Source organism: Fringilla coelebs (assembly GCF_963513975.1).
Source record: "Fringilla coelebs genome assembly, chromosome: 3".
Lineage (NCBI taxonomy): Eukaryota > Metazoa > Chordata > Aves > Passeriformes > Fringillidae > Fringilla > Fringilla coelebs.
In genome coordinates, this window is record NC_140030.1 from 84,242,983 (window position 1) to 84,524,801 (window position 281,819).

At 40.2% G+C, this 281,819-nt stretch overlaps 1 protein-coding gene across 1 annotated transcript; it reads left to right on the top strand.

Moving 5' to 3' along the window:
- The first annotated feature begins 104,642 nt into the window (after positions 1-104,642).
- Positions 104,643-242,620, top strand: ZFAND3 (zinc finger AN1-type containing 3). Its single transcript, XM_084202814.1, has 7 exons — positions 104,643-104,969; positions 137,837-137,877; positions 139,838-139,864; positions 192,481-192,660; positions 203,383-203,448; positions 219,974-220,144; positions 237,073-242,620. Exons 1-7 carry the CDS (start codon positions 104,899-104,901, stop codon positions 237,225-237,227), a joined length of 711 nt encoding a protein of 236 aa, XP_084058940.1. The 5' UTR covers positions 104,643-104,898; the 3' UTR covers positions 237,228-242,620.
- Positions 242,621-281,819: the final 39,199 nt, after the last annotated feature.

The window sequence follows — 281,819 nt, forward strand, 5'->3', positions numbered from 1 at the left end:
TGATGTTTTTCTAGACTCAGTTTCTCTCAGCATTCTCCCACCCAGATTTGCTGGACTGACTTTTTTCTCTTCCTCCTTTTTCTCAGACTCTGTTTTGGGGCTTACCCCAGCTCATCTCCATTCCCAGAAATTTCTTAGATCTCTAAAATGAACTCTGGTCTTCTCTCTTCCCTTGTTGGCAGATAAACCCTCTCCCCCTAAAGACTGGCTGTCTGCCACTGCTCAGATGTATGTCACACCTGCCTCCTGCCTAGCATCTGACTCACAGATGGAACCATTTGTTGTACGAAGTCTCCATCTGCAAGATTTTACTCATACTTGTAAGGACGTAAAGCCAGAGCAATTCTCCCAAATTTCCTGCAGATAGTCTGTCTTGTCTGCTTGCACTACCAACACCACAACTATGATCAAATGTTCCTCTTGGTCTTGCAACTGATGTTCCACAGAGAAACATCAATGGACAAAACGGAATGCCTAGAAAGAAAGTTGGGAAGTGACCTTACAAGCACAGCAAATATAAGCCTTATCTTCAGAAGCATCTTCAGAATCAAAGAGTTTGCACTCTCCCTTCCTTTCCAGCTTCCAGGGTTCATTTTGGTTTGTGTGGAGGTTTTTTTTTCCCTATTATCTAAATGTTTTCTGCAGTCTTCTACCTTCGTTTTCAGTTGGTTTTGCTTTTTTTCATCTTGTGTCTCAGTGTTTCTCCCAGAGTCCAATTTAATTACCCACAGTTTTATTTTCAGGCAGGCTGTAGAGTGTTTTGGGGTTTTGCCTCTTCTCATATCAATCTGTTTATTGGTTCCTTCTGTCCTTATGAATAAACAGCAAATTGCAGCTGGGGATCAAGAGGAAGCTGGGAAGCAAACTGACAGTTCACCTACTGACATTGTAGCAACTCTAACCAAGCCTGAAATGAGAGTCAGCTCGTGGCCAGGAGAGGTTAATGCCTTTTGCTTCTGCATACGTGGGTCCTGGCCAGGGCCAGGCCTCATCTCAACCATTGCTAATGGACACCAGATGAACCATCGTGGTGGCAATCTCTACTTTAGAAAGATTCAGGGCTGAACAGCAGAGAATCAGGACAGTCAGTAGCCAGGATCCATCTGCAGGAAAGCCTGGAAGCCACAGACTGAAGTAATAGAAAGTGCTGTGCCACTGGCTGAGGTTGCCCCAGGACATCAATAACAGGACATGGCCCCGGTGGTGCTGGAGGGAAAACTGGGTCAGGGTTGCAGTGTAGAGAACTGCGGCAATAAGACTGCTCTGACTGGAGGATGAGTAGGAAAGTCTGGGTGTGGACACACGAGAAAGCAGAAGAGCTCTAAGAACGACAGATGTAAAAGGTACCAAAATCCAGAGGTCACCAGGATAATGGCACATCTACAGGCAGTCTCCCTAGAAACTTGGAAAACACTCTGGAAAAAATAAAGAACAAACTAAATATGGATATTACTTCTTTCTTTCGTTTTTGGTATTATAGCCCTGTCACACACAGACTGAGGTTCTTTCTTTCTTTCTTTCTTTCTTTCTTTCTTTCTTTCTTTCTTTCTTTCTTTCTTTCTTTCTTTCTTTCTTTCTTTCTTTCTTTCTTTCTTTCTTTCTTTCTTTCTTTCTTTCTTTCTTTCTTTCTTTCTTTCTTTCTTTCTTTCTTTCTTTCTTTCTTTCTTTCTTTCTTTCTTTCTTTCTTTCTTTCTTTCTTTCTTTCTTTCTTTCTTTCTTTCTTTCTTTCTTTCTTCTTTCTTTCTTTCTTTCTTTCTTTCTTTCTTTCTTTCTTTCTTTCTTTCTTTCTTTCTTTCTTTCTTTCTTTCTTTTCTTTCTTTCTTTCTTTCTTTCTTTCTTTCTTTCTTTCTTTCTTTCTTTCTTTCTTTCTTTCTTTCTTTCTTTTTCTTTCTTTCTCTTTCTTTCTTTCTTTCTTTCTTTCTTTCTTTCTTTCTTTCTTTCTTTCTTTCTTTCTTTCTTTCTTTTTCTCTTCTTTCTCTCTTTCTCTCTTTCTCTCTTTCTCTCTTTCTTTCTTTCTCTCTTTCTTTCTCTCTTTCTTTCTCTCTTTCTTTCTCTCTTTCTTTCTCTCTTTCTCTTTCTCTCTCTCTCTCTCTTTCTCTCTTTCTCTCTTTCTCTCTTTCTCTCTTTCTCTCTTTCTCTCTTTTTCTCTCTTTTTCTCTCTTTCTCTCTTTTTCTCTCTTTTTCTCTCTTTCTCTCTTTTTCTCTCTCATTCTTTCTCTCTCTCTTTCTTTCTTTTCTCCTTCTCTTCATGCATAAAAAGCAGACTCCTAGAAATGTTGTTTGTTTCCTGCAGGAAAAAGACAGTTATGAGAGCAGCAGAGATGTTTGCCTGTGACCTGATAAGCCATGGAGCTAAGACCTGGGAACCATGCAGCTTGTCTGCTGACCAGTAGAGTGTGGGATGAATGGAAAAGAGCTCCTCGGTGAAGCATTGGACAACGGTGGAGAAGAAGAAGAGAGGCCACATGACCTTTTAAAACTGGGATAGAAGAACTAATGGATGAACAGTAGAAGATGGAAAAATTGGGGTTTTTTTGAGATACCTTGCCTTGGGATTTCTTAGGGCAATGTGCAGTGTCTGAATGACAAACCACCAGAATTGTGGTTGATCTCAACCTTTAGAGATGCTGTGTTGAAATCTTTGAAGGGCAGAAGGGGAGAACAGATCAGTAACATCTTCTGTCATATCATACCCCTGAGCCTGGAGGGCTTGGGGCAGGAATGCCACCATCCTGCCTTGGCCCTGCTGTTTCACACTTGTCCATTACTGGGGATTTTAACCTTCATCCCGAGGTGTCCCTTGGTGTCTAGTGCAATAAACAGGGCCCTGGAGCCAGATGGTCCCATTAGCAGTCCTGATGCTGGCAAGACAAGAGCATAGCACTTGGCACTTTACTACCTGCTCCTTTACATTGCTTATAACTGATGGTTGTGCTGCTAAAAAAAGGGCAAATATGATAAATAATCATAGAAAAATCTCTGTAGATGGATATTCTACTGTAAACCATATGGCTCTGTCCAGGGCTACTGCACAGTTGTTACCGAAAACAGCGGGGTAATAAAAAGCAAGATTTCTTACATTTTCAGTGATGTTTTCTGACCATGTGTAATATCAAGTGTTGAGAGACTGGCCAGAATTTCAGCCCTGGAGGCCAGACAAAACCTCCTCACGTCACACCTTCTGGGATCTTTTGCTAAAAGGAGGAAACCATTGCTGCCGGCCAGCGCTTGCCTGGCACCAGGCCCTCCTCCTCCTTCTGGTGGTGAATCTGCACCTCCAAAAGAAGCCAGTTTTGCATTGCAATCCTGGTGATCATAAAGCTAAAGGTGCTGGCCCTTGACATTAGCTCTTCAAGGGCAAAACTCTTATTTAGAGAAACAACGCACGCACAATCTGAGGAAAATCCAGAGTACTGAGGAAAATCCAGTGCCAGCAGAGACTTAAACCCCCAGTTTTCCAGGACCCCTAATGGCAGAGTCAACTCATCAAATTACTTTCTTGTACACTGATGAGGATGTCCTTAGGACTTCTGGACACCCATCTCCCAAACTCCACTCATGATTAGGCATACCAGCCAGGTTCCCACAGAATAACCTGCCTTTGCTGTCTGAAAGCTAATCCAGCTAATTATTCACCCCAATTAGCATTCATACAGAGAGGATGTGCCTGAGTCATTTCTGCTTTAACAATGCCCTGACCATCAACTTTCACCTTATAGTCTGTAACAGCTGTCATTGTCAAGCTTTCCATCTCTGTTGGCTCTCTGAATTCCTTGATTTATATCTTCTGCAGCAAAAACTTAGAGGATGAAAGCTAAAAGTGCTTAGCCAAGCAAGGACTGAGATCGATGAAATCAAGGGTTTGGTACTCCCAGGTGAGGAGCAAGACATGAGTAAACACGATGAGCTCCAAGTTAGAAGCAGTTCTATCCTGTTACCTGCATCCAGGGAGACATGGTGAGTGGGCAGTTAATTGTTACCCCCAAACACAAACGTTTTCTGCAACTGAAAATCAATATTTCTTTATCTTACAAATCTATAATCCCAGGTAATAGTGGTTTATTGCCCTGTCACAAAGAGCACTATGAGTAGGGAATCCATAAAAATTGAAATAGTCAGAGTCAATTCCTCCTCTACCTGAGCAGACAGAATAAAGGGTCCTTCACCCCTTGGGGCTCTGCCTCTTGGGAATTGGCAAGCTGGAGAGATGACCTTTTAACTAACAACTGTGGATGTTAGAGGGGTTTTCAGTTGGATTTTTGCCCCAGTGGGTTGGTAGAAGTGAAGCATTACAGGAGAGAAGAGCATTTGCAATCCTTCCTTCCAAGCCTTATCACCTTTTCCTAGCTGTTACGATGAGCTGAAGGATTTGTTCCCCTACCTGTCTTCCCTGAGCTATTTTTCATAGTGGATTGAGAAAGGCTTAAATGTTACAGATGGCTGAAAATCTTGTGGCATCAGCATGAAATGGCTGTTGCTGTTCATGCTAATAGCCTGAAATGAACAGCAGCAGCAGCAACATTGTGAGCCTTGCCCTGGCCCCTTCAGTGTCTATCAGCTGAAAAAACATGAAGCAACATACCTGGTAGCAAATACTGTCCAAAGCCTTTTTGGCCCAAATTTGCCACTGTTTCTAAGACAGGTTTGGTTACCTCAGTGATAGCAATGGACAGGTGACCCATCCAGAATTCCAGAATGCACAGACCCAGAGAGTTGCTAGCATTTTTAATGTGGTGGTTTTTTGTTTTGTTTTGTTTGTTTGTTTGTTTGAGGTTTTGTTTGTTTGGTTTTTTTAGCAAAGATAAACCTAAGGGGCTGTTTAGGATGCTGGTGTTTTATATGAACTTCCAAATCTTCTAGTGTTTGAGACCATTTTGCTACCACAACCCTTTAAGACACTCTACAATAGCTGGAAGTGCTGAGGTCAGTGTCATGTAGCCTTTTCTTTGCTGTATGGTTTGGGAGCAGAATTAAAGGTGACCAGCATCTGACTAAGTGCTTTCTGCCTGTTAACCAAAGCAGCAGGTGAGTGTGCATCCTACACATCTGCACTTCCGCTTGGAAGGCTTCCCAACCTGTCCTTGTACAAGTCTTTCCTCATACTTGGTCCCTTCATGACCTGCCTTCTTTTTCCCTACTTCTTCCTTTCACTAGAATGTAGCTGACTCTGGTAGGATGAAAAACCAGCACAGCAATCTGATTTTCATTCTCACATCAAGGAAAAGCAGTAAATCCAGGCTCTTGATGCAAAAGCATCTGTAATTGAAAGCCATCACTGGAGCAATGGAGCCCTCTGCTCCCAATCCTCCTCCTCCATGCCAGAAAGGTATTTGCCAGCAGACATTTGCACACATGAGTGTCATCTCTAAAGCCTTCTCTGTAACTAAGTGTGCAAGGAGGAGGCCACCCACACCTGTGTTTGAATTGTTCATCTACCAACAAAAAATGTGATCCTTTTAAAATAAAAAAATTAAAAAGAGATGCATTTGTTGGAGACAGATTTCAGGGTGTTTCTGAGCAGCTGAGCTTGGCTAAAATTATTAAAAGTGACAGGACCTAAAACTCAGTTTCCATGTTTTTCTGCAGATATGTTTTTAACCTCAACCATGATTATGCCTTGGACTGGAATCCTAGGAAAGCAGATGGGTTTTCCTGGCATCAGGTTTCCTAGGCTTTTGACTGTTGGAGTCTTCTGCATCCTGTTGTAAGGGAAATGTATTTTGCAGTGCCATAACAGGATTCTGTCTATTTCCAAATATAGTGGTTCCCTCCTAATTCTCAGGCAGGAGGTACTGCCAGGAATGGCTCAGCCTGACACCATTTTACTACAACGGACATGTGAAAATAGCCTGATTTCTGCACTGAGATTCCCAGCCAGAAATTAATTCAACCAAGAACAAATAAGTAATTCCTTGTTTATTCCTCAGCTAAGGTTTGCTGCTGCTGTCAGGCCATAACAGGTCAGGGAGGAAAATTTCTCTCTCTGCCTCAAAGAAAATCCTACTCGCTGTTACAGAAAATTAATAAATGGCAGAACTCCTTTTCCCCCAGGAAAAGGATGTGCCCCCCTCTTTTTAATTTAGTATTTTTTAATTTCTGTCTCAACTACAAGTGGTTGGAATATCATTACTACTTTACAAAACATGAAAATTTCATAACTTCCCTGAGGTTTTCTCCCACCTCAGATTCCTCAGACAGTTACCCAGTGGGGAAGCTGTTGAGGTCACTGTTGGCTTTTGGGGCAAATGCAGGGACAATGTGCCTGGAATCACTGAGCTTGTGAGCTCAACCCATAAGTTTCCATGCAGAAGCATGGAGGAGTTAGTGAGCGAGGGGGTGTTCTACAGGAGATCATTTCCTCACCAAAGCCATGAGATCCAAACCACAACCTCCTTCTGAAGCTCTCCTTTCCTCTGTCATGCCGGCAACAGGAGCTGCTGGTACCCACAGCCCTCTTCCTTCACAGGTACTTTTGAAAAGCCCCTTACCTTGTTGTTCAGGCTCTGATCACCAGGAGTTTACATCTCAGGTGAGCACAAGGACATTTCCTAGCCGTGTGAGCATTGCTTCTGCACAGTGAACCCTGGAGGGAGAGGTTTCCACAGCGCTCAACCTCCTCTGTTGCAGGCTTCTCTCTGGCAGCTGAGGGCACTCTCCAAGGTCTCTGTCAGCAGGACAGAAGATGTGCAGCTCAGGAACCTGGCTTGTGTCCCACCAGGGGAGACACACGCCCTGCTAACACAGCAGCAGCCCGTAGCCACGTGCTTGAAGTTACCATGCCATGGGGGCACTGCCAAGATGCCTTCTTGGCTAAGATTGCCTTTGGGAACAGGTTAATCAGAGGGGCACCTGTGAGGACACACAGCAGTCCTGCTGCAGCAAGGGAGGTGCCCAGGCCATCTCCCCCTGCTCAGGGCTGCTCAAGGTGCTCCTCTGCTTGGTGAGACAAGGGGCTGCATCATGGTTCTGCTCCATGCCTCTGCTACCACCCCCCGTCCATGACATGTGGTTTTATACAGCTTTGAGTTTTAACATTGCCTGATGATCAACTGGACCCTTCCATCACAGTGTTAAGCACCACTGAAATAACTCATAATTGGTAGAACCTTCCAACAGAGCCTGATTTTCCTCCAGCCTTGGGACAAAAAAGTTGTGGAGAAGAGAAAAAGTGGCTGTGGTGTCCACTAAAATTATGTAAGAATACAGGACAAAAAGCAAAGTGAAAACCTGCACTAATCTGAATGATCATATAATTAGACAGGCATCAATGTGGACCGGAAAACCCTGTTTAGTGGCTCTCTCTCTTTAGAAAAGGACCTGAATTTTGTGCATGCAGCAAATAAAGAATTTACCAGAATATTAACAACATCCCCATTCCTATATTAGGCACAAATATAAGGTTCAAATAGGCACCCTTGGTACAAATAGAAAGGTATTGCTGTCCACCCATGGTATGTTGCCTTTGCTACCTAAAGACCCCAAGCATTTTGCATTTTGCCAGCCACTTGGAATATATATACTAGCTATAAAATGATACTTAAAGAGTTCCTGCACTTTGTACAAATGGCTATTTATGACCTGCCATCAATGTTGTTCTACGGAGAGACGTGGGGAGGGGGGATTGATGGAGCACTGAGCCCAATCCATCAGTCACTTCGCTACAAACTCTAAACAGATTTTAATTGTGAGGCCAGATTTACTCCAGCCATCTGTATACGAAACGTGTCTCCCCACTGCAATAGAGAAATACTTTATCCTGAATGTTCTTTTGCAACGTATATATTGTATCAATGTCAATAAAATATTTGTCACAGCAAAAATGTAAGCCTGTCTGCTGCGCAACAGAGAGCCCCAGTGGAAGGCAACATTCCCAGATTTAATGCTGACTAAACTTCTCAGTTTCACAGGAAATTAATGGGGCTGGGGAAGAGCCTTGCAATTAGAGGAGCAGGGCTACAAATTCTTGCCTTGCTGTTGGCTTGCTTTATTGGAAAGATCTCAGCTTTCTAAGCAGTACTGGGCTGATGGCTGGGATTGCTCGGAGCTTTTATTTCTCCTCAAAGCAATAAAAAAAAGCCGCTGGCATGACAAGCTTACCTATGCCTCCATCCCCTGTTTTGCCAGAGCACCCCAGGTTGCTCCCCACCCAGAGCAGCAGATTTACTCCCCACAACCCCTTTAAACTACGGCATCACTGCTGAGACAGCCAACATGGGAGCCAATTAGGTGGTGCTGCAAAGATGTGAATGCCTGTGGTGTGAAATCTATCGGCTCATCTCAAATATCCCCTGAACTGCTGTAAGTGGTAGCAGCTTTTAATCATTGCTGAGCTTGACTCAGTTCAGCCCATTTCCTTGAGCTATCCAGTCCTTCTGTCCACCTTACTTCCACGATGATTAAAACTCTATTTACTGTAAAAAGGCAGTAATTTCTCTAAATGTTATTCCTTTCCTCATTGCTAGTCAAAATACAATTGCTTTTGAAGATCCGTGGGTTATGTGACTTCCCCCTCTCCTGTGGTAGACCCAGTCTGCCACCTCAGATCCCTGGGCAGCCTGGCAGAGTCCTCAAGACCTAGTGTCCAGTCCTGCCACTGCTCAGCCCCCTCTGGCACTCAGAGAGGCATTGCATTACACCCTCCTTTCTGCATTGCCCTAGACAGGCCCTTCCTGCCACTCACAGATACATTTTACCCAGGCAGAACAGTTCTCCCTTGCAATTCCTAATGCATCTGTTAATAATAAAGGCAAAAGGTGACCAGCACAGCCTGAGTCTCTGGGACTCCTAAAAGTGCTGTGCATGGGAGAAACATTTCCTCCATAATCAAGTGACCATGGCATGCAAGCGTCATCCTTATTTTCTGCGAAGGTGCAAACCCTACCAGCCCCATTGCACAGACATTTGTATTTTTTCTCCTATGACATGTGGGTACCACTCACTCATTTGTTGTGTTTTAGGTTATTCACACAGCTTGTGGCACAGGACTCCAGTCTAACTAACCTGAATGGATGCTGGCATGCTAAACATTGCGTACTCAGATTTATAGAGGATCCCTCAAAAGCTTATCCTTGCAAGGCTTTTTACAATCCAATTTGCTTTTCACATTCTGCTGTTTCCTTGTTCCTTGGCATTTCTCTCTGATGGACAATGGAAATAGACGTCTGGCTTTCACTTCAGTTTCTAGTCAGGTTTACTCTGAAATTTGTGTACTAACAGAGTAACATTTGTGTTGCAAGTTCCACAAGGGGATTTTCCTATTTTTTAGGATCATTTCTTTCATGGGAAGTTTTTTATGAATTGCTGTGTTATGTTTTTATTGTCTGTGGTGTTTGTGGGGCAAGAAAAACCTGGACTGAGGGTTAAGCCCTAGCCTTGGAGCTTCTTGGGCCCAGTTACTGAACCTAAAACATTCATCACAGGCTCTCAATGTGCATGAAGGGAAGAACAGATATCGACAGCCTCTTATCTCCCTGTCTGGCCAGCCACGGCCGCTAATTCTCAAATCACCAGGTGAATCTCTGTGCCGTGTGATTCAGAGAGATCTGCCAAGGAAGAAAATAATAGGTCAGCATCAGTCCCTCTGCGTTAACCTGGCCATGTTTGTTGCACAGGCACGAGCCTTGTCTCCTGGGTGATATTGAACAGCCCAGGAACGATTCCAAACTCCTCAGGCTTTGCTCTTGCTAGGCTGGCAGCGCATGTCACCCTTCTCCCATTAGTGAAGTGAGACATGGAGTATATGGATTTGAAGATGGGAAGGAATTCCAGCGAGTCAGGCAATAGTTTGGCAGTTAAATTTACCATCAAAACCACCCTAATGTATTCTAGAGGCACTTTAAGTGCACTGCATTAAACACAACCAGTAACACAAAAACAGAACAGAAATAGGTCTTTGATTTCCTTGCCTGTTTTTTATTGCTCTGTAAACCACGTGAGCATTTGCATCCAGGATAAGGCATTAAATGACAGTGAAATTCAGTGGGCAATGTTCCTGCCTTTAGGCAGCAGCATTGAAGGTCTGTATTTTCCTTCAAGCTCATACCTGCTAGTAGGAAGGCAGGAAAAGGCTGGAGGGGTAAGCTGCTTTTTGGACCAAGCATTAAACAGAGAAACATTGTGAGATGCAACAGGGTGAAAATGAGGATGCACATCACTCATTCCAGAAACATCATAGCAGAGTATGTACATCTGACACATAACAAAACTTATTAAAATGACAGTACAAAGTCAAACACTGAAAAATTAGGAAAAGGCAGGGATCTTCAGGCAACCATTAGTTTGCTCCCTTATGCATTAACTATGCGGCTACACAGTGTTTTCCCTGCAGGGCCCTGTTTCATTCACTGCACAAGGTAGGCAGCACAAACTTAATAAATAGCATTTCAGTATTTCCTTTCTCCTTGGTGTTTGCTCCGCTGCCTTCATGGTTGGGTTCCTCATCTCCTGTGCCCCTTTCTGCTTTCTCGGTCCCTGTGCTCCCAGTCATGTTCCCCTCCCTTGCTGGTGTTCCAGTCCAGAGCCCCTCCACAGGCACAGCACCAAATCTTGCTGCCCTTTCCCATCAGTGCCTCCAAGACCTCCTGTCACATTTGTCTCTGCTCCCCTCCATCCTCTTCAACTCCTTTCCAAGGGTTGCTGCTGTCTCTGTAGGGTCCCACCATTATCTCCCCATCCACACAACCTTGGTCCCCAAGGGCTGGCCTCCCATACAACCCTTACCCCTCCTGTCCCCACCAACCCCAGGGGGAGGACCAAGGAGTCAGCACTGCATCCAGGGGCTGCAGGGGTTGGACTGTGACACGGAGAGACACCCTGCAGAGGGTTTTCGTGCCAGCCTGGGACCAGGGCTCTGCAATACAGGCAGATCCCCAGTTCTCATCAGCCTGGGAAGGTTTAAATCACCTGGAGGGCTCAGCAGTGACGTCCCTCCCGCAGGCTGTGAGCCCAGGACCCATCTGACCAGACGCAGAGGTGTCCGTCTGAGCTCATCATCTGGTGAGCCTTTTGTCGTCAAGGCAGAGAAAACACAGCGGTCCTGGGGCATGATTCATCCTAAGCAGGCACTTAATATAGGTCAGTCGAAATGTTCCCTAGGAGTGCCACTGGCTGTAAACAGAAATAGCGCCTGCAAAGCTGTGCCAGTCAAATGCCACACCAGTGGCCAGGAGGGGGAGATCACACAGGTCCCTGGATGCGGTCTCAGACTCTGTAATCTCAGTCCCAGCCTCTGTAATCTCAGTCCCAGTTTAACTCCCTGATCCCACTTCCCTCACCCCAATCATTTTCCAGGCCCCATCCCTTTGCTCATTGTGTCTCAGTCTTTCACCCTTCTCCAAACCCCAGCCTGGTTTCCCTCTCTCCCTCTTGCTCTTACCCAGGTGAAGTTCCACACCTCACCAGCTCCTCTGAAACTCTGCTGGCCCAGCAGCCGCTAAAAGCTGGCTCCACTTGGCTACAGACCTTGAACAGCAAATTCTGCATAGCCTGAGGCATCAAACATGCCCATGACAGAAGGACTCGAGGAAATGATGCTACTACAATCCAAGTAATTCCCAGCAGGCATGTGCAAATCGCAGGTTTTGGGGGACCGCATTTGGGGCAGGTTCATAGAGAGACAAAGGGTGTGTTCCTGACTCAGAGGCTACCCAAGTGCTCAATTTCAAGTCTAATTTCCACAGCATGCTGGACACAGAACTTTTAAAGGAAAAGGTCACCTTTATTTCTTAATGTGCACAAAGGCATAATTATTTTCTGGCTTCATTCTTGAAAACTGTTACATCATTTTGGATGTAACAAATATATGTATCCCAAAAAGGAAGACTGAGTAACCATGAAAAATCTCTGCCCAGAAACAGTCTTACATATTGAAAAGTAAAACATTGTGATGGGAAGTGCTGGACAAGCTTAATTATATGTGAGTCTAACAACCTGCACGTAAAGATGAGGCACTGTCAGGAACTGATGTGTCAAAAGAAAAATTGTTAAAATAAATGCACTACATTAAAGAGCTGTAAATCACCACTCTCTGATGGCCCAGATTAAAAAATTCTGAAGGCACCTAAGAAAGAAATTTTGGAGGCAAACACATAATCTCTCAATAAAATTACTTAGCTGGAAGACAGCAGACACCAAGTCTGCCATTTTGAGAAACACTAGGATTAGTCATTCCATGCAAATCAATACATCTTACTCTGATAAACAAGTTTTGTAATGAAAATTTAAAACATAATTACACTGCCACTGATTGAGATACGTTAAGGTCTAACAAGCAAATTTTCGACACAGGAAAATCATGTTTCATTGTTTGATTGAACTTTGGATAAAAAGGCAATGGAGAGCTGGTTGCTACAGGCTACTGGATTCCTACAGAACTTTTGACAAAGTCTTTCTTAAGACAGAATTGCATAAATTAAGTAGCTAGAGGCAAAGAAACATCATAAACTAGAGAAAAACTGCAAAGCAAAAGAAAATCAAGAGGAACAAATGACCAATTTTCATTATGGTTAAACACCATTAGTGGGATACAATAAGTTTTAGTCCCAGGGGATTGTACTATTTAACATAGTCTTCAGTGCTCTTGAAATGTGAAAAACACCAGCAGAAAAACGAGCTGATGAGGTCCTTTAATCTAGCCAAGGATATGTAGGACTGTGGGGGGTTGCTAGGTGCCTGGGCTCCTCACATCTCCAGGGGGCCGCCACTGAACCACCAAGCCAGAATTTGGGTCTATAACCTCATTTAACACTGTATTTGCCTGCACTGCTTTCACAAGTCTGCAGCTGCCATGTTGCTTCTTTCCAACTTTAATTCACAGTACAGCTGGTCTCCAAACAAATGCTCCTTTAAAAATCACAGGTATTGCTTAGGAAGTGTAGCCTTCCCTCCTGGAAAGCTGTCAGGCACAGCCCATGCCATACTCACTTTGGGCCTTGAGGATCAGCCCTTGTACAACAGGGGTCTGTTCCTGGAAACCTTGGCTTCAAACTGTGAAATTTCAACCATGTTTTTAAATAGCATTCCATCATGTACATTTATAGCATTATAAAAATTAAAATAGTCTTTTTACGACAACCAGTCCACTCCAATCAAGGGTCAAACCAACACAGGTCCTTTGTCCTGGCACATTTGGGTAGGAGACTCCTTAAACTCCCTGCAGGGTCAGCCAAAATGAAGCCAGTTGCTGTGGGGGCTGGCTGCTTTAGTGCCTCACCTGTCTCTGCCTTTGAAGTCTTTTCTCAGAGTTGCTGAGGACAAGAATCCTTCAATCCCAGAAGCTGGGCATGCATCCATAGATCACAGCTCCCATTATCTTGGGCCTGACCCCACTTTTTGTTTTGGCATGAACAAATCTCCCAGATGGTGCACATAGTGGGTAATAAACATGTCTTGTGCTCCCAGGTATGCTTCATTGCTGTGGCTGGGGAGCCAGTGAGGACATGCTGCTTCTTGTGGCCTCAGAAATAATTCTTTCTTGGGATTTTCCTCTCTCCTTCAGCAGGTAGGAATAGCAACCCCAAGGAGCTTTCAAAAGCTCTCCACCCACCATAGCACCCTCCCAACACTGCAAAGAGGGACGGGGGGGAGGAACAGAGGAAGAAGAAGAGGCAACATAAACTCATCAGGGAGCAGAGTCAGAAATGGGAAGCATTACTAAGCCTTCACCTGAAATTCAATGCTCAAAGTGGTCAGGCTGGTTTGGAGGCTGTAGTTCTGTGATGAAGTTTGGGGAGTGCTCTGCAAAAAGCTGGGCAGTGCCCAGTTGGTGTCTCTGCTGTACAAAGGCAACATGCTCTGGGCTATTCCCCTCTGGGCAGTGCCAGCTATTGGGGTGGACACTGCCCACGCTCTCAAATCCGCTGTGTGTTTCAGAGGTGCTCCCTTCTCCTCTCTGCGTGGTCATTTCCTTCCCTGCACACAGTGTCAGGTGCTCAGCTGGAGATAATGGGGATCTTAGTGATCTGTGTGAGACAGCCTTCGCCTCCTTTGCCCCTCTACCTCTCTTCCACACCATATAGGCCACCTCTTGTCTGTACAATCTGAGGTTTAAGCTCAGTTTCCCGTATGGAAATTCATGGTTTTTATGTTTGACTTCCACAGGGGCCCTTCCCCAACACCCTCTTAAGAAGTAAACAACAATCTAGATATTTTTCCTATCCTTAGACATCACAAAAAGCAAATAAAAATATTTACTATTCCTTCAGCTATTTACAAAGGCAGGTGGACATTCCCACACCAGAGAGGGCAGGAAGTAGTGAAAACTGTACTTCAGGGCTCCTAAATGAAAGCAGCTCTGCAGAGCAGCCAGCTGAGCTCTAGCACCACTCCCCTACCCACCTTTCACTTCTCACACCTTTCTCCAAGTCTCCAGCTACAAAGAAGAAAAGCAACAAATCTTCAAAGGTCAAACGCTGTTGCTGGCTTGCTGGGGTGGGAGAGTTTGGTGTCTGATGTCAGTGTGGGGCTGTTTTCCCCAGTGCTCATGTCAGTAAGACAGATTGCTTTGAGGATGACACCTCAGAAGTAAGATAAATATTTGGGGTCTGAGTTGGATGGCAGCTGTCTAACAGATTGAAAAAAGTCTAAGAGGACAGTCATGTGGGTCTGGCAGCAGGGGAGCAGCCCTCTGCTTAATATCTTCACATACAGGCTAGAAAGAAAGCTCTCCCCTCCTGTCCCTATATCTGACTGCTTCAGAGACGAGGGAAATGTTTTTTGAAGCTCCTCTTGCAGGAAAGCATCTCTCACAGCAAGTAAAACATGGTCAAAAGCAAGGCAGCTCTGGGGCATGGTGCACTCGGGTCTCCCTGAAGTGATGTGCTGAAGTTACTGGCCTGAATGTGCACAGTTTGAAAAAACCTCTCAGCTGCCTTAAAGAGGGTCAGCTCATGGAAAATAATAAAACTTTTGCATTTGTGCCATGACTTTTGTGCTAGAGAGTCTCTGTTGGGGGTCACATGTGCCCCTGTCTCGTACCTGCTCTTAAAAGGGGGGGTTCTGGGGTGAAGGAAGAGGCAGGCCATCCTCCCCCATGCAAAACTGGACCTTGCTGGCTAGATTCCACTGTCCTTTGCAGGGACAGGGGGGTGATGGGGACTGCTGCAGCCTCCCATCGTGACCCAGCATGGACAAGTGTGCCATGCAGCTGACAGAGCACATCACAGCGCCTCCAGTTCCTGGGCAGTCAAGGCTAGGTGGGGCATCTGCACTTAGACCCAGGGTGGGATTGTGCATGGCCATCAGCACACACATTGAGGTGTCTCGGTTCTGTGCCTAAACCATCTCTGGGGGAAGGGAGATGTTTCAAACATCCCTTCTTGCCCCAAACAAGGGGCTATATTAATGCATCTATTGACATAAGCAGTTTAGGCTATTAGAAACTGAGGGCAATTCCCACCATTTTATTTTTTCTTCTTTGCACTGATAAAACCCATTTTGGAAAATTTTCATTACTGGATTTTCTGAGAGATGTTCATAAGTTGGTGAGGCACTGGAACAAGTTCTGGAAGCTTCAGCCCTGGCAGTGTTCAAGGCCAGATTGGATGGGGCTTTGAGCAAGCTGGTCTCGTGGGAGGTGGCCCTGTCCATGGCAGGGGATGTTGGAACTAGATGATGTTTAAGGTCCCTTCCAACCACAATCACACTATGATCGTACGAAGTTTGTGGGGAAACCCAACAGGCAATGCAAAAGTCCTCTGATGCTCTAATAGGACAAATGCTGGGGCCCAACACAGGGTCAGGTAAAGATCAAGAGCAGCAGCTGTTTGACTTTCTTGACAGTATCATGAGTCCTAATTAGCAACCTCAGGCATCTTTGTAGCAGTGCATCTTTTCTATTAAGGGTCAGGCTTTCACCTCATTCTTGTCTAAGTAATACCCCAGGGGAATCAAAAATAAAATAAAAATAAATGTCAAAATAAAATCAAAATAAATGTCCAAGATAGGCTCTGTCAAGTTGTGTTCCCTTCAGTTAAGCTATCAGAGTTCAGCTCCACAACACAGCCACGTACAGCAGTTTTAGTTGGGCAAAACGTACTGAGTGTGAAGCTGAGAGAAGGTTTATCCCTTTACACCATTCTGTCAATGATTTTCTCTATTAGAATTTCTCTTCAATAGGAATTGTTTCAATTTAGACCCTTAGGAATAGCCTGTGCATAATTTTTCATTCTGACTTAATGATATTAGCTTCAAAGCCAATGTAATTAAAGTAGTATTCCCTCCTCCTCCACAGTCACACTTTAACTGGCATAAAGGGACTTATAATGGTACTGTTTACATGAAAATTAACTGCATTAATTTTTCCTTCTCTGCACACCTGTATCACATGCAAACAGCTGCAACATCACAAGGGGATGAACTGGGCATGAAATACTGAAACCCTTCTGACAAATTAAAATATGTTCAGGCGTAGGCAGGTGATACTAACAAGGCAGACCAGCTCACACCCTGGTCTTGCACTTCATGGGACAAACTGAGAGTCAGCATCTGTGGGTTTGAGGAAAAAGAATCTAGAAGAGTCTGATTTGGGATACTCTGTCAAGAAAGTCCCAAAAGAATAGGGAACTTACAGCTTCTGGTGTCACACCAGCATGAATCCGGATCTCCACTCCTGATGGCAGAGAACAATGTGCTGGTTTCAATTACTGCCTCTCACTCTCTTCTCCTACACATGGTTCTGTCAAGTCTCAAAACTTGTTTGGATACTGGAGTTTGCAGCCACCCCTCCACCCTCCCCACCCTGCTTTTCCATCTCCCAAACTCTAGGTCTCTTTCCAAAGCAACCAGAGGCATCCCACATCAGGTAAGCACCTCTAAGTCACCACAGTCATCTCCCCTGCACAGATGCCAAACAAAGTGCAACATAATTTTACATTTGTCACTTCCCAGACTCCTTCCTAGTCTCCCTGATTTGTGATTTCTATTTCAGGAGCTCTGCAAAGGAGCTCCACTGATTAATCCTCCATCTATGAACTAAAAGCAGCTGTAATCCCATGGCACGGGGGAGGGACCCTTAAACATTCCTGGTGGAAAGAGGCAGTATTAATTCTGGCATGGGAACAGTACTTAGCTTGCCTGCAGAATTACTTAATTTGTTTCTTAATGGACACAATGCTTTGCTGATAAAAGCCCTAAAGTGCCTTTAAAAAAAAATTAAGAAAGCGATTGTTCCTTCTTTAGCCACTGGAGAATTCATTTGTAATGTTTATGCTCCATCCTGGGAAGTGGAAAGGGTCATGCTCCTGATGGAAATTAACAGGTGCAGGCTCAAGTACTTTGTTAACTTTGGAAGGGAAGGGAGGAGCCTGCCATTGAAGAAATGCTGAGAACAGCTCCTTGTAAGAATTACTGTCCAGCCAGAGGTTCAGGGCAGAGCGAGAGGGATGCCTAGATATCCAGGGAAATGTTATTTCTATGATGTGTGTTACAGGAGGAAGAGATCAGAGATTAAAGCCAGTCTCTAAATTTCCCTGAACTGCATAGTAAGGAAAGTCAGTTCTGCCACGTATCAGTAAAAGCTGGGACCAAACACCACTCCCTGGGCAGAAAGGGTTATTGGCCACTTGGCTCTTTCTTCTGATGCAGCCTTCAGTTCAGGTGTCGTCATTCTCTCATAATTGCTGATGTCTCAGCAAAATGGAGGAGGAGGAACGGTAGATCCTAGAGATGGGAATAAGGAAGAGCTTTTTAGATAGTATATATGACATCAGAATATCAACCAAATATTCAGAAACTGGAAGTCAGATCCCTGTCCAGCTCTGGATCCTGGCCCAGCGCTTTGTTTTGGCCATTTCTGCAGGCTGAATTTGTGCTACTGACCACTGCCAGGCAGTCTAGCTCTGAGACAGACGAACCATTTGTTTAATTTAACATGACAGGTCCTGTGTTCTGTAATGCATGATGCATTTCCAGGGACCCCAGGCTTTCATCTTAAGCCCAACAGCCAGGTTTTGGTACCCAGGCTAAAGTGCTGGGGCTCCTGCTTGTAGTCCTTGCCACATTTGCCTGGAGTTGCTGGGTGGGTGCCGGACCCAGCACTGCCATTTTTTCCTGTCTCCATGGCAGGCAAAGTCTTTCTGGCATCCCCTCAGAATGTGGTGTGTGCTGGGTATGGTGCTGCAGCAGGGCTCCTCATGTTACCTGTCAAGGTTAGTGGATCACCTGCTCTCACCCCTTCAGGTCTGGGATCCATTGCTCAGTTATTCCCATGCTGGACTTCTTGGAGATGCAAGATTGAAAGGACACCATCTCCTCTTATGCCTGGAAGCCTCTTCCAGGAAGGAGGGAAAAGCAACCCATCCTCTGAGGTTTATCTCTCTCTCCACGATGGGGACAGCAGGCTGGGTTGGACACAGAGAGCTTGAAGGTCAGTCTCCCCACAGCAGTAAGCTTCCTCCTTGTCCAGGAGATGATGGTGGAGGAACAGAGCTTCTGAAGGCCAGACTAAAGTAGATGAGAAACCAAAGTAAAACATTTGAGCTGACAGAGAAAACTTGATGATCCGGGAGTATCAGCGGAATGAAGGAAGATCTTGCAGAGATCAGTGCTATAAGAGCAATAAAGCAAAAGAACGTGACTAGCTACTCAAAATAAAGCTCCTTGAGTCATACTGCATTAGCCCATGCAGGAGAAAAATACCCTATGTAATGTACAGAGAAATTATGTACAGAAATCCTGGGCCAAAGCTGAGAGAGGGGGGAAAGGGCACAGGAGTCTCTGTCTTAGTGTCACTCTGCCACAAGCACTTACCAAGGCACAAATGTCAGTGAAAGCTGCACATCATCCTGCCCTGGTGAGCACAAAGGACACCCTTGTGTCTGCAGGAAGAGACAGGGATGTGGCACCAGGTTCAATTGACACTGAAGATTCCTTGACATTGAGAAAATCTAGGTTGAAATCAGCAGGAAGCTCTGTACTCTCTTGGGCTTCCTATCCTCTTGCCTAGCAGGTAAAAATATTGGTACTTATTCAAACAGGAGAAATCAAGGAAATCCCATTCCTAAATGCACTGTTTCCTGGCACTTAACATCTAGCCCAATACTGATCTCACTTTTACAAGCATTAAGGCAGCATTAACATCATCTGAGGAACTTCAGACTTTGAGTGGTGTAACCACAATCAGAATCAGGCCTTCATTAATTTTTGACATGAGAGTCTGTTCCCCTCCCCCTGTTTCTCCCATTATTTTCTGTGGTCTGTAAGATAATTCACTAAAAATATTACTATGTGCTGTTTGTACCGCCTGCCTCTTCAAGGTGTTCCTATGCCATCATCTCTTCCCCACTCCAATCTGTGGCAATTTCATAAATCACTGCAGGTTACTCTCACCTGCCGTGGGGACATGCATCACCTAAACACCCTCTTCACAAACTGGCTTTCACCTCAAGGACGTAGGAAAACATGCTCCTGCTGGCTAGTCTGCTTCTTGCCTCACAGGGGATGTGTGGGGAAAACTCCAAACACAGGAGTATATTGATCTAAATTAAACACACAGACACAATCTAATTGCACCGACAGGAAACTGGTGTTTAAAGGCAGAAAATTAAAGCTGTTAATATAATAATGAACAGTTGTGCTCACTGTCTGTGCCTCTGACATTTCGTATTGTCATTTCACAGCTAATCACCACCTCTCCCTCTTTTGTGGGAGTTAAAATGTTTTCATCCATCCACCCAACAAGGCAGCTCTCCAGTTCTTTGACAGTTACTAATACATCCTACCTGCTAATGAGCCACCAAGCTGGAGCTGCCCCGGTGATGGAACAACAGCCGCCCACGCTCCGCAGTAACACTGGTCAGGTCAGGCACAGCACACTAAAAGCCTCCTGCCTGCTTGCCTTGATCCCCCAGATGAGAGCAGCGCCCCAACAGCCTCTCTCACCCCCTCGGTGCTGATGGGAGACCGTCAGGAGCAGCTCTGAACAAAGTTGTCAGGCTGCTGCAGGAGCAGGGGAGAGCCACAGCCACTGCCTCTGGCCAACGAGGTTCCTCCCTGGCTCAGGGCTGGAAAGTCAGGCCCTGGCTGTGGATGTGAACCCCAGCTCAAAGTGCTGCACCACCCATGGCTTTGCAGGGCACCTGCAGCTCTGCCCATGCAGCTTCCCAGAAGAAGCTGCAGAGGTTTTAGAGGTGCTGCACTTGACGCTGGTCCTGGCTGTTGCAGTAATTTGGCTCCCCTTATCTCCAGCCAAGGGCTGTGAACACTTCAGCCTGCAATCCATGAGGCTGCTGGGCTGGGCCACTCCAAAGGGTCTCTCTGCAAGTTTACTGGCCAGCTGCCCCCTGCCTGCTCTCCCAGAATCAGGGACATAGGCACTGCAGCTAGATGGCTTTTTTTGCCTGGAGAGCTGTGTTCACTGCTAAGTAAATATCTCTGCTCCACAGACAGTGAGCCTGGGGGGAGGCAGGAGGACAGACTTGCCTGTGAGTCAGCAGCTGGATTGGGAAATGCACCCTTGCTCCAGCCTCCGGCATTGCCAGCTCCCATTTCCAACAGCAGAAGAGGGAGAAGGGGAGTGAGGCTCATCTGCCTTTAAAGACAACCTGCAAGCTGATTTCCTCCAATGATTTTCCAATAAACTTGGCTACATCGCTTGAGCGGATTCTTGACAGCCTCAGCATAACAGAAAGGGCACCACATTCACCTACAGTGGCCCCCACAAGGGCTGCAGAAGCTGAAAGCCTGTGGAATAAATGTTACATTACCCAGGCCAAATCCTGCTTTGTGCTGCCCGCCAGTTATGTCCTGGGTGATGAGTAAATACCCCGTTCATGGCAGAGGGATGACCTTGGAGTTGCCAAAGTGATTGGACCTGTGGCTGCAGATCAGCATGACTGGGAGACACCTTCTGCTTGCACAGCCAGTGTGTAGAGTCCCACATCCAGCTGGGAAGGAGCAAATCCAGAGAATTAAGGGTATTTCCATAATACATATTCATGCATATTTCTGTTTTGGTTTTTTTTTTGGTCCCATTCTGGTTTTTGGACACATTAATTTTTGAGAGCAAGGAGTTCCTACAGACCTGGAGCTATGTATTACACAAAAATAATTTCCTAGCTTTTTATGAGCAGCTTCTCAATATAATGAATCATCTCTGAGAAAGAAAATAATTATGAGCCTCCAGTACACTTTGTCTAGCCCATCTACTGTTTTACTCTGGTCTACCATATCTTTGTTATTTATCTCCTGTGTTTGATTTAAAAAATCCAGTATTTTCCACCCTTTTTATGCCTGACTTCCAGTTCCTTTTACTTCTCCTACAGCTTTTGTGGACAGATCTCCAGGGCAGAGTATAATATTGCAGGTAAAAGCGAGCCATCTAACAATATCATGGCATTACCACATAGTTGATCTCCTCTCACATTTCCAGCTGTTCTCTGCCTTGCTTCACCACCTTCCTGCATACTGGAGGGGTTTCATAGAGTTCTCTGCACTGGAAAGCTCATTTTTCCTTCCCTTAAGTGAAGACACAGCAATGTCACCGAACAGCTTAAATTACCTCACCTTGCTCTTTGCCCATGATGGCACCCCCACATTTAGGAAACAGATTTTTGGCTTTGTTTGGGTTAGCAGTTTTCCATCCCCTGCATTTCTGTCCACCTGTGACATTTTCTGTCAGCTCCCTCTCTTTATGGACTGCATGAATTGCCCACCAGTCCCTCAGTCAGCCCCATGTATGCAGACCCACACCAGCTGCTGGGAGCACTGCTAGATGAAGATGAATGCAGTCCTTCCTCCTGCAGTTTTCCCTAAATCTTCAGCTGAGGAGCTACAGGAAATCAGCCTCCAAGCCCAGACTTTCCACTACCAGACACATGAAGAACAAAATAAATCTTCATTTGCCCAAGAGGGAAGCCGTACTCGTGGGTGACATCAAGTTCCTGTGGGGAACAACGAGGCAGTCAGGAAGCCCCAGATGCCATGCAGCTTTCACAGGTTCATTCCAGTACTTGGGTTGATTAAATCCAGAGGACATTCAGGAAAGGCCAATGACCGAGCAGGGACAGCAGAAGTCCTGTTTCAGAAGGAAAGTAAGGACAGCAAGGCAAAGTGGAGGGGTAGGGTTCTGCAAAGCAGACCCAGCTCCACCATCCTCACCACCACACTGCAGAGCAGTAGTGCACTGGTCCCTGGGGATTGTTGCTCAGTGGAAATGCCTCACTTCTGGGTAGCCATGGCCACTGGCACCATGTGTTAGTCAGCAGAGATGGGAAGTGGTGACGGGGGCAATCAGAAAAGCCAAGATGTGATCAGCTGTAGCAGGGAATCAGCATTTTCCCTGACCTGGCCTTCCCCAAATGGAACAGAGAGTGGACACTGGATACAAATCAGGGCTACTGCACCTGCCTTTTGCATTGGGAGTGAGCCCACTACCATCCTCCTTCACATGGATCCCATCCTCTGACAGATAGGTAGTATCCAGGCTTGGCCTGCAATTTGTCACTCAGAGGTCTCTTCTGAGGCACTCTGCTCCTTACTTGGCCCACAGCACAGCCAAGAGGAATGCAGAGAAGGACGTAATTTCCCATTGCCCAGGCAGTGAAAGTATCTTTCCTCATTTTATAGGCACCTGCCGACAGGCTTTAAAAATAGGGGACCCAATTTCCATTTTCATGGTGCTCCCTTATAACATAAAGGAGCTTTAAATTGGAGTGATCTATATTCATCTCATGGTTTCTTTCCACTGCCATAGTGCTGTAAAAGCTGCTGTAGTGTAAATGAGAATCAGGTCCAAAGTGTTCCCCTACAGCACAGAACAGCACTGGTCCAAGTCTTTGAGCAAGGCACCTGGAAAGGGGGAGAGAAGGAGAAATTCTGTTGTCAAAAAGGGAGGGAAGTAAGAGGGCAGGATGGCAAATGTGACCTTGATGGGTACATTGGAGAAATAACCCTCTACCAGCTTATGGCTGTGGATAGCCCTCAGGGATGAGAGCGCTCAAGCTGTTCACACATGGGTAAATTGATGTGAGCCCAGGCTTGTGAGAGAAATAGGCGCCATGCAAGTGACACCTCCAGTGACACAGTGTGTATGTGTATGTATAAATCTATATATTTATCCACATTGATATCCCGGAGTTTTGGAAAATCTTTTCAAATTTGTTTCAACTACCACCAAGATCCAGTGGATTACTGATAATTTAGAGTTATCCTTCCTGTACAAGATAAGCAGATTCATATGCAGTGTAAGCAAATATGTCAAGCAATTTCTTGGTTCACCCATCTGTAGCTGCCAGTCACAATGGGATTTATGTATTAACTGCGTTGGATCAAATGTTGGCTCAAATGTTGGATAATTTGGTGAGAGAGGCCGGTGTTTTTCCAACTGAAAAGAGAGCGTGCTGGAAGATGGACTGTGAGCAATGGTATAGTTGTACTTTTTTAACCCCTGAAAAATGTCACAGGCAGCAAGGCTAATCACTTCCACTCTTAAAACTGGGAGGACTGTGGGTTGGGTGTATGTACAGCTTATGTGCAGGTAGCCACTGCCATGGGCAGCACTCCCCTCTGACCAACTCCCCTGTGCCTGTGGCTGCAAACTTGTCACTCCTGGGCTTGGACAAGGAGGAGAAGGCAGTGCAGAGGTCAAGAGTCAGAGAACAACAGTTGCTCAGCAAGAGTTTTCTCTAACAACTCTCAGCCTCCACATCTTTTTCTGTCAGGGGGTCTGTGCAGTCTCTCCTCTCACTGCTGATGGGTAGGCCAGCAAAGCTAGGAGGCATTTTGGTCTCATGACCAAGATCCACGAAGGTTCCCAAGTCACTTTGTGCATTCATCTTCTAAAGAAATTGGTATGGAGAGAGGAGAGTAACCGTGTCCCATCCCTTGGACCCTCAATGAACTCCAGAGAGACTTTCTACCTTGAATAAATTGCGCTGAGTGGAACCCTGGGACTTGGACTAGGCTGGTGGACAAATGTTGGCATGTCCCAAGGCCCTCACAGAGCTGCTTTGAGGACAGGAAGGACAACTTCTCTGACCTTTCTGCCTTGGTCTGCCTGTGGTACCTTCTGCCCTTCTAGTTCCCTGTGGGACTCTGAAACCTGACTGCCTCTCTCCTTGGAGTATCATGAAAAGGTCAGGTACAGGATTCTGGATGTTGAAAGAGAAAGGAAGGAAGATTTTTCCCAACCTAGCAGAGGTGAAAGGTCATTAAGTTTGTAGAAGGCAGCCTTCAGCCAAAAAAGAGGCTTTGTCTGAAGTTTCAGATACGTAAAAAAGATGTGTAAAGTGCAAACACACCGGCCAATGCTTTGCACCATGGAGTTAACACTGTCGTTATGTGACACAGCATTTGGGGTGACAGGACTCCATGAAGGTCAGTGGTGTGGGTAACAGACCAGAAGACCCCATTAACTTGCCCCTCTCATGGATTTCTGCTTCAAAACAAAAGGACAGGTTGGCTTGAGGCTCCCCGTAGAGAAAGCAGGTGTCCAGTTGGTGGTCTCCTCAGTCTGCAAACATCCATTGCTCCTCACCATCAAAGACAGAGGTCAGGCACAGTACAGCAGCTATGAAAGCACTGCACATTTCCCAGCCAGAAAGTCTGCAAAAACAGCTAAATGAAGGGAGTGGGTTAAAATGTGTCCAGGATGCTGGTACTCTGTCCTAGGAAGAAATGCTGTGGCATTTGCCAGGGATTAAAGATATCACTAGCTGTACAGTTCATCCAGGTCTTGCTAACTCTTTTATGGATTCAAATAGCAGAGAGTGGCTGTTTCCTGCAAGCACAGACACAGCAAAACACCAGAGCCATTTCCCATAGCAGTTAAACTTCCCATAGTGAGGCACTGACACATCCTGGGCTGCTCACTTTGTAGGACAGGTCAGAAGCAGAGCCCTGAGGGACATCATATGCTTGTCTTCTTCCTGTAACTTCTTCTTGCTGACCCTGGTCATGCCACCCTCCAGCCACCTCGGCCAACATATCTCAGGCAGAGAGATTGCTGTCACCAGTTGAATCAGACGTGCCCAAGAAAAAATCACAGCCGCTGGCTCTTCCAGAGCAAGGCTTGTTCACAGCAAGCCAAGAGATGAGCATGAGTCAAGAGCGATTTTCCCAAGCTCCCGGGAAAGAAACTCTTCATCCCAGGTGGTGCTTCCCAGAAGACTTGCTTGGCTGGCATTGTTCCTCCAAGGCTCATTTTGCTTTTGCTATTTCCTGGCTCATATTTGACTAGTTAAAAGTTTTATCAGCCAGGGCCATAAATTATCATGACAGCTTCTAGGGAAACTCGGCCCTTTCGTCTCCTGCTCATTTCCTCTCTGTCCCTTGCCATTGATCAAACCTGCAGAGTTTTGGACTTTTCAAAAGCAGAAACAAAGAGAACTCCAACCCTGTCTAATTGAGATGTAGGTAAAGTTAAAAAGCAGCTGCCACGCACGTCTTTGCCTCAATTAAATTGGCTCCTTGATACTTCTGATAATTCCTTTTTCTTCTATCTCTTTTTTTTTTTTTTTTTTTTTTTTTTTTTTTTTTTTTTTTTTTTTTTTTTTTTAGAGCAGCTTTATGATTAATGGTTGCTGTGATGTGGTGACATTTCAGCTTTTCGCATATCCCACGCCCCTGTTAAATGGCAGGGGCTTGAGCTCCTGTTTACAAGAAGCAAGAGGACTGCAAGTTGTGCTATTAATCAACAGGGTAATTCAGCAGGGGTGTGGTGAGAGAGCTCAGAGCCCTGCTCCTGGCGAACGTGATACCCCCCCAGGAAATTTGAAAATGTTTGTATCCAATGCACTCTGCAGCTGAGAGCAAAGTGGCTCAGCTGAATAGCGGGCTCAAGGAGTATCACTGCGCTGCTTGAAGGTCATTAATTTGTGTCTGACGAGGGAGAAAAAAAAGCAGTGAAAGCCAATGCTTTTCCAATGTGTGGATTGAGGGCTCTAACAGGCCCTGAAGAGCTGATGCTGGAGAGCAGGAGTTGTGTTTCAACCCATTAAGCCCTGGCCTGACTTTCAATGTCAAAAAGGAGATGGATGATGGTGCTGAGAGCAGTTTCTTTGCACAGGAGTTTGGAGGCTGTACAGTAAACTTTGAACTGGAAGAAGTGTGAGGAATATCAGGCTGCTTTCCTGGGGGCTGCCTCTGTAATAACAAGAGTTTCAGACATCTGATCCTAAAGGGATTTCAACTAAACTGGGTTCAGGAATGCCTCACTGTGCTGGAAGGGAAGGGAAGCTGGTCCCGGAGGGAAACAAGTGCAGCGGAGAAAGACTGTACTGCATGCCAGGAAGGTGGGACTGATCCTCCTGCTTAAAGGGCTCATTGAGAAGCATTGAGTGAGTATAAAAGTAAAGTTAACCATGTCCCTAAGAGAACATCCTAAGTTCCATGAGCAATATAGTTGCCTGGCAAAAAGCCTCAAATTTCCACAGCTGGGTTTCTTGGTCAGGTCTCTACTATGTCAGCCACTGTGTAGCTGGGGAGGGCAGATAAGGTGGTAGCCTGACATGACTTTCTGCACCAACCGAGGAAAGCACAGCTGAGGAATGGGCTATCAGGATTCTCCCTTTCTTTCCCTGGTGCATCATTTCTGAACAGGGGTGTCAACCCAGCATCTAGCATCTGATAAAGCGTCAAAGCACAGAAGGGCCTTTCTTCTGAATGGGAGCAGAATAGACTCCCTTGCCATTCAAGTGGGAGTTGCACAATGTGGCATGTTCAGCAACAAACAAAAAGACACGGGTTAAAAATAAGACTTCCAGAAAAGGACTGGAGAAGCTAGCTTCGATCTTCTTATCAAAACACAGAACACAGCCCTATAATCATCAGTGTCGGGACAACTGAGGGGGCTGCAAAATGTGTTACGAGAGCAGAAATTTCTTAAGTTGGCTTTCCGAGTAAAGGAAACTTATGATGTAATTACACCCTACCAACAAGCACAGCAGCAGCAGCAGCAGGTTTCTGCTGTCTCTGGATGTCTCTGTTCCTCCCTATATGTGTGTAGTTATAGTAGAAGAAATCAGCCAGTCCAAGCTATCCCGCATAAAATAGCAGCAGTGAAGAAAATAATTTAAAGCTTTGTCTGCTGTGGCCATATGGGGCTTGTAAATTATGTTCCCAGTTCTAAGAACAAGAGAGGCTTCTCTAGGGGACCAGGACACCTAAAATCAGTGTGTTGTCTAATAACTGTGGAGATGGAAGAAGTTGTGCTCACTCTCAGAGCTGGTGCCGCTGTTGTGTGGAGCTATTGCAGAGAGCACTGTGGCTCAGCACCCCAACAGCGATTACCCTTCAAGGGCTGGGAGGGGAGCAAAGAGAGCACAGCAAAGAGGAGAAACCCCCAGTCTATTCTACACTGCCACTTCTCTTTGCAAAGCACCAGCAGAGACATACAACAGATGAAAGGGTCCCTTCTTGGGCAAGCAGTATCCAAACATCATCTTTTCTGCTGCCTGATTCAATTCCTAGAGGTACTGAACAAATACTCTCCAAAATAACTAAACCAAGGGATGAGCACCAAGTGCTTTCCCTGAACTAGAGGAGTGCCCAAAACAGGGGTTGGTAGGCCTAGGAGATCCAAGAGAAAAGAATTTAAGGAGGCTTTGACAGCGGGTTAAGGGCCACAAGCTTCTGAAGGGGAAACATCAGACAGACATGTTGGCACAGCTAACCTTGCTTAGGGAGTTTCTGGGTTAGACCCAACTCTAACCCACCCTGCAGGGGTAGAAGAATGGGCCAGGAGATCTAATGACTTTCTTTTTACTCCCCTTTTCTGCCTTAGTTCCTGTTAAAGGTGCCTCTTTGTAAATAAAAGAAATCATCGTCTTAATTCTCCCACAACCAGGCTTAAGCAAAGCAAATAGATTTAGATATAAAACCCAAGGGACAGGAAGCTCTGTTGGAGGCCACAGCTTTATCCAGTAACCCCAGCCACATCCTCTCCTCCCTCCTCTGCTGAATAATTCAGAGCTTCATTTTCTTATCTGCTCTAATCTAGGTTTGTACAAGCCAGCCCTGCTGTTAAGTAACATGAGGAAGATAAAGAACAACAAGGCATCTTTGTGCAGGGGAAGCCTCAGCAGGCAACAGATACCTCCCCTTTGTGCTGCTGCTGTTCAAGAGAGGAACTGGCATCTTTCCTCTGCACTGGCACACTTGTTTCCCTTCATTTTTTCTTCATGCTCCTTTCTCCACAAGGATTCATTATGTGCCTAGGCTGGCCTCTACCTGAAGCAGGAAAAGCCAAGAAGCACTGAGGGGGGAAAGGAAAAACAAAAAAAGCTCAAGCTCTGTAATAGACTTTTCATTTACTAAATCTTTTAGAAGTTTTCCTTCTTTCTTCACTAAATATCAGTTGCTTAAGATAATCTGTGAACCTGCAGAATGGCCATTAGGAGCTCCCTGGTGACTAGGTTAATTCACAGTAAATTACAGTCACTGCCAAGGAGATTGCAGGGAGGTTAGGAAGAGATTGGAAACGGCAGGCAGCAAAGCACTGTAGCATTTACCAAAACCAGAAAATAGAACAATAATCAAGGATTGTAAGGAACAAGGAGTCCAGACAGCGAATGCATGTTGGAATAGTCATTTCAAAACTCTGACAAATGCTGGTGAACACTGGCATCGACACTGAGCAAGTTTTCTGAGTGACAGATCAGCAGTAGCCTGTGTTACCATACACAGGAAGCATGAAGTGCAGGAATAAAGAGACTGCCCTTTTCCCAACTGTTTTTTAATGTGGTAGAACACAGGAATGTTGGGCAAGAGCCAAAAACTTGGCTGCACCAGGCACTGTATGCATGGAAAGACGTTTTCAGGGAGATGACAACCTTTTCCACCTTCCCCTTCCCCTCACCATCCTTCCATCCCTTCCCATTTGACTGTTAATATGATGACGCTGACCTTGTCATGAGCCCCACCACTGGTGTTGCTGCGAGGACCTGGGCTCTTTCATAACCCAAATATTTGCTAGTGCTCTGTGTGTGCTACTGCTCACAGACAGGCTCTTTGGTGCACCATCTTGGTCCTGATGAACACCAGCTAGTTGTGAGCATACAGCGGGGGACAAGTTCCCTCTGCATGTCACATCTCACAGAGCATGCTTTGCCTCCTTTCTTCAGGCTCGGTTTAGAGCCCAGGTCCCTCTCATATCCTTGGCCACTCTGATGTGGGAATAAGTACATTTCCATAATCATACTCGAGAGGAAAATAGGGGAAAATGCCACAATCCAGGCAATCCCTGAATTGCTGAACAGTAATTTCAGTCACAGCAACGTCTAAGTGCAATAAAATTGTGCCTGGAGAGCTTTTTGAGAATGCCAGAGTGGTCTCCACTATAGGACTGTTGCTATCTACCTGGGGACAGCAGCTGTCCACTGCAAACCTCCTCAGGGCTCCCAAAACAATTGTGTGGCCAGGAAATTGGCCAGGATTTCTTCACCATGGCTTCCAGACACAAAAGACTCCCTCATCACATTTGCCTGTTGTCTGCATCCCTTCCAGAGACCAGCATAGTGAAGACCAGCTTTGCCCATAGTGGCAGTGCAGCCAAAAAGAGGTCACATAGCAAGTGCCACCATCCCACAGTGGCTTCTCTTCAGCTTCCCACCCAGGATTTGTTTCCTTTCTCTTGTTTTTTCCACAGTCCCTTACATCAGCCAATATTCACATCCCTGTGATATTCTGGTTGTGCCTTCCTCATGTATAAAAGGCTGGTGTTCAGCATTTTCCCAGTAAGTTGGTAGTAGATCATCCTCCAGGTCTGGGGTTTTCTGCACTGTTCAGCTCAATCCATTCTTCCACCCTTCTAGTGGGCTACAGGCAACACGGTATAGAGGTCTCTGGAAATTCAGCTATCATCTCATCCTCCTCTCCTTTCTTCCTTTTTTCCTTTTCTTCTTCCCTCCCCACCACCACCCCCCTAACCCCCCCAGGCCCTGGGCAACCAGGGCTTTTTTAATATGAACTTTAATTTTTTTTTTGCTAGTAAAATATAACTGAACCAAAAAAATCATATATGCCTTTTTTCTTTTTTTCTGAAAATATACATATTAACCTATTGGAAAGCCTTCGTTTCTTCTGCCAACTGGTATCAACAGTCAATCAGAGTCTGTCAACATACCAATTTTATCATCTCCAACTCGGATAGCAGTGCAGTCGTCATGGGAACCAAAATAGTAACTATGGAATAGCTGCCTTAGTAACAACAACAACAAAAAATGTGTTGGCATAAAATTGCATTTGTAGTAAATTTCAGTTAACACTTTAGAAATTAAACAGCTGCTGTGTGAATCCTGTAGTTTGTAAAATCAAGGGCCCTCTCCAAGGAAATGGGGGCTTTTAAAGTTCCCCAAGATCTAACCTTGTTGCTGGCCCCTAGTGCTCTAATTTGAAAGAGAAGTAACAGGGGGAAACACATATTTATTTTGATCTGGGCATTTGTGTAACATGAGATTAAAGATGCAGCAGCTTTACCCTGTTTGAAGAGGCAACCTGCATTCCTTATATACAGAGTTAAATTTGTGATGCTGGGGAGAACTGCTAAGTACAGAGACTTTAAACACAGCTTGCTTTGGTCCTTGTGAAAATCCAAAAGAACATGGGGAAACAGCAGGAAGGGAAACATGGAAATTGCTGTATCAGTGCAGACCTGTGGCCCAGACTCTGGGATATATGCACATTTCAAAGGAAAACACATATTCTCGAAATGCTTAGGTCACATATGCACAGAGATTCAGCTTTTCAGGATAGTGGGTCACTCCCTTAGTCCATTGAATGCTCACATTATATTCCCAAAAGCAAGTGAACAGAAAGGGAGGGTATGTCTAAGAAGAGCGCTTGCTGGGTTTGTCTTTTTCAGAGGACAGGTTAAATACAGTACTTTTATCCCCTCCAGACCTCTGGTTTCTGTCCTGAAACACCTTCAGAAACAGAAAAAGTCAATCCTAGCTTTACTTTGTACGTGACCTGTAAAGATCCTGCCAGATCTCCTTGCATTGCATAGACGAATATGATTCTCCTAACAGCAAAGATGAATAGTTAATTTGCAGGTCGGCTTTTTAATTCACTCTCAAGGAGGTGACCTGCTCAGCTGAGCATCAACGCTACCCACAGCAGCAGGTTCAAATCCCAGCACTGTCTTCACTGCCCTGCATAGAGAAACTCAGTTCTCTACCACTGAGGTCAATCAGACACTGTGGACAGTTGAGAAAGAGTCCCCAAAACAGTAATAAAGTCCTTTTTGAAATGACAGTACAATTAATTTCAGTTTACCAAAACTAACAAATACATACAAAACACATCTGGCACTAGAAAGGCTGAGCCACAGGAGGTTGAAGGCTGGAGAAGACAAGGGGAACTACCACTATCTACTTACACTGGTCTTACATATTTTCTGAAAGGTCCATTTTTTACTCCTGACAGATAAAAGATGCTGTGCTGTGGGGATCTCTGGCACACATGGTTTAGGTATTATAATACTCTTCCATACACACGCCCAGTTCATTACTGGCCTACAGCCAAGGAACAGTTTTGTTTAATCAGTGCTATATTAAAATTGTGAAAACATTGTCATAAAAAGGGAATGGATAGGTAGTAAATGTTTCTCTTTCTAGAATAAGAGGTAATTTAAATATTTGTGTAATTGCAGTATAACAGGGTTATAATCCATTCCCTTTAGCACCAGGACACTCTTTACTGGGAACAAGGCCATTGAGACTGTCAGTTTGCAACAAAGGCCAGCGACCCACACTCCTGCTCCAGTAGATCATGTCCTCAGGTAAAACACAATCATTTACAATGGTATAAGTGCTGTACACAATTTAAGTGACCTTTTGGCCAGATGACTGTGTCCTAGTGACTAGTTATCTAGAGAGAGCACGCTCAAAGGAGAGCAATGGTCAGAAAGGTCAAGAAAACTTTCCATTCTTTCACCTTCGTAAATCTTTTTGTAAGAATGCCTTGAGATGCTTCAGAGAAATCAATAGGAAAATTCTGCTAGAGCAGTAACAAAATCTGTGTCATGTAAAATGAATTTAGACCTAAGGTTTAATGCCACTATCGTAAAAGGGCATCTCTCTACATTTTTCCTAGCACTGTGATAGTACAGTGGAGAATGGCCTGAAAAGGTGTTTCTCAAGAGGAGGTGTGACCACTGAAGGGTTTGGAGGATTAACCTTTCAATTTTGAGCCAGGGCTGTGAGAAGTGGGTACAAGTCAGTGAGGGCTGCAAGGATATCAGCATGGACAGTGCTGGCAAGGTTACAGAACACTTTGGGTGATTAGGCAAGAGCCCCAGTGGAATCAGTGAAAGAAGTGAAAACAGATTAGAAATGCTGCAGCTTTGAAGACAGGAACCAGGACATTGGGCAGAGCATGAGTTCAGTTTGCTCAGAGGCATTCTGTGCTAATAAACAGGGGCCAGGGGACTCTGGGGGAGGAGGGGCCCTGTGAGGCTGTTTCAGAAAGCAGAACTGTGGTGGGAAAAGGACCAACTCCAGAGGCATTAGCAAGCCTAGGGTGTACCCATGCAAAAGCTTGTAGCTATTATTTCCTTACTACACACATTTATCACTCTCTGTATCACTTGCCCCTTCTCCCTTTCATCCTGACATGCACAACCACTTTTCCAAACAAAAGTGGGGTGAGGTGAGAAACCTTTGCAGTTTTACCACTCAGGAGAGCTAAGCCCTAACTGGGATGTCCACATGGAGCTGTAATGGACTAATCAAGTTCAGTGACTGTTTGCCAAACTTCCTGTGTTTTCCTGTGTCTATGAAGCACACCCCTTCAGCCCGTGAAAGATGATTGCTACTGTTCTGGTTTCTAAAAGGCACATGAGAATTGTGATTTCTTTTTGCGTCATGGAGTTATGGGTTGATCCCAGCATTAATGGTGCCTAGCTGCTGCGTATAATGTTCTCTAATCCTCAAAAGTTTCCATATACTACATATGCTACAACTAAAATGTTTTAGAGAGCAATTTAACACCAAGAAGAAAGAAGCAGGAATATTTCATAAATCCACTAAAATCTACTGGGATAAGGAAGCTTTAGGAAGGGCAAAGGGAGAAAATAAAGTTATTTCAAAAAACAAATGGGGCAAAACATAGGATCTGCATGAGAACCAGTTTGTCACTGCCCCTCAGTGCCACCTCTGACTCAGGAGGTCACAGGACTGCAGTCCGCAGGCAGCCAAAAAGAGCACACCAGGGAAGCTTCATTGTCTAGTGGCTTATTTCTGGTGCTCTTCTCTAGGCCATTGCTGCTGCCAGACACTGGATTCTGAGTGAAATAGCTCTTGGGTCTCACCCAGAGCAGCTGTTTGGATGGTTGTGTCCTGATCCATTCCTGGAAGGCAGCTTTGACTGCATAAGCTGGAAAGGGAAGATCTTAGTACAGAAGGAAACAGTATAAGCAGTTCTCAGTCACCGTGCACTAAGAGCACATGTTTACTTTCGATACTTCCAAGAAAACCTTTCTGAAATTAGGTCTGCAACTGCTGACCTCTTTTTTCAGTTACAAAACATACGATTTTTGAAGAAAATGCGACCAAAATTGAAGCCAATTTCCCCATATATCAAAATAAGGAGCCAAATGGGAAGGCATTTACAGTATGCCCTGCACGGCTATAAGCAATATTCCTTGTAATGCAGCAGCCCTCAGGGAAGGGAGAGGGAGGAGAAGCCCTGTTTCAGCCCCATGCATGTCCTCAGCACAGGCAAAGAGCTCAGCTCCCCTTGGGTGAGGAGTTGTCTGAATGCCACAACAAATGGAAATCCAAGCCTGAAATGGTTTCATGCCAGCTTTGTGCAGCAGTATATTATCATTTGATGCAATTATGTCATTAACTAATTTGAAAATTTGCATAGAACCATTCATTTAATCTTTAAATAAATAGTATGGATTTTGCACCAGTGAAAACCCTCCAGATTAACTGCTTGGTGAATGAAGCTTTCCACTTATCTGGGAGACAGCAGCAGGACTAGCTTTATCCACATGCTGACCTGCCAGCACACTGCAACCTCGATTTGACAGATAAGTGCACAGCTTCATCTGAGGAGTTGTAGAAAGGAGCTCAGCTCCCTGACTCAGGCACCTCATAATCTCTCTTGGACCTTTATTGCACATCAGGGCAGAAAGTTTTCACAGAGTGCAGCTGGTACTGAGACTCATCTCAGTTCCTGTGCTCAAATCTCGGCATCTTTGGAATTGAAATGACTAGCAAGTTGTCACAGGGAGCCAGAAATGGCCCCTCCACAAAATGAGCACTCTGCATCTGTGAGCAGAAAAACACTTTCACACGTTCTCTCACTGTTTTATTGTCCTCTGCCAACCACCTCACTTTAGTTAGTTATGCTGTGCTCTACACAAGACACTCACACCTCCTTAGACAGTGTCTGGTGGTTGCTTTATGACAACTGGTTGGATTAGCTCTGCTGCTTGGAAGCTGCCCCCACAACCATTGCTCTCTTGCAAGCTGCAGAGAGGAGGCCATGGTGTTGAGGAGGGGCAGCAGATGCTCGTGCACCTCTTTGGTGGCAGATGGAGCTGGATTACTTCACCTACCTGTCACAGCTGGGCAGACTGACAGACTTTCTCTCTTATTCTGGAAAATACACAGGGCCTACTCCGTAAGAAAAAAGAGGAGGAGGAGGATCCAGGCTTTTGCTCTACTGTCTTTCTGAAATCCCAGGAACACGACATAGCCATGACAACTGCAGCTCTGAAATCAGGGGGCTGAGTACTCAAAGACAGTTGCAGCCAGAGGAGAGGAATAGCAGACAAAAATCAGAGGTAGAAAACTATCGGGAAGCAGGTGATTTTGCAGCCTGTGTTGTGAAAATAGACCCTGTGCCTCAAACCACTGCCAGGGAGGCACACTCAGCAGCTGGGCACACCTGGACCAGCCACTTGGCTCTCGGCTGCTCTTATTATTCTCTGCAACCTTTCAACATGACTCTTGACAGAAAAATTACCAAATGTAATGCACTTGTGACTTAGTTAATTTGCACCTGTATCTAATTTCAGACCTGCTAGAATAACAGAGCAGTTCTGTAATCAAAAATGGAGAGAGGAGAAAAAAAAAAAAAGCCAGAGCTGCCAGTCACTGGCTGCTGTAGGGGAAACTGCCCTCACTTCATGTGGTGTCCTCATGCAGGAGCTTGCAGGAAGGTCATAGGTTGCAGAGGTTTCCCTGAGAACGCCCAAAGCAAACCCCCTGTGTGGGACTCAGAGTGAGCCCATGGCAGTTCCCAGTGGCAGCTGGCAATGCCATGCTCCTCCCTGCTCTGCCAGTCAGCAGTTGCTTCAGTCTGGTACATGTCTCTCCATTTTCCTTTTGGAAGATTGGTCTGAGCAGTTTACAATTGTTTACTTGTGGCTAACGGCCATGACTTTCTGGATGCCAGAGGGTGCCATGCTTCATCGTTAGAGAAAGCACTAATGAGACAAAGACCCTCTGGCCCATTAGGTTGTGGCTCATTAGGGTACTAGTCACGACGCCTCAGTTTCCCCTCCAGGCTCTGTGGTGCCACAGACGTTACAGTTGATGTGTCATTTATAATCCTCTCCCTCAGTCTCTGCCATGGTCTAGCTCCTCCACAGTATTCAAGTCCCTAGACAAGAGATTTAAGAAAGTCAAACCCAGTTTGCTTTTGTCAGCTCTCCGGAGACCCTTACCCATGCTGGTGCCAGGGTGCTCTGCTCAGCCTGCTCAGCACCTGGCCATATGCAGTGGGGCACACCAGCCCACAAACCCCTCACGAGTGGTTCTGTGGGACCTTGGGCTGGCCTCATCCTGCCCATCCTGCCACTGCATCTCCTTCACTGCCTGGCACAGAGCTGTGATTTCAAAAATGTTCTCTCTGAAGGAAATCAACAAGGGAGAGCTTTGGTTTTCTTCTTACCAACTTGTCTGTCCAGCCCTCCCCAAAGAGGGACAATCCATCAGCTTCATTTCCTGCTGTCCCTTCCCTGTATGGATCCCATTGCATCCTGATACCCCTTGAACCAGGTGCAACTGCCATCCTGTCACATGAACCACCTCTTATACTAAATCATCTCAATCCATACCCAGCCTACCCAGTCTTCCTACACCTTCCCTCAATGGCATCTGCTTTCCTGCAGCACAATCACCCAGCTCATCCCCAGTGAGTGTGGTCACTAACCCCAGCCATCTCTACTCTGTGGGGACCTGAAGGTGATACAGACAGTACAGCACAGAGCAGCCTGCACTTTTCCCCCAAGAAAGACCAACAGCCTTCAATAGAGCTGCATAGAGAAAGCAAATCGGGACATAAAACATTTTGAGATCTTCAGATGAAAGGGGTTAGTACGTCATTAACATCAATTTCTTTGGCTGAGACTCATGTTAAGCACAGCTCTGGGAATATGTAAGTCTGATGTTTTAACCTTGGCCTTCTTACTGACCTTATCTCTCTAACCCTGGTCATACATTTTAATACCCTTATATTCCAGCCTAAAAGGAGGTGGGTACTAGCTGTCCTGCCTTGCCAGGCTGCTGTGGTTCTGTAATTAGGTACAACCCATAGATCTCTTTAAATGCAAGCATTATCTCTCTGTAATAACCTCAAAACTCAGTGTCCTGCAATAGCGAGTATACCAGAGCAATGTGCTCCCCAAGGAAATAGGTCCTTCCACCTCCCAGTCCTGCTTTTCTCCACATGCAAGGGCTCTCCTGGGCAGCCTGTGCAAACAATATCTGCCCATTACAGCTGAAGCTGAAGGTTGAACCAAGAGGAAGGAATTTCAGACACTGTCTTGGGACTCCTCACATATCATGCTATATCAAATAGGTCTTCTCTGCCCTAAATGCAATCCCAGGAGTGGTTGCTCACTCACCCGGTGAGAACAGTGCAAAGCACAACAGTTGATCCATGCTGGTCATATTACTGCCGAGATTTCCTCCTGGAGATGCCCTGCAGCAAGAGCTCAGAGAAAAATCTGGGTGAAGGACATGCACTTCTGTCTTCAAAGGGACCCCTGAAGCCACCATTCCCAGCCTGCCATAGGAGCACAGAGGTCATGAAAAGAAAATGCCAGCATTCACACCAGACCCACAGAAAGAAAGAGTCAGAGGAGCAGGACAAACTCAGAGCATTGAGTGGTGTTGAGGACTTCCTTCATGTCATAATTGGCTCCAGAAAACCTTCTGCTTTAATCACCTGAGAACTGTTTCACATTCACAGTACAGAAATTCTTCTATGCCAAGTAACCTTTATGTGAGACAGTCTTCCTATGCTTAGAGCAAACAACTAACAGAGGACTGGAATCCTCTGAAGCCACGGTGACTCATGACTGGGTAATTACCTACAGCCCTGCTCCTCTGAGACATGCACCTACCTATGGACTGGCATTCATCAGTCCTCCTAGTTCAGTCCTAGCAGAAAGGCCAAGCCTTAGGTACAGCAGGGAAACCAAACATGTGATCCCCCGAGGTGGTGCTCCAGGGCAAGGTTGAAGGCGTATTAGCGATACCGCTGCCGTGTGGGAGAGCTGCGGTTTATCTCAGGATCCAGAGCTATCAATACAGCGCTGCAGTGGGGAGATGCAAAATCTTTAATTAACTTTTGCTCACTCGCTCCCAGCGCCGGTGGAGGTGGGTGGATGTGATCGTTGCTCAAGGGAGGATTCTCCCCTCCCCCTGCTTTTGAATTCCCAAGCAATCAGTGCTCTGTATAGAACAACATAAATAGAGCTCCTCAAACCTGGTGGGCTTTAGTTTTGTTTTGTTCTCTTTGGGGCGGGCTTGCCCTCCTCCCTGTTCTATCAAATACCAAGCAATTTATGGACCACTTTGAATGTGTTTGCACACCCTCTTTGCATCTTAACTGACAACATACATGCTTTTTTAATTAACATTTTATTGGCTTTTCCATAAGTGATATACCTACTGTAAGTAAGCACAGTTCAGTACAGATAACATGTGGTTTGTTTCGTTATCTTGCAGGAGATTATTTCTGTTATCATTGTAAGTTGATTATTGTAATTATTGAAAGAGAGAAGGCTGACAGAGAGAGAGCATGCAGAAGGAAAACGGGGAGGAATTAAAAGATAATAATAAAAGATAATAGCAGTCCCCTTTGTTCTTATTTTTTTCTCTTGACAACCTACTATACATGCTAAATTTCAGTTTAATGTTAGAGTCCCCCCTTTTGCTAACACACCCCCATCAATAACACGAGGTCTTTAAACCCTAGATGCCTGCAATTAACTTCAGTATCAAAAAAAGACAGAAACTGTCTCTCTTGTTACTACTACTAACCCTGTGAATATCTCAGAATTATCCTTTTCACCTCTGTCTTCTGAATTAATTTGATATTTTTAACTCTCTTTAGAAATTGTATGGTTTGAGCACACAGAAAATTAAAGATAAGCATTATGTATGTGGGGAATGTGTGTGCATGGAAAGGCTGAGGGAGAGACATTATAGACTGCACAGATAACCAGGCAGTCCTGGCATGGTTCCGAGGAGCCAGTCACCATTCTGTTAGTAAAACACTGTGTTGCCCTGTGCTTGTCTGGAGGGACACATGTTCCAGAGGCAGTGAACATGCCTTGTTCACGTGAAGTGCAAGGGAATCTGCACATGCTGGTAATCTCAGTAAGAGAAGTGCTAGTCTCAGGTAAGACTACTTTTTCCCACATTTCAGAGAGATACTGGGCAATGCTTAAAACTGCTGGAGGAGGGTATCAGAGGGCCACTTCTTTCCTTTTGCTGCAATGGAAAATGGCAAGACTCTCATATAAATCAGATGGTGCTAATAAGGTTACTTTTTTAGATACTTTGATCCAGACTACTAAGGCTCTCAAGGACTGAGACTTTGAACTTGACTTATGTATTATCTTAAAACATGAGAGAAAGGAATGGCACAGCCAGCATGAGCTATTGAAGTGTTGTGGGCTGCAGCAATGTCTCCCACACCCCAATGACTTTGTGTTCAATTGGGTCAGCAAAAAAGGGGAAAAGCATAGGTCTTAGTGGGACAGCACCACATCCAGGAATTAGTAGTAGTGGAGTATGTTTTCATCTCTAATAACTGAGTATGTTCCACTGAACCATCACCACCAGTCTACAAATCCCTTCCTCAGCAGGGACATGAAGAGTTTCACGGTCAACAGAGTCAAATGCTGCAGAGAGATGCAGCAGGAAATCTGTCCTCTAGCTATTAAACGCAGAAGTGCCACAAAAGCAGTTTCATCTTATGTCCTGGCCTGACTCCAGCCAGAGCCCTTGTGTCATTCCAGGAATACGGCGAGTGGGAAACCTCACTCGGGTCGGGGGGTCAGAGCTGAAGCCATCCAGCTATGAGCTATTCAGATGCATCTCAGAAAATCCTCCCAACAGACCAAGCCCCGTGGAACCAACCTGAAAAAGAAAAACCAAGAAATCAATGATGTGCTCTTTACAGTTTTTCTGCGGTAAATAAATGCTGCATTACCTACACTGTGCTCACATTAAAGGATTCTCTTCACTCAAGGTAATTACTCACTTCAGCATATTTGGTGTTTGCTTCCCCTCTTTGCCAAGGAACCTGATTTGTGATGTCTCATGAAGCTTCAAAATGAAGTGCAGCTCTGCCTTCTCTCCCAGAAAAGGAGGCTAACAAGCTGCACACCCTTGCTCACCTTTCCCAAGGAAGGAGAGCTGCGGCCCATGTTACTGCTTTACAATGACATGACTATTTATGGTCTCAAAAGTTCTTGTCAGGGTTCCTCTAGTGAAGAGGAGAAAGACAGGAGATAAGGCTTTGAAGGTCAAAACAAACCAGGAGAATTTTTTTTCCATGGGGGGAGGGGGTGAGAGATGAGGAGAATACACCCCTTGAGATCAACTTTGATCATAAAAAAGCAGCAGGGATCAAATCAGCTGATTTTTATTTGAGGTGTAGAAATCTGGAGATCAGACTGTAAATATATTCAAGAAGAACCAATTTTACCGTGCCTTCATTATCTAGCAGTGTCTATCCTGACCTACGGGAAGCAAAGCAATGAAACAAACTGGAAGGAAAATATTTTTAAATTAACCCAGATTTCTCAAACCACCTAAGATAGGCAAACAAACAAATAAAACAGGCTGAGCCTTCACTCACTTCTTAGATGCAAGCTCACGTCAACTTTTATTTTTCTGAATCGATTTGCTTGTTTCCATTGCTTGCCATTTTTATTTTTTGGTCCCTGAAAACGTTGTAAAAACCAGATAATAGGGGTACAAAACAGTAAGTTTTATGTACATTGCAGAAACTTGTATATGATGCAGTTTGTTAAGATCTGTGCCATTCCCCCAGCACCGTGTCAGGTTTGTCTAACACCCAGCCCCTGAGTTACAGTTTTACGGTGCCGATTTATAGCGCTGTAAGTTTAATATAGTGGCGCATTGTAAAAGGTTGGGGTTTGGGTTTGGTTTTTTTTTTCCCCTTTCCCCTTCCCTTAATTAATATTTCAGGCGCCGGGAGGGCAGCGCAAGGGCGGGCGGCGGGAGCGGGGCCGGCGCTCGGGGAGCGCCCGCAGCGCGGCCGGGCACGGGCAGTGCTGCCCCCTGCCGGCGCGGCGCGGCCCCGCTCCGCCGCCGCCCTGCCCGCCGCGCCGAGGGCGGGACGGCCCCGGCCCCACAGACCGCCCTCAGGCGGCCGAACGCCGGCCTCGCAAAAACCCGCCGGCGTTTTAGAAGAGAGCGCTCCTTCGCTAATTAAAATTAGTAATAACCCACCCCGACCAAGAATAAGGCAACGGCAAGCGAGGCAAACTGAACGGACACAAACCCCTTGTTTTGTTGCTAATGGTAGCGCGGAACTGTAAATAGCCTAAAACATGGCAGCCCTTGTGCACCGGGGGTAATACACCAGCTTTAGGCCCAGGAGCTCTTTCCTGTGCTTGTCTCGTCCTCCTGGAAAGATTCTGTGGCTGGGATGGCACCACTTGCCAGGGCCACCTCTTCAAGGCCTTCACCTTCCTGGAGCTTACCTCCAGCCTGGCAGGACTCTTCCAAGATGAAGGGAACCTCTGGATAACTCAGGGAAAATGGCAGCGTTCCTGCTAGCTTATAATACAATCATAAACTATCCTGAGTTGGAAGGGACCCAGGAGTGTTATTGAAGTCCAGCTCCTGGCCCGCACAGGACAGCCCCAAGAATCACACCATGTGCCTGAAAGCATTGTGCAAACACTTCTCAAATTCTGTAAGATTTGGTGCTGTGACTTTTAAGTCTCCTTGTTTGCCATCCTCCAGCGTGTTGTTTTTTTCCACAGACTAGTGGGGCCTAGCAATGCTGCCAGCAAAACCGAGCTGTATTGTCTTACAAGGGCGGTGATGTGCCAGAAGTGAGTTGAGAAGCGAAGATGCTTCAGGGACAGAGGAAAGAAGAGATGGTTTGGCTTTCACGGCAGCCCCTCTTCCACTGAGCCCCCTCTACTCCAAACAGCTGTTTGCCATCGGCCGAGCCCATCACTGGAGTTGGCTCCTGCTTTAGTCCCTGCTCCCCTCTGTCGCTCTTCTCTACTTCCCTAGATCACCAATTTGTCTGATTGTTTGCAATTAGCTGTTGATTATGGTGCACCAAAGTCCAAGGAGGATAATTAAAAACCGCTCAGCCAGCAGCAGTGGAAAGACTCTGCTGCTGCAGAAGAGAGAACAGTGCACTGCAAGCACGTCCCTGCTTCGGGTGGCACAACGTGGGCTAGTGAGGACCAGCGAGCCTGGTGTGCACAGGTAGGAGAGGCAGGGCAGGTCAGAGGCTGGCGGTGATCTCAGAGAGCTCAGATGAAACGTTGCAGCTTACTGCCACAGCTCCCAGAACCATGAAAAGAGGGGTAGTTTCCTGCCCCAGGTATGATTCATGAAAAAAATGGAAGTCTCGAAATCAGGGAATGAAGTGAGATGAACAGACAGAGGAGGGATTATGATGAAATAAATTCCAATTAAAAAAAAAAAGAAATTAAGTAAAAATGTTTAAATGGAATGGGATGACATGAGTTGAAATGAAAGGGCCATAAATTACCCAAAAGACACTTAATGAAATCTCAAAATCAGGGAACAAAGTGGAATGAACACACAGGAGATGTATTATGATGAAATAAATTGCAACTGAAAAACACCCAAAAATTCTGAAATTAAATGAATACAATTAAATGGACTGGGATGACATGAAGTGCTGTGAAACAGACCAAAACTGACCACAGTGATACTCCTTGAATTTCTGAGATTTCATTTCCTTTGTTAATTTGCATTTCCTTCTATCATATGTCCTGTCCAGTCTGTTCATTTTGGTTTGTTCCCTGATTTTGAGATTTGATTTCCTTTCATGAAATGAAGAATCTTTATTTCATGAAAGGAAATCAAATCTCAAAATCAGGGAACAAATTGAACCAAACACATACACAAAAATTACGGTGAAATGCAATCAAAAAGAAAAAAAGAAAAGTTTGAAATTAGGTGAAAACATTTAAATGGAATGGGATGTCATGAAGGGCAGTTAAAAGTTCCAAATGTTGCTGAAATGACATTCATTGAAATCTCAAAATTGGGGAACAAAGCGAAATGAACAGACAGAGGAGAAGTTATGATGAAATGAAATGTAATTAAAAAAAAAGAAAACTACTACATGTAATTAAAAGAATTAAATGGATTGGGATGACATGAACTGCAGTGAAATGTACTGAAACTTGCAGAAATAATACTTATAGAAATAGCAAGATGAAAGGAAATAAAATCTTGAAATCAGGGAATGAACTAAACAAAACACACAAGAGAGGAATTATGGTGAAATAAATGGCAATCAACATTTTTTAAAAATTCTGAAATGAAGTGAAAACAAGTAAATGGAATAGGATGACATGAAATGCAGTGAAGTGGACCAAACCTGACCAAAATAATACTCATTGAATTAGCAAGATTTCATTTTCTTTCATGAAATACCAGTGGGAGCCCAGGAACTGCAACATGCACCTCAGGCCATAGCAGTAACATCAAAGCCTTGAGTGATTTCCTCAGTAACTTTGCTGAATGGGTTGAAGAAACGCATTTCTCTGGCTTCTCAAGCAGCATCTCTTTTTAGACAAATTGTCAGTGGAAAACCTTTCAGGAAATCACCTTGCTGTGAATTACGCTTTTGTTGCGTGAAATAAAGCACAAAGGCAAATGCTGGAGCTGATAATGCAAAGTGCCCACTCAGTCCTGTGTCAACACAGATCATTTTTATACACAGTAATAGACATCATGGGGTGTTGAGGAGAAGCCTGGGCAGGAACAAAGTACATACAATAAATTAAAACCTTGGAGGACTGAGTGTGAGAAGCAGAGTTTTATTGAGGTAGAGGCATTTTTCTTCCCCAGTTATACAAAAAAGAATTGCAGATTAATTAGAATGAAGAAAAATCTGACCAGTTATGTGGGCTAAACAGACTCTACACACAGACCTCAGAGCCTCTCTCAGATGCCACCTGTAAACAAGAACAGCCTCTGACTCTGCAATGGGAAATGGGAAAAGGGGTGTGCACATAGGACTGCTGTTTGTCTCTAATAGCATTGCAGAAATTTTTAAAAATACCTTTTCCCATGAAAAAGAATTAGCTTTTCCAAATGAACCATGCATCCAGAAGGAGGTGCTGAACTTGCTCTGTCATGGGTGAAACAAGTCTTGGTACATGGTCAGCTGAGCCCACACAGCCTTTTCTGCTTTAAGGAGGGGATTGTCTTCCTCACCCTTAAGGTGTTGCTCTTTGAGCCAGGCTTTATGAGTTCTAAGAGGAACCCATTACACCCCAGGTAGCTCTGCTACCTGGAATGGCATAAAATTAGCAGGGTGGCTTCTGAGGTTGTGTTGGAAACAGAAAAAGGATTAATAAAAGGTAAAATAACAAAGCTCTTACAGAGAAAACCGGAGCCAGGGGCAAGTGGTTCTTGCTCCTGCTAAAACGCTCCACAAAAGCGATTATTTCCTTTGTTCTCTTCTCTTGCTAGTGAATTACCTAGGCGGGACCTCTTGGCCTCTGTCCAATCGGGCAGCCCCAGGTCTGAGGTGAAGTCCCAAAGGTCCTATGAGGTGTTTTTATACCAAATTGAGGAGAGAAGCTTCTGGGCTTTTTGCCTTTTTAAGCAGACAAAGAATAATTTGGTCACTCCGGAGGCACATTCCTACACACCCCATTGTCTTTCTTTACCTCTCCACTTCCCCTCATATGTGAGATAACCTTTCATTCTCATGGTCCTTTGAGCCCATTCTTGTTGCCCCCCAAAACCTTCAGTGAGCTGTATGAATCATTAGTCTAGCAGGATGTGATCCTAATTTCTGGGGTGGTTTATGCTGTCTTAGTAAGTTAAAGCCACTTAGGGTATGATACATGCAAGGTGAGAAGATGTTAGATACAGCTGGAAGAAGAAAAAAAATCTTTCTTTGAAGGGAATAGCACAGTGCCAAAACCTAGTGAAGTGTTTCAATATCTTGCAAGAAATAAACCTAGAGTAATTCCCAGCCCTGACCTGTGTTTGGACGACCATATTGTACCCTAGATAAAACCAGCAATACAGAAATGGGCAAAAATGAAGAGTAAAAAGAATAATTGAACTGCTTTGATTTTCAAAGAGGGGTTCAGGACAGCCCAACTGTGATTATAATGAACATCTTTTGTTTCCTCTGTGGGAGATCTGTAGGGATACAGTTGCTATAAAAATAGGGGCTCAACAAACTGGTAGGACACAATTACAGGAACTGTACCATGCTGCTACACAAAGCATAGTTCAAGACACAGACATAATATTTTCTCTGACAAAGGGGGAGTTAATTGCAAATTTTCTTGGTTTCACCAAAATCTGCATCTTGGGTTCATTTCATGAAGCCTGAGCAAAGGAAATGTGAACAGCTGGGATACCAGAGGCAGAGTGAAAAGGAGGAGGAATTCAGTGCAGGGGAAAATGCAAAAATATAAACTGAATAAGGCTTCATACATCAGGGATGAACACTGCCTTCACTTTTTTAAATAATATCCCTTGTCCTGAAGACACAATGCTGGATGTTATAAGAAAATTACTGTCCTCTGAAGCCTGATGTTTCAAAATAATGAAGGCTAAAATCCCATTTGATGTTTGTTTAAGGGCTAACACATTTAGCAGCTGTAAAATCTAACCATAATGTCTTGCTGTTTGTCCACTAAATCACATTATTCTCTAGCAGTGGGATGTGTTCTCTGTTTAGCTTCCCTGCCTGCCCCGAAACTAGAGTTTTCTCACTGAATTTGCCACTTGGTTGTACAGTTCTTGTTCTAGACCTTGAATTTAGGGCTGGTCAAGAGGGATGTGAGAAACATCTTTGAAAGAGCTGATCTCCTGCCAGGCGGTTCAGGACCAACACAGGCAAGACTTAGACTGACATTAAAAAAGGAACAGTTTTTCTTTTGTAAGAATTTAAGCAGCAAACAGTAACTCCTGGAATACAGAGCTATGAGACACTCGTTCATTCTAGTGACATAGTGCCTTGCCAACAGTTTACTGCTGTCTGCACCATGGGATGAGGGACGGGTTGGAGGGAATGAGGGTTTTCTCATGGCAGGCACTGTCCTAAAAGAAAGCAGGCTGCCCGCGTTTCATTTACAATTTCAGCAGGAGTTTTCCTCTCTTGAACCCAGTGTGCTTTGGTCCATGGATCCTATCCAGTAGAACGTTTCATTGAAGCTCAGCTACTCACTGGATCTGTGCTTGAGTGGACTGTCAAGTCTCAGTGTCCTGGCATTGAGGCTGCTGTAATGCAACGCCTTGAAGTCTCAAATCTTCATGTCAAGTTTCTCATTTACCTCAGTCACTGACAGGCTTTCATCTCATTCAGATAAGCTGCTCTCAGTGTTTAGAAAGTCATCCTTACAGCCCAGTCTAGCTTCTCTGATGAGCCTCTTAGCCCAGTGACAGTTTTATAGCTCTCTCCCCTACTGTGGATGTGCCAGACCCAGAATGACAGTCCTCAGAACTCAAATCAATAAATTGTGCCCCAAAGTTGTGAGTTTTGTCCAAAAGTTGTAAACTCAGATTACTTAGGGACAACTTCAATTTCCCATGGTCTCTATTTCCCTATCAGTTGCTGGCTGGAGATCTGGGCTTTAGAAAGAAGGAAAGAACAAAGACATTAATTCCCTGCTCCACGAGACAGACCTGCAAGACATCGGAAATCCGTAAAATCCTGAGCTGGCACCACCCCCAGCCCTGGGGTCTCAAAAGTGCCACTGGGTGAAACCAGGCACCATAGCTCATCAGCACTGAGCAAATGCAAACTTTATTGTGTAGTCATTGTTGCTGGAAGAATTATCTATTCTTTATCTCTGTGAGAGCCTGAGAGATTAAGTTTGGAAGCCTATTAGCAACCGTTGAAATGCCATTGTTATCATTCACTGTTAATCATCACGCCTGGCTCTAATGCACTTAATCAGACCAGTTGACACTTGGGCTCTAAATGAGAGTCAGCCAAGCAGGAGAGAGATGGAAAATGCCAACGGCTCTTGCACGGGGCTGGCATCTTCTGCTCGTGGCAGTTTTGAGTCAAAGACCCCAGCAGCAGGGTGGGAACTCCTGGCAGATTCTTCCAGATCCCTAACTGATTACAGCTGGTCTTGGCAGTACATTTAAATGGCACAGGGAGGTAGCAGAAAAGCTCCCTGACATGAAACATCCCACACAGGACTAACAGACATGCTGAGGAAGCCAGCCCCTGGTCAGGGGAAATGTTTCTTGGGGTCTTTTTGGAAACTCTTTCCTGCCAGCTTTTAATGGATGGGGCTGAACTGCAGTCTGCATGTTAATGAGCCTATTATGAGCGGCATTTTATCTTGTGACAAAGGTGGATTTAATGGAGTTGAAAGGTTTCCCAGAGTAAATTCTAAATGTCCTAATAATGCAATGAAGACTCTATTAGTGTATTTATTAATTACAACACAACCACATTTCAGCAAGCTGTTTCAGCACCCCAATATGTGACTTTCCCAGTAGAGAAAGCTCACAGGGACATGTCCTGCAACCTGAAGATGAGAACCTGCAAACTGTGTTAACAGCCCTTCTAGAAGCCCTTAACATGGTGTCCCTTATCTCATCTCCCACTTCTACTTCCACTCTGCTTTGTCTGGCAGTAATTCTAGCCTTGATGTCTGTGAGGAGCTCTGGGGGCTTATCACCCAAATGCTTCAAAACACCTCCTCAGTTTATGTGTCACTGTCACAGCTCTGGAGTGGGAGGAAGGCTCATCTCATGTAGATTTTGGCCGTATCTCACAGCTCCCCAGGCATACCCCTTTGTTTCTCTGGGATATTTTGATGGGGCTTTACCTGTACCATGAATCTTCCAGCAAAAGTGATGGTCATGTCAGCTTCCACAGTGCCTGCTTTTACAAGGCACTGTGGCACGCACCAATTGTTATTCTTTGCATGCCTGGGCTCAGATCCTTTAAAGTTCAGGTCAGTCGCTGAGATGAATTCCTTGTCTCAGGACTGATGCTGTCTTTTTTACACTACTGGTCAGAGGACTCTTCTATCTTAGATGCTCTGGCTAGGTTTCCATGAAGATTGTTCAGAGAGAAAGGGACCATTATAATTGTTTTACAACACTGTCAGACAGAGAACATCTTTCTTTGTCTTTCAGGTTATGATTTGTGTTAATAGTGAAGTGTGAATGACTGCAGGCTTTCTGTGGGCTTGCTGGAGTCAAGCTTTTGAGCTCTTTCCTCTCCTAGGAACTAGCACACTCAGAGGTGAGGAAAACATGGTGTGCAATTAACATAAAATTCTGGCACAGTATCATGATTCATAGTATCACCTGGGGTTTTTTTTTCCTGTGTTCATCACCTTTGTCTCTTATTGAATGGCATCTGTGCCAGAATACCTATGTTTTCAAGCTGCAATCCACATCTCATTTGGCAACCATACACCTGTTGGAAAAAAAAAGGCTAATGCAATAGCTCACAAATTTTCACTGACAAGGAGAATATGATCTTTCCTACCTCCATCAAAGACTCCAGTTGAGAAACTTGTGGTGAAAGGAGCTGCACAGATCTACAGGAGATGCTTTAATTCATGCCAACAGGCTCATTGGTAATTTTTAAGAAAAGGTTTAAAAGTCTGTTTCAGTTGGAAAAGGGAAAAGGGGACTAAATAATCTCCTTCAATCCAGTTTCACTCCAAGCTCTCAGCTGCATTGTAATTAGCTTTACTATCTGCAGCAGTGTAAGAACATTTTCAGTCAAAATAAGAAATTATGCTTCTTCTATAGTACTGTCTATCCAAGACTGAATTATCATATCATCCTACTGTCTTTTGCCTTCCTTTGCGGTAAAGCAGCTTGTCCCTGCTGACAACAAGCAGTGGTGGGACAGAGGGACTCCATCTCACTGGCCCTGACTCACTGCCCACTCCTATGCATTCTCACTGTCGTATTTGAAAGCACCATGAAAGAGGCTGTCCTGCGTGAGCCCTTCTTGGTGGTAAGCTCATAAGAGGTCCAGCAAGTTTTTATACTGTATCTAGAAGGAAAATGGCTGCATTTTGGTCTTTTAAAGAAAGAAGGGTGGGGGCATTCCATCATTTCTTTCAAAAGCAAAGTTCAAAAACAAAGATGAAATTGTTCTGAACGTGGAAAGCGCCCTATTCAGATCATCTGGACCGTGCCTGGATTTAGATGCCATCATATAACTATGAACTTCAACATCATCACAGAAGGGTATCGTTAATCAGGAGGTCCATCCTGATTAACATAAGTATCCACACACTTCTGAGAAACAAAAGGACCGTGACAGACCTGGGTGTCTCTGTTCTGCCACTCTTCTGGGGGTAAATCGCAGGGATCCTGGCAGACGTCATGAAGGAAAATATTAGATTCCTGATGTTTGTCATAAGTGATCGGAGAGGCACATTAAACCACAAATAGAGCTGTTTGTATTTCTAAATCAGTCCTGAACATGGTGGTTTTTCTGGAAAATAGAAATAATATAAATTAATTTGTCAGCTCCTGTTTAGATCCCAGCCTGTTCCACAGCAATACATTGAGAAGAGCTGGTTGAAATAATTATTCTTGACTTATGCAATCATTCTTTTTATTTCTGAAGGCTAATGGAGTGAAAACACGCTTTCCAGACCTTTGCTAATGACAGAGTCAGAAATAATGATCGGGGACCCTTATGTTCCTCTCATAATGAGGAAAGCAACACAAAATGATAGGGATGTGAGTCCTCAGCAATCACTTGTTCTTTATTTAAAAGGCAAATGGAGCATTCAGACGAGTTCTTTAGGTTAATGGAGCCACAAATAAGGTTTTGGGGCAAGAAATTTTTCACAGATAATGCAATACAGGCAATCACTTCTCTGGAGCACAGAATTATTTACAGATGTTGAAATTTCTCTATCACAGAGAGGCAACCTAAAAGCCAACGAACGCTGCAAGGACAAGCCAAATTAATCCTTCATTTCTCATTGCCCCAAGTCTGCGCACAAAGTCCCCTGTGGTGCAGAAACACCACATGCCCAGCCTGGGTGTCAACTGCTGAAATGGTACAGGATGGTCACAGGAAATGAGAGGCCCAAAAAGATTCAGAGAAGGAGACATAGTAAATTTGAAAATCACTTCTCATGTGCCTGTCACCTGAACCTCATGTCCCTCTGCCATGCGCCTTCCTGTCCCCTACCCTTGTCCAAGCCCAGATTCTGAGACTAATACAGCTCACACGAGACCCCCTGCAAAATGAAATGACCCAGAGACTCATGTTCCACTGTTTGCTGGGGGTCATGAGACTGGACAAAGCAAGTGTAGGAGGTCCCTCAGAGGAGCCCTAAGTAGGAGCTCAGGCAGTTTTATCCCAAGGGAGAACAGGGCAGAGGTAGTCATCCACACAATCATCAGCTTCAGAGAGAAGGAGTAGAGTATAGGAAGTCCCCTAGGCTCTGTGCTGATAGTCAAATGCAATTTTCCCAACATCTGCTAAAAAGCTGGAAGAAGTAAGAGCCTGAAAAAACTTCTTCCCTGCTGGGTCATTCTTGCTAAGGAGATTGTACCTGTTTCTTTCTCACAGGCTGGTGAAGGCAGTGGCAAAATGGAGCCCCCATAACCTTGGAACAGCTGTTCAGGTCCAGCTCTCCAGAGGCATCTAATTTTTCACTGCATCACCACATGAAGCAGGTTTATGTTTCCTTTATATTTCTTGTAGTCATCAGTACTCCTGTAAATAGACCTGAAACAGCATCCATAGGCTGGGGACTTTTAGGGAAAGGGGACTAACTCCTTGGTTGCTAGCACCACAAAAATTCATTTTACATCACTGCTTTCCCTTCTAGTGCAGCAAGAAGGGAACTGCCTACAGGTTCAGGTGGTTAAAAAAGAGTCCAAAGGCAAGTATGCCCATATCATTGATTACTCAGCAGGGGGAGGAGGAGGCAGTATATAATCCACTAAATAAGTTCTGAAAGATCATGATTAGTACAATTAACAGAATCTCATTCCTTTCAATATGAAATCAGCACAGGAGGAAAAAAACTCTCAACAATCACTATGGTGTTTATAACTGGGTATGTATCAAGAAGCAGTGTCCTGGACAGAAAGAGAGAATACGTCACAGATACATTTGTTTTTTATCAAAGCCTGCTAAGCCCATTAGAAAAAGAAATTTAAACCCATTGATCTGTCAGGGTTAACAGCAAGAGAAGCACGTCTGAGAAATTGGTTCAATATTCAAGACTCTATTTTAATAAAGCTGTTTTCCCAGGTTGTGATCTCATCAGCTCTCACAAGCTTAGTGGCAGGGGCTTTTTGAATGTGTTCAGTGGGGTGCCATGAGCATGTAGAGGAGCATCTTGAAGTGATGGGGGAGAGCTGACTGGTCCTGCAAGTCAGGACCTGAACCCGGCACCCTTGTTGACATCTGCCTGGTGTAGTGATCCATGAAAAGGACATGGAGACAATGTACTCTAAATCTGTGACCATAAAATTTTCCACAGGACTTTGTGGACTTACATTAGAGTAAGTGATGTTTGGTTTCAAGGAGGAAAAAACTACTAAAATAGAGCATCTATCAATGGATCCATTTTCATACGTGCAACTTCTCTGTTAAGATTTTTGACTTTCACTAGAGATTCTGCATGAAATCAAGATATTCCTAATAATTAACTGGAAATAGACACCCCTGTATCATCTTTTGCATTATTCTGTAGAAATATGGTGATTTGATGCTGTAAAGCAAGTACAAGCTGGAGAAATTCTACTACTATGACTTTCCCTACCCTGCCCAAGACAATGTGAGATGCTAATCACCCTTCAAACCTCGCAGCATGAAGACTGAACCTTGAGAGTCTATTAATGAAGACCCAGCTGCAGTAAGCTGGGCTCGTGGCTTGGACAGATGGTATGAGACTGCCCAAATAATGAACTGGTAAGGGCAGTTGTCCAAGAAAGTGCTTCAAGTAACTTTAAATGCACATTTGACTCTGTGTAATTTATCAGCCAATGCGTGAATGTTTAGTCACAAGCAGAGCACCAAGCTCAGGGATGATGTGAGCCGCTTTAATCAGCTTGCCCCTGGGTAAGAAAAAGCACACAAGGAGAAGAGTACTGTCAGCAGCAGAGTGACATGTGCTGAGCACAGAGTAGGTCTCAACAGTCACCTCCACCAACTCTGATTCACTCACTGCTGGTACAACACTGTCACCCTCACCTGTAGGAGACTAACACTAACATATGCAACCACCTAAAAACAGTCTGTGCTGGCAAAAAAACATTTGCAAAACAGTCAGTGATGCGATACAAATGTATTACCCTAACAGATATTTCAGGATGGAAAAAAAAAGAGGAAAGAAAAGGAAACAAATCATGTGCTAGGGCTGTCATGAATAAGAGTTGACCGTATCAAAACTGGTTTCCCTGCAATCCAGGTGAATGACTTGGCATTTGGCAACATTAAAAAGCATTTTATTGAAATGGGCACCGCAGACTGCACCATCCTATCTCTCTGTGTAACCACTCTGTCCCCATCATTATTGGCTACTCCTTCAGTTTGTGTGTCATCCTCAGATTTTATCAGCAGCAAGTTTATATTTATTTCAAGATCACCAATATAGAAATGGAAATAACACTGGACACAGACTGTTTCCTAAAAACCTCTCTCCCATCAGTCAGCACTCCATACCTCTTTTGACTCAAGTCAAAATATTGTGCTGGGGCATGCTGAACACAGTGCAAAAGCACATTATCTCTCTGCAGTCTCTGTTGACAACTGAATTTGTAATCACATACAAAATGAAAGTGGTTCTGTTTAATAGGCTTTACCTCCCTGAAAGCTAAGTTACCTGATATTAATTATATTTCCAGTTAGAACCTCATATTTCCCTGTGCACTATTTTGCCAGATATTAATTCCAAGTTGTTCAGCTTATAACTATCTTAACTGCTCCTGTTGCACCCATCTGAAGGGGTGGCAAAGTACTGAAAAAACTTAAGACCTTTGCAGTCATCTGCAATATTGCCAGCACTCCTAGGCTCATTAAAAACAGATGTTTCCTGAGCCAACCCTCTCAAGACTCCTAGATATATTTTTTCCTAATAGATAATGTTTAGCAGACTCTTCGGTTACTTCTTCTGGGAAGTAATCAGCCTTATCCAAGTCCATATGCTGTGGATTTTCAAATATGGAGTGGAAATAGTGACATAATGCCTTTGACTCCCTGCCTTCATTATAGTATCTTTAATTATCTCTGGCTGATAATGCCAGCATTCCTACTGTTCCTAAACCTGCAGATAGTCCTCACCGTCTCTACCTTCTCTCACTAAATCAGAGGGTTTTTGTGCTGTGTTTAGCTGCTTCCCACTCCAGAAACCCCATTTCTGCTGCCTCTTGCCCCTCTCTGACACCCCCCTCTGGAAGGGTGTTGCGGTCAAGGAACAGCAGGCAAGTTCTGGAGGGGGATCATGAAGGATGCCTAACAAGTGCTCTGGGATTCAGAGGCTTTCTGCAATTCATGGGGCCAAAAGCCCTGCCTGCAATTAGAAGGAAATTATGTGAAGACAAAAATTTGAAAATTCCCATTCTCAGGGTCTCTATGCTGTTGTACAGGGTTTCTGTCTGTCAGAAAAAGATAATGAAAAGTAAGTTAATAGTTAGCACAGAGGCCATAACAAAGACAGGGACAAAAGTCATCACACTAAACTATTAATTTTGTGTCTTTTTCCATTTCACTCATCTTTCTTTTTCCAAATTACCTGGAGCATCTTGTCTTTACTGCCACATGCACAACTGAACTAAAAGCTTTGGTCTCAAAATAAATATCTACTACAAGGGGAAGTTTGTTATTGTAATAGCACATTCACCACACACACACACACACACACACACTGCATTCTAATAACTACAGCTGTGTAGAGAAATCCTCTTAAATCAAAGAAATACCACAACGAATAATGAGAATGTTCAACAAAACCCTCTGAAGCAAACAGGGAAATAAAAAGATTGTTTGACCTTTTAATACCGTAAATACATCTGGAGTGCCCAAGGAATGGCTGCATCCCACAGCCTGCTGAACAAATACCTGATGCCTCTAATAACATCGTTTTCCTGCAGGTGTCTGTAGCAGCCACATGGCTCCTCTTAGCAGCAGGACAGGACAGCTGGGATTATATGGAGCAGCATTTCCCAGCTCTTTTGATTTCTGTGGGTTTTGTTTTGTTTAGCTTAGGTTTTTCTTCCAGGAACTGTGTCCGTTGAGTAGGCTAAATCATCAAATGCAGCACCCATTCTTCTCAGTAGAGTTAGGCAATAACAGAATACCAGGGCTGCACGCGTGCAGCCAGTCGAGGGCTACTTTGTTGGTCATGACAGCCTGAAGGACCAGCTGCAGTGAGGCACATGTCCCACTGGACAAGCTACACTTCCCTGGGAGAAGGAACATGAGCAGCCTGTTCTCAGAGGTCTCCTAGTTCCAAAGAAACTGTGAGGGTTAGAGGGGAATTTTGATGAATGTCTGAGGCAATGGCATGTTTATCTCCTCAGTATCTCTATATCAGGGAAGCAACCTCCATAAGTTTTGGATTCACCCAATCTTTTGGATGCAAAAGTGCTGGCAGAAAGAGGGTTCCTCATTGTCTGAGATGGGGGATAAGTGTATACACTCTCCAAGGCACTTTCTAAGGACTTCCAAAGTATAAACTTGTCTTCTTGGCACAGCCACGCACAGGGCAAAGGCCACCAAGCTAATTCTGTTCTAATTATCATCCAGACTGGAAGGCGGATAGCTGTGAAGCTGCTTTGCTCTACTGAAAGGCTGATTTTCTGGGCACTGAAAGGTCTGCTGGATCTCTGGAAGCTGAGTTTGTTACCTGCACAGAACTGCACTGTGCCATGAAGACTCATCAGCTTGTTAAGAGGGGCCAAAGCACAGCTCTGGGTCAGGTTTCCAACACAGTTCTGTTCCTACTGAGTTAGGTCTGAAACTCCAGTCCCACGTATTAGTACCAAAATGTTTGGAAAATCGAGCCTGAAGCTCTTGAAATCTGCCCTTTTTCATGCTCTTCCAATTACTGCTGATCTCCATATTTAAAAACCTGGTTGTGCTAAGGGGTGGTGTGGTCAGGATGGTAATAGAAATCAATTTTTGCAGTCTCATAAGCTGCACTTGGTTGAAATGTTTTAGCCATCCTTTCTTGAAAATAACATTAAGAATGAGAAGAAAATAGTAACAGGGTGTTTAAAATGACAGCCAGAGAAGGCAAAAGTGTTTCACTAATCTCTCATAATTTTCTGCCCATGTCAGAGGAAAGGCATGACCTACTAAGACCGTCAAAATTATTTTGAGCAAACATCACAAAAAAGAGAAACTGTAGGAATTCAGAGAAGGAAGAAAACTATTATTTTGATGAAACTTTAATAAAGGGAAAAGAAGAATCAGATGGCTTATTTTCACCCTGGAAAACATCATATGCCTCAAGGTTCCAGTCTGGATTCCACGCTGCTTAATTTGCTTGTGTTTATGAACAATCTAGAAAGGACTGGAACTGAAATGGCAAAAATGCACGAGCCACAAATTTTTAGGTGGATGAGTAGTAAGAATTATTATGATGATGACACTCAGAAAGACACTAGGCAACCAGATGACTGGCTCAGGTAACCAAATTCCAGTATCAAAACACCAAAGATATAGAACACTGGAAAAGGGAAAAGAAGATACAAGGTGACACAAGCTAATTCTGTTCTAATTATCATCCAGACTGGAAGGCGAATAGCTGTGAAGCTGCTTTGCTCTATTGAAAGGCTAATTTTCTGGGCACTGAAAGGTCTGCTGGATCTCTGGAATGAGACAGTCCAAGTCATGACTGTAGATATATCCATGCAGATTCAATCTGTGCATGCAAACAATAGCAGATAGCTAAAATTAATTCAAAATCTCAAAAATATTTGAGCAATTCTATGTAAGCACTAGAAATCCAGATGAAATCCTACACATAACATCTCTTCATAGGCTCTAAAACTTCCTCAGAGATACTGTACAAGTTAAATGGGGATATGGTTCCTGTTAAAGCAAAATATTAAGACATCCTGGGGAAAGAGCAGAAGACAAGGCTATTAGCAAGGGTTAGGTTTAAAAATCACTATAATAGCAGTGCTACAAATAGTGCAGGGTGAAAAGGAGGCCAAAGGAACAGGAGCTGGAAAAGCATTTTGGACTGACAACTCTTCCAGCTCCAGGATGCCTGAGCGCCCTGGGTAAGGCTGTGCTGACAAAAAGGGTGAGTGGAAGGGTTAGTGTAGAGAGAGAGATAGGAGTTGGACCAGGGCAGGGAAGGGCTGCCAAGGGATGGATGGTCTGCAAAAATAGCTTTCCTATAAGATCTTGCTTATCCCAACCATGACTGGGAGAACTGGGACAAAAGTCAGCCAAGGTCAGCAATTTGGACTGAGGTGTGGATCAGAGTTTGTGTTGGGAGAGGTGCAAATCTGTCTATATTTTTGAGTGGGGCTGGAAGCTGGCTGCCAAACCAATGCTTAACCTGCTGAAATAATTCATTTTCCGAGACCTTTTGTACAATAATATGATGAAGGATTGTGTAATCTTTAGAGTATACTCACTTTATCCCTCCTCCTTAGCTCATGATGTCAGGAAAAGAGACATGCAGTGAACAAAATCACAGCAAAATCACCACAGATAGAAAGAAATATTAAATACCTTTTGCAAACAGGTGTTTAAGCCTATGTACTCATTGCTATAGCAGGCCAAGGACACAAGGTGATTCAAAATGAAAATGTATTTGTCTATGGATAACATTTGTTTCCAGAGTCATGGGAGTTAATGATAACAACAATTTTTAGAGTATATTAAATGCCATCCTTCAAGACTTAATCCAACCTCTAACTATTTTGGGATCAGGATGAGATCTAATGGGGCTTGAGAGCAAGGTTGAAAGGATTGATTATCCTACATCTGCCTGCTGTGAGGTTCTTACATCTTCCTCTGAAGCATGTAGTGCTGGCCAGGGTCAGAGGCAGGCAGCTGGATAGGAAGACACCCTGGATTAGCTTGTTTGTACTCCCCTGCTCTGCCCTGGCTGCAAGCTAGGCACGGTTTTATGTCTGTAATCCACAGCTCTCCTTGAGGAACACAGAGGGTCTCTGAAATGCTAAACAACCCAGGGAAAGAAGCTTACCTGAAGCCATGAGTATCCCAGCAGTCAAACCTCTGGCACAGATTTTGGCTTCTTCCTCTTCTAAATGGCTCAATGTTTGGATGTCTTTGTTTTCAGCCCTGTATCTGAAAGATAAAGGAATTAGCAGGATTTCTTTAATCTTTGTGTTCTCCCAGATAAGTGTATTAGAGGAATTTTGTAGGTTATGGAAATATTTATTTTGAATTAAAAGTAAAGCTGCACCACACTGTGTTTATTGCACCTTAGTGTAGGGCACAAGTGAGGCATGCAGTCTCCTATATCTGGCTGCAAAAACATCATTCCTCTTGCTCAGACCTGGATAAATGAAATAACAATGCTCATTTTCAGCAAAACCCAGTTTATATCTTGTTGTGATGCAGCACACATAGAGCCCAAAATGTCTCCTTAAATAGGTATTTTATTTTCAAAATTTCATGGGGAAATTGATTTTGGCTTTCAAGCAGCAAAGAACTAGAGGTGTAACCTAGAGCATTATGGAATCGGCATGCCTGGTTACTGACAGAGGAGACCAATAATTGTATTTTTGTGTAAACTTCTTTTAGTGAACATAAGAATATCTGGTCTGGCTTTACCTGAGCTCTCTCTAGCCAGCTTCTAATTTAACCAGAGGAGAGGTTGCTGCTACTGTCAAAGATAAAGAATATAGAAAAGGTGATAGTTAACAGGCAGACATGTTTCATCACTATGAGACTATCACTGTGTCCAAAAAATTTCCTTCCCACCTCCAACAGAAATATAGTTTTCAGAAAAGATCAAACCCAGAACACACTCTAAATCTCACAGGCAATGATTTGTAAACCAAATGACCATATTTCTGGGGTGCAGTGCTCCTCTGCCTGAACAAAGGGATAGAAGGGAAAGTGAGGAGTACAATATGAACACTTCCCATCTCAGAACCTTATGTGGGTCTCTCTGATTCCTCCTCATGGCAGTGTGAAGCCCTCCCTGAACAGAGCAACCCACAAGCAGCATAGCCCCGTACCAGCTGAACTACATTTTCACCTAACAATTACCTTCTGGAATACAATAACCTTCTGGAAATCTCTCATTCTTAGCCCTGGCCCAGTCAACACTCAGGGAAATGTAATTTAATTAGCCCTTAGTCAGGAGGACTCCTCAAGTACCCCATCCAGATAAGCACTAATGTTGGCTCAGTTGTATTGCCTCAGTTTCTCTTGTCAGTCTTTTTTTTTTCCCCTTCTGCCTTCGGTAAGCTCTTTAGATTCAAGCACTAACCTCAGGCCAATTTTTTATTTCAAAGCTGGATTACTGCCTTAACTCCCTCTTCCCATTTTTCTACCACTTAGTTCAATGCTCTCTGACTGTGAGGATGTAACGCAGCAACAAAGGACCAGGAAAAAAGACAAGAGATTAAAGTATAAATGGATCTAAATACTTAATAGCTGGAGGGAAGAAAAGTGTGACCTACCTTAATCAGAAACAAAGTGATGACAATAGGCTTCAGCTGGCTGTGTACCTAATTGTTTATTTATTTGTTTAGTTATATATTTATTTATTTTTAAGGCAGCAGGTATCAAGAAAACATTATTGAAAAGGTTTAATTCAAGTGTGGCTTCAGACAGGATTTGGAAGTTTTCTATCGTTTGGAAACAATCAAGGCATCATTCAAGGAAAAAAGAAATAAAATCAGCTTTATGAAGACTAGCCCACCAGACAAAAGGCTGTCAAGAATTGCAGATTAAACCCACTGTCTGTAAACTACATAAATTTAAATACACCACAAGGATCTTTGTTGGCAATTCTTAAAACTAATCCACATGCCTTTAAAACTGCATCTTGAAGCTCCAGGCTCTGGAGTCAAGAGATTATATAAGTCTCAGCTTCCATCACAAAATGGCACTGAATGTCAACAAGGTTCAGATATCAATAAGAACCTCACAACTTTCATCTATCTCTTTTTGACTTATGTTTTTTGAAGGCAAAGTGGTGTACCAACTTGTCTTTTGAGTTGCTGGAGTGAGCAGTGCAGTACACATGGGGCTGCTGTAAATGTGCAGATCTCTGAAGGCTGTTGTCTGCATCCTTTACTCCAGCTGCACTGGGAGAGGGGACAGAAGATTTGAATGGCCAGTGCAAACACCTAGACTTGTGCCACCTCCTGCCTTGTGGGAAATCTAGGAGGAAGACTTGTTTTGCTGAGACTTCTTGGCCTGCCCCAAACAGAGCATGCTTTTGGGGTCCCCAGACTGAAGCACTGAGAAGCTGAGAGTGATACATGGATTGCTTCAACCTATGCCTTATTTGCTCCCTTCCTCTAAAGCACTGCAGCTTGACTCATCACTGTAACTCATCTCAGTAGCCTCTTGAGCTCTGAGCTGGATTGGGTTTCCTTTAACAAATCAGCCTTCTAGCCCCCATTTTAACATTAATTGATTGGAGATGCTTTTAACTGTTCCTTCTGGGTGTATTAATTTTTTACAGATTGAATTTGGTTTGATGAGGCAGGAAACCTGAAACTATTCCTGGCATCTCCTGCATACTCAGAATAACCACTCTAATGCATTCAGAGCACACAGCAACAGGGTGGTAACAGAGCAGGGCTGAGGACAGGGGTCCAGAATAAGTGGGGTAGAGTGAGCCTAGGTAGTCTCCTATCCATTTCTAAAGACATCAGTAAGTGATTGCTTACCCATTTCATCTTTTATATTAAACACTCTTTTCCCAGCAATGCAGGCATTTTGATCAGGCTGGGCTGCTGACATTAACAGATATTAAATATACTCAGGAGAAATATGATCAAATGTTTGAAGTGTCTAGTAAATGTGCTGTTAGCTGCCCTCTCAGGGAGGCTTAGTGCAAGCTATTGTGTTTTGCTGAGCAAGAGAAAGGCTGGAATATTAGACAAGGAATCCAAAGGCAATTTTATCAGCAGTGTTATGCAGCCCTGGAACACATTGCTTTTCTATTGGAAGCTTTTTGGTTACAGCCATCAAATTACTTGCTATTCTTAAACATTGAAATGCCATTTTGCATTTTAAACCCTCCAAGCTGGCATGTGTAAAGGATTGCTGTGCTCAACAGCAATACCTCCTTCTTCTGCCTCTGTGGTGAGGCTCTGGACAGGGCCAGGCTTTGCTGCCCTGTTAAACCAGACAAAGGTTTCATCCTTCCTGCTCACCCAGACAGGAGTGGGAGAAACATTTGGCCAAGTTCCTCTCTCACATAGCCCTACTCAGGTCAATGTTTAGCCCGTCGATGAGGTTTACTGATTCCATTCCTAGCAAGGTACCCTGAATCACCAAATAAGCCTTGTCCATCTCAGAGAGTGTTTGTTTCTTCCCACAAGATTTTCTATCCTTTTATTTACAGAAATGCAGTACCAGCAAACCCCAACATTACAGCTCAACTGTTCTGCTCCAGGAGCAGAGAAAATAACAGATGAGAAGATAATTGCTGGAAGAGAAAGAGGGTTGGCCACACCAGAAGTTATAAAAAAGAACATCAAGAAAATAGACTGGGAGAAGATCCTCCCAGAAAAATATATCTCTGTCTATTTCTCCTCTGTTTTTCAGCTTTTGGTTTCATAAGAAGGAGCTTGAGGCTGCTCCTTCCTCTTGGCACAGGAGGGATGCTGTGAGACCTCTGTAGGGTGGGCAATGTAAACACTCCCTTGCAGAGGTTTTCTCATCCTTAAATCAGCATCTCTGTCCTGCAGGACTCTTCCACAGGGCTACAAAAAGGAAACCAAGTAAAAGTAAAAAGCCACTTTCTTTGGTAAAAGGCCAGGTTTCCCTTAGGGAAAAATAGCTGTAACATTTTACAGAAGAAATTCCATTTATTACTAAGTTACATAGATTAGTGACATGCACAGTATTTTTGCAAAGCATCCTCATTCCTTTAAAACTTCCCAGTATATCCAAATAATACATATACAGCCATGTCTGGACTAGATGCAGTCCTTCAAAATGCTCCTCTATAGCCAAAAGCTCAATTCAGCCAAACCGTAAGACCAGCTTTTATTTTGTATGAAAGAATTCAAACACCATTCTTGTGGTATACATCCACACCTTACCTGAGGTGGTCAGTCCCAGGAGCAGCCTGAAGCCTAGGGCATCCTGGAGACCCAGGACTCCACATACAAAGCACCCATATAGATGATTTGAATTCATCCTGAATTCAGTCCTGTCTACATTTCCAAGAGGCAATGCTAGTGCCTTGTGAAGAAGGACTTGGACCATCTCATCTGTCCAGTCAATTATGTGATGCTGCTCCAAGGCACGAGTGAGGACAGCAGAGCCAAGCATCATGCTCTGGAGTCCCTGCACCCACCCAGTCCTTAGCACATGTACATGTTCCTTTAGCACCTGTACATGTGCCTTTTCCCCCTCCTCCCCATAGCCTGGGCTGAATAGCTGAATTAGCCCAGAAGTAGCCCAAGGCAGTGATTCAACAGGCTAAACAGGTAGTGCAGTTGGCTTCATTCTGGGCATTGAGATTAGTCATTAGTTGGTCATGATGGCCAATAAGGAACTGGCCAGGGCACTATGGAGGATTTTAACCCATTGTTCAAGCATCAGCAGGTGCTGGCTTTGGTGGAGCAATGGTCTCATTGAGAAAAGCAAGTCCTGGGCCCTCCTGTTTTTTAGAGCAGCATGCTTATTTTAAATTCAAACCTGCTGTCTTTTTCTGCTCCTCTTTTTCTATTGCTAAAAATGGTTTTATGTCAGATCTTGATGGATATGAATTGTCTGCCATATGTTGTTTCCTTTCCTGACTGTTATCTCCATATGTCAAATGTACTTGGATCTGATGATCTCCATACAAATGATAACAAAACAAACAGACAAGGAGAGGCCAGACTACAGGGGAAACAGAATCTCTACCAGAGAACTGAAATACCAGCAGACAGCCTTTCTACAGGAGACTGTACTGTTTACATGCTGTCACTCAAAAACAGTGACTCCTTCTAGGCACTCTCACACATTACTTGCTCTGTGCTAAGACAGGATGTGTTCAAGGGGAAATTCCCTGGGGATCCACCACCAAGCTTAGGATATACAGAGTAGTGAGAGACATAATAAATAAGGTTTGTTTTGCCTCTAGCATAACTAGTGCCAGACTTTTAGAATTTGGGGTTTTTTTCCTGGTAAATTGGGTAAATTTTCAGAAGTGCCTCAAGTGACTTAAATTTACCAAATTTTTGGTCTCTTAAGTCCCTTAGACACTTAAGAAAAATTGATCTCTTCTCTCTTAGTCACTTCTTTTCTCCTTAATTTTCTTCTTACCATATTGCCATTTTTTGGGTGTCTTTGAGACTTCTCCCACTCTCCAAGACAGCCAAACAGGAAGGCATATTTAGAAAACAGACTATTATAAATACCTCATAATTAAAGACAGTGTAAGGTTGGAATCCTACCATGATGTCCCTAATTACTTTTTCCCTAATGGTCCCAGTTTTGCTTTCTTAGAACAGACACAGGAATTGCTGCTCATCCTTCAGGCTGTTCCCCCTGTAATGGGCATCTGTGAACATGGGAGTACTTGGCCTGGCCAAAGTCTCCTTGTCGTGTCTGTTGAAGAGAGGACAGGATATTCCAGGGAGACTGGTGAACCTGAGGAAGGGTGAAGCCCTGCTCCACAGTGCTTTCCCCTCCTCTCTATGATGGGAGCTTTCTCTGAGGCAACACAGATCCAGAGCCACGTTGTGCAGCCCCTGTGACCATATTGCATCATTGTAAAAGAATCATCTTTCCAATGGGAAGCATACCTGTAGCCCTGCCTCCTCCCTTCTGTGCCCAAACTTTCCTGACACAGTGCCTTTCTTCCTGGCTAAATCGACTAGGAATGAAATTGTTCTTTACAGGCCAAGGTAAATTTGTGCAGCTCCTGAGAAAGAACCCACCAGCAATGTAAAAGTTAAAAACCATATTTCAGGTATGATAGCTTTTGACTATAGCTTTCTTTTTGATAGTTTTCCTCAAGTTCTACATCTCTGAATCCTTCTTTTCTTTCTTTCTTTCTTCCCCTCACAGTTATTGCTTTGCTGAGCTGCTCAAGAAGGAAAGCACAGTGTTGGAATAGAGATCTTTCCAAGGTTAGAGAAGACACCTTTCACTTTAACGAATGACAGTCTCCATCTGGTTAGCATCCCTCTCATGTGTCTGTAACAGATACAGGCAGAATTGATTATCTTTACTTCAGGCCTACTAATTAAAGCCCTGCTCTGATGTAATGGTATCACTAAAATTTCCACTTAGGTCATCTGTGTTTTTCTGTGGATCCTGTTTTTGTTTTTCTTTTCTTCAAGACAGAGGTGATTATATTTAAGGGAGTGAATTTTTTAAGGGAGACCAGATAGCAAAGAAATGAAAGGAGATAATGAGTCTAAACAACCAACAAAAAGGAGTTTTATTCTAGGAGACCTAGAATAATTCAGGTTTGAAAGGATTTTAGGAATCCATCTAAACCAAGCATAAGCTCAAAATAATCTTCAAAAGCAGTCAGGTTGCTGAGGGCCCTGTCCAAAAGTTTTGAAAATCATCAGGGATGGTGATGCCAGCCTCACTGGAGACTTGTTCCAGTGCTGAATTGCACAACTTACAGGCTAATACAGCAAGCAAATAAAGGGGTTTGTGGCTGCTATCTGTCTCAAGCTACCCTTTCAAGGCAAAACATGGAGAGCAGGCTGCTTTGTGGCTGCTATTTGCTTGGGGCTCAGCATCTACCCAAGAAAACTTCAAGGCCCAGAAGGGGAGCTGGTAAATTGGTGTTTCAAGCTTTCATTTACCTACAAAGCACATCAAGGATGTTAACTCCTTGGGAAGTGTAACTCAGCCTGTACAGCCATTTGGTGAGCAGAGAGGAGGAAAAAAGGTCTATAGCAATTTGCCTTGAAGATCTGCTCTTGTGAGCCCAGCACTTCCCAGAGCATCCCTCATCAGAGGACTGGCCACACTGCTCTTCAAAACCAAGAGGGTTTAGGGACTCACTTATCACTCATCATGCTACCAAAGTTTTCATTAGTCTTACAGTGTTACACAGACCTACTTTGCTAGATAACATGGCTGCAGCAAATTTCCTACCATCTGTCCCCATAATCTTTTCCAGGACTTTACTGAGAGGTCCATGTCCACAGTACACTCCAGGGGGCAGTCACAGAGGGTGCACAGGCAGAAATGAGCAGCAATGAGCAGTCCAGGTCAGAGGAACAACAAACCAGTTCGTGCCAGCTTCAGTGCCAAAGTGGATGCATCAAAACTGTGCTCTGAATGCTGAGCCACTGCTGTAAAAGATCTCACTGGAGTGAGTGCTGATGCTTGTCTAAGCAGTCAGGCATATGAAATAGACTGAATCCTTCAGAAAATGCCTCTTTGTAAAACTTAGGTTACCACTTGCTAGTTTGAGTGCAGTTAACAGAGGTCAGAGTTTCCCTGTAGCTCTTGGGTGAGTCCCTCACTTCACAAATCTTGTCACCATTTGCTCTTGTGACCGTGGTGGTCCCTCAGACCTTTCTCATTGAAACAAAGGAGATTGCAGCAGACCCTTGAATAGTCAGGGAAGGCTGAGATATTTCTAAGAAGTTTCAATACACATGTAGATTATTTGTCAAATTTACTAACACCGAAGATAAAAAGCTTGCTGTTGGCTCAGCCAATACTAAGTAGACTTGTTGGGTTGGCTGTCTTCTACTTTTTGTTGTTACTACTTGTGTATTTAGAATATTTTTTTTAAAAGTTGGTCCAAACAGAGTGAATAGACAGTACAACATGCTTGCACACACTGCAGTTTTTCTTTGAGTAATTCTTGAACAACATCTCAAGTCTGAGATTTCAGCCTTTAGCAGTACAGTTCACACTTGTTAAAATTCAAATCTTCTGGGCCACTTGCTCATAAGCCACAGAAGTATGCTTCTTGAAAGTAAGTAAAGAAATAAGAGATAGTGTACATAATTCAATTTAAATTCAAGAAAAATGACCCTGGCTTACACATTCAGCTTTCCAGGACTCTGGCCTTCTGACTGTGCTTTGACAGGTGCTCTGAAAGCAGCAACCAGATAAGCAAAAAGCATTGAGATATGGGAGGGGCTGAGGACCAGAAGGGATCACTTTAAGTGGACAGTGACCACCCCAGCATTAGGGCTGAAAGAAAGCAACAATTTCAGACCTTCCTTCACCACAGCCCCAGTTATCAGAAGTCTGTCTGTCTATTAGGATTTACATAGTAAATAACTCCTAGTTTTGTCTCTGACCATTAAGTACCAGTGTTACTGCCCTTGGGGAGCACTTAATGTCTCTATCTGTTTTAATTTCATATCATTTTGCACTGGTTCTTTAGAAATGCAATTTCATGCATTGCTTTGTTTCAGTCAATACCATCTAGACAAATTGAAGTCACTACATAAACAAGCTCCTTAAAGGTAATAATGCCCTGTGATGAAAAGAAAATATTTGACTGCTTCATATGCTTGAGCAGGAAGGAATTGAAAGGACCACTACCAACATCAGACAACTTCACCATTTAGTTTTATATTTCAAGAATTTGATTATGTTTTGTTGCCAGACTCTTGCATCTCAATTCAGTATTGTTTTTACCAATATACATTGCACTTCAAAGCTGCTGGTGTAATTGCTTCTGTTTAGATGGTGCACTTTAATCAACACAGGACCTTGAACTACAGACAGCATATGTGGAACTCCTAGAAAGCCTTGCCAAGCCAGAACATTCACAGGCTCTAAAAAAAACAGGCCTTTCTGTGAGTCGAAAATAATAGAAATCATAAGGCTTCCCTAATTAGTGCATTCAGTTTTGGTGCCATCTAAAGACTGAAGCATGTAAGTCTCCATGTTTAAAATTAATTCTACAAGGCAGAGAGGAATCACTGTAGTGCACAAGCAGAACCACAAAAAATGAGAGAGGAGGAAATGGAACAGTAAAACGACTGTGGCACTAATGATTATGGCTAATAACAAGATGTTGCAAGAGCTGAATTGTTCAGAGAGAGAGACAGAATGTGTGTGTGTGTGTGTGTGTGTGTGTGAGCATGGGACTAGAATCAAAACGGTTAATTTCCAAATCTCAGGGGAGTTGAGCAAGTTTTTTAAAATAAATAACTTCTTAAATGAAGTTTATCTTATAGTCTATTAAGTCATTGCAAAACAACTCTTCACAGGTTTGGGATTTTTTTTTCTGAAATTAATTCACCATTTGAAATTGAATCTGAAAACCTGCTAATTAATTCAAAATCTACAGTTCATTCACAAGGTGTTTTTGGAAAAATTCAGTACCTAAAATAGTGCTGGTTTTGTATAGATTTATGGATAGATTAATAAGCTTCTCTATCCCTAGCTGCTGCACCTCATTAATTGCTAACACTGGTTTTCAAAAGCAGAATCTATTGCAAATTTAAAATTCACTGTCTGAAAACAAATTGCATACCAGCTAAAATTCATGGTAAAATGTAAAGGATGAAATTTTTCCCTTTTCTGAAATTTCTGTGAGCACATACACTCCTGGGAGCTCTGGCCTCCAGCTTCCCTCAGGAGAACATGGCAGGGACAATGATAACAATGTCCCAAAATAACAAAGGGCTTGCAAACATCACAGCAAAGGAGTAAAGGAATCAGCTCGTGGGAAAAGCAGCAGTTTCAGCCTACATCTCTTGGTATGAGACACATTTCAGAGAGATGTTTTGCATAAATTGAAGAGTTATCCCAAGCAAGGACAATCCCAGCAAATTCATTTAAAATCACAAATGTTGTTGGCTAGTTAATTAAAGGAATCCCTGAAATTTTTGATATTTCTATAGTGTTAATGAGTGGAGGTATCCTGAGTTTAGGTGGTATCTTTCTTTGCACAGATGAAAGATGGTCACATCCCATCCTGCTAAAGCAGTACATCTCTAAATCCCCCAGTATTTGGGAGAATGACAACAACACAGATACTACAGCACATGAATGTAGCTGCTGTAGTTTAATTTTATTAAATGACATCTAAGGAGGAAAAAGTAACTTCCTGCATGTATTTGAAGATCAGAGTTGAAAAGGGTCAGTGTAAATGGTATCTAAATATAACAACATGTCTGTATGGTGCTAAGCAAGTCAGAGGATCTGACTGCAACACAATGAGTATTCACACATGCCATACATCTTAAATACATTACAGGTGAGTTCCCTGATTCAGCTGCTCAGATGGATATAAAATGTGAAGTATCATTTTAAAAAAAGAGTTTCTAATAGTGCAATCTACCAAGCCAAGGGACAGAATTGCCAGAAAAGGGGTAGAACTCACAATTTTGAGATACTGACTTTCAATTTGATAGCTGCTCTGTCCAGAGGCAGCTAGAGGGAAGGTGATTTGGTCTTTTCAATGTATAGCTATGATTTTCTAGCATCCAGCATTAGGGGAAAAAGAATCTTCTGTTTTCCTGAGGGTAAAATAATCCACTCTTTCAAATTCATTTCTATGGCAACATCGATGACTCCCAGAGAATGGGACAGCGTGTCCTCCACTCCACTTTGTGCCCCATCTTCAGACAACTCTTCCCCTGCTTGGCACCTCTTTCTGGAACTTATTGCTTCCTTGTCAATGGTAAACCTACATCCATCACTGCTGCTGTAGGTTATGGCATCAGGCTAGACTCCAAAATCCATGGAGCTAGGACTGACAACAGGCAATAATTTAAATTAATTGAGATTTCCCTCCTCATTTGGAAACAACTCAGGGAAAACATAAACCTTGTCATGTTTGAAAGACGGCTTAATACTACACTCCTGAATGAGACATGACTGAGTCTTAATCCCACTGAGTGAAACTTGACCTGTTTGCATTAAGGGTTTAATATTATCTCTGATATTTCTCCCACTCTAAATCCTATGTGCATCATTTACATGGGATTTTTAAATGGCAAAGCAAAATCCATTTGGAGAGACATTTTCCCATTTTAATAACATTTTCACACACAGCAGTTAAGTCAGTCACTGTTGCAGGCTCAGCCTCTCTTTTCTGCAGTGATCAAAATTAAATGCCAGCTGATCTCCTGGGAGGCTACAGACTGAGCCCAGCATAGCAAGATGCTGTGGTAGGTACTGATGCTCTCAGTGAATCCCATCACTACTTATTCATGTGTTTAGCAGTAATTAAACACCATGTTCTTACAGAAATCACAGGATCCTAGTCCACCAATTTTTCCTGAGGAAATTTCTTTATACTCTGAAATCAGGCTTCAAACCACCTCACAAATTGCCAAGTTAGAACCTTTCTCCACAGTGGATCAGGTGAAGAAAAGTGGCCCTGAAGTTTACACAGGAGCTTAGAGGCAAAGATGACATGTGCTTCTTAGTTTTCTGTAAGGAAACTAAGAAGCAGATGTCAAATTTAGGCTTCACTCTTGTTTGGACAAACTCAATTATGAAGCTTCTGGTTTTTGAGAAGGAGCAGAATGTAAGTTCCTTTTTTCCTCCTCCCTACAGAACAGGTCTCTCCCTGCCTCTGCTGTAAGGAGCTGAAAGGAGAACTAGAAGAACCAGAGTGCAACCTCCCTAAGTCATGTTCAGCACTGCCTGGCTTAACCAGAGCTGGGTTCATCCAAAATAAACACTGGGAACTCTTAACACCAACCATGTCTTTTTACATGTAAGGTCCTTCTTCCTAAATGCTGTGATCACATATATCATGCTCATTTCCTAAGGATAATAGCCCACAAACCCAAACAATTTCAGGAACCTGTGCCATCAAAGACCTATGGATTTGAATTGACAGAGAGTGTATACATGTTCTTCTGAGGACACCAGAGGGAAATAACCTCACTTCCAGAAGCAGGAAATACTCTCATGTCAGGGGTTCTTCCACAGTTACTTTCTCCTGTCATCCCCCAAGAATATCTGTCTTCTTAATAACCTGAGCCTGAGCCCCTACACCTCTATAACAGAGAGCATTTGCTGTGAGAGTAATCCTGTAGGGAGGGTCACCCAGAATTTTTTACAGGACTAGAAACTATTTCAGAGAAAAAAACCACAAACAAACAAAACCCAAATGTGCAGTAACACTGTGTAATAAAAGGCCTTTCATTCTCTCTGAGGTATGAAATGGATCAAGTTAACGCAAGTTAATTGTGAGTGCATGCAGAATCCTTTGTTGTCCATTATGTGCTGCAGTTAGAGGTGATCACAGGACACCCAAAAATTATTGAGGGTGCAAACTGGCACTCTTGTGGTTCCAACTTAGGCTCAGATTTTGAAAAATTAAATTTTGTTTGCAGGTTGCAAATGATCAAGGTCACAGGAAATGCTATTTTATATCTAGCAGCTTTCTAACTTTATGCCAGTTTTGTTGTGTGGGGATTGTGCTCAGCCTCAGTAATCCTGTCTTCAGACAAGAGGCAGAAGAACTAAGGAAATGTGCTACCATGTTTAAGCATTTGCTAGTAACATTCTGTGATTGGAACTATTATAGCATCTGAGCTGGTCTTGCTTTGCACCTTGCACAAGGCATTCATGCTTGAACAAAGAACATACAAAATGCTACTCTTTGGATTTGGCAGTATGTTATAGGCATTTGGCACAAGCATAAATTTCAGTGTAAAGTGCAAGGCAACAAAGAATCCAATCTCATTCACTCCACAAAGAAAAGAGAGGGGGAAAAAAAGGAGTATTTTGCACTTACCTAATGTTAAAATTTGCCAGGGCTGAAGAGCTTTTTTTTTCTTTTTTTAGCGTTCCTATCAGCCCTGCTTTAAAATGGAAGGAATGGTAGCTGAAGGCAACTAATAGCTTACAGGGTCAATCTCAGCAGTGGGATTTGAATGAGGAGATGAAAGAAGTCTAAAGGGAATGAAATCCCCAGACACAGAACTATGATCCTTTTGGGAATCATTCCCATAGGGCCACTTAGCAACAGGCCACCATCCAAGCACAACACCCCTGAGAGCAGAAGAAAAACTTTCTTCTTTGTATCTTGCCCTCTCTGTTGGAAATACTGTTTTCAGCTTATTCCCTGGGGAGTCAGAGGCTCATCAGGAAGAAATAAAGCTGGCCAGTCTGGGAGTGATTGTGTCTCATGTTCTGCAATGGCACACATTTCTCTTATCCCCAGGAAGAAAATTGCCTCATTTTATATTCAGATTGAAATGTACTGAAATTATAAGCAGTAGAATAATTACGTTCAACATGACACACCAGATCTGGCCTTAATAAGACAGCCTGGTGTCCTTAGCTGTTATGGGACCGGCTCCTGCCTGGATTTGTAGACCCGGAGATCGTTTCCACATTCTCCCTCCAGTGTTATGTGTTATGTGTTTCTTGCATCATGTCCATGTGTGACCCAGGGGCTAAAGCAGTAACTCATTCAGTTCTGTTGTGTCTGAATGCTGGCCTGGCCAGTGCCACTAACACAGATACAAAGAAAGTGAACATTTACTTAGAGAGAGTAATAGACACAGCTGTGTAGTTATTTTTAACCCCTATTAGTTTGGTACTGAATTTTAGCAATGCTAGAAGAAACAGTGACATGATGAATTGGCTCCACTGGAGTAAGAACATACCTCTTTCACAAAGGTATTTGGTATCAAAACCTGTCACAGACCAAAATCTACCATCTTCTTCCCTTCTGGTGCCAGGTCACATTGGCATTCCAGTGCTAGCCCCTCACATCTCTGCCAGTGCTGCTCAGCCATGACCCAAAGGCCCTACTACTGTAGCATCGAGCAGCCCCCACTATGCAGACAACTCATTTTTCTGATGGAATAGGTGTAACACAAAACCATCACACCAGTTGGAATGGCTCACCTTGTCTGGAAAACCTCCCTGTACTTAGAAGATGGAAAGCTGCAGGATGGGAGGGAGTGGGAGGAACAGTTCTGACCAGGACATATCCTTTGGAACCTGCAGATGTGCTTTTTAATCCCTCTTTTCCTTGGGGATCAGTTAATCAAAAGTACATAAGAGATGAAAATCAACACATCAGCTTTCCCCTCAGTAACAAGAGCAGCTGGAGAGAAATGTGTGGATATAACTTACGTGTAATGACTATGTGCCAATTCTACTCCCCAGAGAGGTGCATACATGAAAATTTGGTTAAGATCTTGCCTCCACCCTCCCATCCCCCTTTCCCAGATAGACAAGGAATTAAGGTTTTCGCAACTAAATATCAGGAAACAGGTTATTAAAGTGCTTTCTTCTGGAATTTATGCAAACATTGCTTATTACCAGTTCAGCTTTCCATATAATTTCGTATTTCTTCAAACCAAAGGCAGGCGACATGCCTTAAAACCCTGAATTGTTACTTGCTAGGTGTAAAAGGAGGCACTCTAGCATTTCCTTCACAGGGATGCTGGAAGGATAACACTGCAAATGCTTGAAAGGTGTTCAGAAACTGTGGGTATAGATGTTGTAGAGTATGAGGAAATACAAAAAGAAGTGACTTGTGTCTTTATTGGGAAATTGCATATGTTTGCATCACACCAGGAAACTTGGAGAAAAGATGTCTGTTTTATTTTCCCAAGTCTGTCCTTGGTATTTATTCTAGGTGATGGTGAAAAAGATACTTTTCTTCTCAGTACATCCATCTGTCCAGCCATAGTATGGGAACAATAGTACTGACCATACTGAGATGCTGAGGAGATTGGGAAAGCTGAATTCACTCACGTGCAGAATGCTTCACAATTTGCATCACAGATCATGGGTTAGAATTAACAGTGTCATTGTCCTGGTGCAACCCCAATAAAGCTGATTTTGAGCCTCTCATATTTCAGTGTTAAAGCAAGGAAAGTGAAAGTCAGTCTTGCTTTAACCAGCCTTGAGCAAATGGCCTGCACTTTCTGATGTACACACCTTGGGAAAGGATGACATGGCACGCTGTAGCCCTTGTGTCAAGGACAAGCACACAATGTGAGGTCGCCTCTGCAACAGTGACAAGCTATACCACCTCTTGCATAAAGCCCCATCCCTGTTCAGCGAGCTCTTCAAAACAAACCACAAACAAAAACAGAGGCTACAAGAGAACCCAAAACCTCTGTTGTACCTTTGTCCTCCAGAGCTTCCCTGGCGGAAGTTCTTCCGTGCCTAAGATCTGCCTTGGAGAGCATGGCAGGACAGCAGGAGCCTCATGGCAGTTTGTCATTCAGCATTGCAGGTCAGGGACTTGTGTTCCCTTCCCTATAGAAAGCCTCTGACAGTAATTTTCCAAGCCATAGTGTATTCTTTGTCTCTGAGGAAGATCCATAATCTGGAGTTGGAGAGGGTCTCTTGCACGGCAGGAACTGGTCAGTGCCCTGCTGCTTCCCAATGAATGCTTCCCAATGATTTTGCACCTTGTCCTATTTTGCATGGCCTCAGCATTTATAGTCTGTAGCCTCCTGCACACCCTGCTCTTTGCAGTGCCACCATGAAAATGTCTGTATAAATGTGAATTTCAATAGCCATTATACTCCCAGCAACAGCAATCGCGTTCAGTGCCTCAGAGCCTGCTAATCTGCAGTAGTCATGAGGTTACTTATCTCCTGCTCTTTTCAAATACCTCGGCAGCGGATACAAAAGGGAAATGGCAGGAGCTATTCTTCTCTGGAGTCTGAGAGGGGTTTTTTTCCTCTTTTCTCTCTCGCTCTTTTTTTTTTTTTTTTTTAATGCTGTACTGTTGCTACATTACCACGCATCACATTCAAAATCCAATGGCAAAGTTTGCAGTTTGTGAGAGAGATAAGAGATGAAAATCTCCCAAATTTCTGCTAGTGTAAAGCTCTCAGCCCACAAGGGCAGCAAGCTGCAGGTTCCAGAGTGCTTAGCTGTCTGTTACCTAATTAAAGCACTGTGATCTGAGAGCTTTGAAAGATTTAGTTCAGATCTTCCTTGGGGTCATTTTTAGCTCCACTACCTATTTGCTGATGAATGCTCAGCTCCAGGTGTTGAGCTACAAAAGGATGTTTGGTGAGGGGTGCTTGTAGCCATGGACTTAGGCATTGTTAAAAGGCAAAGAAGGATGTGGCTCCACAGACACTTCCAGTGCGGATAACGAGAGTTAAAAATTTGCAAAGAAAATAAATTATGAAAAACAATTATCACTTTGATTGGATTTATAATGCTGTTGCTATGCCTCAGAATTTGGGTTGCTGGTTCACCTAATGTCTATCACTGCTGACATCCAAAGTTGAAGCCATTTCAACAACTAAAAACTCTCCCTGAGAGCCAGTCCTCATCCTTTTTTACGTCCCTAGGTGGAGTGTCACAGAGTAATAGAACACTGGGAGATCTCACAGTGTGGCCAACTGTGACAAAAACAAAGCCACAAAAAAAAAAAAGCATTGAGGCACAAGCTCCATGATTAACCAGCTAGGTTGGACACACTCTTTAATAGAAACTGAGGAAAATTCTCTAATGTGGGATGAAGTGTCCCAGACAAGATCAGACGTCTGCCAGGTGGAAATCCAGCTGTGGAGCTGGATCTACAAAAACAAAGGAAGGTAACTGGACTTGCACTTCCAAGCATGTCTGAGCAGAGCTGGGTGCTGCAAATGAAGAATAATAGAGCCAACTAAGCCATGACACAGAGTATAGCAGATGTGAAGGAATGAGGAGGATGCTGAAGGTGCCAAGCAAAGAGCCCCAAAAGATGGGGATGATCTGGTTCCCATGAGGAGATGGTAAAAATACAACTTTATTTTCTGCTTACAGAAATTAAGAAACTTAACAGTTCTTTCAGTTCAGCTTTAATAATTTGGTAAACAAGAGACCCTTAATCAGTGCACAATAATGAAATCTTCATATTTGATGTCCATCACTCAGGCCTTGGAACAAAGGAGTAGAACAGGATTTTTTCTATCCTGCTGCCCAGGGTCCCAGAAAATTCAGTAAAGGACAATGTTAAGCTCTTTGGAAGGTATCTTTATTTCCTACTGGATTTCTGCAGGCACAGTCATATATAAAAATAAACAAGACAAGGCAAAATAAAATCAAAGAACAAGGCCTGGCAATCTAAGATAAACTGTGCTCCTTTTGTTATTGATCACCTGAACCCTGTGCTTTCATTCCTAGTCAAACTGAAAATAGAAATAACATAAGGATTTCAGAGAAAATAAGCCAAATATGGTATACCTGAAAAAATATCTGAAATATCTCAAAAATATCTCAAAAGCCATGGGCCAGGAGCAGAGAAATGAAGTTGAATTAAAATCTGGCTTTCTTCTCTCCTCTTCCAATTCCCCCCCACTGAACTGAAAAGCTTCTGCCATCATCTGCTTGTAGAAAGGCAAAGACTTCAGGCACCTGTCTTTTTCTGTGTCAGGATCGTAATTACATGAGCAACTACCAGTATAGTACAGGAATCTTTTTCTTCAGTGAGTCTGCCTGTTTGTCCAGCCCAGAAGGAATATACTTTTGGTGTCTTTCCTTGCACATCCTCACTCATGGCCCACTGCAACTTGGCTGCTAGTAGCTTTTCCTGCCTCACAGGGATAGATAGGAAGGAGGAGGAAAGTAAAAGAGAGAGTGCCCAAGGTGCCTCCCAATGTGATTAGGTCTGCATTCTGAATTATTGCTGCCACAAGCTAATGAACATTTTCTCCCAGCTTTCTCTCACAAGGACAGAAAACTCTCTTGGTTTAACAGGATTTTCCACATGCCTGTTGTTGTGGGTAGAGGCTATGCAAGCCAGAAATGAGAACTATTTTCACTGTTTGAGGCAGCTGCATAAAAGTAATCAAAAGAAAAAAAGGCTGTTATAGAAATCAGGAAATGCAATGAATGAGCTCATATTTGCATTCAAACATTACCTCACACCTCAAAGGCAGAGAAATTTGAGGTGATTTTTTGCAGCATGATTCCTTGACATCTTCTGGATGTTCAAGTGCATGAATACAATTTTGTGGTATATGGGTATGAGTATGTATATGTGGTATGAGTGTGTATTTATGTGCTGCTTATTTATGTGAACTCTGGCATGAGTGTGTGTACATACATTCAGGGCTTACTCTTTGAGCTGAGGGTGTTTAGCCTGGAGAGAAGGAGGCTCAGGGGTGACCTTACTGCTTTTGCAACTACCTGACAGGAGGTTGTAGAAAGGAGAGGGTCAGCCTCTTCTCCCGGGTAACAAGTGACAGGATGAAACTGGCCTGAAGTTGCACTAGGGAAGGTTCAGATTGCAAATGGAAAAATTTCCAAAAATTTCACTGAACAGGTTACCAAGCTTTGGAACAGGCTCTCCAGGGATGTCTTGGACTCACCATCCCTGGAAGTATTTAAAAGCCATGTAGATGTGGCACTTAGGGACATGGCTTAGTAGTGCATTTGGCAGTACTGGGTTAATGGCTAGACTCAATCATCTTAAAGCTCTTTTCCCATCTAAATGATTCTATGATTCTAAACCTATTTCCTGATGTTTACTTAAGAAAATAATAATCCAGTTGTACTTACAGCACTTTGCAGCCAGAACACTTGGGGCACTGCAGAACAACAATAGAAATGCTTCAAAGCACAATACAAACACAGTATTAAAAACATCTTATAATTCAAATAAAGCATGCTGAGTTTCTGAGAGGCAAAGCCATGGAGATGTCAGAAGGGAATAAATATGTGGTTACAATGGTTTTGTTTCAAAACACAGTGTAGAAAATGTGGTTTAGATAGATTTAGCAGAGGAGTGATGGTGGGGTGAGTTCCTCATGCCAGAGCCCTCTCTGACAAAGACTGACTGTAAAAGCTGAGCTGTGTCCGGTGCTGACACATGGTCAAATTAGGCTTGAAGGAAGCAAGCCCAGGTTATTGCAAGGATCAGCTCTGTATAGGGCTCTCAGTGAGCAGCATCAGCATGTGACTGTTGCTCTGCTTGAGAGGAAGCAACCATAGTGCTGAACACAGGGCACTTGAAATTTAATCTTTGCCATTTTCACCTACTAGTAGAGATTGAGGGAGTGACCTCCTAACCAATGTGGGAGCCATGTGAAGAAACAAGGAATGACCCTGTGACCCCAGAGGTGAGGGCTGCTAAATGAAAAGCAAAACCTGTTGTTCATACCTGTGGCCCATCTCAGGTACAAAATAAAATCCCCTGCCCTCCTCTTTTATTACCCTGGGCCCTTGCCCTCTCAGAGATTTACCCAGAGAAACACAGGTCAGCCCACTGGGAGCACCAGCTTCCCTGCTCAGCTGTCAAGGAGACCCGGCAAATGGCACTGGAGCTGTTGTTATTCCTCCCATGCAATATCTCTGAACACAGCACAGAGATATAAAGGCAGCAGAAGTCTTGCAAACAAGAACCTCATGATTTGTTGAGAGCCTTCTCCAAGGCTAGTACGACGCAACGGGAGCTGCATCTGGCGATAAGCGCCTGCCTCCAAGGCTACTGAAAGCTAAATAAGCCCGTGTTTGTTTGTTGTGCAGCAAGCAGAGCTCTAAGCTGGATGCTGCCCAGTGCTTTCCCCGTGTAAATAGGGGAGTTCCTGCTCAGATGCCAAATGTTAGAGCTGCCTTTGAGTGCCTGACATTGATTTCAATGGAATACAATTGCTGAAGCTTGATTCTCACTGAACAAAATGAAAGACCTGAAGCAAAGTTGTGCCTGGTGGAGCCGAGTTTGGTGTAGCAAGAGAAAGGAGGAACACTGCCCTCTGGCTTTTCAGCTCTTTGGAATAGGCATTTTTCACGTCCAGACTCCCATAGTATTCCAGGAAAAATGCCAGGAAGCTCTCAAAGGAGCTTAGGGTCAGGGCTGAACCCTGCTGGGGGTGTGAACTAGAAATAGTGCTGGGAGGCAAGAGTACTGAAGAGGGGAAAAGTGGTAACCAGGAAAGCACCAACACTGCAGTGGAGCATGGGTGTTCAGTATCAGCTGGCTCAAGGAGGTACCAGGAGACCGTGGATCATGTTGGTTGTCTCACTGTCATTGTAGTAGAAGATCCCATGACCAGCTTTCTGTCTGTCTTGACAACTCTCTGCCAAAGGCCCACCCGGTGAGACACCTGAAGTAGTGTAAAAATAAACACCATACTTTAATACAATCCTACTGACATAAACACAATCATGAATTTCACATGCCAATTCAATCACAAATGTGACATCCATATTTTCACTCTAATTTAAAGAACATTGAATGATCTTGACCCAGACTTTCATTTAATATAACCAGGTAGGGAAAGAGCCTCAGTGTATAGAAAAAATTATTTGTTTGCTTTATCAGAACAGAATAGAATGCAAATTAGTTACCAATATTTGTACAGCACTTACACAATGAGTGCTTGGGCTCTTGGAGTCTTCTCTCAAGAAAAGGACACAAAAGACACTGTTCTACCATCTTTATGTTCCCTCTAGCAGCTTTCCCTGTGTGTTGTGTAGGAAGAGGGTCTGGCTGGCATGGAGCCTACTGGAATTTCTTCTCTTTTGCAATGGCAGTACCCCCAAATGTCTAATTGTTACCTGACATGTAGGGTGCTGTGTATCTCAGATGCAGTGCTCAGTCTGCACTCTCAATTAAGTCATTGGGGGCTGAGAGAATGAGAACTTTAAGTAATATTGAACCAAGAACCAGAATAGTTTAAAATTTGTACTATCAGTGTCACTACTGATATTCTTCAGTCTGTGCCTTAGCTGGAAAAGTTCCTTTGGCAATAAACCCAGCATCTCTGCAAGACTCAGAGGCAGAGATTTCAAGCTGACCCACCCAAGTCTAAATTTATTAAGCGGGACCATGTAAGAACAGCCACAGCAGCTCTGTCATTGCAAGGTTAAATGTTTGAAATCTAATATACGAAAGACAGTGAAACACCAGGATATATTGGGCCAAATAATTAACCCCCAAAGGAGGACTGAATTCCACATGTCCAGAATCTCTTAAGTGCTACCTTCCTCTCCAGAGACCTCCCATTATGCTGCCTCATGTATTATTAGTGACATTAGACCTATATCGATGGCCTCTCCCCTGTCACAGTCCCTACACATCACACACTGACATTGTCCTTTCCTCCTTCATAAGGAATGACATTTTTGACATCACCCTATGAGCAAGGACTAAAGAAACAACAAAGCAGCAAGCTATTGCAGGATGAAAATGCACAGATCCACCTAGTTAGTGATCTGAGAGTTTTGCAGGCAGGTGATGTAGGTTTCTTCTTCACATGGAAGGAAAAAGGATGGAAGAAAGAGTCTCTTCCAGTCTAGGGCACCTGGTGAGAAAACGAGAGTGTTCAGAAACTTCCAAAGTTCATTTCATTCTTTTAGGGCACCATTACACTTTTGGGTGTTTGAATTAAAAAACCTCCTGGGGCTCCCTTGTACATTTTGAGAAACTCCTTTCTTACGTGAAACACTTCCCTCGGACATATGGGCATGAGGAAGTGTAGAAAATGTGCAGCCTGGGAGAAAAGTCTGGAAAGGCCAGCTATTCTAGGCATAGGTTTGAAGATGCTGAAAAAGACACTAAGGCCACTTCTGCCTTCCTGTTCTATTATTCTCCTTTTCCCCCTTCATTTTTGCCTGAAAAGGACTTGAGGATAACAATCAGCAGTAACACAAATAGCAGAAAATGACAGATACCTAGAAACTAATAAAGGAAATGCTTTTCTTGGATTGGGCTGGGGTCCATAATAGTGTTGGAAGGTACTGAAGAACTTGACTGCCACATTGCTCCAATCTCTCTATTCAATTTCTCACTTTAGTTTTCTTTGGTGCCAACACTATATAGCAACGTTATATGTAAAAGAAAATAAAAAGCATTTAGTGCTGCCCAATTTCTGAGGTGCTAGCTCAGTGTTAAATCAGTCTTTACTCAAGCTTCTTCTGGAGAAAGAGATGAATGATAATTAAATAATGGACATGTAAAAAGGAAATGGATAAACAGAATATGAAATGTTTCTCCTGGAATTTTGTTCATTCTTCAGCCATTACCCTCTATTTATGTATAAGCAGGTGAAAGCATGGGTACAAATATGTTCGAGCCTAGACAAAGTAAAATTGATGGAGACTAGAGATGCCAGAGCAAATGAGATCTCTGAGGGCTCAGAAACAAACTCTCTGACATATCCACTCAATATTCATTGAAATGAGCTCAGGAAACTTTGCTCAATTAAAGACTGGCTGCGGGGGAAAGCAGATCCAAGCTGAACTCTGCAGAAGTGTTTTCCTGGACGCCCAAGATCTAGGTCAAAAGAGACGTAATTGTCCAAGGGATGCAATATGTTATAATGACATCTTCCAGAAGCAGTGTTCTGGAGTGGTCTGGCTTAATAATGCTCATCTTTCACAGTTACACCACTGCAGTGTTAACATCTGTACAGCTGGCTTAGTAGTACAACTGTACCTGGAAATGCAGATTCCCATGGACAAAGTGGACTTTTGACCCCATGAGTCAGTAAATAACATTAGGACAGATTATTTTCCTAGTGACATTAAATCTGGAATGAATCCATGGAATTCATTGAAATTTCAGCAGTTTTGTAGTAGTACAGACTATTTTAGCCTATTTAGTTGTGATACTGCAGACTTATATTGATAAAATCATATATCTCATGTCCATTTCATTTGGAGGGAGGAAACTACAGATGACTAGAGCCAGCAGTTCTCATCACCTCCTCAGACTCCCCATAAAAGCTCCAGAACAGGCATGACTTGACCAGGTTAAGCAAACCTGTATTGTCATACTAAACAATGCCTTCCCACACCAAGCTAGATGGATGGTAACACTGCAATAACATCTTATATTTCTATAGTGCCTTTCATCCCAAAGGAACCAGTGAAAGAACCTGTTTACAGGCTGTGGTGGAATGCTTTGACTCTCCTTTGTTGCAGATGAGCATATTAATTAAAGGTATTTTCATAACCAGCACTTGCAGCCCATTCTGCTTCCCACTGCTGCAAAATCCTTTCCTGGAGCTTATGCAGCTCAGCCTGAAGTTCTGGAAGGCCACGTCACCCACTGACCACCCAGCAAAACCCCATGTCCTGGTGAAGCTGTGAATGAATGAGAAAGGCTGCCAGAGAAGAGCCACACTTCACAGGTGAAAATCAGCAAAATCTCACTGCCTTATACAGCAAGGCATTAGGTGGGTTGTAAAACTTAAAACAATGGATAAATGGCGTGACATATCAAATATGAAATGGGATGAAGCATATGCAGAGACTTATCAGTTTTAAGAGAGAATCTAGGTCAGATGGGGGCCAAGCAAAAGCTGAGCACTTTTGTCATGATGCATTCTCAGGTTATGCCATGAATATCTAACACAGAGAAGAAAATCACTCCTTTACCTCCACTTTTGGTAATAGCTCTCATGACACTGAAGGCAGAATATAATTTAGGTGAACTTGATGATTAACTCTAGAAATAAGTGAATTAGAGCCATCAGTAAACCTAAACAAATAGAATCAAATTGCTAGCTGGTGTGATCTAATTGAATTCTGCGGATTTACAACCACAGATGAACTTTAACCAATAAAGAGAAGAATGTAAATGTTTTATTTTGATACTTGTGACATCACAAAGCTAATATAGCTAAGCAATGAAGAAAAGATTTCTAAGCACATTTGTCTTGTTTAATTCTCACTTAAAATCGAAAGTAATTAAATACATTCCATTAAATTGGAGAAAGCCGAAAAGAATGCTGAAGAATATCACTTCATTTGTGGGACTGAGATGTATTTTGTTGTTTCCTGCTGTTTATCTTTAGCTCTGCGAGCAGGAGTTCACATTTATGTTCAGTTATCAGCTGCCAACCTAGAGCCCATTGGAAGATGCATGTCATTTCCAGAAGGATCTTAATAAACACCACCAGCGGAGAGGCATTTCACACTTGGCAGTTCATCTGTCAGAGCAAGACATAACTTCAAATTATTTCCATGCCCGTTCTGCAAGTGTTTGTGGAAGGCAACTGATGCCCAGAAGATAATACTTAGGGAAGACACAAGTTAGAGAGGACTCACTGGTTTCATTATGAGTGGGCACAGCTCAGCAAGCTCAGTGGTGACACTTGTCTTACCATGGTTAGGCTACACCAAGTTCATCAGGCTAGTGGAAGAAAATGGAAATTTCCTTGCAATGAAGAGCTCAGTGCTACTAACAGCATTCCATGGCTCTGGGGTGCCACTGCCAAACCTCTCTCAACTGCATTGTGGTGGACAGATCATCTGCAGGGCGAAATAGGGCTCAGACAAGTGTTTGCATTGCACAGAAAAGTTAAGAGAGCAGCCTCTGGCCTCCATAGGAGCCTGGCTCTTTAGCAGTGTCAGAGTTACAGTCTTCTGTTTCCCTAAGAAATTCTGGAAGTTACCAAAGCTATCCCAGTTTAAGAATAAGGCCATAAAGTTCATACATAAATCAAGTGGGTGAAAGAGATAGCACTCACCCAAGCACTGCCCATGTCCTTCTGGACTGTGTTATCACAGTCTGGCCATGTTCCTCTCTCTCCAGTTTCCCATCTTTTTATCACCTTCCTCCAATTCTCGGATAAGGGCAAGAATGGTTTGATAGCAAACAGAGACAACAGGATGTCTGACTCACAAGCAGGCAGCAGAAACTGAAGTATGGGTGTCTTGCATTCCCTCCCCAATGGAGAGGCAAAGGCACAAAGAAAGGCATGCATCCAAAAAAATCTCAGGAAAGGTGTCCATATGAGCAGGGCATCTAAGGAAAGGCATGGCTGATAGTGTGTTTCCACAGAATCACAAGGTTGTAGCAGGTCTTGAGAAACGTGAGCTCTGCAATTCTGGAGATGTATCCCAGAGGATTATTTTCCTTTCCTGCTTGTCACCATGGATATCACTACAAGTGCAAGTTCACCACTCCCAGGTACCCCCAGCTGGTAGCTACTGAGTTTGGGGACACACACACACAGACACACACAGACATACACACAGACACACAGACACAGACACACACAGACACACAGACACAGACACAGACACACACACACACACACACACAGAGACACACAGACACACACACACACAGACACACAGACACACACACAGAGACACACACACGCATACACACAGAGTCACACACATGGTGTTCTCGCTCCCAGCAACACTTTGACAACAAGAGTGTTGTGACTTTTTCCTGTTCTAAGAAAATCTATCCATCAGCTTCCCCCAGCTCATGAAACATTTTTTCTGGGGCACTTGTACAAGGACCACTCTATTCTACGAAGAGTTAACGTGGAATGCAAATGAAATATATATTTTAAAGGCTGACGAAAGCATGACAAAGCTGGAGGCTACTGAGCAATTGCTGCTCCTGTGAAGTGTAAACCCACTGCATTTTTTTGCCCCATAGGTTAACCTAGTTCTGAGCCTCACTGGCTGGTAGAAAGGTGAAGCGCAGGGGTTTTGGACATGGCAAGATCAGCAAATTTCAGAAAGTCATAGCTCAAAGGTGTGGGTGGTTTTACACTTCTTCTTTAAGCCCAGATGCTAACCATGCTAAAATGCAAGTTTATTATGCAGCTTGGCAAGATTTCAGCGATTTTATTGAAAGGCCATTTTGTTATGTTTATTAGATTTGTCAAAAAGGCATTTTATGATGTTTATGAGAGCATATAAATTTATGAAACTGTAACAATTTTTTCAAAAATAGCCTTTGCTGGAAATCAAATAATGCAAGTAGTAAAACCTCCCATCAGAAAAATCCAGGCAGAATTTTGTATCAGGCAAGGTACAGACTCATCCACAGAACAATCTGTGAAATACTATCAATAAAATCCATTGTAAATGTGATCCCTGCTGTAAAGCAGTGGAAAAGATGCTGGGTGCATACAGGAAGGCTGCAATGCTCCCAACTGGGTGCAGATGTGGCCATTCTGTCTGACATCCTTGCCTGACTACAAGTGAGGGCCCTGCTGGTCTTGCTGCCCAAGCTTTTGCAGAAGGAAGGAATGAGCTTCTGCCTCGTGTTTGGTTTTGTGTTGTGTACTGCTGCCCATAATAATCACTTGTCCCTCTGCTTCCCAGAACACGGCTGGCTGGGGTTGACAGAGTGCACAGGACTGAGCCACAAGCACATCCCTCACGAGCTCTCTGCTCCGTCTCCAAACCAGAAGCCCTTTCTGCAGGGCTGTTCTTTCTCTTTGCTGCTGTTGTTGCTTTTCATTTACTGCTGTTCATTTCTCTCTCTCTCTCCTACACCCCCTTCAAGTAAAAAGCTGTCTTGTATTTCTGCTCAAAGAGCTCCCTTCTTCTCCTCATTTTTTTCTTTTATTCACCCTCCACAATACCATCAAGATGATGTGAAACACTTGATCTCTTCTCTTTTCTTTTTTCCTTAGGAGGTCAATTTTGTCCTCTGCAATTGATGCTCTCCCCTTTCTTGGAGACTGTGATGTGGCAGCAGGATGGGCTGACAAACAGATTAAGTCATTACTGTGGCAGCTGGGATCTTGATCACAGCCATGACAACGATTCCAAAATGAGGATTTTGGAATGCCATTCCCAAGTCTCTCTTCCCAGGCAGGGGAAGATGTAGCAACAATAAAATGTTTCCCACGCTGCTTCCATTTTGCTGAGGAACCCTAAAAAGTTGGAAAAATGGTGGGGATGAGAGGCGTTGGGAGGTTAGGCAAGAGAAATCCATGCACTAAGGAGCTGAAAGAGTAGAGATGGGGAGAGAATGAAGTCAGCCCTGCCTGTGTGTCAAGACACATTGTTCTTATGCTGGAGAAGTTTCATCCTGCCATGAATCATAGAATCATAGCATTTCTGAGCTTGGAAAAGACCTTCAAGGGTCCAACTGTTAACCAAGCACTGCCAAATCCACTGCTAAACCACATCCCTATTTCTGCACTTACATTTACAGCTTGCTCCATGATGTATCAAAATGAAACAGACCTAGTACTCATACAGACTTAATACCAATAACCACTGCTAGAATACTGGAAGAAATACAAAACTAAATGCATGAAAGTTTGCAATTTCCAACTGGCACTTTTTGCACTGTTTTTATATATTCTAAGGAACACCGTGAAAATAGTGTAAATGTACTACTCCTAGAGTGACTGTTGTCTTTTAAACAGTTGCTTTTCAAAACAGACATGATATTTTGGTACTGAAAAAGCAAAAAGAGTGTTGCAACCACAGTATTTAAATTTCAAAAGTTTTTCATTAAATAAGGCCCTGAAGGGCAGAGAAGGGAACTATTTGAAAGCAGAGCACCGACAAAGGAGATGTGATCACTTTGTGTGACCAGAGTGTCGCCTCACACGTCATCACTTCACCAACAACCCCTGTGGACCTGCTTCGTCTTGCACTCTTGGTGAGGAGGTGCAGCACCGCCTTGCTCGCTGTTCTCTCTCATTCCACTAGGGGACACGTTCAAAGCACAACGCCAAGTCGAGTCCTGCAATAACCTTACTGGACCTAGACTCTGATGATGCCAAGAGTGTGACTGTGACAGTGACAGCCCAGGAGTATTTTATCTCCTTCCATTTCCACACATCTTGTTTTGGGAAATATACCTCATAAAATGCCATGGGAGCTGAAAGCTGACGGTGTCCATCAAGTAGGAAAGTGCCTTGTTTATTGCCCGTGCTCTCCCTAGCTGCAGTAAACTTGGATGCCCATATTAAGTATTTATCCATCTGAAAGTGCTGCACTGTCATTAGATTGAGGTGCAGGCATGTACCACCACAGTGATTGGCTTGGAAAGTATGAAAATGCAAAAGGCTGGGAGAATGGGGATGTTAAATAAGTGACAGTGCGCAACTACTATGCAAATTTTAGAGGAATGATCATCACCAAACAAAACTTCCTTGGCATGGATGCTGCTTTCAGCAGACTTAGAATACACAACCCAAACAGGTTGAAGAAACTGCCTGATTCTTTTGGCCTAAAATGACATCAATTGCAGGGCTCGCAGAACACACTTGTGTGCCTTCCCTCATCCCTCCCTCTATAACTCCAATATACACCTGATGTGAAGTCTACCACCACCATCTTGAGCACTCTTTTACTGTAGCTATACAGCAAGTTTATGCTGTTGTTAAAGGATCATCCTTGTCTGGGTCTGTCCAGGGTTTATTTTTTTGTTTGTTTTTCCACAGGGGAGAGGTCCTAGGTTTACAGAAGTTTTACATTCTTGTAGCCCTCACTAAATTAGGACAAGATTCCTGTCTCCCACCAGCACGAGTCACAGCACACAAGTTTCTGCATCAAATTTCAGACACAAAGCCTTGGGGAAGAAGTTGGTACATGAAACATTGACAGAGATCTTCTTTACAGACTCAGAGTTTTCTCTTCTATTTTTGCCAGTTTTATTCCATCCTTGCTGTAATGAGCTATATCCTAAGTAAATCCTTCTCCATTGTTTTAGTATATACTCCTATATCTCCAGGTCACTCACAGCATGTCTGACTAGCCTGCTTTTCCTGGGTGTATGATGGCCTATGAATCCTGGATGACTCCTCATTTTCTGGGCAAGGAGACTGGGAGGTGTGAAATAGCACATGGGATTTCAAGTATGTATTCACAGGCTACTTTTGGTTATATGCACCATTAGCTGAATCCCATTAGCTTGGCCCTTGATCCAGTAAGAGCCTACAGGTAAGCAGATGAAACAACCCTGGCATGAAGAAATATCATATGGGATATCAGCAAGAGGCCAGGTAGAAAAGCACAAAGTATAGATGTGTGGACACAAAACTTAATACACCGTAGCTCATCCAAAGATTTTTGCACAAGCCACTTTTAAAATAAATCCAGCATATCAAAAGTGAACATTGACTTGCTGTAGTTCACTGTGTGAATTCAAAGTGTTTCAGGTTTGTAAGGAGAGGGTAGTACAAAAGCACAAATAGAATAAGCTGGCCATTAGGTAGCATTTGTCATGTGGCTGTGAATAACTGAAGCAAGCACGTGAGCAGCACATACGAGAGAGCCACAAAAGAAAGGAGGATCAGAGGGAATGTTAGAGCTTCTTCCTCTTTAGAATTTATTTAACCCACTGACTGCTCATTTGTTTAATTAGAAATAAAAGATTACTGAAAGGCCCAATAGTTCTTGGATGATGCATTAAGAATACCTTAATTCATCACTTTGGGTTTGTACCCTTTGGACTGAACATTGCCTTGGCATAATCCCAGTGCCTTCTACCAAGATTCTCCCCATTACAATAGAGCTGATTTTGCCCTCTCTTCCTGGGGCCACATAACTGTGCTCAGTAGTTATGAAAGGAATGTATGAAGCAGAAATTAAATAGAAAGAACAGTATGACTGCAGCTTCATGGATTTTACTCCAGTCCAAATGAACTTGGAAAGATTTCTAGGCAAGCTTTTAAAATCAGGGAATATTAAGGCATCAGGTTTTTTGAGTCTATCAGCACTGACACTGATTTAGTATTTTCTGTATCACTTTAAACACAAGGATTCATAGACAATCTGTCAGATTTTCAGAGGAGACTGTCCAAGCATTTTGAGGTCACAAATGTCTTGGAAACCAGATGTCCTTAATATCTGTGTGTTGTTAGCAGGTCAGAAGAGTTTCTTGTCCACTGAGAACCTCACTTTGCCTCTGGTAACCCGATAGGGATTACTTGACCAAAGAAAATTTGCTTCATACATAGAGGTATTGCCAGACCTGGTGAAGACCTGAGATCTTCCAAGGTTTAGAGCATTGTATACTGTGGGAACAACTTTACTGCACTGTGCTTTAAGGCCTTTGGAAAAGAACCAACAGGGGTGCAAAAAAATCCATGGCACCTTCCCAGTGCAGTTTGCAATAACTCGTGATGGGATGGCAGCGGGTATCTGTCAGCTGAGTCCCACTTTCCCTTTCCTTCCTCCTGTGCTGCCCCAGATAGGTTTGCATCTTTTCCCTGAGTCTGTGGAATCCTCTGTCTGCACACCACGAAGCCTTGATGCTCCTGTAAGATAAGCAGAAGGGTATGTGAGAGACTGGATGGGTTCCAAACTAATCCCTGGGCAGCTCAAAGCAGAGCAACTTGTGGCTGAAGAGATGGCAGCGTTCAAAATACCTGGGCTCCCCTGAGCCAGGGGCTTGGGTTCCAACAGGGCCATTCAACCAGCTATTCCCAGTTACCCTACTGCACTCCACGTATTTTCCCTCTTTCTAATGCTTTAGATAAGACATCACATCCTGAAGCTGTGCTTGCTTTGTATGCCTACAAAATATTTTGAAGCACTCTTGGTGAAAGCTGGGTTTTCCCCACTGATTCTCAGTAATGTTTGCACCAGGAATTATCCAAATATCTAACTGTCAGGAATCCTAGATCTTCTGGGAAGTAAATTTTCTGGGGAGGTATTCAATAGATAAGATATTCTGCTATGTATATATCAATATTTACAATTTCTAGGACCAAATCTGGAGTGTCACCAAATAAGTGGAAGAAAACACACATATTTTGACAGTGTGCACTATGTAAGCACTTTAGGCCTCATTTCTAATTTAGAATGAATGTGCTTTGGGATTAAAGGTGTCCTATAAATGTAAGATAATTATTAGTAACAGTATCTCTGCAAGTCCCAAAACAGTCAGCTAGGAACAGATACAGGGTGTTCTGCATGTTTGTCAAACCAAACAGAACCACTGTAGGGGAGTATTTCTTGTCTTTTACTAGAATGAAGCAGAGAAACAGTATGAACAAATATAATTAAAAATACCTTCTGGATTACATGTACCCTGATTGCTCTTGCAAGCCAGATATCAAATTTTGCACTGTTTTCTAGGGGTTGATTTTTACTCTATAGTTTTCATCTGATTTTACAGTCAGCATTACTTCAAGCTTATTACATTTGTAACACAATACAAAATACAACACCATTAATTTAATTTTATTTACGTTTCAGAGTTATTCAGCTGGAATAAATTGAACACAATTTGATTGAAACTGTCCTGCAGGACTGACTTTAGGCACATTCAGCAAGAGTGCTTTATAAATAATGACAGCATTTAGTACACAAAAGACACCCTCTTGAACTGGAGGATTTGAAGGAGCTGTTATCCAATGAGGGAAAAGCAACAATGCCAAGCTTTGGGCTAAGCTGAACACTTCTTCTCCGGAGCCCACTTTTAATTGCATGTGCCTTCAGAAGAGACCTTGGCTGGAGAGCATGATGACCACACACATATAGCTCCTACAGAAAGCAGCTCCTAACTTGGGTGTTTCACTGGCAACAAAAGCATCAGCACTCTGTTAAACTCTTCAAGTGATGGAAAAAGAATGAGGAATATCAATGTTTTGTAGTGGCCCTCAGAAGTCCCAGTCAATGACGAGGAAGCTGTTGTGAAGACACTTTGCAGAACCAAATAGACCATCCCTACCTTCCAGGTGTATGTAAAGGGCAGCAGGTGCATCTGGGCACACAGGACTGTGGGTTGTTTGGTTTGGGTCCTGTTTGTCAGTGTGATGGAGAGTGGCCACAATGCTGGCAAGCTTTTCATAGGCAACACAGTAAAGGAGTGTTTTCGACAGAGATTTGGAAAGATAATGAGGGCATTTTGCTGCTCTTTACCAAGATTCTTCTCAATAGCAGCAAGGAAAAAAAGTCCAGAAGTTGTTTCTATAAAAATGTTAACAAGTGAGGAATACAGACTGACAGAATGATGAGAAGGAGACGACATTGTCATAGCAAAGGAGAGCTCTTTGGCAGGGTGGGAAGGGGCTTGACAGGAAAGACAAATAGCTTGTGTTTGATGGAGTAAAGAAGAGGAATGTAGTAGAAAGGAGCAAAGAATGTGCAAAATCCTTAAACTGATGGATTAGGAGGATGATCTTTACAGCAGTATTTTGCAGGGATGTGCACAGACTGAAAATATGCTTGGCAAGGCCAAAGAGAAGGATGTTTCAGTAATCAAAATGCAAGACAATTGGATTTTAGCCAGGTTAGATAAGGCCATCTGATGCTTTTGAATCGGAAGACTAGACTACTACCAGCAACTTTCTTATCTTGTCTGGACGTGAAAGGAAGAACTTTGAATCAGTTTTTCCTTCTGATTATCATTGGGTTTTGTTCCAAATTCTGACAGCCTGCAGCATCCATGAGACACTCCCATTCACATCTGTGAGAGGACATAGAATAATAGAATTGTTCAGATTGGAAAATACCTTCAAGATTACCTATCAAGTCCAACCATTAACCCAACACTGTGAAGTCCAACACTAAAGCATGTCCCTAAGTGCCACATCTACACATCTTTCAAATAAGTTTAGAGATGATGACTCCATCACCTCCTTGGGCAGCCTGTTCCAATGCTTGACAACCCACTCGGTGAAGGTTGAGGGATCTTTGGTGTCTTGCCACCTCTCTAACTGAGCTTGTGTAAGTCCTGAATGAGAGTTGGAAGATATTACTGTTAGGACAGGTAAGTGAGACTTGTTGGTGCTGATTTGGTAGTGTCTAATAGGTCAGTCCTCAAGGTCAGTCCTCTTATGGAACTAGCAGAAGAAAAAGGGAATTTTGTTTCAGACCACTGAGATATTTGTGACCCTTCAGCGAGATATTTGATTATGAAGGAACAGAATTGCCATGCTATACCAAACAAATGGACCATATAGTTTAATAATCCTGCTGTGACAGGGCCTGTAGAAACAATTCAGATTAAGTACAAGGAACCGAGCAGAAGACAAGTAGGGAATACCTTGCCAAAAGGGGAAGTTTATTTTTAATTCTTATCAGTTAGCAACTAGCCTAAGCCCTGAAGCAAGAGGGCTTCCATAACAAAAGAAAATATGTATTCTATTTAATAAGAACATCCCCAATAACATTATCCATATAAATGTCTAATCCCTTTATTTAAATCCTAGTAATCTCTTAGGCTTAATGTTATCTTATGGGAATAGCTAATTAGGCGTTGTATAAAATGTATTTGCTTTTAACAGTTTTATATTTGCTGCCTTATATTTCCATTGAATGTTCCCTTGTCCTTGTATTCTGGGAGCATGAATACTATTTCTCCCTATTTCTCCTTCTTTCTACTACCCACATTTTTCACATCCCAGTCAGGGACCTCTGCTCTGATGTACAACTTCCAGTGCTTCCAGATGTTCCCCAGTCAAACACCACATTCAGATCGCTTTGCAATTTCTGCCTTATTCATCTTTACCAAACAGAAACCAGAGCAGGGAAAAAAGATTGTGCCACTGACCCAACCAAAGGCATTACCATGATTGCAGGCTGCTTTGGCCAATACTCTGAGCAGACTGGCATTATCTGCAAATTTGAGCACCCCATTGTGCCTTGAGCAGGAGAATCCATTGCACTCTAACAGCTCCTTTCCTGAGGCATTACAGTTCCTGGAAAACCCTGTAAGTGGCTGGGTGCTCTCTACCACTGCTTCCAGAGGCACTGTCCTATGCCTGCTCATGCAGGATGCCTCTGCCATTGCTCCAAACAGTTAAATAGTAGACAGAGATTAAGGAGGTGTCTTGCTGCTGATCTTCACCAACTTTAAACTGAACGCTTATTCCTATGCTTTGTTTCCAGTTCTTTTGCCCAGGTGTTTGATGCTTCTTCCTCTCACCTTTTACCAACCTTGCCTTTTTAACAGAATCTCTGAGGGGGATGTTGATACACATTTTTAAACGACCAAATAAAATCTGACAATTTGTTCACATCCTGCACAACACTGCAGTGATACTGGAGTCAAGATAGTAAAGCTTAGTTCTTGCTAGACTGCATGGAGCAAAATACAGAAATTGTGAAGGATTTCTATATTCTGGATTCAGTACAATATTTCTTCTGGCACTCACCCAAGCTTCGCCACATTGATTTTTTTTTTTTCTCAGAGCTTATACAGGAAGCCAAAAAACCTTTACATTGAACCCAGAAGTAAACTGATCACAAGCCAAAGATAAGTCCTCTCTCTGCAGCTATCTGAACCATTATAGCAGCATTTATTGAGTGCCTTTATTTTTCTGGTTTTAATCTGCACAGTGCTGACAGCTCCAGAAAGATCTTTCTTAATGGACTTCAATAGTGATGCAGCGCTAAACTTATATATAGCACCTGCCACACCAAGGCTTCCCAGTAGACTTCCCAAATAATAGAGTATAAAGCTTCTACTTTCATAAGCCAAAGGCAAGGCTCAAGAGAACAAAATTAGGTTTAGCTTTTAAAATATTGACAAACTTGACATTATTAATTTCAAGAGGTGAATTCATCACTGCTGGAATCGATTGCAAGGGAGAAACCAGGGAAGCATCAGCAGAGACAGTATTGGTCAAGTCACAGCCACACACCTGCATGGGAACCCAGGAATGAAAACCTTTGTTCAATGTGTAGCAATTGCATGTTTACAGCTGTTTAACCCATTGCAATTAAAATCAGTCATCCAGGAAAGCAACAAGAAGTCTGACGTCAGACTTGCTGTATTGTCATTTTGAGCTTTCATGCAGTACAGTCTCTGCAGTGGTCTCAAAGCATTCTACAACTTTTAAGAGGTTACATCTCCCTGAGAGCAAAAACATTAAAGGTATTGCAAACCAAGACACATAAAGATCAAATGATTAATTAATTCATAGTAGCACCAATAGCAGAAACTCAGGAACTCAGGTTCTCAGATTCCCCATCTATCATTTAGTCAACAAAGCTTCCGGAAACTCCAAGAGACCAATGTCTTCCATGAATAACTTCTCTTTCGCTTTGGTCCTAATCCTAAGAATGGATGGATAGGTGTTATTAAGGCTAAGATAGCATTAATAACTGAAGCTGTTAACTGGTATAAAGCAGGTGTCATTTCCTTTCATCAGTAGGATCTTGTGCTTTGAAAGACAAGAAAGCAGAAGAACCAGATCTTGTGTTTTCTGAGCAGACCAGTCTTTCAGGAATAAATTAAACATGTCAGAATCAATTTGCAGACCATCTGAAGAAAGAATACAAGGAGATGCTGAAATGTTAAGAACATTTATAAACACATTTAAACAGATCCTGGTAAAAGATTTTACCTCATTTCAACAGAATAGGAAACCTATTTCCTAGCTGTCTGCATGAGCTGATGGAAACTGCTTCTGAATCGTGACTACAGAGTTCAAAACAGGTCACACTTTCCAGCAGGAAACAGGGCACATGCTTACTTAGTGTTACAACTAATATATACTTATTTTTGGTTCCATATCTTTCAAAGTTATATGCATCTTCAATTGATTATAGCTATTTTCTTATTCTCAAGTTACTTATCACATGTCTAATAAATCTGTGAGCACCAATCAGTACATCAAGCTACAAGCTCCCATTTGAAACTCCTTAAATATTTTTTTTATAATGGCAATAAATGTTTTTGATTCAGACAGCATAAGTAACTGCATCTTACTGATATTATGCAGAACTGAGCTTGGAATGAGGCATTTTTATTTCTCTGCTGTAAGACTGTCCTCCATGATTATCAAACCATTCTCAGACATTTTGCTGGCAGGCAAAAGGTGACATGTAAAATCAGCTACTGGAAGGAAATGGTATGACTGGGCAAAAAAGTATGCACAAAAAAAGGCAAAAAGAGCTCCTCTCTGAAAGAGAAAGTTTATAACCAAACTCAATGGGAAAAAAATAGTCTAGGGATTCAAACTATTCTTATCATCCCAAATGGGAGCTCCATCCTTCCCCAAGGTCATTCTCACTTTCTGCCTCCTATGAAGTCCATTTACAATCTTTTTCTGAATGTTTACTGAAGGTGTGAAGAGGGAAATATCTCTGACCGAGCTATGTCTAGCTATGAACCAATTTGCACCTTTCACCTAATCCACAAATTTGCAGCATCACTTCTTTACACATATGGGCAGAGCATTTGACTGTGGAAACCAAAATGCTAACTTGGTGCCCTTGGGCTGTCCTACTATTTTTTTTTTTTTGCTGTCGGGACAATACAGCTGGGTAAGTCAGATAACAAATATCAAAGGCCCAGTTCTGTCACTTTATGAAAATATGGGAGTACTGTCAGTGCTATCCAATGAAGAAGGTACATCTTTGGATTAAACAGATCCAAAATATTAAGTATTAGTGGATTTGGATGAGAAAATGATGAAGAGATATGTCATCCCAAATGCCTAAGCCCTACAAAGATATAGCATAAAACATGAGGCACAGTCAAGCTCCCCTTGGTTCCTGCATTAGCTTGCATGAGCTGGGAAAGAGGGAGTATAAGAAAAGAAAGTGTATGCTGCCTTTCATATCCAAAGCTGGGGCAAATAGTCATCAAGAAGCAGTTGATGCTGGCTCTGATAAAGGAGGAGATCAGTCTAGGCTGGGTCATGGAGCAAAGGATCAGGCAGCAAAGGGGACAAAGAATACTCAGCAGTATTATATAGGGGTGACAATGTCTAATAGTGTGGCACTTCCTGAGAGACACTGCCCCCCAGGCAGAGAGTTTGGTGGGGGACTGAGAAGCAGCTTTAGCAGCTTGCAGGAAGGAGAAAGAATGATCACAATTTTTTGCTAGGTTTTGTCCAGGGTTGGCATGGCATGGGACAACAAGAGAGGGGAAAGGAAGTTTAATAAATGGGTACTTTAGCCTAGGGCTTTTAGTGGTTTTGTACCTGTAGAGGATTTTATGTGTTTCATTCAGGAGCCCAGTACTTCTGGGCACTGTCACAACGTAACCTACATAGGCAGTTCTGCCTTGATAAAGTTACCAGCCAGGAACAGGGAGCCAGAAGAGATCAATATATAATGTGGGAGTCATCGGCAAGCCACCTGCTTAACCAACGTCTAGCAGCCTGTCGCCTGAAATAGAATACAGGAGACTAACATGGGTGCAAGACATTCTGCAGTAAATAATTATGGATTAAGCTACAGCTAACTACTGGTAGTTTGTCTCTCATCCATTTTCGTACTGCCTTACCTATGGCTCATGCATTTTACTTCAACCTCCAGAAAAAGAGAAAGCTAGACATAGACCTTTTGCAGGGGTATAAATTAGAGCCTAGGTTTCAGTGTAAGGTGAACCCAAACTGGATGCAGTTGAAACCTAGACAGCAGAGTTTAATTTTAGTAGTCCTTCAATGCCATCACATTTTCTAAGCCTGTATTTTCCAGACTCTCTATTGCCCCTCGTTTTCCTCCAGCTTACTAGAAGTCACCTGCTTGTTTCTAGCAAAGCTGAAACGCAAAATATCACAACAGTCTCCATTGCTTCACTGCTCAGATCTCTTCAATAGCCTGAAAAGACACTGCCTGAATGGACTACTTGCTAGGCTGTGTGCTCAGTCCTGGGTGCTCACTTGTGAGAGAAGGGGAAACAATGTGGTTTGGGTAAGCACACTGACACCTGCATGGGTGTCATGACACAGATGAAACAGACATGGGAAGATGGCAAAGGAAAGGCTTGGGAAGATGTATGTCCTGCTTTGGGGCAGGTTAAACACAATTAGACCACCTCACTATCTGCTTTACTAGGCAATGTACCACAACAGCAAGAGCTGCCATTAAGCTGTCCCAGAGCAAGGTGACTGACAAGGCACACTGACAAGTGTTGATACAGGATCAAAGCAGAGAGCGCAGAGTCCTTGTGAGAGCCCTTGGCAACAGAGGGACCAAGAAAACAAGAACAGACCTTGGGACAGATTGTGTGATTAAGTGGAGCTGGAGATAATTGTATTTTAAAGATCTCCCGGGGAATGGGCTCAGAATAAATGCAGCAGCAGAGTTGGATCTGTAGCTCTGTATAAACTGATGTATTTTTCAGCATAAGACAGGAAATGGAGAACCATGGTCTACATGAGTTCATTTCTGTTGAGCAGGTCAGCATGCTGTTAACCAGATGTGCTGATACCAGTGATGCAACATTGTTCCACACAGGCCATTACAGGTCCCAGGGCTATACTGAATGAAAACATTGACAGGAATACTAGTCTCCAAAGGTTATTGTTCACAGTCTGCTATTTGGAAATAATGCAGAAAGCTGGAGAAGAAATAATTTTTAACCATCTTCTGGTTCTTGGTTTCAACACTACCTGGATGTTCACCCCCTTTATTCCTTATTCCTGACTGTGTGCCTACCTTTTTTTCTTTTTTTTTTTTTTAACCAGAGAGCAAACTTGCAAAAAGCTCTGATATTCACAAGCAGGATGAATGTCCAACAGCTGCCAGCTAGCTCTCCCTATTCATTCATGTGATGATCAGTCAACAGGTGCTGAAATCTGTTGCCCAGGCATGTGTAGCAAAGCTTTGAACTCCTGACTGGAGACGTCTCCTGATCTCATAGATGTTATGTGATGCACTGTGTTCCAGTAAAGATGAGCTGTTTCCAGTGGGCTTTGCTAGCAGCATGGCCATGCCTTCAGTGCACCAGATGTGTGCACTAGCAGCAGCTCAAAATATAAAAACCACTGGCTCCCAGGTACTTAGATTTCAGCATTTAACTTCTGGGACCAGAGCAATGCAGTCTGCTTTTCTTTAAAAAGAGATACCCAGCTTTCAGTTTCAGCAGTACAGCCTCCCTTGCCTGGTTGCTGAAGCCATTTTACCCAGCACAGCCAAGGGCCCGAGTGTGAGAGCAACTATCTCTGCAGTAAATCAGCATTGCCGAAAGTGTGAGAGAGTCACTGTGTGTGGCCTTCTGGAAGTAGGGAGGTGATGGGCCCATCCCAGAAATGCAGAGAGGCACCTCTGAGAGTGAGTAATGGCTATCAACACCTACTCCCAGTCATGCTCCTGAAGGACTGATCCCAGAAGTGAATGAGCTTACTTGGTAATCAAAATCGGTAACAACAGTACTTCACTAATAAGCACAGGCAGCTCACACCTCAGAGTTGTTGTCTATAAATTGCCTTCAAAAGGTAGTAGAAGTTCCTGAATAGGAAGATTTTCAAGATTTTCTTTGATCAGGACAGCAGAAAGCTTTCTTCCTTAGTGAAATGATTAGGCCTGCGCTGACACAGTCTTTATCCAGCCTTGAATGTGGATAACAGAATTGGAAAACAAAGCAGCTTGTCCCAGATCCTATTTTGAGGTGCTGAACTGTCACATTTTTTCAGAAATAGAAGTCATTACAGACAAAGCCACTCTGACAGCTTTTCCCTTGGTCTTCTTAAACCTCTCATGTTAACCACTGCTGGGGGGGTTAATAAAGAAATTAATAAACTCGGCAGGTAACACAAGTGACAGTCCCAGCAACACAGACAAGCTTCAGGAGGCTAATTGTGACAAGTAAGGGCTGGAGGATCCCTGCTCAGAAGTCTCTCCATTTTTGTAATGCTTGCTAAGTCCTCACTGATAACTTCTTCTTTCCTATCCTCCTGTTACTCCTTTCTCTATTGCTATGGTTTCTCCCTGTGATATTTCACTGAACTATTTTCAGCTCGTTAACCGCTGACCTGCCCCATGTTCCACCTCGTCCTTTCAGCAGCCTTCAAGATGTACCCTGTAAGCTGTTCTTCTGTTGAAAAGTTTTTTGTAAAATGCAATAATCTTCCTGAAACGGATATGCAAACCCCAACAGTGATTTATTCTTTCTGTCCTGCATAGTTTAGACATACAGGATCACCCAGTGTTTCATTCCTGTGCCAGCACTTGGCTCCACACCTGAGTGTAGGCATTTGCACTGGTCTTCTAGCCAGATTCTTACTCCACTCACACCCTCAATTTATCCCACAAATCCACACATTTGGAGCCCATACAGGCCAGACTCACTGCTGAAGTCGAAGATGCATTTGAATGGTAAGCTGACCTTCAGAAAGTGAAGAAGCTGCAGTGAGCCCATTTCCATCTCCTCTCCTCACTCCAAGACCTCTACCTCCCTCACCCATCACAAACACTGACAGCCACTTTCCCTCCCACCTGCTCTTAAGAAATCTTCCCTTTCACAGTAGCCGTGTGACTCTGGGGCCACCAATGTACTTGGTGTGTTACAGGCTATGAAATCTGGGATGGAGAGTCCCAAAGACTTTGGGACAAGGCTTGCCATGCCTACTGCTCTGGGTAGGAAAAGGATGGCTGCTCCTTGTACTGTGGGGAGATAGCATCTCCCTGCCTCCACCCAGCAGTGGCCCCACGCCATGCAGACCATTCCTCTTTTTGCACTGCTGGTACCATCGACAGAGTTGTGCAGGAGCAGAGTAAGGATCAGCAGCTGGAGTTTCCCAGCTGCTCCCACTGGAGCTTGTGGTCATGAAGTTCAGGTGCTGCAGCCTGTCTCTCATCCAGACTGCTCTCCACTTTCTGTCCCAACTACAATGTTGTTGTGCAGATCAATTTCTTTCTTTTGCAGCTGGGCCAAGGTTTGTCACCATAGTTGGTATCTTGTCAGAAGCATCTCCCTAACTACTGCTTCACTTCCAGACTCTAACTCCCTTGGTTCCCTGGAAACCACCCTCTCATGGCTTGCTGCTTGGATTTCTTATCTGTTGCTTTGCTGTCTAGGTACTCCTCAAATTTCTTGACTGACAGAAACAAAATGTGGTATCCTGGCTTTAGCAGTAGTCTGCTAGAGTGAAATGCTTTGCAGCTTGACAGAGGGGGGTAAAGAAATCCCCTGCTGAGCTTCTAAGGAAAATTCAAAGCCTCAGCATTCTCCTTACCTTCAACGAGCACCATTTCCTCACTCTCTGGCAAATACTCCAGCTCGTCCAAACTGGAGTAGCACTTCTGCTCTTTGGGTGAAGGCTCCTTCAGATCTCAGTGTTTTCAGCCCACGGAGAGGAGAGTAGAGCACACTGCCCCAGGTAAGTTACTGCAAGAGGCAGGACAGGATTCTCCAGCAGCCCCTCACAATTTGCCTTCTCTTCAGTATCTATTCAAGGCCAGTGGCTGCTGTTCCGGCCTGGGGAGCACTAAGCTGATCAGGGCCCCCACCTCTTCCAACCTTTCCTGCTTCTATCTTGCCATCACCTTGATGTGACAGGCAGAGTGTGAAACACTTGGGGCTCTCTGAAGGTGTGACTCCCCACCTGGAGTCAGAAGGTGACACACATTTAACAGGATGGGCAGAAGGTTTGAGGACCACCACAAGCCCTGGTCAGCCCAGCAGATGCTGCTGTATGGCATGATAGCTGTGGCTGGCTGCACAGCATTCCTGCAAATCCAAGATTCTGCCCAGTCATTTCCAGCCCACAGCAGGAGAAATGCATCTCAGAGGAACAGCAAGGGAACTGAGCACAAATGTGGTAGCTCAGTTACATGGCATAAAGGAAAGCTGTCAGTGTGCACACAGCAGGGGAAACTGTGCCATGGGTACAACTGTTAACACTTTAAACTTGTTTTATAACAGCATCAGACAAATTTGAAACAGCTGCTCTGTATGCTCTTCATTTCCAGTTGCAATGTATTTTTTTTTTCCTTGCTGTAAAAGAAATTGGTGCTGCTGCTGTTTACAAAATTACCCAAGCGGCACTTATGACTTCTAACTTCTGATCTTGCTGTGATCACATGGATACCATAAACGGCAGGATCAGGGTTTGCTCTGCTAACGTTGGTGCCACAGCCCTGAAAAAGCTAAATGCTGGATACATTATGGAGGGGAACAGGCAGAGGCAGCAAGGGAGAACTGTCAGCTCTCATTTCACGTTCTCTAAGACCTTTTGTCATTGAACTACCAAACACTTTCTGGTGACGCCAAGCAATTAAGCCTCCCTGACACTGGAGTGTTTATGAGGGAATTACTGCGCATCTCAGCTGTGCTCAGAAACACCAGGTCAGAAGTCAGAGAATTAATAAACCTATTGAGGTGCCAAGAAATATGTTCAGTTGCTGCGTCCCTGGGGCTGACATCTTCAGAGCAGTGGAGGAAAGAGCAGAAATAGCTTATATTCAAACAGATTACCAGGGGCAGGCACCTTCCAATCTAATGAAGGTGAACTTTTTCGTATTTATACAAGATGAGAGTTTTATAATGCTTCTTTATCTGTGTTGCAGTAGGACCCAGAAGACATAGGTGCAGACAAGATCCCTTTGCACAAGGCATTAGGAAATTCCTGAAGACAGGTAAAGAAAACTGAAAAAATAAATAAATATTACTAATATTCTACCTTTCCATTTAACCATATTCTTTTGGCCTAAGCTGCTTTTTCAAATGGAAGGACATGTATAGTGCTTTATTAATTTTTATCCCTGCAATTTATAAACCAAGTAGCTGCAGCAATGATGTGAGATACCACAGTTAAGCAAACCTGGACACTGTGGCAGAGGAAGCAGGTCCTGGGACGTACTTATAGGAGCACCCAAGGCAAGAGCTCTGAAAGACAGCACAGACTCTGCATCGGTTGCTATATTGGGAGTTGAGCAATGAGAATGCTATTACTAGACCTGCAGGTGCCTTCTTGTGTGACCCAAGGCAGCATGTTTCACTTTCCAAAGCTGCTTTCCTCCTGGTAAAATTGCTGTCACAATGCTTACTTTTTTTTTTCTTTTCCTTTTAACAAGTACTGGAGATCATTTGCTAAAAAGAACATTCAAAGGCTAAGACTGGTCTTTGCTGAGTCTGCCATCCAGCACCAGGAAATGCCTAGGACAAATCCCGCATCATTACAGATTCTTAAGTCTCTAATAATAATGAAAGTCTCACTTATACAAACATAGAACCATTGCATCATTTAGGTTGGAAAAGAACTTTAAGATCATTGTGTTCAACCATCAACCCAGTACCGCTGCTAAGCCATGTCCCAAAGTACCACATCCACACGCCTTTTAACATCTGCAGGTTTATTTTTGTGTGAGTGGTTTCAGTATTAGTTGCTGTCACCATACTGTATGAAGTCACTACTCAATTTTGTTTTCTAGGCATTCTCACTCCTTCTACTAAATCACGTCTAATATTCTGATTTTTTTTAATTTGAAAAACATTATCTGGCATTTTTAGACTAGCCTAGAATGTTTGTTTAATTGCACTCCAATTTTTCCATCTTTGCTTTTTTCCAAGTGCCCTAGATTACATAAGAGGCAGGAAGGGGAAGAAATACATGTTCGAAAAAAATAGAAGTATTATTAATTGCCTCTGGGTTAGTCATAATAATGCAAATTGCAACTGGTTAAGAATTTTCTCTTTAACCTTGGACCTTCCATCCAGCCATTAATTGCAAAGAAATGGCACTCTCTTAGTCACAGTAATAGCAACAGCAGCAGTTTTTCATTTCTAAAACCACCATCCAATAAAGACCCTTTTACCAGAGTGCTCATGAGATTATTGTTTTCATTTGAGAAAATGAAACTGAGGCACAGAGACACTTAAAATAACCAGAAGAAGAATGTCAAAGTCCCAACTCCAAATTCTGTGTAGTAACTATTTAAACTTGTCCTTTAGTTTTCAAGCTTATGTTTTAGGTTTTAAAAAGACACAGCAACAAAAACCTCCTAATCTGCATGACTCATAAATTGATAATTCATGGCTGATATTTCGATTTTTTTATTTTTTTGCTTTGTCAACACAAGCAATGTTGAGAGCCAAGATGAGCTCAGCTTGCTTTCTTTAATCTGGAGACTTCCTTGGAGCAGCAAAGAAAACTGAGCTGGATTCACTGCGGCCAAGCCAGAGGCTAAGGTGCGGACATTTCTCTCTTCAGCCAGCTTGCTCTGACACCCTAACTTAAACTAAATGAGTAAGCAAAGGCTGAGGCATTCAGCTGGATCACACCCTGCCAGGCCAGGTGCATACAAAACCCAATGTATGCGTTTCAAATGGAGAAAATGAGGTGAGCTATGCAACTAAGAGCAGGCACTTGCAAGCCTGGCAGCCTCAGTCCCGATTCAGCCAGCCTTTGGCATGGATCAGTTACTTTTTCTGGGATCAGATCTATGTTGCTGACTTGCTGCAGGTTAACGCCTTCATGGTCTGCAGTCCATGCCCTGGGCTCTAGTGAATCATCATAATTGTTCACTTTTGTTGTTTGCTATGGTTAGAGCTCAGACGTGTCCTCTCCACTGCCCTTTCCCACATGCTCATTTTATTTCGCAGCCTCAGTACAGGTTTTAACAAGAATGATCTTCCAAAAGAAAAGACTTCACTAAGAATATCTGCCTACTGAAGAGGAATTAAAAAGTGGTGATTATTTCAATCAGTTCAAGAGTCTCTCAAACAGACTGGCATCATGAGTCACTTTTATCATTTCATGGTAATTTAGATCTCAAGATGAGAAGGAAGATGTACAATACTTGTGACATTCTCCACCTGCTCCACTTTATGGTAGTGCACATGTATTTCAGTCAGGCAATCATGTTTATACTAAAATAAACCACCCCCAAATGTTCTGATTATATACAGGTAAAAACTTTTCTAAAATAGTGAGGAAAAAAAAGGGAGCACTTGAGAAACAATGGTATTTAATTGATGCTTCTAAATTTGGTGGAGTTGTGCCTCCTGATTCTGTGAGGTCTATTACCTCATCTAATCCTGCAATGGGGTCCTGCTGAGAAAGAGCTAGAAATGAACCTCAGTGAGAGGTTAAAATCAGACTTTACCATGAGAACACTTTCTGCATATGTCCTAAGTATTTATCTCCTTAGAGACATGTTTCTATTTTATACTAAATTCTGTGTGTCCTGCTAGCAAATACCTTCTGTTTTTAGTGACAATTTTAAGTAAGAATAAATGATTATAATCTCTCCCCAAATAGCCAGACAGTAAACATTAGATTTTTCAAGTATTTCAGCATCTGCAGCCTGTATTTTGGCTGCTTTTCTCTGTATTCTCTGAATTGTCTGCAAAAATATGCCTGGAGAATAGCAGCAAGGTCACTCATTAAAAAGGATTAGCACCTTCTACATCTCTTTCATGCATTCAGATGCGCAGAACTAAAACAGCATGAGCTGTTTCTCTTGTTATGTACTTAAACTGTTGCTCACTATTCCAGGCATCACTCTTCTCCAAATTACCTTCCCATCACTCAGGAGGTTTCCCCCCCACCTAACGCATGTTTACAATGCATGTTTGCTCCCAGAGGCTGAAACATGCTTTGCTGTATCTGGACCATTTGATAACTTTCTGCATATGAATATTCCCAGCCCTGGAACCAACTAATATGCTACCTATCCCTCTATGCATTTCCTAAGTGCTGTTCATCTATTTGTCTGTGGATGCTTGTACATTATTGAGAAAGCATCCAGGGCCTGGACTCTGGATCAAAAAAGCTAGAGAAAATGTCAGCACTGAAACTCCTCAGGGGCCAGAGGCCTGGCTCAAGAGCAGGTCTATTGGAGGTTGGATCTGAATGGAGGCTGCAATGCCCTGTTCATGACAGCATTAATTTTAGATCAGCTGAACCAGTTTTCTCCTTGCCAGCCTCTAAAGAAGCGTCACTCAGCCGTACTTCCCCTTGCTGCCACATTTCAACACAAAAACACTTTCTGGTGGTTGCAAATGGATGGATGTGATTAGCAGGCACATGACACAAATCAAAACAGTAAAGGGTTTAGAAAAACAGGTACAGATTTTACAATTTTCAGGAAACAATGCTGAATTGATACATTGGTATTTTTCTGTTGTCTAGACAAATAGGAAATATCACAAATATACAAAACCAGTGTCGCAAAGGTCATACTTAAAAATAAAAAAGGCCAAATACATTATTATAAACATGGCATGAAATCAAAGCACATGCTCCCCTCTTCTGGATCCCATAGTATTCAACTGCCCTATAATCCTGAAGCCTATCATGTGTGTCCCTGAGATTATTCTTCCTTAGGGCATTAGTAGCAGCCAATTAGTTGTTTGTGTATCTTCACTGGCAGCATGCTTAATAAGTGTTTGCTTTGTGTTACATCATTGTCCCTAAATTCATGTTTTTCTTGTGTTTAACTTCAGAGTGAAGTACCACACCCTTGCAGGGTGAACTGCTTGGAAAAATGGAATTTTGACATAATTCCAACATCACTTTCCAAAATTATAGAATGGCCTGGGTTGGAAGGGACTTAAAGAGAGATCATCCAATTCCATCTAATTCCAATCCCCCTGCCACAGGCAGGGACACATTCCACTAGACCAAGCTGCTCAGAGGCCCATCCAAGCTGGCCTCAAACACACTCAGGGATGGAGCATCCACAGTTTCTCTAGGCAGCCTGTTCCAGTGCCACACCACCCTCACAGTTAAATATTCTTTTCGTACTGTCTAATCTAAATCCACTGTCAGTTTAAAGCCATTCCCCCTTGTCCTTGTCCCTACATGCCCATGTAAACAGACTCCACCTTTCTTCTAGGCTCCCTCCAGGTGATGAAAGCCAAGGCTTATTTGAAGTGATGCAGAAGTACTGAGCAGAGAGACTGCTTCTGCACATTTGTAACAGCTGAAAGCTAACTCAGTATATGAGCTTACCTTAATAGCAAGTATACACATAAAGCCTATTAGATCATCTTTAAGAAGCCACTCCTTATCTGAGGGGAGTTTACAGCCTCTGGTAGCAGTGCAGGTAACCAGCACAAAAGAGATCATTTCAGTTTCCAGCTGACTTAGTGGCTTTAAGGGCAGAGTTAACAAGGCCTAGGACACTTTTTTTGCACATACTCGCTTCTCTTGGTACCCTCAGCAGTGTTGCCTCGGCAGCTCAGCTTTGTCCTCAGAGAGCTTTGCCAAGGGACAGCCCTGGTGCTGGTCAGTGCACAGGGTGGTTTGCAGCCACAGACACTTCAGACAGCGCAGAGAGTTGCATCAGTTGGGAGTCAGGCAACCTCAGACTAGAATGGTTTGAAAAAATCTCCACCATTAATAAACTGTCACGAACCAGCCTTTTCACAAGAAGTCTTGTTTACATGATTTCAATTAAATTCCAACTTTTTATTAAGAAGTTTTAAGCATGTGTGTATATGTACTTCGTTATTGCTTTTTTTCTGTCATTAATTAATTTGACAGAAAATGCTTTAGGAAGCTTAATACCAAAGCCATAATATCTTTGTCAGAATTAATTAGTTGTTCACAAAGATGCACATACTCTGAAGTTTGTTAAGAATGTTTATTATTTTCAAAGTTTAATAACCTTGGTTTTAAGTGCAAAGCAAAAATCAAAGTATAAGACAGGCAACAGCAGTCAGGAATAAATCAAAATTCCCCCTTCATTAATGCCCCACCAGTATTTTCCCACACATTTCCCACTCAGATCTGAAATTTCTGGCAGGGAGGGGGTGGGGTGGTCAGCACTATTTCCATTTCACAGACAAAGCCAAGGTACAGAGAGTGCAAGGCGGTAACTTGCTCAATACTATTGGCTAAACCAGAGTACAATCCCCATTACTCAGCCCCCACGTCCAGGCGCTGGAAATTCCCCTCTCCTTTCCTGTCCGTCAAAGGGCGGCAGGCAGTAACGGCCGTGCCAGCTGTGCTCTTCCCTCCCTGCCATCCCTTACCTCTTGCAGGTCCCAGAGAACGGGGCCGGTGCGGCCTGCCTTCTCCCGGCTGCGGCCAGCCCACAGCTCCGTGTCCTCACGCAGCTGCTGGTGTTCGCCACAGGCAGAGAGGAGAACCCTGAGTACGTCAAACACGTACACGGCTTTAGTTCACACTGAGGGAACCGAGGACGAACATCTACAGGCTAAGATGACAAACAGAAGGCCAAGCGTCGCCCTCGGGGCCCTCCAGACCTCTCGCCAAGCGGAGCCCAAAGGGAACAAGTCCCTGTCCTCACCCTGCACGGCACCGGAGCTCCCCAGAGCCGCCCACCCTCCGGGGAGAGCTCCCGAGCGCGCACAGCCGGCCCGGCCCCGGCACACCGCGCTGGCAGCGAGCAGGACAAGTGAAAGATACTGAATAGCCCCCCTCGGCGAAGCAGGTCCCGGCACAGCGGGAGCGGCAGCCCGGGACGGGCCCGGCGCGGCCCCCCGGGACCCGCTCCCTCCAACAGACTTCCGCGTCAGGAGCTCGTCTGCGCATGTACGAGCGGCACCGGCATTTCCCCCCCACCCCGCCGGCCGTCCCTGGCTGTACCACTGTGTGCCCAACGTATGGGTAGAGGCAAAAGAGGGAAGCGGCTCCAGGCAGCTCTGCGGACCTCAGCCCCGCCTGGGACTTGTTATTGAGAATCCTGTTCTCTTCTCGAGCCTATGGGTGCCCTCCAAACTCGCTTCTCACCCAGTTCCCGCACGCGATCCGCCCCAACTTCCCCCGGGGATGTGCTGTGGTACATGCCGCTCCCAGCTGATTCGGTGGCCTGACGAAACCATCGCGCTCAGGACGGGGGGAGCCACGGTGCCGGAGGGGGGCACGCATTGTTGCGCGAGGGGCCGAGCGGCGCTCCGGGGAGGGCGGGCGCGCGCCGCTGTGGCACCGGGGCGGTCACCGGCACCGGTGGGCGGGCGGCGCCGTCGCACGGAGCTCCGCGTCCTCGTGCCGCCGCGTCTCCGCTCCCCTGCCCGCCCCATCGGCAGGGTGCGGCCGGACCCCCCCGCGCCCTCCCCTCCGCCGCCTCCCCAGTGGTGCCGCCCGGCTCCAGCTGACCGGCCTGGAATCCCGGCCGGGAGCCGCGCGCCCCCCGCCCGCCGCCGCCCCGCGCCCCGGCGCCACCATGGGAGACGCCGGCAGCGAGCGCAGCAAGGCGCCCAGCCTGCCCCCGCGCTGCCCCTGCGGCTTCTGGGGGTGAGCCGGGCCCGGGGCTGGGCTGGGGCGGGGAGGGACGGAGGGGGGCGGGCGGCCAGGCGAAGGGCGAGGCGGCGGGGGGCCGCGGCCGGGTGGGGGGGGGAACGGGCCAGGTCGTAACCCCCGGCGCCGGCGGTCGCGGGCCCCGAGCCCGCAGCTCGCCACGGGGAGGGGGCGGCCCCGGGCCCCTGCCGGGCGGGCCGCGGGGACTCCCCCCCCCTTCGGAAGAGGGATGTCTCCGTGCCTGTGGGTGCCGGGTCCCGGGGGGCCTGGACTGCGGTGTCGGCTGCGGCCGCTGGCGAAGAGGCAGCGGGTGCCCCGGGGGGAGGCGGCTGCGCTGCCCCCGGGCGCGGAGGGGGAGGGGGTGCCGAAGCCGCCCGCGGCCCCCCCGCCGCCCGGACACCGCGGCCTTCCCGGCAGCCCGGCGGGGGAGGCCTGACCGCTTCCCCAGGCACGCAGGTTTCCTGGAGAGGCCGCCCCTCCTCTGGGGCTGCGGGCTGCGCTCCGGGGCCTGCCTTTAGCTCCTCAAAGGCGCAGATGAGTAATGAGGGCCCCTGGGTGCCCTGACGGGCGTCCCTGACATATCCCTGCCCTGTGCCCGGGAACCGGGAGCTGTCGCTGCGATTCACGCAGGGCAGCATAACTAATGAGGAAAAAAGGCTGAGGACAAAAACATACTTCTTTCTGCACCTTATGAAAGCGAAGTGGTTCATAATAGATAAGGCCCTTGTTAGCTGCTTGCTGATACCCTTTTAGGAAGAAGGAAGTAGGGGTCATGCCGGTTTGCCAAAGGTGAAAAAAAAAAGTAAATCTGTTCCTTCCTAAACTACCACCTCTAGGGTCGTGTCCGTTGAAGATATTTCCGTTGCTGATTTTTTAAAAAAAATCACTTGTACCATGGGAGATGGTGTTCTAGTAGATACAGATCGTATTAAAATGTCTTTAGTGTCTATCACAGCAACATTAGTCCCTAATGTTCTTATTTATGGAAAATTCATAGAGTATGTGACTAAATAGACTTTTGAGGGCCCATCTGAGATTTACACTTGTCTGTGATTGTACCTTCTTGGGATTTATGTCATGCAATTTAGGGCACTCTGGGGAAGTGGAGGCTGAGAGAAAAAAGATGCAATAAGAGTGATTTAGTGATGTCACTGTACGTTTGGTTGGTTCATTGAAGTGGCAGGATTTTAAATGAAATCCCATTTTTTAGTATTGACAGAAGCCTGAATTGCAACAAATGCCATGGCCCTGTTGGGAGTGATCTTGCAAGACAGATTATAAATAAACAGTAAATTATTTGTTTTTTTTTTGTTTTGCTAGGCTCCCATATTTGGGTCTGATATTTTTTGTAAAGTAGTGGAGAACAAGTTTTTGCTATCTCTAATGCAGTGCACTGACTTCTGTAACATGATACTTATGGGAGAATCATAGAAAGTTGAAAGTGAACTTTTTCTTTGGGCTCAACTTCTTGGCTAGTTCAGCATGTTTTGATAATGAGAAGAAAATCTGGTGCTTTGTGTTCAAGGATCTGCTTAATGGTTACAGGAGGCTCTCAAGAAAAACCATTGCCTTTAAAGCTGATTTTTTTAAACATGCTTCCCTTGCACAAGCAGATATCAAATGATATTTTTTTGCCCTCCCCCTTTTTTTTCCTATTCAGAGTGCCATCCGTGCAGGGGTGTTTTTTGTATGATAATTCTGAAAGACAGCAGTGGGAAACAAAACCCTCACTTTTCCCCCTAATACAGTGAATTAATTAGCCTGTTTTTCAGTCTCTTTAAGTGTCTGCCAGGTGCATTTCAATACCCAGTGACAAAATAAATATCAATTTTTCCACTTTAAAAAATGGTCCTGTCAGTTTCCAGAGTTGATTGCTATACTTTTCAGTCCTGAAAAAGCCTAAGTGACTACATGACCTTATTTACCTAGGCCTTGCTAGTGCTTGAACAGATTGTCTGGTAAATCAGTGCAGATATGCCCTTCTATTGAAGTTGCATTGTCAGGAGTTCTTAAGGGGTTACAATTTTATGCCAGCTTTCTGAAGAAAGTAAGTCATGAGAGCAGAAAGGCTTATATTTGTGTGAAGTTGAAATTCTGCTGCTCTAGATCTGAGCTAGGGTTATGACATGTTTTAAGACAGCATCTTACCTGTGACTTTCATGTCGTCTTAATGTCTGTCAAGTCACGTTTTGGAACAGCAGTGCCAGTACTTTTAAAGCTATGAAAAGTTATGAAACTTGTAATTTGATGTAGTAGTTTCCATTGAATTTATAAATAAGGAAGTGTAGAGGAACAGTATTGCCTTATGTTTTGGGTCCTTGTCAGTGCAATGGTTGAGAACCCTTTCACAGTTCTTGAGTGAGCCCAAGCCAGGTAAGCAGCAGAGCAATTTTGTGTCTGGGGGGGTCAAACAATAAGGTTTAGATTTTACCAAATATAAAAGATGATGCCTTTGTTTTTGTACAATTGATTTTATGTAATGCTTACAGGATTCTTCATTGTAAGATGCATGTTTTCTGCAGTAAGCCACAATGACAGGAAGTATTAAGGAAAAGACTGAAAGAATTATTAAAATTGAAGTAAGCTATGGGTTACTGTGCTAAAGCTTGCCCGTTGTTTGAACAGGGATAGAAGTAGCTCCAGAGACTCGTGTTGATAGTGATGGCATGCAAAGAGATTACAGGAGCACTATTGCATTGAAGTACTATGTACTATTGCACTGAAGTTGGAGGGGTTCTTCTTTTAGAAGACTTGGGTTTATATTAGAAATTCAGATCCTCTAGGTTTCAAGAATCTCTAGAGACTAGAAAACTACTAAACTCTTGATGTTTCAAGATCTAAGAGACTGAAAAATGAACAGCTGAAAGAAGATACTTTTGAGTGAGGCTGTTAAGAACTTCTGAAACATCTGCTTAAGGTCAACAACTAACGTTTGCTAGCCTTTTGTTGAAGATCATGGAATCCATCCTTAAATCTGCAGACTTGCCCTTCTTTTTAGAATCTCCAGTCTGTCATTTCTGCTCGAGAAAAGTTAAAATGGAGCACTGAGATGATATTTTACAGTCATTTCACTTACCCAGATAATCTCAATTGGGAAACCTCATCAGTATTCATGTTATTTATGAAAAATTCATACAACTTAGTGTTTGGAAATATTTTGCTCCCCTTTTCCCCTATTTTTATATCTTCAACTTCAGTCATTAGGAACCATCTAACTATTTATTGGAATAGTCTTCATGTACAAAGATTGGAAAGGGTTCAGTATGCAAGTTATCTTAGATTTCTTAATCTAAAATATGCTGTATTTAACTTCTGATTCTTATGACCTGGAAAAATGCTTTCTTATGTTCCTGGTTAACAGACCAGAGAATTATAGAATCGTGTGATGTTTATTTTTTCCTAAACTACTGGATTTTGGAAGCCTTTCCCTTGTGGTGTATATGACCCCAAGGTTGAAGATTTTGTAAATACATGAAAATATTACTGGATGTATTATAGTCCAGTTAAGCCTTTTTGCTTATTAGAGACGAGGCTGATTCTTTAATGGCCTACATGTTGGCAATTTCCCTTTGACTTTTAAATATCTCCATGAAGGATTCACTTGTGAGTGAAACCATCAGAGGGCTGGGATACTACTGTTAAATGGTTGCATGCATAGAAGGGACTTGTAAGCTGGTGTAGTCTATACTGTGAAAAGAGTATGTCAGACAGGGTAATACTTTTACAATTCCATTTGTACTGTAGTGGCTGCTGCTTATCATTTTTATTGTCCAGACTGATACCGTACCACTGCATTTAGTGCCTTAGAACCAGAAAAGAAGGAAATATGTTAATAGACATAAAACAAATGAATTCCATTCTTGAAATGGTGGCAGCCAGCAGGAAGTTGATTGAAAACACAGTTTGATTAGTTTCATCTCATCTTAGTCCTGGCAGCTATAAGGTACTGTAGTCAGCTAAAACTGATAGCAATATTATTTGAGAACATGCCAGCAGGGCTTTTGCAGGATGTTGCCATTTGGTCTGTCTTTTCTTGACACTGCATGCATCATATGTGTGATGAGACACTGTGCCCCAAGCATTCTGTGCAGGCCCAATTCAGAGTTTATTTCTGAGTCTGGATTTTCCAGTCACTTTTGTATCATCAGATTCTTGTCATGCCAATCTGGCTCTTTCCTCAATTTTGTTTGCTAAAATTAAACATTTGATCAAACGGTGAATCATTTAACTTAAGCATGATGAGTTTGTGAGTGTATATCACCAAAGCTTGCTTTTAGCTTCTAAACAAACAATGGTTATATATATGTGCCATTTAGAAGCCTCTTTTTTGACTAGTCTTTTCTTTACTTTTTTTGGTGATCACACCAAATGCATAATGCCTCCCTAAACCTAATTTTGCTTTAATTGTTGTTGCAACCTCACGTAGATGTTCCTAAATGAATCTTGAGTAAGCTGTTGAAATATGTATCTTTCCCTCTGAGAATCTGTTTTCACTGGGCTTGGATTATGCAGTTCCTTATCCAGGCTTTCACTGGCTGGCACTTTGCATCAGATGCTGGAGTAAGCAGTGAATTTGTCAGTTTATGTGAGACAGTGTACTCTATTTTGCCCTTAAGTTAAGACTAAAAATACCTTAATATTCTAAATTTTTAATATTATGCATGAACTTATATAATACTCTGTTAAATTCTTGGGTAAAAGAACTTGAAGCAATTTATATTTAAATCCAGCACTAACTGCTGTAATAATATATCTGTTGGTATGTTGCAGAAATAGAAGTGACAGATTATTTAACTGAGAAACAAAGACTCATGAGAAATTGATTTATTTACAACTTTCTTACGAAATGCTACAGTGTATGATAAGGGATGTTGGAGAGGCACTGAAATTATTTGCTTAGATCCTAATTTTAGATGATACTGAGAATTATGAGATAGAGAATGCAAACTTCTGCCTGAGGAGAGAGTGGTGGTGAGGAATTGAGCTTTGTCATGTTCCCTGTTTGATTAAAAATATGCAGGATAAAGAATGATAAATTGTGATTTCTCTCAGTCATAATGCAACTAGAAGGACATATCAAATAAAGTAAAAAGGTATTAATTTTATCCACTTCTTTTCTACAGTGAGCTCTTGCCTCTTGCAACTGCAGTTGCAAGGTACCACATTTTTGCTAAGTTTTCCATTTGCTGTAGAAGCTTACCTTGTGAAATGGGGCTTATTTGCACTTGAAGTAAAAGCAGATGAACTGGATTTAATACTTTAACTGTAATAAGCTCTTTTCTAGGAATGTGAAAACAATGCTTTCTTTTGCAGTACTTAATAGAATAGACAAAACAGAAAGGAGATTTTGTTACTTAATGAAAACCAGCTGTTCTGGATCAGACCAAAGATATATCCAGCCCTATTTCTGATTTGGGTGATAAGTGATGCTGAGGGAATAAGCATAAGGACAGAGCAAGCATGCAGTGATGCTTATCTTGGTATACCTCCTTTGCTTCTGGCAGTCTGACATAAGGTTGTCCTCTGTTTTATAGATTTACAGCTTAGTAGGTCTTACCTATTTTTCAATAAATTTGCATAATGAATTGGTGAGGCCATATGCACTCTTGACCCTTAGAATATCCTGCAGGAAGATGTTTCATAATTTAACCATTCTCTCTGTGGGAAAAAAAAAAGTAATTGATTTTGTTTCCTTTAAACTTGCTGTGTGATAATTCTAAGGAGTGAATAAATTCAAACAGCTGGTGTCTGAGGGTGTTTTATTTAAGAAGACCCAAAAATAGTCCTGCTTGATTAAAAATGTCTGTTAACTTAGTGCAGCCAGAATTTAAGGAAAAAGCCCTCTTGCTTAAATCATGAATTTGTTCAAAATCTGTATATAAAATGTTTTATAAATATTTTGTAATTTTAAATGGGTGCCGTGTTAATTATAGACGGGCACATCCAGCACCTTTTAATCTAATTGTAACTTCCTCATCAGTCAGAATGAAATTCACTACTGTAGCTGCTGTTCTTACAAGTGGAACAAACAAGGAAGAAGTAGATTGTCCTCCTTTTTGAACTTGGAGGAGTTAAAAGTTACTGTGTCTAGGTCACCTTCCCAGTTTCTGTCTTGCTGTGTGACAGAACCTTATCATGTCTTCTGTAAACTGTGATTAGTCAAAGCTATTATTGTTTGGTCAGTGCTGGCAGTTATTCCATAGTTAGTGCTAGGAAATACCTGTCTTAATGTTAATTAGTAAAATGTTGTATGGTACCATAGATGTGTTTTATATAATGCTTCATTTTGATGGAGATGCTTTCGGTTGTCAAAAGTTTCTGATGATAGGCCCAGTCAGTCAGAAGGTTATAACATAGGTATCAGTTTTGGGGAAATACTGCTGCTGATTTTATTTCCATAAATTTCAAACAATTTACCACTTCTGTTGAAATTTGATTTAATATTGTTGCTGCATGTAGGACAGCTGTTGAAGTCTCACATAGGTGGAAGCCTTACGACTCAGTATTTCTTTTAAGGTGTTGAAATCAATGATGCAAAACATTAACTAGAGAGAAGGATCCTTGATTGATGTATTTATTGGAGATGTCTGGTTTTGACTTGAATATTTTCACTAACATGCTATGCCATTACTGGATTTTAATTTCTTTTCAAATTTGAAGTTAGTGAATATAAATAGGCACAGGCTTTCTTTACAGCCAGTGGGTAAAAATTATGAATGCGATATATCTTTCTCAGCCACTTACTGCTTATATTCTTCAAAGTGAAAATTTGTGTTCATGTTTATCCTCAAATATGCAACTCTGACTGATGTAATTAGCATTGTACTTCAAAAGTTAAGACAAATGTCTTGTGAGTGTTGGGTAGTATTTGATCTTGATTATGTTGAAACCCTTATTTGGGTTAAGATAAACTTCGTATTCACTTTAGGCTAGTAAATTCCATTGATATTTTCTCCCTCTTTTTTTCTCCTTTTTAAACTGAAGTGTCAGAAATATTTCCTGTCTATTTTGAACAGGCAGGGCTCACTAGGATTGAGTCCTTTCTTTGCTTTTGGAGGAATTGAAAATCAGGCAGTAGCTGCAGCCTGATTCAACTTCTCTCGGTGATAGATCTGTGAAGAAACCTAGGTCAGAGTAGCTACAGATACTAAAATGGTATCTCCTCAGGACACTGAGAAGGCCTCATAATAAAATATTGTTGAGGATACCATATGCATTGAATAATAAATGGTTCTGACAAGTGAAACTTTTATGTGAATGACCACAATGGTTTCAGGCTGTGGAGGTGACATTAATGTACAGAAGTAGTGGGTTGGTATTTTTAGATTCTGCAAAAATGCCTAATCATTATCTTCTAATTTAAGATTTTGATGTAAAGCTATTTTTGTAATAGAGATGGGTCTTTTGTTTGAAATGCTGGAAAGTTTATGTACTTAGAGTGTGGGGTTAAACTTCTATTTTTTTTTGACACTTTATTGAAATCTTCAATGCCAAACAATGTATTGTAATGCATAGCTCCGTTAACTCTAAGTTATTCCTTACCCGTACTCAGGAAAATATAGTAGTTGAAGAGTTGCAGTATTCCAGGAGGAGAAGGAAGATGTTCACAGTTGTGTGTTCAGTTTCTGTTTATAGCATCTGATTAGTAGCATTGTGGAAGTGCAGTACTTGCTTGTACAGAGAAGTTGTATTAGAAGATTGTTGATGGATTTTTACACTTAGTGTGTCATCTGGCATCTTCCCTGCAGCAGAGTGCTGCTCCATGCTCTGTATGAAAGACTTTTAGGTATCCTGTTTGATTCCATCTGTTTAATCTGGCCACCATTTGCATGCTCTGAACTTGAACAATATAAGTCAATGCAAGGCAGATAAATTTCAGTTTGTAAATATTGTATTATTTTTATTAGTGTGTTAAGGAAGTTTATTTCTAATATTACTTTCATCAGTGTTATTTCCTTTAGTAAATGTACTTTGGCTAGTGGTGGCTTTCCAATGTTTGTGTGGTGTAAATCAGAGACTCACTGAAAGTAATGAAAAATTTTGAATGGAGATAAAAACCAGTTTTCCTAAAATAATTTTAATAAGCAGTCAGACAAACAGAAAAAATAATTTGGTTGATGATTACTGTCTTTAGTTTTTGTCTCTTTAGATTATATAGTGTCTAATCTTGGGTGAGTTGTTTATTTGAAGGCCTGTCTTAGTAACGTATATATTTAACTTCTGCTTGGTTGAATGTACTATTTAAGTTGAAAGTCCTATTTAAATACTAAGCATCTATGGAAGGGGGAGGAGAAAGGAGTGCTGGATTTGAAGCAGTGTTTAAAAGAATGAAAAGCAGGCTGGTTTCATGATAACCACCTAGCTGTGCCCTTGGAAAAGCAGAATCCAAAGTCATGTCCTCATTGACTTAATTGCTAAAACACAACCATCCTTCACAATATGACTGTGACTGACATCAGCTCTGTCGCCATAACTGCAGCATTTTTATCTCTAATTATTATATTCAGAGGTGTCTCAGAGGAAGCTGCATATATAAAGTATGCAAAATGCTGTGATTTAGCGAGAGTCCCTCAGTATTGGACATTGTATTGTCCTCTAACTATTGATTAGGTACTATTTTGGTCCAAGATAATGTCAATATTAAGGAGCCCGGCTTTTTGATAAATCAATTAAGAGTCTTTGAAACTTTTCTTTAACAAGTATCCACTATTACCTAGTGAAATGCATTTTTTTACCTGAAGGAAGAAGAGTTCTAGGTTGGGTATTGCTGACATCAGTTTACAGGACAAAGTGTTAGTAATGCTTGTTCATTGCTTAATGCCCTACTGTTACCTTTTCCTTAGTGATCTTCTTCAGTGAGCTAATGGACAGTGATGGTTTCCAAAATTGTCTGGGTGTTAGCAAATGCTTACTTATTCATGCAGATAGGTTTCAAATGTTCCCCTGAATTGTCAACATGTTTATCAATTTAAAATCTATTCATCTCTATTTTTAGAATAAACTTTTGACTGTGTACTTCCATGAAGGAACTAAAGCAATTATCATATAGCGTGTTTCCATAATGAAGATCGTCTCCAATTTTAATTTGCAAGCATGTTAGTATAATTATTCCATTTTAATAGGAAAAAATTGTAATTTAAATTTTTAAAATGCTCAGAATTTTACAAAATTTAAAATACATTTTAAATTCTTTGAAGAAGCTGAAATATTGGGGTGTTTTTTATTTTTGTACATAGGTGTGGGAATGAACAATCATTTTTGCTATAACTTAGAGCTTTTAGGATTAGTCCATACATACTCAGTACCTTCCCTAGGTGCTGACTCATTTTTGAACTTTTGAAAGAAAGCAATTAACAATAATATTTACACACTTCAAATATATTTTTCTTGGCATTGAGACTTTGATTAGTATGTCTTGGCAAAATAATTGAAATTAAACTTGCCTTGGAAATAATAATTAAGATGGTGCAGGTTGACTCCTTTTATTTAGGAAAGTGGACTAACTCTGCTGCTTGTGTAATCCTGATGTTGTCAAATACATGGAGTGTTTGTAACTCCTAGCATATTTATTTTGGAGTATAATTTCTTTCCAGAATCTATCATCAAGTTAGATGTTAGAATGCCTCTGCATGATATAGTGTTGATATAGTGCATGATATAGAATGATATAGTGTTGACTATCACTATATCATTATATATCACTAAAAATATCGTAATATTGCTGAATATCACTGTTGTATATTCTTCTCTTATTTTAACCGTAGTTTATTAGCAGTTGTTTTATTTAGGACATTGGATGTGTTCCTGTTTAACATTCTCTTGGGTACTGCTTTAGATGTTGTGTTTTAATGCTGATTTTTTTTGAGACATCTCTTTATTACAAGACTTTAGAGACTATAAACCTATAAAGATATTGGTAGTAGAATGTTCCTTTTTAAATAGAAGTCCCGTACTTACATTTAAGTTTGGAAAGGATTTATTGCTATTTCTGCTGCTGATGCACTGTGTGACAGTCAGTCCATGCTTTTCTCTGCATGGACTCTCTCTGTTTTCATTTGTGAATCATATTTCCCTCTTCATTCAATTCCACAGTACTTTATGAGCCTTGGATGAGAGATGTTGTAGCAAGGAGTATTTAGGAGCGCAACGAGTATATAGGAGCTAGGAGTATTTTCATTTAGAAACAGGTGTTTGTTTTAAATCAGAACTTGCTGTAGGACAATATTGACCCATTGACATGTTGTTTCCCCGGTGGTTCATTTAGAAGGAAGTGTTTGTGGTGGGTGGAGGAAATCTCTTACAATCAGCAGAGTTGCTATGCAATTAGAAGAGCAAGAACTGCCTGCATTACACATCTCTGAGTCTCAGGTGGTTTTGCAGCACTCTCTTGATGAAGATAGGACCCCATTATTATCCATTATTCTGTGATGCAGTCTCTCCTTTGACTATTAAAGTTCTTGTGTGACTAATTCAGGAAAGACCAGAAATCTTTCTGGTGAATAATTAACACTTCCTGTTCTGCTCAAGTGACTTGCAAAGAGAGATTCAAAAGGTAAAAACAAAACCACATTGATGTATATTACAGTGATGTATATTATTATGTAGCAAATTGATGCATTATATTATACTGAAAATGCCGTCACTCAGTGGTATAACAAGAACTCCAGCATTACAATTTAAAATTCAGTTGCCTGAGCTGAAGTGCAGCTGAAATTCAGATAACAGAGTATTGGTTGGTGTTGAAACTGCTGTAATTGGAATCCCAAAGCAAACAGAACTAGACCAGTGCTTTGAGAAACTTAAGTCTGCAGCTTTCAGAGATTGTTTTAATTTGTTATTTGTCACTTTCTGTGTTTCCCCCTCCCTTCAGATCAAGTTTCCATCACACTCCTAGATGCTATTGAGACAGTGATTTAGCTGCTTGCTTATTGGCATTCTTTTTGACCTTATTATTTCAGTTTGCTGATGTAGAGTGGCTGACTTCTGCTAGCAACGTGTTTTTTGCAAACTTGTATAAAGAGATTTTTTTAAATTATTATTTTTGAGGACTAGTATTATCTTTTTTATTTTTAAATTATTATTTTTAAGACTATTTAAGGCCACTGAACAATGAGTTAGTATTTAAATCAGTTTATGGTCCAAATGGATTTATACTTCTTTTAAGGTTACCTAGTAAAATTCTGACACAAATAGAGGCTTCAAGGACTTGTGTTCTTTGGGTGTCCATGAAGGCAGTTACAGAAGAGGGTATGGGAAATGGTGAGCATGATCCTCATCTCGGAATTATTAGCTGGTTAATCAGTGGTGCTTAACTTTCTTTGGCTTAGTTTTCTTGTCCCTTATCGTTCTGCAGGGCAAATTCTGAAGGTAAGTGTTACATTTTTAGTAGCACAGCTGACTACTTAATTTGGAAAAAGTAGACCAGCTTTCGGAGGCACAGGCATTTATTCAGTGTATGGGAAAGTTAATCTGCTTTTTCTAAGTATATACCTAGATATTACCTCTGTTCCCAAAGGCAGTCTTGCTCATACCCTTAGGTCATCATGGTTTCAGCAGTGACATGAAGGACAAGTGTGTTTTTTCTGCCAGGACAGGTGGCCTGATTTAATGTTTCTGTATTTTTTCAGCTATTTTCATGTTTATGTTGTTCAGAAACCCCTATTTCTGGCATGATATGTAGCAAACACTAAATGGGGTATTCTCCTTACCACAAAAGATTGAATTGTTCAATTTGTACCATCTAGAAAAAAACTAGAGATGTATTGAAATTGCTTTGAATCTAGTTGAATTAGGCAAGTGCAAACATTTTCTTTGAATGGGTATAGGTATTATTTTACTTTCCCAAAACAGAACGAAATCATCTACATGAATTGACTGGAAAAAAATGATGCTTAGCTGAAAATCCAAAATTGTTATCTGCCACTCCACTGTTTGCACAGGGTTAGTTGTTGGGTAGTTTTGGGAAGCAAGAGGGCAAGAAAACAATGTGCATGAAATTAGTAATTTACATATTTGCTGTTTGTTAGTTTAATACCTAATAGTGAGGACACTTTTTTTTTTTAGTTCTGTTACATGTCACTAAATTTGCTAGACTTCTGTCATGTATTACGTAAATGGAGAGTGACTAAAGATTCTGTGGGTTCCTTTCATTAGGGGTCTTCCATGTGTGAAGGATGAAGCTGAAGAAGGTGCACAGTTTTATGATTATAAGCCTAAAGTCAGGCAAAATTGTGGAAGTACCAGGTTTTCTTTTTTATTTTACTTGAAAACTGGAGATGATTGAAGAGTTACAGGCTGATACTGCTGCTTGCTTAATTTTTAAAACTCATTTTAACTCCTGCTTGTGTTTAGGATTCAGCATTTATTTGACATAGTTAATGAAGCAGTAGAGTTGCAGTTTGCAGCTGCAGCCTGGCCCAGTGGTTAGGTGGTTAAAACTTGCTTCTTGTTCTTGTGTACTGAGAAGGTTACACATAGCTTGGATGAGAGTTCAGGATGAGGTAAGGTTTCGGGGCTCATTTGTGTTACTTGCTGTTAATGATCACTCTGCTTGCTTACTGTGCCTTTGCCTGAGATTGCCTTCAGAGATGCATAAAAAGCTGCTCTAATGAAAGAGCCTTTGCTGTTTGCATGCATGAGAATAAAATATTTAATTTGGCCCTGATTTCCCACTGTCGGAATTGGATGAAATAAATGTACTGATTGTGATTTATTCCCTCAGTCTCCATTATTAGAGGAAAATAAGAAGTTGAGGCTTGTTCCCACACTTTCTCCATGTTATTCTAAAATAGGAAAATGGGGAGACTAATAGTAGTTTCTCTGAGTGCTGTGATGCCTTTGTTTTTGTTCATGTTAATAATTCCAGGCTGTCTACTTTGAACACTTAGAAAACAGTAAAAGCTACCTTGTGAAAATGACAGCTCTGAAGATTACAGTTTACATTAGAGTGGATCACTGAAGATGGAAAAGCCAAAATATCACCCTGTGTAAAGGTTTCCTTGTCCTGTCATGGGATGAAGGATGTAGGATGAAGGATTATTTTTTTTTCACTAGATGTTTAAAACCCTTGAACTTTAAAGCAAAATGTGCATTGTGAATTCTTTTTACCCTGATAATTGAAATGCAGTTGTCTGAGACCTGGGAAGTGTGCTGTGTGAAATCGGAGAAAGGCACAATGCATTACATAAGGGGTCTCATCCCATCTTCACATCTGACTGACTCCCTTTCTAAAAAGTGCTGTTCCCTGACCTGTCAGCCACTGAAGGGCACGTGCAGCAGCTCATTTCCTCCGCTTCCCATCAGAGATGACCGTTGCAAACATAGTGGAGAAGACCGAGTTGCCCCTACAGCTGGTTCACACTGCCTTCTGTAGTAGCTGTGGTCTTACTTAAGGGGCTTTCACCTGAGCAGCAGTGGAATAAGAGCTCCTGAATCGGCAGCCAAGGCACCATGTGAGAAAGACGGTCTGCAAACGTCTACGCTTAAGAATAAATTTAGGCTGGCAAAACTTTAAAGGAGATAAAAAGGGGGAGGGTAAAGCAATATTTTGGTTATTCCTTTAGTTCCCTTATTGCCTTTTCTTCTAAGTTCTCCAAGTACAAAAGAAAAACCTAGATGCTTTTATTTTTGTAAAGGAAAGAATATAATAGTTTTGGGTGACCTTGTTCTGTCTGTCCTCCAGCCATTAAATTTTAGTTCTGCTGCACTTGCATAAAGGCTTTAGTTATAAATTTATAGGGAAAATGTCAAGTAGCTAGTCACAAAGTGTGATCTATCTTATTATGTAGACACTGCAAACTTCTCCCCATACAGCTTAAAACTCTTCGAAAAAAAAACCTCACTGCTTATGTGCAATTGAATTATGACATCAAAAAACACATTGCAGAATGGTAAGCACCAATGCTTTTTACAATTTTGCTTTAAATCTTGATGGAGTCAGTAGGACATAGGAGGGTAAGGTTTAAGATGTTTGAGAGATTCTGATTATTTACTTACAAGAGGCTGCTGATGGATTTTATGTAGTTTTGAAGTACTTCTCTTCAATTAATTGTATGAATTAACAGAACTTATATGTTTAAAATGCAAAAGTGGCCTGATGTAGATTGGTCTGTTTAAATTTGGGAGTTTAGATTTGTGGGTCACTGATTAGCTGAACAGATTTGGTTATGTCAGAGTTGTTTCCAAACATGACCCTCTGCTGTTGATAGCACATTTGATGATTGACCTAAACACTTAACTAACCCCCCTGTCATTTAGCATGCATAGTGTTTACTTAGTTGCATTTCTCATTAGTTAGATGCTGAGAAGAAATGAGATTAGCATGTTTTGTTTATGTTTTGCTAGATACTTGAAGAATGCTTTCTTATGCTGCTGCATTACTTAGCTGATAAATAGGAAATGCTGGGTTTTTCAAGAAAGAACAGCTTCTGCTTGTTTCTTTGAGCTTTATGCGATTCGTTGCAATTTGCAAGTGATAGCCATGTATGTCCTGCTTTTCAGAGCTGCCACAGAGAGACTGAAATGTAAGATAAATACTTTTTTCATTAATACTTCTATTCTACTAAACCTAAACTTGGAACACCAATCACATGAAAATATTTATTTGTACTTTAGGGACACAAAAAGTTCCCTAAACTGGAAAAACAATTTGTCAAGTTGACATTATGCAGAATTATCAACTATTAATAAATCAGTGTGTTTTGCACTAGAGTAGTTCAAAATCCTAAAATGGAATTGCTTTTGAAAGCAAATAAAAGAAGTGTAATACAATATAGAGCAGGAAATACCTGCATCTAGTAGAGATACAAATGAGTTCAGCTACAAAAGTATAAAGTTGGGAAAAATGCAGAGGAGATTGAAAATCAAATAATTTGTTATCCTACCGCAAACATAAATGGAGATTTGTGAGTGGAAGGTGTGTGTGAAGAATGCTGAATGATCTCTACTGGCTATATAATTTGCTACTTACAGGAGCAAAATTTGCATGGTGACTTCTACTTAGAGGAGCAAAATTTGCATGGGTAAGAGCAGAGGGAAGGGTTGCTTGCCCACTGTACAACCTGTGAGCAGTCATTTGAGCTCAACTTCAGAGGAAGCGCGGAACAACTTTTTGTTGCAGTGGATGGATATTATCAAACTCCATCTTTGGGAGACAAACAGTAAGAAAGAATTCAAGCTTTGTTTACCCTCTCTTATGTCATTAAGAGGAGTGAGGATGATGCTGAAAGGCATAAGGTTGAAAGAGATTTGTGAGAAAATCAGCTAGAAGTTCTCACTACACCTTGGAACATGGAAAAATATTACTTTACATTGATAGAAATAATGAATTAATGGGTATTTTCATTCTAGAGAGTCTTACCGTCTTGTCTTCCGTGTTTCTATTGCTGAGGTTGTTTTTGTACACTTTCAAATATTGAAAAGCTTAAGACTGATGGAAACACAACTGAATTCTGATATAGAATCATAGAGTCTGTTGTATTTATTTTTCCTTGTGCAACTGGAGTTATGAGTGATTTCCTGGGAGGGCCTTTTATCCAGTTAGAGATGCCCTGAAAATAAAGTGGTTGGTTTAAAACCAAAAAAACTCATTATCTTTCATGAGTAACAAAGCAAACATAGTTCTTATAACTGAGTGTCCTTCACTGAAAATCTAAATGTAAGAAATTATTTCAAAGCATTTAAATGACTTGTGCATTAAATCCCCTTAACACTCAGGAGCCTTTGAAAATGTACATTACTGTCCATACTTACATAATGCAATCAAACAGTGATTGTAGGTTTGTAGGACTGAATCCAGAGCCAGAACTATGGTGAATATCTTTGTGGGATGATTTACTTCAGTGGCAGAGTCAGCATTGGATAGGCTTATGTATGACTTGACCTAGGTGCATTTAAAATGTAGGTGTGTAGTCCATTTCTTTTAGAAAACATGTATATGTTTAATATTGAACCAGCTTTAAACAACTCTGGAAGGAGTTACATGTAGGAATAAATAATACAGTTTTGCATTTTAATCTTTTCCCCAACTGGCAATACAACAGGGCAAAAACTGTGTCATATGCAATCTGTAGTTCACATTCAGTCTTGTACTAAAAATTCAGAATATTTTAAAGGAATGCCATGAAATGAGATGAGTAACTATGGTTCTGTCCCTGGTTTGCACATCTGAAAATAAGTAATAAATACATAGTGCTATTAATATTTTTGAATATCCATATGAAATGTTTTTCTGTGGCTGTGGACAAGAGTGCAGTTGTTTTTATTGTAGTTTCACAATAATTATTTAATTATTTCATAAGGCAGGCTTTGTTTTTTTTACTTCTTACTGGTTACTCTTTTATGTGTCTAATTACTGGCAGAGATCATCTTGTGTGTGTACAGAAATATAAATGTTTTCCCCACTGGTAAGATGCATCACGCCACAGTAACCTACTATTGTTTCTGATTGTAAACTCTTTTGGAAGAAATACTTCATCAGCATTATACTCACATTCTATTTATGACTATTTTTCTGACAGACCCCATAGCAGTATACCAAATTTTTGCATCGTTTGACTTATTTTCAGTTTTGAGCTGGAAATTTGTTGTGCTTTAAAAAAATAGAGTAATTTTTCTTTTATGTATTTTTTGCATGAGTGTGTTTACAGCCTGCTAAATGGTCTACAAGTTTGAGGGAAGAATTTGGAAATCCTAAATGTAGTGGATCCATTCTGTTGCATTTTAACTCGTATAAGAGTTTCTCTGCAGCCTCATTGTGCAATATGTTTGAGTATCTCATGCAATCTGGCAGCACTGGTAGCATTAGGATATTTCCTGAACAGAGTGATCAAATAAATTGTTTGAAGTAGGGGACAAGACAGGATTACTGAACACATTGACTAGTGCGAGGGGAATAATTTAGATGATGGTAACAGAAAAAAAGGGTGTTTAAAATATACTTAACTTTGGGTAGCCTGAATCAGCAGTTTTTCAAATTCCCATACTTCCTTGTTAAATTTGGAGGCGCGGTGGCAGGGCAAAGAGGCAGGGAAAATAGCTGTCATTAGTATGTATGTTTGACATTTGATCATGTGAGCTTAAAGGGTATTTGGAATATTTTTCCCTTTACCAACAGTGTTTGCTATAATAAATGCACCCAAAAAAGCCCCTCTAGTTTCAGTGAGATGTGGATACCTAGACTGGGTGAGAAATAGTCCTGGAGTCCAGACAAGCTGTAAGCTCTGATGTTCCAGGCTATGATGTTTGATTCAGTGCAGTTTCAAAAGCCTCAGTAACTTGGAAGATGAGTCAGTAGTGAAAAAACCCGTATTACTCCATCCATATAAATTCTGCTTTTGTAATTACATGTGGTATCAACAGAATGTAAAGCTTTCATGCAAAACAGCTTTTTTGGAGAAGGCTAATGTTTTTGGAGATATTTTGCCTTCCTCTAAGCAGCCTTTGAAGTATTTGAGACACTTCTATAAAATCATACTTTTTTTTCTTATTATGCTATAAATGCCAGAAGTACAGCTGCAGTCACTGACCTTCAGCTGTATAATAGTAAGATTAAAATTTTTTAAACCTTTGGGCCTGATGTATAAGTGCATTGCTTTGTACATCAGGGAACTTCACTGAAGAATGAAGACCAGAGTATTCAACTGAGTATTCCAATTCACAGGATTTTTTTTTTTAAATCACAGATGTAATACTTCTATTCCAGCTGAAAGTGATGATTCAAAATTAGCCGCTTACCTTTAGGGAACAAAAAAGCAGAACATGGAGGGACAGATATGACAGTCTGTCCCATTGGCAGCAGCTCAGAGGTAAGAAGCAGGTATTTCAAAAACTTTTTTTTTTCCTTTGGACCGTTTTGTCACTGTTATTGAGGAGGCTTCTGGACCCTGTGCTCTGGGATGAAATGTTCACACTGTATTACAGAAACAAACCTTGCCTACATTGTGTGACCAGTTTTTGTATAGGTGTTACAAAGGAAAAATGAAACCTGCAGTGTACTTATGGTTTTCTTGCACAGGAGCAAAAATACAAAACTGAATATAACTTCTATTCCTCTGAAACTACTTACTGTGATGGTTGCTGTAGCTGATGGGTAAACTATGAAAGGTGATGTGGTTAAATGCAAGCTAGAATTCTATTTGCATCTTGAAGCTTTAGCAAAGTATTGGTCACTGGTGCACAAATAGTAAGAAAATAAGCTTTATTAGCAAAAATAGCATAAGATAGCTGGGTAAATAGGAGGATTTGTGGATTTTTGTTGAGGTTTTTTGGGTGGCTTTTGTTGGGTTTTCCCACTTCTTTTTTCCCCTAGAGTGAGTATTGTAACAGGGAAGAACATTGTTTCATAATTTTAAGGCATTTTATTTCTAGTGCAAAGGTTTAATGTGTGTTTAGAAAGTTGTCTAGAGAAAATGACTTTTAAGCAATATATCTTTATATTGCTTTGTACTCTTACATTACAAAATCCAAGAGCTGACTGCTTGAGCTTATGGTTTCTAGTCAATTTCAGGTTTCCAGAGAGCTCATTTCACAAGCCACAAACTGACAACATTAACAGTATACTAATACAAATATATATCTATTTTTTTTTAAATTATCTATCTATAGCTCTATATTTCTATCTCTCTTGGAGCATAGTGGTAATAATGCCAGGATTGTGAGTTCAGTCCCTGTATGGGCCATTCACTTTAAGAGTTGGACTTGTGGTTCCCTTCTGACTCAGACCATTCTGTGATGTGTGTATATATATTTCTCTATATATCTCATTGGAGCCATGGACTTCAGTGTTTTCTTACTAAATTGAACATTTAATCTGTCAAAGCTGACTTTAGAAAGAAGCTGTGTTACATTTTTTTAAACTTTAAAATACAGGGAAACAAAATTCCTTATGTGATGCATAGAAATCAAAAGCTTTATCTATGTTTAGAATGTCCAATAATTAAACTTCTCAGACGACCTGCAAATGAAATTTGGAGGAGAATAAAATTCTGGAATCTGAAGCCCCAGCCATTTGAAAATACTAAGCCACTTACCTTTTTCAAAAGGGATTACTGAAAGAGTCTCACTTGCTTTTATTCTATTGTTGTTGTAGCCTTTATAGAGACACTTAAAGACTGAAATTTTTCAGTAGATCTGGTGGGCCTGTCAAACTACTTCTTTGCTTCTGCTGAAGTTACTCAAGTCTCAAGAGCAGAAGTGGGAGTTTCTGCAAACCTTTACTGAGGGAGCAGGAAGTGAGTAAAAATTATGATTTTATTCACTTCGGCATTTCTCAAGCATTTTGTGAATGACTTTCATTCTATTTATATATAGTAAATATTCATATTTGTTTTTATAGATTCTTTCCTTGGTAATATCATCTTCCAAAGTGTTCATTCTCTCACCTTCTGATTTGCTAGTTTTATTGTGCCAAAAAGAAAAGCAGGAAAAAGTAGACTAGGATTCTTGCAATACAGTGTAAAAAGAAAGCAAACAGATACATGCTTGTATAATTGCTGATATTTTCTTTTCTATACTGGGTAAGTTTTCTGGGTTGTTTTGCTTACATGATACTGAATCCTGTAATATGCTAAGTTGTAATATTGATCCAGTTTCATTTAATATGGTATTTAGCATTTCCCCTTCTAATAACACAAAAGACTACCACATCAATAAATGTATTTGATTACTGAGTGCTAATTTTGGTGAGTGGTATTTCTTCCCTATAGATTTATTTGCAGACATGGGCATTTGCAGTTGAAATTATCATATAGTAGTGCACACTGCAGATGGCATTCACTGGAGCCTTGCAATGCAAGTGTAAGCAGGTTATGTATTTAACTTGGATTTTGTAGAGCTGAGGGAAGATCTTCTGAACTTGATCTAAGTCCTGTTGTGACTCACCCATTGGTACTGGAGTGTGGTAGCCTGCTTCTGTAATGCATTTCCTTTATACATTAAATTCTTTTTAGTGTTTCTAGTTGTTCAGCTGAGTCAGTGTTTACAACAGCAGAGGCCCATGTGTGCTGATAGTTTGAGTTGTAAAATGTTTCACAGATGTTAGAGTACCTAGAGAATTATAAATGTTCAGTGCAAACTAGCAGAGACCCAGAGTACAGATTTTGTTAATGCAGCAGATAGGATTATGTTAATTCCTACCTCTGTGGGTACTTTTCTGTGATGCCACATCATTTTAAGGTGGTGGGTACAACCCATGGATTTTAGACCAATTGTATATTTGAAAGTATCTTGAGTCATTATCATTTTTTTATTGAACAAAGAGTAAATTTAATTTTCTGACCTTGGTTAAGTGTGAAGGCTAAGGGGAAGTGAGCACTATCTAATAAAAGATGAGCAGTCTCTCCCCAACTTCCTTTGCTGCTTTTTTATTGCCATATTGCTCTATGATATTTTAAATTTTGTTTTAAGTTCTCCAGACTTTAAAAAGAACTAAACTCCAGCCAAAAACTAAACTGAGATTTCGAGTCCGGTCCATTTCCCCTTAGTAGGTCAATTAGATACACTGGAACAATTTGCCAGTTCTTCATAGGATGTGCTCAAAAAAACCAGGTAGAATATTTACTGATAAATAACCTCCCATACTAGTGAACACTGTGGGACGCAGCTGGTCTTTTGATTTAACAAATGCTGAGCTTGTACCATAAATGTCTCTTAGGAAAATAAATGATTTTAGGAACTATATGTAAAAGATACTTTTGAAGTTGGCTGCAGTTGCATACATATCACAACACCTGCATTATTTCTTTTGCACCCGATTCACCATAATTCCTTTAAGAAATTAAAGATTAAACTTCTGATTATAGAGTATTTTTGTTGTAGATCTGACTGTCTTCTCAGGTGGTAATCAGATAAATAACACGGTTTGATGTTCATGCCATCGGTTCCAATTTAACAAATCCTAGGAATGATTTAACAAGTCCCCAGGTATGATGGGTGGTAGCTGGAAGTTAGCCCACGTGAAAGTGATTAGAATATGCTTGTAGTAGATTGTGAGCAGTGCTGATTGACAGCATAAGGAATAATTTGTTCTGTGTCAGGGGTAACAGCAGCTGCATTTACCGTGATGGGTGTTAGTTAAAATTTCAAACAGTGAGTCCTTTAAGCCTGAAATGACAGGCTGTATGGAGAAAGATTCTTAAAATGTATCTTTGAATCCGTTCTTTTTACCTATCCTTTCTCTACTTCTATGGGTACAGATGCTACTAGTGGAATATAAGGAATTGATTTTCAGGCATCCTGCAGTTGAACATGCACAGAAAACAGTTCTTGGTCACAGTCAGAAACAAAAAAATTGATGACTCTGACAAGATCCCCAGCACTTGGATATTTTAAATAATAGTGTTTTGTTGGGATAGCGATATTAACTAACAAATCTGAATATGTGGAAACAAGTGCTGTTGCTTTCTTTTAGAATTTTGAGAAATGCAGTTTAATGTAATATTTTGAAAAGGTACAGAGAGTTGAAAGATGCAAAAATAAGAAAGTCAGAATAATCTAGCATAAAAATGCCAGTGTTCCATTAGGACATTGTGACACTTGTCTGATAGATTCAGTTCAGCACTGATGCTGTCTAGGTTGTTTTTTTGTGTACTGTGCTCATTCTGTTTCAGTTCTTAGGGAAGATACTTCATGCTGATCAATGCCATGACAGTAGTAGTGACCATATGACTGCAAAAGAGGATGGAAAGATGTTGGCCTATTTTAAAGAAACAAGGAAAAGTATCTGTATAATTATTAACATTTACATATTAAGACTCAAAATACACTTATTAAATTGTTTCCTTTTGTTTTATTATTTACAGAGAAAGTTAAACATGGAAAGGTTTATGCAGTAAGCTTTCCCATAATAGAGAGTTCTTCTTTTATTGGGTGTTTGTTTGAAGAGTTTCAATTTTTGTCTGTGAAGAAACTAATAAACATAGACTAGTAGTATGTCAGTTTTATTCAGGTGAGTCAGGTGAATCAGGTGCATGTTAACTTGAATTAACATGTGATAAAAGAAAATAGCAAAGACTGGAATACTGTCTGCTAAAAGAATGCATAAGGGTACTCTTCATCTGTGTTTTGAAAAAGCTTTACTACAGTAACTTGATAAACTTAATTCTTCTGTAGTAGAACCCAATTGTATGGCTACAATTACAGAAAGACCAGCAGCCAGATCTATAAGCTAACCGTAGGTAATGAGAAGGTTTAATAATATGTTAGTATTTCATATTATATCAGTGATAGGCAGGTTTAAAATTCGCATTTAGTAAATAACTTTTTTTTCTCCCTCTAGAATTATAGTGGGCTATTTAAGATGCTTTTTCTTTCTGAAAAAACTTGGAGTACTATTTCTGTTGTAATTGCTCTTGGGGATCATGCAATGCTGGAAAATGCAAGACATAGACACTGTGATGCATGACATTATTTTAAAGTTGTTTCCTATTTTTCAACCACAAATTCTGGGCATTTTGGCTTAAATCATATGCTCAGGATGTTTATTACAGTCTGTTTTTTAATGTGTAGTTCTTCAACCCAGTTAAATTTATTTTAAGCATTTTTCTATTCAAAGTAAAATTGAGAAGAGTTTTCAGATAACATAGCTGGATAAAGTAGAATTAAGGCAGCTGTTCCTCCTGGGCACATGAATCATAGGATTTGAGCAAAAGAGCACGTTTACTTGCAGTTCAGTTAATGAACTCTACCACATTGTTAACTCATTAACTTTCCAAAATCCCTAACTTGAAAAAAAGAATGGTATTGAGCAGCATTCCCTGGGTCAAGCTCAGGTCTTGGAAATTGTGTTGAAGATGCAGGGAGGAGCTGAGATTTTCAGATATTAAAGTATCTTTCATGTTTAATGTTTTAATCACAGCTTGAGAAAATCTCAAAACAAAAAACCCAAAATAGTGTTCCCCTTCCCCCTAAAAAAAACTACTCAAGTCTCTCAAGTACTTCCATTTCATTTTGGATTTCTTAATTGTGCGGATTTCTACACCTCCCACTTCTGGATTTGTTTTTGAATTGACTGATTTGGGATATTTCATAGAGCAAACCCCTTCAGCAAGTGAAGGATCTTGGGGCTGAAGACACTTTCCGTGGTCAGTATCCACTGTGTCTTAGAAGCTCCTGAGAAAGCAGCTTTGTACCAAACACTGCTGAAAAGAGGATGCTGCTTTGTATGAGCTATCAGTGGAGCTGTAGGTCCCAGCCTAGCAAATGTAATTTTTCACTGAACTAATAGTGCTTAGCGTATAACTGCTGTTGTATTTCTTTACCTGTGTTTGTGCCTGGGTGCACATGTGGGAAAGAAAAAATCATACCTTTTTCTGTGTTCAGATTCATGTCTTGCTTTGTGTAAGTCTGTTATTATCAGCTTAATTGTTGTTTATAGTGTTTTGGGGTTTTTTTTAGAGCTTGTTTGCTTTTTGAAGTGGTGTTACCAAATATGTTTGTGTTGGTTTGTTCCTTAACTCTTTGTTGTTCGAAATTTTACCTGGTTTGTTTAGTCTTTTTCAGATGCTTTAGAAGTTGAATGTCTAACACAGAAACATTGTGATGGAATTATTTATAAGCAGTTTTATGCTGGTTAGAATTGCTGTATTGGTTGGAATGATGCTGAACTGTTAGAAAACTCCAAAGTACCTATGAGAGAATATCTCTTCTCAAGGTTCAACATCCAAAGTGTTATTCTGAGCCAAGACTTTCTATAATGTGTTGGTGAAAGCATTAGTTCATAACATTTCTGCAGTATAGCAAGAGAGTTACACTCTGTTTCTTTATTCTGGGATGGTTCTTTTGAGGGTGGGAGCCTCTCATACCTGATAGATAGGAAATCAGGGACAGGCATCCACCTGAGAGCTATTCCTAAATTGACCACAATTCTGGGATGACCAAAATGAACATGTAAACCTGCTTTTGCTAAGATTAAGACAGTCTTGGGTGGTTCATTCCAATTTTAAAAGTGACTTTTTATGTGGGTTCTTTTCCTACTTTCTTTGTCTTATTTTTCTGCTATTGTAATAGCAGGGCAGAATTTTTTCTGACAGTGTAAGCAGATCTGCTTTGAGGAATGTTTTGTTTAGATAACTGGCAGATTACTCCTAGTTGTAGGCATAATCTTAATACAATTCAAATTCCTGAGGAGGAGCTGAAGTACTCTTGTTTTCTAAAATAGGATTATGAGGCATAGCTGCATTTTCACACCTGAGAACTGAACATGTCTGTGTGTAGTCTGTCAGGCGTAGAGGCAGCAGTGACCAGAGCAAGAACCCCATTGCTTCTTGACTGTACGATTGCGTATAAGGCAGGCTAGGATCAAAGAAAGTGAATTTCACATGGTGAACATCCAGGTAAACTTTTGGGGACTACTGAAACCTATTTTAAATGGGGAGGAGGAAAAATGCCTGCTAACTTCCATACTGGTGCCTTCTTTCAGATGTGTTTATGAACAATGTAGTAAGATAGGATTGCAGGCGTGTTGTCAAAAATCTTCAGCTGCTTTTCAAGAAGTGCCACAATTCTATCATGGTGTGCAGTTCCAGAAGGATTCAATAACTAAGGAGTACAGAGAACCATAAAAGGGAGTTTGTCTCTCATTCACAAAATGTCTCTCGTTGCTGCTTTTTGGGGTTGTCTAGGCAGGTGAGAGATCCTGCTGGAGAACCTTGTCATTACTAAATAGAACATAGGTCCTTACCCATCACAGAATAGTAAGGCTTTCTTGCCTTGTCCATGGGATACTCTTTCCTCTTGGTTTTGGCTGCTTTATTTCTGAACCTAGCTTCCTGTGTTTTTAACTCATAGAAATGAATAGTCAAAATAATGGTTGGGATTCTAGCTCATTCTGTCAGATCTTTTGCATATAGTGCACCTTCAAGTGCCTTCTCTCGCCTTGTTTGGGATGGTCGATACTTGAAACTCCTTTTTGCTTGATTAATGTAGGACTTGTTAGACACAAAATGTAGAGCTCTGCAATGAAGTACTTTGTTTTATAATTTTGGTGTTCTGCTAGCTTTTGAGAGAAAATGCATGGCACAATATTTATACCAGACTTTATGGGTGTGACTTGTTAAAACTAAAGCAACAACAGCATTTTAAAACCAGTTTACATACCTTGTCCTTTTAAATGTTGCTTGACAGAAACCCTGCAGTCTTGGAAATACTTTGCAGAGCTGTTCGCCTCTCCCCCCACACCAAGAATTCAAACATTCTAACCATTCTAAGCCATCATAATGGCAGGCATTCTTAAGTATACTTGTGCCATAGAAAAAGAACTTTGATTTAAAAAATTTAATGCTTTGCTATGCATTCGTGTACAGAAGAGACACGCTGGGCTTAAAATCAGCAAGAATCAAACATTTTCCTACTTTCTGTGCTAAACCTGGCAGTTCAGGTCAGGAAGTATTTTAGGAGGGTTTCCTGGCAAGGTTTGATATGTAATTACCCATACCTTTAAGTCCAGGGACAAAACGGTTTCTTTCTTGAGGTTTCTTCCAGCTGCTTTTTTTTCCCTGAGAATGTTTTACTATTAAGTATCTATTTACTGATCCTGTGGTAGAAGGAATAACAGAAATGGAATAGAATTTTGAGTGGTGCTTATCAGCAGAGCATTTATTGGAGTGTCTGATCTGAAGAAAAAGATAAAGTTAATATCTCATATTGTAAATCTCAGGAGGATGATTGTGTTGTCATAGAGCAATGTTAGTTATTACCTGCAATATAGAGCAAAATATTATCCTTGAGGAATTGGTGGAAGGTGGGTAGGTCACAACTTTCAAGTTTGTTCCTACTTCACTAAAGGCTTATTCAGCTCTTAGAATACCAAACTTTTAATTGTCCTTTAAATAGTAGGCTACACATCTTCTTGAAAAAGGTTTTGAAGAGTTATCAGAGGAATGTTTGGTATATGATTTTGCTGCTGAGATTGTTTTTTTTTTAAAGCATAGAGTTGTGTATTCATGGGAATATGAACCATTTAGCTTTGACTGGAGGGCAACAACATTGTAAGTTCAGCTAGAAACCCAGATGAATCAGATCTTACAACCTGTCTTAGCTCATTTAAATGCACTGGATTCTTCTGCAGTTTATTTTAAGAATTGCTGGAGAAGGCTTTTGGTGAAAACTCTTAGCAGTGTTTTTGTGTGTTTTGTAAGACTCAGTTACTGCACTGTGTATTTTCCACATTCTCCCATCTTACCATTTGTGTGTTTGTGTTCTTTTCTGGACTAATTGTAAACTGAGCACTTCAGTGTCTTTATGTATTTAAAGCATAAAAAGCCTTTCAGTCATAGCATTTAAAAAGGATGCTTTAGTGTATCTATTGGAAAAAATAATAAACTAGGATCCAGCTACTTCATTGGGGTATCAGCACATCGGCCTATCTTTTGAGTGTGGAAAGCTGCCATAAGGACATTCCACTAGTACACTGTAAAGTTCATAAAGTTTGCCCTCCATTTCATTTCCAGTTGAGGTAAGAATGTGTGGCTTACTGACTGAAGCATCATTTTCAGCAGCTTACTAAAAATCTTCAGATGATAAGTAACATTTAATTTGTTTGTAGTGAAAATGAGAAGTCCAACACCAGAATACTGATGTTTTTAAAGCACAACCCCCTATAGTAGCTGTAATCATAAAAAATGTTACTGATAACACTTTTCTAATTGAAGTTCTTAATTCTGAGCATATAGGTATAGAACAGATGATGAAGTAGATCTTCAGTGCATTCATGGGATATTTAATTTCAGATTTTAGTTCAGTTAAAAATCTGTTTCTGGATGCATGTGGGTTTCTCATTGCCAAGTTCTCTGTAGGTCCACCTGCATTTGCCATGCTCTACTTCTGCTCTTGTATTTGAAAGGAATTTGGCATGCATCATTTATGAAGAATAATTGAATTACCTCAGTTTTAAAATATTAATAATTGTTTAAACTGCCCCAAAAAACTTGCCTATATTCCCTTAACAAGATTATAAATTACAAAGGACCTATAAATATCAAATATACAGCATATACGAAATCAGTGAGGTGAATTCTGGTTTGGAAAAGTAAAATGGCTTTTTTCAGAAGGTAGTGTACAGGATATATAGAACTTTCAAAGAACAACTGAGGATCTTATTAACACAGCCTAATTAACCTCCCTCCTGTACAAGGTGAAGCATTAGATGCTCTGAATGAATGATGAAAAGTGTCAGGGCAATATAGAATTGGATCGATTTTCTTTTAATAATAAATAATCCTTCTAATTTATTTGGATGAAAGTAAACGTGTCTGCTATGGTTTTGCTTTTGCCCTGTGCCAGGATTCAGCTCACAGTGAATTCTTAGCAGAGGTCTAAGGCTTTGAAAATTGCTTTCTAATGGAAATGGTGACAGATCATTAACTACAGTAGTATAAATGCATTGATTTAACGTGAGTACAGTCATCCTAAGTTGCAAAATGCATGACACAGTATGTGCTGAGCATATAGGGAGTATCTTTGTGGTTTTAACTAATTAATGACATGATTCATACTATGTTAATCTTTCTCAAACATAGGGCCCCTGACAATGTTGGACATGTATCATTCAGGGGCTGAGATACATTTGTACTGTAGTGGCACTGTGATCCCACTGTAATTGCTGTGCTGGAAGGGGACCAAGAAGCATTTAACATGCTGCATTTAATCACCAGTGCAATTACAGGGACACTGAAGTAGATACGTTTTCCTGCTACCAAGTCATAGCAACTTCTGAATTGTAACAAACCATTACTAGATGCGCTGGAAGGCTTTTTTCCAATAAAAATGCAGAACCTGGGATTTTATAGCCATACTTAATTAGCATCTGTGGTTTTTCATGTCTTTAAAACTAAATGTCTAAAGCACATATGCTGCATGAAAGCATTTTTTCTCCAAAATCCTTATTCTTCCATCAGCAAAAGACATATGAACAACAATTATTTTAAAGAATTATGATTATTCTAGTGTTGTTTTTCAAGCATTGAGAATACATACCTGTATGTAGTAGTAGAATTTTGACTCTGAGGCAGCTGCACAATTCTTGTCATTGGTGAGGATCTGCACTAATAATGCTAGTTCACCATTACCTTAAAAAGTCTAGGTGGCATGCTAATACAGGTGAAACTGAGCATTTTGTACTGCCCTTTGGCACTTGTGTAGAGTAAAGCTAGTATTAGATTTAGTGTTTCTGGTCTCCTTTTGTTTTTTTATCTTAAAGATGGGATGTGGAAGTTATGAAGCACATGACCATCTGCTGGAAAATGGAGGATTCTGTTACCAAAACCTTCATTATTTATTAGGTGTGCCTGTCTAAGTTTCTTGGCAGAAGTTTGTTTTTGGAGACTAAGTATCTAGAGATCAGTCATGTTTTGGTATACTTCTTTTTAACTCTCTTTGACTGCACAAAATTTCTGCATGTGACTTCTTCTTGAATCTTCAGAGTGAGATTGTCTTTTGATTCTGTTTATCCTGGTCAGCTGCTGTGCATCTAACAGTTGTATCTTTTACATTTAGGGCTAGAATTCACTTGCATTCTCTGAACGTGGTTTTGTGTTGGTAGTCATTTACTGGAAGGGAGGAAGGAAAACCAAACTTCCAGTGAAGACAGAATAGAATGTGGATTGATTTGGACAGTCCATTGCAGTGAAATACTGTAAAATGGCAGGGAATAAAAGGAATAATTGATAGGATGGAGCATAAAATTGAGTTTATAAGATCAAGTGCTCTTCTTAGAGCAGATAAAGCCACTTCACACCTTCATAAGAATGTAATGGAAGTACCATATGAAAATGGAATCAGGGAAGCAATCTCTTCAGTTTTCTTAATTAGTTATATATCAATTGTGGTACATGATATGAGTATGTATAGGATTTGAAGTATGTGATTTTTGCTATTTAATACCCATTGCTGGCTCTCAGTTTGCATTATGCACCTTTAACTGGAGATGCAGATATACATCTCTCTGAGGTTGGGACCTTATGGTGGTCTGTGTGCATGTCTGTCTGAATGCTCAAATAGTTCCCTTAGCTGTGACAAGTTGTGGGCACAACAGCACAAGTAAGGGATGATGGTTTGGAGAGCCTCAAATGCACATTTTATTTTGACTCTTACATGCAATTTATTTCCTGCTTAAAGTATAAACATGTTAGAACTTCCAGGATTTCCCATTTCTGTACATTTCTTCTCTTTCAAAATCCCTGTGTCATTGCTGTTGCTTTTATAGCCATGTTGTCGAGGGAGCGGGTTTTTTCCTTTGGTAGCAGAGGCAGTTTTAATACCCTCACTGTTTTCAGACCAAACCCTGCAGAACTGTTGCATGCAATCATTCTGTAGCCTCTGGGCTTGAAGTATCCTCTGCATTTAACTTAGTCTGCCACTTGACCTTCTGAGCCTGCTTCACCTTGTGGTTCCAATCTGCATAATAATTTTGTGTTACACTTGAGTTAAATGGTTTCTTTTTGACAGATGGAAGTACCTCCAAAGAGGGTTTAACTATATATTCTGCCTCAGTGATAATGCCATTCTATTTGACTTGATTTATCTATAAATATGAATGTCTTTCTGAATGCCACCTTAAATTATGTACAAGTGGAGATTATAAATTATCTGTATAAAATGACTTTCTAGGGATATTGTACATATAAAATGTATACTGTGAGTAATTCTGGATGAGGTGCTATGCAGCATGAAGCTGACTTTTTATGAGGGAAATCTAGGAATTACTATAATAGATGCAGTTAGAAACTGTAGTGATTTGATATCTGATTCAGAAGCATATCTTAAGGCAGCTATGTCAGAAGGGTGTAGAAGTGCTGGGTGTCAGCCTAAAGACTTGCAGTCTAAAATATGCCATTCTCATTGCCAGGACTAACTTAGAATTCTAGCTTTGCTGTGCCTTATACACCACTACAGTCGTGATATTGTTATGTGTTCCTAGAAACAGGAATTGTATTGTCATCCATGGCCCTCTTTTTCCTATGAAGTGGAAACAGAAGGCTGTGTTGTGATTAAGACTTTGATAATTCAGAACTTTGAGTGTTTCAAATAAAGTTGTCCTTAGAAATAACAGATATTGCAGATGTACGATATATTTGAGAAGGTTCTTGGGAACAAAGAAATGTCACATTTTTGTGTTCCTCCCTGGCACTGTGAGCTTCTGGTGAATTCTGGAGTTACTGAGAAATAATTAAACCAGTGATGTGGTTAGCACGTGCTCTGCAAGAGAACAGCAATATACAGGTTTGCTCAGTTTTAAGTCTGGTGAGTGAACCCTTGCCTGCTGAAAAGAGGAGATCTTAGCAGTGAGAGGAGTGACTGCAGTATAGCAAAAGGCTGTCAAAACATTTTACTTGACATACAGTGACCTACAGAATTTGATGTACATAAACAGCGTAATGTATTTTCTTTATACATTTTTTGCTCTAGTTAAATATTGCATTTTCATAAAGAAGCTGAGTGTTGATCAGTGCTGTTACTCTGTCTTTGCTGTTTCCTTAGTTCTAGTGTAGTGTTGCTGTGTGTATCTGCTCTCACATAAGTGGCTATATAAAAGAAACTAATAAAAAAACCTCTCAGGGTTTGGGTTCTCATCCTAGTAGCAGCTTCAGACTGACTTGGATGCCTTGAAAAGGCGTATACAAGGATTGAAGGAAAGGTGATCCTTGAAACTGTAACTGTGTTACTTGGCTTACAAGGTCACTCATCCAAGAGTGCTGTCCTTTCAGAAAATTTCATGGGGTTTTGTGTGTTAGATGTACCCGGCAGCCTTTTTTCTCTTTTTCACAGAGCTCTGTTGTGTTTGTGTCTGTGTTTTCCCTTGTTGCTGTGCTGATAAGCAAATATTATATGAGGCTTTGGATTGATATTTAACAGCTGAGATGGTTGATTATACCTCTGAAAACATTTGTCATTGCCCGTTCCAATGTCATCAGTATGAACCAGCTGAACTGTGCCTTTCTTTTTCTTTGCTGCCCCTGGGGTTTAGCAGCTTTTCAGAGAAGGTTCCGCCTGGCATATTGAGCTGCTCCAGAAGGTCTTACCCATAAGCAAGGAGTACTGAACTCTGCAAGGAGTGCAGCACTCTTGATGCTGTAGGTTTAACTCACCATGCTGTTTTAATTGCAGTTCTCTTGAAGATAGATAATCTGTGTAGGCCGTCAACACATTGAATCTTTGGGTATCTACCAATCTGAAGATATTTTTAGATGGCTGCAAATGCTGTTTTGCTTTTCTTTTCTTGGGAATTTACTTTTCTCCTTTGCCCATACTGTTCACATTTAAAACTGGCTTTCATGTGTCTGTGGCTGTTGCTATAGCTGGCAAATGGTTATGTCTCAAATCTCCTGTGATATGTGTTCTTATAGAATTTTTGAGCCTGATGTAAACCAGCTTTCAGATGTACATGAATTGAAAAGCAGCTGTAATGTTTTGGTGTGACTGATACCAAGATATGATTGGCCAGGTCTGGATTTACTTTGTTACTAGAAAGTAATTTAAAATAACCATCTGCAAATTCAGGCAGGGGGAATCTGTAGTTCTGATATGTGTTCATTTGTGATACAATTGCTTTGAAAAAGTTGTCAAATCTTTTTGTCTCAAGGTAACAAGCAGTTTTTTTATAATTTATGTGTTAGATCTCCTCTCAAAATTCCCTTCCTGTTTGGTTGGAGGTAGAAAACAACTGTTTTGGTAGTTTCAGTTGTTTCTTTGTATGTATTTTTCTAGAGAGAAAGGTGCAACTAATTTGGCTAAATTGTACATTCCAGCTGGAGGCTGCCCTGGGGAGGAAGAAAGGTCTTAGGGGCATGGACAGTTTTGGTACAACCTTGCCTGGTAATAGATACTTTCAGACTTGCCCAGGATGGTGTTAATTCCTGTAAATAATGGTAGAGTTGATGCAGGAATGCTGAGCAAATTAAATATTGGGCAGTGTGCACAGAAGCCAGTTCAGTCTTACCTAAAAATAATCCAACACATAGAGAACTTTTGAGAATATTCTCCAGGTTACTTTGTAAAGGAGATGTGATGTTAGAAGAGAACTTCTTGTAAACCTGGGGGAAACATAGTGTATTGCTTTGGGTATTTTCATGGGAGCCCTAGAGAGGTCTTATAACCTTAATTTTTGGGTTTTTTTTTTTTGGTAAGGCTGCTGACTTTCTGAGGTTTAAACACCTGTGGCATAATTGCATATGCACTCTGTAGACATCTGGGAGGCTTAAGATATTGCTGCTGTTTTCCTGCTGTTTTTCTCTCAGCTGAAGGTTGCTGCCCTCAAAGCTGAGCCACCCTTGTGGATCATATGAACTATCCTAGTCCATGTCAGTGCAAAGTCAGCCAGGTTATTTTAAATTACTGCTGAATGCAGCTGAGGGTAGTAATGAACAGCTTGATGTAATAACTAGTTAAACCATTCCATCTAGACTTCCAAGAGCACATTGTCTGTGTCCTTATACGTACAATACTTTAATCTCTCCATGGCTGTATTGTATTCAGGATTTGTCAGGTCTGCAGAGCAGTGGCCAAGGGGAGTCAACTATTCAAATGGAATGTATTGGTGGTTCCTATCTATCATTACAATCACATTGCAATACAAAGATTTGTATGATGAATGCATAACATATACATTGTATGGCAAAGTAAGTTTGTTTTCATATATGAGATAAATGTGTAGAAGTCATATTTTGGAAACTCTTGGAAAGAGATTACCATACAAAGTCTTTTTCTATACTCTTGTTTCTAGTTCAGCCACTTCTAGCCACTTACCTTTGATTCCTAGCCATTTAAGTTCTTTCCTTCTCTGTACCCTTGCTTCATTGCCCCCAAAACTTCCCTGTATTGATTAGAAATATAATGAATTTTTTAGCTCTATTTTTTTTTATTTTTTGCCCCAGGTCCAGCAAGACTATGAATCTCTGTTCCAAATGCTTTGCTGGTAAGTGCAGTAAAAGGTTTTGTGTTTCCCTTAGATTATTGAAACCACATTGTTGGCATCTCCCTTAGGATTTGTGCATGGGTTTCTTTTCCTTCAGTGTGTACATGTAATCAGATTTTCCTCGCTTTAGTGCTTCCTTTATTTGCTAATCAAGAACCTCTTGTGTTAATGTACCTATCAAACTTAGTTCTTGAAGTTTAGGGAGTTTAGGTACATTCTTATACTACAGAGCTCCATTGCCAGCACAGCTTTTGTATGGATGATGTGGTTTCTACAACACATAAGTCTGAATTGTAATTTGGACTTTTGTAGGATTTATTTTGTAATAGCTTCTGATATATAGAATGGATAAAAAAATTAAAAGGAAAAGTTGGTATAGAGCACCTTGTTCCATTTCCTCTAACTTGCAGCGCTTAGATATTAAATCATCCGTAAGTCATCGGTAGGATGTTCTAATTACTTCATATTATTTTCTTACTGTAAGGTCATTGCTATTGTGTAAAATCTTAAGAATTGTTTTTGACCTTTTCCTGTTAGCAGCTTCTAGCTTTGCTCTTCTGAGTTAATTTTTTGGTATTACTTAGTATTTTAAGCTTACTTTTAATTGTAATTAAGGTCCTATCATAGCTCATGATTTTTGACTGCCTTGGGGCAACAGATAAAATTTTTTAAAGTCCAGCTTTTTTTTTTTAACTTTAAAACTTGCTTAGTATTTTTAAAACAACAAAAAAAAAAGAGAATTTTGACTTAGATTTCAGATCTTAGGTTCAGCATCACTTCATTAAACAAACACCTAGGAAATAAAGATTGCTAAAATGTTGTTCAGCAAAATGTATTTCTCTGGCTACTTTCCAAAGGCATGGGTCTCTGGAAATGGTATATTGAAGAAAGTATAAGTCATTTCTTGTACTCATTTCCTACTGACCACAGTCACAGACAAGTCTTTGATTTGACTCAGTAGGACTGTTATGTTCATATTAACACTGTAAGTAACTTGTGTTTGTGTAATCAGCCATGCAGGTGTTCTGATTCTGAGACAACAAAGCAGCCCATCCCTCATTTGCTGAGTTTAGCAGAGTACCCAACATTTCACAGCCAGCAGACCAGGCATTAGGCAGAGCGTTTTTTTGTTTGTTTGTTTGTTTGGGGTTTTTTTTGGTTGGTTTTTTTTTTGGTTTTTTTTTGTTTTACTGGTTTGGATTTTTCTTTGTTTGTTTGTAATTTTGTTTCTTTTTAAAGAAAAGAAAAGTTCTTGCCTTCTATTCTGCAATTTTTCTGAAATGCCATTACCTCTGATAAAGTTAATTTTTCTCTGCTGTAAAATTTTAAGATGAGACTTTGTGTGATTGGCGGGGTGGGGGTGGGAGAGCTTATGTTTTTAAATTTTCAAGATGTTCCTTAGAGCCTGTTTATTTTAATGACATAAGTCTTTGTAATAGTTTTAGTAACTTAAAGAGCTGCTAGTGGTTGGAATAAAGGTACTGTAGAAAGTACTGTGGAAAAAGACAAGTTTATCTTATTTAGATCTTAACTACGGTTCCTTCAACAAGTAGTATTAAAACTACTCCAACTCTGTTGGAGTCATAACTCAAAACCTCTGAGTGTCATAATCTCAACATAGAAGTGGTTTTCTGTTTTTTTCTTTTTATTCCCCTGATGTTACTGAAATATTTTTAGCATATTTTCTATACTGGATTTCTAGCTACATAGATAGAGATATAGAAATATATGTACTCCTGTTTCTGTAAATTGAACCACCACAGGTAGCAAGATTTTAGCCAAGTAAGTTGTTGAAAGATGTTTTTCAATGTTTCAGGCACTCCAGAGAAGGGATGTGAAAACTAGTTCCTCTTTTTTCTCTTTTAAAATGGCAGGTTTTTTATTCAAATGTGTTGAAGCAGAGGGAAAATTTCAAAAGACTATTTCTCTTGACCATCATTTCCTTTTTCTTTTATTTCAGAAAAAAGAAATCCACACAATGAAAAAGGTTAGTAACTCTTTAAATTACTTTTTAATTAATTTTTTTCCTAGATGGAAGAATCCAGTCTTCCTTTTTAAAAAAAAATTGAGACACACACTGCAGAAAATACCCTTACATTTGTGTAAGCATTCCTTTCTTACATATATCAGGGGAGAAGGGCAACAAGTCCTCAAGGGATGAAACAAGTGTCTCACCAGGATAAAAAAGGGATGAAAGCATAGTATGATTTATTCATGAAACCTCCCTATTTTAGCAGGTTTTTCAGACTTTCTGAACTATCAACAAGTTTGTAAATACATGATCATGAAGTCTTTTTTGCTTCTGCATTTCCTGGCTTCCCCATAGTTCTGGTTCTGCCAAGACAGGGTTATTTTGTGCAGGTTACACAAGGTTATTCTGTACCATGTCACCTCACTGCCAGGGTTGGGGGAAAGGGACACTACTTCAGGGAGAAGGGGTTGCCTTCCAGTCAAAAAAGTCTTGTAGAGAAAGTGGTTGGGTAACACCAGTTCTGAGCATTTTGCATGTGAACCATTGTCCTCTCTCTGGTACATTTCTGTTACTAATATTGTTGCTGTTAATGTTCCTTTTCTTATCTCATTGCTGTTTCCAGTAAATTGTTGTTATCTCAGCCTGAGATCTTTACCTTTGTGCCTCCGATTCTCCTCTCCAACCTGCCACTAGAGGAGGGAGAATTGAGGGAGCAGCTTGTGGTTTGGAGTTTCAGTGGGACACTAAATTTGGGAATACCATTCCTAAACAATGAAACCTATCCCTTGGGGAAAAAAATTATCAAGTTTTACATAAATCAGATTAATCAGCCCAGAACTGGAGCAAAGGGTAATGTCAGTTTGCCTAATTGTTTGACCAAGTGCTTCTGCTTTCTAAATTTATTATCAAAATAAATTTACTGAATTTTCACCCACATTTGTCCAAAGATGAGACAAACTGCAAAATCAACCACATAATATGGCAGGGAGACTGACATTCCTTGTTCTGACTATCTTTTTACTTTTTTCTTACATTAAATGTGGGAATAGTGCTCACTAGTTATTACAGAGATAAGTTGTTGGCAAGAAATGATAAGTATATGGCAAGAATGAGTTGCATACTGCACAGATACATGCAGCCTTTTGTCTGTAACTGCCCAGTGTTTTCATCTAGATCCAGGAAGTTCACTAAGCTCTTCTGTACAACCACAAAATTGCTGTCCATTTGCCACAGACTAGTTCTTAGCTTGCAGATATGGGTTGATAAAAACTGCAGAAGAGCTTGAAGTTAGCTACCCTCTTCAGCTGTCTTTGCCTCCTCTTCACACCATCTGCTTGTTCCCATAAGGAACACCTGACTTGCTTTACTTAAACCCTGTAGAAGCAACAGACTCTAAAATGTTCAAGAGCTTCTCTGAAATAATTTCAAGTTAATTGTACTTCTGCAAAGTACTTCACAACATTCTGTCTCCAATTCAGTGCTGACCATGTGTTATCAATGCCTCAGAGTCTCCAGATACAGAACAAGTGTAGCCCTACATATTGAAGTGCTTCAAATAAATGTGCTCTTTAGATGGTGAAGACATAGTTGTTTCAGATTTCCCATGCATCTAGAATACAAATGCAGTAAAGTGGTGTGGGTTTCAGAGGTTGTTTTGGTGTTTATTTTTTTGGTCAGAATATAGGCTGGTGAGTAAAAAAATGTAAATTATGACCAGAGTATCTCCCTTAATGACACCACATTTTTCAAGAGTGCTGCAGCATTTCTTCTTTCAATATGGTAAACTAAGAATTCTGAGTGATTAAATTTAGGACAGTGATGAGTTAAAATTTTCAAAAGTACTCTTTATTAACTTATCTTTGCTCCCATTAGGTTTATGGATGTTCTAGTATCAGCTTCAGGTAGGGACATTGTTTGAGTACCTTTTGAAATGCCACTTGATAAAGTAGAATCTTTCAGGCAGGAATTCTGCATTCATGGAAACAGCACCTGGTACCTCAAGAATTCAATTTTAATTGGAACCTCTGGGAACAGTCACTGAATGAACTATTACAGAGTAAAGACAAAAATTTAAATAGAGAAAATTATAAGACTGCACTTTCTACTTACAGCACCCCCCAAAAATGCAGTCTGTCTTTAATCCATTTGATTGTGAGCCTGGAAGGCTCAATTTCTGTTATGTTCTATCAGCAACAGAAAAAGAGGTACAGGAAACAGATTTCAGCTTTTTCAGTAGTGTACAAAGCTAAAGGTAAGTGCAGCACTGGATGGTTTGATGGAGAGATGCAATTGCAAAACTGGAAGAAGGTAAAATATGGTTAGAGTATTCATGGATTTGTGAATTGAAATCATAGGCATTCTGTCTGAACGTGTAATTGAAACTTCTAGAGGTGGGTATCTATCCTTAATCCAGCTGTGCAATGTTTATATTCATGTTGTGCAAAGTACTAGATCAGCGTCTCTGGAATTGAAAAAATAACTCAGCCATATAACCAAGAATTGTCTGAGTTTTAGGGGCTTCAGCTCATAGTTTGGTCTTATTTTTAGGTTGAAGTAAAACATGTTTTTTTAATTACTGGATTCTTGATGAGTTAAAAATTAGACATTTTTAATCTTTATTATAGTAGCAGAAAGTCAGTATTGCTAGGACCACATCTGTATTTTCAATACGTATGCTTAACTCTATGCTAGGTTATTATGAACGTTTGAAACTTTGATAGTATTTTTTATGTTCCTGAATTGAAAAGATCTAATAAGGAGTGAAAAAGAACAATAAGCATTAATATGTACTACGTATCATCTGAATCTAGAAGTGTCAGATTATTCACCTATTGCCTGAACTCAGGTATCTGACTATAGAGTTACTTCATATTTTTGCATATCTTAACCTTCCTCCTTTGTGGAGCAGATCTTTATTTTGTCATGCTTAAATCACATGTCGTTTCTGGAGCTTACAAAATTGGCAGGTTTTTGTGTCTCAGTCTTATTGAATAGTACAATTTCCTTTTCTCTCAGTTTTTGTAAATCTTGGGAACTCTTTAGAACTTGTCTGTTATTGCTGCCACGTCTGGCAGTAATGACTCCTATTGTAGGCATGAGCTGGCAAAAATCAGCCTTCCTGCCTAAATAGATTTTGCGGTTAATTAACTGCTGGTTTGATTCTTAGTCAAGCTTTCAGCTTGCTTACTGGAAATCTTTTCAGCAGGTGCATCTTGCATGTTGCAAGTTCAAATTATGCTTTTTGTGCTGTACCCTATTGTATGGTAATTACTAAATTCTGCTTCATTCAGCATTGCGTTCATAGTTTTCAGTCCTAAATGAATGATACAAATCTATTATGTTTGTATTTTTCATACATTTAATTTCTGTTGTGAATCCACAAGTTTTAGTACTTTGTTAGAAAAGCAGCAAGAAGTGTTTCCAGAAATTTGAAAACATCACTAAGAGCTAGTTTTCTTTACCACTACATAAGACATTTCTTTTTTCAATATGGTATTCCCTTTGTTGGCTCCTAATAGAAGCCAGTACCTCAATATGTTGCTTCATTAGGTTAGCATTTGCTGCGGTATTCACATCTTTGTGTTTTAAAGTACTTGGACTGCTTGCTACAACAAATGGCCCTCGCTGACTAGAGTTTGAAAGTAGTCAAGCTTCATCTTTAACTTCTGTTACTTCTGTTACACAGTCAAGCTTGCAGCTAAATATTTCTTTGGAAAAATTGTATAGCTGTTACAGTGGCAACAAAAATGTTTCGTATTTCTAGAGCACCTTCTAGTAAAGAATGTAACATTTTGGATATAACCATAGATATTGTTTGGCATACGTTCAATTTCTGTTACTCTGTACCCAAAGAATTTCTAAATGGGTAAACCTGGTAGGAAAAAAAGATGTCTTAGCATAATTTGTAAGCTTGAAATGTGAGATGTGTGCTGAGCTTGAAAAAGAGAGTCACCATGAAATGGAATTAAGAAAAAAATTGTATAAACTGCTTCAGTTATTTATACTCTTGATTCACACTGCTGACCCCAGTCATTCCTTTTACTCTCTTAGTATGCATTAGTCTTTGGCTTTAAAAAAATTTTAAAATCTGAGTAGTAGCTCTGTTTGGATTGTTAAAACAGGGCAATATTTTGTGGAAAGGGAAGGGATTTTTTAGTTGACTCCTTTTAACCCTAACCTTTCTTAAAGGTTTAGAGGGGAAATACAAATCAGGAGAAAATTTAAATACGGTTGTGTAATCTAAGCGTAGGACTAATCATTTTACATTTGTCAAAAGTAAACATCAACCAAATCATCTAGCATATTTATACAGTACCTTCCTAGATTTCAGTATATACAGGAGTATTAGAAATTTGGAAGATAGGGATACCTGAAGCTTTTTAGCCTTGCTGGAGTTAAAATAGAGATCACATATTGAGTGAAGTTAGTAAAACATTACTTGAGGTGTCCATATCTACGTTGTCATGGCATGGAAGCTGCAGAGTAGAGTGCTCCTGTGTTGCTTTGTGCCAATACTGATATGATTTGGCTGTGCATTGTATAAAAAGATGTGGAAGACACTGAGGGGAAGGCACAACCCTCACCTTCCCGGGACCTGGCTGTGTGGTGGCATTGTGTACACAGCAGTGCAATGAAGGGTGTCAGCAGGGCCAATGGCTCAGCTGCTGGTTTTGTGCGCTCAATTATTTTGTCCCTTTTCATCCTCCTTTAAATTCCCCTGGATGAAATAGTGGGAAGGGGCAAGCACTGATGGAGGACAGACCTATGAAGTTTCTGTGCAATTGTTTGTGGAAGAAAGAATTTCTTTCACAACTGTCACTCAAATGTTGTGTATTGAGGTATAACAGGTTCTTCTTTTTCTCTTTCTTCTTTATGGCTTCTTTAAGTTAATGGAGCATTATCCTGTCACATAAGGGTCTTTTAACCAACAAAGTGTAATAAAATTGAATGCCTTTTAATTAATAACTATTATTATTTTAGAGTCAATCAATCCTAACAGCAAACTACCCTGTAGGACATTAGTGGCTGTTGGATTGCATCTTGCAAAATTCAATCTAGTAGACTGGCGCTCATTTGTTAAAAATATAAATTACTCTCACACAAAAATATGACCTTTTCTCAGTACTGGCTACTTGAAAAGACTGTGAAAGAGTCTTAACATCAATGATGTTTTCCATGTATTTTCTTTTTCTTATCTCAGGGGATTTCCAGTTCCACTGTACAGATTGATCTACAAGCAAAGAAAAGCGCTCAAGCCCTTTTATTTCTCAGACTTACATTATTTTTAATTTTTCATAGCTTTGTTTTCTAGTATTTTTTTTTAATGGTAAAGCCAGTTTCTTTCTCTTTTCTTAATATCTTGTTCCCCTTCTAACTTGTAACCTTTCCAAATGACTCGTTGAAGCACCGGCTGTAATTTAGTCTCTTGTGTATAGGTTCTGTGTTGATGTAAAAGAAATGTTTAGAAATACAACTTAATTGCCATGATGTTTGCACTTTGCCAGCATGAAAGTGGAGTTACCTATTGAGGATGTGCAACCCACGGGTTTAATTTATTTAACTTTTTTATGACTCCATTCCCTTATAAATGTGTGCATAAGATAGAAGAAGAAATGTTATTCTTTTTTTTCTAATTTAGCAATTTGTTTGATTTATGGAAAAGTCTGTGCTCTGTTTTGTGTATTTGCTCATTTGGAACCCTTCTATAGTTTATAAAGACACTAGTGATTTGTTCCTTAGCCTCCCTGTGGAGTTTGTTCCATATTACAATCTAATTCCATGTCCGTGTCGTGCACTCCTGAGCTGTTAATTTGTACATTTCGATGCAGTTTGTTTCATCATGTTTTTGTAATCCAAACTGAATCTAACGAGCTGTGTGCTTTGGGGACCCAGCCTTGCCTTGCCAATTAGAACAAGTGGTTACTGAGCGAGAGCATGTTTTAAATAAAACATGGCACCTCTGAGTGGGACCAGCAGCCTTCAGGGAATAAAAAGAGGATATTTAACTCTTTCTGCCTGAGAAGAGAGGGCAATATCAGAGTACGCGTTTTAGAAACATTCAACTCATTCCTTTAAAAAGTATTACATAGATTCATGGTTTGTCTTTTAAATAAAATGTAGTTTGCTATTGGAGATGTTAGGCACTACTGCCTGAGGAGTATTTAGAAATTCATAAGGATATCTGTTGAGCTGACTGCATGTTTTCTAGGATTCTGATTGTTAATGCCACATCAAAATTGTACAGGACTAGCAGCTACCTTTTTCTTTTCCCTTGTACTGCCACACAAGAGACTGAGAAAGAGCAGGAGGAATAACAGATGGTGAAAGAGCTGATTTCAGAAGGTATTTTACAAGGGAAGGAGTCTAGAGACACCATTTATTTTATTAGAGTGCTAAGGTTATGTGCTAGGTGTACCATTTTGAGGTAGCTGGGAAGATGTGTGATTATGATCAATATTTGTGATCATTGAAGAAATTATCCAGCTTCTACTGATCTTCAAACTGACTAAACCTCCTAGTGAATTCAAGCAAGACACAACAGTCATTTAGGAAGCTAACTCTACTTTGCAATTCTTTCTTGGATTCCACCCCCAGCATTTCCTTTCCTCTGTCATTACTATTAACTTGTACATCTACATGCTTGAGCATCTCCAAATGGAAGTAGTTACTGTCCAACAGAAACTCTTAGCTAAGAACAGTGGGAAAGAATTTTGGTGAACAGTCATGGCACCTAACTCAGACAGCATTTCAACAGTCCTTGCATACACAAGCAGGGTAAGACCAAGAACGACCTCCCTTGTGAAGACCTTTTTGTTGAGCAGCAGCTGTAAGGGAAGTACAGCTGTTTGCTAAGGGATTGAAGCTGTTAGGGAAAGCAGGTGTATGGGACAAATGTGATCTGGATAATAGAACGAAATGTAACTGATGACTTTTCAGTTCTTTAGCCATTTCATATGAAAGAAATGTGATCTAGCACTTAGACAGCTAGCTAGGATCCTGACTTGATTTCCTTTTCACAGTCAATGAGGATTTCTTTGTAATACTAGTCAAGTTGGGGTTTTTTTGTCTTGCACTTCTGTTCCTCATTAGTTACTGAGAGATGGTACTATTTTTCTGCTGATCTTGGACATCCTGATTTTGGACTTGCCTTTCATGCCCTTGAGAAATGTATGCAGATAGGAACCTTTTGTTCCTTTATTTTGTCTTAGCCTTTAGCAGTCTTAGGCAAAATTTTGGAATTTCAGTTCTTTTCTCTATGTGTCTTTTCTGCAGTTGAATTTCTGTTCTTCATCTTCTTGACACTTTTACCTTGAGTCCAGTTTGTTTCTCTCTTAATTTAAAGGAAATTATACTGCGCTGGTACAATCAATGCATACCATTTCTTTTACATGCCAATTGTTGTTTATTCATACCAGTCTTCTTATATGTATTGCAAAACGTTCTCACAAAGTTAGTCACCAGAGGGCAAAATGCTCATGCAGATTTAGTCAATACAACTATAATTTCCTGCCTTTTTAAAAAAAGCCCAACAGTCTATGAATGAGTTTCCATGTAGTATTAATTAAATGAGAAGTTTAATGACTGTTGTCTTCAGAGATAAAGAAGTTATTATTTTACACTGAATGAGATGGAATTTTTAAAAAGTAAAATTTAAACTGTTGGACTAATTGGGGGAAAAATACCCCTTTAGATAATCCTTTTCCTTGTTACTAGATTAAATAACCTTTACTAAGTAAGTGATAAAATATCACTTAACTGTTAGTCAGGGAGAAAAAGGTAGTTTAAACCAGTTTTTAGCAGGAATGTCTTTATCCTTACTTTTAAGTAGATGACTCTCTATTATGGGGGCAGGTAGGGGTGTGTGTGTGTTTGTGTGTGTTTGTGTGTGTGTGTGTAATCCTATGTTGAAGATACAGATAAGGCCTTTCTTGAAAAGTCATCTGAAATAACTGCATCTCTGGTAGTTCAGCCTGTAAAATGTTGTTCCTTTCCTTTGCAGAAAGCATAGGATGTTGACTGAATCTGGCACTGAAGATTAAGGAAATTATGAGACAGGTTATAGTGCTATAATAATTAAGCCAATCTGTGTGTATGTATTGTAACTGTCTTTTAATTATGGTAAAAGGATCAGAGTACAGGAAAGCACAAGATTACTGGCCTAATCTCCTGGTTTAAATCACAAGTCATTAAATATCATCTAGGTAAGCTCTGTTTGCTGAAAATTTCTCCTTTAAACAGCTACTCTGTCTTGATGTGAGGATGCTTGGGGTTCTGAATGCACCATGGTCAGTAAGATTTCTTATTAATAGGCCCCCTTACTATTAAGTAATATTAAGGTATGTCTTCTTAATTGCAACATTATAGGAATGACATTTGCACATTGAGCTGAATAGAGAATAATTATTTTCTTTAGAGAATTTCTTTAAAGAACTCATTAGCCCCCTAGTGCTTCAAGAAAATAAGTAATTTACTATCTTGACATTTGTGTGAGTCAGAGGTGGTGATATTCTTGTTCACTGTACGTAGATAAGAATCTAAAGCACATATGCTCAACATCCAAAGATATTTGGTATCAACTTTGAGAAGCCTTGTAACTGCAGTTCTTTCTTAATCTCCTTCTCCCAAGACATAAAATTTTTGATGCTTTAAGTATTAAAAATACATAACTCCATAACTCTGTGGAACTGCAAAGGTATTTAATGCTTCTCTTGGTGAACTTAGGAATAACTTTGAACATCCTGAAAATAAATACAACAAATACATTACAAAAGTCTTCTAAATTCTGTAGCAGAGAAAGTAGGTAGAATTTAGTTATCTTTGATTTTTCTTTGGAATGGTCCTTGGGGTTAAAACAAAATTAAGAGCAGAAAGGAGCTCAGCTTTGCTTTGCTTTCTGTAAAATTCCAATAGGACATTTTGAATGTCCTTCATTCTATCCAGTAAGGAAGTTAAGGGTCCTCTAAAAGAGAAGCTTTGTGACTTGCATGCATTATGAAACTAATTTAAAATTAAATAAAGAGGTCAGATCACAAGTGTAAAAAATGGATTAGATCAGGCACTTCTTTATTTCAGACTGCTTGACTTTTTCAAGCTCAGTGTAGGATTTTGCTATCCTGCCATGCCACCCCTAATCTTCTGGTATAAATAAATGCGGTTATGTGAAATTATTAACTGTTACTGGGCCAAAGTATTTGGAAACCATGAATCAGGAGTGTTGATTCTGAGCTGGGTTGCAGTCAGGTTAGGCACAAATGCTCTGTCATGGTTGATCAGAAGTGCTGAAGCTGAACGAACAACCTCATTGTGGTCTTCTATAGAGTCCATCTTCTGAGATTGCTCTTTTCTTGCTTCAACAAAAGCAGCTCTAGTAATAGTCTTCAGACCATAATGCAAGATTTTTTTCTCTCACCTATGCATTAAGGCTTCTGATCAGACTAATGTGGAAGGAGGCTCTGATTTGTATGTTTTTAACTACTAATGTTACCCACATCCTAGCTGTTCATTACTTGAACAAGCGAACAAATGAATTTCATGATGTGCAAGGTTAATGATCCAGTGCATAAAGAAGAACCTTGGAGCTTTCTAAACATTTATTTTGTATTTATGTGCATTTATCTGCATCAATAGTTTAGCAACCTTGATAGCATTTTTATTAGGTTTCAGCTCCTAAATAACTGGAGCTTTTATATTTTGAGATTGGGGCATTTCTGTCCAGCTCTGTGAAAAAGGTCCCATATTAGTGGAGAGCAAATTATGAGCAGACCGTGGATGTCTTGGGAAGTTGGTAAGCATTAGAAATGACCAAAAGTACACGTTTACATCTCAAATGATTGCTCAAACTTGACATGGTATTCACTAGAAGTTGTTTGTGGTGAGCTCAATCAGCAATAAAAGACTCATTTCTTTTTTGGTAATTCCGTAAGTTACAGGCTTTGCTCTTTTAAAAAAAGACACTGGAATTTGGTCTTCTGTCTTGTGTTTTGCTTCACAATAGGAAAAAAACCCCTAAAACTTTAAACACTTTAGAGGGTGTTTCTGGAGGTAAATACCAGTCTGGCTCATTTCCAGGCTGAGAAGGAAATACACTGTGCTATTTACCTTTGTGTTCTAGCAATGTTTAGTATGGCATTACTGGTCTTCATAGACAAGCTTTCATTCTCCTCTGTTGACATGTCTTGCCCTGCAATATGTGAAGAAATAGAAAGTTGATCCCAGTGTAGGTGAATGCAGTCTTTCACCATGACATTATCTGTGTCACAGCAAAGTCAGTGCTTAGCTTCAACTTCTCAGCAGAACTGCCATCTGCTGAGACACTTTGAGCAGCAATTTGAAAGCTAGAGTTTGACAATGCTGGCTTCTTTTTTTCCTAGAAACTCAGTAATATCTAGAGAAAATTGTGGTAGGTGTAAATAATCCTAAAGATGCAAATGCATATAATGAATGTTGACATCTACTCAATTGACGCAGATAAGTTAATGTTTAGAAATTGCATTATTCTTCATTCTGCACTGCTTCTGTTAGTGTCCATAATTATGATTTCAAAAGAGTTAAAATTATTGTATAACTGGAAACTTTTGACTGTAAAGGTTTAATGTAAGATAGACATAGCAGTGACTTGTTTTGATAATCAGCACATGAAAATCATAGCTGATATGTGGCTGCAGTTAGTGTTCCAGTATGAATATTTTCTTTTTTTTTCTAAATGAGCTCTTAAATCTGTGCACAACTGAATTGTAAAAAAGAGTATGTCTGTGTCCAAAATCAAGATGGCTGGTGATATTCTCCAAATCAGTGTATCTGTGAGCTGTGGGTAGCAGTAAGTCTCCAGTGCATTTCAGTCCTTTTTCTTTTTCCCTTCTTTTTTTTTTTTTTTTCCTTTATCTTTCTTTGACTGGGTCCTGGTGTGCTCTAGCTGAGGAAGAATATATAGGAATATTCATCTAATAGATTTAGAAATGCAGAGTGCTGAAAGTTTTTGTAATAGAACCAGTTTTTCTTGGTAGTAACTAAATGAGCTTTTCTTCATGTAAAGGTCAGGTTTCATGTATTTGTTCTCAGTTGAGGGTTTTTTTTTTTGACAGAAAGAAAGCTATTTTGCACTTGATTTATAAGATATTTATTGTGAGTTAGTACTGCATGAACATCTGACATTGTGAGCAGCACTGTGTACTGCTGACCATGCCTTGGTGAAAGGAATTTTAAGATACTTACTGTGGTCTTTTCTGCAGGTACTGCAGCAGAGTAGAGAATTCCATTTACAGGAGAGCAGGAGTAATTATTTTAACTTGAAGCTGTTTTCTCTTTCATAGAGCAAGCTGCAGTAACTCCCTGCAGATGGAACGGTCAGTTGTGACTCCATCCACGCACCTGGGCCTGAGAAATTAATTGTGCCTTAACTTACAAGGAAGGGAAACTCATGGCTCATTCCCTTCAGACTTCTGCAGATGATGTTGTCTATAGGACTTGAGAGTGTATGTTTATTTAGGACACTTCAGAAAATAATCAAAGTCCTAAACCTTGTGTTCTCTTATGGCAGCTTGTTCTTTACTTAGACTCAGCAAGGTGTTCAAATAAGCGTCTAGCTACTTTCTATTAAAAAAAAAGCTAGGCAGATAATTGTGTTGATGTGATGACACATAATTTATAAAAATTCAAGTTGAAGATGATTTTTGTGAAATTTTTACTAACATTTTATTATCATAAAACCAGTTTTTACTGTAGTAGTGCCTCTAAATAAATACAAAGCATTTGAGATAAGTTCTTATTCAACTAAGTAATCAATTTTAAGTTCCTGTGTTTATGAACCTTCGATGAAATTCCAGTTTGATGTATTCCTAAACCATGAATAGACAAATGAACTAGAAAACAGTAAGTGTCCAACAAACAGGACAAATAGTAAGCTTAATTATTTTGTGTGTGTAGGTAGTTTTTTAATTAACAAAAAGAAGTTCTAAATTTCATTATTAAATATTAACAGTGACTAAGAACCAGTCTTTAAACATGTTCACCAAATAATAAAACATTTTAGTTAAAATGCATCCTTGTGAACCACGATTAGAATCACATTTTTAAGTTTAAAATCTGAAAACTCTTTCTAGAGCTACCAGGTTCAACCTGTTTCTTCCATTTTTTTTTCTTAGTGAAACTCAAAGGAATTCAGGCCCTGAAAATTGAGCAAAATCATGTTACAGTGAGATTGTATTCTTGAGCAGGTGGAGAAATCCCATGTTCTGGTGTGTGTTCTTCAGGTTTGAGGCTGAGAAACTGTAGAACCTGTGTAAGCAACTAACTTCAAGGGTTGAGATGTTTGCTGGTTTCTCCCCAGCTGTCCTTTTTGCTTAGCCAAAAGGAGCTTTGGCTTCTAGACTCTTAGTGGAAGGCCTTTAGCTTACCCTATATCTGGGCCACCTTCTTCTCTCTCTGGTTCCCTGTTCTCTGAAGGACTCAGGGCTGGGTGGGTGGAGAAGTTAAAGGGACATGGTATTTACTGTGTCTAAAACAGACTTTTTTTTCTCCCCTCCCTTGTGTTAGAAAATTCTTCCTTCCTTTTATGTTCTGCCTTATATTGCATTCAGCAAGGTGTACTGCATTCTAGTTAGGACACGAGCACCTTTACAATACACTTCTCTGTAACTGGGTTATTGAAGAGAAAGTTTCCTGAGTTTGAGTGTACTTGCAGGTTCCAGTTGGTTGGATGAAACTAGTAGCAAATTATTCTTGTTGCTTTTCTGTGCTGTTCTGGCTCTCTAGGTGCACAGCTTTCTTCACTAGAACATGTCTATAGTAGTATTTAGTATCACTTATTAAATAGAATATGGACTTGCATTTCATGGTTAACTGCAACTCATTTTCTGCCCTTTGCTCAAGGGAAAGCAAGTAGGAGGCTTCCTGCCTCTTTCCCCAGTTATACTGCTGATCAGGGAAACAGAGACTATAAAAGTTAGTTTCTCTTTCCACTATTTAAGTTTGTGCAGCAAGGTATTAACAATTTTTCGGTTGTGCCTGGCCTATTAGCCGGAATATACAGTGGTACAAGAATGAATTTGTTGAAAATTTTATGCCTCCATGACCTATTGAAGAATGGTATCCTTCTGCAGTGTTATTAAGTAATTTTTCTTCTCCTCTTAAATTAATGTTGACGTTCTGTTACTGGATTTGTTCTTGTCTTCAGATGGGAACATAATGGAAAAAAATTGTATTGCTGGTACATTAAAATTAGTTGTTTAAATACTTTCCTTGAAGTAGAATTCAACTAGAAGGCTTATAATGTAAAGTCAGTGTGTGATTTAGTTTTGCTTTCATGTATGGAGAAGTGCTTGTGGAGCATTCAAAGCATCAGGGGAAGGCAGAAGAGAAGGATGAGTGGAAACCATAGCGAGGAAAGGGCGAATTCCTGAGGAAGAGGAGATAGTCTTATCCATCTGTGTCAGTAGCCCAAGGGAAAACAGCTCTTCGGAGTTCTGCCTTGAGTGAGCATGATAATGCCTCTGTATGGAGAGGTGGGAAAGCTGTTTGATATTAAATGCCAATCATGGTGGTTGGGTTTGGTTTTGTTTGCTTTGAACAGAGGCTTTTTACAAAACTGGGTGCAGACTTGGAACTGGCATTTTGCAAATGCTTTCACTATAGATTTTTGCTCTGATTCAGCTCAGGGCAGTCTTAACTAGAAGTTATTGATAAGGGATTTCTGTTTGCCTATGGAAGATAAACAGGCTTTATAATTCTGTTTCTATTGAATACTTTGTAAAAATTTCAGAATACTTGAGGTGAAGCATTTGCTTTTAACTTTAGCAAAGAGTTAGATCTGTATAGATGGAGCTGTAGTGCTCAGCATAACCAATTAGAGGTTCATGATGTGGAAAGAAATTATTTGTTTTGCTTATAAGATAATTTAATCCTACTTGAAGGCTTACAGCCCTGAGACAAAGCTTAGGTATAAATGTAGGTGAGTTGGCATTTGACAAGGGGCGGAGCAGAGACTCCTGCCAATGGGAATGATGTGTACAAGAGAACCACTCAACAGTTTTACAGCAACAGAAAAGGTGAATGGAAGACAATTTAGCAGTTACCAGCCCTAGACAGAAGCACTCAGTTTTTTGTTAGTTTTTAAGTTGGGCATTTCAGAATTACTGCATTCCATAGGCATGTGGGGATTTACTCATACTATTTTGTATTTGTTTTGGGCTTTTTGTCCTAGTGGGATGGCCAGCACACGGCAGCTGAGGAAAAAGAAAATAATCTTCAGTTTGTTCTGCAGGATAATGGTGGTTTTCCAGGAGCTTTTCTAGTGTCCTGTCATCTGCTTTCTCTTCTTGTAGAATAACAATGGAATCATATGAGGTTCTTTTAATGAATTCTTTTAATGAATTTGGTTAAAGTTAATGTCTTCAAATGATACTCAACTGGCTGAGTTATAAAAGGAAATTTGGTTTACATTGGTTTTAATAGTGTTGTGCCTAAGACTTCTACAACTGTGCAAACTGCTGGTTTTAACCAGGAATTAAAAGTGGAGTCATGGACAGGATGGAGTGATAGATTGAGATGGGAAAGTTAGGATTAGAGTTAGTTTCTTTATCTGGCTGATACTACTCAAATTTAGATCACAAAAGCAGTAGTTGGAAGCTTTTCTACTGAAAGTCCAAGTTGCGTGCTCATATGGTGTGACTGACTCTTGCTGTTTTTACACTTATGAAGAGAGCTTCTACAGAAGCCATAATCTTCTGTACTTTACTACACCAAAATGGTATAGTAAAACCATTTTGATTGCCTAGTCCATCTGCAGATGATACAGGATTTCTCATACTCTTTTTTGGCATCTGGTGGATGCCAGAATTGCTTTAAGGATTAAAGACAAATAAATTCAAGGAATTGCTTCATCTTTTCAAAGAACAAAGGGAAAACTCTAGTTTCACTGATGTCTACCAAATGAGATACCAAGAGGGGTTGAAATACATATGTTTAAAACCTGACAATTGCGCTGCAAATACCAAAAAAAAAAAAAAAAAAAAAATCATGTTGTCAAACACTATGGTTTTGCTCTTGAGCTAGATTTGCTCTTAGAGGACTTTGTAGAGGTTTTTAAATAATAACATAACATTTGTCAATGTATTAGTTTACCAATACAGCACAAAACATAAGTGTGAGTTTTCTAGGGTTAAAATAAGTTATAGGTAATGCTGATTGTAATTTTTTATATTTTTCCTTTTAATTATTTTTCTTCCTTCTGAGAAGTGAGACCTTCACAGAATATCAGGTGTAGCTTGGCCCCCAATAGGCATGAATAATCTGAGGCATGTACCTTACCTTGGACTTGACTTCTTTCAAGCATTCTTGTAATGCTGTCAGTCTAACTTAGCTTTTTCTAACTTGGCCTCATAGGCTATGGCTCCTGCCTTAGAAGGTACTTGTCATTGAGCCCACCTTAGAGTAGATCATTACCTTATTTTCTTTTTAAAGGTTTGCATGAAAGTTCATATTATTCAATTTGATCTACAGAAATGCACGAAAGAAAATGGGGAATCTGAATAGAAAAGCCTTCATCCAATGAGGGGCTGAGCTTGGGATGTCTGTGTTCCAGATGGCAGTCGTTTGTGCTGCCATGTCTGCAGGTGTCTGATGGAAGAGTTCCCTTATACTAGAACAGCTCTTTGTAATGCCCCTGTCCCTCCAGCTTTTTTGTTTCCTGGTTTGGTTAAGAAGATGACACATCTGTAGGTGTGGAAATGCCTTACAGAGTGCAGTGCAAAGTGGTTAAAGGAAAGCATCTGTTTCTCTGATAGCTTTCTGAGAAGCAGTTTTACACCCTAGGATACAATACATTGCCTGTCTTGTATGATCAGTGGAAAGTGTTCCTTTCAAATCAGGTGTCCTCTGGTAACTAAATTCTTGAAATCAAACCCACAGTGTTCAAGAAGTGTAAAACCAATACTATGAAGATTCTCTGAGAGGCAGATGTGCATTAGCATGTTGAGCAGCGTGCTACTACTGTTTTTCTCTGAGAGAAAATAAGTGAAACCTTATAAGATTTTATACTTTGTTAATCTGGTAAGTCATTTTCTGTCACCTTTTTCCATGTAGATATAAATGGTAAATGCGAACTGCATTTTTGAAGGATTTTTCTGCATCTGTGCTGTCTGGTGTTTAAATTGATTGGGCCTTTTCTTTAACTCTTATAATGAGATTTCAAAACTCTTTTCATTTCTGACTGAAGCTTTCAGGTATGTTCATGCTTGAAATGTACTGGACTATGCGTAAAGTGGTTTTTTTCTGTATGTATGCTTATTACTTTTCCAAAGAAGCTGAAAATTAATCTTAACTCTAACCTGGCAATAGTGTGTGTGTGTGTGTGTGAGAGAGAGAGAGAGAGATATGGGACTGCTCCATGATTAAAAATTTAGGGTAAGGTTAATTTACTAGGTACTGACAGACAAATTGTGAAAGGCATAGGAGCTAACTGGAAGAAAATCTGTAGAGAAACTATGCTCCCTTTTGAAAATCATTAATATTTAATTTTAATTTTAGTTCAGTAGCTTGTATCTGTCTCCCCTGGACATTCTGAGCGAATTGCATCTGTAGCTTGTCTTCTGCCAGTAGCCAGTGAAGTGAATATAGAGAGCTCTATCCACAGGGCTAAAGAGATGAGAGAATTGTGTAAAATAAAAATAAAAGTTTGAGAATTTATATTAAATCTTAGGATTCAATTTAAACATAATTTGCATTGCTGTTTATTTTCAACGGGCCAGTATTTCACACCATTCCTGTCAAATTTCTCAAAAGCATTGAACAATGGTACTGTATTTACTTATGTAGGGTTGGCATCTAGGTTAGAAAATCACACTACTCTCTTGGAGCACAGCAAAGCTATTCAGTAATTAGTAAATTAAAAAACAATTGAGTCTGCATAAGTTGGTGGTACCATGTGATACCACTGGTGATGAAAAGCTTGAAAAAAATATTTATTCCCTCATGCTCTAGTCCCAATAATGAATCTTCTAGGTCATCTTATTAAAACTAAAAAAAAAAAAAAAGGATGCTAATTTGAGTTTCATTTTACCATGGCAATAGTATTTATGGAATTTCATTGTGTGGGTTTCCACTATTTAGGCACTATGCATTGTAATTTCAGTGTGCTTCAGTCAAAGATAGAGCTGTGTCCTGTATGAATAAAAGCGAGGCACAGAGTTAACTTTCTTAACATTGAAAGGGGGAGAGGGGACTGGTGCTTCATCCAGTTTGGTCTAAGAGTCACCCTGCTTACACACTGTTCCTTTATTGGCATAGTTCAATGAATATTGATCTTGTCTGAGATTGTGATCCTGAGCAAGTAGCATGGGAAAGGGAAAGACATAGCTAAATAGATTGTATGGAAAAAGGCAAAGGTTGCTTTTTGAAAGGATGAGTTTGGTTCCGCTTCTCAATGTGGAGCTCATGTGGGCTTTTAAGGGGAGTTCCTTGCATGGTGCAGGACAGTGAGGCATGTTTTGATGACAAATGTATGTCTGGTTTGAAATACTGCCTTACAGATAACTGCCTCTTTATACCTGGATGTAGAATTTTCTGTCTTCCTTTTTAACTTCTGGTGTCATAGAGAGGAAGAGTTTATGAAAAAATGTGAGTGCAGGTTAAAGCAGGGCACACAGAACTCACTCTAGTTTCTGTATGGATGCAGGCTTTTTAGTCATAAGATAAAACCTGGAATGTTGTGAGCAAAAGTGTTCAGCTAATGCTCCTGAAGTATGTAAGCATGTGCACATCAGGGTATTTTCTTTTTCTTCATCAGATGGCCCCATGTATAAGCTATTTTGGATTTATTAAGAGTAAGCTGCTTTAAAAATAACTGTTCCTGTATTTTCTTTCCTAACAGAAGCTCCTCTAGTAAGTGTTCAGATTTTCTTGCATTCATCAAAGCGAGACAAGGAACTACCAGAGAGGTGGAAGTGCAGAATTCAGTCTAGGTGGCAGTGGGAAAGGGTTTTCTGCCTGAGGCTGTAAAAGGCATGCTTGTCCTGTAAAACTGTGTAGAATGTAATACCTTCTGGAAATACCGATGGTGGCAAGCCTTTGAAACTGTTTTTTTTTTTAGGGCAAAATATATTGGTTTTTAACTCTGAGAGCAGATTCTTTCCAAAGATTTTTCATTTGTCATAATTTGATGAAATAGATTTTTTTCTGGTTTCCAAGTTACATTATATGGTTGTGGCTGTCTTAGGAGAGAGAAGAAGACTGTGTGCATGTGTGCACAGCCATTTATTTATATTAGTTTCCATTCTAGTTATGTAAGTTTCTCAGATGCTGATAGCCTCCTGTTTTGGCTGTTTCCATAGAAGTAAGTGACACCTATCCCAATCTCAATAGAAAGAGGATGTATTCCTCATTTCATTTTATTCATTGATTGAAGACACGCTCCTTTCTAGGAGTAACTACTAGAGCATTTTGTTCTTGTTACCTGTCATTGTAGGTAATGAGAATATTTAATCAGTAAAATACCTTTTCATCTACTTTCTAACAACATATATTAAACGCTTGACAGAGCAACAAAATGTGTTCACCTCTTACTGGAAGTCTGGATGGACCTTTGCAAGAGGACATTCTCTACTTTATGCATATTCTGTGCATAATTTATTTTCTTTCCCTGGTGAAAGGCTCATTAAACATGTAAGAACATCATGCACCTGTTTAAAAATAGAGGGGAAGTGTGTTCACCATGGCCTGAAGTGTGCCTCCTACTATCTCAACAGTTTTAAGTAGAAAATTTCTCCATTGCTGATAGTGAGATAAGAATTGATCAGCTGCATTGCTTGACAGTGAATGAATGGAAGATTGAGAGGTGAAAACAGAAAAGGGAAAATGGCAGCACCATAATGCTGGAGACATTACTAAAATAATATTAGTTCTGTTGACGTACTGTCCTGTGTAAGTGCCATAGTGGAATCTATTGACTCTTGCAGAGACTCCATTAACCACATTTTTCTCAATTTAGGAGGCTTCTTAGTAGAAATATAGTTTTTTTGATGTGACACAGACCTTTTCCTTTGCCTCTGTTGCATTGGTGTAGAAAAATTATTTTGTATCAGATGCTTTATTTTGAGTTCTAGTTCGAGTTCTTAGAACTAGATCTCTATTTCAATAGTTTTAGGCAAATCAAACTAGAAATTTCCTCACTGAGTTCTGTTTGGTGCTGTCTCTAGCATGCAGTTACTCTGCTGTTTGTGAATGTACATCTGAGCTGCCAACAGGTTTTCTCTTTTGGAAGGTGCAATTCAGATGTGGAATATAGAAAATGTACATTACGAAAGTGTTTAGTTAAACACGGAAGAAAAAAACAATTCCTGTTTGCATAAGAACATCAACATGCAGTATGAAGTTGGACTTTCATTCTCTCTAAGAAAATCTTCTATCTGAAGACATAAAAAGGCATTGTTTAAAGTAGCTTTTCTGTTGATAACAATAAGTAAAACTGGACATTTTACTATTTAGTTTTGAGCAGCAGATTATGATACTTGCACTACTTTGATAGCTTTCAAACTAATTTCACAATATTTAAATATTTTAATATACATGTTTTCCATGTGGATTTTGCATTCTGCTGTGAATCTCTCGTTTAAATTATGCCTAATTTTTTTTTTTCTTCATTTCATATATGGTACTTGTCTTTGTTGTGTTGATCGCACAATACAAAATGTTTTAGCAGGTAGTAATTGCTTTAAGAAGTTAAGAGTTACCACAACTGTATGATTATAAAATTCTGTTTCAAAAGTAAAATTTTCATTAGCTGGAAGATGAGAATAGTGATGGAAAAGAGGACATCAGCCACTGTCATCACAGATGCAATAAATCTCAAAGCAGGATCACAGCTCTGGAGAATAATAATGGAACTATGCATTGCATTTACTGAACTAAACAAAATTAACTCATAGTTAATGCTGATTATACCTATGCAATCGTGTTTATGTGAGAAGAAAACAAATGTTTTATAAATACACTTCCTTTAATTTATCAGTTGCCATACCCTAGTGTTGAGTGTAGAATATGGGCTAGAATACATTTTGTCCCAAAGTATAAATGTGCACAAATGTTTGCATTGGGGAAAGGCTTCAATCTTCCACTTACACTCCATATACTTTTAGTGCTTGTCATTATTACAAAGCAAAAAGGAGAGTTTCATTGTAATGGATGTGAAACAAAAACCCCCATAAAATTAATTTTAAAAAGGGAATGTTTTTAAACAAAAGGGGGATGTCTTGAAATTCATGAGAGAAATTAAATAATATTGCATGGTGTCTTTAAGAAAAATCCAGAGATATTCTCTGTTATAATACTAAAGTCATCTTCATTGTGGAATGTTGTAAGGATTGCAAAAACCTATGCCCAGTGTGTTTAAAGTGTGTCTATTTGTATTTAAATATTACAGAAGACAGTTTCCAAGCTGTTGGCAGCCCTTCATGGTAAATGTTTTCCTCAGCAAGTTCTCAGGCATTCTCTCAATTCTCCCTGGCATTATGTGATATTCTAGTGGGATTGTGTTCGAGTCTAGCTGCTTGTCTGCCCCAAATGCACAGTGTCCTTGAATGCTGCTTGTATTGGCTCAATTGTGACATTTTCCAATGAATTTAACTTCTTAGTGTAGATTATTGTTTCATATATAGTTCTCCTTATTGTAATGCCTGAAATTAAGCAAGCAATCTGATTAGTATCTGCTATGGGTGGTTTGTTTTTTCCTCAAGGTAAGTCCTGTAGGGTTGTTACTAAATACATTCCTTTATTCTCTGTTCTGTATTTGTTAGTGAAAACTGCATCACCAGAGTATGCCTTGCCTTTAGAGAAGATACTGATAATATTTGCAGTGGGTTTAGTTTTTGTAGGAATCTATCATAGAGACTTGAATTGACTGTGGGGAAATCTGCGCTATGCAGGTGAGCTTCACCCTTGCTTTAGGCAATTTGTGGTGTGTTCTGCATGGTTCTCTTCAGATGCTTTCTAGTACCAGGTTGGCAGATAACGCTTATCACAAAGATAAGATCTGATATCTCACCTGAATTTCCTCTCTGAGAAGCCAGGATAAAGGTTTGGATGGGTTCCATGTGCTACTGGCAGTATGATGATGACTGCTATATTCAGCTCTAGCTGTAGCTCCCTGAGGGCTTGAACTATCAGCATTGCTATAGAGCATCCTGAGTATGATGAAGTTGAATGTAGTTCAGGCCAGATCATCACCATCAGCTGGGCTGCAACTTCCCTTACAGCAGCCATTTCTTAGAGATCATATTTGCCTCTAGATTGTGGGTATTTATAGGTTGTTATCACCTGTGATTTTCACATTGATTTGATGTTCCATATGCTGTCCAAATCTTTGGTTTGTTCCTGTTCTCAAACAGTAGCATCAGGAATACAGTCTTAGTACTGCAGGTAACTCTGTCTGCAATTTATGAGAACTGCTTTATGTTGAGAGGGATTCTTGTCATTGGTCAGACTGCTGCGTATTTCACAGAATCACAGAGTGCTTGAGGTCAGAAGGGACCTTTGGAGGCCATCTGAGCCAAGCCCCCTGCTTAGGCAGGGCCACCTACAGCTGATTGCTCAGGGCGGTGTTCAGATGGTTTTGAATAGATCCAAGCATGGGGACTGCAACCTGCCTGGGCAACCTGTGCCAGTGCTCAGTCGCTGTCATAGTGAAAAGTGTTCACACAATCCCAGAATATATGGATTTGGAAAAGACCTAGAAGGATCATTGAGTCCAAGGATCATCCTCCTGGCCCTGCACAAGACTGTCCCTGATAATCACCTGTGCCCAAGAGCATTGTCCAAACGGTTCTTTGAACCCTGTCACACTGCTGCTGTGACCACTGCCCCGGAGAGCCTGTTCCAGTGCCCAGGCACCCTCTGGGAGAAGCTTTTCCAAGTATCCAACTGAACCCTCCCCTGACACAACCTCAGGCTGTTCCCTTGGATCCTGTGTTTCTCCATATTCAGATGGAGGTTCACATGTTTGTTTGTGCCAGTTGCCCATGTTTGAAGGAATGTGGTTGTCAGGGAAGGAGCAGGATGAGCAAGTAGTCTAAGTACATACTCTTGCCATCCCAAAGTAAACATTTGTGAAGAAGGAAAGAAAATATAATTAGGTTTTTAATAGTTTAAATTGCTTCAAGGAATGTTCATTGTTTCCCTGGGCTGTTGTGTATAGAAGTCACTACACGGAAAGAATATTGTTTCAAAGTTCTGTTTGCTTTGACATGGTCATATGTCTAAATGCATAATGATATTACTAGCCAAATATATCTTTAAATTTCCATTCTGTGCTGCATAACTGTATTCCATTTAACTTAACTTTTGTCTTAGAGTTCAATCAAGCACAAGCGTACTTCCTGAAAACGATGAAAAGTTTGTTGTTTCTTTACAGTCCAGGTGTTAGAGGTCTCATGACAGGAAGCAACAAGAGAATTTTTGCTTCATACCTCCCATAATTTTAAGCAGGAGTAGATATATTTGAGGTTTTAATGATAGCAAACATCTATTCATCCGTTATGCTGTTTACAAGGATTGTAATGCATTAAATAATTAGGTTAGCTGTAATGATGGATTTCAGAAATCATCTTAATTTGCATACAATTATTGTGCTACACAAACTAAAGAATTTGTAGCTGTCATGTGGCAAGTAGTTACCTCGGGTAAAATCAATATTTGGCCAAGTTCTCACTATCTCAGTTTTTCCAGGCAGAGAATTAAAAGCAGTTGTCCCAGTGTTATGTCTTGTCATTTCCAGAGCTATTGAAGGAATTTTATAAGAATAGGTAAAAGTTGTTATATAATTTGCATACAATAGGCACACATACCAGTCTTGTGAAGGAGTACTTATGTCTAATTGTCTCCCTCAAAAGCTGACCAGGATTCTCAATTCTGGGTTTTTACAACTGTGCAATAGAACTTTGATTTGTCAATGTACTTTTGTGGGTTTTTTGTTTTATTTTATGGTTTTGGGGGGTTTTTGTTGATTTTTTTTCGTTAGGTGAGGTTTTGTTGGTTTTTTTTTTTTTTTTCATTGGTTGATTGGTTGGTTTGGTTTTTTTTTCTTTTTTTGCCCCCTAGCATCCATTAACTCCATGGTGTTTCTCATAAAGGAACAATAAGGTAGATGACTGACACTCTGCAAGTCACTTACAAAAGATGTACCTCCAAAATGTGACAATAGAAGAACAGCTAAATAATTTTAGGTTTGTATTTGACTGACTTGAAACAAGAATGTATCATGCCCTAGAGAAAGGTCAGGTTAATCCTTAGCATTATGGATACAAAGTACTTTGTACTATGTTTCCAGTAGAAAAGAATTTAATGAACCCTCAGGTAGGGTTTAATAACTGAGAATGTAAGTTAAATTGGCCAGCTGTTGCACGTCTTTGCATTTGCTGCAGTGGCATGTGGGATGCTGGAGAAATTTCACACTCATTTTGTTTCAGATTGTTCTAATTGTTTCTTTTTCATGCAAAGCTTGTAAAGGCTCTCACAATTAAGAGAATACCCTCCTTAAATTAAATGTAAACCCAGAGATTTAATCAAACTTGAGTCCCAAAATACATTCACTTGTCTACATTGGGGTGCCTTGAAGGGTTAGCATATTACTTTCATAACTGAGTTGAAACAAAGCTTCATTGCAAATGATGCCTGAGGTACCAATGGAGTTGCCTTTGTCTCATTCCTTGACCAATTTGCATTTGTTAGAAGATTAGTTGAAGATTGTTAGATTTGTCCTGGGTTGCCTGTTTTGGGGTAGTTGAATAAAAAGCTGCAGAGTTCTTAAAAATCCTGGTAATCTGCCTTTACATGGGTTTCTGGAGGTGTTTGAGGTCACAGGCTAACTAGAGATCCTCAGGAAGAAATTATCAGCGTATGGTATTCAGAAAAAATTTGTCCATATACATGATATGGGGATGAAGGTGTTAATTTGAGAGGCTCTAAATAATTATGAAGTGGTAGCATCCCTTGGCAACTCTTATGTTCTTCGATGGACAGCAGAAAGGCTGCACCATATGCTAATGGAATAAATAGCACTTCCTCATTATGAGAAGCTGTAGTATTTTGGTGTCAGCTAATTTGAAAAATGTCCAGAATGAAGTCATGCACCATAAATGAGAGCCCTCATGAGAAGCTGATTGCTAACTGTTATACAAAAACACTTTCTAAATTCAAAGTTGCTTCAGGGATCAGTGTGTTAGTTGAAAAGTGCCCTCAAGCTGACATATATTGAAGGGGAAAATCAATGTTTTAGCTACAAAGTCTCTTTGGAAGTGTTATAATGAAAATAGTGTTCACTTCTTCCCTGTATCTAGAATTAAATGAAAACCCATCCATATGGGGAGGGGAGGTAGGGGGTGGGGTGTATGTGTGTATATATTCGTGTATATATATAGAGAGAAAGATGCTGTGAGCATAGTTTGTCTTATCCCATATTGAACCTGAGCTACTAATCATGCAAATGCATGCAAGTGAACTATATAAGGGAGTGATACATATAAAATCTAGCCTTGGCATAAATTTGAATTTAATTTTCAGTGTTTTTTTTTTTTAATTGTCTATATAGTTTTAAGTGCTTTGCAATTGAGAAAATAATGCCTTATAAGGAACTAAGCATTTATTTTCTGTTTTTCTGTATCAAGTAATTAGGACCGGGTAAAATAGCAGTAAAAACACAGCCTGTATGCTTGGTAAAGTTTTAAATAATTCTTGGGAACTGTTTTAAACTAGTGATTTTGGTCAGGTAATTGGCTGCATGAGATAGTAAACTAATCCTAAATTAATGAAATGTTGTCTGTATTTGTTCAGAAACACGGAAGTTGCTATGTGGAAAAGCGTGTTGCTGGTTTTGGGTGAAAAAAAGAACATTATCTTTCATTTAAGGATGTTAATTACTACATGTGTTTACTTATACATATTTTTATTGCTCTAGTCTCTTCCCTGAGCCCCACAACAATGTATCCATGTGATCCACAAGTGACTTGATACATGGCATTAGAAATACTAAATTCTGGCCACTGTGCATTACGTGTGGGAATGTACTCCAAGCAGTGCAGGGTAGCTGTGCCACTTGGTAATCACTGATCGTGGGTGGTGTGAAGTGTTACCCTTGTCTGATTCTTAAGGAGAGCTGACATGGCCTTGGCCCTTTTCCAGATGAGCTGATGATCACATTAGGCATAAATAAAATATCTCCTTCTTGAAGGAGGAATAGGAAGTGCTTCTGTGGCTTCAAAGTATGTGCAAGTTCTGCAACTGGGGAAAACAGTACTGCATTTCTTAAGCTGGATCCTGATGGTGTAATTGTTCAGTTATCTATTTTATCTTCCCACTGAACAGAATTTTAGTGCAAAAATATATTGGATTTATTTGGCCTAAAATATTTAAAGAATAAAACTACTTATCAAGAACTTCAGGTAATGTCTGCCAGTCCTTTATTTTGAATTCTCTTTTTGTAGAAAATGATAGGAACAAATTCTCAGGTATGTCTTCATTTTTTTGTTCCCTAATAGAAGACATTTAAGTGCTTCAAGGTCTGCTTTTTAGGTGTTTCTGTAAGAATGAAGCATTGGTTATACTGCTTGTCAGCTCATTAAGGTAAATTGCTATTGATTGTTTCTCACTTGTTATTCAGAGTTTCCTTTACTGTACATTACTGTCATAGTAGTAGGAATAAGTGGGAAAGCAGCTGAACCATGGGCCTTCCAACACAATGAAAAAACATAATTGGTAAAACAATTGTTTTTATTTAATGTCTTTTTTGTCATGCAATGGGGAAAGTATTTGCTTATGTCCAGTGTGCAAATGACAGAAGCAGAGTCCTATATAATCACTCTTGCACACACTAATGTTTGTTAGTTATTGATGGTATTTCACAGTTTGTCTCTGTGGCGTGGTATCTCTTCCAAAACACAGCCTTATATCGGCTGAGAACAGGACATGTCTCCCAGCTCACCAAATGTAGTTGGAGATAACAGGTGAAACAATTTAACACTGCTGTCAGTAATGATAAATGAAACAATTTAACATTTTAAAATCTCTCTTTTACCTGTCTTGGTTTTGTAGCAGTCTGCCGAAGCAAGTTTCTGTGCTTTGAGACCTGTGTTGTGGTCTTGTAAGTTCTTTATTCCATGTAGGAAATCACAGCTTCCTCATCTGTCCCCAGGCTTCCTATTACTAATGTGATAAATACTTGGATGATTAACAGAAGTTTGTACTGCTTTGCTTGCTTGAATTTTTAATTTTGCATGATTCTGGTTGGCAATGCATTTCACCAACTATGAAGAATAGCAACTTCTAAAATTTCTGTCTCTGTTAAAGAGAACTGCTCTCCCAAAGTTTTTTCTCAGGAGACAGAATTCCTAACTTGAGTGGCAGCCAGCACTGGACCTAGTGGTAGTATGGTAATGAATATGCATATGTTCAAGAGATTATTCTGTTTTCACTACTGAGTGCTAATTCTCTTGCTTTCCATGTGTCTCCCATGGCTTGGACAGTACAGGAGATTCTTGAGAGCAGGAATGAGTTTACAGTTAAGGAACTGAGATATTCATCTTGGGTTCTGCTGTCAACTTCACAGGGTTGCATCTCTAAATTTACATCTGTTAATGGTTTAAAAATAATTTCTGTTGACTGTATCTGTTAGACTTTGAATTGATAGTTGGGACACACATTTTGGATCTTTACATTCTTACTTCTATCAGCTAACATCTGTTGGCCTCAGATAAGTAAAACAGTTGAAGAAACTGAAGTACTGCACCATACCCAGTGAGAACATGCTTGGGTATCCCAGGCTGACAATTAATTAAATGGGGATATATGTGGTTTATAACTCCTGTAGACATGGAAAAAATAATAGGGAAGTCACTCTCACTGTTCGCGATATAAGGAGAGTAACAAGCGTTTGCTACAATGCTCCTAAACCTAATAAATGTTTTATCTAGATTCAGAATAGTTAAATAATTGTGACTTTATTTTCTCAACAGTAAAACTTTCTAAATCAATCAAAACAATCGGGCACTTCTAAGAAATAAAACCCATGCTGCAAGTCTTGTACACAAAATAGTTCTGAAGTTCCGCTTACGCAACTTTGTGTGTATTAGTTTTCAATATGTAAAATAAATACAGGGCTAATAGTGAAGACTTCTATTATGGGTTCTGTGGACAAGCAGGTAGCAGTAATGGAAAAATAAGCTGGTTTTCTTACTGGGCTTTTATGTAGTTAGGCTGTCTTTTCGTTATAGAGCTCCTTCAGCTGGTGTTAGAAGTTGTTTTATAGTGTACCCAGCCAAACATGTATGCAGTGCTTTAAAAATACAGTCTGAGAGCTTGATCTGATTAGATCCACTATATCTATGTTCCTGCTTTTGAAAACACTTTACTGCCTCTTTTCATTTTGTGCATACAGGGATTCCAGATAAATTCTAAAATGTATATTTCTTCTTAAACCTTTTTCTCCTGTCTCCTGACAATGCAGAAGGAATAGGAGGAAAACAAAATTCTACACCTTTGTAAGATTCCCTAACCTGAAAGCAAGAGTAGAAAATCACATAACCTCTCAAAAGCTGTGGAGCTCACTGCTGAAATTTTTCCTAGTGTTCTTGGGGTTGAACAGACGATAGGATATAGGTTTCTCAGCTGACAGTGAAGTGACACTGTGATGTATTCAATTTTTTTATATCAGAGATTAAACCATCCTCTAGAGACATAATGTCATGTTACAGGTTACTACTTTTTCTGTAAATCCCTTTTAGAAGACTTGTACTGTCTACTGATTTAATAGCTGCTTTTATCTAGTATCTTTTGTACTCTAAACTGACTTTTTTCAGATTTTGTTTTGGACATCGTCTTAAAGGTCATATAGAATTAGGCACATGGTGGTTTAGGTTGCTTTATTAGACTTTAGGTATTGCTTTCCCCATTCTTGCCTGTCAGACAGTAACTATGCCTCAAAGTGCTTCAGTTACTGAGTTGTCCAGTTTGCTCTGTAGGTTTCTCAGCTGTGTTTTTATTTTATTAAGTTTGTCTGTATTTGGACCAGTGTTGTACCCTCTCAGTGGCTGGTTCCTGCCTCAGTGTTTGGAAGCTTCATCTGAAGCTGTAGGTGATCAAGCTTTCTATGTTTAGATGATTGAAGTCAATTTAGCTCAAATGTAACTCTCTATGAAGTTTCACTATCAGTACGGACTGGTTTAGGTAAGCTGAGTTAGAAAGCCTCATTTGATATTTCCCTCTGTGGATGTGGTGATTTTGGCCACACAGCAGACTGAACTAGGGGCAAGATATCCCATCAAATGCAAACACCTGGATGAGTTGTGTATTTCACCACCTCACAAATAACTTTGTGACCATAAGAGAGAGAGCAATTACACATGAGTTAGCATAGATGGGTACTGGAAATTTATAAACTAATTTCAGACTAAGAATATGTTATTAAACTGTCTGACAAATAATTTCGGAATAAGTAGAGATGTCTTGATTTTTGTTATCTGCATCTTAGAATAAAGGAACCAGTACTAATGGCATGTTCTTACATATTTTTGACAGGGCAATGCCTAGAGGTGCCTCCCAACCAGAGTAATATGGTAGTGAAAGCTGAAAGATAAGAATAAATTTATGAATTCCCTTCATTATTGATGGCCAAGAGAAGTTCAGAATATCATGGAAATGACACTCAAGTTGCATTGCATTTAAAATCTTGTCTGGAGCAGGAGGTTACTAAGAAAAGTAGCAAAAAAATTATCTAGAACACAAAATTCACAACTGTCTAGTAACTAATAGCAAAGGGAAACTTATTTTTGACCTTTGTTGGCAACTGATTTTCATCGAGCAGGGGGATTTAATTTATAATTTATTTATTTTTTCAGATAAAAGCATTGTCTCTTCTCAATCTGTCTAAAATGTTGACTCCCTCGATATGTCTAGTAAATACATGTCTGGCTACAAAGAAAATAATTCTGTTCTTTAGCTAAAAAAAAATGGGAGAAGGGAAAATTTTGGAAGGTGTGTGGTTGCATTTAGTATGTTTGTTATAAATACTTGACTGTGTCAGACAGTAGTACTTGCTTGTAATTTAGAGAGTTACTTCTAAAGGAAAAAATATTGAAAATCTTAGTTGAGATTGTCATACCAAAAGATAACAGATAATTTTAAAGATAATTTTAAAGTTTTGTTGTTAGTAAGTTGATGGAGCTGCATGGCAGGGAGGAAGAAATGTCTAGGGTGTTTACATGCTATCTCCCAAGTGTGGAACCATTTATTGATACTAAAGGATATATGCCTCTAGAGGCAGAGGGTATAATTTAAGAAATTTCCCACAAAGCTGCTGAAGCAAAGGTAACTATGTTAGTTGATTTTGCAGCCGGTTTTCAGATACTGAGAACACAACTGCTCTGAAAATTTATCACTGCTTACTCTACAGATATATGAAACTGAAGTCAGAGTTTCAAGTACATTTCTTCTGCAGTTGATACAGTTTCAAGGACTCCCTGTTGTTTCTTCCTCACCCACCCCAGTTCTTTTGTGTAACCTGGGCTGGGGACTAAGTGATGTTGACCAGAATAAAAAAAAAAATTTGACAAAAAAAGAGTGTGGCTCTTTAGGATGAGAGGAGGTGGTGTATTTTTTCCATATCCAGCGTTCTGGTGTGGTTCATCACACTGGTGTAAGACAGTTGCCTGAGGAACACGCTGGGAAAGCTGCTTAAACAGGCACAGTTGTTGGAAGAAATGCTTTCTGGACCTTGGCATGTTTATCTCTTCAAGATGATTTTTTTTAATGATGTGGTCATCTTGTTTTGGATACTATTTGGATGGAAAGTACTTTGGTTATTTTTGCATTGGACAGAATTTCAGACTTCTGGCTCATGCAGATAATAGGGTGGAATAGGTTTAGGATTTTTTTTCTCTTTGAGGAATAAAATCATCCTCAACTAGATATTGGATTAACTGTATTACAGAAATTACTTTTTAAAAATGAATGAAGTTCTACTTTAGCTAAAGAGAAAACTTTTTGTTATTGCAGTGTTGCATACTGTGTCTTTTTTTTTTAATTTTATGTAAGAAGGGAGGATGGCAAGGCTTACCATTAGCTGCATAATTGTAAAACCTAAGGAAATGCTGTCTGATTATCCTGCTATAATTTCTGGGGACTTGCAGATTTTGTTCTAGCTTTTGCTGTACAGATGGCTCAAAGAGAAGATTTGGATGAAGAGAGTAATGGATTTACAGTTCACTTCAGGTTTCTGTTGGGAAATGTCAGATCCCAGAAAAGAGAGCCTGATATTTTCCTAATTTTTGCTATTGCAAGGGATTCATGCACTTGAAATTTCGTTGCTCTTCAATAAGAAGTGCTACAGAAAGTTGCTTAAAAATACTAATGAAGGGGATGACTGCCCTTTATACTAGATCATAAAATAATTTTGTTTGATTGTCTAGTCACCACAAAGACAGAATCCCACAGAAATGTTACAGAAGACTGAATTTGTGATTCCATTCTGTTATTTGAAGTTCTTTGTAATATTGCAGATACACTTCTCTGCAGTCTTGCCTTTGCGTGTTCTCTTTTGTTTACAGCTCACCTTGTATGGTCAAACAGCAGCCCTGACTTGCTTGGGGAGCTGGTTACTACTGCAGGATGGATAGGTAAAGAATTGGGTTGGGTTTTTTTCTTATTTAACTCTGTAGAAGCGTTTTGTGGTGTTTGGGTTTCTTTTTTAAATTTATGGTTTGGGATTTTTATCATCATTGTTTGTAGGTTTCTCTATTTCCCAGTGCCAGTAGTTGGTATAATTCAATACAATGATTTGCTTTTCTGTCAGTAATTGCAAAAGGTCTCACAGTGGCTGAGGTTTGCTTTTTAACATGGTCACAATGTGAGAGAGAGACTATGATTTCTATTACAGCCACATTCTGAAGTGTCTGAAGAAAACATGATATAGTGGCAGTGTTATTAACATGAAAATCTCCTTTTAACTCAAGCAGTTCTGTGACATGCTCTGTCCAGGGGACTTAAAGATCGTACAAAAGCATTTGCTTTGTAAAGCAGAGGCGGTGGTTTCTGCACTGAAGCGACAAGGCTAAATAAAATAACTTGTGAAATTAAAGACTGCCATCTTCTTGAAGAAATGAATCTTGTTTTCCTTCTTCCAACCTTTACAAGGCCTTATATTGTCCAGATTGCTTTGAGTCTCTTTGTTAAATGTGCTTTGCATCTCTCAGTTAATTTTGTGCCAGTATCACTTTAGGCTGACGGCTGTGGGTGTTTGTGTATCCATTAAGCACACTGCCAGGACGTGTCCACCACTTGCCACCTCTCCCATTAAATGGCTGTCAGCAGGTTTACAGAGTTGCTTTCTTGCTTTGCATTAATTTCTGCAACTCAGTAGATGCACTGAAAAGCACCTATAAACAGAGAGCACAGTTTGTCTTGAAATTTCTAAAGGTAAATAGAAATGCCATGAGCAGTTAAGTCATATTTCATATATAGTCATATCAATATGATTAGTAGGAAGGAAGTGTCACTTCTTTTTAAATTTTCTTTTTTCAACTAACCTTTCTCCTTGAGCTCCGACCTCCAAAAGGAAAATACTGCAAATTTAAACAAGTGTATGTCAGCAGATTCTTGCATGTTACTGTCTTGTTGAAGTTATATATAATCCCATGCTGAGATTTACAATTGGTTCCAAAATGCAAATCTTTTATGATTTGATCAGACATTATCCTGCCTGAGATAAGCAGTGTGGGGAATTTTAGTGATTTGTCCATGAAAGTCATTATATAGATGGGTTATTAGTATAAGGCTTTTCAAGGAATGTACTCAAATGCAGGTGTGCTAGCTTAATTTGATGGGCTGCAGCTAGTTTGCTGCATATTAATGTGGTGTATTTTAATAGACTAGGAAATTCTGATTCTAGTTCTTAAGACAAAGAATCTTTTTTTGGGTGAAAATCCCTTCGTACTACTTGAAGCAGTAAAAGCAATAGTAAATAATAAGGAGAGAAGCAGTAATTTTGTATATCCAAGCTCTTATTAAAATATTACTTTGGAAATCTACTGCTGAATGTGAGTGGGAGGCCAGTGCTAGATGTAGGAAAACTAAAGTGTATTGACTGGAGGTGTGTAGTTTAATCTCAGGCTTATCTTGGAGAAATTTATGTGAGACTTTACTATACTTAGCACTATGCTCAAAGACTTTAGATTTAATTCATTTTAATTTAACATTCTGGAGCATCCTTTGTAGATGAATTTTGAGAACAAATCATTGTGTTGATGAGTTTACAAGCTAATTGGACATGACCAGCATATGGAAAAAGCTGAAAGAAATTAATGACTTGTTCAGCATCACCCAGAACACAAGTGTTGGAGAGCTGAATAGCTCCCGAGTGCTTTGATACAAATGAGTATCCTCTATGCTGGGTGGCCCAGTCTTCTAAAAATTACCAAAAGTTCTATTCATTCAGCTCTCTGTGTCTTCTTGCACTGTGAAGGACTGTAAATTTTCCACCCAGAGATGTTCTCTTCAGAATCTTTGCTTTTTATACATTTGGCTGAATATATTGAGTTAGTCTTTTGAGGGCTGTTCAGTGATGCTTTTCAGGCAGCCAGTGGTTGATCCCACTTACCTCTCCTACTAAACCTGCTGGCCCACTTCCACTGGTCACAGTATGTTGATGAAATAGGCATTTTTTAACAATGATCAGGATGTTCACTACCATCTCTCACAGAAATTTGTGTTCTCTGTTTTATCCCTATGCAGTATTTCTTTTTACCCAATATGTCTGTGCTCTGTACAGATAGAGTTAGATAAACCTATTCCTGATGCAGGAATAAAATCAACTTTATTACCAGGTATGTTCTATTCCAAGTAATTTCTAGGCCACTTGAAGGTAGTACTATGAAGTAATGGTTAACATCCAACTTCAATCCTTTGAGTTCCTTTCTGCTCTTTAGTAATGATTGCATTGTTGCTGATAAAATGTTGATGGTTATGAAAATGTGAAAAGCAAACCAATATCCAAAACAAAATACAAAAAAAAACCCTTCTAGAAATGCTTATGTTCAACTTTTGTGCTTCACATTTTTTTGTAAATGATTAACTTCTTTGTAGTTTTTTATTGCCTCTCAAAATCTTTGGAGTGCCTACTGCTCCATCTTGCCCAGCATTAGTTAAAATCAAATCAGCTCCAAGGCACATCTGTATAACATTTTATGCAGGATTCTTTACCATGTGTCACTGTATGTTTTGATCATTCCCTGACAGTGCTGAAAAAGTATGATATTTTCATGCTGACAGTTCCCTTGTTCTTTTGCCAGGGGTAAAATCCTGTGCTGGCTATGTGAGTGTTTTTTTGTTTGAAAGGTTTTGGGGAAGGGATGGGACTGGGCAGGTAGATGTGTGTATAAGTATGTTACGTGTTAGGAGGAATATATATAAAAAGCATACTTTGCATATGTAGAGAAATGAATTGAGCTGTGTGTGGCTCATTGTCCTGAGGGAGCTCATTTCAGGTTTTCGTGAACAGTTTGCCTCCTCCATTTTATCTATCTGACTTTTATAGTTAAAAAATATTCTGTTACTCCAGAGATCTGTCAGCCACTATGTCAGTGCCATCTCCAGCAGAACACTTTTAAACGTGGCCTTTTTGAATATGATTCCAACAGTTTTGGTAGCCATATCAAAAGTAAAGATCTGTTCAATCCCACAACACTCTGTGCCACTGAGATGGGAGAAAATTCCTTTAGCCAGGAGAAAATAACAGCAGAAACTATGGTTTCCCATCAATGGAGTCCATTGGAGGTGAAAGCAGAGCTCCTTTAAGTGCAATCAGATTGTCCATTAGGAACCAAAAAATCACAATTTCAAAAGCGACTTTTAGGTATCTTTACATGGAAGATGGTTGAACCCAGCTTTGTGAGGGCTATTAGGCTTGTAGTCATTTTAGGGTCTTGTATTTTTTATTTACTTATAATGTGGTGATACATGGATATAGATATAGATCTGTGCATCCACTAATTATCTACAAAACTAGGTCTATAAAATAATGTTAAAAAGTACGGCATGAAAGTAGGAAAATAAAAGGATCTGAAGATGTGGGATAAGTTTGGAATTTCCCACAAATTTCTTCACTACCCTAAACAAAATTATTTAATTTTTCTACGATTTTTCTTGTTTGTCAAATGTGTATTTATGAGGAATCAATAGCATTTATACATCTGAGATGAAAATTCAGGTCAGAGTATTATGTAAACAAAAATAGTTATCCTTGCAATAAATAATAAATCATGCCAACAAGCAGGAAAAAAGATAGTTTTGATGTATTCCTGTGTTCCAGACTTTTACCTCGACCCTATAAACTGAGGCCTGATGCATATTTGGGGCTATATGGTGATTACATTATAAGTTCAGAATTTCACTGGGGCTTGAAGGACATTTTGAACTATGGAAGATTTGAGCAAGAGAAATTTAGACTTTAACACTTAACATAGAAATAGCAAACCATAAAATCACAAGTATGTTAATCAAAGATCTTTGAGGCTCTAGCATTGGGAAGCAAACTACTTCACAAGTACAAGGATTTGTTCCATATTGAAAAGGTACTAATTCAGGTTAAACCTTTCTTTGCTTAGATCCTTGTAACTGAAATCTGAATGTTTAACTGATGTGTAACTCAGATCCATTTATTTACTGCTTATAACTTGAAAATTGGTGGTCACATCTTAAAGTATTGACAACAAACGTCAGACATGTTCAGTAACTTGTTTACACGAAGAATTTTATCAGTAGAATCAAAATCCTTGTGTGTTTTCCAAACTGCTTTCCTTCCCCTTTCCTTCTTTTTCATCAGAACTACTGTGCAAGTGCTGTGAACATGTTATGACTGTGTAAAATGTAAATGTCAAAAGATGTTTTGAAGAGTTACATTGCTCTCAAATTCCAGAAATCTGCAGGTGAAGTGTGTAAGTCGTGAAACAGTGAATGGCAACTGGGAAGTTACCTCATTCTTTTGAGTCTGGTGCAATTAAGAGAACTGAAATAAAATGCACTTTGGAGGCTTTGTTTTCCTCAACATCTTAAAGTTCCATTGCAGAGTTCTTTGCCACACAATCTCCTAAAGCATACTTTTTGTATATAAAACACTTTCAAAGTATATAATTTTAAAATCCCTTTTAACCAAGTACATAAAATATTAATGAACATACAAAGAATTAGAATCCTGGTGTAATTCTGTAGCTAAAGCAATTTATATAATAATAGGTGAAGTCACAGAAAATCAATATGAAGTTTTGAAGAATAAAATTTTTCACAGCTGTCTGCCTTTGTAATATTTATATAAAGACTGTTGTTAGCAGAGACTATGCAACCAATAATAGATACTGAAGGGGAAGGTTTCTTAATCAGTAATAGGATGTCGTGAAGTCAGTTAAAATAATTAAAGTAGTAGAGATTTTTGAAGCCTAATGCAAGTTGCCTCTCTTGCACTTCTTTGCTCTTCTTTTCACTTCTGAGAAAATTCAAGTTTCACATTTGAGTATGGATTTTTATTTTAAAAAGGGCAGAGTAGCATGTCTTGTAATTCTAGCTCATGTATTTACTAAGAATGTGGTTTGACAGTATACTGTGTATCAGAGTGTCTGATAATAACTGCCTGTCATGGTACTTGATTAAAATAACTTGATGTTTTTTGGTTTTCAGGATTTTTTTTGTCATTTTCTTTGTCTTGTCTTTTTACAACATGTTGATTAGAAGAAGCAATGTTATGCTGGCTAGAGAACACAGTAATTGCTACCTTCTTGCTCAGTAAAGCCCTAATTAGTGTGAATGAGCATGAAAAATAGATACTAAAATACAGTAGATAAAGGTAGTACTGTGCCACAAGAGAAAAGCTTTCTTCATTGTGACCAAATTCTGGCATATTTAAAGTATTAAGAGGATTAAATGGGTGAATTAAATAGTTGTGCTCTCACACAACATTTGCATTTGAAAAGAGGGACTATGTGATGGAGTTTAGAGGAGGAAATGGGTCCCAGCCTGCTGTCTCTGCAGGGACAACAGAAATGGTAATGGACCTACTGGGTTTCCTCACAAAAGTTTTTCTTACTGAATCATTTTTAGGAGAGCAGCAGAAATGCATAAATACCATTAGATTTAAGATAGATTTACCTTAGATGCATTTTGTTTGTAGATGTGCTTTCATTACAAATTTTTGTTACTAAATTACTTTTTAGAATAGTTTAGTGAGTGCTTGGGGTTTATACATATATATATATATATATATATTCCTCTAATAATTTTGAATCCTGATTAACCTAGGACTATTGAGTGCTTTCTTAAAGATGACAATTATTATTTTAAAAAGCAGTACGTAAATTGCATGCTGTTATTGCAATATCTCTGTTTGATTTTTATTTTCTGATAAAATTACTTTCAGGTTCATGATACCCAAAGAGCATCTTTTCTCTTATGGTGTAGCTAATCATTCTCTGTTTATTGCCTTTTCTCTCATTATATTTAGTTGCTGAATAGAATAACAAATAAATATATTTTGGTTGCACTTACAGTTTAGTTGGATAAAATATGTGAAGTTGTTATCATCTTGACTGCTTATTCATTTGCATCTACAGATTTCTAATCACTTCATAATTCAATTATTCATTAGTCTGGTGTGTTTTTAAACAAACCTCATAAGTTGTTGTTATATACTCTGAACATTTGCAAGAAATAGCAACTGTTCCTAATTGGATACATCTATATTCTAATGTTCTTTACTTTTCTGATGCAAATTCTAGTTCTTTAGCTCAGATAGTATTTCCAGAAATACATTGTTGGCAGCTGAATACAGACTAGATGTTGCATTTTGCCTAAACAAGTCTTGTAACCTCTTGCTTGAAACTTTCAGAAATTCATAGTTGTGGACTTTGCATGTCCGACTGCATCTGAAAAGCTGAGCAAGTATAGGTCCCCAAGGAACTTCTAGGCATCAATGCTAGATCCATGATATAACACATATAGAGAGTTTGTCTCCTCTTCTTGTGAAAAATGGTAAAACTTTGTAAGCAAGACAGAAGTCTGCAGAGTAGTTTTAGCTTGGCACTTCTGGATCACTTTCATTTGAACTTCAATTAGACAGCAATTTTGTATTAATGTTGAGAGGCTGTGCTACCGACCTCTATTTTTAAAAGCAGATGTCTTTGAAGATATTTTAGTACTAATCAGGCATCCAGGTGGAAAGCTACAGCTTTCTGTTCTTCGCCACATGAGATTTGATGAAAGCCTTTCATTCTGCTGTCATTGAGCAGGTAAAGAAGAAAATAGAACCTCTCCTTTCTCAGCATCGCAAAAGCAGGCTGAGATTTGTTTCCTAAAGAAACTATGAGAATAAGTTGAGAATAGCAGAAGAATAGCTCTGTACCTTTACTGAACTTTCAGATCTTCTTAAATGTGATAATTCTGGCATGCTCTGCTTTGACAGGATTCAGCTGCATTGGGACTGCTTTGCATTTGCTTGGTGTTAATGTGTTTGCTCTCTCAGCAGGTTAAGAATGAAGTTGCTCTAATTTGCTTCTAGCCACGGTTTTTTATATCCCTTGTGCTTGATAACAGAAGTAAGAGGATGACCTAAAGAAAAGGAACATAGAATTTTGCTCACGTGAGAAGACAATGCAAATACAACCTACAGTAGTCTTAACTTTCCTCTTGTATAATGTCTTTAAAATATCATTTGATTTGGGATCTTATCAAAAAGGAGGGGAAAGAAAATTTATCAAGTGTCCATCAGTGTAACATCTGATACTACTCCCTAAAAATAAATGTTGAAAAGAAGACATCTATCACTACAATAAAAGTACCTTTTACAGCACTGAAAGAAACCTAGAAGGCAGCTAATGCAGAAAATCACAGACACAAGTCTTGAATTTAGAAGCTGCTGGCAATGTCATTTCTGGGCACGTACAATTATCACTCCTCAATATCTGCCTCAGTCTTTAGCATGAATTAAACAAAAAGCTTGACAATCCAGCATTTTACAGACAAGCCTGGTCCTAGCTGTCTTTGTGACTGTAATGCGTTTTAAAAAGTCACTACTTTTCTGCTACCTAATTTTGATGTGGACACTAGTCTGAAAATATTCAGGTGAGTACCATGTCTTCAACATGAGGGGCTACTGCAGATTTTCATACTGATGCAGTTTTTGTCCTGGCATTGCAAATTAATACCACTGTGTAGTTTTCTTGTAAAGCAAGTTTGATGGGAAATACTGACTGTGTAAATCATCTTTAAATTGACCAGGGAGCATAAGATTCACATTTCTAAAACTACTTTTTTGAGGGAGTGTGGAGAAGGAAAGAGATTTCAGGTTTGATAAAGCAAGAATAAGAGAAAGTAGCTCAAGAATCAGACAGTGGTGATTTTTCCATACATTATAATGAGCTATTTCAGGGTTCTCTGGGAAAGGAGAGCAAAAGTCAGGAACTGAAAAGCTCTACATGTCAGCTGTGGCATTACTTCATTTAAAGTTATGTTAGTCACTTTGCTGTTAGCAAAATAACAAGCTACTTCAGTGTTGTGTAATGTTTATAAAGATGTTAGAAGTGCTGTTTCTTTTCAGAAGGGCTGGGTGATCTCCCTTTCAAAATTTTTAAAAACAGGTTTGTTTGTCTAGAAGGATTAAGATAATTAAGCAAGATAAAAGCAACAAGACTTACAATTCACAAGCACAATGTCTATTTTCCGAATTTTCATATTAGTTGATTTGTGACATTGAGTTCTTCACACAGTATACAGTTAAGAACTGTATTATTTCTTTTCTGTCATTCTTTCCTCAGCTCCATTTTTCACTACAACGTTGCTTGCTCACTTCAAACTGTTTCTTGTGCACAAGTGAGCAATTCCTAAATAATTCATTAATTTGAATAAAATAATGTTTGTACAGGGCCAGCCAAAGCTATGCTAATCAGCACCCTCTCACCAGTTGTGACCAAGGTGCCAGACTAAGCAAATAGGGCAAGCTGTTCTCAAAATTTCTAAAAATACTCAACAAAGAAACCCTTCCTAAATTTGAAATGAATGTTGGTTTCCCGAGTTTGTCATGCATCTGCAGCATGAAATTGGGCTAGTAGCTTAATTTTCCTTATGCATAGCTGTTCCCTATCTCTAAAGACAGTTGGATTCCCTTAAAAAATGATTATGAAAATATAACGGTACTGAAAGTGTATTTGATAATGCTGAAAAGATCACTCAACAGTAAACACTAATTTAACCTTCAGTCATACAGCATGTGGCATTTTCCACTCTAAATGGTGTGCAGTTCAATGTAAAGCAGCTTGAAATAACCCAGTTGAACATAGTACAGAAGCTTGGATTTCATCTCCCACCTCTGCCACTATGGTCCCTTCTGGGCTACTAATTTATTTGTCTCTGTTTGAAAAAAAATCTTTTAAATGTGCAAATTTGAATCTGCTAATTAAAGTAGCATCACAACCAGAACTTGGGTTATTGATAATTTAATAGAGCAGAATTCAACTTGGGACGGACCAGGCAAAGCAGAAGTAGCACAGCTGTTACTGTAAATGTCTGCAAAACATAAAAATGAGTGTTCTTGCTTAAATTAAATATGTGGTCTTGAAATCTTGTAATTGAAAGTTCAGCTTCTGTAATCATACTGTTTATCTCAGATGTAGCTGACACATTCTAGTATAGCCTGGGGAACTTGGAAATGAAGGAAGCAGGAAGCCACACCAGTTTTGCAGTCAAGATTGACTTATGTTCTGAACTGGAAACTGGAGGAGATATAGATTGAAGTCCCAGAGTGTGTTGTAGAGGTCACAAATTAATTAGCAAGGGAGTATGTTCATGGAGTTGAATATATAGGTTTCATATCAGAGGGTTTGTAGTGCTAATATGTTCTTAGTCATTGCTGAATTTGGCAGGAAGAAGATAGGGCGTAACCAGCAACTCTCTTGAGTCTGTGAAATTGAGTGCAGGAGATCTGCAGATGATTTGCCTTTATGAAACAAGATTTAAGATTCAGAGTTTGAGTTTCTATGGAATATCAGTATAGTTAGCATGCAGGTCTACAAATTAATTTCTTAATTAAAAGTCTTGGAGAAAACATGAATCAGCTTGGCATTTAGTTCTAGAAAAAGAAAAATGCAAATATTGGGCTGTGGATTGATTTAATTACCTGAAATCCCTTCATTTTACTTCTGCTTTCAGTTGAACTGCCACTGTTATTTGCTGTGAATGTTAACGTATTAATGTTTACAGAAACCTTGGACAACTAATAGAAATACAGATGTTTCCTGTTGTTGTCTTCCAGAATATCTAGTGCAGACTAATTTTTTTTGATAAACATATAAAACATCTTTTTGTGTGTTTAACCAGTGTTGCAAGAGATGACCCAAGCCCATAGTATGAATAAAATTAATGGTTCCATTGCTCCTGTCCCATGTAGAAAAAAAAATTCTTTCATTTTTACCTGTGCTAAATATATTTTTTGTTGAAGTTTATTTTATATTTAGGCATTAAAATATATCTGGTTTTATATATGTCACTATGGTTCTAGTACTTGATTATGAGAATAAAATCTATACTTCAGAACTGTAACTTCTGAAGTTGTTTGCCTCTGACATTTTAATGCACAGACAATTAGGCAGGATTGAAATGTTACCTCACAGCATTTTAGATGAGGACAAACACTGGAACATCAGTCACAGAGCTTTACAAGTTAGATTTACTGTCACTGTTTCCAAGCCAAATCTATTGAATGGGTAAATGCTTTGCTCCCCCCCCCCCCTTTTTTTGGTAGATATATTTCTGTTTCTCCAGCAAGATTAGATTTAATATTGGAGATTGTCCAGATAAAAGTGACCATCTAGTGTTCATATATTGAGGAACTTGCAGACTTTAATTAGAAATAGTCAATGCAATGGATGACAGATTTCTACTCCTGAAGACTGATGTTTGGTGTCCCCTGTATTTGAAGTGATACAGGAAATCCTCATTCTCTGTTTTTCATCTGTTTTTCTATTTTCTGGTTTGAGTGTTGCATGTATTACCTGTTCATCTCTGTGTAGGAAACATAGAACTCTTGTCTTTTTTTTTCCCTAAACAGGGGGTTTGTTTTTATTACTTAGGCAGAACAGGAGAAATTGTAAAGCAAGATGGCAGGATTGTGAGATTAATTTTTTTTTTTTCCATGCATAGGTGAGGTGCTCACTGTAGTCAGTAGAAGTGGGTATTTCAAGAGAGCCATTTTGGCACTGTATATTGTAGTAGTTTTTTTGCTAGTGTTGGCACTCTGAATGTTTTTTGTTTTTCTGAGGTGTCTGCCTCAGTCCTCTCAAACTTCTAGAAAAATTAAATTCTTGCAGTTAGACATTGTTGGTACTATTCCTTTGTCTCTTAGAAAACTACTTTAATGGTTGTTCCCACAGATTTATACAGCAGAATTTACCAAAGATGAAATGACATCAGTCTTGCTTCTGCAGCTATATCTCTGTTTCTCCTGTTTAATTTAAAATTTATCATTTAAGTTTGATAATGTGCTGCACAGCAAGGTCATGCCACTTCACTTTTTTCTCTCCCTTTTTCTTTTTTTTTTTTCCCCTCCCTCATCACTGAAGAAATTAGATGTAGTTTCTGTTTTGGAAAAAAAATCTGTAATGGTCTCCAGTCATATGGAAGATGAGCGTTTCTGTTGTCTGTTTTATGTGTCAGAAAGAGGATCAAGGGCAAGGTTTTTGTTGATTGTTTGAGATGAAAAGGGTGGATTTTAGTTACCAAGTTGCTTCTGTTAAATAATCAAATTTGCTATAGCAGTACTTATTCTAAAATTAATATACATAAAAAGAGACTCTTCAAAAGTGTCTTTACAGAAATAAGGAAACTTTTTTTTTCTGCTAAAAATGATTAGAATAGAAATCAATGCAGAGAAGGAAGGTTTTGGAAAACGCAGCCTAATAGAACACCCCCCTCTGGTGGTAGATATTGCAGTTCAGTCTGCTCGGTCACACCGTGGCTGGAATTCCCATGGTGGGAATGCCACTGCTACTGAAGAGCTAGGAGAACTTTTTAAAAAGATAATTGAATTTCATGTATAGTTTCCTCCCACCTGGGTATGAGGGGGGAGGTTTAGGCTGCTTGACCCCCTTCACTCTGAATTTGTCAGGTAATCCATACTTTCTTCTCCTCCCATCTTGCTGCTAGGAATGGTTGCATTATGCCATTTTTGCCGGGCTGTAGGAATAGGCTCTATGGATGTTGGTGCTTTAAGCAGGTAACCAGAACAGTATGCATGAAACAGCTCATAGCTTCTAGCAATCATTTGGCTCGTTCCAAAAATTTAATTAATCCCTTAGTTTATTCATATTTAACTGCTTGGTCTGAATTTCATGTGTCAGTCCTCAGTTAGTTTCCAAAGTAGTATCTATAATTACTTGTACTTGAAACACAATTAGCCACCTTAACTGGAGGAGAAGGGTTGCTGTTTACAGTTTATCTTGTAGGGTGTTAATGCCAAGAAACATTATTTCAAAGATTTTTTTTTTTTATCAGCTGAACAGGGATGGGTTCAATCTATCAATCAGCCATGTGAGCTCCCAAAGAGGCTGTAGAATTGTTATTTCTAGCTCTGTTTAGGCATAACAACAATGCTTTAAAATGCTTCTTGAAGACATATTTTAGTTCCTTGCTTTTCATGCCTATTATGCTTCAGAAAGTGTAGCAAACTAGCAGAATGTGTGACAATAACATTTTTGATCCTCCTTTTCCTTTCTGTTTAGTAAGCATTTTATGATGATTTTTCCTGTTGTTCTTTCACAGCATAGTGAAACCTGCTCTTATCCCCCCCACCCAGGCTGAACACTCAAAACTCTTTTAGCTTTATTTTGTATGTCATTAATAGAAGAACCTGTGAAACCTTGTAAATCTTCTCCAAGGCTCCAGTTGAAAAGCAGAAAATCTGGGACATTTTCATGACTAGGAATCCTAGTTCTATGACTGTGACACTGTTAAACTCAGAGAAACAAAACTTCAGACATGGAGGACTGGCTACAGAAGCCTGTTCTTATGTGCAGAATCCCAACATTTCCAGCATTTAATTAATGCATTGTTCAAGGTCAGCACATCACTGCTCTGATTTGCAGGTTGGTGCTTTGGTGCTGTAGATGCCCCTTTAAGGGATTCCATACCTGTTGTGCCAGCTAACAACCCTTTGCAAGCCAGAGCTCTGAAAACACCACTGGTGAAAGATTATTTTTCCATATCTGCATTAACTTGGAAGTGATAGCACAGGAAGTCAGGTCACATCAAATGAAAAATCACGGATATGAGAAGAAAAAGGATTGTTTTCTTCTTACACTTCTTTTATTGCACTTTGTCTTAATATGGAGATAGAGACATAGACAAGAGTGGGTGTTTTAGGCAATTTCAGCAATGATCCTCCAGCACTGACAAGCAGAAGGATCACTTCGTCATCATAAGAGATGCTTTAAGTTCTCATGTCTTTGTTACTTAAAAATAAGGTGAATTGAGGAGCAGTGTATTTATCTGTGTTTTCCACTGTGAGGACAGGAATGCAACATTCTGAGGAGAGCAGCTTTTCTATTCCTTTTCCTTTTCTACACTTCTCTGGTTTCTTTGCATTAAAAGAAGCATCAATAACAAAATAGTCAGCATTTGTAAGGTAAGAAAGCACTTAAAAATCTATGAACTTTAGATATTAACTCAATAGATTACTTTTTTGTAGCCATTTTGTACCAATTTCAAATGTTGAGATGTGTTCCAGCTTTTTTATTTGGGACCAGTTTGCTAATAATGAAAATGGTTGTTGTCTTTGACTTATATTCAACACTTCTAATGCCTTCTTCTAAAAGACAATTTTAATAAGAAGTAAAGAAACTTTTGCTAATTCAAAACTTTGTCATGTTTTGTTGCTTACAGAGAGGCCCAAGCAATGTTTATTTTATGTAGGCATTCAATATCTGGTATTTTTGTTCCTAAAGGACTGGAAAAGAAATATTTATATTTAAACTTTACTGAGAATAAGCATGGTATGCTTAAGTATAGGCTTGGTTTTTGAGCCATGGTGTTTCATAGTCAAAATTTAATGTAACATGGTGATTTGTGGCAACCACAACTAGGGAGAGTTCTCAATGTTTGAGCTTTGGGATTTATAAACCTAAGTCAGCTTTTCATTTCTGTGTCCTTGAGCTCTTGTTGTTGTTGTTGTTGTTTTTTGGGGTTTTTTTGTTGGATGGTTGGTTGTTTTTTGGGTTTGGTTTTTTTTTTTGTGGTTTTTTTTTTTTTTGTTGTTTTTTTTTTTTTTGTTTTGTTTTGTTGTTATTGCTGTTGTTGTTGTTGTTGCTGGCAGGTTGAACACTACTATCCAGCATTTCTATATGATTATAGAATGTGGTGGAGGGGATGGTAAGTGGGAGACTACAGCTACTCTCTTAAGCTTCTGGACTCCTTGCATAATTAATAAGCTCTGGAGCTTGAGGCTAAGGAAGCAAGGTGTCAGATGAGATTTCAGTGAGTATTCTCACTTGTGTGATGAAAACATTACTTCAGTTTTCTTCATATTATTGTAGAGTATTGAAGTTACAGATTGCTCATATAAACTCTAACCATTGCAAAGTTGTTGCCCCAGCAAGTGAGGACTGTCAGACTGGGAGTTTCCTCTCCAGGCTTTCCTGTAGCTACTTCGTATGAAAGGTAGACCTGAATTGCATCCAGAAGCAATCAGGTTGCAGTAAGATTGAGAAGAGTAGGAAGATTACTCCTTATACTTCATTATTCATTGCTTTGGGGGTAAAACCTAAATAGTGAGAAAATACTAATCTTCCTGACAGACACACATTTCAAAGTGTTTGGTTGGCTCTGGGAAAATGAGGCCAGGAAATGGGAGTGCCTGCTCTGCCTTTTTTCTCTAGAACAGCCTCTGGGCTGTTCAAAGGAAAAATATCTGATAAATAAGTGATTCTAGGAGGTGTTTTGAGAGTTTCAATATTGGTAGTTATTAAGGTGCTCTAACTGAAGATAAGGGCAAGGGAACTGATGAGCTGTTTACTACTAAGCAATGTTTGATCTACTGCAGAGGCCTTTGGTCCCTTGTGAAAATCCTGTCAATTTATGACATAGTCAAACATTTGGGAATGCTTGAACCATAAATGTGACTATTATTGACAGAAAATGAGGCAAATGTACACGTTAATTGGAATCACATAAATTAGACTGGAGGAATTAATTAAAAAATAATAGACATGTGTCTTGAAATTGGAAGGTTCTCTCTAGATATTGGAAAGGGCATGGTAAGGTGACTTGAAAGATAGCTCCAGTATAAGAAAAGCTAATTGAAACATTTCTTTTATTAAAATAATAGTTCCTATGTGTCCAGAATAAATATGAGTTGTAATTAAATTCTGTCAGTTAGCAATCCCATTTTCAAGATCTCTCATTTATTATAAACGCACCTTGAAAAGTTCACTTCATTAGTTTGTTTCATAGGACTTGTTGCTTTTGCAAAGTGCTTGCTTCATGGGCTCATGGGTCAGTTTCCTCCACCAGAACAAATGTTTCTCCCCCTTTAGGAGCATAAGTTTTGATGTTTCATCACTCTGAATTTAGTTCAAACTTGTACATTTACTATTGTGTTGTTTCATGAAGGGATAATAACACTGAAAGAATTCTAGTGATAAACATACCAAAATTTAGCGGAATAATAGAAGTACAGTTTTTATGGGTTGTGTGCTGCTCTTAGTTTTATGCTTGCATTTTTGAGCGTTTTCTAGAATTGTCTCGTCTGCTGTAAAATGCCCACGTCACACGTTTTCCAGGTTGTCTTTGAGAGCAAATGATACAGATCACAGCTGCTTAGATGTTTTCCCCAGGTACTTTTTAAAAATTTTCCTGTGTTTAATTCTGTTGTCTCTGCTGTATTACCCTCAGATCATGTTAAATGTTTGTTCTTTTTAAGTGCCAGATGGGTCTTCAAATGGCTTCAGGATTTTACTTTCCTGGCTGTTAAGTAGTGGAGTTCCTTGTCCTGTTTCTTGGAGTTGGTAAAATTGTTGAGATTGACATCTTTAGCAGAGGAGAATTGTAAGAGTCCTTGACAAGCTGCTCACTCTTACTAGTCCACTCTGGTATATGCCCTCCCTAATAAATACCCAACTCCACGTATCTTTGAAAAATAAAGTATTTCTTGCAGTCACGATGGAGTGGTTTCTTTGTCTTCCTCAGCTAAATTTCATGCTTTACCCTTGCACTGGGATATTACCAATACCCTTTGACACAGATTCAAGAATCCATAGAATGTCAATTAGTTGGGTATTAAATTGTCTTCATTAAATTGTCCTAGTTTTACCAGATGCAGGTGCTGTATAGGCCAGCCCCTCACTGGTTTTAAGTTTTGCAATGCAACAGTACCTTCAAGTAGAGCTTTTTCACTGTATGTGCTCTATAATAAATTAAAGTATGAATGCTAACTGTGGATCTTAGGGATTCTCTAACAGGAAATTTAAAGTGGATTGTTAAAATAGGAGTTTACTCTTCATGGCTTCAGCACTTTGGATCCTGTAAAAGTCAATAATACTTACTCCTTTTTATGTTGGTGAGTTTTCTGGAATAATGAAATTTTAGTTGGAATAATGTAAGTCTACTACATTATGTAAGAATGGGAAATGTGACACCAGGGTACAGAAGTTTTCAGTGACCTTGTTCCTGTGCTGAAATAGCTACAGTAAGCAAATTGTCATTATCAGCAGAGCAAGGAGTATTTGTTCTGTGGGGTAGCCATTCTCAGGGGATACTTTGTAGATGATAATGAAATTCCTATTTCATCAATTTAGGATTTCACAACTGCTTTGAAAAAGATGGGATCATATGCTGTAAAAATAGCAATTTTTTTCATGTCTGTCATGCAATGTGTTATAAGCCTGGTTAATACAGTTGCTGTAGTTTCTTTTGTACAAAACTGCATTTTCCTTCCTTAAAAACATGTCTGCATATATAATAATGACCTGGATCTTAAGCTGAAGGTCATCTCTAACAATGTTATGCTTGTTGTCTTGATAGTCTCTGCTTATTAGCTATTCATGAATTTTCTTGCTAAATAATAGGTAAAATCTGGTAGTCAGGTCTAGAGGTTCCTGTGTAACTTTGGGGAAGAATCATTTTATTGAACCAAGGGAAATAAGGTATATTATGGAATGTCATCTTTAAGCAAGCAGTGTCTTTTTGGAGAGAAAACCAGGTCAAAACACATCATCAGACTTCCTCCCACCCATCAAAAACCCAATCAACCAAAACAAACAAAAAACTCTACAACAAAACCCCCAGGAAGGTAAATCCCCAAAATATTGATACATTGTGTAAGATTTACAAATAAGCTTGTGTTGTATACCTTGATCCTTTTTCCTGAGTGATAAATACTTGTAATTGCAGTTGTGTTGTCTCACTTTGCCACCCTTGCAGATGCTTCTGGTTTTATTTCACCTTTGTAATACTTCTCTGCTTATTTGAAAAGACAATGAAATGCTTATGAAAAACTCGATATATGCAATATGCAAAGCTCAGTATTATTTGAAACATATTAATAATGTGTTGCAATTTAAAAAAAGTATAGCAATCATAAAGGATAACCTAGTATAAAGAACTCATTTCAGTTTTTCTTCTTGAAGAAGAAAAGCTGAAAAAAGAGAAAATGTTGTATTTATGAATAAAACCCCTAAGAAGCTGAATAGCTTTCCTGTATCATACATGCTCATAACTCTAAATAAAGTTGTTTTACAGAAAATAATTTTTCTAGTATTTTTACTGCTTAATTCTTTTAGTACTTTGTATTGTGAAAATGTTGAGATCTGCTGATAGTTCATATAAGAATATACTGCAATGGTAATTTTGTACTTTTCAGTCTAATATATTTTATTTATATATTTAAAAATATAATTTACTATAATTAATACATGCCTCTAATACCTTTTTATGACTTGGTTTGCCACCTCTTAATGCAAGTGCTTGTGCATATTCTATGGTGCATTCCCCTAACAGCCGGATATCTGTGTTTATTCTCCAAGTGGGCTAATGCATCTTTCTGTCTGCATGTTATTTAAATAGAAAAAAGCTAAAATTTCTATTTCCAAGTGGGGTTTTATTGCCAGACCATTATTGGAGCTCTAGAATACATTCAGTATGTACTAAAAGGGAAGGTTTTATCCATCTCATCTTATTTTATTATGCAAAAAGTAGTAATGTATGAATGACACTTGAAATGCCTTCAGTAAGCTATGAACCAGAGAAGTTAGTGAAGAGTTCTCAATAGGTAAATAAAATCTTTGGGCTTTTCAGTACTATTCCCTGGCCATATGTGAACAGCTTCTCTGTTCTCAGTTGTGTGAACAGACACGTGAAGAAAAGAAAAAAAAAAGGCCATAACTTAAAGATTTCACAGTAGCAGTTTCAATGTCATAACATTTGTTACTTCCCATAGAGTATTCTCAGAAAGCAGTTTCTTTTAATTTTGGAACTGTTTTCTGAGAAGAATACTGTAAGTCTGTTGTGTACATTGGGATACTAATGGACTGGAGACATTTGATGTTATACCAACACGTTAATTTATGCTCTGTAAAAGAACAAGTTGCTTTGGGAATAAAAAAAACATGCAGACTGTGCGTTTAATGCTGTGTAAGAAGCTAGCACTCTCCAAATAACCTTTTTTCTAGCTCACATTGCTGTTATGGGAACTGTAGGATTGAAGAGTAAGGAAGTGTAATATTTCCTATCGGTTAAAATAATTACTTTAAAGACTCTGATTTTCTCCCCTTAGCATGCTGTTTACTCTGACACCTCTTCCAGCACATATTTGAATGAACATCTGGTTTAGGTCAGAGAACAGGAATTGTTTGTAACTTAGACTCTCAAAATAAGTCTAAAGGAGATTTTTGGAGATGGTCTGATTTCTTGTGCCATAGCAGGAGTGCAAATGAAGAAACAGTCTGGCTTAGTGTTAAGTCATTTCACATAGTACTTTGACATGTTTGTCTTTTTCAGAAGAAATACTTTGTGATATGCTGATAATGTTCATACTTACCATTGCCTTAAGTTTTAACTGATTGTAATCACAGAAGTTACCAGAAGCCCTGAAGGGTCCTTTCCTGCTTAGTCACAGAGCCCTTAGTTAAGCAGAAGTCGAGAACTCAAGATTTTTTTTTCAGTATTTTATTGGATATTGATTGCTAAAGAAGGCTATGTACTGGAATTGGGACTATCTAATTTCTTGTGTCACAGAATCAAGTCTTTTAGGTGGTGGAAGGGGTTGGATGTCCTAAATATTTGTTCTTGAGGGAATGGGTGAAATGAACATGGTGGGAAGACAGGCTCTTGCAAGTTGCTCACTATAACCTGGTAACAGTAACTGGACAACTGAGCTTGAAAGTTTTAGGGCTGTTCACAAAGTGTGATTTTGTGTGGCAACTCCAGTTTTATGGGCTAGAATCAGAAGCTGTAAAGGCAATGGCTTTCATTCTTAATGTTATCTTTTTAATAAAAATGGGCAAAATATTGTCCTGCGAAAGAAGGTCTTACCTGGAGTCTGGAAACAAATGCAACTTCTTGCCTTCCTTTAGTCTAAGATATTAGAATTCATTGTATATATAGAATATGAAGTGATTGAATCATGTCTGTCCATTCGCATAGTTGTTGTTTTGTTTACAAAGAAATACTAAGCAACAAAAAATAACACTCTTAGTATTAATATCCAGTGCATGAAAGCTCTGAGATATTCTGTTCTTGCTCAACTGTTTGAGATCCTGGGTGTGTAACCCTTGAACTCAACAAAGCAAAAGGATTTTGGAGCTTGAAGCAGCTGACAGCTGCTTATTCTTAGCAGCTTTTCTACCAAGCAGTGATAGTTTATTGACAGAATTTCATGCATTTTATTGGTAGGTCTTTCCATGTTACTGTTTCCCCATATTTACATGAAAGACCAAATTTTCATGTGTTATTTTGATGCTGACTCCACTGTATTTTTAACAAGAGGATACTTTGCAGTTTAACAAAAAAGCCCCACCACAGCCACCCCAAAGAGCCCCAAAAACCAGACCCACCAAACCTGAAGGCAGTGGAGAAAGGGAGACAATGTTGAGAGGAAAAAGAAATCATCTTTTCTAACAAATGGAGAAGACTTGTGTTAAAAATTGCAAAGATGCATTTCATTAACTAGGAATGGGCAGTGCAGGTTTCGTGGACTTCCGGTCGTCCTTAAGCATTTTGGCAGAGATTTTGCTAGTATAGTGAAAGTCTCAGGAAAAATTTAAAAAAATTAAATTGAAGTGTTTCTCATGCCTTTCCAATTAAATAGGAGCTTCTGCAGATGGTCATTAATGTCTTGCCAACTCTTGTTCTGGTTTTTCCTTGTTGAGATTATTAGGTGAGGTCATTGTTCTGTCAACAGAATTGCATTCTGATTTTAATCAGAATAAAGCTTACCTTTCAAAACTTGCCAGGGTCTTGCCTGTATCATGTGTGTATTTTTGTTTTATTTGTTAAGCAGTTAAGGCTTAACTAGATTTATTCAGGCTCAGCTCTCCTGGAAATACTGCCAACTTTTATGGTGCTTGCAGGAAGAGCAAGGTGATCTGCAGATTATTTGTGATAATGAGAGTCCTGGTTTACAGAAGCCAAATGCCCCCCAGTACATGGATGACATACAAAGTCAAGCTTCAGTTACAGTTCTTGTGTTTGGGGTGCTTGGGATCATCAGTCTTAAGGCTTTTGTCAAGTACTGTTGTTAAGTTACTGTCTGTAATGAAGAAGGGGCTAAAACAGGGGCAGGAGGTGTTCTTGTGTTCCACTCAACTGAGCAGGCTAAAACTTTTTTGAAAGTTAATTGATTTGCAGTCTGAGTAAAAGTTAGTTCTGAACAGGAGGTCATGGGTTAAGGGAGGCAAAGAGCATTTCACTGCCATGGTGGATTTTGCTGCTGCAGCAGCTCTGAACTGTTAAAATTGCCACAGCTGCCTGATTGTGGCTGGTGCAGAAAAGTGTCTGAAGCCTTCTTGATTGCACAAACACACAAATAAAATCCAGAAGCCCAATATGGGTTAGACTTTGTTGATACCTAGTGAGGCCTGAGTAGAACATCTTCCTGAGTCCTGTAACTCATCCCTGACAAAAAGCTTCCCACTGTTTTTTCAGAGCTGTATTGAGGAGGTGGATGATTTCCTGTCTGCCTAGTCCTCCTTCCTCATCCTCCCCCTCCTCCTCCCTGGCTTTGAGCTTGCTCCTCTCCTATCTGGACTTCTGGCTGACTCTTCCCCAGCAGAAGTTAAGGCTTAATTTCTGGCAAATCATTTAAATCCTAAATCAGCATTCAGGGACTGTTTGACTGTAGTGCTTCCCAGTCCCAGTGAGTCATGTTGGCAACCTGTTTCTAACACATCATCATCTGCAAATATTTATAGACTGCTCTGTTTTCTTCTCTGTCATGACATAATAATGAGCAACCAAATATTGATTTATCTATGTATTTATGTATTAAATAAATTCTACCCTTGTATGTAATTTAGAAAAAATATACTTAGATACCAAGTGGTGGTGCACTTCATCTTCAGCTGTCTTTTTACAAGGAAGACATGCGAGAACTAGATGCTGAGCAAACCAAAATTCACTTGGTTGGCAGGTGTGCTTCCCAGAGGCAGAGTATACCAGACCAAAGTCCCGTTGTGTAGCTGTAGACTAATGCTATTATCAATCATATATCAGGACTGCACATGTGGGAAGAAACTTTCAGTGGGGAATTTGCACTTGAAAATATTTCCCCTCAAACCTGAATCTGGTTTGGAGGCAAGGTAAGTCAGAGGGTTGCATTTGTCAAACACATGGGATTTGGACTATGGGGGCAGTTTGGGGACAAGTGTGAATTGGCATTTGCTGATAAAAAAAGAAGACTTTGAAGCCGAATCATTTGTACACATCTTCAATGTATTTTAGTGATTTGCCTTCCATACCTAACTCTCTGCTCTTAGATCAGTGGGCAACTTTTAGTGCCAGTGTTGGAGTAAGTGAGGAAGGAGGAAACAGACCCCAAGCTTCCACCCACTTCCTCCCACACATTCCCACCCCAAATACCCATAAACCAGTGATGCAGAGGCAATCCCTCACCATCTCTCCATGCTAATCTGGCACTGTAGCTGTCTACACTGGCTTTGCCAAAACTGTTTCTGGTGGGATTTTGCATAATAGCAGTGAAAAGTATAGCATTCCCATAGTGCTGTATTACATGCCTTGGTTCTTCCCTCACTGGATGTCTGCTCCCTTTATGTTTCTTTACATGCTTTGTGTGAACCCTTATAAAAATGAAACTCTGTGCTGTGGTAAGCTTTGAATGCTCTTGGATGGCTGGGGAAACAAAATCTTTGTGTAATTCTGAAAATGCTTTTTCTCCAACAAATAACTTTTAAGTAATTTTAAATCTGAAGTAAAAATTTAAAGGCCGCTGTTAGTGTCTATCAAAGTGTGATGATACCTCTGGCAGTGTTTTGAGCTTATTTTTATTACATGGGGGTTTTTGCATAAAATTTGATGATTAGACTGAGCAAGTGTGGTGACATATGAAATCTTGGTTTTGATAGATTTCCAGAAGAAACAGCCAGACGATGAGTCTACTCCCAGCACAAGCAACAGCCAGTCAGATTTGTTCTCTGGGGAAACGAACAGTGACAACAGCAATACCTCTCTAACCACGCAGGCCGCTAACTCCAACCAGCAACTTTTGACAGAACTGAATGTAACTTCACCGAGCAAAGAGGAATGTAAGTGCATGAGTCCTAAGGGAAAGCAAAGGAGGCATAAACTTCATGCTTTGTTCTCAGGTTTATGTTTCACTGACTTCCTCTGGAAATTATTGGCCTGGCTTTTGGGGTGAAGGGGAAGGTTAGAAGCTATTCACAAAATAGACATTGATGGCTTTAACTGAAGAACAAATACGAATTTTTAACTAACTTTACATTTGATATATTGTATTTCATGTAAATGTAAGCCATTTGATGTGTGGGAAAGAATTGTGAGAAACTCCTTCTCACATTAGTGGTAAATTTGTATCTATATTCTAGCATCAACACCATTATCTTATGAAATTTGACTTTTAAACATGTTGGTTTTTAATTACTGTAGTTGCGCAGAACACTGACTGTAATGTGTGTTTGTCTAGATTGCTACTTGCGTATAACTTGTTTCATGTGGTAATTTATCTATTCTTTCATGACCTATCTTTTGTCTTTATTGAACTGTCAGGCAAAAATTCTCCCTGAAGGTAAGTTAGAATGCTTAGCAAACATAGTGAGATAAAATTGACTTTTAAATTATTCTAAACCTCTGTATAAAGTTCATCTTGCAACTAATATATTGAGTTGTAAAATCTGCATTCTACAACCTAAGCTCCAGTGTGTAATTTGTAGCTTCCTTTTTCTCCAGTTGTAGATTTATTTTAGAAGGTGCTCTATGGAGAGAAACCCCCTTGAGCTGAGATTACTTTAGGTTGTGGCTAGTGAATAGATCTACAGTTGCAAGGAAATGCTTGGTTTTCAGTAGAAAATTTGCAAGAGCTACTCTGGTTCTTGAACATTTAGGAAACTGTTGGAAATAACAATGTTGACAAAGCACTAGGACTAACACATCTTGCTTTCAGTTGTGTTAACTGTTTCCTTAGGATGGTTTTGCTGAGTTGTCCAAGTATTTATTCTGTGTACAGATATGAAGAGTTTTTAATTATGCAGGTTGCCTGTGGACAAAGTATTGGACTAACTAAAGTAAAATTTTTAAACTGTGATGTTGTTATCTCTCTTTATTTGAGACTATTGTGAGAAATGCAAGTGCTCAAATGTGGGTGTTCTGTGCTGAGTTCTTGTCATAAGACTAAACTTGCTCATGTAATTCTTGTCTCTGCTTTGTGTACACAGTTGCTGCTGACCACCATTCCATCTCTTCCTTCTGTTCAGTGCATCTTCAGGGGAAACCTGTAGGCTACTGTATAAACAAGGCCTTAAAACAAGCTTCCTGGGGAATTCAGGAAAGCACATTATGCTTCAGCAACACATTTGGGCCTTCACAGTGCGGGGGACTTAGAGCACCTCGCTCGCTTATTAGCCAGTGTCACAGGGTGCTTCTGTAGTGCCTACTGGGTCACCTTTCCTGAAAATGTGTTCAGGTAGAAACGAAATTGTGTTACAACAAAGTGTTTCTGTTGTGACTGAGAAAGATTTGGTAAGTGGGAAGGTGATTACAGGAACAGGAAAGAAATTAGTGTCCTTCGTTGTGAATTGCTGCAAGCTTGTGAGCATACACTGAACGTGATGGATATTAGGCAGCGCAGCCTGCAGAGCATTTGAAAATATTGCCTATTAAAAAAACTCTCTTTATGACTTCCTGCTGGGATGTTTTTAAGTGAAATACAGTGGAGAGATTTATTTACAGCTCTGCCTTCTCTCACATCCCCACTACCTCTTTAATGAAGCTTAATATCATTTATCAGAAATAATTATGTACAAATGGAGATTTTCTGATGGATACTGACCTCATTGTGCAAGATTCTCTCCTTTAATGAAGAATGCCCAGACTTAAGTGTCTTTTAGATTTTAGTTTGAGGTCATCTTTTTCTGTGCAATATTTATTTATTTTGCAGCATATTCTGTGAAGTATGCACTGCTCTTAGGACAGCTGTGTTCTTCAAAGACTGATACTTCTCACTGCATGTGATGATGTACAGCTGTGCTCTGTTTTGAATAGAATTGTGGTAATTCACCAGAAATCATTGTATGGAGTCACTGTGGTAATCCTTATCCAAGTGTGGGAAAATTGATCTAATCAGGAAGGATCCTCATATTTCATTCCACTCACCTCTCTTTCCTTTCAAGATTTTGAGGAGAGTCTTGCATCAAGGCATTTGCCACAGTACTTGAGTCCACAGGGTAAACAGAGGGGACCAAATTGCAGCGAGTCGTTTAGGCAATTAAAGTCATTCATGTTAGAACAACTGAAGAAAACCATTGAAATCACATGTGGTAAGATTCATACTCTGTATCAGAGGAAGTGAAGGGGGGTTTGTACTTGTTTTTAAATAGTTATTTCCTTTTATCACAGAATGAATTATATAAGAGAAAATTTCCTAAACTATATTTTTCAAGAGTTCAGTTTGACAGCGTGCAAGTATTTGTGTGGTTTTTTGTTACTGTTTTGATTTTATGTGAGAGTTGCATTTGCATTCCTGAGTGTCTTACAAATGCAACCAGGTTGTAGTGACTTTCCATCTCCTACCAGCCTCAGTTCTGGAGAGTTACCTACCACAATGGCTGCTGAGCTTCCAAATATCTCTCCCCCTTATAGGTAAAAGGTAGTTCTCAATATCATATTTACAATCAACAAAAATGTGGTAAAATTGATACCCACTAGTTCTCAATATTATTAGAGTCAACAAAAATGTGTAAAAAATTTATACCCAGAGACAATGACACAACTTCAGTAATTTTTTTGCCCTTCTTTACGTGTGTTTGATCTTTTATGATATATTACTAATAATTTTTTTTTTTTAATTCTATTGAAATTGGTGAGGGGGGAATTCTATGGAATTCTTTTTTTTCCACCCTTCACATGTACTTCTTGAGTTGCCTGTTTCTATCCAAGACTTTCAGGTCTCACCAGTTGCGGTAAATTTTCTGAAATAAACTTGCAGACAAAGAGTAATATTGATATCGGTATAGCTGTAGTTAGTCTAGAGCTGCATGGATTTTACTGATCCATTTCTTAACAAGTAGTTAAATTAGTCTAACTTTTGTTCTGCTGCTGCTTTATGTGCAGATAAGTTTAATCTGTTCAAATTTTTCCTTCCTTGTCCTCCTTTCATTTAGGAGCTCCTAATGGTAATTATTTTAGTATCAGTCACTATATCAGCCAGTTCCTCTGTCAAAGATTTCCTTTTCATATTGGGTGGGCAAGTTTTTTGATTATTTTTAGCAGACAGGAAAAAATGGATTTGACAATGGCCCTCACTTCTCTATGTCCTTACCTTCAGCCACCAACATTCTTTAAAAAAAAAAAGGCAGCTTATTAAGCGAGGTTCTATGTATTTTGGTAGAGAAAAGGTCACACTGCACATGGAATAATTTTGCTTAGTTTCAGGCCTTCAATGCTTTCTTTGGGGCTGTCACATCATTTTTCTGTCACTGTATGAGCAGAGCTAATACTGGTTCTGTGCAGGTTTGAAATTAACTGTGTTGTTATGTGACAGGAGAAATGTCAATGTGAAGAACACTGACTGTGGCAGCTTGATCAGACTTGGTATTTCAGTAGTTTTTAGCTTCGGCTGACAGGATTTTATTTTAATTGTGTGCTTAACTTTTCTTGGCCTTCTTGAATAGCAAAAACCACAATTGAAAAAGGACAAAAGGAATATCTGCTGTTTCTAAAAGAGTTAAATGCTCTTCATTCCTGTGTTGAAGAATTTATAAGAAGATAAACAAAGATCATTACTGCTGTGAATGTCAGAAAATACACTGGAGATTTCAGCCCAGAAAAATGGTGATGATCACTGACCACACCTTACCTCTCTGTGGGCTGAATTTTAGATGCCCAAATACAAAGGTATTTCATGACTGGATGTCTCTAAATTTTGGCTAGTTTCTGTATACCCTTCAGAATTTGAGCCATTGCACATCAAAATGAAAACACCTTTGTCTCAAACATTTAAATTTGCAAGATAAGGTTAGAAAAATGCTTTATAACTCCATTTATTTTATTAAGCATTTGTGTGCTGTGGAAGCACTGAAATACCCCCAGTGATGGAGTAATTTTAGTGAAGTTAATGTGCATTAAGTGTACTAGTCCTGAGACAAAGATGCAGTAGGCTTTTATAAGTGATATCTGGCAGAAAGGTGAGAGATTGTTTTTCCTACTGCACCTATTGGATATTTATACTCTGAATTTTATTGCTTGCTGAAGCATGACTGTGTAAAAAGCCACATAGGCTATAGCACTCAAAAAGTAATGGTATTTTTTCTCTTTGGAATAAAATAAAAGTATATGTCATTTTTTTCAACATAGCTTTGTGAAAAATGGATAAAGAAGTGCATTCTTTCTTTGCTTCTTTCTTGCTGAATGGCCTTTTTTCTGACACTATGCAAAAGGTTTTTCCCAATTTATAACAACTTCATGGTTTTTGTCTTTTGCCTGGGTTTGTGAGTAGAGTTCTAGATGACAGTTTTTCTGTGTGTGCTCTGAAAGTACTTAATATTTTCAGTTATTATGATGGCATCCTTAACTTCAATTTGTGCTTTTTAAGGAGAGTGATTTTTAAAATGACAGTTGTTCTTGGATGTTATTCATTGTATACTTTTTTAAATGACGTGACTTTGAGAATTCAGCTGCTTATTGCAGTAGGAGTCAGTTTTGTACTTCCTGTCTTTTTTTGAGTTTTTCAGTTTGTTTTTTTTTTTTCCTGGGGGGTGGAGTCTGTGTTTTTGTTTTGTTTTGGATTTGGTTTGGTTTTTTCCTAATTCAGTCAATGGGGACCTTTGTTCTCTGGCTCATCTCTGACTGAAGGTTACATGCATACCCACTTCTGTAACTAGTAAATGTATCAACAGGCCGAGCTAGCTGCCTGTTTTTCGTCTTGCTTGTCACAAATGGTTGTAGAAAGCAATTTGCTTTGTTGCTAACCTGATTTATTCTCAATAATACCAATTTGTATGTTTTTCTCTGATTCAAAAGAATGCAGTAACTGCTAAAATTGTGCTGGGCTGCAGTGAAGCCTATGTGACCCAGTATTAAACAAAGCTTATATCCAAACATAACTTGAGAAACCTGCAGCTGGGTGATGGTGAATAATTCTAGTTTTCTTTATCAACTCACAAGACTGTCATGTGTTCTTTCTCATTGTAGTCAATTTTGTGTCTTGTATCAAAGCAAGACTGGACACATATCTAATGCAAGATATGCACCTGTCTGGTTTTTGATGTTATAGACATCCTTGGGTTTCTATGCCACAGAACAGGAACTAGCTATTTTCTTAGGCTTTTGCTTTTATTAAATTAGATAACAGTCAAAGTTGGTTTACATTGTCTGGGATTTTTTTATTTTTAAGCTTGTTTTCATTAGAACCTATTTACAAATAGTCTTTTGGTACTGTTTTTAATGTTAAAATTAACTAACTCAGTTTTAAAATTTGATTATCATTGAATCTCATTTTTTAAAATATTTATCACAAAATACATATACTTCAATATCAATGCAAGCACTTTTTTCCTGGGAATTTTTAAGAATGCTTGAAAATGTAAAACCATATTGAGTTGTGGACTATTTCTTTTGAGAAATGCCACCAGTGCAAGGCGCCAGTACAGGACATAAAGGCAGTTAGAAATTTGAATAAGAAGTGTCATCATCATCTTTTCTTCAGTGAAAGTATTTCTGTAAGTTTCGATCTATTCCATACAGTCTCAGTTTCATATAAAGAACATATCTGTGTTTTCTGACAAGCAAAGGTCTGGCACAAAGATTTATGAAATGAGCACATCTTTCCACATCTGTGGCATGATAATTTTGAAACATAATGAAGACCAGGGATGTTATACCACTGTTAATTGTTCCTTCTGATTTATAGTCACTTCACATGCAGAGTAGACTGTGTATCCTAGAGTCCCATTTATTAGCGTGAAAGGACCCCGTGGAACACAAAACAGAAACACAGTCATATTGGAAAAATGTGGGTTAGAGCTGCACAGTTATTGAGGTTAAATAAAATTGTTTATAAAAATGTTATTTAACTGCTGGTTTCAAAAGCACATTTTACAGTCCAACTTACACCTACAAAGTAGGAGAATATAGCATCTGTTACTGAGGAAAAGCAGGTAACCCAGTGAGACATTAGTAGGGGAGAAGGTGGAATCTGAATCCTGTCTCCCTTTACTCTTAAATTTACCATCTATTCAGCAAAAAAGCAGTCCAGGTTTTATTTCCCTGTTCAAAAACTTCATGCAGACAAAAAGCCACAAAAGCACCTAAAGGCCAATTTGTAAAATTAGATTTTAAAAAGGAAGCATTTTTATGTCATATAATCCTCTTATCTGTGTAGTAATGACATCACTTAGATGATCATGCATCTTGCCCATTCTGCAGCAAATAAGCAGCTCTTAAGTGTTGTAAAGTTCTTCTGCCTTTTTTCCTTAAAGATAGCATTGCCTGTCTGTGCAGACAGAACTTCAGAGATTTATACTTCCTTTTTTTTATGTATTGATGTTCGTAATCAATAACTGTCTTCATACTCAATTGTGTAGATTAATTAGATTATGTCTCTCCCAGTTCAGGAAATGTACAGCTAGGTTACTTGTTTGGACAGGTTTTCCAAGATGGGTTCTTTCCTGTATTGCAAATAGCCATGAAATTGTTCCTGTCCTGGCTAGAACAACGCTGTCCAAGGAAGTTCAGCTCTTATGTATTACCTTCTGCCAGCCTGTTGCATTCAGGGGGTCACTGTGGCTTATCTGGGGAGGAACCATCACAGTACCAAAAGCTCAAAGAGGAGTTCCTCTATCCTTACGTTGCTGTGATCAAATGTTACTGAGATTCAGGCTCCTTTTAGTTTTCATGTTTGTTCATTCTCTGGTTTGCAGGTTTTGTGGCATCTGAAATTGTTTCAATGTATTACTGTAATTTAGACTTTTTAGTCATGTGTTAACTTAGTTTTGCTCCATTCTGCATCTGTTTCTCTGCACAGTGTGCTTCTGAGTGCTGTTCAAATCCACCTGATGCATGTCCTCTGGGCTCAAATTTAGTGCTTCTCCAAACAGCAAGAACATCCTAGTGTTGAACTTTTTTCCTGTATAGGAGGCTCTGATGGAGTGGTGTCACTTCACTTTACAGAGTTCAGGAAGGGGAAACAGCAAGTTGCCGTGACTCAGAGATGTCCTCAGGACAAATACTGCTTGGCTGCAGTTAACATAGTTCAGGAAGGGAGATGGATAATGCAGAAGGGCATTCTAAAAGACAATTTAAATATACAGAATTTAGAATTTAGTCTACAATAGTAAATAATAGCAATATTAATGTATCCATAGAAATATAAGCAATATATAAAATTTTACTACTTTGGATAATTAGAGAAATAAGGTTTGTCTAATCAATATATTTTGAGTACAGCTAACAGTAAGTTATGGAAAGCTGTGGATATCAGAAGCCAAAAACATGGTAGTTACATTAACAAGACCTATTGTATTAATATATGATAAGGTTCGAGTTATCTTGTTTTGTCCTTTGTTAATTCTATGTTTGAACTTGCAAACTTGAGGGTTCTCAAAATTCTCACAATTCTTCTAATTTTTTGAGTAGCTTTTAGTATTTTTGCATTTATAATCATCTTCTCTTGGGATTACATTATCCCTGGGCAGTGACTGCTTTTGTTTGAAAGAGGAGTTGCAAAAGTCAGAAACCATACACTGGAAAAAATAGGAGCAGAAGCTGTTGTGTTATCTCTTAATTGGATATAGAGTTGAAAGATATTTCTTTTCTTCCATTTTAATGTCTTGTTTGTACTGAGCAAAGAGAGTTCTACAGCCTTGTGGGTTATGTTAGAAGCTAGACATGTGTGGCCTTTCACTGTGCACTGAAGTGTTTTATATAGCACAGTTAAATAACCTTGAAAAATTTCCTTTTTTGGCAATGAAAATGTAGATATATCCTGAATCATGCAAAGTTATAAGCCTACCTTTGTGAATAGTCAAGATAGACTGGTGTTCCATTGTTATGACTTCCCTTTTCTTTTTCACACACAGAATTTTTATCAAAGCTGTGAGAAATATACTGTCCTGTTTCAAACACTACAAAGATGCTGGAATTAGCAGTGATAGATTCCATGTAGTGACTTCCACATAGAACTGCACAACCAAGCCCACAGCACTGAATTATGTATGACATTTTTAATGGTGGAACAAAAGGAGTAGCAGAAGGAAATGCAGCGAAGTACGTGCTGCCTTCACTGGTTATTAGGCACTAGCGTACATGCATGCAAATCCCAGGATACTCTTTATTGAAACTCTGGTGCTGTGCTATACAAATCAAAGCTGTATGAAAGCCATACCTAATGAGGGAAGAATAAATAACAGGAAAACTCTGACAAAGGGAAGTGCAGAATGCATACCAACTTATTGTACTTTTGAGAGTGAGAAATAAAGTTCTTACATTTGGCTGGATGCTGAAAGTATCAGCTACTGTAAATATTTACTTTACAGTAATTGAAAGGATTAGTCTTATTTGTTAGTCCACAGTGATGATGCCTCTCATTGTCTATTCAGTGAAAACTGGGAGAATGTAGCTAAAATTATTTACAGAAGAGCTGCTGCATTTTAAGAGGCAGCTGCATCAAAAGTCAGTTCATTGAAATTCTGTACCCTGTTGAATTTATTGCTTACACACATTTTATATTGAAACCAAATACTTGGTGTCTGAAAGTAGAGACTGACTAAACAGACCTGCTCTGTAGGTTTTTGAATATGCAGAAGGTTTCACTAGAAAACTTAGTAAGGATTCTGTTTCAGTATTTATTTTCTTCCCCAAATGCACCAACCCCTACACTGAGCGTCTTTTGAGCCTTTTGCAATAGTAGTACTAACATAGATCAAGATAACTTTTTCTAGGCCAGAATATTAAAAAAGTGAAAATATTATAAATTATTTCGGCTTACTTGACCATTTCTGGTTGTTGAGAAGAGGTCGTTGCTTGCCAGTGCTGTCAGGCTTGAAGCCAACACCACTTTGGTCATACCAGGATGCTTGATCCATCCATCCAGGACGCTATATTTTTGCCTAGGAAAGGACTCACCCCGGGACTCCCAGTCCTCCTCACTGTAAATTCAAGCTTGTCTCTTCTCATATGCAGACTTGACCCTGCATAGAGGTCCCCACCACTCCCCTCCCCTTACCTGTGCGGTTCAGCCATTTCTCAGCTCCCTCCTCACCAGCCTGGAGAATCCAACAGTGCCTTGCAACACTGTCTGTAACATCTGCCAGCCACTTATGCTGTTGCCTATTACAAGCAGCAATTTCTTATGTCAGTTTCAGTAGTTTCCCATGTCCTGATGCTTTGCTTAACCTCTGAGCAGGCCCTGATGAGTGCCCTCAGTGTTGGTCTGCAGGCCAAGAACTGGCTTCTTGGCCACTGTAACCACGCGCTGAAAGATTGCCTGGTGCACAGGTATGAAATGTGCGCGTTGCTGGAGGAACTCGTTGAGAGAACAATAAACTCATCAAGTTTATTGGTCCTTCTCTGGAAAGTGGAGAGTGTAAAATTCTGTTCCCAAGTGGATTTCACTGAAATCAAGTGCACCAAAATAAGTTCCTCACATTTTTCCCCCTCAACTGCAGAATTTTTTTATTTTTTAAAGAGTTACAATGCTATGAGTATTTCAGGGTAGACAAAAGTGCCTGAGACCTGAAACTTAGTGAAAAATAGAAATAAGGAAAGCTTCCAAGGGGGAGTATCCCAGAAAGAAGCAAAAAGAAACAGTTTACTAACAAGCCAGGCAAAGGGGAAAATATTGCAACAGTCACAGTGCTGCTTTCCAGATACGCAAAGACTGGGGGAAAAAAGGGAAAAAGTATTTTTAATATTTTTCAGTGCATGAAGACTTAAAGGTTATCCTGTTATACTAAGCTCTGTTGTATTGCCAGCAAGTATTATTATATCACCAGCAGTTTAGTGCAAACTTGATTATTGGTATTTTGATAGCCAAACTCTAGTGGGTCTAACTCAATTTCAGGCTCTCTAGCATCTTCCCATTTGTAATATTCAGTTTTCAAAGCTATGATGTGGTATTACCATTGGCAGTGCTACTGTCAATTTGTCTTGGCTTCTCTGCATGGTGTTTATTTTTATTTATTTATTTTTCCTGCAAGTCACTGTGTACACTCAATTGGTTGCTATTTTAACAAGATCTCTGGAGAACTCCTCAACGATGATGCATGTTAAGAAAAAAGGCAGAAAGCAATTTACTACCAAGCAGATACCAGATGAGTGGGCAAGAGTCCAGAGCTGAAAAACCTTAAGCATGGAAAGAGCTCGTTAGCATATGCTTGTGCCACACTTAGAACACATAATGAGAACAAGATCAGAGGCAAAGTTGTTATCTCTCTGGAGTCAGTAGCAAGATTTGATATCAGAGAAGTAACTGCTTTGTCCCTTGTGTTACTTGTGGGTCACTTAAATACATTTCTAGCATTGCAATTACAGTGTATATTTTCCTAAAAATGCCTCTTGAAATATTTATAAAGTATATTTTTAAAGTGTAACTTTGTCCCAACTTTTCATCTATTTTTTTACAACAAGACATTCACATTCAGCTGGGAAAGAAGTACTGAGAGTAGAACTACTTCCATATGTTCTCTCCAAAGACGAGTGCTCCTCTGTGTTTTTTATGTTCTTAAGTGTAATTTGATATGGTTGTAAATGTGAAATATAGGTGGTGTTTTGAGATATACAATCTTCTCTGTTTTCAGGTGGGCCATGCACAGGTACAGCTCATGCCTCGTTAACCACACCAACCAAAAGATCTTGTGACTCAGGTATGTGTTTTGTGGGATAAAGAAATTAGGTTTTGCATTATATTTAGCATTATAGTTTAATAGTAAAGGGTAATAACCATACCTGGCAAATGCCAAATGAAAATAAATATTGTTGCTTTGCTGACAGAAATGTATGTATAAAAGGATTAGTATGGCAGATAGTTCATCTGAGAATCCTGTTAAACATAATTCTATAAATACAGTCTGTTTTCAGTTAATCTTTGTAGAAACAAGACATTCAGGAGTAATCAGTTTAAGTCTAATGATTGTGACAGTGTTCTGGAAATCCTGCCCTTGAAATGCAAAGTATTGAGTAGAAAACTGTTCTGAGTACATTGACTTTCCCTGACTGAAGATGCAGTATAGACACCTGATCTTTGCTTTGAGACTAAATTTTACCTGCTTTGGGTCCTTTTGATGCCTTTATTTCTATATGCAGGATGATGATGGATAATGTCTCACAGAGCTGGTATTAGGAGTGACATGTTAGGTCATTGCCAGGCTGAAGTCACTGCTTCTCAATCAGATCTGTCCTGAAGAATCACACCTGCGCTTATTCAGTCAGGCAGCCAAGTTACCTGCACTGTCTCAGGTCTTCTGCAGGCTTTGGTTTTATGTGGATTAAGGAGAGCTCACATGATCCTTTCCACCAGGACCACCCTTGGAAGCCATAATCTGCTGGGGAGTGGTGGGTGGGTAGGTAGTGGTAATGTTCTTGCAGTCTGTGTTTCTAAAATAATTTTTGCCTATATTTGCATTGAGGTGCAGAAAGGAAGGGTATTCCAGTTTGAGTAAGGGCCCTTGCTCTTTAAGGAGTTCAGGGGAAATTTCCTCTGCAGTCATTCTTTTAAAAAGTCTTTCAAGTTACTGTTTGAGCTGAACTGTAGTTATTCCATAGGTGAGTGTTGTTAGCTTGCAGCAGATGTGTGGTGATACAAGTGGGCTTGTTCTGCAGTGAAGGAAGGTTGCAGAGAAGCTGCATTAGCTTGCTCTTGCTGCAGGTGCAGACTTCTCAAGTAGCACATGATAATTTGTGACAGTGAGTGTTTTTTGCCAAAGAACTGAGTTTGGAACTGGAAGACAGCTCTTCAAAACAGGGATACTGGATTTTCTTTTCTGTGTAGCCATGGACATGTATCTAAACAAGATGGAATGTTTGCCACTATATCCCTTGAAAGCTAATCTGCTTTGCTCGTGTATTTCTAAATTGTATTTTCTTTATATGTTAGCTGTTGTAATGTTTAGCTGGTTTTCATGGAAGAGTAATTTAAAAGCTTGCTGTGGTGCTACAGATACAGTAAACTGAGAGTACTGTTGGAAATTTTTTTTGTGTGTGCTTAGCAAAAAGAAATGTAAGTTCATTATTTGGAGTGTGAAATAGAACCAGTAAAAGCTCTTTGGAGTAAAGCAGATGAAACCACAAGACATATTGAAAAATGTCTTGGCTAACTTTGCTCAGTAGTTCTTTTATTTTCAGTTTGTGCTCTTGTTTGGTCTGTACATGCTTTTACGTTTTTCTTTTTAGTGCGTTTTGCAAGAAAAGGAGGAGGTGGCCTTAATTTGATGCCATAACTGTAATCTTCAGTCAGCTAAATCTACTGATTTTGAATTACCTCAGTTTCTCCTGAGGTTCTTACATTATTTGCTCAGTAATCTACATATTATCTCTATAGTCCTTTACACGAATAAATCTGGTACCAGGAGTTAGTTTTCTTCTCCAGATCTTGAATTTTCAGCAAACTTTCATTTTTAAAATAAATTACCATGTTGTCATTGGAATTGTCAAGAAAACTTTGGCTACAAAATATTACCCAGAAGTGTTGTGACATCTTCAGGCATGAGCAGCATACTACGTAGGTGAACATTTGTCAAAGTTTAACCACAAGGCCAAAACGCAGCCCCATTATCTACTGTGAAGAAAATTAACTCTATCCCAGCCAAAACCATCACATTCTTTCACACTAGAATCACTTCAGCTTCCCAGGATGCTACTTAAATGATGCAAGTAGTATTTGTCAACACTACACATTGCTTATAAGCCTATTTTCTGTAAGTATCCTATGTTTCTTATGCTTGGAAGAGCTTTGATGGAAAAATGTTCCTTTGGATTTTATCTTTGTACTTCTGTACACCCTTCAAGCATAATTTTTCCCCACAGTTCCCTAGATCAGCATTTGAGACAGAAAATTAGAAATTTTACCTACTTATTCTATATGTAAGTTTCCATCAGAATATTAAGGAAGGAGACAAACCTTTCATATTTATCAGCATGAGTGTAACAATCAAAGAAAAATCAAAACAATAAATCTGCCAAGGTAAAGGAAAAGTTCTCATAGAGAAAAAAGAGATTTTACCTAATGTACTTGTCAACCTGCATGCTGTAAGAGCTGTTCTGATAAAAAATAGTATTATGACACCAAATAGTGGGGTTTTTTCTCCTGTTTGCCAGAATCATCACTGTGGTAAAAGTATTTCTATTCCAATGTGCCCACAGGACAGGGATTATAGTGAAAAAATGAATAAAGCCTTGCAATCATTAGTTTGGGTGATGCCTCAAAGGCTTCTGAGTGCTGGCAGTCTGAAGATTTTGTAGGAAGAAAGATGGGACTGTGTGGTCCAGTGTATAGCTTCTTATGCATTTTGATTTGTTTCCTAATGGTTGGGTAATGCGATGATTGATGGCAGGTACTGGGGGGCTTCCTCTAGTACAGGGCATCCACATCCCATTTGTGTCAGGTGCCCATGCTGGGAAAGTGCAGTACCAAGTAGCATATTACTCTTGTTTTTCTGCTGTATAACTTTAATGATGATTTACTACACAACTCTACACAGCCAGATTTTATAACATTTTTATGCAGCTTTAAGAAACCTGGGAAAAAGTGATGGAACTGTGTGAGTGTGCTCACTTAATTTTTAATTGTGCGCTAGAGAAGGTGGTAGAAACAGGCAGATAAAGTGTGGTAATGATGCATCAATTCATACATTATATTCATAAAGTTGGTGAGGTTTTAAGTACTTTATTTCTCAGCAGCAGTTCATCAGAGATGTGCATCTGTAATATTTTGTATAGTTATATGTGTAAATAGATCATATTTTAGGAGAATATCTGTTGTAGATTGGTGTGATGGAGTTTATATTATACAAGATGAGAATATGTCTCTTTTCTCTGTGTGTTTTCTAGTTTAAAATTTGAGTCTAGAAGATGGAAATAGTTATTTCACTGCTTGAGTAAAGTGGTTAAACGAGGCTGGTCCTTTTTGAAGTTTTGAATTTATTGATGTTCTTGTACTAAGATATATGCTTACTTGTAACAGTGCCAGGAATCCAAATGCATTGAGGTTGAACCTCCACAACTGAGGACAGCCTTTGAGGAGTTATAGGAAGGTCAGGTTGTGAAAATAGAAGTTCGCAGATTTTGAGCCTGAGCTAAAACCCGGAAATCATTACATTGATATGATCATTTTTTTAATCAATCCTTACGTGTTGAGTAAGGACAAAAGGACCTCATACACCACTAATTAGATTTTGTTTTTTAATTGCTCTAAAGTGTTAAGCTCCTGAGCAAAAAATACACAAAAGATTACTGAAGAGGGCTTTATAGCACTAAACCAACTTTGACGTCTGTTTTTCATTGGTGTTTCAAGGGACTATTAAGGTGTTCTTTAGTGTTTGACTTCTGGAGGGCATTGTGTTGAAATCCAGCCTTCTTGGAGCTCTCTCACCAACAGGAAAGTGATGATAGAACAGCCTTTGAACAGCATAGTAAATCACCCAGCCCTAGCAATAATAGTGCCCATTAGGGACGCTCTTCCCCCTCCCTCTGCTCAGTTTCCAGCTGCACTAATAGAGCAGCACATCAAGCAAGGCTGTAAATAAAAGTTACAACCTAATAGGTGGGTGCTGAAGTGGAACGGACGGGAGCTGAGGCATGGAGGCCTTATTGCTGCTCATCAGCAATTACAAACAGGATGAAGTGCCTGGGACTGGCACTGATGTGGCAGGAGCTGATAGAGGCTGGGAGATGACACCGTACCATGATCAGATGATGTATGGTGATGGCTTTTTACTGCCTCAGCTTATTGCCTAGTTCTGTGGCATGCTGGATTATGTGTTCTGTGCTCCCATGTCTATCTGGATGGACAGATTGGTTTCCTGTCCTCCTGGTTACCTAATGGCCTTCTCAAGGTGCTATGATTATTGTAGATTAAAACTCTCCTAGTGGTAAGGATCATAATAGTCATAGCAGTTAACAAAATTAAGGGCTTGCTCTAATTTTATGATTTATTTCCACTATTGCCTTTCTCAGCTTTACAAAGGCCATTTAATTGTTCATTAAAAATAGTGTCTATGGTTCACCTGAATTTTCTTTTACCCTGAAGGCATTCCATGATTTTAGACTAATTGAGTTATTTGGAGAATCCAAAGAGATGGGTTTGGGATCAATACATCAAAAAGTTTGTTAGAAGTCAGCTATAGCTGTGATGATCCTTGCCTCTGCATTTAAAAACTTCACCTGTTCCTGGGAAGGTTTATAAGAGCCTGTTAGCACACAATAATTGGTAATTTTATTTTTTTTGCAAAAAAGCCTTTCTTGACTATTTTTATCTATGACAGTCTAGCACATCTGTGCTAGACATATAAATCATCACTTTACTAAACTGCAGTGAAAAAAACACCTTGAATTTTAGTCCGTATTTGCTTTGAACTAAAGAGAAGTTTTGTAAGCATCTTCATAGTTCATACATTAATCACTCATGCTGTTTACTTTTGAAGAGACTTTTCTTCCAAGTCATGGAAAAAACACAGCATTCAGAAATGAAAAGTTGTGCAGCAGCGTGACAGCATATGAAAACAGTGACTCCTGTCCCTGTCTATTCAGCACAGGCAGGATAAAATAAATAGATTATTTTTCTATCATCTTATGGTATTAGGACAGGAATACTTTTGCTGCTGTGTTAATGTACACTAAACTAAGAAGAATGGAAACTTTTCACAGTATTACTTTGAAATTAACTTTCCCACTTAGTGGGTCCTAGTTATACCTTTTGTTTGCATTGATCATCAAGTGAGGAAGCTAGATAGCTGAGGTGGCCATTCGTGGCTGTGAAAGCCCTCTTTCACATGCTGCATAGATAAATTACAAATACTTAACAGACATGCCAGTAATTTTTATTTAAGATTAACTCCTTTTTCTTAACAGTCTGTTGTAGTCATTCTTGAATGGAGTGTTGGCCTTAAGAAATAAAATTAATGTTGTGTAATAAGATAAATAGATGAACATGATAACTTACGTGCTTATTAATGTTTCCCATTTCATAGTTTTATAGTCCCAAAAACCATACTAACTGAGATCAGTTCTCTTAAGACCATGTAAGGCAGTCAAACATGATCTCCAAGAAAGAAAACTCCTGGGTTTAAGAACAGTTTAATAATTAAAATAATAATAAATTGTAAAAAAAAGGAAAATAGCAAAAAGGACAGAGAAATAACCGGCTTTTGCCATCCAGTTCCTGAGCAGCTGCCCCTGGCCAGTTTTCCCCCTGGTTTGGATGCTGATCATGACACCATAAGGTATGGAACATCCCTTTGGACAGTGGGGGTCAGCTGGGAGGTTGTGTCCCCTCCCAGCTTATTGTGCCCTCCAGCCCTTCTCACTGGTGGGGTGAGGTGAGAAGCTGAAAAACCCTTTACTCTGTGTAAACACTGCTTAGCAACATCTAAAATATCAGTGTGTTATCAACATTATTCTCATCCCAAATCCAAAGCACAGCACTCTACCAGCTACTAGGAAGAAAATTCCAGTGGAAACCAGGACACTACGTCATGCAGAAAGAGGGATTTGGTATATGCTGGTGTGAGTGGCAGAAATGTGTAATAATTCAGGTAGATTTTTGTTATTCAGAGGTTCATAGTTTATAAGAATCAATGATTTTTCCCCTTGTGGGGAGGAAAAAATCCCAACCCAGTAAAATAGAAGTAAAACACAATAATCAGAATCTCTCTGTGGCTGGGGAAGAAGGGCCTCCTGGCCTGTGTGACCTCCCAACAGGTGCTGACACACACACACCTCTGTGTACCTCATAGTACTCCCAGCTCTCTGAGGTCAGTTCAAGTTCAGCATCCTAACAGAAAGTGTCCTCCAAGTACTTAAACTGTTATTCCCACTATATTTATCCTCTCAAATCACCCAAATTCATCTTCTTTTATCCTTTGTACAGTTCAGATAAGCCCTTGAAACTTTTTTATTCTTCACCAAATAACCCCTTTAAGACTTTCTGGGCTTCTCAGCTTTCACATGTCTTTATCTCTTTTTGCTGCTTTTGTTTCAAATTTTTCATCTGTTTTCATTTCCAAATTCTGAATCCCATAAAAAAGAACACTTGGAGGAAAATGTACTTGGGTCAATAGGACAGGATGATCCTTGAGAGGAGTTCACATTGAATTGTCAGCCAATAAGGGAATTGTTTTGAATGTCAAACTAAAGGTACTAGATGATAGGAATAAAGAGTGTTTGGATTAACTGTGTTAGGAACAGTATAGCTGGCTGATTAAGGGAAGAGATTTTCCCCCTCTAGTTGGCACTGGAACAGGTACCTGCAGAGGCTCTGAAGTTCTTAGTCTTTGAAAATTTTTGAAAATATACCAGGCCCTGAGCAACCTGATCTAATTTCTTTGATGTTTTACTCTGTACCACACAGGAGGCTGGACTGCATGACCTCCAGAAATTCCTTCCAACCTAATTTTTTCAGTGACACTAATGGAAAACAAATACGATGTGAGTCTTTAGAGATACTTTGCCTACCCTCAGTAGCATTTGTAGCACTTAATGAGAACCGAGGTCTGGAAGTACAGGCAAGCATTTAGTGCCTCAAGCACTTCAAGCTCTGTGGAGAAGGGCCAGGAGAGAGACTCTTGGAACGGTGGGAGGGTTGGGATGGTCAATGCAAAGCAAAGATCTGGGAGAGCAGTCCATGCAGCAGTGTTCTCTTGGGCCATGAGCTGATAAATGACCTGTGCTTTTGTAAACTAGACTCTCCAGTCCTGAAAAACCGTGTGCTGCTGCCCTCAACATTTTCTCACTACATTCTCTCTATGGGCTGATGTTTTTCAGTCTGGTTGGTGAAATTGTTGCCAGATACAAATCTATGCAGTTAAAAGGTCATTATCTTTTAAAATTCAGATATTACCACCTCTTTTTACCAAAGTCTTGGGGAATTATGACAAAGAATTTGTCTTCAGTTTCTTGAAACTGAAGAGAAAATATTATGTCCTTTATGTATATTTTGATTAAAATGAAACAGCTTTACTTTGAGTATTTTATAGTGGTTTCATGCCATGTTTACTTTTCAGAACTCTCAAGATCTCTATGGTCAATTAAGTGATCTCTGACAGTAGGTATATACTATGAAAGAATATACATCTACTACCCTTACTTAACATTGCTCTCCCAACAGCTCTGAACTCCTTGTTTTATAACCAGAGACTGCTGGAAAAATTGCATCTCATAACTTTAAACAAAGCATATCTCCTTTAATTTCAAGGGTAAAGAAATCAGGGTTGTACGTCTTGCATTTCTCACCTACACTCTACTGGAAGAGGATTTGGGCAGCCTAGGGTTTGCTTTAATTTTGACAATATGGAGAATGTCACAAAGAATAATTGAGATCATTAACTTTAAAGACCTGGCTCCTGTCAGGCTGAAGAATTGAATTGATTTTACCTCCGCACTCAGCACCCTGATCTGATCTGTTCAGATCAGACAGCTTCCTTACAGGTATGCTTTGGCAAATGATACACATAATTTTAAGTTTATAATTATAAACTTATAATTTATAATTTTAAAACTGTTACTTTACTGCACTGGAGATTTTTAAAATTACATTAAGCATTAAATAACTGGCTTGAAATATATTTGAAACAAATAGCTGCTTACATTTACTTTTTAATTCAATTTTTTTTTTTCGCTATTTTAAAACACATGTAACTCGCAGGGAACAAATCCATTATCAGATTCCAGCTGTACTTTTTGATGTGAGTGCCCCAAAGGTTTCATTTGACTCTTCATGAAGTTCTCTATTCTGACTAATTATTTCAGTGAGCATCAGACAACTTCTAAGAACAAATTTTCAGTTTTTTCATTTAGATTATAGTTTTCATAAGGACTTAAAAAATAGATGAGGGTATTTTAAAAGCCTTTTGGAGGTATTCTTTAGTCTGTTGAACATACCCAGGGAAAGTGTAACTTCCTAGAAAGTGAGGAAGTTGTTTGCATGACAGTTCTGTGAACATACAAGTGATGTTATTTTTTCTGTTTCTGTTCCAAATAATTTCTGTAACATGATTTTTGAGGAATAACTAATAACTAATGAGAGCAACATCTTGGAGCAAAAGAGGATTGAAAAGGAGCTGGATATAGGATACAAGACAGTGCATATACTGTTGCATCCTCCAAGTTTCAGTGATCTGTTCTTCCTCTCCCTGGTCTTTAGTTCAGGTTTGTGTAGAAGTTTCCCAAACATCTCCTTTCCAAACAGTAAGAGCTGCCTGGTAAACCAGCCTGACTTCTGGTTACTGCAGACACCAACCAGGTGTACAGGAATTGTGTCCTATGCCAGGGTTGGTTGTTCCCCCCCCAAAAAAAAAAGTTAGAAAAAGTAACACAGTCAAACTATAAACTATATCATATAAATTGTTAAGCTTTATTTAAAGTAATGGAATTAAAACCAGGTTTGAAGATGGATTAGCTGTACATTTCAGAATGTACCTTCTCACAAATGCATTCAGGAAAATTTTTATCAAAATAGAAGAGCTCTTAGGGTTTTTTCCTTGACATTAGGTACTATCCTTGGAGTTATAGTCTCTCATTGCAAGATTTCTGTTGCTAATGACATCACTGAAATTCTGCACTTAAAAGACAAATTAGTTCTTTGAAAGATAAATATTGGTAAGTATTTTTTTCACTGCTAGCAGGCAGGAGTTCTTTACAATTCCTCTTCTGAATATCTCTCTTAGCCTTAGAAAACCCTCATTATACCAGCGGGGGAAGGGTCTACTAAGGAAAACTCTGTGTATGAATGAAAAATAACAGAGCAAATATTTTCTATATAGAACTTGTTTTAGGCTATTAGTTTGAAGAATTACCTTCCTGAATACTGTATACCATCTGATTGATGAGGACACAGCTGGAGTATACCACTAGGATTTGGAAGCAGAGCAGCACCACTTATTTATGCACGCTGGAGCTGACTAGCAAATATGAAATATTTATAACATTATCTATTCTTGCTAATCATATTTTAGAGAATTTCACAAAGCATAAGAAGGTTCTCATTAAAGTCAGCAAAACCAAAACTATGATATTGCTGAATGCTTTCAAGTTTCCTATTTTATCAGGACCAGTGTGAGCTTATTTGTGTGTATTTCTACATACATATTCAGATATGTAAATATGCATATTTGAGTACTACTGAGTAGTCTTCAGGTGCTGAGGAATGGCCAGGATGCTCATGATTTGTCTTCATAGGTTCTTCATAATGTGTATTAGTGTTATGCCTTTTTTCTTTCTACTTGTGTCTTGTTCTTCCATTTAGCTATTTGTAGTGTACATTATCCTTTCACTTAATAATCCTGTTCTGATTATTCAGGCCACTTAGGATGTCATTTATTCTTTAACTTCAAGTGTCACCAGACTCAGCCTTTGTCCCTCTCCCAGCCCTAACCCTGTATTATTAAAGTACATTATTTAGTAACAAGAAAAGATGTTCAAATTGACACCATAGAATATTTTTATGTAATTTTTTTGAGTTTAGTGTTGTGACCCTTTTTCTCTTCTGGCCTTTTCAAGGTTCATTATTTATAATAGTCTAAATATATGAAGATGAGACGCTGCTTGTGAGCCATTACAAAAACCCCCACCAACAACCTAAACCACCTTCTCTTAGCATCCTTAGAATAGTATCAAACTTCTACCCTGCATCAGTTGCCCCCAGTAACCAAGGGAATTCAGCCTCATGCCTGTACACACCAGCAGTCACTGTGTGTGTACGATGTTGCTGTCAGCAGCTGTTCTTAAACATGTTCTTCTACCCTTGGAGCACGAGATGAACAGCAGGCCTGGACTGTCCAACCTCTCTTTACAAGCTCATCTCTTGTGGCTCTGGAGGTTTGCAGACTTCTCCCATGGGTGTAACTCAGGAAAGGACCCCCACTCATGTAGTTTTCTGAACAAACAAAAATCTTCTGTCAGCCACAGCAGTAGAGGTGGCCATTGCCTTAGGAAATGTTCTAACTAATTGAAATGCCTGAAGTTAATCCATCAAAGGAACTGTATGGTACAGGTGCCTGAGTACATTTAGATATGTGCTTGTTTGACTCAATCTGGTATATAAGTAAAAATGTTTGAGAAGTAAATTAACATTTCATTTAACTAAAGGCATGCTGACATCAGAGAGTATGCGGGAAATAATGCAAAAACTTCAATATATAACAGATGTAGTATGGGAGCCTAAATACAAGATGAAAACTAATTACCTTTTCACGAAATTTAGCAATTATGAATTTTATTGACAGGAAAGGATAATAGCCATTTTCACACTTTTTCTAATTATAGCTTAGCTAAAATGCATGCAGATGCCTATGTAGTTCACTATTTCTCATACGTTTTCAACATTCATTAGATTTGTCTCTTCTGTTTCATTAGAGATGGTAGTTAGCACCCTCATTAATTTACACTTCCTCTTTCCAGGTGACAATACTGACAGTATGGGTTTAGAGGAGAACAAAAAATGTGAATGGTGGGAAGGAATTAGTATATAATCCTCTTTAATTTTATTTTCCTGTCCATGAATCTTAGAAGTAAGAAAGGCTGAGGGTGGGAGAGAGCTCAGGAGGCTGATCCAATCTCCCTGCTTAGTGCAGAGTCACCTAGAGCAGGCTGGGGCCTGTGTCCAGTCAGGTTTTGAGTACCTTCACAGATGGAGCTTCCCCAAACCCACCTGGGCAACTCGAGCCAGTGTCAGGTCTCCCCTACAGTAAGAAAGCCTTTTCTTATGTGCAAGTGGAATGTTACCCAAACTGTACGCATGGTTACGCCCCCACACTTGTCTGTTTTCCTGGAATCATAATAATTAATACCCCTTCACTCACATACATAGATACCTGTATATATAATCCTCTTTTCTAGCAACACATGTCATGTGGGCCAGCTCTCATTTTGGAAAAATGAAGCCATGCTGTTGTTGAACATGAAAATACCACTTACACCCAAAGCAGTATACATGCTGAGTTCCTTTTTTGTTTTTGAGGGTTTGTTTGTTTGATTGTTTGGTTTTGGGTTTTTTAAAAATTATTCCAATACTTCAGGTCTGTAATGGAATCCTTTTTCTTAGCTCTGTTGCAAAGGGGGAAGGAAAATTTTTCTGTCAAGAGTTTGAAGCACATCAGTAATGTTTCACATTTGGAACATTTTGCAGCAATTCTTCCACTTATGTGTCTCAAATAGCTAGGCTGAAAGTTGTGGGGGGGTTTTATTGGTTGTTTTTACTCATTAGAGCTGGAAACAACTACTGTTGCATGGTTTTGGTGATGGATGAGAAATAATAACTTATGTAATACAACTTATGGGTGTTATTTATAGTCTCCAGTGTGATTTCATGGAGAGCCTCCTGAGGCAAAGAAGCAACTGATGGGATGTGAGTTCTATAGAGACTGTTCCCATGTGGTCTCTCTATTCCACATTGTTTAGGGACATTGAGTTTTAGTGCTGTTGCTTTTAAACTCTATGGAGGGGAAAAAATAAATCGGTGAAATAATGATGCTAAGGGCCCTGCAATGATACTAGAAAAGAGATTGTGTGGTTAAATATTACCAAAGGGCTTATGTAAGATATTTTGGAGACATCTGTCTGTAGTGTTTTTTAAAAAACTGAGGTGAATTCACAAAAGAAATACATTTCTTATGAGTGTTAGTGCTTCCAAGGAGGTGCACAGCCTTGAGATGCAGTCTCGATTGTGTGAGAAGACAAGATAAGATGTTCATTTCAATGAAATATCAGAGTTTCAGAATAACACAGCACAGAATTTTCCACAGCACTGTGCAGCAACAGAGAGGGGCTGAGGCAGTCACAGTTGTCAGACTTGGCTTATGAGGTGTTAATCTTGAATTTCTGTTTCTTCATTAATAGTCAACAAACAAAGGGGTTTTGGAACAACTGTGTTAATTTTAGATTCATTTGAACTAGAGAGGTTATTTTAAATTATGATTCTGGTAAATGTGATAGGGAAGATTTGTATAGAGGCAGTTTTTTCTAGATGAAATTTTTAATGCATAATCAACATGCCAGGCAGTTAAGTAATCCCTCATCTAAGAACAGAATAATGAATTTTAAAAAAGAAGGAAAAAACCCAACTAGAAATTGGCAACAAGCTATTACTCAAATTTTAGTTAATCCATGTTACATTGTTATTGACTGTGACTATGCAAGTTTCTTCATGGACAGAGATATTAACAGCTTAAGCTGCTTCTAAAATAGTTTCAGGGGAGATGGCAGTAATGTTTGAGGCTTCATTAAAGACTGCTTGTTCTGGTGTTTGCACAGACAGCTGAGATCATAAATGCCAGTCTTTGTGATGGGTTCTTTATGATAAGAAAAAAACCTGATTGAGTGCCTCAAAAGCTGTCATGAAAGCAGAGATTAAACAGATTCATCTTGAAGAAAGCAGTAGCAGAGGAGAGACCGTCTTTTGATTTTCCCATCTCTTCCATCCTTCCTACTTCCCTGTTAAGTTTTGTTAGCCCATGTCTCTGTTGGGCCTAGTGCATCCCACTCTCACCCAAAATGCCATGGAGGAGCCATTTTTTGGAAATCAGCTCAGGTGCCATTTTTTGGAAAATTTTTGAGGGGAGAACATGAGTAATGAAGGTGAGAACAGGGACAGTGAGGAACAAATGTGAGTCTCTGTTCATGACATCATAGTTTTAAGAACACTGCTCTGCTTATTGATTCCAGACAAGCCTCCAGTTTCAGCCTTGCCTAACTGAACTTCTTTGTTCTCTCATTTCAAATGGGAGTTTGATACACAATTAAAAGGATCTTCACTATCAGATATCAGTTAGAAGAATCCTTGCTTCTTAACTCAGAATTAAATTTGCAATGGGATGTGCCAATGGCAGTTACTCTGCTGAGCAGTTCCTTTCTGAAATTTTGGGGATTTCTCATCCTTATTGTTCATTTTTACAGAGAAGTTTTATGATTTTTGACATCTGTGGGTAAAAGAAGAGCATTTCTATTTTTCTCTTGGACTGGGTATTTGTTGGTTTAGGTGCAATAATAAAATGCAAGTTGAGCATGGAAAATGTTTCTTACAAGCAAAGAAAGAAGTAACTGTTGTTGAATTAACCAGCTTTTCTGAGAAAAACAACTGTCAGTCACTGGCTAAGAGAATCCTCTTCTCTGTAGCCTTTTTTGATTGTTCAAAGGTTCATGCTGGACATTTACTCTTGATTCTAGTTGCAGCACTTCAGCCTGTATTCCTAGGGGGTTTTTTTCAGTTGCACTCCAGGTAGTAAAGCTATGTATGACAATTTCATTTTGCTATCAGAGCTTTGAACTTTAAGGTTGCAAGATTCCAGATGCTGGAAGATGTGTTTTGTGTCCTGTATTGCATGTGTCAGTATCACGAAAAGGAACATGAGCTGGAAGAAATGCACACAGGACTGACTCTAAAAGGTCTGATTTTTGCTCTGTGTTTTCTCCTTGCTCATTGGGAAGATGGAAGTGTGTGAGCTGTGGGCCTGGTTTGTGATGAGTATTAGCTTGGACTCCTGTGTTCAAGGCCCTGGGCAATCAGTGATCAGAGAGATGGTGCTGTCCCTGAGAGCCAGGTTGAGTTTACCTCAGTGCTAAGTGTTTTAGCTTATGGCAGAGAGATACACATTGTAAAAAATGAGATATCTATAATTTCAATGATAATGACCAACTCATGTTAATATTCAGTTAGTCATTACCAATTAAGTGAAAGTGTATGATTAAGTATTTTCAATTGTAGGACTACTAACCTGACTTGAGGTAGCTATTAAGGCCTGTGGCTTCATTAACTTAGTAGACACTGCTTGGCTCACACCATGAATTGGACTTCAGGATCAGCAGACCACTATGTTTCCATCAGCGTAATTCAGAATACCAAATTTGCTTCTGAGAACTACCAGAAAGGCTTATATTTCCAGAAGCAAAGATGTGTGGGTGGCAGCTGTTCCATAATGGCAGTGTGTCTGTTTGAGTAATGAACAAAATGCAAATGATGTACATCCTCCATGTGGGGCAGCAAGGTGTGCTGGAGCAGGTTTTACTGCACGCTCAGTCAGCCAGGTCACAGGACAGAATCTGCCTGTTGGAGGGGGTGTCTTGATACACTCCAGGCTAGCCTGGTGTTCTAGGCACTCTGAAAACAAGTGTCCATGGGACAGGACTGTTGGCTTGGAGTATGAGTTGGGATGTCTGTTCAGGGAGTCAGGCAGTCTGTTCAGAGGATCTTTCCCTTGAACTGTTTTCTCCAGAGATTTAAGACAGGACTAGTTGTTCCATGGCTGTATTAATGCATTATGCACTACTTTATTTTCCTTGCCAAGGCTCCTGCACAGCCAGGCATGCAGAGGTGGAGTACATTATGTACCGAATGTTAGTTTAGGCCTAATATATGTATTTTGTAAGGTGTAAATTGTAATCTGTGACACTGATCAAAAAGGTGGCTGTCTTGAGGCACACATCAGATAAAATCATTGCAGCTTAATAAAAACTTATCACCTGTGTGCAGTGCAGAAAGCAGTTCACTCTTCTATGAAATGTGAGATACAGAAGCTTTATACTTGTTGGAAAGCCAGGCATATTTTCAGCATATCTTCAGAGAAGTATGACAGAAATAAAGTAGGCCCCAGTGAGGCAAGGTGTTTATTTGTAATGGCTGTGAACAGTGGGGTACAACAGGAAAAACACTGTGACACAAGGGCTGAACACAGGTAAGAAATGTGAATTAGTCTGTATTGCGTGTGAGGAACTAGGAGAAGTTAACAGAGCGTCCCTGAAGAGAGAAGCTACCATGTATTCCAAGTCTGACTTCTTTAGGTGTTTACTCAAGGAAAATCATGATGTTGATCAGCAGTGGCTCAGGTAAGATAGCTGACACAATAAGGTTATGGACAGTGTTGTATCCATGACAGTTACCTTCTCCTGCCTAATCCAGGACAGCACAAAGCAGACATAAGCAATGGAATGTTAGAATAATGGTACAGACATGTTCAATGGGTTACCATCCTGCCAAAAAGATAGATTTAGCCTGTTATTTGTGGGATTAATGTTGGTTGTAAAGGGATTTAACTCTGCTAATGGGCTTTTTTTTCCTTGCTCACTATCATGCAGTAGAGTACTGACTGATTGCAGTAATGTCTTTCAGCAACTCCTTGCAGCACTGCAACCGACAATTTAATTTTTAGTACAGTTGGGAGTAGATTTATTTGCTTGTATTACAAAGAAATACAGCACTTATTCTGCTGTGAACAGATCTGGGAAGAGAAAACGTCTTGTCTGACCTGACTTGGATTGCAGAGCAGCAGATCCACTGAAATGTTGTGTCTCTGACATGCCACAAAAACAAGGCTTGGGCATCTCACTGTTCAGTCAGTAATGTGCATTCCGTGTGCTGCTCTAGAACCCTTGTCAGTACACTCTCCATTGTAAAAAAAAAAAAAAGAAAGGCTGAAAAAAAAAAAGGCACTAATCTACCTGAAGTAAGACTGTTGTAAACTTTAACTCCTAAAGGCTTTTCACACACCATTTTCTTACAAGCTGAAATTTATGAAGTTATTAATGCAAATAGTATTCTGACTAATACTTTAGAAATAGCTGGGCACTTGGAATTTATAGGATGTATGTACAGATCGTGCTTATTTTGTTTGGGGTTGTATTGTTGGTGTATACTAATTTACATTTAAATTGTTATCCATGTGGAAGGAGAGGGAAGCACGGTATGGTGCTTTCATGTACTGCCTTCAGTCATAAGAGATACAATTTACATGCTGTGCTTGAAAAATCCCCTTCCTGTCCAAGGAAGAAATAGGTCAAACCTGTGCTCAGTTGTTTTTCATCACTTCAGTCAGTTTGTGTGGGGACACCGAAGGCGGCACAGGGGAAAATAAATGAGATGACAGATGAAGCCTGCAATTGTTTAAGATGGTGTATGCTCTACATGTATCTCCATATGACCCAGCCAAGGCTGGAAGGAAGCTAATCAGTTCACTTTATACTCAGTATTGATAGCAGGAGGGGTTCTTATAGGGAACAAAGATAATTTGTCCTTTACTTGGTGCTCATTTCGGTTGTTAAGAGAACATGCATATGCAATAGGATGGGGGGGTATGACACTGCTTGGTGGTGGCCCCAGCTGAAAGCAGTATACCTTCAGTCTGTCTAAAGGGATGCCTCAGCAAGGAAATTCTAATATTTTTCCTAAAATATTTGTTGTGAATACAACAGATTCACAGTCGGAGAGTGAGGCTTCTCCTGTGAAACGGCCACGGCTACTGGATGACAGTAATGACAGGCCTGAAGAAACCAGTCGATCCAAACAGAAGAGTAGACGTCGATGCTTCCAGTGCCAAACAAAACTGGAACTAGTACAGCAGGAGCTGGGATCGTGTCGCTGTGGTGAGTACAGCTTGGCAGTAGCATCCGCCTTTCGAACGCAGCTGTGCTCAGGTCTGTGTCACGCATGGAAATACAGGGAACGCTTGTGTTTTTCACCTGGCAAAGGTGCTTTCAGCAGAAGCTATAGCTTCCATTAGTAGCAAAAAGTTATAATTCATTCCTCAAATTTCCCCTTTAAAACTTTGGCTTGGGTGTACTGCCTTGTCTCAAGAGATGGCAGGTATTAATGAATTCAGCTTCAGAAGTTCTCCTGGAGGCAGGAAGGACATCATACCCACTTGACAGGAGAAGAAGCACAAAGCACATCAATAAATATGCAGAGAAGGTTTCTATAGAGTGTAAAGGAACATAGGTCAGTAGCTGCTTCTGCATGTTATAATTACATAAATATTAAAAACTTAAATCTAAAACCTCCCTCTAACTGAAAATATTTTCATTCTCATGCTTAGTTTGTGTGGGGAAGACTTATTGTTCACCATACACTTAAAATCATCCAATTTGGCTTTTCCAAAGTTGATGACACTGTTCAGGTAGTTGAATTGAAGACAATAAACCCATGCAGGCAGCTAATTTGGGGTTTCATATTAAATGCAAATAATCTTTCTGAAACGATAATTAACATGACTAGATTCCAAAGGAGATGCTCTCTCCTTCATGGAACAATTGCATTCTTAACTGGTTTAAATGTGCTTGTTAGACCCAGTGATAATGGCATGTGGCAGTTTTACCTGCTAATTATTTTTTCATATAATCATGTATTGAAGGTTGCATTGAACTCTCTGACAGTGCTTTTATTGATACATTTGGAGAAGTTTGTTTCAGTTACTCCATTGTGTCTCAGGCAGGGGATAATTTCCAAAGGATCTGTGCAGATGATAGGTGCAATTCATGTTGCACCTGTGAAATAGAAAACCTTGTGTTAAAACCGTTATCTGGAGAGAAGGCATGTCCTGAGAGGAGAGGAAGGGTGGGCTAATGTAGTTACAAAGACAGTTAATCCTATACTGAATACCAAATGCCAAGTGAAGAGAAGCAATAGAAAGCTGCAAAGATTTTGGGTTATGCTTTGTTCTCTTCTTCAGCATCTGTCTGTCTTCAGGCTCTAGAGATCACTGTTGTGTTGGCTCTTTTGGACATGAGATAAGGCTTTGTTTTGATATTGAAGCCCTGGCATAGAACTTAGATTATCTGTGAAGCCACCAAACATGAAATCAAAAGCTGTAATGTTGAAATTCCTGTTATGGAAATCATGTGTCAGGATTCTTTGAAGTGTCTGGTAACATTTTTATCAAACTGAAGAAATTCAGGGCTGTCAATGACACATTTTGGTATGGCGCTTTCTGCTCAGCGTGGTAGAGGCAGGAATTTCTGCTCTTGGTCTGCTGTCGTCAAGTGTACAACAACTCAGGCTGCTCACAGGCACCTGACTGAAATAGCAGAATGGTCCCAGATACTGGGAGAGTTTGAATTTTGGGGTGGATTGGATAAATGATTGCTTAACCACTATGTAACATCATTAATCTTTCCTGCATTCTTCAATATTGGAGCTATGTAAGAGCAATTAAGTGGAAAACAATTTTTTAAAAGCCCTTTCATTGATCAGTAATTTTTTTAAAAATCATATAAGACCTGCCTTTTTTTTTTTTCTGTAAAGTGGATTACAGGTACATTTGGTTGGTTCCTCTCAAGTTTTTATGAAGTAGTTCCATAATTCAATACTGTTGTAATATAAATGTTGTAGGAATTATTCTTTCATTTTCTTCTACTGGATATATATAGCTTTATGGAAATACTTCGGTTAAAGTTCATAAAATGTGTTAATAAAACATGAATGTGAAAAAAATTCTGAATTTCTCAGCAATAAGTGAGGAGATGAAAATTTGCATTCCTGTATTACATCCTACACAGTTTATAGTTTGTATTATAAACATTTCTATTCTATACTTTTAATGAGAAAATAGAAGGCAGGAGTCTTATTTCCATGTGTCCAAGACAGCTGAAAAAGCTGGAAATCTTTGGTTTCTTTACAGTTAAAATATTTCATTAATAACTGTGTGCAGTAAAGGTGTGTTAGCTGTGCTGTGATGTGAATGTGGGCATACCCTGTGCCACTTACCTTTAATAGTCAGATTAATAACAAGCAAGACAACTGCTACCACTGAACCACACTGGGCACCTCAGCTTAACATCACCCAAACTGCTTTACCAATGATCAGCAGCATGTGTCTGGGAAGTTTCAAAGGTGCTGCCTGAGAAACCATTTTTGCTAGCTTGCCCTGCTGTCTGTAAAATTAGGTTGCTTTAGGTCATGAATGACAAGCCCATTCAAAAACCCTGAGAGGACATGTTGGAAATGCAGAACAAATCTGTCAAATTGTAATTTGTTTAAAATATTTCCTAAATCCACATGACTGGATTACACTTTTCTGTCCTAATGTGAAGCACAGGTAATTATTGTGGTCAGGTGGAGGTGATGAGATAGAATCAACTGGTGTAAAATAAGCACATACACTCTTCAAAAGTAATGGTCAGCATAGAACATTGTTTGATCTGAGTTTTGAACCACTGCTATTAAATTTTTAGCGTCTTAATCCTGAACTAAAGCGATGGGAAAAAATGGGGGAAACTCCTCCCAGTTTTAAACATTAAGAGAAAATCTGATATCAGGATCAATAAAAAGGCAGACAACATCTTCAGAATAATGAGTGTGTTTGCTTGGATGTAAGGAAAAAGGATTTAAAGCATAATAATGTTGATCCAAAGCTGTGTCTGAAACAGTCGTGTTAAAATCCAAATTCACTCCACAGACAAACAATTTAATTGTTTGCTGTTGCACATCTTCTTGTCCTAACGTTTAAAGTACTGGAAATCATCTTATTTTTTGATGATTTGTCTTGGTGAATCCTCCAGTGTGATTTTTAGTGAGACGTAGTGGAAAGGAAAATATATACATACTGAACAATGTTTTAATGTAGACGTATCTGCAAATACTGGGACTTGTCCAGCAAGGTACAGCCTTTTTGGAAAGGAGACCGAGTGACTGGTGCTTTACACCAGCTCAGAGATCTTTGGGAGGCTGCTGTATTGGCTCTCCTGTCTCCCGTAAGCCATGTCCAGAGGGACGTGATGCTGCTGAGCTCGTTCCCTTGACACTACATGGCATTTTAGACAGATTTGACAGTGCTGCAGGGCTTTGCTGTGAAGAACAACAATTCACTACTGAGAAGGGAGTTCCAGCAATTCAAACACAACATTTTTCAGATGTAGAAAGATTTGTTTGTTTTCATACACACATACTCTCAAGATCTTTTTTCATTCTTCTTCCGCTGTGTTCAAGTTACTAACTGCTGACAAGAAATTCACATCTCATAAATAATGCTTAAGAGCCATTGCTGTATAAATTGAATGTGTTATGAATTGTGATGGGCCTTTTTGTAGCATTCTACGCCCGGAGCAGGAAGAACAGAGGATGTCATTTTCATTAATTTCTAATGAGGTGCCAATTAAAGCTAAGGAAGGAACTCAGAAGGGAAGAGTCACAGAGCTCCCCTGAATCCTGTGCCCCGGGGCTGTCAAATGAGTGTGCTGCCAAGCCTCCTCTGAAAGTTCCAGTAAATTACAAACTCATCCAGAGCACACACAAGACAAATTCGGCTTCCCTTTGATCTTCAAAAGAGCAATTTGTAAGACGAGTTCTGAGCCTTTTCACACAGCAAACTGGGAGAAGTGATAGGAATTGTTAATTGCTGATGCACTTTGCAAGCTCCAGTGAGAAAGAGAAATTTTAAAATGAATTCTCATTTTGAGCTTCTGACAGGATAACCTTTGTATCAACACCACTAAAACAAAATCAGCTTCCTGTGCAGTGTTTGTAAGTGACAGTAACAGTAGGCAAGTCCTGCAGACAGCGGTGTTCTGTAGTTTGGGCTGGATGGCCCTTCCAATAGTTCAGTGTCTTACAATGGATAATGACTGTACTGAAATAATTTTTATTTAATATTAAATTTAGGAGTCAGTTTTATCATCAAAGAATTGTAGGAATCACATTCTTCAAGTTACACTCTGTTACAGCATTTCTGCAAGCAGTCTAAAATCAATTGCCTTGATCTGAAAAGGAAGTTGTTGCCTCAGTGGTGTCATAATTGGGTGGTTACCAGAGAGTTGGTTCAAAACTGGGGGCACTGAATGTGAGTGGAAGTAGCTATAAAACACAGACAGAGTTCTGGAAATGTATTGTAAAAAAGGCAGGTTGATGAGTTGCAAATAACACTATCAATTTCTAGGCCTGCCCTTAACTGCTTGACTAGATGTATATTGCTACTAAGTAAAGTTATATACAGTTTTAAAAAATACTGAGCTGTAAACTTTTAATCTATAGAAATTATTTGCACAGACAGCAAAACTTAATTTTATGGAAGAGATTTACAGTATACAGTAAAAAGCAGTTCTGGTAGCACTAGGTCTGTGGTACCAAGCCACCACACAGAAGTCCGTAGTGATCTTGTTGTTGGAATTGCATGAGAAATATGATCCACTTCTAGTCAGCAGTTAAAGAAAAATTAGTGTAGTGTGCCAGGTTGGCAGCAGCTTTTGTGTAGAACACTTTGGTGTTTGTTGGTCACAACCTTATGGGTGCCTGTACCTCAGACTCCACCTGCTTCTTGGCATTGGGGTGGCTGAGATAATGGGCCCTGCAAAGCAAGCCAGGCTGTAGCTTCCAGCAGCAGTGCCCTTTCTTTGTGTGCTTCTCAGATAGGAATTATAATGTCTTTCCTGTTCTTGAGCCAGAGGAGGTATTTGAGAGAGCAGGAAGACATTGAAACCTTCCAGCTTGATCACACTCGAAAAATAATTGCTCAGTCATGTTGTGTTCTGATCAAACACTTGCTAGCCATATTTCTTGCCTGTGTAGACAAGAAAGCTTTTCTTGGAATTTTACTGGCCTAGGTTATGTTGTAAGAAGCTACAATTTCCTGGAATGCATCTGGCCTAACAGCTGTGCACTCGCTGCTGCTCTTGGGGGAGGCTGCTGTGAGCACTAACCTCAGGCAGAGGTGAAGGCACAATGTGGTGGTTTGCTAATTTGTGAGATGTTGGCAAGTACTGATGTTTGTCTGCTTTTTGATTGGAAGGGATGCAGTTCACAAGTGGCCTCTACAGCAGTAAGACTGAGCCAGGAAACAAGAGTCAAGCTTTGCAACTCAGCCAGAGAGCCACTTCGGGGTGCTGAGCACCTGGAATTGAGGGTGAAGCACATGGCCCACCACAGCCTGCTCCTTTAGAAAGGCATAAATTTCCTTCCTAGTTACTGTGCTTATTTTTTCACATCCCTGTTTTTCATTTAGTTCTGTATAAATCTATAACAATCTGTTGAAGTTCTTTTCTTGGTGTTACTGTTGGTTTGTTTTGTTTTGGTCTAAGCACAGGGATAGGAGGGAGAGAAAAACAGACTCCTGTCAAGGACCAGCAGAAACAAAATACATCCACACAGAAGAGACTGTACTTAGAGATAAAATGGAAGCAAGTCTCATTGTCATTGAGTAATCAAAAAAGTGGAAGAAAAGCAGCTGCAGATTCTTAACTTGGATAACAGAACTGCTGGTCCATAAACAAAGGAGATGAAGCACTTTGTTTGGATTGTGCCAAAATAAATTTGGAGTGATTTGATTTACTCAGTTAGTTTAGAAATAATCTTCAGAAAGGCAGGAGAAAAGAAACAAATTTGAATAGATAAGCTGCTCCATCTTTATACAAAGTTGTCAAACATGTATTGAAACTAATGTTTCTCTTAAAACCTGGTCAAATATTAAATCATAGTTCCATTTCCATGGAAACTTTTTCTGTGGAGGAGAATTTGTAATGGTGCTGGTTAATTCACTTTCTAGATGGATAAGGTTTATCTGGTTCAAGCCAAAATGGCTTCAGGGCATGATTATGTCTTGGTATAACAGATGTACTTCCATTGATTAAGATGAAATATGCACAGTGCTTCTGGAGAATATGAGTCAGCCAGTTCAGTAAGAAGTATTAAAATAAATCTTATTAGTGACTGGTTACTACAGCCCTGGCAAGTCTGTAAGATGTGCCACAGTGAGCTGTCTTGTGTTGGCTGTTCTCCTAAGGGAGTTGCTCCCAGAACAGTTCTTTTGCTTCAGCCATTTCAGGAATGTCCAGCATGTTACCTTATATTTCTGCAAGTATTAAAAAAATACCCAACAAAACACAAAGTCTATTGAAGTTTGAGCTTGAACTCAGAGGGAGGGGTTTGTTTTGTTGTATTTTATGAAGATGTTATTCCAAGACTCCAGTTTAATTGATGGGGAATAGGAGCTGTTAACTCCTGTTAATGTTGGTTTTTCTGACTAACATGTTTTCTGAAAGTTGTGGAAATGAAGAAGTAGTTGATTAATTGGTGCATCATAGACTCCAAGTGTAGGACCCAGAAAAATGCTTTAGTGTAGGTTTCAGAAAAGCTGTCCGCAACTTTAAAAGTGTTAATGGAGTTCATGCTCCTTTTAATTAGGAATCATGAAATACTGTTTGAAGAGGCTCCAGTATAATTCTCCAGCTTGTTCAATTAACAAGGGTTTCTTACAGGATGTGCTGATTTTGATTTCTTCCATTGTGCTACCAAAGGTTTTGCAGTGTTGATTTAGTAATGTGTACTGAGCCTGTTCCTTACCTTCCTGTAGTCCCGATCAGTCCATGTAATTGAAATGGGCTGCTCATCTCTTAAGTCCCCAAGTTCTCCTTAAGTAAAACAAATTAGGCTGTTCCTTCTAAAAACAAAAAGTAGTTTTATTTTGACATAACTGATGTGGTAAGTCCATCAGTATATAACCTTTTGGGGGTTTTCAAATGGAAACTGCAGTACTGGGTGAAAAATCAGCATTTTGGAAGCGTGTCACATTAAATCTCTTCCTTACATACCTGTATTGTAGTTACAGAAGAATGAAGTGCATCCATAAAGTTAAAGATTATGCAGTTTTTTAATTGTCCTGTATGCACAAGAGACACATGGCCTAGTGAACTTGAACATAAAAATATATCTGAGACTATCTTATATCTTTTCCAGTACCTTAGGAAGTATTTGCTCAGTCTCAGAGTAATTTTTTTCTTATGAAAAAAGGACAGATAAGTCCCCCTTAAAAATGATTCAAACATGTTTGTCCATATGTTAACAAACAGCTGTACACAGAAGTACTGATTCTACTAGTATTTGATACTTGAAGTAGACACAGAAGGCCCAAAAATATGCCATCATAATCTGCTGAATCCTGAAGGAACATTACCAGCTAGTTAACTGACCACAAGGTAAGGCTTAGGTAGGGAGGAATGTGAATTTTGTTGATGAAAGGCTAAGATGTTGACAGAAAGAAGTGGGGAAAAAACATAGCCACAACTGCTGCACCAGAACTGGGAGGAGAAAAAGGATAATTGAAAGGAATTGTCTAAATTTGCTTGAGAAGTCAGAATTCTTTCCAGGAGCTAGAGTATTTTTCCCTTAAGGAGTGCCCTTTAATAAAATCTTATCTTAGAGAAAAATACCAGCTGTAGTCCTAAATTGCATAATTCTGTTATAAGAAGGTGTTAAAGGTAGGTACTGAGACTTGAGACTACTTAATGTGGATGTTCTAAGGGTATTGATGTCCTAATGAAATGGCATTAAGGTCAGTGTGCATGAGTTTTCACAAAAGTAAAAAGAATAGTATTAATCTGTGTCAGGGCCTTTTAGTATTAAGTATTACTGACCTTGGAGGAAAGTTTCAAGAGCTGAGAAACTGCATCATGGATATTATAATCACATATGAATATTCAGTAAGTTTTTAAAGATAATATATTTATTTACTGGATCTTTATACGTATTGAAATGCAGATGCTTACAGAGGTGTTCAGGGTTGTTAAACATTCCCAAGTTGATGAAAGTGTTGCAAGTTACAGGCACAAGTCATGTATGGGGGTCCTGCCATTTTCTGAACAAGCAGGAGCCAGGAATGTTTTGTGAGTCTACACCAAAAGATTTTTAAAAAAAGGGAATAGTGGTAGTGTACATTGCTCTAAGCATTTATTTTCCTTTGTGGTGTAAATGGGACTTCTGAATGGAGTTCTATTTTCCTGTGATTAGAAGAAGAATTACTCTTAACACAGATTGCAAGAGGCTACAGTAACAGAAGACTTTCATGGAGCAGGTGTAATCTAAGAGACCCTGAACAGAAGGTGTAAATAAGGAATGAAGACATAAAACACATTTTATGTAGGTTTAAAAGAAGTAGAGCTGTTTCTCTCTTGTTTGGCCAGCAAGCCTAGCTGCTCTCAGACTGTAGATCACTATGGTGCAACCATTAGGAAGCTACTGAAGCCCAGGGCATAAGTAATACAACTCAGGGCATAGACTGAAAGTCAAACCTGGAATTGTATTCAGCATGTGATGAAGTCAAAATGCATGCAGAATCCAGGAGAACTGTTACAATTAATGCCACGCATACTGGGTGTTAGTACAGACCCTTTCATTATTCATTCCAGTTCTTTATTAGTAGCCTTATCTTTCCTGCATTTTCATTGGGCTAAACAAAATTACACACATACATTATTGAATCACTAGGTATTGCTTGCTATTTTAATTAACTTTCTGGGAACACTTCACCTTTTAATTAAATCCTCAGCTTCTGGGTGAAGTGTATAAGCTCAGGTGGGTTTGGTGTGGAGACTTCTAGAAGTACTAAAGCTCACACAGCTCTTTTTAAAGTGTTAAATATTGCACAAGTCCCAGCTCTGACCTTAGGAGAGCTCTGTCATCCACCTGCCATTTCTCAGGACACTTTAATTAAGGTTTCACACCACTCAAATCTAGAGAGTCTACAGCTCAAATCTAAGTATGTTGAGTAGGAAACAAATGCCTCTTGATAAGCTGGTATAACCCATGCAAGACCTAATTGTATAGCAGTACTAACATTTGTGATAGTGTCACCCATTAGTGGGAGTTACCTCTACTTCATTAGCTGCCTTGGACACTAGGAGGCCTTTTTGACATAATTCTGCTTTTTTACTGTGCATTCTGTTCTTTGCATTCATTTTCCCACATAACCTTGTGAAACTAGGAATGATTTGGGAGGTGCAATATTATTTCACTGTGTTCTTGGTCGTGCAAATGTGGCAATGAATATTCCTTTTACAAGTGTAGCAGTGATACTAATTCCTCTTGAATGTGCCATTGCAAAATCACACAATTGTTTAAATAAGGAAAATCTTCACCTACCTAAAGTCTAAACTTTTAATTTTGAACCTTACTTTTCCCTTCCTTCAAATAAGTTAATCATTGATGTTCACTGATACCTCACTTGATGCTGTAAGTTGTTTGGAGCAAAATGGTTTCTCCAAAAATTCTCTTGTTAAATTAAAGTTTAACCAGTTTTTGTTGTTTGGGGCTTTTTTCCCTGCCTTTGTGTTTCAACAATCGCACAAGTCTTTGGTGAAAAATGTTTCTTCCAGTTATATTAACAGATTACTTGACAAATTAAAATGCTAATTTCTGGGAAGTTGCATCCTTTGTCACAGATGAACTGGGACCAGAGCCCAGTTCTGCAGAGATTACACAAGAGCAGTATCCCAACAGTCGTGGTGGTTGGAGAGTGAGTTTGTGGTGTCACAGCCGCTGCTTGTGCCTGACTGCTATGGGTGAAAGCTGAGACCAAAAACCAGGGGCAGTGTATGAGGTCAGAAGGGGAGCCTAGAGATGCCATTGTCACCACTGTGTAAGTCAGGGACCTCTGAGGCCTCTGAAGCAGTTTAGAAGGGAGTATTGATTGCATGGTGAATCTGTGGGAGTAATCCTGGACCTGAATTGTTCTGATAGTCTGTCCCCAGTAGATAATAGCCTTAACTTACAAAATCCATTGTGGGTGAAGAAGTTGTGATGTGGAAGTCTTTACTCTCAAATGCATGAGTTCTGTACAGCAAGAAAAATATCTGGTCCAAATCAAATTATTTCACCACTGTGTTCTTCTGGTACATGATGAAACTGGGACACCGTCTTGACTAGAGACCTGCAGTACTCAGTCAGACCTGACCCATAGCAAACATTTGTTAATGGCGGCTTACTATTACAAAGTAATATGTGTTGTATTTATGACTTTGATTCATTAGGGATTATTTGAAATTCAGAAATAATTTCCTGAAAACCTCAGCTCTGTTCCTAAACATTTTCTCTACTTCTCTGGGATTAGTGTTTACTACAGCAAAAGTAAGAATTGAGACTAGAGGAGTGCCATACCTTAATTTTTTCCACTCCAAATACAATGTCTTCCAAGAAACAGGAGGAAACTTTGAGTTGTTCTTCTTAGTTCCAAAGACAAGGAATAGAATAGGGCCTTGTGTAGAACATCATTAAGAATTCTTGATCCCAAAAATTCCCCTAAACAGCAGCACATGCTCTGTCCTGAAGTGATATGAATTCTCTATTCAAAATTTGTCACGTTCAATGTAGAAAAAATAGTTTGACATCTTTCTGTGCAAGTAGTCAGATAAATAGGAAACTGTATTTGAAATTAGCATGAATTGGGATAAAACATATTTTGTTTGCAGGGTCTCCACAGTGCCAAACTGCATCTCTTGTGTGCTTCCTAAAGCAGCTTCCCAGGCTTATGATCTTAAAGAAAATAGACAGAAAGCAACTTTGAAATACAGGTTATACGTGACCAAACTTGGAAATACAGTCTTTTCCTTGCAGTTGAAAGAATTCTTGCAGAATCTTTACCCATACCTGTCCAGTGGCTGTTACAGTATTATGTCCTCTCTCTTTGGTATACAACTTCTTCTGTGGGCAGTCCTTTCCACAAATGCTTTTTCTGTCTCTAATGCAGATAGATACACATTGCTTTACCCTCTTTATGACAGAGAGCAAAATAGAGGAAGAATAGAAAAAAAAATTCTTACTTCTTTCTTTTCTCCTAAGTATAAAACCAGCAGTAGAAATACAAAATGAATCTGTAGGATCTTATGAGCAGTCTTTTGTAGGACCAGAGATATCACAGACCTATATGCTTCCAGCATGAAACCTGAGATTATCACTGACTGAGAGCAGGATGGAAGTCCCAGGGTGCCCATCCAGTCCCAGGGACAGATTGCCAGAGTAAAAGAAAAATTCTAAGGTGTCTTTACTTTTCCTCTCTGATTCAGCTATTGATCATTTTGGTAGTTGTGAGTAGGTATCAATGATCTGTATGAAGAAGAAAATACTGTAAATTAAGTTGCAGGGATCATAGCAAATGGTTAGAAAAATAAGTTAATAGGAAAAGTACACTTCATCCTCCTGTATGTTTTGTGAACCTTTTACAGCTGTGTGCTTTTTGTGAAGATTCATGCAACTGAAGTGCTTTGAGAGGGCAGCACTTAAGACAATGTGCATTGATATTTAGAGACTTCTAACTTTGAGCACCTAGAGGTTAACACTCCCCATCCACTCAATTTGGAGTGGAAATGATAGAAAGGACTACCTCAATTTTGTGGAATTTTAATAAATACATCTATCTGGTTAAAAAGCTTCATCATACTGTGGCATGCTCCTCTTTCCCCTTGGAAACAAATGACAAGATTCCCAGCCAAGTTACTCTGAGATACTTATCACTTCGCAAAGTCCATGTCAACTTGCAAAGCTGGGAAAGAGAAACAGAAGAGTTTAGTTCACTTATTTCCAAAACCTCGTTGTTTAGCTTGGTGGGATTTGGTTCAGTTATACAGAAAATGTCAGTAAACCTGAAATTTCCTTGAGTTGTGTAATGAAAGTTGACAATGCTAGTGCAGAGCATTTCCACAGAACAGAGAGGAGAGATAATTAGAGTAGATGCAAGAATGGAGCTGTCTAAAGGAGAATAATAGCAGATACCAGCAGACTGGAATATATTTCTGTTGCCTAGTGCAGTGCGTACAAGCTGCCTTGGAAGCGTTGCCTGGCTGGGCTGTAGCGCAAGGTCCGGTCTTTCCATTACCGCGTGTTCTTGCTAAATAGCCTGCAGAACACAGGGGAGCAAGCTGGGTCATCCTGCAGTTCTCAGGTGCTGAAGCCTTTAGGATCTTGCTTTGTGTCTTGGTAGCTATTTGTTCTACTCTTGCATTCATTTCTTACCTATTTCATGTCAAAAAAAAAACCAAAAAAAATTTCCTTCCCATACTTACTTATTAATAGTTTTATTGTTGGTATAATTTGCAGCACGTCAAATCATCTTTCCAGTTGGAAGGGATATGGGGGAAATGCATAAATGTTGGTTTGGGGTTAATGGTGTGCAGTTGTTCTGAACAGTGCAGCAGCATGAGCTGATCCTCTCTGCTGGCCCATCTGCCTGGTTTGGCTGTGCTATGTGATAGCCTGCAGATATGTTCATTGCTTAAAGAGATAGATATTAAAATCTGTTCTTGAACAGAAACCTGCTTGTAGACTCAGGCAATACCTTGTTAGATAATACACCTTCGGTGTAGTTAGTTTTCTTCTAACCTTACACAGTTTACTTCTAACCTTTGGTAGAGAATTTTTGCAGTATCTTCAACTCTTAAGTCACAAGGTATTTTTAAATTCTGTTTGAACATCTGTTGATTAAAATTTCAAATTTGCAAGAGAAGTAAAATATCTTGTGAAGAATGTGAAGTCAAAGCACACAGCACAGAATTATGTCTGTGTCATTACTAGGACTGCTTTTGAATAGGCTTTATATAGGGCTCTATACAAACATAGGGTTTTTTATTAAATAAAATTTGGAAATGGTGTAAGCTGCAAGTTCTGACAGTTCTGAACTTCTGCCTTTTGACTTGGGAATGAAAATTATAAATACTGTCCTAGGGGATAGGTAAGATGATTTTTAAGTATCAGAAGCTCAGGGTTTTATGGTAAAGTTGACTTCACTTTCTTTTACCTACCAGTGGGAGTTTCTTTGAGTGTATCAAAAGGGGTCACTGTAGCATAGAAGGCTAAACCTTCAGAGCAGCTGGTGCCTGCAATGAAAGGATAAATGTCTAGAGTGAACAATTAAGATGATTGATGGTACTTGATAATGAAGGGCTTTGCCTTTCCATGTCAGCATTGATACTTGAACGGCTCAGCTTTCAGAAACTCAAAAATGTACCAGGGCTCTTGAGTGTAGAAATGAAGAAAAGGCAATTGTTTTTCATTACCCACACACAGCGTACTGTAGGTCTGTGATGACTCTCTGGTGTGGAATATGGAAGCCTGTTCTGTTCTCTGTTCTCTCCAATATCCCTTTCCCATCAGGTTCCTCAGGAATGATGAAGGCAGTTTCATAGTTGCTGGTGTGCAGTCTTGGGCTTCCTTTGAGTGACTGCTCTTTAAGGCAGGGATGGTGCTCTGCTTTGTGGCTTTAGCCATTTTTGCTCTGGTGATGAAATGGAAGTGATTTTTTTTAATGATGTATTGTGTAGAAGTTTCTGTGGTGCTCAGAGGAGCTCAAATGTTTTGAGGCACTACATAATGTTTTTCCAAGATGTTTGCATTAGAGACCTGAGGAGTGGGTGATTCATAGTTTACTTCTAACATCAGAAAACAATTGCAGAGCTGTGAGATGTATTATTACATTTACTAGATTGAAATCTTCTGCTCTGGGAGTGGAAGTCTGGCATGTTTTAGGTTGATGACTTGGGCAAATGAACTTCAGTTGGCAGATGGATTCCCTTTTGCAGTGCTCTTTACACTAGCAGAAAAGTTATTTATTTTGTCTTTTAGTTATAGTGTGCTAAAAGAAGCGTTTCTGCAGAAAATTCCTTTAAGAGACACAACCTGTGTTTGATACCATCCCATAATGAACTTAACAGCATATACACTGCAGGAGTTTTCATTTATCTAACCTACTTTGTAACCACAGAAGCAGAGTTCTCAGGAGAAAAGGTTTCACCTCTAAATATGGATTGGCATTAAGGATCAAAATACAGATGCATCTATTGGCCTTCTGCCCCAGCACATACAAGTCAGTAATGGAACTTCTGTAAAATCTCATGGCCTTGATGCAACTCAGGCACTTGTGCACGTGCAGACCACAGAGTGTCCATTCTGATTTTCAAACCACTGAAGAAAAAAGGAATGAATACTAGTAATAACCTAATTGAATATACCCACTCTGAACTAATGAAAAAATGTTCAGAACTAATGTCACTCAATTAGTTGCTGAATAACAATGTTTTAGAGGCATTTAAATTTTAAATAAAACCTACAAAAAACCAAGTTCCAATCTTTAAAGTGATTTCAGCATTTGTAGCAATGAGACTAAAGATCTGAATTCTCTTTTTGGAAATAGAGCTTCCAGGAGATCTGCATTGCTAATTCAACCAGAATAAGACCAGTTCCTTGAATCAGCCAATATATGCAGAACTATTTTTGTAACATTCAGAATGAGCTTGGGTATTCTTTCATTAGATACTATCTGTTCTAATTAGCAGTACATATTTAAATATATATATATGCATATATTAATAACAGGTCTAGATCATTTAGTTGCTGAAATTAGACATACTATTCCCATACTCTGGGGAAAATGAAAATCACCTGCCATTCTTTTGTGGACAGTTACTGAAACTTTGTTCAAGATTGCATTAAAAAATCCTTGATGAAGAGAAAAAAAATAATGTGTCATGTGGAATAAATATAGTGTACAGTACAGAACAGATTTTCCTGTATGAAAACAGGTGCTCTACAAAGAAATAAAAGGTGTTCAAAAATGAAATAGAGATCAGGCAGAGCAGAGGATAGATTGTATTGGCAGGGTAGAAAGGAACATCATGAAGCTGTGCTGGTCTGCATGAGGCTTTGTAGAAGGGGAAGAAATGGGGCAATTGAAAGGTCATGTTCAAAAGTGATAAATAATGTGGCCTATGTACTTCCTTACTACATTTACAGAATTGTCAAAGGGTCTTGGTGAAGCAGTGCAGAAAATGGTATAAATTTTCAAGACCTCTTTTCAGTAACATTAGATGGCATTTCTACATACACTTTTAAACATTTGGAAAGGATCTGTAAAACTGCCAGGATTTAAAACCAGTTTTTATTTAGAAGGGGCTGATACACCTCCTGCCCAGTCCATATCTTCGTGGTGTCTTGCATCTGCTTCTTAGACATTCACTGCAGATAAGATGATGAACTTGATTTTTGAGCTCATCCAGGTAGGTATTTATGATTCTTGTAACTGCAGTGGACATTGGTTCTGCAATTTGGTATCTTATTTCAAGAAATAAGGGAGGCCTTCAGACCCTGCTTCCTGCGAGAGAGAACTGGGTGAAATGCCTCTTCAGTGTTGGCACTATACTCTAGTCCAGGGATATTTTCATTTTAACAATCAGACCTTGAATTTTTGGCACCTCAGGAAAGATATTTGTCACATTTGAGTGTGGTATGACCCAGACTGAGATTGAAGTGGAGGTGATGATCACAAGGGGTGAGATACTTATCAATTCAAGCTGCTTGTTTCCATACATATTTCTGAATTGTACATGCCAATGCAGAAAACTTGACTTTTTGGCTTTGTTCCTAGAAATGGGTTTCAAAGCCACACACAGATAATAGCTATGTCTTTTCATAGCCTGGTGCTACTGAAACAAAGAGCAAAGATAAATCAATTTTTCTTCACTTTTTAAAAATAATTCCATGTATGACACTTTTCCCCTCTCTGTTTTCTTGACAATCACTCTAATATACAGGTAGCAAGTTATTCTTTCCTGCAATTGATATTTTATAATCCAGGAACTTAAATTACTTCACATACATATTCTCACACATGCGTGTGTGTGTGTATACATGCACAAAGCACTCTCCCAATCATTCCCTCACTTATTTTTATCCTTTTCCATCTCTCTAATGTTATAATTTTGTGGGTTGAATATCTTTTGAGCATTTAGGGAGCAGCAGTAGTGTAAAGCTTTCAAGTAAGAGGCAGAGTGTTACTCTTTGCACCATCAGGCAGGAAAAATATCCCAGCACTGGCAATATTACATGAACCATCCTTGGTTTTGTATGGAGTGGACTGGTGAGTCCTGTATCTGTGTGACTTCTCCCTCCCAGAGCATCTACTGCTATTTAACATTCATTTTGGAGGTGGGAAATTTAAGGCAGTTTCTTTACTGTTACAAAGTGTTAGGGACAAAGAAGGAAAAAGCTGATTTCTTTTGTAGACAAGAAAGTGGTGGCTATGGCAGATGCCCTCCTCACCTGCAGGGAAAAGTGTTGGCACGTTTCTAAGTCACGTGCTCCCTGGAAAGCTGAGTAACATTGAGGAGCTTTAGACAGAGACAATAACCTCAACTTCTCAGCTACAGAGCAGAGTGATGTGGCATGCCACGTCCCTGTGTCAAATGCCTGTTCACCCCTGTGGTTAGTGTCAGAATGGTTCATAGGGAGAAGCAGGACAGCGAAGGTTCAATGAACTCTCCTGCCGTCACTGCCAACACTGGCAGTGAGGAGGAAGAAAGGTGCTTAAATTTAACAGTTCTGACTTGAAAATCTGCTTGGAAGCTCACCCTAGAGTACCACAGGCATGGGTTTCAGAAACAACAAAGTCCACTCAAAAGTAGGAAAGATTTCAGCAAAGGTTTGGGATTAAAACCCAAAAGCATTAGCTTTAATACTATGTAGACATACGCAGCCTAGATGATTTTGGAGGTTTCCTGTATAAGATGAGAGAGAGGATGGCAAAAAAACCCCCACAAATCTCATATGACTTGAGCTTTGGGATTGTGTTGATAAATTCTCAACAAAAGGCAGTAAATGATCTATTATTCATTACCCTGTAAGAAAATAAGTAAAAGCTTGAAAGTGGTGTGAATTTTTGAGAACTGAGTAATGCCCCAGTAGACGGGGGGGGGGTTACTCACTTGTGGCTCAGGTGAGATGCCACCTCTGTAAGCAGTCCCTAACTGTGTCTCTTGTCTCCCTCTGGCAGGTTACGTGTTCTGCATGTTGCACCGCCTGCCCGAACAGCACGACTGCACGTTCGACCACATGGGCCGCGGGCGCGAGGAGGCCATCATGAAAATGGTGAAACTGGATCGGAAAGTAGGGAGATCTTGCCAACGCATTGGCGAAGGATGTTCCTGAGTGCAAGACTGCAACCAAATGCTGTTCTCTTAGTTCACTAATGTTAGCCTTATTTAGGACAAAGTCAGCCAGACACCTTGTACTAGGCAAGTTTCAGACTACAGCCAATCAGTTTCCTTCCTTTAGCCAACCGTCCTGGTACTGTAGTTTAGGGATTGATGGTGGTTGAAATCGATCTCTGGCTGGTTACTAAGGTGCCTGCTAGCCACCGTATAAAAATAAAACATGAAGAAATATTATTTTTGAGTATGGCTAGTGGATTTAAACAAAGCAAGAAAAATCCAAAGGCTTCTGTTATTGCTGGAGTCACTCTAAAAGCCTTATGCTGGAAACATTCCAGCTGCAGAGTTAAAATAAATAGTTGTATAGAAGCTGGTGTAAAAGTTTGCTATGCACATGGCTTTCGGACAAACTGTTTAATGTGCAGCCTTTCACCTCTTCACTGCTACTGAATCCTGAGGAGGTGAAATACTACTCGGAGCAGCAACTGCAGCTGCTTAAGCCCAGAAGACCTGACTGGTCACTCGTGCCTTCATCGCATGTGGCTTTTGAGTTAGGCAGTGTCACCAGCATCAGGGATTCTGTTGGGGTAGGAACACCTTTCCGGTTCTTCCCAGGAAGCCAAAAAGAAAGGGGGACAGAGATTCTTATGAAAAATTTTTATATGTATCTTACTATAAAGAACCTATCAGGGTTTTTTTTCCTTCTTTTTTTTCTTTCTTCTCTGTTAAATTATGATCTCTCTTTAAAGCCAACTCCATCCTGGAGCAGTAAATGGTGCATAACTTTTTACATGGCATCCACAGAGATTCTACGCATTGTGTGAACAGATTCCACATACCTTGAGCAGTGCAGCCATTCCCACTGGTCGAAACCTGATTGGCTCTTGTTTGCCTTTTGCTAAGTGCAGGTATCTGATAATTGATCAAATAAGGCTAATTCACAGCACAGTAGCCATGGCTGGATTCTACAGACTGACTTTCTGTAGCTAGACTTACATATTGGGGAAAAAAGGACATTTTGTAGCAAACAGAATTGAGTAACAGTATTGGGGAACAACCTGTAAAACAAACACCCTTTGTCAGAATGAGTTCGTGTTCCTCACGTTCAGAGTGTCAATGAGATAATCAAAGGGGCTCCACCACAGCCCGCCTTCTATGCAGCTGAACGTGCCCAGGAAAATCCCTGCCCACAAAGTGAGTATAGCAAGTGGATGTGAAAAGCATGACCTGGATCTGGTTAGAGCCTTGGTTCTGTGTTACGGTGTGTCACGCTGAGCTGAGCCGAGCCGAGCCGCACCAGCTTTGCCACTTCGGAAACATAAAAGCAAACACCATAACCGGGCTGTCTCCTGCTGCACACAGGGCTTCTGCAGGTAAAAATGAGTCGTGCTGATGTCGCCCAGCTTAATCCTGAATGAGTTTAACTTCACGGTCGATTAGTAAGTTATTAACAAGTGGTACATTTGTAAGAAAACCTGAGGGAGGGATCGACTTTGTCTGATCTTCAAATACTGGGCAGATGTGAAACATTGGGGGTGAAGTAACCTGTCACTTGGAAAACCCCAGCTTGTATGAGTCATCCTCCATTCTACTTGTTACAGGTAATTAACTCCTTATAGGCCAAATTATACTGTTACTTTGGTAGCCAGTTAGGAACATTTAACAATTAGACAACTAATTAAAAAAAGAATACATATATATATATACATACATATATATATATATGTCTCTCCACACACACACTCAGCATCTGACTGTATTAGCATTAACCATGAAGCAAATCAGAAGTGTCCCATCATTCTAAATGCAAGCTGTCTGGAAAGCAAGCTGTTTTTTTTTTTCCTTGTTCTTATTCAAGAATATGAACCAGCAGCAAAAGCTTCTGTAATGGGCTGCATTTCCAGGAAGTGGTCCTGGTGACAGGGACTGTCCAAGGATATTATTTACATTTGCCATGAGGAGTTTAAAAAAAACATGGATTTTGGCGGCTGCTGTGATACGCACTTTCTTTTCCTACAAAATCCTATCCTAGCATTTGATGGGCATTCTGATTGATACACAAGACTCTTCTGCATTAATACTGAAGATGCTATTTTGTTCCTCCTTAATATTCTCTTTAATCTCGTTACAAGTGCACAGACGGTTTCAAGGTGGCTCTTGAGAGGACACTACTTAAAGTTCATGTGAATTATGGACAATGTTCACTTTAAACAAAAAAGTTGGGGAGGGGGTTGTTCCTTTGCAGTATCTGTTCTGTGAAGTTTGTTAAACGTAAAGAAAGCTTAAGTTCTTGTATCTTAAAAGAAGATCTTATTTAACCCTTTTGTGTTCTAGATTTACTTACACATGTAGCCTAGAGCTCAGTTTTAGTTTAACATTGTGAAAATATTAAAAGAATCTTGTAACTTTATTCTTTTTCCTCATGCTAAAAAAAAATTAAACCAATCAGATTAAAGTTTGAAGTCCTTTCTGCCTATTCCAACAGGTCTTGCTATTTTGCACCATTTCTACTGTAAATTCATGTAAGAAATACAAACGGGGAAAAGACCAAGGTTAGGTCAGTAACTTCAAGCTGAATTTACAGTTGGTGAAGGGTGGACAGGAATATCTGCAGGTTTGGAAGGGAAGGATAGTATTTCTGCTGGGTTTGAATTAAGGGATTTGTTTTGTAAGCAGATCTGCTGTAGCCAGTTTGGTCCATTTAACTTTGAGGTTAGATACAGTAATCAAAGGAATAAGAAGCATGCTCTTCAAGTCAAATGCATACTGCACACTGTATCACTGGCACTCAAATGTCTTAAATGTTCCTTCATGCACTTTGACAGCTTCACCTAGAGTGGCTGTATTCCAAATGAGAATGAGCTATATTCATAATGGATAGAGGAATAACTATTGTTTCTTAAACATCTAGATGCTAAAAATGCAAGGCTAATTAAAAACCCCATAATTTACTGTATTAGAGGGAGAGAGAATGTCTAATTAATCATTTTAAAAAAATCTGAAAATCGTTTGGAATTGAAATTGTGCTTGATTCATGGGTCACGTTCACCCATTTTTTTTCCCTCAAATTCCTGTGGTACTTTAAATTATAAAACTGCATGATTCTCTAACAAGATGGCTATGTTCTAGTAAAGGTAAGTTACATAAAACAGCTCTGCTTTCCATCCAGTTTCAAACCTGGGTCTAGGTGTGAGACAGGGCTTCTAGGAAAAATAAGACTTGCCTGGGAATGTTGCTGTGTACCTGTTCTGTTTTGAGGCGACTCCATGTCTTGACTGAGCAGCAGCACATCTGTAACCCGAGGTACCTGAGAATATGAACTGCTCTTCAGTAGTGCAAAGGAAACACCCTGAAAAGAGTCCTGGTGCAATTCCAGCAATCCAGAAGTTATATTAGCTGCTGTTATCAACTCAATGCTAGGTGATAAATACATTCAAAACTTAAATTTTGCATGACTTTTCTTTTGGACAAATTGCAATCCCCTGGCCTAGTGAATACAATGTCCTCTTTATATTTGGCTTTGTACTCTCTGTGGTGTTCAGTTCATTGTGTAATCAGAGGTTCCTTCTGTGATTATGCTACATCTTAGATATGAATCCCTAGGGGATAAGAACACCTTTTTTTTTTTTTTTTTTTTTTAAATCTTACAATGATTATTTCAGTACAAAAACTCACCAGGGAGGAAAACTGATATTAACTGTGTCATAAAAATACAGATTTTACAATAGACTTCCAGAAGTATACCAGTGTAATATCTGACAGCACCTGTCCTCAGAGTTGATGTGTAGACAGTTAAGTGCCCTGACAAATTGTAGTAACATTCTCTTTGTTGTATTGTAGTTACTGATATCGTCCATCACCAGAGGAACAGCCAAGAGAAGGTCTAAGCAAAGTAATCCCTTAATGTAACAATGAGCTTGCAGCCAGTTCACGCTCAAAATAAATTCTTATTCTCCTGGAAACCAATGGAAACATTTAAGACTGCACTTTTTAAAATTAACTACATTTATTGGTACCAGATGTTTATCTCATTACTCAAATACATGATTTGAATTCTTCATAAAGAACAAAAATAATAGATCTGGTTCAACACAAAGGCTGTGGTGGCAGGAGCTGCTGTGTAAGGATGTAGCTTTAGTATAACCATTTCATAAGATAATGGTTAGTTAAGGCTGTGTCTGTACATACATTAGTACAGAAGGCTCACAGTGAAAAAAGAGCGCGTAAGACTAAACTGCTCAAAGGTATTTGCAGTGCACATTTTACATGGTGAACTGGTGCAATAATGGGCTTTATTTCTCACTATCAGCAGCTGTTTTGGGAGAACAAACATCACTGCTGCTGGAAAGAGCTACTCTTAAATAATGTTCCTGATATACATCAGTGAGAAGGACTCTTCATCTTCATTAATTTTTCCTTTTTGTTGAAGGCAGTCAGCATGTGCAGCTGGGCATTTGAAAGTATTTCTGCTTGAGTGTTCCTCTTTTTGGCTTTTCAGTATTCCCCACTGAAAAAAAGCATCAACTTCATTGTTCTTACAAGTCCCTGCACATTAGTGCAAGCAGATTAAAATACAGGTGTTGGTCTACAGAAGTGATGACCTCCTTGTATTTTACTGCAGTGGCAGCCTCTTTCTTCAGTTAACTGAAATATTTACTGTTCTGGATTTTGGACTGTGAGGTTTTTGAACTTCAGTTCTGTGAGTCTGTTCACAAACATCTTCCCATAAACTCTGCGTGCTTCATCTTCCATTCTGAAGTCGAGTAAGGAAAAAACAAGGCATGAAAACAGGAGGCACAGGATGGCTAAGTGACAAATGCTTAGTGACCACATCTACCTTTCTCTTCAAGTCAGATTGGATCATAGAATAGCAAAGAAGCAGGTAATTACTTGCCAAACAGCACCATTTTTTTCACTTGGTACTACAGAAAACCATCTTGCTTTATGTTTGTGACTATACCTGTGTAGAGTTTGTCTGAGTCAGTTCTGCAACAGATGTTATTATGCAAAGAAATGAAACAGCACCGTCATAATAGGAAAACATTTTTGATGGATTATTTAGTAATAACTACATATTTTGCTACTGGACCTTCCTGTTTTGCAATATGCTGCTATTTTCTTTGGAAGAAAAACAAGCAGAACTTTATAAGACTAACTGTAAATTATTTCAGATTCAATAAGTGCATCTGAAGCATTAGGAAGAGATTACTAAAATTATATATAGTTTTTAAAGACTATGATGATGATGATGACTGCATCCTCTAACAAAAGGGTTTTGTTCTTCACATAGTAGCAAGCGTTGATGGCAATGGTTTTAACCATAAGCAGAATGTTCCTTTCTGCTAGGTTTGTGCAAAACCAATAACATGCAGTAGGATGCTCTGAGTTAATAACTTGTAGCACGGTGCACTGACTGTGTAAGTAATGAGAATAAAATTATAGAGACCTACTCCTGTCTGTGGCTCTCCCTTCACACGAAAGGACAGGTAACACTGTTTCCTTGTTGCTTAGTCCCCTTTGTTCTTTTCTGAGTTGCAGAAGACACTTTCCTTCCCTCTACCAGCATGCTCAAGGAGGATGGAAAACCAAATTCTAACTAAAGGTTATTTAGAAAAAAAAAAAAGTTGACTTCTCTGATGGCAAAGTATTGAAGTTATATGGATATCAGAGATGCAACTCCAGAAGGAGCTCTCCTTAGGGTTTCTGGAAGGAACAACTGAAAATTTTGGAGTGTCTTTATCTTTGCAGAATGTTTAGGATCTCTTTGACTCAAAAAGCTAATCCTAATAAAATCCTAAAATATAAAGAAAAGCACAGCATTTTATCTTCATTTGAAAGGGGCCTGCATGATCAGCACTGCTGCCTTAAGCCAGCTCAATGAAAGGTTCATTGTTGATTCCTGAAATACTCAGTCTCATCTCCCTGCTTTTCAAAGGAGCACATAAATGCAAGACTCTTAGAGGAGGGAGGGAAGAGTGTGAGCTAAAGCTAAGCTAAATTCATTCTTTTTCATTCTAGCTATAATTTGTCTTTTTTCCCCCACCTCCTCCTTCTGCCGAGTTTATACAACATTTGCTTTAGATTCCTGGAAGTTTCAGCTACACCAGTTTCTGGAAAAGTCTTTTAACACGCTGCATTTAGCAGCAGCTTGAGGAAGATGATGAGCTCAAGTAGGTTAAAATGAAAATTAATCACTGTTGGCTAGCACAACTCTTGTCCACACCAGCTGTTAAAAGGATGGTTGCCTAGAAATGTTTCAGCTCATCCTCCTGTATGAGCTTTGCATCATTTGGGTAGACTGTCATGTGCACAGCAGCCAGAGGTGTGACCTTTGTCCTGTCTACAAGCAGACTTTACCCTGCATTACACACACCCACCCCGCCATCTCTATAGATAGAAACACTCACCAGATAAGCTTCAGTTAGTTAGAAATTCTACAGCTATACACCTATTTTCAAGTCACTCTATATACTCCTTGTTTTCTCCTTTTGCTTGGTCTTAGGTCTTGTCAAAAATAATAGTTCCACATGTATTTCCTGTACATAGACCTATATACACTCAAATCTTCTGGGACATCAAATGGCTGTAGCAGAATGATGCTGCTGGAATAAGCCAGCTTTTACTTTCTGCACACCCACATGTGTATTATCAGTCCTTGTCTGGCTTGTGTTCTGGGGAAAAGTAGCTTGTCCCCATATCTCAATTTGCCTATTTAATAGCAACTGCAGTTAAATTATTGTCAACTACTATAGACTTGGTCCTGGAACCACCATCATGTTCATTTACAATTCCACTAAGAACACTCCCCTCGAGCAGGTGGGAGGCTTGAGTGACTGCCAGCAGTTCTGATCTTTCTCCATAGTGGGTGTCCCACTGTCCTGGGGCACAGAGCTCTGAGGGATGATGGGAGTGTGCACCTGTGCAGGATCAGCAAGGTGATGCTGATTATATTCCACCTGCTACTTAACAGAAATAATTAGCCCCTGAGGCAGCAACTCCTGCTAAGTTACTGGGAACAGGTAAATATGTGCTATTTGAAACTTACTGTCCAATAAATATCTATTTATCAGCCTGTTTCAGCACCCCTGCCAGCCTTCATTTCTTGATTTGCTGTGATTTCCATAAGCTTTTCTCCATCATCCCTTTTGCAAATTCCCCCTCATCAACTACGATGCCCACTCTTACATCAAATTGTCATGCTCAGAGACAGAGTCTGTGTGAAGACAACAGGAGATGTGCTCACATATCTAAACGTGCTGGGTCTTGTATTGCCATCTGCAATGAAAACATAGTTTTCAAATGTTAGATTGCTGCTCTTTAGTATATTAAGCTCCTAGAGTTTTAATACACTGTAGCAAATAGCATTAATAAGGCTGTGTTCTACTTCCAATTCAACCCTTCCTCCTTGCTCTTAACTCTGGACTTTCTCCATCTGAGGAACCTTAGGCTAGCTTGATATTGCAGCCACTGGAGATACACAGGCAGTGTTTAATAGCACCTCTGCAAGTACCAAATACCCATCCAGACCAAGAATAAAAAATTGTCTCATTGTTCTGCTTTAGCTCTTTCTTCCTCTTGTTAACCCAGTATTGTTATTCTGTGGATAAAATATAAAGCTATCATTCATTTGCCAAGTAATGCTAAACATTTTTCAATCACAGCGATTGCTTTAAGATTTTTAGCATGTGGTTGATACTGTGGGTTTGTTTGGTTTCTTTACACCAAGCTTCATGAAGACGAGTGTTTACTGAAACAGGCAGATCTGACTGACAGAAACCACACATCAAGCAGACCTGAGTCAAAACTTAACATGAATCAGAAGCAGTTCCTTGTCTTTGCTGTTCTCCATGTAGAGAATAAAGGTAAAGCCAACTCTGCTGCCTCAGCTGCACAGCCTGTGCCAGTGCTCCCCTGGCTGGCAGCTGGAGCTATGCTCTGTGCTGTGCCCCAGACCCTGAAAGGAGTCACAGAACCATCACCCATGAGTCCCTGAAGGCAGTCAAGCTGTACATTGTACCTCCTCTTTCTAAACGTGCTTGTTCCACAAAACAATGAAATTGTTTATGAAGAGATGTGATGTACTAAACAAGACAATGCTGACCTGCAATTGAATTGTGCATTCCAGCGTGGCTTTCTCTCAGCAGCTTTTGGCTGGTAGCAGTAAGGTGGGTAAGGAACTTCAACAAGCCTATGGAATTTAAATTGCTCCACAGGAACTGAAACAAATGTTAGGCCTTATGGAGTCTGCATGCATCCAGCAAGGCAGAAAGATTAATGCTTTTATTTCACACCGGCCCTGATTCAGTCACTTAACACCAACACAGATCAGTTTCCCTCAGCCAACATTCAGCATCTTTCTAGAGTAAAGGCAAGGAGGATCAATCATTTTGAGAGCAGTCCACAGATAAAACATATCAGAGTTAAATATCTACTATAAGGATTACACAGTTTAGTGTAAAGCATGCCAAAATAGAATTCTAATACTGCAGTGCGTTTCAAATACAACACTACATTTCTGATTTCTCAGAAAGCTCCATGTGAGCTGAGATTGGGGAATTAACAGCAGAAAAAACCAAAAGGCAATAGGCTTCCCACACTATATAATTCTTCACGGTAAGACAGTCTGACCCTTGCTGTTCTTACTGTTTATGGATTTCTTCGTGTAATTTTCTGTTTGAGAGAGCTTAACGGTGAATTACAGTTTGTGGATACTGTGTAATTCCATTGCCAGATAACTGCTGCTCCAAGTGTGTGAGAAGAATGAAAGCATTAAGTCTTTGAATGTCTAGTTTTTATCCTTGGCTAAGAGCTTGATCCCCTAAATACTGGAAAAAAAGGCAAATTTAAAGGACCAAATTTTCTCAAGGAGCCTGTGTAAACTTTGCGCACAGATTCCATCAGCATGTTAATTGAGAGCTGCCAGGTAAACAGTCTTCAGTTTAAAAAAAGCCTCAGTGACACAGTGATTCACTCACGTCAGCCAGAGGCACATTCTTCACACCATGCTTCTGTCCCATATGAATTATCCGTGACTACTGGGGCCCTGCCTGTGCCAGCACAGCCGCACAAACAGTACAAGCTTTGCACGCCAACTCTCACAGTCCACAAAGGCAGCTGAACTTCAAAGGTTTGCAACAGATAACGGGTTTATACAATGCTGCTCCAACCGGCCTTTGTTTTACTTCTCTGCTGGCACGTAGGTCTTACGGAGAAGTGTAACAAATGCCTTTGTTTTGCGAGGTGCCAAGCCAACTAAGACTTGAACACTGCACATAACCATCCCCAAAATAAAAAGGTGTCACTCTTGCGCCGAGGTTGGGGTAGGAACAGTCGAGAGGCAGGATCGCAGAAAGGCAAAGAAGGCTTTATTCAAAAGAACTGTGTGATTTTTATAGAGTGGTACGATAGATTCTATTCTATTGGCTAACTAACAGAAACATCTTCCTCACGCACTGTCTTTGAGAGGAACAGAAAAATAAAGTAGAAAAATACCACTTGCAAATTGTTTATAATCAACAAGTTATCACATCTTTCTAGCTCCCTAAAACTTCTCACAAGCTGCTGTGAGAAATGCTTGTTGTTTCTCTCTCTCTGTCCCATGGCATCCACAAAAAGGATCTTTCCTTCTTGAGAATATGAAACCCGGTCATTCCTTGAGTTGTGATGGGCCTACAGCACTCACAGAGGAGTCTACACAGGCATTATTTCTTCAGCGCTGACAAACTATGCAACCTTCACCTGCACACAGTTCAGCAACTAGTTCATGTAATTTGGCCAGGAGAAAGAAGTAATACTGGGCTTTAAAGTATCCACTTATCCCAAATTTATCTGAATCTGGTAGCCAGCTCTGATACTGAGTTACAGTCCACACCAATCCACATAAAATAATCAAGCTCCATTTCTGTGCTTGCCCACACTGACTATGCCAAACCAGTAAAAGAAATGCTGTCTCTGATGTGATAGTCAAACAAGTCCCTGTCAAGCTCCAAAGTCATAGGCAGCATCAAGGAGTTCAGATTGGCCAGGCCAGGCGGAGACCTGTGCACCAGCCTCTCAGCAGAGAAAAGGGTGCAACCCCCTGCTAGTGTGGAGGGAAGTCACTGTGACATTTCTGCACTGACTTTGGTAGGCAGGACAGAAAGGCAGCCGTCACTACCGTCAGTACAGCGACTGCGCAGTGCTGGCGCTCCTGAAGCACCTCCTGTGTGAGCTCCATGCTCTGCCCCTACATCACTTGGCCATGACTTCCCTGTACTCTGCAGGCCCTCTCCTCCAGCAGTAGAAAGGGCTTAAGAGCTCCTCTGCGATAACATCCACTCTCATTGTCTCATTCTCTCCTCAGTGAATGGCAGATCAACACTGGCAAATGCTTGACCAAAAGCCCTCGAAGAGGAATGAAAAAGACTAGAACTCCCTGTGCTGCTTTGGACTGCTGAAAGCCTTTTTGAAATCTTCCCTCTCCCCATTCTCCAAATCTTGATTCAGGTCCTGAAAACCTGTCAAGCAAAGGTCAGCGAAGGGACACGCATGCTCCACACAAGCCTACTTCCAACATCCCACCAACTCCTGCCCAAAGTTGCAGTGGCAGCCCAGTATTTGATGGTACTGCAAAGTTTGGTGCAGGACAAAACTGGGTGGAATGTCCTCCTGACACACAACAAGCGAAGTTGCTATGCTGTTTTTGAAAATTGGCAAGAACCAGCCTCTGTCTAGTGAGCTGACTGTGCTCATTTTGGACACAGAGCTCCCTGCAGAAGGCAAGTTTCAGTCAGTGACCTGATGTCTGGGTACAAGACTTCCCCAGGAACAGGAACAGTAAATCTGCCACAGTTTCATTCTCTGCTCAAGCTGAGCCCTGCATCAGTGACTGCACAATGTCAAGGTGTGACATAAAATATCTGGCTCCATGCTGAACTAATGCTTTGACTCAGTATTTCATTTTCACAAGAAATGAAAAACAAATAGACATGGAAGATTACTGAAAGGACAGGTCACTAGCCAGGGTGACTGGGCTCTACATTACACTGACTTCTTACAAGCCATTCAAGTTTCCTAAGGTTAGCCGGAGTACCGTTCTCCTGTTTCCCACACTAACAGGGTGTTTGATTTTGCTTTGGATGTTGTAAATGTGTCGGATCCTCCCAGAGGTATTTGCCCTTTGGGAAAGGGATCAAAGTGTGCAATCCAATTTGTAAAGCACAGAAATACTTGCAAAAAAGTGCTGCATACAGGCTATTAAGAGGCTGTCTGTCAGTATTCATTTTAGAATAACCCGTGTGTAGCAGTAAGTAAAATAAGTGTGTGACCCTAAATATAAATAAAGTCAGTATGTAGCTCCTGAAGAAGAAAATGAACACTGTTGACCCAGAACCTGAAGGATAGAGTTTAAAGGACTTTCCTTTCATTTTTGTTTTAGCAGCCTTGAAAGTAGAAATTCTCCCCATCTCACATGGTTACCTCTCCCACAGTTCAGGTCTTTGGAAGCACTCCAATTCCACATCTGTGTATATTAATAAGTGGACAAAATGTATTGAACTGCCACATTTCACAGCTGAGAATTAGAGCTGAGAATTAAGAGACCAAATAACTACGAAAACTTCTGGTATGTGGCTGGAATGAAACTAGATCCTAGACAAATCAAAAGTTCCTGATTATTATCCTGACCATTAAGATTCCTCCCAATTCCACTGGTATTTAAAGAAAACCTCTCTGGGAATACTGCAGCATCACAGAAATTACACAAAACTTCTGTAAATTTCTGGGCTAACAGAACTTCAAAAATCCCAAACAAATATCAATGCCATGAAAATGCATTTGCTGCCATCTCTTTAGGCAGCAAGGACTAAATGCCACAATGTCACCTTTCATAAAGAGTTTTAGTTTGGTACTGCTAATAGCAGTTCTGTGGACTGAAATCAAATGCACAGCATCATGCAGCTGTGTTACAACACCAAAGTATATGGAATTCTGCTCAAGCACTGTGGGAGACAAAGCGAGCAGACAAAGAAACCCTTCTTTATAGCAACAAGGGGGTCTCATGCCAGGAGAAAGGCAGCCACCCTGAGGGCACAGCAAACAGCTGGGTAGCTGTGGTGACACTGACCACCCTCCACTCCACACAGATGCAAAAGCAGTTCTCAACTTCACTGGGGCATTGCTCAGCATGCAGTGCTTGCCTTGCAAGGGCATTCCTCAAGCTGGCTTGCAAACTTGCCAGCAGAGTTAGGCTGTACTTGTCCCCATCAAGTCTGGTTGAATTCTTGCCACCAATTTAATCTGTGGGTCTTGGACACATCCAGTGCTAAGATCTCCTGACTGCAGATTTAATATCCATACAGTGCTCAGCAGCTGAGTATCAACACATTACTGCCACAATGCCACAAAGACGGCAGCAACACTGACCAGACTATAGCAAAGCCTTGGGTTGTATCTTATATTTGCCAGAATTGCCAAATATAATCAGGTAAACAATGCCCAGCCTTTCCCTGCTGAGCCTCACAGCCCTCCTCTGGCCCCAGCAGAGCCAGTGCTTTGGAATAAAGACCATTTCTGGCTGAAAACAGGACTAAGTCTCTTCTGCTCTAAGATCACCAGGCCATACTGATGCAGAGCTCTGTTGTTATCTTTGCTTTTAAAGCACTCTAGACAACCACAATGCTGCACAAAACATACTTATTTATTTAGCCAAATTACATTAGCCCTGCCTATTACATTGATGCGGCCAAACTGACATTTTTATTGATCCAGGTAGCCTGTTCTGTGTACCTTCTTCATTATTTTCCATTTGTCCAATTAAAGGAAAGGAGAGAAGAAAAATAGGCTGTGACAGAACCCTGAAACAGCTTGAGTATTCATGTGGAACAACTCCCCACCTTTTCTTTCAGACAAGCACATCAAAGTACACCAAGAAGCTCTCAATCTCTAAACCAGATGATGTTCTAGTTTATTAGGCTCTAAAATAAGCCCTTTCTTCAAACAGATAAAAACTTGAGATTTGCTTGATAAGGCAGTCAATAAAAGAATTTCAAAGCACATTCTCCCTTTCACATCACCTGGTTCTTATAGAAAAAAAGGGGAATTCTGTCTCTCTGTTGGGGTTTCCCTACCCACATTGCTGATCTTTTCTGCTGAAGATTTTCTAACTGAGAAGAATCCAAGAAGCCGTCCCCAAGAGAAAGTACAAATAGTTTCAACAGCATTTCACCCTCGTGTAGCAGGTACAAGACACACAGGGAGCTCTTCCTCACTGCTACTCCACTGCAACACACCTCATGAGAAACCAAGGGAACAAATTAAACAGATTCACCCTTTGCATCTGGTACCACCTGCATCTGCTAAACAAATCAGAAAACCAGAACTGTGCACAAGAACTAGGACAACTCAGCTGACATGCCCGACCTGCATTACTGTACACCCTAGATAATGGATTTCCTGCAGCCAATAATAACTAAAAAGTCATTTTGAATAAACAGGAAAGCTGGGGAAAATGAGCTTACTAAATTTAATTCAGAGTATTAAACCTGGATTTTTGTTGTCAGGTTTTGTGGGCAACTTAAAAATACACCATGAAGAGCTATGAAGACAATATTCTTCCTTTTACAAAATAAAATCCAGACAGAAGGCAGCTGCCAATAAGGTAGCATTTGTTTTAGTCACGTAAATAGTATCTTCCATAACCTCCATGTCTTGATGTCAACAAATGACAGTAATAGAGAAACTGAGATAACAGCAGGTCTGCATGAGCACAGAGGTAACTCCAGGTCTCCAGTGATGGGTGCTTGAGCGCTGTTTGACAGATGGCCTGAAAACCTGTGCAGTGGCTCAGCTCATTCTGAATGGCTGCTCCTTACTGTGGAATGGAAAGGGCACGTGTTGATTACACTGTGCAGGAATCAGAGGGACATGGTTTGCATAACATCTCTATCGTTATGTTTGTTTGTTTTTAAATGAGGTGTGGGAACCTATAATCCAAAAGTTTTTTAAATGCTCTCCCTTTTTACAGCTTCCTTTCTCAGCTGCCAACATGTTTTATATCTACACGCTTTGAGAATTTCCATAGCTGTTAAACCCAATAGCTTCAGCAGCAACTGTGGGATTGTTCAGTGGTTATAGACATATTCAATTTGTTAACATGGAGAAGACTTTGGTCCCTAATTTATTCCATTTCTGTCTTCTCCAATACCTTTCCACGGAGATCAGAATTCCAGAAAATGAGTCAAACTGTGCAAACTGTGCAAGTCAGTCAATGTCAGATGCTGAACCAAAGTGCTTTTTTGAACAGCAAAAATAAATTTATCTTCTTTCATTAATTACAGCAATGCAGCACCCCTTTATCTTTCTTTCCCCACTATCCAAAGAAGACAGCTGAGATGCATATCTTGGCTAGGCTCTCTTCTCTCATTTGAAATAATTTAATGGCTTTGTAAAACAGGCACCCAGCAGGCAAAAAAAATAGCCAGAAGGTTTTCCATTCAAATGCAAGTTTGGTTACAATGGTTATCTCAGGGCCCCGTCCTCTCTGTCTCTCAAGCAATTTTGTCATTTAAGATGCAGGTGAAAAATCAGTGTAATTAGCACCTATTTCTCAGTGGTAGCTGAGCTGACCTACCTTGTACATGCCATTTTCCCTCCTTGATACAAGAGCATAGCAGCATCTTAACTTCAGCAGCATAGAGGGAAGATCAAGTCAATTAGTGGCAAAAGGAAAAAGGAGCAATTCCTCTTATATGTAAGAAAGGGAGAGCAAGTACTGCACAGATTAGGTGGCTCATTACATTCTTTTTCATCTTAGATTTTAAAAGGCAGCAAAAATGCTAATCTTTCATCAGAAGTATTTGCTAGGAGTTTCTGCAGTCAAGCCAAAGTCTAAGTGCAACAAAGAAAAATTAGAAATCCCACGCAAAGCCTTGGTGCCAAACGATTCCTGATCAGAGCAGTAAAATGCTTCACGTGGCATTTAGAATGCCACAAGCATCAGAGATCTGCCCTTTGGAGATGATATAGGAACATCTCATTATTCTTTACACTAGAAAAATCCAAACATTTCACTACTGAAATTTTACTGCTAGATGTAGTGTCTATTGCAAAAGAGCCCAAATCAAAAACAATTTGTTCTTTCAAAAAATAAAACCCCTGATATGAAGAGTACTCCTCTCCTGCTGAGTTGCCTACACAAAGGTAAACAAAGCTCAATCCTTTTCACACAGGAAAATCATGGAATGTGTGGACTAAAGAGAGATTCATCACTATCCCTCTGAGCACACTGGTAACACTGCACATTTTTTTGGCACGAAAAAACCCAATTATTTTCAAATGAGATTGCTGTCTCCATCCTGAATGGAGCTGCAAGTGATTGAGTTACTGTGGTGTACAGTGGATCAGAGCTTGTCCATTGAGCAGCAGCAGCCAAGGCCACGGTGTGCCCTTAACCCATTGCAAATGCAAAGTGAAACCACTTCCACGCGGCCTAGCTTAAAATCTTGTACTAAGGCACCATCTATCACCAGCACTTCAGTAATTCTTCACATGCATTTTCCTCCTCTTGCAAACACAGGCCTTCACACACAGTACCTCAAACATTTGTTATCATAGGAATGTAGATTTAGGGAGGCAGCACTGAAGTTGTTTACATGGAAATTTGAACAGGCCGTGCAGAATAAGATTCCCCCTGCCTTGGGAAGTTTTTAAGTGCAGCATAAACCAGATGCAATTTTCATGTAGTGCATGAATGATGGCACTTCCAGAAGGACAACATCCCCTGTTATCACAGCAAAGTGCTGTCTGCCCCTGAAGAGAGAGGAATGCCAGCTCCTCCATCAAAGAAGTACATTCCTTGAGGCACAAGCTTTTCCCTCAGCATTCTCCCACCTAAGAACTGACCAGATTTGAACCTGCATTATCTCACAAAATTTAGCAGGGTCACAGCCTGTGGCAGATGGCCAGCATGCCAATCAAAATGCTACTCTGATCTATGCAGTCAGTGTCTTTTTTCCAGCTTGACTGATTGCCTTTGAGCTGGATCCTCAACTCCAGTGACATCTTCAAAGAGACCAGCTGCGAGATATCGCACTGCTTCTGTCAACAGTCTGGCACTAAAATGGCTGTGAAATCCCACTGCAGAATGGGACACAGATATTGTAGCCCAACAATGAGATGTGTAGTAGAATGGGAAAACAAGACACACAGAAGGAATACCACATTTGCTGATATTAAATGGCAGTCACCCAAAGTATTGTCCCTCTTTTCCTTCACCTGTGCAAGTCCCAGATGGATCAAATCACTTTCTGGAAGGTCACTAGTCAGGAAGAGAAGGATTCAACAGCCAGTATTTCAAAGCCAGCCTGACTTGAAACATTCAAGGCACAGCCTCATGTTTATATCATGGTCCATTATCCTTGGGTTAGAAAACATCTCCCTAGACCACAAAGTCTTTGGGATTCTAGATTAAAGTCAGGGATAAGATGGCAGAATACAAGGAGCACAGGCTTCACAAGAGTAGTTTTTCAAGCACGCATATTTTACACAATAGAGGCAGAGATTCACTGCCAGGATTCAGGAACCCCAACCCTCCAACACAGCAGCCACCCCAGCCCAATGACGATGCAGAGGAACAGTACAAACACCAGTAAAAAGACTTCAGCAGATTCATGTTGTGCCCACCTCACTGGCTGCAGGCACAGAGGCAGATCTCAGCAGCAAGGTTTGCTGGCAGGAATGGTGTGGAATGGCAAAGGGGCCCAGGCTAATAAACCTGGGCTTAATGACCTGTCCCTGGTACTGTGGAAGCATGAGTTGCAGTTGTGGCATGAAGGAAGCCTGTGGTGACACAGAGATGGGAGAAGCAGTGTGTACCTAAGAAGCACCTGGGATCCCACAGTCTGGTTGGCAGAAGCAGTGAGGGGTCTGAGGGTTCTCTTGGTTTACTGTTGATCCAGGTGCTTATATTCTACTGACAGTTGTCCTTGCAATGTTACAGCTTCACATCTGTACTCTTACATCAGGGATGACCTGGACCTGTCTGAACTGCTGAAAGGAGACAGACAGTAGAGACTATTACTCAAAAAAGCAGATTGCTGTCTAGATCTGGACAATGAAGCGAATTCTGCTTCAGCTTTCCCATGAACAGCCAGGTGATCAGAAAACAAATGAGAAAAAGGTGGGGTCACAGGGTGAAACTAAAAAGGAGAAGTCCAGTCTAACAGATTGCTGCACACAGCAATCACAAACACTCTCCTCTCCCAGGTGTTATCTGTACTCAACAGCTGGGAGCAGTCAGAATTGTGATCTCTACCCTTGGTAAGAACTGGGCAAGAGCATCTCAGAAGTGGGAGAACACATCTCAGGGTAAAAATAGTAACACTTCTGTAGATGGTCATCAGACTCTGCATCTTGAGAGGACCAAGATGGAAAGTATAAAACCCCTGTTAGATCTGCAATTTTGCTACAGTAGAGGAGCTGTAAATTGAGAGACATTCAGCATATTTTTATTAGCTTAGCAAAAAAGAAATAATGCCATAGATGGTTTAGTAACACTTTAACCCCCCTTAGAAGCACCCCCTACATGGGCCATTGAGCTAAGCACTGTCCCTGTAGCCCAGGTGTTAACTGGCACTGGGCTAGGAGGAAATCCCAGAAGGAAGTTCTTCCTTCCACCAAAACACTAGTGAAAGCCCAGCTTGATAGACTACACAAAGAATGCAAGGGTAATCCTGAGTGGCACAGAAGCACTGCACAGCCTCAACATGCCTGACACTACTTCCTAAAACTGCTTCTGTAATTGTAAAATCAACAGAAGAGCTCCCTCCGCACCTGCTGTGGTTTAATTGGTTTGGCCACAGGTGACCAGGCTGTACAATACAACATTCTACATATGTTGGTACAGTCACTGGGCTTTCCTACTGCTGCTGCAAACTCCTCATTAAGCATGTCTGGAAACAGAAATACAAAGCTGAGATTATCACAAGGTGTTGGGACAGTGAAGTCTATCCACATTCCATTTGTCAGCTCTATTAGAGCAAGGGGCTGGCCACTATTTTCTGCTTTGTCTCAGCCTACTGGTCCCATTTACATTACAGCCTTTACTCCTTCACAGTTCAGTTACCTCCATGCTGAAGATTTTTGTCCTAATGTTGAGGCAAACTTAATTGCTCATCAAGTCAAGTGTGCCTCAGGCTCTTTTCTGTGGTGCCCTTTAAACACAAAAGTAGTCACACAGTAAAATCTACAGTGCCACTGAAAAAATCCTTCAGGTCTCATCTTCAGTGCATTGCCCACAAGATATATGACAATGGCTGGGTGGATCATGCTGTTCCAACACTGGTCACTTCCCAAGCTGCAATTTTTATTCCCCCCTTCTACTGTTATCTGTATTACTCTGGCCCCTATCCCTCTATTTTTAACAGTTGTTCAAAGGTTTTTGGGACAGGGCTTAACTTTTCATTACATAGAGAGTACGGTCTTGAGTCTGATTGGGGCCCTTAGATGCAATGATACAAAATAACAATAATAGCTGCAGAGCAGTGGTAATATTCTGCAGTTGTAATGGGCATGCTGGAAAGATTACTTGATGTTTATAAAGCTTTTTCAGACTCTTAGATGAAAGTCAAGCTAGTGATGCACAGGATTTATTATTCTATTCAGCACTTCAGTATCCAAGGCTAGCATCTATTCTAGTTGAAAAAGATCTTTACTGTATTGTAAAATGGAAACAAAATGAAATATATACAGTGCTTGGTGCTTTATATATAAGGCACAGGCAGCACAGGAACAGAATTTCATTATTGAAATGGATGTAGCTGAAGCTGTTACACACAGTAGGTAAAAGACCAGATTCAATGACCTCTTATTCCATTTAATCAAAATTGTTAGTATATGGTTTTCCAAAGGCCAAAGAAAATTTCTGGGTTTTTTTTTCCTTTTCTTTATTGCATATTTCATCACTTTGTAATAAACCTTTGTAGTTGCTTATGATGTGAATCTCAAGCAGACTTGACCAGCAAAGAAATGAAAATAAAGCACATGTAGGCTTAGCAAACAAAGCCAGGGTTCTCCAGTAATACCCTGTGCATTTAACCAGCAGTTCACAATCATCGGAGGCGGCTGCACTCCCTCTCCCCCTCGCAAGTTTCTGCTCATTTCACAGCATCCCCCACTGCTCTATTTAGATGTGAGTTCCCCCCCTCCCGTTCTGCGCTTGCTGAGCACAGAGGGAAGGCGATGCTGTTTTAATGGTGCTGGTTATGCTATACGTGGTCTTGCTGTTTCTAGGAACAGACATGCTCAGACATCAATTAACATCTAATTGCGGGAATTAATCTTGTTCCTCTGCCTCAGACACCACAGAGATCAAACCAAGCCCATTTGCAGCTCTATTTTTAATTTACTGGAATTATAGTTTTTTCCATCCAGTGAAAAATAATTAAGTGACACGCTGTCCAGAGAATACACAGTTCAGGGATCTGGGTGTTCAGGAAGAAATGAACCAAGCAGGAAAAGATCATAACTATTTGTGCCAAAGCATCTTTGTTACTCAAAGTCTTTCCTCTGTTCACACCTTCTCACCAGTACTTCTCTTCACACCTTCCTGCTTGACTGATCCTCAGAGAGACAGTGAGAATTACGACAGTGGATTGGGAAGGAGCTGGATTTACCACCCTAGCAGATAATCCCTACTTCTCAGGGTCAGCCTGTGCATAAGGGCAAAACAAGAGTGGAAAGATAAAACAAGGAACTGGAGTGAAATATTTTTAAAAGAACAACATTTTAAAAACAACAACCATCAATGCCAACCAACCAAAAACCAAGCAAAATGTTTTTGCAGCTTTGCCTTAAAGCAGTCACTCATCTTCCTTATCATTTCTTAAATACAGACATTGCAGGCCACGGACAAGGCTTTGTACTGTATTTTGCAATTTTTTGTACCAAATGGAGCAAAGCAGCTTTCAGCAGACAGCTCCCAGTCTTAAGATCTTGCCCCAGTTTCCTGTACACATCAGCAAGGATGGCTCGAGTGTGGCCAGTGAAGTTAGGGTGGGAACAAATTGGATCACTTAACAAGAGAAGAACAGAATCCTGCACATTAAGAATGAACCTGCAACTATCAGAAAGCTGAGCTGTAAAAGGCTGTGTGACCTAACTCAGACACAAGACTGCACTCTGGGACTGGGTCACAACACCTTCTATGCCAAACCTAAAGCAGCTGAAGCAGGCATTAGGTCCACGTACAATGCAGACTGCCAATTATATTTATGGAAAGTTCTTTGACGGTTCCTTTGGTTTTCAGAAAGAGCTGAACCATTCTTCCTCATTCCTAGGTTAAATCGGCAATGTCCTAGGTTAAATTCCAAGGTCAATTGGCATGACACGTAGCATCACTCATTTTTACTGCCTGTGTCAGTCCAATTATTCTCTTAGCTCATCAGCATGAGAGACCTGAGCTGATCTCACCTAAGACCATCACCCCTTTGCTTCCTTTTTCTGTCACTTGCCAAATTCAGCATGCCCAGTAATAAATAACCTTGAACCCCTCCTCTTACTTCCTCTTGCTAGAGGAGGATGTGGAACATTCCCACTGCATACCAGCTCAAACTCCATCCAGAAATGCAGTTTAAGAAAAAGCTGCATCAGTGGAGCTTTCTGGCACCTTTACTGTAGACTGTCTCTCCCTGTGTGAGAAGCCCATTTGGAGGTGATGAACACCAGTCAGGCCCACACCCAGAGACATTTCAGAATTTCCTCCCACTCCCTCCACCACCCCCGCCCTCACAAATTTTCCAAAATCCCACATTCTTACTTTCAAAAAGAAGAATGGTTCCCAAAGCTTTGGCAACCAGACCCATCATTCCCACACTGCATTGTAGTCATAAACATGACAAGTGTTGGTGGAACACCAACATGCCATGTCACGCCTGACTGGAGAAACTTCTGGTTCCTTTAGAAGGGGGAGATGCTCAAAAACAAGACTCAGTTTGGTGATACCTTCCTAGGAAAAGGTCAAATTTGCACATGCTTATGTGTGAGTGAAGGGCAGAGGCAGGCTGTAAGTAGCAATCTGTGCTAAGAAGTAAGACAAAAAAACCAAAATGAATTTATTCAATGCACATCATTAGGTACTTAATTTACATTCCTACCAAGCAGCAATAAACATCCTTCTGCTGCTTCCCATTTCCCCTCCCCCCAGTATTTCCATTAGGAGCTCAGCTGGAGGCAAGGAAGGAATGGGAGAGGAGGGAAATAGAGAACCTAATTCCATCTATCTAGTTCTCAAAATACTGATACATTATTCTGCCAATACACATTACCTTGACTCATGACCTTTGTGCCCGCAGCAGTTCTTACTGCTGACAGCAGAGCTCCCAACTACCAACACCACATCTCAACAACAACTTGACTCACTTGGCACTTCTTCCTCATTTCTGGAGTTTGCCCCCTTCCTCCCAGCTGCATTCCCCCAAGCCACCAATAATCTACACCATTGCAATCCAGTAACTTTATGCAGCAAGAAAAAGTAACACAATCAATGAGAGAACTGAAAGAATCCATTCTCTACTGTCTCATCCTACCCTACAGTAAATGTACTTTCCAAGGAGATGGACATTGCAATGAAGCAAGAACATACAGAAAAGCAAACCCTTCCCAGCATAAAGGTCTTCTGTCCAGGCAAACCCCCACAAAACTCATAAAGTAAGGACCATTCTATTTGGATGGTATTTACCTGACTTGCAAGCCACACAGAATTTTTTGTGGTGCCAAAAAGCACTGGCTATCACGTGCTAAATACACCCTAGGGCACAGAAGACAAAGAAAGTAATCTTAATGTAAACCCCAAGCACAAAGCCAGCATTTTAAAAGTGAGCCATGCCCAAACAAAAACATTTTTACATTCAGAGATTTTCTTTCTTTTGCTCTTCAAAGGCATAGACAGAGACACCTGATCCCAAAGCCATCATGCTACTCCTTCAGAATAATGGATATACACTCGAACTCAACAGTAACAAAAAGGTACAGTTAGAGTGGTGCAAACACGAGAAAAGAAATCAAGTAGCTAAACACAACACTGGTTTGGGGAACATGGCCCAGGCATGGATGTACTGCTGAAGCACACCAGCACTTTGGATGTTTTTTGTTAAGAGCAGCCAAGGATTTATTGAGCAGGAGAAAAGGGAGTTTAGACAAAAGACTGTAGTATCCCATTTCTGACTTAAGCTGCAAAGCAAATAAAAGTGTGACCTGCATTTCTACCTCAGTTTTCCATTTATATAATCAGGATACTAATATTCAGACACCTTTAAAAAATATTTTACTATCTTTGTTTGACAGTTGCAACATTAATTAAGTTTATTCATGCTAGTCACTTCCATCATACTCATTAGCTCTACTTGAAGACATCACAGCTTTATTAGAGACACCAAAACTGCTTCATAAATTTCAATTACCTAGTACAAATCATTATTACTATTATTTTATTAACTCTTGTGTAATTGCCTGTTGTGCATACAATTACAAAGTTAATATATGCAAATCCAACTTCAGAAGTTCTTTCTGTAACTTTTATCTCCATATCCGGCACATGTGTATGCTTACGTAATTTTTCCATTAGTTTTAAAATCTCCCTCCTAAAATTTTCACTGTGCTTACACACTGGCATGATTTAGACATTAAAACATTATTTTTTTAATGACCTTATTATTTCCAAAGCAGCCATTTGTATCATTGAAAAAAAAATCATCTTACCATTCAGATGTATGCAGAAAAAATACAGATTTACAGGAAACCTCGAAAAAGAGGAGCAAATAATTATTTCTTTGATTATTTTTTAAGAGGAAAACAAATCCACCTAGTTGGGTTCTAGGCATAGGGTATCAAGATTCCAAATTACTAACCCACAGCTTTCACTCAGCTGTTGCCTATTAATGGCAATGGTCTGCTTTTACAGAGCACCTGACGACCTAAAATACACACCTGAGAGAAGGCAGCATTGAGTTCTGAGCATTAGTCCAGGGACCACTATTAACTGGTAAAATAACTATGTGTTCTCAGAACTCTGGGCACCCAGGCAACTGAAGTACTTCATGTGGGTGCCAAATTTTCTTTTCTCATGTATTATTGTCTGGATGATGATACAGGTAACAAGTAGTGTGCTCCTCCCCCTGTAAACTGCAGGCTTAGAGTATTTCTGGGAACAGAGAGAGATGTAGCTTTGAAAGTTGTGAAGTTGCAAAGAAAACAGTCTCTCACTTCCTGCACAGTTTCTCTGACAAGGTCCTGTATACCAAGATGATACCTTCATCTCATCTCCTACAAGGATGCATTAAGGAAGAAATAATAAAAGCTCTCTTCTCTTTGTAAGCATCTTTGCTCATTAAAGAACTCCAGAAAATATCCCAAATGTTTCCTAATTAAACACTTGAACTCTAAAAACAGACATGATGGATGATGAACCCTTCCACTGACAATTTCCTACTGGTTAGATCTATCTTGTGGATCACTGTTCTAGAAACACTGTTCTGGAAGTAATTTCAAAGCATCTTTAAAATACTGTTCTGGAAGTCATCTTGATATACCCAGCTTTTCCTACAGCCCATTCAAGAGGCACAAGTGGGATTTGATACAGGTTTCAGATTCAGCTCCAAGGAGAAGTAATTAAAAAATAAACCATTTTGGCATTTAAAGTGCTGTATTCATTCTGCTGAATTGGTTTTGGTATCTAGCTCCTAGAAACTGACATAATGAAGCTGTACTTACCTGCTTTCCTTGAACTAAATGAATATCTGAAGGTAAACACAGCAAGTCGTTCTTAAGAGGAAAAACGTGGAGGGAAAATGTACAAAACTAAACTGATGGGAAGCCAAAAGCACCTTTCATTGTAATATCACAAGGAAATAAAAGAGATTTCAGGCAAGAATACAGTGGTTTCACCTAGGCAAGGACGAGCAGGTCCCCTACAGAACCCAAACCTGGTGGGGCACGGCACAATGGAGCGACTGACACCTCAGGAGCCGCGCAGCACGGCAGGCCCCAAGAACTGCGTAGGAAATCAGGAAATCATGGACTGGAAAAGGCAGGAAAACAACAGGCAGAAACAGAACAAGTAACAGGACACCTCTTGTAAATAACCGTAACAACGATGGAATTACTGTCAAATCAAATTATACCAATTACAGATCGTAGGGTGCGGCTGCAGAGCAGCCTGGTCGATCCAGGCGGAGCGGGCGGCGGGCACCTCGGCCATTCCGAGCAGCCCTTACCCTCACCGGGACGCACGGCCCCGCAGTGGGGGTCGTGACACATTTCACGGCCCTGGGGCCTGAGCCCTGCTCTGCCGTCGGGCCGGCGAGCCCCGCCAGGACGAGGGCAAAGCCGAGCCGCCCGTCCAGCCCAGAGACAGAACGCGGGGCCCGAGGGACCCCGGCGCGGCCTCCGCGGCTCGGCGGTCTGCGGCTCCCTCTGCCGGGGCCGCACAGCGCTGCCATCGCCGCCCCTCGGCGGGGGCAGCCCCGGCACAGCTCTGCCTGTGCCCAGCGCCGCCATCGCCGCCCCTCGGCGGGGGCAGCCCCGGCACAGCTCTGCCTGTGCCCAGCGCTCCGGCTGGCTGAGGGAGGGGCCCGGAGGTGCCGGGCCCGGCCAAGGGGAGCGCCTCCGAGGGACCGCGGCCGGGCACGGGGGAAACGCTCGAGGTGCGGCCGCTGGGAGAGGAGCGGGCCTGGAGGAGGAGGCGAGAGAAGCGGGGGCGGCCCGGAGCCCGGCTGCGGAGCCCAGGCAGGGAGCGTGGCCGTGAGGGGCGGGCGGCGCCTCCCGCGGGAATCCCGCCCGTGTCCCTGAGGCGGCCCGGGGCGAGGAGTGCAGCCCTGGGCCTTGGACTCACCGCGTGTCTGATGGGAGCAAGGTGCCTCAGCCCTGGACAGATAAACCACCTTTCCTGTAACAAGCATTCTCTTTTCCAATTTGAATGGTCTCTTTCAATAAAATAAGTTGTTTTTATCGTTTATTCTGTCTGTACAAAACACACCAGATTTGTTGCTAGAGATAAAGCTATAGCAAAGGACAGTGTTTAACAAAGATATCAAAAGGGTTTCTCACAAAGCAATGCCCAATACACGCTTCACATTACTGATACTAAGGAAAGAAATTGATGGCCATTGTAGATTATCCATCTCTACAGAGAAAAGAACTTTCCCCAGAAGTTATTAATGCAAAATTACACCTGGCACCCAAAATGCCCAAATCGGTTCTTTCAGCTGTATTTTGCTAAGGACCCTAGAACAAAGTAGTAAACCCTTAAATACACGACTGCATTAAGCTCACAATGTCAACCTTAGTATGTCACTATTGCCCTTCTGGCTGGTGGATATCAGCCAGCATTATGTGGATATCAAAAAGCATTAAGTAGTTTGTAGGTTGCTTCCCCTTTAATCTTTCCTTGCCCAGCAGTTAGGCAGCATTTCCTTGGGATACTCTGCAAGAAATTATGTAAAAGAAACAAACCTAAATATTGCCTCAACTTCTATTACAGTGTGAAGCTCATATTGTAGCTCAGGTAAATCTTCCTTTGAGGTCATGTCTTCACAAACTGTTACTTAACTCGCTTGCTTTTATTTTTTAATAAAATTGTCTATAAAATGTATGTGGAACATTGGAGGGGAGAAGGTATACAAGGACAGAAAGTGCACTGTCAGCCAAATAAGCAACTAAATGCAATAAATAAATAATGTGGGGAAGCAGAAGGCCTTGAAACATGGGGCCATAAAAATGTGGGAATGCCCAGGAGAGCAGTATTGTAAAAGAGCAAACACTACAGCTTTGCTTCCAGCAGCCACACAGCAGAGGGGATGTGGAAGAGAAAGCTACCCCTGATGAGGGCAGATGCAGTAAGACTCCAAGTGCAGGCACAGGCACTTCTAGGGCTAGAAAAATTAATGCTTTACACAGGAGTCAGATGCTAAATGCAGGCCACAAGGGAAAGGAGAATCAGTTCCCACTTGCAATGATGAGCTCTGTGTGACTGTCCTACAAGTCTAGGGAGTCTGCCCTTTCAAGTCATTAAAAATCTGTGATGTTGCTCTGGAATGACTGAAGCCAATTCAGGGAAATCAGGAATTGTCTTCTCTTCTTTCGTTCCCTTCCTCCAAGATGTGAAGGACAATACTCACCTTTCCATAATGCCATATGTCCAACATTTGTTGGAAAACTGATGCTGACATTAAAGTGTTAAATCCAAGCTGATGCCATTATTCCCAAGAGTTTCATTGATTTGTTATATAGCAAGGAACATTATTAACTGCCCAGATCACCGTGTGCCCTTGGCTTCACAGTTTTCCATTTAAATAGATGGAGACTCAGGGAGATATTTTCAAATAGAGGAGCTGTAAATTTAAGCACTGTTTGATTTTCAGAGGTACTGATATTTCTTAACTATCAGTGAAAAGAATCAGAGGGGCATTTGCTCCGCCCTGCTGAAAATTAGGGTGGTTTTATTCAGGTATTGCATCATTTTGAAAATAAAAGCCCAGTCTGTGCACCCAGGTTGAAGATTTTGGCCCTGAATTTTAGCAAGTGTCAGTCTAAGGCCCAGTGCAAGATCCATGTAGCACATGGGAAAAAAATCCTCGTTTCGTTCTTTGCAAATGTTAAGAAGAGCATTTTTGACTCAGCTTTTCTTTCTCAGTAGCACACAGTGTTCTGAATATTACTGGGCCTGCTCTGTTCTGTTCATACTTAGATGCTCATTAACAGAATTGTCCCCTTTGGGGAGAGGGATGGGAGAGAGAGGCCTGAGGATTGATAGCTGAAATACTGATACTGGCTCTGGAAAGCCCATAAGAGGAATAAACCTATAAAAAGATGATTTTTTTTTTACCATGAAGATGCAAAAGAGCCTGTGGCACATTAATTTTTCATATGCAAAAGATAGAAACAGGTTGCAAGTTTAAATAATTTACTTAGAAGAGTTAACACACTCTCTTTTATCTCTAACTCATTCATTTTTCAAATACAGATATTTCTGAAGAGCAGACTACTGCTGGCTCCTGATCAAGTTTGTAGTGGGTGTGGTTTTACTGGCTCAGTGGAAACTCCAGGTGCCAAGCCAGCCCCTAAAGCCAACTCACCCCACCACAGCAAGAGCAGGTGAACAGAAGGGTGAGGGATAAGAAAGGTCACATTTGTCAAGACTTCTGTAGTAAATGCACAAGTGAGACTCAATAAAATTTTTCTTTAAAGCAGCTAAATCTTTACTGTGATATTCTTATTAATCTAGTCTCAAAGCATCTCAAATTGGTACTATTTCTGGACTCCCATCTGTAAGTATTTCTGGGAATACTTTCACACTGTAGTTATTAGGTGAAGAGCAAGCTTTGCTGTGCTTTAGTCATACTGCTTCTTGCTGGGGTTAATTTGTGTGTAAGGAAGAGGGGCATCTCCCAGATCTTTTCTGGCTGCATAGTGCGGTATTGTTTAATTTGATAATTGTAATTAATACTATGCAGAGGGTTATGAATGCAACTGTGTTAAATAGAGAATAAGAACAGAAAATGTTTCAAATGCACCAAAAACATTCAAAATACTTTGCAGCAGCAGAAAAATTGGAGTGTCTATTGACAAGCAGACCCATCTTTGGGAATTCTCCATCTGAGTATCAATGCTGGAAGCCTTTCTTTTCCAAGAATTCACTCTAATTAGAGATCAGATCAGAAAACAAAACCTCTAGCTGCTTTCAACATATTTTCCCATAAGAAAGATCATTATATTCATAGCAATAAGGTGTATTTTTTTAAGACACTACTATCATGCTAGGAAAACAGCTTTAGAAATGCCAGCACCTTGAGCCTCCTACCATGTTGGGAACAGCATTAATGAGGAGGCTGGCAGAGAAAGTGTCTTAATCTCTGCTGAGCAGTATTGGGGTGTAGCCATTCACAAAGGTCTTTCTACCATGCAAGATCAACTAATAAGGGTTTAGATTAATGTCTCTCATCTCTCACTACAGAACAGCCCTTTTAAAAAACAAGTGTAGAAAAAATAATTGTTTCCAAGACTCCACATTACAAAACCACCTGACGGATGGCAGCTGACAGTGAATGTGGCTGTTTTGATGTAACTTACACATCTGAGGAGCAAAGAGTATTCTGCATTTAGAATTAATAGTTAAATCATGCTCATATTATTGGCTAATGATTAGTTTTTGAGTGATGAATATATTAGTTGTGAGCTATTTCCCAACAGCTATATGACCTCATGGAACAAGCCCATATCAATCTGATTTTGGATTGCAAACGTTACAGTGCCAAACAGTGATGGCTATCAGTACACTCCCTCTGTTAAAATTTCTTTACACAAAATACTCAGTGAGTAGCTCTGGGTGAGAAACCGTTCTCTGTTCAGAAACAAAATTCAGACTCAGTGGGTAAATAATTTGTTGCAGATAGCTCAGGTAGACCAACAGTGGCAGGCTGGGCACTCTGTCGCTGTTCTCTGTACCCACAAAAAAAAACATTTGTAAGGGTGCGTGCTGCAGATCAGCATAATGGACAAGCAGAACATCAGGCTTTTTCTTCATGGAAAAACTGAATGTGATGCTTTTGTCAGCTACTTCCAGTAGACAACATGAAGCTGTGGGCAGGAAAGAGGAAGCTCTGATAGAACAAAGCTTTTCTAAAGGGCAAGTCAAGCAAGCGCTTTATAAAATTTCCAAAGAACAAGCACACTTTTTGCAGTCAAATCTGCTGTCCAACTGGATCTGTTTACCACCTGCCTTATCTCAGAGGCACAGCTGAAATAATAACAGGGATTTTGATGCAGGTGAATTGCTTAAATGTGGCTCATTAAAACCCAGAGTAACTTGTGAAGGTGAAGTATTTTCTATGTGACTGAGTACTGTCAGTATCAGGGACTGACATAAAGGAATGCCCTCCTTGCTGGTGGCCCACAGTGGCCAACAATGAGGGCTGTCTGCTCGAGGAACTTGGAATATGATTTGGTTTCACTCTGAGAAAGGGTCTTGAGTGGGATGTGGGATAAAGGGCAATATGTATAAATCAGAGGAGCTGCAGATGGACAGCCTAGTCTACATTTATATTAATGTCACTATCACGTTCGATGGCGGCCAAGATTTATTCTTCCAGGGCTTTTATAAGGAGCTGAAGGTTCCAGGCAGGCTGGAGAGAGAATTGCTGTGGGACTGGGTACAACATGATGCTTTTCCTATTAAAGAAACGTGATCAGCCTATTGCTTACTGTACCTCTTAACCTTGGTGATTTGAAACCTGTTTCATGCTGACCATGTCTGGCTATGATCCCAGTGCACAGAACCTTGCTGTGAAGGCACTTGGCTACCCAGGAGGGATGATTAGTGACTCCCCTCATCACCATCACACAGACTAGGAAAATAACATTTATCTGACCTCCCCAGAAAATCTGAAACCTCTAAAAAGCCGTGGCAGCAAGATGAAGTAGATACTGATCAGCAGGAATTTTGCAACTACTATCTCTGGTCCAATCCTGCCAGCCCTCAGAATATACTTGACTTTTGCACCCTTCAAGGAATAGTCACACTTTTCTATCAGTTCCCGAGTCATCTTTTTGTTGCCATGAGCACAACAAAGGAAATGGGTATTCACTGAAGCCAGGGACTTTTGACCAGAACTTTTCTATTAACATTCATTCTGAATCCTTATCCACAAACATGAAATGTTGGGCTCATATTGGTTATTTCTTCATGTTAAGTAGAACAATTGATTCTTCATGGGAAGGTAGTGCTGGCACAGAGGTATCAATCAAAATTCTAGTCTCTAAGTCTCAGCAGTGTTAGCGCATGGGAACCAGAAGAATGTGTCAACAGAATCAACATGCCTTTACCCTTCATTATATAGTAATAAAGAAGAATTTCTGAACCTGTATCTGACTTTTTCTTCTCCTTTTTTTCTCCCCAAAAAAGGGCGACAGAATATACATGCACCAACTTACACAAACCCAGTATTTAAGACAGCAGAAAGTTGATTATAATACTGTGCTCTGTCAGCTCTCCAGAGATCTTATCACTGTTCATAATTGCTAATTCAGGCTCAGGAACCCCAGTGAGATAGGCTGGAGCCAGTATTTTCATTTTCAAATATGAATAAACAGAGACAGAGTGAGAGGTCTTGCTTCAGGAAGACATCTTAGAAACGTGGCACTGCTGCCTGAAAGCAGACTGGTTAATGAAGTCTTGTGCCCCATTCTGACAGAACTCCAGAACAGTGTGCCTACTGAGCTTAAGGGTCTTGGTCACACGTGGGCAGTTCTACCACCACATAGTCAGAGAAAGGTATAAAATTCCTTTGGCATAAATTCACATCATTCCCAGGGCATACATTAGTCACTTCTATTAAAAATGCTGTCTCCCTCTTGCTTAATTTCACTAAAACCTTTGTGTCCTTTCTTCAGGATATCAAAGGGATAAAAAAAGCAACAAGTAATTCTGGGGGCAGGGACACTGGTGTTTGGGTGTCCTTTACCCATTAGAGAATCAGGACAATCTATTAATGCTGTCACAGTGAAAATACAGCCCTCCTTCAAATGATGTAGAATCACAAAGAGAGCTGATTTTAGTGGTTGGTTACATATTCCTTTTAATGGAATTTTCCTTTTTTGCTTGTTAGCCAAGAAGGGGAATGTTTCAGATTACTGCTATCCCCCGCAGTTTTCCATGTTCTCCCAGGGAGGTGACTATATCCAGGAGGCAAATGAAACCTGCTTTGGTTCTCTCTAAATATTTGAGTACCCGGGATTCCCTTCGAGGGGTTTTTCATTTAGCTGCCTCTCCTGCATATACATTTCAGCAGATTTAAGAAGCTCATCCTACTTTCCCCCTGAGAATACTCATAGTCAAGTATCTGATTTATCATGACAGTGTAGAAGACAAGCACTTTTCCATGTTCAGTTCAAGACACCTTTGCAGTCTTTCTTCTCCTGCACCTCCACACTCATCCTAGCCTTGCAGAGCTGTAATTTGGAGAAACTAACACCATGGACACGACTATGCAGTCACCTCTCTGTTTTCTGGGATTGGATTAATCAGATTGTGATTTATCTCAGGTATGGCTGCAGGGGGAGTTGGCTCTGATACAATTCATGTTATTGCTTAGGTGCAGAACAATGACACACCGCTGAGAGGCTTGGAGGTCACAGAGCTGATCTGTGTTGCTTGGAGCCCCCACTGTAAACCTTAGATTCAAAGTTCCTCTGTGCCTGTGCCACGCTGGCAGGACCAGGTGGGCTGTCAGGAATAGTGTGCAGGAAGAACTTCCAGAGCAGTGAGACTGAGTACAGCTTGCACAGCAGCCCTGGGCAGGCTGGATCTCAGCTAGTGCTGTGCAGGACCACTGCCTGTGCACTGCAGCTCTGTGCCCCAGGTTCCAGGGCTTGTTTGTTCAAGCCACGGTGCAGCTGCAGACCCAGATTCAGCCTAGCACTGTGCTGCATTAGTGAAGTCTCTCTGGAAGACTAGGGAATGCCAGTGTGACAGCAAGAGCCAGCCTAGCTCTGATACAGCCAGCTACTAGGCTCAACTGGATGCAGCCCTGCACTGGACACAGACATTGTGTTCATTTTACTGTGCTCTCAGGCACACCCAGTAGCACATGTATAGGCTTCTCATCTCACAGGTTTATCCATTACCTTTGATAAGGAAGATTCTACTATAGGATCTCTCTCCCATCTCCTATCCAACAGTATTTATGAACATGGGAAGAACAAATGTGGATGAGATTTGCAAATTGCTGAGCACTGCAACTGTTGCAGCTCAGGATCCACGTTTCCATTCTTAGTTGAATACATTTTGCAAGAGATTCTAAAGATGCCCAGGTACGACTTTATCAAGCACAGCTTATTCTTGGCTCATTTGTTGCCTCTGATGTTTTACTTATTTACACACAGATAAGATCAACAGATTCAGCCTAGAGTAGCACCTGTCTTACATTTCCAAGAGGCTAGGGAATGCCCAGGCAGCCTGCCAAGGCTGAGTATGCTACTGGAGAGGCCACCTGACACAGAGGAAAATTGACTGGTTTCTCTAGCAGGGGTGGTAAATTAATTAACTGTAGTTTGTAATAAATCTGATACGCTTTGGACATTTAATGTTCAAGAAAAACAACACTTTTGAGAGAAATAACAGTAAATAATTGTTGGGACTAGCTGATTATGACTACCATTTCTCTACTTCTAGCTCTATTCCCAAATCCCTGGCTGTCATTTTTGCACCATTGGTGTGTGAGATTTTCTTCACGCTGATTTAATAGAAAGTATATTTGCACATTTCATTTCACTTCAGTTTTTCCAAAACTAAGCTTCTTTCAGGTTTTGGCTTCCTGTACCTGATTTTTGTCACAGCTTCTAATTTTTCTCTGTTTTGGCTGAGATACAAGACTTGAGATTCTGAGTAACTTTGCTTATTGAAGCTCCATTTTTTTAAAGAACCAGGAAATAATTCAGTTTTCTTAGTGGAAAATTCTATTGGCTGTTTTCCTTTATAGTACCTCTTCCACCTTTTTCTTAAGGATCTGTACTGCCCTTATTTGTTCTAGTTCACCACATATTTTTTCCTTCTACTTTTTCTTACTTTCTGTTCTTCTAACCTTTCATTTTCCCTTTCTTTCCAGCTTCTCTCTACTGTGGAGCACAAATGCCTGTTCCCTGCAGTCCTGCAGGGTTTTTCTCTTGGCATGCTTTGTATGAAAAGCCTTCCACCTTTAAAATGGCTTCCACCTTTAGAGTAGTCTTAGTGTTAGCCTTAATATCTGCACATAGCCTGGGGTTTTGAGTGTTATGTTTCAATTTGACTATTCTCTGCCCTGTCTCCTCTTTCTGCACATCATTCTCCAGTACTGTCCTAAATTCCTGGGCAAGCTGTGAGGATGCATGTTTATTCAGAAGTTTCACTTCAGAGGTGAAGTAAATGTCATGGTTTGCTGAGACTTATAGGAGGTTTTGAGGTGGGTATTAGCTGATAATAATCACAGGAAAACTAATAAAGTCCATAAACAAATCACTGCCCTGCCAGTAGCATCCAGCAGGCTGAGAAACCCATTTGAATGCAGAGGTATGTACCAAGATTCACCAAAAAGGGCATTTCAGGAGGGGTGTTTAAAATGAAAACTATGTTTTGGAAAATAAAATTTACATCAGAAAAATGAAAGCCTGTAACTTTCCATCTGCAGTCAAATTACAGTCATGCAAGATCCTCTACATGCCTGCAGGGACCTGTTTGGTAGTCAGAAATGCAAGTTTATTTTTTGTTTCACTCTTGAACTTATTAAAATGAGGCCCAGATTTACCATTTTTGAGCTTGTATCCTACAGAGAATTTAAACTGTTCTATAGCCATGGATTGTAAATCCCTGACGTGACATGGTAGTGAGTGATTCTTGTTTGCTCTTTCCCTGCTACAATCATTAGAGAAGTGCTTTCTCTTGATCAGAGGCCACAAAATGGATTCCTACAGTTCTCAGGCTAGCCAGCGAGTTAGTTAGCCTGTTCTCTTTCTGTCATCAAAAGACCTGTACAGAATGATTAAAAAGAGGCCATGAACATGGAGAACAGTACAATTATTTCAAATCCATATTTTTACCAGCTGTTAATCATGCCAGCAGTTTCCTCCCACTCTGCTTCATGTGCTGAGCCTCCTGGTTTCCTTTAATCATTAATTAGAGCACTTTTCAAGTGAAAAGATTCTAAAAAACTCCAAGGCCCCTCTGAATTTAGTAATTGTCAGCCCTGTCAGCCTTTCAGCAAAGTTTATTGGTTATGTTTTATCAGCTCCATTCACAGTAAAACAGTTTATCACTGTATTGGTCCTTGCTGGTTATATTATGGGATAGCCACTTTCCTGACACATACTAGGGCCAAAGGGACACTTGCACCAAAGACAAGCCATAAAGGGATTGCACAAAAGAGCAATAGCAAGAACCAGAAAGGAGGAGACAAAAATGTGCAGAGCTTAGGATTTATTAATTTAGGATACCCTGTTTCATGTGTTGCTTTCTCCTCCCTCTCTCATCAGTTTTTCCCCTTAACATAGATGTTCCTTCCTGCCCACCTAAATTGTAAGTCTGATGTCCCAGACTGAATTTAGTTGTGCTGTTTTGTAGAAACACATCAGGCTGAGCATCAGTATAAAGACAGTGACTTCTGTGTTTTGCTTTTTTTGCATAGTGAAGCCTTTAATCTTGTTTGGTTATCTAAATCCTGCTAAAGGGAAATTTAGACAAAACAGTAATTGAAACACAGATGTACCATGGTGAAATATGAAAGACAGCTGTTACAATCTCTGTTGCCTCAAGCTATGAATGAAAAAAAAATCCCAACATCCTCAGGTAAATTTGTTATGTGGTAGGATACTTGTGGCAAATTTTGAGGAAAGGCTTCCTGGGATGGAATATACTAGCTGCTTTCTCGAAGAATAAAACTACAATGAAAACAAAATCTGTCTTCTACAGAGACACCACTATTCTATGGTTTCTATTTTTATATAACAGACATTTGGAAAGGTTCCTTTGAATCCATAATCCACTCTCTGGTACAAAAAAACCCAACTTATTTTCATTTAGAATCATAGAACCATTTTGCTTGGAAGGGACCTCTAAGATCATCGAGTCTAACCATTAAGCCAGCACTGCTGGGTTCCCCACTAACCCATGTCCCTGAGTGCCACATCCACACATACCTCCAGGGAGGGTGACTGCTCCACTTCCCTGAGCTGCCTGTTCCCATACTTGACAACCCTTTTGGTGAAGGAATTTTCCCTAATGTGTAATCTAAACCTCCCTTGGAGCAACTTAAGACCACGTAACATGGCAGTGATTCTGAATTTCATGGGCCTCCATTATTGCACATCTCCATCAGTTTTTACTTCTCATACAAAGGATTTTGTATTAGACTTGGAATTAAAGATTTCATGTGGGCAAACTGGGAGCAAAGGCTATACTTACAATGTTTTTACATTTTAGTTTCGCAGACCTCCTGTCACCCACATAAGTAAAGACAAATCTCCCCACCCAGCTAACCAATCAGGTCACCACAGACATCACTAAAGTCATTAGCTCAGGCAGGTTTTTATAGAGTTTCTTGCTTATTTAAAGATCCCTTTGTCTTGTGAATACCAGCTCTTTGGGAAGAGGTTGCCTTCAAGCCATTTCTGACGCCTAACTTTGCTATTGCTGGGACACTGATACCTCCCTCTGCTTTTGCATGGGGCCTTCACATTCTAAGTTTTTTTCTGAACTTCAGCGTTATAGAAGCTCATATTGATTCAGTCATAGAGTTTAATGTTACAATCTTAACTTACCCTGCCCATTTAACTACCTAAGTGTGGGTGGTGCTTGTGGCTGTGGTGTCTGAGTGCCCAGGCAGACAACAACTCAACAACAGTTTTACTGATGAGTAATAGAGTAAATCAGATAATCATGCAGTTTTGAGATCAGCAGTGTCTCTCAAATCTGCTCTGGCTGTGCCACTCTGTTGATTGTTCTTACCAGAGTTCATTTTCCAGGTGACATGGGACAGGAAAGAAGCACAACGAATTTTTGAAAAATCGTTGCATTCTTGGTCTCTGAGCAATGATGACAGCAGCACAAATTGACCTTATATATCACTGATGAACACTCCCCATAAATACAAGCAATTCAGGAAACCAGCTGATACTGCAGCTTCTTTGGTAAAACTCTGCTATTCAGTGTGTAACACACAGCACTTACTGTGTAACTTCACTACAGAACTCCTCCAGGATTTATGGTGGTTCAAACCAAGTGAGAACATTGCCAGACACTGTGACTTGGATAACTCAACTGTGGATAAATATAAGACATTGTATTTACTCGGTTTAGCTACTTTATTGGAGCTTTGATATGTATTTGCCAGTTAGCTGAGAGACTTGGGGAGCTGGATCAAAGAAAGCTCTTGTGTGTGTGTGTGTGTGTGTCTGCGTGCAGCTGCATTTTTTGTACATGCACATGCATGGATTCATACATACGTAACCTTACCAGTATAAAAAAGTGGGCGAAGAGTCTTCCAGTCTGTCTAGACTTCCATGGTGGAAGTAGTTGTACAATCAATATCTATGACCTGTTTATTCATCTCAAAAAAATACCTTGGAGGTTTTTTTTTTAATATTTTTCTTATTACTCTACTATTCCTATTTTTATGCTACTGTATACTTGATGTTTTACACGTGTGAAGTACTAATAGAGTATAGGAAATACCTATAAATACTGCATATGCCACAAACCTATATCCTTCCTGATTTACAGCCTTTCAGTACACACCATCTGTCTGACTTTGACTAACAAGGGGAGGGAGAAAGGAAGAAGAGTGGACTTGGGGGTTGAAGGACAGAATATTATAACTGTTTACATATTTCCTGTTTTGAAAACAAAGGCAGTTAGGTTAATAAAATTCTCACACTAATGTTGTTTGCTACCATTAATTAATCTTGATGATATGCATGCACTGTACCTCTCAAAATCACAGTGACATCTTTCACAGTGCTGCTTTCCAGCATCTGATACCATTGTAATAAGACATTATATGAAACTCCTTTATTATTACGGCTGAGGATATAAAAATCTAACAGATGTCTGAATGACAAACATGTAATTGAATAAATCATTTTATGCAGCGCACTGATGTGTCTACTGGGAACTGGAAAAAGCAGCATCTACTTTGGTCTGGGTTTATTTTTCCACTGTGGTTCCAACTGTAAACTATTTTGCATAGAGGGCAGCATGTTGCTCGTATCCTGAAGAGTCCCACTGAGTCTGCATTTCTTTGGACTCTGTTTCAGGATTTTTTGGGATGGTTTTCTGACTTCACTGACTCCTGCTGCTCTCTACAAGGTGACCCTTAAGCAGGCCGAGGCACTTGTTCTCTCCCAGAATCACTACTCACTACCATGGACACGCCCCCAGTATGATGATGTGAAAAGTTATGGTCTTCAGGGTAAGGTGAAACAGCAGGAAAAGAGCTTTATGATTAAAAAATAGGGGCTTGGGTTTTTTATTGTCATTTTGTTAAAAACCTACTGAGCACCGAGATAGATTTGAGTTGCCAGTATCAACAAGATACTCTTATATTTTGATATTGAATGGGTGGAACTATGACACAGTCCTACATTACTGTAATAGCTCAGCAAAGATCCTTGAGCATTTTGCATGTTTTGAATTTGCTGTAATGGAAGAAAATATTTCTGGTCACTTCAGGAGGAGGGGATATTGCTTTAGTGTGATTCCTCAAGCTTTGCCATGAAAATCAAGTCACAGTCAGCTGCAGGCTGTAGGAAGTCAAAGCTGACCAAACACTCTAATATATGATGCCTTCTGTTTGCTCTTCAGTGTTTCAGCTTTCAGTATTCAGATATTCAACTTTAAAAGCCTTTCCCAATTTAACACAGAGTCCCTGATGCATCCCTAACTAGGGAGGATGATTAGATGAGCCAGGCACACAGTGCTGTTCCACTAAGGATAGTCTCTGTGGCAAATCTTCGAAAAGCAAAAGATAAGCTCCCACTGGAATACACAAAGAAGCAATAACCGTATGGGGATTGTGATGTTGAATATATCAGAGAAATCAAGAAAAAATGTATCTCAGGATAAGTCACCATATGGCAGGCATCAGCAAGGCTTAGATATTCTCCTCAGCTTGGGCTGTTTCTTGCACAGGTCACAGATAAAACCCACTAATACCAGGAAGAAAAAAAGGAAATATCAAAGTCTGCGCATGAGTTAAAAGCATCTCAACATGTGAGCACAGCACGTAATCCATGGAGCAAAATAAGCAGTGTAATATATTGCCAGCTGACATTTCCAACACCTGATTGCACACAGGGCTACAGCCATCTCCATTCCCTCTGCCTGCAGCCTGCTCTCTGACTACCACTATGGGAACCATGAAGAAAAAAGGTAATCTGGCCTCACACTGCAGGACAAACAGTCATCACCTGAGGAGATAATTAGAATTTCTCTTTTCCTGAATCTTATACCATGCTGATTACCACTGTTTCTGAAAATGTGCTCAAAACAAAAATTAAACTTCTTTTTTGTCTCCCCCTTCCCTGCATGTTTTCTCAGGAATTGCTTCCTGACTGTCTTCTGTCCAGGACCACTCAACTCATGTACGTTTTAGAGAATGTTTCCCTTCAGTTGAAGCATCAGACACCAGTCCTTGCCAACAGCAATGGAACTGATTTGACAGTGCAAGAGATGTGCGACGGCATCTGTACCAGCAATAGCTTCCCTCCCTTTCTGGAGGCAGCTCATACATTCCCAAACTGGTCAAATTTGTTTTGTAATGCACTGGTCTATCGCTTTGGGAAAGTGAGTTAGCAATTTCCAAAGTAATTCCCTAATTTTCCTGCCAAGAGCTCTGACAGGACTCCCCAGGGAAAGAATCATTAAGCAAACATCTGTCTTCTTCCTATCTGTCAACATCACAACAGCTTCAGAAGTAGGGACTGACACAAAGGACCTGCCAGCTTTATCAGAGCCCACATTCTGAGGCTGCTGAGATTAGCAGAAACTCTGTCTCTACAGTGATAAAGACCCAGAGAGATACTTAACTGCACAAAGTAGTGAATTGCTGTTTTCCTAAATGTATTTTGATTGCCTTGATACAATATATGTCAATTTTTACAATAAAAATCTCTCTTGAGAACCTGCTGCAGAATTAGCATTGTCACCTGTCTAGTGATGATACATTGTACTGTCAGCTTGTCAAAATGATTAAGTGAACAAGAAACCCAAATTTTTAGCACTTTCTTGCTAAATTAAGACCAGAAGGGGTTCTTTCTGTTTGTCAGCATCTGCTATGTTTTAGTAGTTTGGCTCTGATGGTGGAGGCAAAAGGAAAAACAATGGGGAGAAAGACAGGTAAGGAAACCCATTAATCTTGAGAAAAACAGGACTCTGATCTGCCTATCAACATTATGATTAAAATCACTCAAAAAAACAATAGGCAATTTTATTTTCACTTAAGAGGAAAATGTTCAAACAACTTGCTACTTCACATTCTCAGAAGAACAATCTACAAAACACCTGTTACCGAATAGTTTCTAGAATATTTTCAGGGGAACAGAATACGTTAGTTATCTTCCTTGCCACAAAAAAGGGCCAGCCAACACTTCCAAACTACACCTGAAATAACACTTTTGCACAGTACCTAGCAGTACTTTTTTTTTCATCAGTTAGATGACTACCAAAACTGTGATCTTGTTTCACCAGGGAGGTGCTGCAAGTGATATTAGTGACAGAGACTGTACTGTAGCTACCTTGACACAAACTTGTAATCAAGTTGAAAACGTTTAATATTTTGGATGTAGATATTACAGATGCACCTTAATGGAATAAAATTTGATACAGGACTGCTTCAGGCAACCATGAGCATTCTCTGTGGTGTCTTAGCAGAAGGCACATGAATCTCTGTCTTGCCCAACAACACGGTTGATTTGGCCTGCCCACTACTGCAATCAGTGGAGACAATTAAAGATCATATTCAATATGCCTAATATAGGTATCTGCCAACTTCACAGTTCAGACTACGTAGTCAGGATTTCACAGCCTTGGAAAGCAGATGATTTAAATTGTTTTGTCATCTCTTGACCTTAGAAAATATTACAAGTAGACACCAGCCTTTCTTGTTGGTCATCTGGCTGTCGTAGCACTGAATATTCATGTTTCATCAGCTCCTATCTCTGTCAGAGAGGAAAAAAATCCTTGCAATGTTTACAAGAGCATCTCCTTGACTATGGGTCATATGATAGCCTAAAGTGAAGTGCCAGGCCCTTTCATGAGCTGCTTCATATACATAAATCTGACTAAAGGATTATTTTCTGAAGATGAATAATAAGCTGGCTTCCTGTTTTTGTATCCCACTGAGAGAATATCTGAAATGTGTAATGGTTAAGCTTAGAAACCACAGCATTTAAGTTATTGGGACAGTAATTTCCCTGAACAGCTACCACTGGGAGCAGTTCAGAGTTAATACTTGGAAAACAAGAAAGAAAATGCCCTTGGAGTATCAGTAAACTTGGGGCTGGTGTTTCTGAGCCTGCCAGCATTAAAATGACATGAAGGGAAAACAACATCCTCTTTGAGCAGATGTTTTATTCACCCTGGTCATGTACAAGAACCCCCATGCACTGGGCCATCACCCAAACATCTGTGAGCCAGTGCGGGAGACAGTGGAAGTTCTTAAACACACCATCAGTCAAGCCTGAATCTGGCAAATGCTAGAAGATTACAGGATTTCTTGCTGTAAGTCATGGCACGTAGTCTACTTTGAAACAAAAAGAGAGGTCAGTTTAATGGGGAATTCTGATCTCATAAAATATGCAGGATAACACACATATGCTTATATTACTGCTCCTAGTTCCAGAAAATAGGAAGAACACTGGATTTGCTGTGTGTTCTAATCAGGAGCTAACAGTAAATCACAATTGTGCCACAGCTTTCCACCGGTTAGTTTTCAAGGTTTTTAAAGTACTAATCCTGTATTCAGTGTTCTCTGCCCAAATACTGCCCTAGGTCAGCAGCTGGGAGCGATGCTTTTGACAAGGGTGCTACTGGCATTTCCCACCATTTAAATAAATATTTGCACCAAGCCTCTGTGATAAAGTGGACAAAGAAAATATCTGTGTAGTAATTATATGCTTTATTCCACTTTCTGTAGGTTGAACTTGACAGCTGAGAACAGAAGTGTCACTGGCAGAAAACCCTTCAGACTGGAGTTACAGAAGGATAAAAGCTGCTGGGAGCAGGACAAGAAAGCAGGACCAATAAACATATGGGAGAAGAATTAACTGTACACATCACTGGAAAGCTGTTGACTGGGAATATATGAACATCCCTACTGTTACTTCCCGTGTTTGTGCAGAAAACCACATTTCTTCTAACAGCCCCAATTGCAAAGCTGTGCTTTTTTATTCCCCTACTAAGGTTTAACCAGGACAGCATCGACAGCACGGGCAATTCCTTTCCTTGTTCCAGTCACTTCCAAAGGTAGCCATTCCCATCTGGTATTACCATTAATAACCAGATAAATCAAAATATAGCTATAATGGAAGTTTATATATTGGTAGCAAACTTCTACTAACACTATATAGCTTAGAACATGACTAAAGGATCATTGTGACGTATGTTCCATTTTTATTAATAAACCCCCATTTATCTGTTTATTAATAGTGAAACTTTACCTTAGAAATACATCTATAAAATAAAGCATCTCCTCCATTATGTGATACTGAAGTCTGAGCAGTGTAAGTAGCAATAAAACCATACTATGTCAGCACCTTGGCAAAAATATCTTTTCACCCAGCAGCTGATAACAAAATGTGATAATGTCACATCTGAATTAAAACAACAAGGATATTTATGCAGAGGTTTAGCAGAGAGCATTCCACATAAAGAACACACCTGACAGAAACAGATCTATTTCTACCACATTCTCCTTTCTTAAAATAGGCATTGTAAGCGTTCGTTTCATTAGACTGCTGGAAAGCAAGACCTTTTCAGATCCTTATAGCAGCATCAGTTGAACACATTGCAATGATGGATTGATAGTAATTTGCCTTGTAAACAGAATGCACTTATAGACCTGCACCAGGCAGCCTCAGCTGTGCCTTAAGCAAATTTCTAATACTCTTACCATGCCCTTCATTGATATGTGAAAGTACATTTGTCTGTGCATGATCTCTTAATACACGTGCCTAATGAAACCATTAAATCAAGCTGCAAAATGGCTATTTATCAAAAAGTAAATACCTCTGAACAGAGCTCAGACTTCGTCTCATGCATCTCCAAGGCAAGGGCAATTAGGAGTAATTGTTGCTAGAATCACTTTCACATGGTTTTTAAGCAGCAATCCTGGAACCTGTGACAAAGCTTACTACCTAAGGATACAACAGCCCATATTTTCAAAGCTCACAAATTCTCTGTATCACATTCGGGATCTCTCATTAGCAAAGCGTGTGCATGAGCACAGCTGATTTGCTGGTGGCCATTTGCATACATCAGGTGTGCAGAAATATGTGTGAGCATGCAGCACCTACAAGGCAAAGAGGTTTTTGTATTAAATAAGCACAGCTGTGTCTCAGTCTCTGCTCTTGCCCACACATGAGCTCCAGGCAGTAGGTCCAATAATTTGAGTACCCAAGGCACGAGGCAGTAGCTAAGGGTAGATCAGGGAGGATGCACTGGAGTGCAGTTACACCTCCATGAGGATTTTAGCCCGGAGAACAGGAGGGTCAGGGGAGACCTTATCGCTCTCTGCATCCCCCAGAAAGGAGGGTGTAGCTGGGTGGGGATCGGCCTCTTCTCCCAGGCAACCAGTGCCAGGATGAGAAGTCAGCCTCAGGCTGTGCCAGGGGAGGTTCAGGTTGGACCTCAGGGGGCATTTCTCCACAGAACAGTTGATTGAACATTGGAATGGACAACCCAGAGAGGTGGTGGAGTCACCATCCCTGAAGATGATTGAGAAATGACTGGAATAGGCATTTAATGTCATTATCTATTTAAGAAGGTGGTGTTCAGTAAAGGATTATGGACTCAATGATCTCAGAGGTCTTTTCCCATCTCAGTCTGCCTCTGAGGATGACCAAAGCCCTTGGCTATTCTACAGCTATGCTTCCCTGGCTGGGGCAGGTTCCTCCCTTACATACAGCACATGCAGGTGCCCAGCAGCAGCTCGTGTCTTCTAAAAACCACACCACAAGTGTGAGTGAAGGACTGTGAATGAAACTGGGGACTGACAAGCAAGTCTCAGGTAGAAGCACACATATAACCTGGCAGATGTGAAAATGTAAAAGCTATTGCACAGCGCACAGAAGGGTGGGTCATCTTCATTTCCTCCTCAAGAGACACACAATGAGAACACTCAGGAGGGCTTTGTAGAAGAGATAATTAACTCTCAAATACATAGTGCCTTGAAGAAGTCAATGAACACAAGGATACCAGTGATCTAGTGGGTATATTTACGTTTCCAAAAAGAAACTCAGGTGTCATAGGGTGCAGAATGTCCCCTCACAAAAAATAACGTTCAGACGATAGAAAACCAAATATACTTTTTATATTATAAAAACGCCTCCTTCTTGCCAACTTGATTTTATTCCAGAGATGGTGTTTTTTTCTGTGCTAAGAATACTACTATCTCCCTTACACACATGCTGTGAACATTCACATCTGAAAAACACGGAGGTGTTTGATGAAACAGAGCTACAGATGCGTTTCCATGAACACATTGAGAACAACAAGCCCATGCCCTCTTGGCAAGCCAGAAGGGTTCCTGTGCAATGACACAGTTTGTTCCTGAGATGGGGGGGGAGAGTTGTGAATATTTCAGTTTCTCCCCGAGTCATGCAGTCTTCAAGGAAAAATACCTAGCAATTTAAACATCAACCTTCAAGTTAATGTTTACCACCTTCAGAAGCAGACAACAAGGAACAGTCTTTCATAAACAGGACTAAAGGGGGCACTGCACAAATCAGGCACTTCCCAATGACTCAGCTGCAACAAGGAATACTTCTGAGATGTGTCTACTCCTATTAAGCGGGATATGCTTTTATCTCTGTACCTCAGTTCTTGCTTTTGAGGCAAAACCCACACAGTTTTCCAGCTGCAGAAGGTCAGCATATTATTGGATGAGAAAAAGGGAAAGAGAATGGCAAAGCATGGAAATACAGAGACTCAAATAAAATTTTATATGATTATTTCTTTTTTGCCTTGAGCTATAAGGCAACCATTGCCTGCTTTCCAGGATGTTTAATTTAATTAACACAGCCTACAAGGATATTTAAGCAGCAGCTAATAGATGATAAAATACAAAATGAATAAGCAACAAAAATATCCTGTTTATGTGCATTTTGCTTTGTATTGCAAAGATAAAATGATGGTGATTTGATCTGTATCTGGTCTTTCCAACTCTTACTGAAATGATGCGTCATGGTGTTTTAAGCTTCAATTGCCACTGCTCAAGCAAGCAAGCCCATCACTTAGAATTAGAAACAACTTTGAAATAAATCCTCAGGAAGTAGCAGAGACAGTGCTGACTGCACTCCACTACTGCTTGGAAAGGCAGCTGGATTTCCATTTTGGTCTGCATTCTCTTCATGAGCCCTCCCTGCTGATGATTTTACCTAAACACAAAGATAAACTGGACTCTTACCAGAGCAAGGAGAAAGAAAATTTCTTCTGATCTTTGTTCTCATCCTATCTCTTTTCCTCTTCTCTAAGCTTTTTCTTAATGTGTTTTTATATCTAGTCTAATATATCCAGCACTCACTGCAAACTTCATTATCTTGAACACAATTGAAATTTTGCTGAGGGCTGCAATGCAAATTTCCCAAAGGCTCAAGAGGCCTCTGATTTGTCAAGACAGTGAAGTCATTGACTCTTTTTAACTTGGACACATGGCATGGGAATGCAGACGGCTCCAGAAGAAGCATGAGCTTCTTCTCATTGACTGGATTATAGTGCTTTTGGCTTGCTTTCAGCCTGTACCTTATTGTGCACACATCATTTCAAAAGTAAGGCTTCCTCATCACCTCAGTATTTCCACATCTGTCACAATTTAGTAACTTG

Excerpts from the sequence above, each read along its gene's own strand:
- ZFAND3 (XM_084202814.1), top strand. The coding sequence starts at position 104,899 with ATGGGAGACGCCGGCAGCGAGCGCAGCAAGGCGCCCAGCCTGCCCCCG. Across the intron at positions 137,878-139,837 it reads CTGTTCCAAATGCTTTGCTG|AAAAAAGAAATCCACACAAT; the intron begins GTAAGTGCAGTA and ends CTTTTATTTCAG. Across the intron at positions 220,145-237,072 it reads GCTGGGATCGTGTCGCTGTG|GTTACGTGTTCTGCATGTTG; the intron begins GTGAGTACAGCT and ends TCCCTCTGGCAG.